The following is a 240,360-nucleotide window of genomic DNA, read 5'->3' as shown; positions in this document are numbered from 1 at the left end:
AATGTGGGCTCGATGTAGGTTGTGGAGGGGAGTGGGTGGCAAGGAAACGCGGCCTCAACATCTTGTTCAGTGCACTGATCCCGACTAGCTATCAGCACCTGTACATATGTCTCTTAATCTCGCTGCAGCTCCTTCTTTCCAGTCCTCCCTCCTATTCGCTCTTCGTATTTCGCACACACAACTACACACACATCACTTCCTACAGTATCTGCTTATCTCTAATATTGTACACCTTCACTATTATTAATTCTGACATCCATGCACTCACCCATACAAACCCACTGGTCATAGTATTTACCCTTCTATCAGGCTTTAACTGCAGCAAAGTCCAAAAAGCTGAACACATTGTTTTATCCAGTGTGCCACGTCTAATTTGAATGGTTCAGAAGGTGTATTTCAGCTAAGGTGAGAGCCAAGTTACAGTCATTGCTGTAAACTCCCTTTACATATCACAGCAGCATCAGTTGAGAGGTGGGTTAAACATATTATGTGCATCCACAAACTCAGTTGTAACCGAGGGTACATACTGGCAGCTAACAGCTACTTGGTGTTCCACAAGAAAACTTGGAGGTCTGTGGAAATTCTCATTGGAAATGAAAAGTTAACAAGATCTTGCTAAACCAACTCCAAACTTGAAAAGAACGATTCATGTCGTAAACAGAGTCAACTCTATCACCAGACAAGAACGTCAAAACTGAATTACATTCATGGGCAACATTTTTAAAATTCTCACTTTCTACTGTACAATATCTGCACAACTAGACTATATTATGGTTCTGTAATAGTTCTAGTTGGGGAAAGACTGTGGTTACATATGAGGTGAGAAAAACACTGCATTGCATCACATTTATTTTTCATAAGCCAGCTAGTTTTTCCCAACTATTATTATTTTTTTTTTGTTTCAACAATAATCAAGTGGGAACAATAACCACGACACCACTACTCTCCTCTTTTGACATTTGTTGAAATGACAGCCAGGTTAACATTTCTATACATATGGAGTTATGGCTGCTATACAAATGTATCCTTAGATTGAATTACAACTGAAACATCATTCACCAACACTAATCATGAAAACTTCATACACAACGTCTTATCCTTTTTGCTACTTAATAATTATGCAATTATGCTGTTAAATTATGCATTTAACAGCACCTTCCACTGTTTTACAGTATGCACACAAACAGTAACATGAACAAAGAAAACACGCTTTTGCCTTCACAAACAAAAACAGAGTCTTTGCACCTTTTCTATTCACCTGAGATGTTGTTATCACGTTGGTTGATCAAATAAATGCATCTCTATCTCACAGCTTTTAAATGTATCTCACATCCTAACATGCTAATTAAACTCTGAAACAAGTATCTAAGGAATAGAATTCACAGACACAAATCAAGGTAAGGAAAGTTTATATATAAATTTAAAAAAAAAACATCGGAAATACAGCACAAGACTTAAAATGCAAATGAAAAGGATTCAAACCCTTTGAAAAGAGATTAAAAAGACAATCATAACTGACTACAAGATGTGGAAGCTCTTCTTGTTGTGTGAGTGATTCTGCAGGCCTCTGATGTTGTCCTTTAGGTCGGCAGGGTTACAGAGGTATATTTACTATAAGACCAGCACAATGGGATTGTCCTTTCACCACCACACCATCCTCTGGGTATATAGAATAATAATATAGCACCTGTCTGTCAGTGTCTGCGTGTGTGTGTATGTAGGGGGGTTCAGTGTCTAACTAATCATACTTCAATGAGCACTAACCACTGGTCCGTGTTCTTAAATCTCCTGTCCTTACAGCAAGCTGCGTCTAAATCCCCCATGGTCGCCCCTTTAACACGTCATTAATCCCCGGTGGCCGCCCCTTTGAACAGGGAGCTTGTGTGAAGGGATAACCAGGCCTCAGAGACAGAAAGGCGGAGGCAGCGCAGCGCTACCAGCAGGTTAATCCTGCCTCCACACTGAGTGAGCAAAGGGAGGCGGTGTGTGTGTGTGTGTGTGTGTGTGTGTGCATGTGTGAGTAAGTGTGTGTCTTTATTGGAGACAGTTAAGGATCAGCTCCATCACGGTAACGACTCTGGGGGAAAATCAGCATCTGGTGCTCAAAGTCATCCAGTCCCCCAAAAGGAACATACAGATTGCTGCCATTTCTTTATTAGATTACAAATGGATGGATGCGAGTGTTTGTGCTGATAAAAACCGAAATAGCATGCAGCGACCAGATGACAAACAGACCAGGATGCTGAAAGCAGAAAAAGGGAGACAGACCTACAGTAGATGAAGTGCAATTAATTACCAGGCAAGCAGTGACATCGAGAGGGACTGAAAACAAAAAGAAATCCTGGGGGCCCAAATAATGCAGCATGCTAATCAGAGCTACAACATCCCGAAATGTATGACACCAGTTCTCACAGGTGTTGAAGAAGAGGCATCATGCATAATGCTGCAAGGGATCAATCAAGAGTGCACAGTGAAAATTGGGACTTTTATACATCTTATCTCTATAACAAGGCATTAATCTGCCTAAAATCGTACATGTTTGCTCCGTTGTCAGAAACAATTTCCCTAAATCACTGCTGCAAATGTCTGAAATAATAATGTAGTGAAATAATCCAGTGTATTGTATTCACATGGCAACAGTGAGGCTGCTAACTTTTCTTTTGATTATATAAAAAGTCCCTGCCTTTGTCTAGTGTGCAGAAGAGTCTCAGATAGGCAGTTGGACTTTTAACATTCTGTCCCCTCTTCAGTCTAAAAGACTAATCAGCCACTCGGCAGGGCTCTGGCTGCTAACCAGGACTAATTCTGCCTCCTGCTGACTGGTGACACACACTGGGACAGCCATGATTGGCTGTTTAGCACCAGGGGGTACACTTCTGATTGTCTGCTTAGCATATTTTCTCCCCTCATTCTGATGGCACATAGTCGCTCTTATCCTCATTGCGCGGCACAATGCAAAGGAAACAGGGGGAAGCTGTAGATGGCGGTGAGCGCGTGCATGTGTCTGTGTGTGTTTCAGCGAGTGTACATGTGTTCTGAAGCCGATGCCACAAGGGTGTGTTTGGGGAAAACAAAAAGCCAAATTCATCACCGAGCCAAACCTCCCATCCCTCCTCCCTCCCTTCGTCTCCTTTATTGTTCCCCTCTTCCTCTTTTTTTTTTCTTCTTCTCCACCGCGGCACAGATCAGATAGAATGTCACCTCTACAAACTGCCGCGAGCTAATTAGCTGTTAGCCATGTTTGTGTTCTTGACTGATGACAGGATCATTTACTCTGGTCTCCAGCTGGCTCTGTTTGTCGGAGCCATCTCATTAGCATGGCAAATTAGTCCCACTCAGTCAGGGTTCTGCCTCACCCAATGAGAAGTGATTGGAATGCAAATCAATCAAGAGGGCGGGGATATGGAAATCACTAAATTGTGGTGAAGAGGGGGGGATGAGAATATTGAGTCAACTTTTATTTTGGGGGAGATAAAAAATCAAGTCTTTGGAAATTAGAGACAAAAATGGAAAAGGTCAAGATTGAGTCAATTTGGAGATGAGTTTGGTGGCAGAAGTGGGGAATAATGAGTGTTTTTGGCTAGTTTCAGACATGAGAATGAGAAAATGTTGCCTTCTCTGAATTAAAAAAACATTCAAGGGCAATGCCTTGCACTGTTGCATGTGATTGTTATTAGTCAGAGGAAATCGACTGTAAATTGTAGGAACATTACTCTGAATTTGTGAGTTTAATTCCCCTAAAAGCTCAGCTTCATTCCCAATTCTGAAGCCCAGATTTAATCAACAGCAGCCATTCATCAAATCAGTGCCAAGCCAACCAGGTACAGTATGACTCTGAATTCAATAAAATGAAGTAATCCTGGAAAAAAATATATATCTATCAATAAATAAACAAGGTTTAGCATATTAACAAGCAGCATTGCCTGGCAAAGGAACCTTGTTTGTCATCATTGCTTTGTAATTCTGCTAAGTGAGCCGTTAATACATTCCCAGCGTAAAACAATCTCTTTAATTTAATATTCTGTCATCAGGTTTTTCTCCTCATCAGCAGGAAGTTATTGATCATGCTCAGGGCCGCTTTCACAAGACAGCTGCATTTTCTCTGCACATCATTCAAATCAATCTGTCACTCTGCTTGTTTGTATAGCCACGATTTACTTGACTGCTGGCAGAAGTGTGGAGGAAAGTTTTGCGAAAAGCATAGCAAATGTAGGAACCCACCCAGTGTGTTGTTGTTTTTTTCCAGAGCAGAACAATACATCAGTGTTTTTCAATCCTGGTGGGGCACCTCTGCCCTGCATGGTTTAGATGTTTCCCTGCTCCAACATACCTGATTCAAATGAACAGGTCGTTATCAGGCTTCTGCAGAGCTTTATGACGAGCTGATCATTTGAATCAGGTGTATAGGAAGAGGGAAACATCTAAAACATACAGGGAAGGGGTGCCCCAAGACCAGGATTGAAAAACACAGCAGTAGATGACTGGGCCACTGGGGTTTTCTTGGTACATTTATGTTGTTAGAAGCGCAGGAGGTCTCTGTCTCGCTTTCTCTTTTCTGTGTGTGTTTTACTCCTTCAAGTCAATCTCTGTGAAGTCGCCGCTATCTCCACTTTCATTTGTCGACATCCCTGGTAGCGGGGGAGGAGGGGTGGGGGGGGGTGGGGGGTTGGTGGTGGAAAGAAGAACGGAGGTGGAGAGAAGGAGGGGGAGCAGTAATGTAAGAAAATTGGAGGATTAGACGGCGAGCCCTCTTCCTGTCTGCTGCAGCCCCTCCTCCTCCTCCTCGTCTTGCTCCTTCTCATGCCTCTGTCCAACCCTCAGACTATAATAACACAGCCTGACATACTGACAACCAGCCCCCCTCTTTCCTCTCTCTCTCTTATCCTTAACAGATCTGTCATACCTCTCTTTCACCATGGCTTCGTTTTCCTCCTCTTTTTGCAGGTCTGAAACCCAGACTGTCTCTTACTTTGTCTTTTCCAGTTAAAAGCAGGATTACACTCTATTTGTATCTCTCTGAACCTCAGTCTGTCTTTCTTGCTGTCATTCTCAATTACTTTGCTCACCTTCTGCCATCATCAGCTTCTCTAATCTTTATCAAAACCTGGTCCGCGTTACGAAGGATATGTAAGATCTCTGTATCTTTAGTTCGAGGTGGATTTTCACTGCCACTGCGTAGAGGCTCTGGTGCTGACACGACACAAGGCAAAGAGGTGGTGGGGGTGGTGGAGGGAGGGAGTGAGCAATGTGCGAGAGTTTCAGAGTGTACGTGGAGGGGTCTGAAAGGGCCTAAATGGATCTGCGATTGGACTCTCTGAGGTCGTCATCAGCCCAGATTGGAGGCCATTAGGGCCTATTTAAAAGAATTACTTCCAGGATGCAATCAAAAACCCTGATAGGTAATCAATGGCAACTAGATCAGGGCACAAAGGCAGTCCATGTGTCTCAATCAGCCACCATTCAGCAGGACAGGGAGATCAGTACAGGCCAGATACTGCATTCACTTGTAGCGCATGCATGCACACGCACACACGCCGCGCATACTGTACAATCACGAATACCTGAAACACACGTAGCTTACACATGCATGCACACAAATACACACTGTTATAAAAGTGTGCAATCACTGATACGATACTATGCATCATGATGTATATCCCCATACACACACACACACACACACACACACACACACACACACACACACACACACATGACAGTAAGGTGATCCGCAGATGGCCATACTCTGCCCTGCTCCCAGACAGTGATTTATCAGGAGGCCCATAATGCCTCCAACATCACCCCCTGAGCTTTAAAAGAAGAATTACAGGACATAAAGAAGAGAGATGGAGAGAGAGCGATGGAGGAGGAAAGAGAGGAAGAAGGAGAAAAAAGATGAGTGCTGGGAGTAGGGAGGAGTAATGGGGGAATAGGTAAGAGCGAAGGAGGGGAGGGGGCTGTGGACAGACAGGTTGATTTATGAGACCTTCTAGTTAACAGAGCCCTCTACACAGGCACACACTGTACACACACACACACACACATGCACACATGCACACACACCTGCAGCATCCAGTGAGAGTGATGAGTGGGGAGAGGTTGGTAATGCTGCTCAATGATGCGTATGGCGTTTAGTTCAGTCTGAGTGCGCCCGTTTCTCCAGCCATGCAGGCTCACAATATGCCCCAGCAGGTGGACAAAAAGAGAGAGAAGGGAGGAGAAAGAGAGGGAAAAAAAAGAGAGAAAGAGAGAGAGAGAGAAAACGCCAAGGCCACAAATTGGGTCAATATGCCTGGTTCATAAACAGAGCAGAACCCTCAAAGCAGCCCGGCACGCCGAGGGGCAAAATGTAGCACCCACAGCCGAGCTCCTGGCTGAGCAGGGTGCACGCAAACATGCACACATACATATGCAAACAGAGACAGACGCTCAAGAATGTTCAATAACTCGATTTATTAGGTTATATACACCAGCGCATATAAATGCAGAAACACATATACCAATAGGAACAATAATAGCCCTGACATGATAAAACACCATCAAGAAGGGGATATGAAACACACCGCGCCCCCTGCAATAAGATTACAGGCTATCAGCCCTCAGTAGGTTTGCCAGCGGGAGTCCCCAGTATAATAAAATCAGATTAAAGGACAATCATATTTATTTCTAGTATATACAATATATCAAGGTTGCTCAGTAGCTCTTATTGTGATAGGCTGTGAAAAGGCGAGCCTCTGTGTACTTTCCTTCTTCTAAGTTGACGTTAGGCTGTGTTTAATGAGCTTCAGGTGTCAAGGAGTCGGGAATGTAACAGGATATGTTGGCGAGGCTTATTGATTTATTGTTTTTCAAAGAAGTTTTTGTACTTTTGTTATTGCCTGGCTGTCACCGGTAATGTCATTTCAGAATCATTTCAGGTGAATAAAAGTTGAGGGACGGTGTGTAAATGTGAGCGAGTGATTGCTCTGCAGCTGGATAAAATATTAGAAAATAAGATGACTTGGAGACTTCTGACACCTAAACAGATCTCTTCCTCTAGGAATAGAAGGAGTATGTGAACATGTACAAATACGTTAATTTATAGGGATTTAAAACTGAAGCAAAGAGGTGAGAAGCAGAATAAGAACTTTGAAACAACATGTCTTAATTGGTTAATTTTACTCCCACTATTGAAACCAGTAAAACCATTCCCACTAGTTCTTCCTCTGCTGCAACTACAAACACCAATACAGCAATATCCACACTGTGTGCCAAGTATTATGGGAGCATAACAAACTTTACCATAAAGCTACTTATTGTCCTCTTCAGTGTTTAAACAAAATGTCATCAAAACTGTCATTCAGGAGCTGAAAGTGAGAGACCTGATTGATCGTGAAGCATCCACTTGTGTAAGTTGTTTACAGTCATACAGCATGTATAAATGTTACTTAATCAAATGGATTCTGGCCCTACAATGGGTGGTCAATCACCATCATCATCATCATCATCATCAAGCTTTATTTCAGCCTGCAGCACATAAAGACGGTGTAGTCTGAAGCCAAAGCTTATTATGCCTGCCCTTCTACATTTACCAAAACACCAAGTACTTCATTGGATTTGCCATTTCCTACTCATTCAAAGCAATGTAGAGCAGTAGTAATGAAAATAAATCGATAACTGGAAAAATCTTTAACAAAAGATAATACAATTTCACTGGATAATTCAACGTCCATAAACACAAAGTACCATGTTGGACCCAACTCAAATTTATGTATCATAAAATCTAATAACTAGATTGAAAAGTATCAATGAAATATCATCATTATTATGTCATTAATGACAACTTTATATGAAGGTGACAACTTAATGATACTGATCTTGCTAAAAAAAAGTTGAATAATTGAAAGACAAATATACAGAAGCTTAACTTAAAGCTATTATCAATATTTTTTATATGAACAATAGATAAAACAACTACTTGTATGTGAAAGGGATCGATGGAGTTGTTAAACCCACAGAGAATTACAACCCAAATTTGCAGTTGTCCTCAGCTCTTCGGAGCATTTTAGTGTATTTAGCTAATTGTTTTGGTTTTATGGCCCACAACTTTACTGTTTTGGTTCACTCACAACACTCAAAGAAGCTCTAAAAACCCACTACAAGCTACCTGATCAGCACCAAACAGACAAAGTGAACATATGAGCATTAAGAAACATATTAATGATAATGTATAAGATCTAGTATATGCATAAAGATTATATTCTATTTAGTTTATATACTTTGTCATGCTGTGTATACAGTATTACTATCACTATGTATGCAGTGTTAGTTCATTTCTCTCTTCCACTGCAGGGTTTGAGGTCATTTTGCACCATTGCATACAGTATGTTCCTTTGGTACCTGTCTTTTGACCGAGAAGCTCTTTTCCCTGAATATTTGTGCCTCCACTGACTAAAGGAGGCTCTTTGCCCTGGGCCAGCTTTGTGCTTATGCAACCAGCTGTTTGTCTGCTTTCCTCATCCTGTCCAGGGAAAGCAACTGTCTAAACAGCACTTGTATCATTGGATCATAGGGGTTGTTATCAAAGCCTGATAATACAAAGAAGCCCCGATTTGATGTGACCGATTTCAGAGGTGCAGACGTGCATCATAAATTTGTGTTGAAAGAAGTAATTTTAGCAGTGAACAGAGTATCCTCCAACATTTTTGTCACATTTTATTGTGTGGACTATGGACCCCAATTTGGCTAATACTGTGTTATCTGTGGGGTCTCATGAACTGAAACCATAATTTTTAAAAAGGTAAATGCATATACATACATAACTGTCAGTCATGTTTTAAGAACAAAGTTGTGTTAGTCTAAGGTATTTACACTTTTAACCTGAATTAACACCCTCCAACCTGCCAAATGTAACTGTGGTGGGTAATGTTGTAAAGTTATAAGGCAAATTAGAAGGCGTCAAACCAAATTTTAAGACTAAAATGTCTCTCATTTCATCAAAATTGGCAATGAAACAAAAACATTTGACTGTAATGGAGGCTAATGGATGAATGAATGGAAGGATGGATCACAATTTTGGTGTTCATTTGATATTTCCAAAATCCAACAAACTCTGAGAAGAAACAGTTATTAATTAAATGTCAGCCAAAACAACCTACTCTTTCCAAAAATTAACAAACTCTTAAACTTTTAGCTCTTACTACCCTGCATCATGTCTGTTTCCATCTTCTGTCATTTTTTCCCGTCTGAATCACAACACAAAGCTGTCATTGTTTCCTGTATGAATCACAACACAAAGCACAACCGTTTAAAGATGTGTACCACAGAATCATATCTGTCTATCTTCTAAATGTAGATGTACTGTATGTTCCAAAAAGACAGGTTTTCCTATGTGTGTGTGAGCTGCATTCATTATTTCTTGTGACTGTAAAAATGTGTTGCTGCACCTTCTTTAAGACCAGGGACTCTTTGGCCACTAGGGATATGACAGATTTCAAGATTATTTCATTATCAAGACAGCTTATGTTCTTGCTGAACTCAAGTACATTATTTCCATTCTCCAAAAATTCCAAAACAAAGAAGGATTTATATTAGTCTCAAAATATAAAAGCTGTATCCCAGCTTGCATTTATATTGGAAGTCCATTTCTTTGATCTCTGGAAAATTGCATCTGTGCCTAATCATTCTCAAATAACAGCCTAAAATGTAAAACTGGGAGGCTCAGACTTTTCAGTGGTCCACTCACCCACACAACTAGATGTCCCTTTCCTCTGCCTAAATGCCACACAATTATGAGTGGCTCCAGGTTTGGCAGGCCAAGGTGGTTGGGGGTTGTTGAGGAGTGAGATTGCATGCGTGAGTGCATAAGCGTGTGTGTGTTTGTGCGTGTGTACATTGTGTGAACAGAGAAGTCATCTTATTTACCCACCTTGGTGTTAGGGGTGGCCATCGCCCGCCCAGCTAAATGCCATGCAAATGCTGCCGCTGCCGACAAGCTGCCAATCACGCCGGTGTTGGCATTCACGGCATGCCGCCGGAGCATTTACAGCGTCTGTGATCTTTACTAAATGAGAAATAACCCTAACCTGTCCAAGCTGGCCACGTTTAAACAACGCTATTCCCAAATTCCCATCGGAAAAATGCTGTGAAGTGAAGACAGCGTATTGTGTCAGAGGAATGATAAAGAAAACAAAGGGGATGGAGGGGAGGTGGGTGGATGTGTGGGTGGTAAGGGAGGTGTCTTACTCCCATAGTACAGCCTCATTATGATGATGTGATTTGCTGGAATGGCAGCAGTGGCTCTCGTCACTAATACCAGCTCCCCTGAGCCTCGAAACAGCGCTTTATTAAACTTTATGAAAGGCTTAGCTGTCCAATTTATGAACCTGCCTGCTGAGGACATGAGCGTGCAGAGACAGAGGAAACACTGCAGCAGTACATCAGATGAGATTACACTGAACAAAAAGTTTTACCCCTGACAGTACTTTTTTTGCCTTCCTTTATTCAGAAATGCAAACACAAGACATTGTGTTAGATCCTTCTTGCAAGTGATGAAGAATTTGTATCAGTCCGCTAACTAAAAGATGTTCCTATCATCATACATTCATGGAAACACTCAAACCCAGTCTTTAATAAAAGCATTTTAATACTTATTCACTGAAGTAAAATAATAAAACAAAATAATATTAACATGTCAAAATCAGTCTGATTTTGCAGTTACATTATCATAACATGTTTTGTAATACCATGATGATATTGCGGGTTTAAAACTAAACTACACAATTAAGAGAATCAGGTTTATAGATTAACTGTAATAAAGTATAAAATAATAATCAGTTGTAAAACTATACAGCCAACAATTAAAAGAAAGCAAGTGTGAAAAGCAACTTCTAAATATATGTTTAAATGTATGCACAGATCTGGGAGGTCATTCAGTCCAAAGTTTTGGTTTTCTTCCAGCAAATTCAAGGTTACCTTTAGTGCCCATTCTACTTCTATGAACTCACAACAAACTTGAGCTTGAAGGTCTGTGTGTAGGGACATAAGGGTTCAGCAGGCAGGGGCTAACAATTCAGTAATTTGTAAGTAATAGTAGAGGTACTTATGAGGATGCTAAAATGAAGGATATTATCAGTTTTACTTGCCATCATTAAAAGCTGCATGTTAGGCATGAAAACAAGAAATTATAGCAATCAATAATACCACGAATAACCTTTTCTAAAACTGGAAAATGTTGAGAAAGAACATGGTGTATCAAGTTCTCTGATTTTTAAGTTTAAATTTGGGTCACAAATTATTTTTGAGATTTTTGCACAAATGTTGCTGTGTATACAGATTAGCCCAAATAAGACCATTTACAATTGTCCTCATTCAGATGAAGAAAGTGGTCAAACACTTGGGTGTCATCAGCATAAAAAATAAAAGAGATACTGTGATTTTACATGAAACATTTATGTAAACAGAAGATGACCCAACACAGAACCTTGAGGAATCCCACTTTTTATCTCGCACAGTTGGAGAGGTGCAAAAGAAGGTGAACAGTTAATAGCAATCTCTGAAATACCAATACAGGACTTAAACAATAATTTAAAATTTGATGATTACTTCATGATTCATATGTTCAACAAGTTGCTAATAAACAGCTTTTTGTAATAATTTTAACCTGACAGCATTTCAGTGGATGAGATACAAGATACATAAAATGTAAAAAAATATAACTTTTACTTGCCTAAAGCACAAAATAAACAAAATAAAGTATTTTCATTCTCAAAAAAGACAGAATAGTTATTCCAGGTGTAAAGATATAACTTTTAATTTCAGTTTACTCTGGATTGGAGCAAGTACTCCCTGCACGCTGCTACACATCACATTTTAGCCTATTCAGCAGTGGAGGGCAACTGTTACAACAGGCATTTCATTTACAAAGGTCAAAGCTTTGTTCTCAAATAAGCAGACAATAACAGTATTATTATCATAGTATGATTATCCTCCTCTAGACACCTAAGAAATAAAATAGGTGATGATTAATCATGATTAGAGAAGGCTGATAGCATTCTTTTGCTGCTGTAATGAATAGGGTGTCTGAATCGTCCAACTTCAATGTAATGTTTGGTAAATGGACTGATAGTTGTCTGTTCTGGTGATGAATTTGAGTATCTGTTCTGATACTCTGCACTACGGCTGCACAGATTACTAACATGACAGACGTGATTACATACAGACATGGTGCCCACAGAGCTGTGTGCACCTTGCTCATTCCACTCCTGGTGACAAAAAAGGCCTCATTAACTCCTCTGTCTTTGCTGACATTCTGTTATCACACACTGACAGACACACACAGATAAATACGTGCATTAAATATTCACTAAAGTGTTTATGTTGGCAGAAAGACAGGCAGGCAAACACACACACATGCACACACATATGAACACAGATCCCCAGGCAGCAATTAGTCTTGCCCCATAAGAGTTCCCTCCCTCATCTCACTTAGCTGTAGGTGCAAATTAAATTTGTCTTAATGCACTGCCACTAGTCTGTCATCATACAAGAACATGTCAGGGTCACACAGAGACAAAGTCAGGTGCACTCACTCACACTCACATGCACATTGCACACACCAAAAATATATAATTACAGAGCACTTTTTATTTCCTACTGTGAAAGGCACCGTAGAATATCAGAAGAGAGCTGCAGAGTTTTTATTCAATTTCTGTGTGTTGCGTGCTGAAAACAGTGTCGGATTAATCACACAACTTAGTTTATGGTGAAACTACAATTGGAAAATGGAATATGGACGTTTTTAGATCAATTTAGAGTAATTTGGTCAATTTGCACCAGTGTAGACAGTCCATTTATAGTTATAAATGCTGTAGTTCCTCAAATAAAAGACGGCAGTCGATTAAAAGCCAGGTCTCTGCTAATGGCCAGGGGTGTGGTTCGATATGAACAAATAAAGGATGGCCCCAAAAACAGGCCGGGGAAAAACCTGCTTCCAATAAAGGCCTGGTACCCTCTGCAGTTGAGGTAAACAAAGGCCCCAGCCACTATTTGAGGAAATATGGTATGCAGGATATACATTTTTTATTTAACTTAAAAAAGCAGCATATAAAATTTGAATAAAATGAAGATCATTGCTAAAAATGAAGTGATACAAAGGTTTGCAAGGTTTACAAACTTACTTTATCTAACCACTTCAATACTTATCCAAGGTGAATTTGACTTTAATGTCAACAATTGTTATTTAGGTGTCATTGTGCTCTTGTGAAATGGTGAGTGGGTCTATCTAGAGACATAAAATTGTATTGCAGCCACTGAGGGCATTAAAGATGGAGTCAGCAATTCTGGAGAAAAAATAAATATCTCTTTACGATCCTCTAGCTGTTCGTTCTGTGTGTGCATTGAAAAAAATCCGGTGTTCATACACAGCCCTGGCTCTGTAAATGGGAGACAAACAAAGTGGCTCAGAGCGAGCCACACAACACTATTCCAGCCAATCAGCAGCAGGCGTTTATGCTTGTGCACAGTCATCAGACCAGCTGTCTGTGATGACATGACAGTCTCCTGTCTCCAGTACCCCGTTGAATGGTGGGGGAGGGCTGGAGAAGTGGAGAGAGAGAGGCCATTTTACCCTATTTTACCATTGGGTTTCATACTTTCCTTCACCACAACCCAAAAATCCTCTTTTTCTATTTGATACATTCAGGGCCCTATCTTACACCCAGCGCAAAGCAGTGCCAAGCGTGACGCAAGTGTCTTTATTAGTTTAAGACTGACGCAGTTGTCATTTTCCCATCCAGCGCCCACGTTGTTTAAATAGCAAATGCACTTGAGCCCATTAGAGTGCCCATGGGCATGTTGGTCTTAAAATGAGGTGTGGTCAGGCACGTTGTTGGCGCATTGCTATCTTGAGGCAGCAGAAAGCGATTGCACTATTGACCAACAAAAACCGCAGCAACATACAAACATGTAAAAGATTAAAAATAAAATGATATTCATGATGATATTTAGATATGTGAAATAATATTATTGTGTACATCAACATATTTTAAAAATACATGTCATATTGGTTAGTCCTAATATTTATCAGAATTACCTAATCGCAGTAATGACGGATAAAATTGTCTAATTATTTGACCAAATCGTGGCAATATACGTAGGTATTTAAACAGACGGACAACAAGGGATCAAACACATCAACTTTCCTGCTACATTAGTACATGATGTCATGAGGAAATAAATGAGGTGAAAACAATGATTAAACTAAAGAAGGAAATAAATCTGCGCAGCTTCTAGCTGCTGCCAGCAGCAGGATCAGCACCTTGAAGAGCTGATCAAATCCTGATAACTGTGTTGATGATTCTTTACATGATTGAAATCAATCATTTAATCTTTGAACAATATTTAATACATATTCTTTAACATTTTTGAGAGTACAGTGATCAAGTTTCCATACTTTCAACAATTAAAACCCTGTTGATTTGACCTGTTACTCCATGACTGAACAAAACGATTTTAAAGAAACCAAAGCTGTAATTAAAAAAGTAAACCTTTTCAAAAAACTGAATGGAAATACATTCACAACAAATTAATGAACAGGGTCTTAAACTGGTGGTCTGGGACTGGACAGTCCAGGAGCAGCAGGGGCCAGTGTGCTCGTTATGGATCGTACGCTTTCACATTGCGCACGAGCAGATCCATTTCCTCTGCAGAGAAGTGCTCCTTCTTACTACTTGGCAAATGCGCCGTCATAATAGCAATCCGCCAAGGTGCAAGCGCACTGTGGACTGTGTGAGTTTTTGCAGGAGAAACCTGATTATTTGGCAACGTAAATCCTCAAAACTGGGAAAGTACCTCAGTGGCAGCAACAAAGGTGTTTGACAACTGAATGTAAACTGGGATTTTAGAGTATTCTGACCTCTGCAGCTTATTTAAACATGTTATCTGATTTCTTGTCTTACTGTAACCTAATTTATCACAGTAATCTGTTTTTTGTGTACATATAGGCGTAGTCAGTGATTCAGCAAAATTGTGGAAAATAAGTATACAGTGAGGCCATGCAATGACTTTGCCACATGAATAAGTTAAGCACACTCGTACCACAGCATCGCTGAATGAATGAATGTCGACGGTGGCAAAATGACAACGTAACACTCAAATCAATGGCACTCTGCTGCTAATGAATGACAAGGCTAATTGCGGGAACGGCTTGTTGCTCTTTGGTTTAGATAAATACTCCGACAAGTGAAGTGCTTTAATTATCCCCAGTGTGTTTGTGCCTGAGCGCCGTCGCCACCGCTTCACTCAAGATGCCTGTAGAATGAGACAAGCTAATTAAGAGTGATTTCCCCGCTCCCCACTCATTAATAACACAACAGCAATTAAGAGGAGCTAGCGGAACATGGTGCATTTGGTGCTAACAAGATTAGCCTCATGGAGCAATGGGTTTATTAGAGACAGACACACACACACGCACACAGAAAGAAAGGTAAAGCAGGAAGAGATTCAGTTGAGAGAGAAATATATTAGAAGGTGTTGGAAGGAGAGAGACATGGTGAAGGTATAAGGAATTGGAAAGAGACTGAAATGAGACAGGAAGTAGAGAAAAAAGGTTATGTAAGGAGGAGACAAATGAAGTTAAATGAGGAAGGAAGAGAAGGACAACCAAGATGCACAGAAGGAGCGAGAAATGCACACAGGACGGGATTGTGAAATGAAGGGAAATTGTATGCGCCTCATCCAAACAGAATCCTTTTTTTCTGCATGAATCACCAGAGTGGCCTTTAAATGAACTGTTCCATAAAAGACATTCAGTTTCATGGTCTCGCTGAATAATGACAAAGGCGGGGGAAGAGACTGTGCACCTCTGATTGTGACAGCTTTTAATTACTGACAACACTTGAGCTAGTGTGAGAGAGATTGTAGAGGTAATAAATCAATTCAGGCTGTAAAAAATGCATTATGTAGGTTATGTTTATACTCAGGCACAGGTTTATTAAGTACAACAATCAGTACATGAATTACTCCTACAATGAGTCACATGGCTATAGGACCACAGGTTTCATGGGATTCCTTCACAACTAAATTAAATGACTCAGTGAGGCTGTACTTGGGCACAGTAGTGCTTTGAGCTAAAAGTGAATGTCAGCATGCTAACATGCTTACAATGACAATGCTAACATACTGATGTTTAGAAGGTATACGAGGGGGGATCCAAAAATTCCCAGAAATGTGATTATAAATCTTTCAGTAGTACCTTTCTAATGCCCCACTAAAGTACTCTCCTTGAAATGCGATACACTTTGTCCCAGCACTTTCCCTTTCCTGGAGACATTTCTTGTAGAGATCTTTTTTCAACATGTCCAGAGCCTCCTGCGTTTCTTCCTGGATTTCTTACATGGTGGTGAATTTTCCCCCTCACAGTCCCAATTTTAGTTTCACCAAGCTGTGGGCATAAACTACCTGGCGGCTAATCCAATAACTAAATCCTACTCCTGTGCTATCGATGCCTTTTTTGGTGCAATTTTTGGGTCCCACTACATACTGTGTACCATCTTGTTTTCACGCGTTAGCATGCTAGCTTTTGTTAACAACTGAGACTGATGGGAATGTCATTCATTTTCAAGGATATAGTCATAGGCCTATACCAAACTATTGGAAAAATTAAACATTTGACCTGGTGATAATGCAAGATTAAAAGTCAGAGGGTACAATACATCATAAATGGGTGTACCATTTCATAGCAATCAAACCAATTGGATGGAAAAACAAAAATGTCATCTTCATGGTGGTGCTAAAGGAAAAACCAGGAAATCACCCAAATCAGTAGGAATCATCCTCAGGGGACCATGAATGCCTGCACAAAATTTCATGGCAATCCATCCAATAGTTGTTGAGATATTTCAATCCGGACCAAAGTGGCAGACTGACCAACAGACGTTGCCATCCCTAGAGCCATGCTACTGGCATGGCTAAAAATGAAAATATATTCATGTCAGTTGTTTCAGGTAGGTGTCAGAAGTTGCAGCATTTCAAAACCTCAAAACAAGTGGGAAAATATTTTGGGGGGATTTGGATGAACTGACCCTCTATCGAGTCCAAAACTGTCAACAAGCAGTCTATACAATCGCAGCCGAGGTGCCTGTAGCAAGAACAGAGAAACAGTGACCTTGTTGCGGCTCAGTTTTTACAAACTATCTCATCTGGAGATATGAAGTATGCAGACGTTGTCAGGCACAAGTGTCTTTTTTGTGTATTGCTTTATTTGTCAGCTGTACTGACATAAGTGAAAATGAGATGAGTAACCCAAATAAAAGGATCTACAACCTGCAATTTAACTGTTTTGGTTCATTCTCACCACTCTCATTAGCATCATTTCCAGACACAGCAGGCAGCTATTTTCATAAAAAAAAAGCTCTAAAATCCCACTATACACTCCCTGCCCAGCACCAAACGGCAGACAAACAAAGCTGATGAACATAATAGAGCGTTTAGCAGCTGAAGAACTAGATATTTCCCTCAGGAGTTGGTGGAGATCAAAACAGGGCTAAAAGGAGAGAACAATAGGACTTACATTCACCAGGTGGTCAGAAACACAAGTTCAAACTAATCTTTCTAGGAGCCTATAGCTTGTTGTGCTGCCTTTAATTCGCCAAACAAATAAATGAATATAGGTTTATGAAGATTTTGGATAGCTGATCTATACCAGCTACTGTATCACTGTCAAACAGGAAGCTACAACTTACATTTTCCAGTGGAGCTACACAGCAGTGTGGCAGCACAGGTTTGGGGGAAGAAACACAATAATTCATTTTTTCATGTGGGGAAAAGTGTACTAAATGCGCTTTGATGCACATTGAGCAGTTCCAGGGAAAAGGAATTCACAATTCAGCAATCCTCCTCCTTGAGCAGAAAGCATATACAGTATCTATAGAAAACAGATTCTGAGGCAATGCAAACTGTCTGTGTGTCTGTCTGTCTGAAATAAACTGTATAAAGGACATCAGTCACAGTAACTTTTCATGCTGCAAGCATGGAGCTCTTGACAAGAGACTCAATCAGCAGCACTAAAGCCTGCCTCTGCTTCCTCTGCCTCTGCCACCCTACTTTTGTGTCGACTAATCTCCACTGTAGGATGTAGAGGAGCCATTTGATATTGTCTTCCCCGGTGTTTTTCATTATCACCGTCTTACTGCAGCCTGCCGGTGGCATTACCTCGACATTAGTGGGCTTGACAGGACGAGAATCACCACACAATCCTGTCACAACCTCCCATCTCTGCTGTAACACTACTCGCATTTCAAAGCCCCTCTGCCTCTTCTTATCTTTCACTTACTTTTTTCTCCTTTAAGGTGGATCTGCTGCAGGGTCACGGACAATACAAATTACTGAGAGGTTAGGCAGTTTGTCGGAATCCAAATTTCATTTAGCATTCTTTTAGGCTGAGATTAGACTACAAAGAACTTGTACAGCTGATGGAGACGTCTGCAAAAAAGATTTCCATTGGAAAGAATACACTACAACTGCAAGAAATACACACAATAAAGCCAGATAATACTTCTAATCTCCTACAGAAATGTCCATCTACCCAAATATAGCAGCAATATTAAAATTAGCTTGACTTAATAGAACAACACAAGCCTTTTTGTAAAGTTTGTTTTTTGCCCCTTATGCTATTTCTTGACTGTCATAAACTTTTTATTTCACAGCCACAAGCACAAGCAACAAGGTTTGTTCAGCACTGTCACGCACTTGCAAACATGCATAAATTGTTGACAGGCTTGTTCCAATTAATGCTCGACTGCTATCAATAACTACGCCCTCCTGTGGCTGTTGTAGCCCGAAGCAGCTGCTTTTAGCTTCCAGTGGACTGTGTGAGTTCTGCAGCTTCATCATCAACACTTCTAATGAGCAATTTTAAATCTGGGCTTGTCAGGTGGATGGATTTGCTTTTTTATCACCCTTTCCTTGCATTTACATCTCCTGATTTGTTCCAGTTTTCCTTCTATGGGATATGAGGTTTTTAAAGGTCTGAGAGACCTGCTCAGTCTTTTCATTCCTGGATCACACTTCATGCTATAGGAGCAGATCTTACACAAATCCCTTTGTATAATTTGCTGTATCTCACTCGCCTCAGGCAACAGTGGATCTTATTGTATTTCAGACTGAACTGCAGGTTCTCACCCAACCGCATGGATTTATCACTAGAGGCTTGCATAACAGTATAGATTCCCAAGTTTCCTTTTCTAAGCTAAATCAGCAAGAAATATATTGTATTTCCTTTAAGCTCTCTATCTACATGGTTGCTTTAAGTTTGCTTATCTTACAAGTTAGTTGTTTCTCCGATTTTCTCATCCCTTCCAGGGAGCATTTTTACATACATTCACCTCAAGTTTTGGAACTTGGACTATGTTTAACATAGACAGTCGACATCAAAACAGTATATAAATGACAGAAAATCACAAAAAGCATAATATGTCCCATTTAAAATAACATATTAAGGAGATGACAGGAAATGAGGGGAGAGAGAATGAGCGGATGATATGCAACAAAGGTCCCAGGCTTGACTCAAACTGCATGGGTACATTGCGATCACATGGTCAGTGAAACCCCCAAACCACCAGTACAACCCAAAAATGTTATATTATCGTATTATTATGTATTGTATTATTGAATTATTATTGCTAATGTGTTAATGCATAGGCAGCATTTTGATGTTGGAGTTCATTAATGTGGAGCCAATTATATTATATTTAAATTTTAAGCTCTTTATATTTTTTTTATTATATTTATCACAATGCATCATATTTTTTTAAACTGCACATATGTTTGAATGTAAAATCTTTATCTGCAAAATTACTATATCTGTCTAATAGATGTAATAGAGGAAAAACAACAATATTCCCTCTGAAATGTAGTGAAGTGGAAGCATAAAGCAGATAATACCCAAGTAAAGTACAAGTACCTGAAAATGATACTTAAGTACAGTACTTGCTTGTTACTTTCCAACACTTGTAACAGCAGACGTCCTCTTCCAGTTTGAAAGCAGAGTGTCAGGATACGCAAGTAAAGCTAGGAGCCGAGCCAAAAACACACAGGGAGCAAGCTAAAATAGTAGAGCCATCTGTGGAGATGTAGTTGCTGAATTTGCAAAGAGTCTCATGTCTGTGCACACTGGAGAGGAGCCACCAAATCAGACTACACTAAAGATAGAAGTGAAGGAGCTCAGATGGATATTTATGCCCCTGTGAAGAAAGGTTCATTGATGACTGGACTAAATGCACGCTACAGTGAGTGTGATGCCAAAGTTCCCCCCCCGAACATCGAGGCTTTCAAGGCCACAGTTGAAGATGACCATGAACTGAAGACAAGCTGTTACTGATAGATTTCAGCCTCAGAAAGTCACGGATATATATAAATGTTAAGGAAATGATGAGGCTGTGTCTTATTGTACTAACAGAAGATTCATCTGGCTTAAAGCAATACCTCACTCTGGCAGAACATTTTTATCTTTGGGCACACAAACCTTTGCAGCAGGTCCAACATTTCCCGCCCCGGGGATCCACAGTCAACACCAACATTCAGACTTTCTCCCCTGCTCTTGGTATTGATATTTGCTAACAGCCAAAATTACTTTTTGGAAAGAATCATCTGGGATGTTATATAAAATAATAACCCCTGGATTTACTTTACCATGTGTCCTCCTATGATAGAAGATAGCGTGATTTTTTTTTCATTACATTTCAAAATGAAAGTAAGAAAATAGTCCTGAGCATGGAGCCAAAATGAGTCAGTTTTAGAGGTGACAATTTATGATTACCTGCTATATAGATATTTTTTCAAGAGGTATATTAAATCTGTGAGGAAAAAAAAAAAATAATGGGAAATATCACTTAAAGGATCCTGAAAGAAGCCTGAAAACATGTTGAAAGGCTACCAGTTTAAATATGTTAAACCTCACTTATGCCACCCATACCTACCCATTCATGCACTGATGATGTTATAAAGCATGAAAGATAAAAGAATTGACAAAACAGTCCATCTTGAACTCTATTAATATCACAAGTATAGCCTTTTCACACAAGTCTGGTAATCATCTAACATGTTTAGCTCCTAGAAAGTGAATTATATCACTTGGCCAGCAACAATAAATGTAAACAACATACTGTTCTGTGTCTGATATGGTTATATTTTCCTCAATATCTGACAAAAGAAAACATTGAGGATTGACAGAAAGTGAAATGCAGTTGTGCTGAGTTCTAAACATTTGAAGAATGTTTTTTCTGTCCAAACATGATGAGACGGATATGTGTTTTTGGAGAGGATACTGATCCTGCTCTTCACTTGAGGACCCTTTGCCTGTGGTGGTGAGTTGACCTTATCAGAGGAAACCACACCAGTTAGTGTGTATGTGTGTGTATTTCTGTGGATGTAAGCAAGCATGTGTGTGTGTGTGTGTGTGTGTGTGTGTGTGTGTTTGTGTGTGTGTGAGAGAGAGAGAAAAATACTCTAATTTTCCTTCTTTCTTTTTCTGAATTGCGTATTTCCGATATCAGTTACTAGTTACTTCATTGTACTCTACATACATTATATCATTAGAATTCTATATCATTATTATATATTATTTACCGCATGCTGTCACTCTGTTTATGTATATACTCTTCCAACATGATTAGATCAAAATGTCTTGCCAGTGAGGCATCAATGGATGGAGGAGTTGGGTGGTGGGGGTGAGTTGCAACACCAGACATCAATGTAAAGAGAGTCAAAGCCCCATTTGCTTGGAGAAAAATCCACCTCTAAGCTTTGTAAACATACATTTCTTGATGAACACTTCCACCTAGTGGTCATTTAAAGCAAAAACATCTTTAAATTTAATGTTTTGTTGAAGCATGTTAGCAGCAGAAGCACACTACATGAGGCTGAGATTTTAATATTTGGGCGTCTTATTGTTATGTCCAGGCCATTACAACAGAAAACTGCTTGCATGTATTTTGAATATATATATACACACCAATTCAAACATTCTGTTAGGAGGACCCTACAATCCCAGTATGTCTTAGTTGAGACCTTTTTGATTTATATAAAACCACCCCAAACAATCATCCTCATGTCTTTAAACACAGCAGAGAAAAGCTGCAATTGAAGGACTTGTCAACATCCTCATTTGAGTGATGTGACAAGCCTACTGGCAATTAAAATTAAGAGCATTTATTTATGAAAGAGAACTGAACTATATAACTGAGATGCTTCTTAGAGCAAAGCTGAAATATTCAGTCCAATACCACCCTAAGAACTTGCAGATGGACAAACAGGGTAACAAGTCTTTCAAAAACTGAACTGATCATATGCATAATGAATAAAGGTCATTCATAAATTATAATGTTAAGCATGTTCAAGTAACCTTTTTTTTTCATGACATTGTCCAGGAGGCTTTGGTGTTTTTTATCTGGTGGGTTTTTAAAGGATTCATAAGCCACATATGCTCAAAACTATACGTCTTTATAGATAAAGTGCTGCTGAGAGATGAAACAGACAGTGGGGGACTGGAGACGAGATGCAGGCGGGTTTTACTCACATGCAGGGTCGGGCTGAATCACAAAAATAAAGCTAACACACACATTTCACTCCTCATACATTCCCCTAACAACAACATTTTGTCCTCAAAAATTATTTATGAAAGTCACCTACATAACCTACGATATGCATTTTTGGTGTCTGGGCCTGTGAGGATTGGTTATATGATCAATTCTAATTTTTCCTCTGTAAGGAGGTCAAAGGTCAGGGTCAGATACACATCAGTGCTCCGGGAGCTGGTACGGCTGCAGTGTCCTGCTGAAGAAGGGCCTCAGCGGGGCGAATTCAGCAGGGAACCGGCCTCTGGACATCCAGATGGAGGATGGTCTCTCTCACCATGAAGCCATCCTGCCACCCTGCTGATGTTGCGTAGACCTGTTCACTCCTACATACTGAGCTGTTCCTGCTGTCAGCGGGCAGTGAAGCTGTGGGAAGTGACTGGCCTCATGAATCCTTCAAAAACCCACCAGATAAAAAACACCAAAGCCTCCTGGACAATGTCATGAAAAAAAAGTGACCTCACAGGCGAAAGACAAACTGGTAGAGGTGCTTAGAAAATTGTTGTGCATATTAATATTATTATAAAGGCACAATAATTTTAAGTAATACTGTGGGACTTACTTGAATAGTTTCATTTGACCTTTGGCTGATTAAAGCTTATTTAAGGGTCAGTTCACCCAAATTCCTAAATAGCATTTTCTCACATATTTGGCTATGCAGATTTTTTTTTTCCCCCAGATATTCAGACATCCGTCTGAGTTATTTCTGCTACTAACCCAAGACAACAGAGGTTGTTGCTCACCACAGAGAAAAGAAAAAAAAAACAATTTCTGAACATAGATATACAATAACCACTCAATTTTTCTATTGCTGCGATTGGTGATATTAATAATCGATTTCATCGTTTTTTTGTTTTTTTTTTGATGTTTCAAACAACATTCTTTATTTTTGTTTATAGTACCTTGTCTTATCTACACTGTTGTGCTCCATTATGTTTGGTTTTATTCCATCATAAAACAACCAAACGACAACAACAAAAAACAAAAGATTGATTCATTCCAACATGAAACAAAGATATGCAGATAAAGCAGAACAAAAACAAGCACCAGAGCGATCAACTTTAAAATAAATCAACAGCACTTATATTTGATGCTCTGAGCTTCCAGAAAATGTGATAATTTTCTGCTTCTCTCTTTTTTTGGATTGTTAGTTAGACAAAACAAGAAATTTAAAACATAACCTTCAGCTCTAGAGACATGTCCTTATTTTCTGACAATTTATAAGATATATAATATATAAACAATCAACCAATTGATTGATAAATCCTTATATTAACTAATAATGAAAATAAATTAAACACTGTTGCCAGATTGCAAACTGTGGGAGAAACCAGTCAGAAATGCAACCCTCCATCAGGATTGATGATTTTTTTTACAGAAGTGAACATGTTCTCAAATAATAGCCATAATGTAACTATTCTTAACTCCTCACACTCAGCTTAGTGTGGTTGTTTTGTTTAACTCTCTTCTCTTCTCAGCAATAAGAATTACATCATCATTTTCACTGTGGTCACTTGTAAAACAGCAGTCGAGACAAGAAATGACACTGAAAATGTAAGTATGCCAAAGATTTACTGGAATGTAAACATATTTTGAACAAGTAACAAGAATTACCTACAGTATTTACATCAAAGCACTGTTAGTCGACAAATTCATAAAAGATATTACTTCTTTGAGACACAGACGTAACTAAGACATTACTGGAAAAATGAGTGGTTAAAGCTTATTGGGGACAATGAAAGGGTGTTACAAAACACCTGTCTAAAGGTGCACCACCTAGATCCAACATGGATCCCAAACTAGAGGTAAACCACAGATTTGTTTAAACTGTACTGGAGTAAATGAAATGCCACTGTGTGAAGGCCAGCTGGCTATTAGCGTGGCCTCTTTTATTGATGCTCCTTCATGAATTCTTTCATGTACGCTGCCAGAGCTTCAGTGTCCTCCAGTGTTACAGCGTTGTACAGAGATGCACGAATCCCTCCGACTGACCTGCAGGGGGAGACAAATTGTTAGGTTTGAGGTCTTATGAAATCTTATGAAATCCAGTTATAAAAAGTAGATCAAGAGGAGGTATCCACCCTCTGCCTAAGAGTGCCTGAGGAACATTTTCTTTTCAGGTTAAAAGGATAGTTTTTTGTTTGTTTTGAATAGTGACAAACTCTAACCTGTGTCCTTTCAGTGATATCATTCCACGTTTGGATGCCCCGTCCAGAAACTTCTTTTCCAAGGCGTCATCTCCCTCCTTCTTCCCCACACGAAACGGTATATTCATGCGGCTCCGACAAGCCGGGTCGACTGGACACCTAGACAAGTGGGCACAACAGTCACTTCACTGCAGTCATTTTTAGTTTAATTTAACATAGTCGAGCTCTAAAAAGCATAATTTTCAAGGCAAAAAAGATAATATACATGGAAACATTGGGATAAACACAGTAGTGTCACCAAAGATATTGTGATGGGTGAGTCTTGCACAACACTGGATGGCATAATGAAAACTGAAGTCTGAAATAAGCCTGGAAAAAGAAAGTCCTCAGTTCTATAACATAAATAAAATATTCTTTTTAAGATAAATGGTTTTATTGTATACATGCTTTATACTAGTTATCCTGAGCCTGATTTGAGTTCTCAAAACACACAAGACAGACTGTAAAACTCACACAAAACTTTTGTAACAGAAATAAACTTATTCATAATATAACACAGTATACAGAAGATACTGTAGTAGTTTCAGATTGGTGGCACTTGCACAAAATTTCTCCCTACGCGTATCGATAAATGTAGATTAAGGTGTAATAGACTCAAACATTTTATTTGTTCATATAAACTTCATTCTGTGGATCTGGACTGACACTAACGGTTGACAGTTTGTTAAATTTCCCAGAAAGTTTTAACCTTCACCGTTTCTCCTCTTGTAGCATCTGTCACTGAGAGTTGGCGGCTATACTTACACATAGAAACCATTAGACGCGTCGATGATGTCATAAATCATGGAGGACTTCCGCTTGTTGAGCGTTTCCATGGCAGCGCTGCCACCGTTGTTCTTGATCCACTCCAGAACCAGACCCATGATGTAGATACTGAACCGACACACGTTGATGATTAAAAACAGTCACACACAATTAAACTGGTTAAAAAAATCACCTGTTATTAGTGTTTTCCCTCATCGTTCTTACAACAAAATTAAGTTAGAAATTAGAGTTTTTATATATTATATTATATCTTGACTGATATATATTGATTAAACAATATCTTGATTGTTAAATTGTTGTTTTTTTAAATGCTGCCACTTCTTGTCGATCAATCTGTGAGAAACAGAAGAACCTCCAAAAATGAAAATAGAGAGTCAGTACCTGAAACAAGGTGGTGTGTTGTACAGGGAGTTCATTTCAGCCTGCACCTTGTAGTCCAGGACGATGGGACATTCTTTCAGCGCGTGACCTAACAAGTCCTCTCGCACGATGACCACAGTGACCCCGGCACAACCCACATTCTTCTGAGCACCAGCAAATATCAGCCCAAACTATATAATAAAAAAAATGGGGGGGAAAAGACAATAAGTGACTGTAAATTAAGAGGAATGGATTTGTTTTTACCTTAATAAATCATCTGTGCAACTGGAATTTTTTTTAGGACATCTCAGACTCAGCTTCACTTTAGTTGTTTTACATCCTAACATGCTCACATGGGCCTAGACATGGATGCTTTTCAGCCAATAAAATTTCCCTTTTAGGGATAATAAAAATCATCAAGACTCCTGGAACGATTGATTTGGAAAGTTGGGGAAAAATAAAGGTGCTTTGAGGGTTATATTTCGCATCATTCTTCACTTCACCTTGGACACATCCACAGGTCGGGACAGGAAGTTGGAGGACATGTCGCTGACGAGGACCACCCCGTTTGTTTCTGGCGTGAAGTTGTACTCCACGCCGTGGACCGTCTCGTTGCAGCAGTAGTACACATAGGAGGCTGAGGGGTTCAGGGTCCAGGTGCAGGAGTCGGGGATTTCTGGAGGAAATGACATCAAAAAAGAGTTTAAAAACTGTTCGTGTGCTCTTGAATTACTTACGGAGGTTGTATTTATGTCTTCCCTGAATGTGTAAAGAAGATAGACCTCACATCTCTACTGCCTCAGACCAGTTTGTGGTTATTTAACGAACCATTGCCTTCTATATGCCACCTTGAGCATTTGGTTTCCACTGGCCATTCAGCAAATGTGGTAAAATCCAGATGTGTCAGCGCTAAAAAGGACAAAAGGCCGGCTGGGAGTGAGAGACTCCTTTTTCTGGTGAGGGCAGACTGTGAGGAATGTTTTTCAATACAAACCAGACTATCTGGGGACCGAGCAAGGAGGAGGAACATACTTAGATCTGGATTTTGTGTTGCGCTCTTTTAACAAATTAAAATATATGAATTTTACATTTCAAATTACATAGAGATTACACTGTAATGCTGCCTTATAACATGAGGATAAAGAAGAGCCCCTCTGAAAACCCTCATCAAACAGAACCATGTGAAAAGGCTGTCCGCATACCAGAGTCTTTCATCGGTATTCCGCCCTATTGTTTATTACGCAACATCCTCGGACACTGAGCCAGATTCTGCAGCGGGAGAGTCCTAATGCAACATGAATGGCAATGACCGACTCACTCGAGCCAAAACTATTTTGTGAGTAATTAAAAGTAATAAAAATTCTTCATGTCACCCAAGAAATTAGATGGTAGAGTGGCAGTTACTGCGTTCATTCATTGGTAGTTTTCGTTCACACACACATACACTTACTTGTGTAACTATCCAGCTTCGGGTGAACAATGTTGACTTTGCCGTATTTCTCCGCTTCCTTCGCAGCTTTGGCCGACCACGTGCCGGTCACGAGGTAATCGGCACACTTGTCCTCCTTCAGGCCGATCAGGTTGAGAGGAACAGCGCTGAACTGTCCGGACCCGCCGCCCTGCAGAAACATCACCTTGTAGTTGTCCGGGATATTTCTGTGCAGATAAAGTTCACCGTGTTAAATATTGTGTACAGAGAAAAGTTCACCGTGTTAAATACTGTGTGCAGAGATAATCTTCATGTGCAGCTGTAAACCCACAGAAAGTCAAATAGTTACACTAACTGATACACTCATAGTATCAATATGAATGTTCAAAAGTAGACATAGTATCTTAATATTTGATACGCTGATGAGGGTAAAATGTTTGCCTAGAATTGGTTTGACACTGAAGGATTTGATACCGTTTGAAAAGTAGATTAAACTTGACTCTGCTGCAAATCTCACTCCTTTTAAATCAAGACTTTTCTGTTTGTTGCTGCCTTTTTATTCATATCTTGCACTGTACTGTAGCTGCACTGCAATTTTTATTCTCATTGAATCCGTCCTGTTCAGTTTTAGCTTTTATTTTCTATTTAAATGTGTCTTTTTTTATAATACATTGTGTTTCTTTTGCATTTTGTATTAATGCATTATATGTCTCATGTAAAGCATTTTGAATTGCCTTGTTGTTGAAAGGTGATATACAAATAAACTTGCCTTGCCTAAACGACATAATTCAGACTGATTCGGCTAACTGCAAAGACGTAAGCCTAACTTGACTTTAGCTGAACAAGTCAGTAAAACACAATTTATACAGTTTGAAAAGTAGATTAAAATTGACTGACTGGTGTCTCTTTCTTTAAGAATGGCTTAGAAAAAATACACCAACATCTGGTTCTACCAGTTTGCATACCACCAACAAACACCATGCATAATATGATGAACAATATAATTAGAGAGGGAGTTATAAAAAAAATCAATCAATCAACCTTTATTTATTTCAAATTGGTGAGCATGTATACTTTAATGCTGAAATAAACCCCCCAAAATAATCATATAGAATCAAAACCGCATACATGTGATCATCAGTTTGCATGGGAGGACTGTAGCCCTCATCTTTTCTTCCTCACTAGAATAGCTCAATTTGGCTTGGAAAAGTATTATTAATCAAAATTCAAAATCAGCTCCTCCTGATGAATCTTACATTAATAATCAGGCAGAGTAAAACATCTCCATGACTGACAAACACCATGTCGGTGCAGCCACACCTTAAACCTGTTTGGCATTCAGCCATCATGAGCCTGACATGTGAGCACAAGAGAATCAGGAGTCAATGCACAGCTAATTATTAGTCTCTCCTACATGCTTTTGTCCATAATTTGTGTGTTACTCTCTAAAATTCTTCTGCGTTACTGCCTAAGCAAGTTTAAAGGTCACCATGTCATATTGTGGATGTTCAAACTAAAAATAGAATAAAAGTGGGTCAGTCACCTTCCTTGGATTGCTTAATAACAAGATGATGGTGCTATCTCTTTAATAAAATTGCTTTTTCCAATATATTTTATACATGTGTGTTTGTTGAAATTGCTTTGAGAACATTATGTTTGAACACCCTGGTTTTGCAGTAGTATGATGGGGCTACAGCACAGTATATGACTGTGCAGCATCTTTGTGTCTTTCTTTAGAGGAAAGAGGAGTGAAGAGGATTATACAAGTATTGACACCACAAACAGGAACTTACAACAACTCTCGCAGGAGACTCTCGGTTTTGTTCAGGATCTTGTTGAAGTCTGGTGATCGGTGGCTCATCTCTGGTTTGAACAAAAACATCGAGGTCAAAAACATTTTTATTTAATGACATTGTCACTGGCATTTACCCAGCTATGATCTAAATGATGTACGATTACGACAAGACTGTTGAAAGACAGTGTTTATGAGATATGAAATATGTGCTTCTTTTTGTGTCTGTTATTGTCAGAAAACAACAACTATACCATTTCCACAAACAAAAACAACCTCAGAGTAATCACAACTGATAATAATCAATATACACAGCTTCTAAATCTTCCAAAGTCTGTCAACATCAGCTTAAGATAAAGAATCATACTTATATATCGTCTCATAATGATGTGCATGAAACCAAAATCCATCTACTGTTCTTCTCCTGTAGTTATACTTACCAAGAACACTGATACCGAGGCCGCTGTAGTTGACGAGCTCCTTCTGTGCTTGAAGCAGCACCTGCAACAGGTGTCAGATTAAATGATTAGTATCTCTTCAAAGACTAGAACAGCTGTCAGAAATGATGATGGGTTAACAGGTAGGAAAAAAGATATAGCTAATGTTAGTAGTGACAAAATATTTGATGTAAATTGGTCAGTAACAGGAGCAGTTTACAAAAAAATCACCATTAAAACACTTTTCTTTAAACTCTAATCTGTGGTGTTTCCTGTCTAGATTACATGCAATCCATCTAGATTTGAAAGTGATGTATTTAGAGATATCCATAGAACTAAATGGCTCTACACTTAAAAAACAGATGTTTTCCTTGTTCAAATTTTTCAATTTTTCACATTTTTTCCTTTTTATTTATTGTTTATTGGTTGCTTCAATCACCACAAACCAAAATGCAAAAACCTCTCACTCTCAACGTAAAAAATGTTCTGTCATGTTTTGGGGTGAAATGTCCCTTAAAGCCCTCAAATGGGAAGAAGGATTCAGATCCTTTACTTAAGTAAAAGTACCAATATAGCAATGGAAAAATATTACATCACCAGTAAAAGTCCCGCATAGAAAATCCTACTTAAGTAAAAGTACATAGTTCATTCAGTATATAGTATGAGTATTAGCATCAAAATGTAGTTAAAGTATTGCAGTAAAAGTAGTGTTTTGGTCCCTCTGACTGATATATTATTATATATGACATCATTAGATTATTAATACTGAAGCATCAGTGTTAGAGCAGCATGTTACTGTTGTAGCTGCTGGAGGTGGAGCTAGTTTCAGCTACTTTATATACAGTTAGTTTAGTCCAGTGGTTCCCAACCTAGGGGTCGGGCCCCTCCAAAAGGTCACCAGATAAATTTGAGGGGTCATGAGATGATTAATGGGAGAGTTCTGATACACAAATCTGCTTTCAGTTTTTTCTCTAGTCTTTGATTTTTGGTGAAATGTTGGATCATTTGAACATTTATTGAAATGAAACCATGTGAGATGTTTAGAGGGAAAAATCGCTAGTTGGTGGAGCTGTTAACAACTCATAGACATCTGAAATGTGACCCCGACTACACACTGCTTTTTGTAAGATGTCAAAAGCCAAAAAGGTTGGAAACCACTGGTTTCATCTTTAACAATGTATTGTATTTTAAAAACTTGTTATATTATCCATTGTGTCAAATCTTCATCTGAAAAGTAACTAAAGCTGTCAAATAGTAGTAGTGTAGTGGAGTAGAAAATACAATATTTCCCTCTGAAATGTAGTGGAGTGGAAGTATAAAGTAGCATCAATGAAAATACTCAAGTAAAGTACAAATACCTCAAAACTGTACTTCAGTGCAGTACTGTACTGTAAATGTAGCCTATGTAATGGGATCAAACTGCAGAGACCTAAACCAGCTGATTTTAGCTGACGGATCCAGTCGAGCTGCTGCTTTTACCTGGCTATAAACAACATTTATGTAAGGTTTTAGAAGTGGAAGCTGTGATCGATTTTTTCTGAGAATCGGTGTGTTTTTCTGCCATCTAGAGGTTGTGTGTTCTGCCGGCAGTGAAGCACAAAGAAGCAGGTTTTTCCGCATGAATGAAAGAGGCTGATGCAACTCAACACTCAGTTTTCAGCCAGTTGGAGCTGCTGATAAACGCCAAGCCAAGTCATTTTCTCACATATCACATGTCTGTTCCCCAAGGCGAAAATCGGGAAGACAGATTTAAAGTGAACATGTCAATTCTGGATTTTGCATGTCACTTAAAAACAAGACTCAAAATGGGAACACCTTAGAAAAAAAACATAAAGTTTGACTAACAAGCATGCACCTGCAAAAAAAAAATCCCCAAAAGCATCATCACTGAAAATCTCTTAATGAAAGTGACAGTTTTCCTTTGACACAGTTTACTTGCCACTTTCTTCTAACTTACAGCTTTTCTCAAACCATTAACGTTACACACGAACAAATTGACGATCTAAACTTACGGATTGCGGGAGTTTTGCGGGCCCAGCGCCGAAGTTGATGGTTTTCTTGCCTTCCATGATGCAAAACGTTTTTCTCTGTTTAAACTGTAGCTGTTGCCTTCGTTGGATTCAGCGATGTGAATGATTTTCTCCCCTCAGACTCGGCTGTACTTCTGCTGCTCTCCTCCTGCACACTTGTGTAAAATGATGCGTTCAGGTGCTCGTAGTAAGCTCGTACTTCTGGGTAACATCATAAAAATGGTATATACTGTATGTATAATATATATACATACATATATATATATATATATATATATATATATATATATATATATATATATATATATATATATATATATATATATATATATATAGTATAAGCACTTGCTGGTTTGTCACTTAACTGTTTATCTCTATATATGAAATAATACTGTGATAATACTGTAAATCATAATTTTGTTTCCTGAATATATTTTAAACCTTTTTTTTTGTTTCTGATGTAATGTTTAAAAAGATCATTTATATATTAATACCATTCATAAAATAACATATAAAACCAAGAGAAAATGGCTTGAAAATTGCCATGTTTATATTAAATCCTTATGTTGTCATTTATTTTTATATCTTTCTATTATTTATCTCTACCTAAAGTGTAATACAAGGCTGTTTTTTCTGCTTTATACACTTTTCAGACATAAAGAACAACTGAATTTAGAAAAGTGTTGGAAAAAATGTTTTCTCAATATGAAAACAAACAGAGTGAGACTTATACCAATATTTAATGAATTAAAACAAAAAGTGTCAAAATATCAAAAAATCAATTCAATATATTTATAGAGCACAATTAAAAACAACAAATGTTGACCAAAGTGCTTTACAGACACATGAGAATTACAATCAAATAAAAACACAGACATAATTATGGGGATCAATAAGTAAATGAATAAAAGCATAGAATAAAAAAACATGATCAGATCATAAAAACACAACAGCATTTCACAGAGGAAAAATAAAGAGTGTGTGACCAGTCTTCATGATGACTATTAAAAGGCTAAAGAAAACAGATGGGTCTTAAAAATATCAGCAAAGGGGGAAGATCTAGTGAGTAGCAAACTATTCTACAGTTTAGGGCCAAAAAGGGAAATTACCAAAGCATGGAATTAAGAGCAGTGATTGTTAAGCAGATTTAAGGGATCTGAAGGTGGAAGAGTGGATGTCAGTGATATAAAATAGTTTGTGCCAGTCCATCCAGAGCTTTATAAACAAAAAAGAATCTTAACATCAATTCTTTATTTAAAAAAGTACTAACATAAACACAGAGTTTTTTACTGACAGCACACTAAACATGAATACATAATAATAAACAAGCATGCACAGTCTCAGTCCAATTTGCAAGGAAAGTAATATCTTCAGTAATTTTGACACTTGTGCCACCTGCAGGCACTTAAGTGTTAAAGCTTCTTTTTCATAGCTGCTGTGTGTATTCATGTCTCTGTGCTTTTGTTTTTTAGTACAAAAGAGCTTTGTTGTAATGCAGCATTCCTGTCTGGCTACTTTGTTATCTGCTGCATTTTACATTTTATTTTGTCTTTACGTGCGCTCGCTGCAAAAATTCCAGTATTTCCGACAGAGCATGAAGGTAGCACCAGTACCCCTCAGTCAGCCACCCCATTGGCTGGTGTCACATGTCTGTTTGGTTAACGTTTATCATTGGTGAATATCGACTTAGATGTGAACCGATTGGCTTCTCTATCACGCCACAAAAATGTGATGCGCGCGCCAGCCGGAAACAGACAGACAGATTCGGTAGCAAAACATCTGTTTAATTCATGGATGTATCAAAGTTAACAGTGATTTACAGCTGTAACACTACTGTCACCGGTACTGTCTTCAGTACTTTTTTATTTATACTTTATTTTTTATTATTTATAGTATTTATTATTTATATTACACATATTTTGTGTGATTTTGAGATGTGTTGTTTTTTATGTTATTGCACAAATAATGTGAATTTCATTCCTTTACATGTACACTGTGTTGAAATGACAATAAAACCCTGAAACTGTATTAAAATAACCCTATAGCAAAAATAATCAACTGAATAGAAATGATGAAAGGAAAATTCAGTAAAAAATATGCAGAATGATAACTTGATTTTTCACATAAATAATTCTTAGGGACGATAATAACCTTTGACTCTTTGTATCATAGGTATTCAATCACCAGTAAATCAATCGGCCCCAAAAACCTGCAGGAATTTAGACATTTCACAATCAGTGCTGGTCAGCACTTTAATGCTAGAATGTGGTTCTATAGAGGATACAGGTTCAGACTTTAGCTAAAGATGAGAGAAAGGATTTCTGGGTAAGCACAGAGGTTTTATTGTAGTTCAAAACACGCAACGTTGAGCTAAAAAACAAACAAACAAAAAAAAGCACGAGAAACATAAAGACCGTTTATATCATTTAGTTTTTAATGTTATATTTAATTAATTGGATTAATTTTCCAGGAATGTAAACAGACGTCTTAATTCCATCTACATACATTATTCTAGCGTCGTAAATAAAACACTACTCGTAGTACACAAGTTAACAGTGAAAAAGTGCAACTGGCCTGTATCAACTAACAATCTACATGAACACTTAGAAGAAAATGCGCTCTTATGGATGTTTTTTCCAACGTGCACAAGAGGAAACACAGATGTAGCATGAGCCTAGATAACTGAAAGAGTAGTAATAGATTTGCGAGAAACAGTATGGTGTGTGTGTGTGTGTGTGTGTGTGTGTGTGTGTGTGTGTGTGTGTACAAGCTTTTGCCCCATGTGTAACACATCTGTGAATGCCTGTTAGGCAAATGAATAGCTGTTCATGAGGGCTGCTGTAGCTACTATTTACTAGAGTGACCATGTAGCTGTAGTCATAGACTGTGAAAGGATAAAACACCATTTCATGGCCTTAAATACTAACAATACAGGCCAGAAAAAAACATCTGTTAAACAAAAAGAACATAAAGAAATAAAGACACAAGAGATAACAATAACGCACACCAATAATGTCCATTTAATATAAAATTACACTGTTACTAAATGTGGATACTTATCTTCTTTTGAAGAAACAGAGAGCTTAACTAACACTTAAATAACTATGTCCAACAGGATTGCTGTTCATAAAAGATGCAGTCACCGACAATCAAGATGCAATATTGTCTATACAATTTACTTTACCGCCTTGAAAAATGCTGATATGACGATCAGGAGCTCAACATTTTGACATCCAGTAACACTGATTGCATCAGTCCAGCTAAGCTAAAAAATGTGACAAAGATAATTGTATTTCAGCAGCTTGTGAAAGTCACGAGAGGCACCGGACTGGTGTGTCCTTTTTAACAGATCACATGGTAGGCATCTGTGTGTGTGTGTGTGTGTGTGTATGTGTTAAAACCTGTCACATACTGCTGTCCTTTGTACAGTACTTTCTATATTGAGCCCACATTGTGCCACGATTGTCTAGTTGGAACTATCTGTCAGGCAATTTTTATCTGAAATGTTCCTTTTTTCTGTGTATATTGTGTGTAATTTGTGTATATTTCTGTGTGTGTGTGAGTGTGTGCACGTTCACATGCACACATGTACAAGGCCAAGCAGACTGCTCTCATCTCCAGAACAAACTATAAATAAACAATGAGTCTACAGTGTCCGAATGCCCAGCGTGGCCTTTAGGATCCAGATGAAAGAAAGTGCATCTCTGCTTCTCCTTTGGGTGTCTGATGATCCATCTCTCTCCCTTCCTCCGTGTCCATGTTCCCGACCCTGACTCTCTGCCGTGTACGCCACAGAAACACATCAGGAAAGGCTTGCTTGAAGGCCTTTCTGAAGTTGTTGCCCATGAAGGCGTAAACCAGCGGGTTGACAGAGGAGTTGGAATAAGACATGCAGTGACCCCAAATCTTCAGCTGTGAAGGCAAAATTTGGACTGAATTAAATGTAAGGCTTCAATCTATGTTCACATTTCAGAAGAGAGAACATTATTCTCAGTCAGCTCAGTCATGTCACTCAATGTCCCCTCCCTGAAAGAACAAAACTGAGCCTAGATCCACACCGTATTTCAATTTAATCAAACCTTTTTATTAAAAAAGCATTTGCCGTATCAACCTCTTTATTACAACTTAATTAACAGCAAATCTTTCCCTCAAAAAGAGAAACATATCCTATGGAGACATTTGTGCAGTTTTTCTGATACATCATGTACGGAGACCCAATACCGTCAAAATTAAACAAGTTTCAACTTTTCTTAATTTGCAGTAAAGTTCATACTGGTCTGCTCCTCGCTGTGTGCTTTCTCAAAAATACATACTGTTAGAGAACAATTTTGCCAAAGTTTCTAATATTTATGAGGAAACAAATTGTAATTATGAGAAAGATTATCATAATTATAGTATTATGAATTGCTATCTCACAAGAAAAAAAATAAAATAGTAATAAAAAATGTGACAAATTGCCAGAAATGCTATTAAAAACAGAATGTATGTAAATATATATATGTATGATACATCACCACTTCTTGTCGCTATGCAAAGTGAAGCCAAAATACAGAGTTTGGGAGCGACTGTCAATCACAGCTGTCAATCATGATGTGACACGCCCTTTTTATATCTTCAAATTACTAATCCAAAACAAACTTATAAGAAAAAAATAAATTTGAACATACATCACTGTGATAAAAACTATCTAATGTGACGAACCCTCTTTGTGAAAAATTAATTTGACATGTACTTTGATTTTTTAGTTTGTATATACAGTCTATAGTAAGCACGACTAGATTCATAGATAGATAGATAGATAGATAGATAGATAGATTGATTGATACCTTGTAGAGAACATAACTGCGGATGCCAAATGCTTGCAGGAGAATGCAGACCTGAATGGGGCCCCAGCAGATGAGGAACAGGACCACCATCACCACCACCATACGGGAGACTCTCGCCCGCACCGCTGCTGCCCGCTCTACCTGAGCATGAAGCTGCAGATACAGAATCTTGATGATCAAAACAATATCCTGTTTTCTGTGGAGTTAATAAGTGAAAAAAAAACATTTTGCATGTGAAATAAACAGTATATCTCCAAATATTTCTCTTACTTGGTAGCTACTGTCGATGGGATTCACGCTGGTCTGGCCCATGCGCTTGAGCATGAAGGCATAACAGGCAGTAATGGTGAGCAAGGGCAGCAGATACACGGCCAGGAAGCTGTAGATGATGAAGGCTCTCTGGAGGTGGGCCGAGGGGAAGACCTCACTGCAGTACGTCTGAGGGCCAAACCAGTATCCGGCCTCCAGACGCTGGTACACGGCTACAGGGATCGACAAAAGCAGGGAGCCTGGAGGTGGAAGGGGGGGAATGAAATAATTGTGTAACTGGGAGCATGATGTTCATAATAAGTTTCACTAATTGTGCGGACATGAATTGGAAAATCTCAATCTTCTCTCTAAATTTACAATGTTTATTCGCAACTTGGGGTTTCAATATTTAATTTCACTCTTGTCAGTGAGTTATTTGGTGGTGATTTTAAAAAGCATTGCTCTATTAAGAAGACATTAAAGCTTAAACAGGATTAAGTATGGGGACATGTTGCTGTGACTGACAGATATCTCAGCCTATCACAGTCAGGCTTTGTGGTTGTTCCTTACATGTCCCCAACTGAGCTATATCCAGGCTCTACCCTGTTATTATAATTAGCATTTTATGAACCCAGACAACCAAAAAGATGTTGACAAGCAGTAAACCCAAACTGAAAGCTTTAAAAGTCTAGTCAGAAACTCATGGGTGAGGCCAAAATAAGCAAAAAGCACAAACGAAAACAAGAAATTTGTGCCATGAACAAACATTTTTTCGTTCTCTATGTCAACTGTTAACAGAACACAACAGGTTTATTTCTAAAACAACATTAATATGATGATCTGTGGGATTACCATACCAATGAAAAGGAACAACTATCTAAGTAATACAATAAAAACATCTGCTTGCATCTGGCTGTGAATGTGAGTGAGGTGTATTTGTGTCATACCGATCCAGATGGACACAGAAATAGCCACAGCCATGCGTGGGGTGCGGTGTCGCAACGACTGCAGAGGGTAGACGGTCACATAGCAGCGGTCCACACTCATGGCTGACAGAGTGATACATGTTGCCTGCGCAGTCACCTGAAACACACACAGTACTCTGTTTGACTCAGTTTACTGCAGAAAAGAACTTTTAAATCATTTTTAGGTACATTTTCAACTTACTATCCAGCATTTAATATAGCAATGTTTTTCATTTTGTGCTGGTTATTATGTTATGATTTTGATGGAAAATCTTTCAATAAAAATGTAAAAGTACTGTATATTGTAGAATAAGTGAATATTAAAGGTTCCCTGTGGAGTTATTAACCTCTAGTAGCACTATGGAGCAGCTTTTAATGAGATGTCCCCATGTTGTTCTTGTTTCTACCAGTCATTTCACACTATTCTTTGAGCTACAGGTGGCTGTGCTGCACCAAAAAACACAGCAATGCATTAACAAAGGCAGTGAAGAAGACTGCAAGCCAGTAAACATGCATGTAAACAATGTACAATTTAAAATACGTGAAATACTAAGTCAGCTTTGTAAATGTATTATGAAGGAAAGGATCCAACACATTTGTACATCACAAGGATACACGTAATGAGTTTTAATGAGTTTACAACAAAACTCTACATTTTTATTACAGTTTACAGTGATATTCCATTATATACATAATATTTGGTTTTATAATTATAATTTGGTTTATCTGTACATGTGGCAGGGTAATTTGGTCACCGCCATGATGTAACCAGTACCATTTTAGTAGCGTCAACGGTTGTATGGTTAACATGCCATTTGAACAGTATAACTGTGGTGCTTTTTCTAGCAATTCCAGGCCTATGTGTGTTTTGCATGTGCACATGTGCATCTCACTTGCTGAAGGTAGTTCACCAGTCGGCACATAAACTCTCCGAAGATCCAGCTGGGCAGTGGGTACAGTGTGGCGGTGAAGGGGACGCAGCACACTAGAAACAGGATATCAGTCGTTGCCAGGTTTACTGGAAGAGAGCAAACGAGAATAGTGATTCCTCAACAGAAAAGCACACTTTGACATACGTCGAGATGAGATGCATTCAAAGAGACAAAAAGCCGAGACGGAGAGACAAACAGACCATGAATAACTGCGTCAATACCAATAACTAGAGAGTAATGAAGTTTCTGCCTTTGAAAACTCACCAACTTTTTGAACAACTTAAAATATTAAGTTTTTCAATCCATAATGTGACTTTTTAATAATTATAGACCACCATCACCCAAGGGGATGGGATTTGTGGTGGCAGTGTTGCTAGTTGGTAGCAGAGATTGATTGAAAGGTTGAACAGCTTATCTTATATTGTGACTTTTACAAATAATTATATCTAAAAAACATATCAAAGTAATACAGAGAGTGAATGTCTCTCATCATCCTTCTCTTTTTTTTTGAAAAATCACAATTTTCCTCAGGAATTTCATTTTCGAGCCCAATAAACTCCTGTTGTGAGCATCACATTTCTTTCACTATCAAGCTGTGCAGCTCATGATTAACTCAGAAATGTGTTTCGTTCATTGAACAAACTAAACAGATCCCAAAATAAAGTTGGACTCACTGTGCATTGGAATTGTTACCTATGTAAAAATTGGTGACGGTCTTCATCTGCTGATGTTTGGTGACCACATGGATGACCAGCGAGTTCCCGACCAGGCCGACCAGCATGATGAGGCCGAAGAAAGTGGGCACCAGCCAGGCGTCGACCAACATGGGTGGCCCCTGGCCCTGCAGAGCTGCTGACTCGTTGCATACGGACCCACAGTCTGGATCGTGACTGGCTGCTGAGTCCACTATCATCCTGACAAGTCAAACTCAAAAGTGTTTCTATGGTACATGTAGAACATCTGTCTGCAGTGGCTGTCTATATGATCCATAATATGATAATTTAACATTTTTCTCACCATTATTTGAATGAAAACCTACTAACCTGGATTCATAACATCAGACAAAACCAAATTAAATATTTAAGTATATCAAATAACTCTTTTCTTGGTATATTAAGCTTCTTTTACCTGCGTAGTGCGTAGTTTTGCGGTGTTCCTCACTCTGCTCTGTAAAGAAAGGTTTAGGCTCCTTGTTGTCAATGTTTGGCTGCTCTTCTGTTCTCTGCAGGTCTGAGATGAAAGCACAGTTATAGACCACCGTAGCTGGGAAGGGGACGGGCATATAAATGCTTCATGTGCATTTATGTGAGAGAGAGAGAGAGAGACTGAGCCAGCAGGAGCTTTTAAACCAAATCTACATCATCACCTGTAATTACCCAGGACTCAGTGCCCTGCAGATTGACTGGAGCTTAATTAGAAAAATTAGTTATTTTATTTCTTCATCATGTTAACATCCAAAATTTTCATTCCAGCTCAAAGTGTCTTTTCATTAGCCTTTATTGTGACACAATGTTCCAATTCCTCAATTCTCTTCCGTTTAAAATCTATCCGATTAATTCATTTTCAGAGTCTAGCCAGTGTGTGTCGTTTGGCAGAATTTAAAAACGACTTTCACATATTAAATGGTCGATGATGCTGTCAGAGTGGTTTCATTTTCAGCTCAAACGACACCTACAACTCACACTTACACAACCACACCAACCATACACTTCATCTGAACTCTGTCCCAGTAGAAAATGAAGAGTTTCATTTCATCAGCGCTAAACAGTAACAGGGAAATCAAATCAACCAAAATGAACATGAATGAATCACGCAGGATGCTGAGGGTCGTGATGACAGTGCGGCTTGATCTCCCTCCAGCACGACAAACTGTTTTAAAGCTGTCATTACATCGCTCACGGCTTTGACTGCGAGTCGGCAAGTGGCAAATCCTGCCAACTGCACAGCGTGACACAAGTGGAGATAAAGTGATTGAGTACAAAGGTGATGTTTGTTGTTTTTGCAGATGGTGTTTGACTTATTCTCTTGGGCATAAAGCAGACATAATATTTTAGATGAAATAAAACCTGTATTTGTACTTTAAATGTCTCCATAGATCAGATATTTTTAGGATAAGTTCAGAGCTTCTGAATCACACGTTTCTATTTTTTCTCTTTTGGTAAAAACACACACAAACACACACACACACACACACACAGACGATCACATATTATTCCCCATATACCTTAACTTGATTTTGAAGCCTTGTTTGGTATTTCATATTTTTAGATCCCAGATCACATGTGTAGAAAGACAGTGGAAAATATGTTCGAATGTGTGTTAGAAACAAAACATTTTCAGACATAATCTGTTCGTCATCTTCTGGATCCGTGTGTCTATGATTTGTTTTTGAACATTGCTACCACTCTAACTAAATTAATATAAGTTATTATGTGTGATTCTTACTCTTGTCTTTGTAAGAACTGCAGCAATAAAAAACAGTCAAACTGTATTTGCTGATTTCAGTTTGGTTTTATCTTTCCTGTGTCTTTGACTGTCTTTAACTGTTTGGTGAAGACGTGGATTCAGGCGGGTTGTGGCGAGCATCTTTCCCCAGCGTCTGCGAGTGGCTCAGGATTCCAAATTTCTTTGAGGCACCTAAAAACAGTCTCCTCTGGAGGTCTGTCAAATCCTCAAAGAACCATTTATTGGTCGGCCCTGAATTAGGATCAAACATTTCAACACTCAGAGAGAGATTCACTATTGATCTTCTAATTGGTCTTTGAACTAAAATTGTGATGCTCTATTGATCCCCCCTGAGAAATGTATCTTTTTCTATTCTCCATAACGGGTGAAAACATGAATCCAGAGAGGTCATGTGTGAAGCTTGTTGGGTTTTTTTTCTTATGATCATTAAGTGTTTTTATTATCAATATAGAAAGACTGCTTCCTTATGAATAAATATTTCATCATCAACTTAATTAACAAGCTTAGTTTGTCGTTAAAAAAAAATCTGTTTGCGATCACAGTCTGTCAAAATGTTGAGGGTACATCATCATTTCACATCTCATCCACTAATACTTATTTATAATGATCTCAAGAATCTTGGATCACAGACAAAAAATATATGTTTTCATCTCAACAACAGTACTGAAGTTTCTCATAATCACAAAAATAATCAGTTATGAAACAGCTTGGCACACGTTCACTGCCTTACATGCCATTGAGGCCATGGGTGTAATTATTGTTTTATTTTTGTTACTTGTCATCTTTTAAAAAAAAAATACCCATACAACACTCTGTTAAGGCATCCTTTTAAAAAAAGTTTATAACTTTTTATATATGGCTTTATTAACATTAATAAGTCATTTATTTATTCTTTATAGATTAGTAATAATCCATTTGTAAGGTAGAAGATGGGTGGTTAAAACGGTCTATTTGACAGATTTGATGAATAAAAGCAGTGGATAAAAAGCAAGTTATGTGAGACAACCTTTTCACAACCTGGCAACCCAAACGTTGTCCTTATAGGACTTATTACAAATCTATGAAGCCTTAATAAACAGATTATTAACATGAATAAAGTCATTACTCGTCATTTTTAAATGAACTATAAAATACTCCTAATTATTAAGTGGTACTATTATATCTTGAATTAATTAGGGAAATCGTGAGAAAACTACACAATATTAATGTGGCCTTTCAAGCCTTCCTAATCATGAGGTTACTGCAGCCGGGAGGATGTATTTGTGAATGTGAAGACAAATTGTTACCTGACCTGTTTCGGGAGACACCTGTCTGACTGGTGGCATGCACCACAGCTCACAGGACTGCTGCTTCATCCATGCCTGCACCCCCAGGATGTGTGGATGTATCTCTTGCTTTTTAAGCCGCTCTCCAATACAAGAGACTGAACATAAGGGCAGCATCTTAGATTTTTCCACCAGGTGTGCAAGGATGATAAGATTTGAGGACAGCAAGCTGGGTTGCAGTTGTCCCTCCTGAGGCAAGGCCACGGCAGTGACGGGGGCAGGAACAGGGACTAAGCTTTCACGCAAATGATCTCGCCTCTTAAACTGACAACTGGACAACTGACTGATGTTTTCAGGCAGGACAGCTTTGGATCTTGTAATCCACCCAGTACTGCTAGTGCACCCTGTGTTATTTAGGATGGAAAGGTTGGTGCTGATGTTTCGGGGGTCAATACATATGGTGCGATGAGGTGGTGATTTCTTCTCAGCCTTTAATAACTCTGAAATCTGGGGGGAGGGGGAAAGCAGTTTTGGAGTTTTCCAGTGGACTGACACGGAGATCACCCTTCAGTGATTGACAGCTGCTACTGCAAACCACATACATGAGGATATGAAGACGGTTTGTAGCTACGCTTTGGACGTGGCCTTAGGAATGACAATGTCAGTGACTCTATATCTAAACAAATGGATTTACATGACGTTTTGTACAGACATCCATGTTCCCCAGACGATGAACCCTTCTGACTTTGCTGATCTGCTGACTTTTTGTCTAACGTCACCAGCAAGTCAGTTTTCAGTTATCCAGTGAAATCTCTCTACTTCTCAATCAATTGCCACAAAATTCTATACAGATTTTCATGCTTTCCAGGCGGTATCTATCAAAATCATAAAGTTCAATTATGCTTCAAATGGCATCAAGTATCCAAATGACTTTTCTTCAAGCACCATGTCAGCCAATCCACCACTTTAGTCCAGACTGAAATATCTTGACAATTATTGGATGGATTGGCATGAAATTTAATACAGACATTCATGTTCCCCTCAAGATGAGTTGTAATTACACTGGTGATCCTTTACTTTTCATGTAGCATCATCAACAGGTCAAAGTTTAAATTTGTCCAATGACCAAATACCTGAAAAACTAACGACATTCCCATCAGCCTCAACTGTACTTTGCGTCTAGTAATTGGCAAATGTTAGCAAACTAATATGCTAAACTATGATGGTGAACATGTAAACATTAGCTACTAAACATCAGCATGTTAGCGTGAATGTTACCTGTTATTTGTCCAAAACAATCGAATTAAAAATGCAAATATAAGAGCTGTATGTCTTCACTACCTTCAGCCCATACGACTCTCTGCTGTCAGAATCTCCATCCTTGTTTTGTTTGTCCATGACACCGAAGGACCTTAAAAAAAAATCAATGTGTCCACTTGTTAACTTCGGTAAAGTTAACACTGACAAATAGAGAACGATTAAAATAAATCTACCTCCTTCCCGTCTGGTCTGAATCCATGAAAGTCAGGACAGACAGAAGAAGAAGTGGTGGCAGCTCATCAGTTTGCTGCGGACGTGATGATGTAACAAACTGACATATCTGGTTCTAACTGACAACTGAGATTCTGACAAGTGAGCCGTCTCCATGACAACTGGATCCAAGTTATGAAGTAACAATCATCCTGTCACCTAGATGTCAGTTTCTAAATACAACGATAAACATATTTGAAATGAATTGTACGACAAAGATCACTCCAAGAAGAATCGTTTAATTGAGAATATTAATGGGAGTAAGATTTGTTCATTGTCATATAAAGTCTGTTTATCAAATAAAAATCCTACATAGTACATACATGTATACCCCACTAATGTTTTTGTGTCACGTGTTGACTGGTTTGATTAATAGTCTTTGAAAAAATAATGTGAAGTATGAAATAAATAAATAAAAATGAAATACACCCTTATACAGTATGATTGGCAGATTTACTGATATTGATAATAACTGTACATTTCACCAGAAAGAAGGAGTTAATAATACTACATGTAGTCTATACTGTAACCTTAAGTTTTGGGAAGATTTGGAGGAATATTTGGGTGATGTTGGTTACAGTACAGCTTGAGGTTATTGTAAAACTGTATTGTGTGTTTTGAAGTCATTCAGTTGTACTTACTGCATCTTATGAAAATTACAATGCAATTCCTCTTTTTTGTTTTTCAAGCTGCGATGGTCTGATTTTTATAAATTAGTTTTGTGAATAAAGTAAAAAAACAAACAAGCAACTAGCTGAACATAATACAATGACCACACAATTTAAAATGACTTGATTTAACTATTTCTTTATTATTTTATATGTACACAGACATATTGCACAGGTTACAAATCTTTAGAGCACACAGTCTATACAAAGTCCTGCCTTTAATCAAGCAAAAAGAAACCAACATAAACCTCATGTACTCTTATGTGAGGGATACCTGTTTTGTGCGTTGTTTTTTTTTTTTTATTTGTGCGTTTGTGTGGTTCAAAGGTTTACATTCTTTATATTTACACACAGAGATAAATATATACTTTTAACTTTTCAAAGACTATACAAACTGATAAAGCAGTTTCAAGACACTCAACCTCCACTTCTGCACACCGCTGGTACGAGACTGTATGACAACACACTGTTTTACAGTGTGTTTATTAAACAGCTGTCGGCCTTTACATCTCCAGGTTTTGATGGATAGATTCAAACTTAAAAACAATATACTTAATAGTATCATATGTTTCATCATCCTGTTCAGCTTTCAGCTTTATTGAGTATGTTCTTGGGCCACTTTGTATCATTTCCTCCTGCAAATATATCATGGTGTTACTTGACTGAATTTCTGAAAATAATGTGCGTATAATGTGTAAAATGGCAGCCAGTCACTAAAATTAAAAACACTTTGCAATCGAGGTCCTTCTAAGGTCCGGAGTGGATTTCAGATGGAGAATAAAAAGAAGCAGCTGTCATCAGAAGTATGTGAACCTAAAATCAATTAAGCCGCAATAGTTGTATTAAAACCTTCCTCTAAGCATGAACATGCTTACTTAGGATGTGTGTATGCGAGTGGTCTGCAGGAACCGCAGTGGTGAAAACGCAGGCACGTCCACATCTCAGAGATTTCCTCATGTCCGACTCCGTTCGTCAACACTTGGTCTCTCAGTCTTTTTTTTTTTTTTGGATGGGACAGGGGTTGGAGCAGGGCGCGTAGTGGGGGGGAGGAGGACGGAGGCTCCATGATGCTCAGATGTTAAAGCTCTCTCCGCAGCCACATGTGCCCTTTATGTTGGGATTGTTGAAGACAAATTCACTGGACAGCTTTGACTCCACAAAGTCCATCTCAGTTCCCAGAAGGGTCAACTGAGCTTTCTTCTCTATGAACACCCTCACACCTGCAAGAGAGCAACCAGAGCAGAACCGTCACTATTCCAACAGCAAGTCATACCCATAAAACATGAAATAACAATTAAAGCCACTTTGTAGACTTTGGCACCCCCTAGTGGTAGTTTCACAAAAGTCACTGTAGCAGACAGCAGCCTCACGTCAACTTCCAGTAAGTTGCCTCTGATCCGTTTGATCTTTCTTCATAAACAAAACATTGCAGATCTTTACTATGAGGGACAAAAACAGTGATAAAGACATAACTTACCGTCCTGCAGCACCTCCTCGTCAGACTTGTCCCTCTCCTTGGTATAGTCCAGTGTGTACGTCAGTCCATTGCAGCCACGTGTTCTCACTCCAACCTTCAGACCGATCTGTGAAGAGCCAGAGTTGCTTTAACACTCAGTGAAATTCAACCACCAATACTTCTGAATTTCATTAATTTTGCCATAAGACAAATATGCAGATGTAGCAGTCAAGTATTTCAGTCACTACACAGAGTTTACTAGACCACAACCCACAGCAAAGCATCATAATTACCTTGAAAGAACACCTGAAGAATTAAATCATAGAGTTGGTTTATAAAAACAGATATCTCCATTTTTATTAATTTCTTTTAATCATGTTTTTATTGAGCATTCCAGGTAATATCAAACTGCAGTTGGGTTTTGATTAAGTAAAAGTAACTCAACAAAATGCAGGTAACTTAAAAAATTAAACTTTAATGAAAAATTGTTGGGTTTTTTTCAAATTTAAAGTTTGTTTTTTGGCAAAAGCAGATAACTATATTTCATGTTTCAGAGTTAAACAAATCCATGTAATGAATATAAGTTTAAGTGCAATATTTAACATTCTTTAACATAAAACTAGTAGGTAAAGTGCTGAAAACGGCAACAAAAACAGCCCATTAATAGGCGATTTTACACATTTTTTCTTTACACAAGATCATACTTTGGAAAATCCCAGCCAGACAACAAAACCCCTGAGTATGAACTTGCCAGTGTTTTAATCTGCAGTCATTAAAGACCACAGCTGTCATTTCTTTAAAGAGTACAGTGCTGACCAGACAAGCTCATTAAAGAACTGACCCATTGAGCCTAAAGTGTGCCACAGTTTTTTGCTTACAATCATTTTTTTGGGAACTGCACTAACCTGGAAAAACATGAACTATTTTACAGTATTTCACAGTGTAACTCCATTTGTTACTTATTGTTACTCAGTGTTTCACAATATTCCGTTTAACTCAGTCCTCCATGTTACTCAGTGTAACTCAGTATAACATCACAGGCTCTTCAGTTTCATCTAAATTATCCATCTTTAAAGACAACTCTGAGCCAAAGTTACGCCGAAATTCGTTTTCAGACAGCACATCTCCAGCTGAACAGAGTTGCAGCCATATTACGTCACCTGACCTGAATACTGCGCGCTGATTCACTGGATGGATTATTTGGGTTCTGTTCAAGAACAGCACTAGCGTTTAACGTTTTCTGCTGTAAAACGTGAACTTGACAACGGGCAATAACGGCTTTTGTGACAAAACGTATTTAGGGTTCAGAATGTGCTGTGTGTTATATTTGTTATAACTCACAACTTTTTTTAAAGGATGTTTATCGGTTTTTGCAAATGAACTCTTCATCTTATTCCTATAATATTTCTGTAAGAATTAGGGCTAGACTGATACTGTATATTGGATGATATCAGCTTACTGCAAATATATTAGTATTGGTGTCTATGTTGACTGATAAGTATGAGGAAACTGAAGAGCAGATATGCTGAACTAGCTTTGACGTACTTTAGAAACAGTCTCCATTACACAGTTTGTCGACCAGGAAGTAATGACGAGGTGATTTTTCAACTGTAAAACGTCCTGTTTAGTGTGTATCAGAACAAAAAATGTTGTTTATATCATGTTTTTAAGTTTTAAAAAATTATTATTGGCTGATAAATTGTTATGAGAAAATCCAATATCAGTTGGGCTATAATGCGGTAATTATTATATTACTATATACACTTAATGGAGGAACATTTTTTCATCCTTTACGGCGAGAGTTTTTGTGACAAAGTCTTAAAAATGTGCTGCAAATAGTAATATTTTATGTCTCTTGGCACAAAGTGACAATTGTGTTGATGATCAGTGCCAGTTACTGCTGTTTAGCTGTTAGCTCATTAGCTGCTCAAGTTTCAAGAGTTCTTAACACGCAGAACAAGCTTGTTCTGTGGTGAATAATCTAATGTCTCATACGCCCTGAACCTCCAACTGTGTGATATGAACTCGGTTTTGTTTTGCTGAAGTGAAAATCATCACAATGTTGACTTGGCATTGAAACTGTATTTGTTGGAGAGGTACTGTAGATAATACTGCTGCTAATTGTAGTTACAATGTGGTTAACTTTAGCCACACGTTTTTGATGCAACACAGCAAACACTAACATTTTACAAACACCAAGAGTGGTATCAGTCATGTTGTACTCTATGGAGGTGCGTGTATTGGACAGTGTTAATTTGGATTTTAAAAAATTGTAAAAACAAAACAGGGACAGTGGGGAAGAACACATGCTGACACATAACACATTTGTTGATGTTATAGTAGATTTTAAAAAAAAGCACCTAATTCTTCTGGAAGTGCCGTTTGACGTTAAGAACATAAGTGAAAAAAGTGACACTGTGTCTTTTTTAAAATCATTTGATGAGAACAGCCCAGTTTAACAAACACTGCACCCTGCTGCCATTACAAAAGAGATACAGAAACACTGGCTGTTTATTGATATGATGTTTCAGTGACTCTTGGTTGTATCAGTTACTCACATATTCAGGTTTGCCATCCAACAAACACCTGATCTTGTTCACAGCTGCTGGAGTCTGAAGAAAAGACAACAGAAGACAAAAGGTTAAAACTCATAACTGTAATACACATTATGTAACATCTTTTTACGTTTTCTCTGTTCAGCTTACTGTGCTGCCCATGTTTTGGCAAAATCATGAAAAACATATTAAAAAAGACAAACATGGAGAAATAGTAAATGAGAGTGGTTTGACAAGTTTTTATCATACTGTTAATACTTTTTTTCCCTGCAGAGCAGAAGCTGATACTTCAATATAAAAACGGCAAATACCTACAGCGTAGAGAAATAATCTGCACGCCTGTAGCACCTTCTGTATTTGACGGGATATATGTGTAGATGAGATAAGGTGGAGGCATTCGGCAGACTGAGGTGAACTACATCAGCCACATCACGGTGATAATCCCTTAAAGCCGGAGTGTTCATCTGCATGTGTTTAACTATGCTGTTGTCGACCAATGTACAGAACATCCCAACTGTGTCACAGTCTGGAGCTGTTGCATAACTATACCGCCGGTCAAGTGTTGTGAGGAGACAAAAACTAGGTATTTGTAGAGTGTATAAATAATAGTGTAGTGTATAATAATAATAATAATAATAATAATAATAATAATAGCAGTACAAGCCTTTTGCACCAGATTTTAAATTCTTATTTCTTTTAACCTTAATTTATAAAGAGTAGGATAATCGAGCTCTTTTTGTAATTCTGCAACTTATTTTTAGTCGTTAGGTTATCTCATATTTAATGTCTCTAACAGGTATGGAGGATTATTTTACCCAGAATTATAATTAAAAAGGAAAAATGTAGAATTATAATAGAAAATGGCTCAGGATCTAGTAATAAATCCAGTAAATAAATGTTAAAAAAGATAAAAAGGAAACTGAAAAAGGAAATTGGATATCCAAAAGACAAACTGATATTGTGATATGGCAATTTGAAAGTTCTGAAATGTAAAATGCCTGAATGTAAATGATAAAACTGAAAGCTTGAACTGAAATGTGTAATTGAAAAGAAAATGAAAAGAGAAAATTAACTATTAAGATATAAATTTAGCTTTGTTTTTTCACTTTCTTCCCTCCCTTTTTCATTTTAATTCTGAATAAAATCTTCCTCTTTATCCTTAGTATTAAAATACAATAAGAGTTTATTTGCCGTTTTCTCTTTTACTTTTCCATCGTTTAATTTTTCCACTTAGAAAATAACTGAGACGTCTATGCAGCTGCCTCAAAGTTGAGGGACGATCCACTACTTCATGTTTACTTCAGAGCAGTACTTTTATCAGCTCAGAACAACATACGCGCTCATTATCTTGCAACAGCACTGTCAGCAGTGCTCGTCAGCCTGATATTCTCCATCGGTGCATTTCCATCCCGCCCATAACAATAACCATGACTCTGCACTGACAGCTTTCTGCACTGAGAGTCTGTTTCATGCATATTAAAGCTGGAGTGCAAGACTTTTGTCTCCCCCCTCTGGCAGTAAGAGTAATTACAAAAACACTGTCAACAGGCTCTGCAGTAGCTTCCTCCATCGCTACTGTTGCGGCTGTAAAACGGTAGATAAATTGTTTTGACTGTCACACAACCCCTGCAAAATGACTTGTTTCACTATCAGAATTTGATCCATTTGGTACTATAACATTTGGAAAGTCTAGAAGAGCTGAACAATTACATTATTTTATCCCTATTCAAGTTAGCAAAGAGCTAGCCAGGAGTTAGCCGCTCTGCCGGCGGAAGTCTGCATTCATCTGGCCAGTGCAGGAATATCAAACCTGACACAAGAATAAAAACTCTGGTATAATATGAAATACATCTGTCTCTCTCTCATCAGGTTTGTCCTTTAACACACACCCATCTGTACATCATATACTGTACATCCAAGTTCTTCATCCTACTGGGATACTACCATCCTACTATTGTTCACAAGACATTTACAAATCTTGATGCCAACAACAGCATTTCAACAGCAAAACTACCGCGCTACAAACTACAGCCTCCAAAATTATAATATAGTTGAAACAACACCTCCCTAAAACAGTTACAACAAAAACTGACTATTATTATCTTCATGAAAGTAGAGCTTATTACATAGCTGTTGTATTAGAGCTGCAACTAACAATTATTTTCATAATCAATCAATCTGCAGATTATTTTCTTGGTTAATCCATTTGTAATTTGGTCTACAAAATGTCAGAAAACAGTGAAAAATGTGGATCACTTTTTCCCCAAAGCCCAAGCTGCTACCTAAAATATATTGTTTCAACCCAACCAACAGTCCAAAACCCAAAGACAGTTTACTACAATAAAGGACTAAAGACAACAGAAAATATTCACACTTAAGAGGTTGAAATGAGAGAATTTTGCAGACTGCAACAGTTTGCATGATACTGTAAATTGTGTCCATTGTATGTTTAGCCTATTTGTTTGAGTCTGATTTTTTTGTGTGATAATATGATGTACTGAATGGTATTTTGGTTATCTTTCTATTTTAATATATAGATGGGCCCACAAGTCTGAGACCACATTGAAAATCTCCTGGAAATAATCAGAAAGTTTGAGGATTCAGAAACATTTAAAAACAAAAGAAATAATGACATGTAAAACGAAGAAGAAATATTTAAAATTCTGCATTGTTTCTAGGTCAGCAATCAAATTTACGCAAATTTCTGGAATTGACCTTTGTACCAAAGGTCATATTTCCTTGAGTTGTATCCCTTCCACTGAAGCATGCGTTCAGGTGACGCTCAGGTGTATTTGATCTACTCATCAGAGACTCGTTCGAGTAACTCAACTTACAGCCAGTGTTCAACTGTTATAAATATAACTGTGCCTCAAGTTTCCAGCAGATCGTTGTTTATTGTGGGAGACATGGCATTAGAAGTGTCAGATGTCAAATTGTCATTCTAAACAAAGAAAGGCTTTCTCAGTCTGGATAGACTAAAGGTTTCTAAGGGGGCAGTGCATGGAACTCTACAACGCTTTGCAGAAACTGGATCAGTTGTATGCAAAGGTGACCACACCATCAGAGAATCAATGCATCAAGCTTAGTTCCCTAAAAGATAGAGGAACAGCTCTATCACAGATACAGAATTTGCTAAATAAAGAACTCAAGACTCCAATCAGTAAAAGTACTGTCAAAAGAAGGCTGTCTTGTAGTGGTCTCAGAGGACGAGTAGCAGTAGGGCTGGGCGACATAGCTGAAAAATCTTTAACAATTAAATGTTTCATTTCAGCCGATAATGATAATTATTGAAATATTTAACCACTTTATTTATCATTTTTATGTTAACACAATAATGAATATTCCTCACTGTCTGCACTCATTTTCTCCATGCGGTTTCTGTTGTTGTGTCACATGTCAATGATGCAACTGAACAACACACCGAGTCTGAGATTTATAGCAGTAACAGAAGAGTCTATGTAATGAGACTACAGTGAAACTTGGTGGGAATATTCATGTCTGGGGGTGTTTTGCCTACTCTGGAGTTGGACACTTGACTCCGCCCTGACCAAGGAGAAGTACCACTCCATTCTTCAGAGAAATGCTATAACCTCTGATTTGCATCTTTATGGAGAAAGATTCATACTGCAGCAGGAAAACGACCCCAAACACACCTCAAAGCTTCGCAAGAACTTGTGTGTTTTGCCACAAACAATGCTTTTGTTTCTGTTTTTCTTCAAGATGACAATAAAATTTTAAAGACATAGTGTGTATGGATGTAGAAACGTAATTTAACTGATAATACTAGCACATAATCCTTGCAACAAAGTTCTTGCACTCCCAAAATCAATCGATCAATTTAATCAGGAAAAGTTCATGATTTTTCAAAATATGAATGTGTGCATAGATACAATGAGCTGCTGTGTTTATTATCTAAGCTAACCATTTATGTGATAAGTTAGATTGTGCTCAGCAACAAGCATTCACCTCGTAATGTGGGAAACAAACTATAACCTATAAATTGTCAGTGCAGCTGTAACCCGTTTTTGGTATTTTATACTGTTATCCTAAATCGGAAAGTGGCCGATATTCAACCAATTAACCTGCTCTGTCAAAGTGTACACACGATACTAAAGTGTGGTGCTAGATATTGTGTAAACTGCGTGGTCACACAGCCAGTAGCTAAGCCGTTTGATCAGCCTACCCGTCTGTTTCCCATCATTAGTGTGGATACTTCAACGAGATTGAGCATTTCCTCTCAAACAAGCTATTTATGAATATACATTTCAGAGAAATAGTTGAAGAAATGTGAATGCGTCTTGTTGGCGACACCACCCAATTAGCATAAGGCAAGATGAAAAAGGACCAGGCGAACATATACTAGATTGAACAATCATTTTACGAGAATTTAAGGCTTTTACAACAGCTGCCGTAACTTCGAGCAATCAGTCAACAGCTAACACGGTCACCAGTTAAACCGAATCACCGGTACAACCCTAGCAGAAACAGCCCATTGTTGTATAATTTGTAAACTAAAACCACGAAGTCTTCACATCACCGTTTCTACCTTTTTAATTTAGAACTTTTTAACTACGTAACTTTACTGTTTATAACATCATAGAAGACAGTTGACATGTTCTGCGTTGTTTAAGAGCTGAAACACCGTTACAGTTACCTCAGCTAACAGAACAGTCGGTGGCAATTTACCAAACAACGGCTCAACAGCTTAGCTTAGCAACATACAATGCCACTGAGAAGCATTTGGTTAAGCCCAGGACGACTTTAAGATTATTACCACCTAGCAACACGTTTTTATAAACCACCTAAGAGTGAACATCGGTAAATATGACCTGGAGAAGATTTCACGGGAAAGATCTGTAAACCGGGTCCTTATAAACGTCACAGATGTTAGCTAGCTAGGCTAACTTTGGATCACGTAACGCTACGTAACGGCCGCTTTCTAAAGAAACATATAGAACCTTCCTGAACGGAGAGCAAAGTGTTTAACGTGAGTTTATGACTTCAGTTTATGACTCACCAGTGTCAGCGCGGCTCTTGTTGGCAGTATCTTTCTTTTGCTGACCGCTCGGACGGTCGCTCGCACCATGGAGGCAGACATGTTGCTACAGTTGAAATCACAACATTGAGTCGCGCAAGTGTTATGAAAAGAAGCAGGTAACCGCCCCAAATGAGCAGCTCGTCCAATGACAGTAGCTGACGCCATGACGGACAGGCGCTCAAGCCAATGAGCTTACATATAAAATGTAAGGGGGGGGGGGGCTGGGAAAGCTTCTATTACGTAACCTGCTAGTAATCATGACTGTAAATAAATATATTATATTAATTACACAGTCAATGGTAATAATACTGAAACATTTTCAACAAGTACTTACTCAAAACTTTTTCAATACGTAATTTACGTCTCTGTGCGAATACTCTTGTGTTGATTGTTTTAATTTCAGTTCTTAGAACTATTTTATAATCTGTAAAATTGAGCCAAAACTCCAGGTCAACTAGATTTTTCCAAAGCTCTCGACCACATCGCAAATCAGTCCTCCTCGGCAGATCGGATTTTCTTTTTTTTTTCTTTTTTACTACTTCCAAGGTCAGTAATTGACCAATTTAACCATCCGTCAGGTCTTCTTGTAAAAATTTAAATTAAAACACAACATCCAGTGTCCAGGGGTGAAGTGGGTGAGATTTACTGTACAAATAACACACAATAAGTCTTATCATAAATTATTTTTGAATAAATATGAATTTTATGTATACAACACTTGCAGTGTTTACTGCTTAGTTACACATGCATTAAAGCAAAAAAGAAATGAAGATATTTAATCTTCTATCCATCACGAGTTCATAGGAAATGCTCCTGACTAGTATTTCAAACAATCTCTGGGCGCAACTATGGATATTGCAAAATGCTTTGTGCCACAGAGAAACAGTCAGTCGAGTAGATTGTTAAGTAATCGGTTTGTTTTTTATAAATGCACTAATAGTTTGATCCTCATACATTGTTTTGGAAGGAAAAAAAAAAAAACTTTTTCAAGGAAAATGTTCCACACTGGGATTTGATTTCAGTTTAATGAATTCTTTGAGCCAACCTTTCCTGGCAGGATCGGGGTTCCTTAATAACAAACTGAACCTCCCATTTGGGTCAAAACACAAAAGAAGCAAAATGTAGTAAGGCTGGCATTAAACAAGGCTGCTTTTAAAATTAAAAAATGGATTACAATATCATCAACACAATCTTTTATAAAATTCAACCATATTAAGACAACAATAAAGCCAGACAGTCCATATTCGAAGAAGTTGAATGATTAGCAGGTCTTTCAGACAATATCTAGCAGCAACATAATTCAAGGGCGTGGACCCTCACAGTGCAGCTACCAATCTGTGGCACCATTACAACAAAATGTAGCCTTTGTGGCAAATAAATAAATTATTCTCTCCACCGAACTAATTGAGATTATCTCTAGTTTAGGGGTAAGTGAATATAATGTGTGCAGCAGTGTTTGCCATCAGCTCAACTAGATCAGTTACTTGTTTTCTTTTTTTTTTTTTTAAAACATTGTCAAGCAAGATCACCTTTTCCCAACTTCCTCAGTTGTGTGTTCTTGCACAAAGGTTATGACACACCAGAATCAGCTGAGGAGTACATTTCTATCCTCCTGTCCTTCAGTTACAAGCGGTTGAGGGGCTGTATGCATCTATAAAATAGGGGTGGATCGACAGTCTCAAAAAAAATAAAACTATGATCCTGAAAAAAATATCTGCACTGTGGTTTATTCTAACACAAACACATAAACAGACACTGTGATTCTGTAGGTAGAGCTGCTTTCAAAGCTGAAGGAGAGACGGACTGATGGACGTCAGTGCAGAGGACAATCGATTTAAAAGAAATTCAATAAAAATAAAAAAAAAAGATCCTGGCCATTACGAAATGTACACTGCCATTCAAATGTTTTAGAACAACCTATAATTGATTTGGTTAAATCTCAAAGAACACATTTGTAAATTCATTGTAATTAAAAAGAGTAAGGAATAAGTGAAATGAGAAGTGTTTGGCTCTTTTGGGTTTAACAGAAAACACTCTTAATCTTGATTTTAATTGGCCTCTTCTCACTCCGAGTAGCAGACAACATACTATACCACCACCGTGTCCATTTGTCTTACAGTTGCAGCGGTTTTACCTGACTGTAAGGACAATTTAGCCTATTGTGTCAAAATATATTAGCATCAAGTATCAAGCAAATACATAGTATGTTGTCTGCAACAGACACCTAATTGGAGTTATCAAGATGTGAGCTCTTTACTGTTAAGTCATGTGACAGACAATTCTCATTGACTTATATTTTTGAGTTTAGATTTTACACTGAATTGACATGAGCGTTGCTTGAAATGCAATGAGTTTAAAAACAAACTTGACTGGCAGTGTAAGTAAACAAAGACATGAGGTGCATGCATAATGGCTTGTGTTGTTAAAATGAAAGCTTTAAAAAGCTCCTCTGAGGAGGAGAGTGTTGGGGGTGGGGTGGGGTGGGGAGGGTGAGGGGATGGGGGGGGGAAACACACATAAAAGGCCCTATATGGCTTCAAGTCAAGGCGTCCTGGCTTTGGCTTTCAACAGGCTCCATTGGCCCAACAGTCTCATTCAGATTTCTGGGCTCGGGTCGCCATCTGCCTGGACAAGAGCAGAACCTTGTGGTTTGTGTAGCCACTGCCTCCAAACAGCCGCTGCTCATTCCACTGGGCTCTTCCTGTGACCAGAGCGACCCAAATTTCGGCAGGCTACTGAAAAACACATACACATTAGTTTTAGCCAATCAGAAAGCAATAATCAAAATGTATTCCAAAAAAACTGTTTTAAAGCTGCATGGGACAATTTTTGATGTTAAAAAAAACAACAACTTATCATCCTAAATGACAAAGCAAGACATATCTCCTCATCCTAATAAACTGAGAGCTGTATTTGCTTCATTTACTGCTTTATTTGCATAAAATCATTTCAGGTTACAGGTATGACAGGAAATGTTCTCGGACTGTATAGAAAGCAAAAAATAACAGGAACAAAATACAAAACTTAAACCAAAATAAGAGAAAGTATTTGCTCTGTCCAGAGAAAGATGAATGGACCTGAACCTGCTGCAAACCTTCCTTGCTCTCATTCTCTGTCCTCACCAGCCCTAAACAAGTCAGTTGACCCAAAATACAAAAAAAAAAAACACTGTCAACAATTATAACTGGGACTATTTATTCTGTAGAAAGTATATAGAGAATCTTGCCTCCATAAATTGACAATTTTTGGTTCAAACCAGTTGTTGAGGTTGAGGTATGACATGGGGAGAAATAATTGGAAATGTATGACAATGTATGCTGAAGGTAAAGTGGTGTCCTGAATGGAAAACGGATTATTTTTCACATTCCTCCACCCAACCTACACTAACAAACTGCCTGTTTTTTGAAAAAAATGAATACAGATTTTCCTTAAGCACCTGTTGTAATATTACAATGAAGAATTTAAAATAAATACATCAACTTAAATGTTCAAAACGTTATACACTGACGATTAGGTGAGAAATATTTCATTGTGACTGACACATGAGTTCATACCTGCTTGTGGACTTAATATCACATTCTGTTGCTTCCACTTCTTTTTCTCTTCTTGTAAGGATGAACCCTGGGAAAAAAAAGATAAACAGATGTAGCGATATGCATTGCTGTCAGTGTCAGCAGAAAAAAAAAAAAATCCCCTTCAGAAACTTGACACTTACCTGTTTCTCCCTCTCTCTTAAATTCCTCAGGTGGCCTGAAGGTGAAGGAAAGTTTTCCATCTTCACATTTCCTGCCGAGCAAAAATTAAAAGATTGAAAAGGAAGATACAGATCTTTTCCCTCCATTCGATGTATCAATGTAAAATAACTTCTTAAACTTAATGACAGACAAAAATAAACAATTACTAAAGCAAAATGCAGTTAAAAAGAGTAATACTTTTTTAAAGGGCTTAACAATGTGATCGAAAAAAAAAAAAAAAAGAAAAAACAAACCTGCAGGGTTTTTGTACAGCTGACAGTCCTTCTTGATGTGGGCACTTGATCCACACAGGTAGCAGCAGCGTATCTCCAGTGCATCTCTTTTCCTCCAGTGCTCACCCTTGTGTTTGAACGGCTCCTTGTCCTCTCCCATATCTGTTCTGTCTCGCAAGTTCTCTGGCTTTTTCTCTGAGTCCCGCCTGTGCCTTGACCTGGGTCGGTATTATAACACAAGACAACATGAACATGTAGCTCGACACCTTGTGCAGCTGAATTTAAAGTAAACACTGTGATTGTGACGATACCCACTTTTTACGCATGGGGCAGTCTTTCATAAAGTGGCCAATCTTGCCACAGATGCGGCAGCAGCGGTCGTTGGGAGCCACCTCTCCCTCAGTGAGAACTTCAGGATCGAAGAAATACTCCTGTAAGCAGACAAATCACAACGTCAGTGCTTAGATAACACAACCGCAATATGCAAACGTGGTGTTTAGATGGCAAATACCGACCATATGACTGGGGTACTCAGGACGAAAGACTTTGACTGGTGTGCCGAACACTGTTCTGCCGTTGATGAAAGCCTTCATGATGAAGTTAGTCACTGTATTGATGAAAATCAGAGATGTGAGAATACAAGAAAATACTTTTGAGAGATAGAAAACAGAAAGAAATTCACATACTTTTCCTGGACAGACCAGCACCCAGATTATGATTCAGGTCGAATGGATCTGTAATATGAGCAGAGAAGAGAAAGAAACTTTCATTTTCAAAATAGCAAAACAATCATGTTTCAACAGCTTGTGCAGTTGGATGGGAGACAAGTTTAAACCAGGGCACTACAAACTTTTTCATGTTACTCTTTCAAATCATTTAGTTATCTTTTTATTGCAGAAGTTTGGGCAAGAGCTCATTTTTGCTTCACGTAATTCACGCAATTGCAGTTTGTGTTTATCTGCCACTATCAGCCAATGTACGTAAGCTAGCTAGCAACTGACTGTGTGATGCGTCTTTGCTTCAATTCATGCTGCTGCAGGCAAATTCACATCCGCTCTTTTATTTCCATTGACTCACATCTAAATTTCTCATCGCGTTCTGTCTTAACACATCGTACGACAAGCTGACCTTCAATGACGATGTATTTGGACGTCCACTGCTTGTTGAAGGTGGTGAGGCGGGCATGCTGACGGATACAGACAACGTGCTCTCTGAAGTCAAAGTCCTCAGTGTAGAAGCGGAGCAGGCCGAGCCACAGCTGCCCCACCGTCTCAGTGTTCTTCCCGTACTCTGGCCAGCGACCGGGCTGCAGGTTGAGAAAGACAACGATCTTATTGAGACGCTGTGCCAAATATCCACACAAACAAAAATATGTAAAAATACGAAATACTCACAAGTGCTTTTAAATCATCAAAGAAGTACACGTTCCAGCCATCCACTAACACTTCAGGCTTCTTCTTTCCATCATAAATCTGCAACAAACACAAACAGTTCAGAAAAATCTAAAATTTACAGAGTTAAAAGATAATATTAACATAAATGATCAGTTTTTGTAAGATTGAGAATATAAAATTTCATTTATAGATAGAGAACTGTACATATGTTTGTCTTTTTTACCTCTTGCAACACAGGGATAACTGGTGGGTTTCTCTGCTGGAGGAAGAACAGTACCATGAGGGTGTAAGCGTAAGAGGAGAGGCTGCCACGTGAAGCATCCCCGATGTCACACATCTGTGATGGGACAAAAAAAAGAAAATTAGGGTGTCTCGCGACATAGAAGACATGTATAGACGGCTCAGGTATGAGTCAGTAAATCATGCTCACTTTGGCGAAAACCTTCATGACGTAACAGAGGATCTTCACTCTCCTGTCAATAGCAGCGTACGATGCTAGCAGGTGTGTATTGTGCAGGGCCTGAGAATAAAAATGTTGACAATATGAAAATGACAATAAGAGAGTGGCATACATTTTATTCTATTGGGAAAACCCTGCATCTGGCATACTGACAGATATTAAACTACCTGAAAATAAAACAAATCAAGAAGAGTAACTTGAAGTCTCTACCAGTGTGTTATAGAGGCTGATGTCTCCCTCCAGGCCGGTGCGAACATGGAAGAACTTCACAATGGGTACTTTTGCCGTGGTGATGGGTAGGATGTTCTTCAGATCTTTTGGCAGTGCAGATGTGGAGACAGATTAAACAGATACTATTTACTTCTCACATCACATTACCCAGAATTACGGGACAAACTTTATTTTTACCATTAACTTTCCATAAGCTGGCTTGTTGCCATGATCTAAACTGAAACCAAATTCGGCTGCAAGCTTTCAAACTAATTTATTAATAACTAATGGAATAAAAACCTGTGATGCACTGGAAGTACATTTTGTTTTACCAGTAACAGTCTGCTATTTCTTACCTGGGTGTCTCTTCAGAAGTCTTGCCAGGCTTTCAATAATATTGATGCAGTCAACATCCTGTAAAAAAAAAAAAAAAAATAGGACCAAAGTTATATTTCGTGAATTTCAGGTCAGAATGAACAATACTAACAAACCACTGTTACTTATTCCTCACAATGCCTAAGAATTGGGTTTAGAAGGACAGCTCAGTGATTTGCCATTTTTCAAATTCCTTATGCAGCCAAACTCTGGGTAGTGAGCTGCTGCAGACAATTGCCCATACAGGGATAAATTAAGTTGTACAATTGTAAAATACAATTAAGTTATATTGAATTGAACTGAGGAGGCAGAAGCATACTTGACCACAACAACTGAAAAGTGCCTTCTTAGGTGACTAGATGTAAGTAAAACTAACAATGTGATGAAATGATAACTTACATCCATGGTCTCCTGTCCCTCCAGCACCATACAGATGTCCAGGTCACTCTGTCTGAAGCCAAAGCCGTTTTTGGAAGATCCAAACAACTGTAGCCGAGCACCTGTCCATCAAAAACCACGATGAGTACATTTCATCCCAGTTATGTTGCTCTTCATCTTAGTGGTGAACGGGCAAGTCAATAAAAACACATCATCATGCTGAGCAATGTTTAAAAAAAAAAAAAAAGAAGTGATGCTAGTTTACTTCACCAGCAAACTGTCGTCTGACAAAGGTCTCCAGATCTTTCAGGATGTGCTCTCTCACACCCACTTCCAGTTCATCAGGGGCAAAGTCCGCTGAAAGGAAACCGATCAAACCTCAGATCAGACCAAGGTCACACACTTTATGATTTCACCAAACTGTAATGACTCAGTTTTTTATAACCATAGTAGTTCAACACGAGGCTAACTGAACAGATCATTGTTTAAAAATGTATGCACATATACATAGTATCTGTATACATGCAACTCTACATCTCTGCTGTGTACTGCAGGTGCATAGAGAGTAGAGTAACAAAAATAAATACATATGCCAAGGTAGGTATAAGGTTGAGTAAAACTACAAACAAGCCCAGTAAATAAATGCTGCATGACAAAACTAAGGGAACATGAAAACAATTACATTCTGGTCACTTATGCAATAGTGAGAAAACTCAGTGTCCAGAATTTGCTCCTCTGCTCTGCCTGGACACTGACTGTGATGACACCAGTGCTCGTTAACCTGCTCATTAAGGCTAGGCTGGGTTTCTCACACAGCCGCCCCCCCAAATGTCCTCTCAGTCTGACAGCTGCTTCAGAGTATTTATGCGTGTCCAGGAAAATCCTCCATTGCACCCAAAAGAATAATATCACCTGCTGTATAATATTTTGTCATTCATCTCCTTAACCGCGTTCAGTCTAAGTCATGGGCCGCATTGCTTTAGCACCTAACTACATATCAAACCACTCCTCATTTATTTCTGTAATGGTACTGCCCTGCTCTGATGAAACCTGACAGCTGTACCAATATGTTCTATTTTTTTTCAAGATTTGAAACTCTGTGGTTAGAAATTCCTCTTTTCACTTTGGTGAATGAAACTTCAGAGAAAATCTCACAAGCGAGCACCTACTCATGCGCAGCTGGCATTCATCAAGTTGAAACGAGCACTTAAAGACGAGTTTGTGCGGTTAAGAGAGTTTGGTGAATGTGACTTGGAACATTTGAACAAACAAACCTCACAGGAAAAAAGGAAGATATTTAGTATAAGAATATGAAAATGTTCTTGCATGACACCCGTTCAAAATACTCACTTCTACAGAATACTTACTGTAGCATTGCTCACAGACTTTGTTCAGGACACTGAAAAACTCTGGTGTCATTAAGGGCAAAGGATCCAGCTGCACCTTCTTGAAATCTTCTGGACAATCTTTCTTCAGATGCCCATCACGTTTGCACAAGCTGCACACCACCATGTGTGACTGGGAGAGATTGAAAAGTTTAACTGACACAATGCACACAAGCTTATTCGCCATGACGAGTTTGAAGTTGTTTTTGTTGTCTTTCAAATCACTATTAAAAAGAATCTTACTTTTCAAAGATGGGTACATAAATACTGTATAACAAAAACACAGTTGAGGCTAAACTTACCTTGCCTCTGGTGAACGCCTGCCTGGTGAATTCATAGGTCCGTCTGCTTTGTTTTTGGTTTTTATTTTCTGGGTTCTCATCTTTGATTGTATCCTCTAAAGGTGGAGGTGAGTGACTGGCAGCCGCCAACACTTCCTCTTCCTCGTCCTCATCCATCGAACCGGGTGTATCAAAATCTGGACCTTCCTCATCAGACAAAAGCTCCTCCCCCGAGATCTCATCCACTAGGAAAATCTCCTCATCCTCTGTGGTGAAGCTATCCAAGTGGTGTCTGGTATGTGTGTCCACATCTACATCCACATCTTCATCCTCCTCATCTTCAGAGAGACTGCTTTTACCCAAGTCCACTTTTTCCTTGTCCCGCTCTCCATCCGAGTCACTGTCCTCTTCGACTTCCTCCTCTTCTTCGATGATGCAATCAGAGTCTTCAGGACCATTTTCTTCAGTTTTAGGTAGACTCCCATGTTGTGACTTAATACTAAGCTGATTGAAATCTGAAAGGCAGCCGACCTTCTCGTTAACATCCTTGGCGTTTGCACCTTGAGTAGGTCCCCGCTGTGCGTCCTTCTTGTGATTAGCAGCTGGCGCGTTGAGTGGCAGTGCAAAATACTTATATGTGGTTTTGAGGCAGTGGAGGATGAACTCGTACATTTGCTGGCTGTTAACTGTGCGGGCCACATTCCTCTTCACAGAAAACGGGTCTAAACACAGATATTAGTTCCAGTTAAACCAATATTCAAACTTTTTAAACATTCAGCAGAAGTGAAGATCATGTCCGACATTTATACCAACAAATCCTGTTAATTAAAGCAATGACATATCAGTAATACTGCCAATGATTAATTTTCTGACCCTCCACAGCAATGCGTTTCTTTGGCCAGTCTTTAGTCTCTCTGGAGAGGACAGTACTGGTCCGTACACTGATGACATTGTCAGCCATGTTGAACTCAAGCGAATAGAAGCGAAGCATTTCGACCCAGAGAAGACCGTCTTCCGCAGGGGGGTGAGGGCTCGAAAACACCAGCGGAACCTGCGGAGGAAACGCATCAGACACACTTATAGTATAAACGTTCTTGAATTAGTCACATTAATGGATTAAAAGATCACATTATATATGCCCTTGGTTCTTTAATACATCACACACACATACTACCGACCAGTTCCCAAAGCATACCAGACTGTTTACAAGATTTTTTTTAATATTCTTCCCATTACAGTACACATTTTTAAAATTTTTCTACAACCATGTGATGAATACAATCTTTTCTTCAAGGACTGAAGAAAAGGGAAGAATTTTCTAGCAGTGGCACACATTTTTGTTTTAGGTGTCTTCCAGCCAGGTAACTTTGGAGAAGGTTTTGAGCTAGAAAAAGCACATTCCCCATAAAATGAATGCAAAGAACTACCAAAAAGTAACACATCCTTTTTTTTCTCCTTGAGACAAAAGTACGTCTTTTGCAGGGTCATGGTTACCTTTCCCTTCGTACCGGAGCCCTCTGCTGCCTGTGATGATTCTTTGGCTGAAGAGGTGTAAGCCCAGTGTAAATATCCATCTTCCACATGCGTGAGATTGAAGTCTGACAGCTTGCTGAGTGAAAACACCTTAATCTAAAAGATAATAAAATGATTAGTAGAGTTTCTTTAAAAAAATAAAACTTAGGAAACAATTGACACAAGCGAATATTTTAATATGAGGCTCAAGATGAAAAGAAACACACCTCTTGGTTCAGATAGGTGGGCAAGAGGGACTCTTTGCGTTGTTGTAAGAAGAAGATAACCATGAGGGCGAAGACATACGGTGGCAGCCCACCTTCCTCTGCACGGTCGATCTGACAGATCTAAACCAGCCACAAAAAAAAAAAAACAGATGTTAAAAACAACATTCAGCTGTAGTGACCAACATTTCAATGTCTCAAATGGGAACTTACCTGGGCCCAGTGTCTGAGGCTCAGAACCAGTGGATGGAGGAGAGGCTCCCGACTGGCGAGAGCCGAAAGATAGGAGGTGGTTTGGAACGCGTTTTCGTTCCCTGCGCTTACTTTGCAGATTAGGCCACTGTGGGAAAAATAACAGTTTAACTTTACTGCCCTTGTGCATGAGGTAACATACCACTAACATGAGAAACTGTCTTTTTTTTTTATCTCTTTGCATGTAAGAAAACACTGTTTAGAAACTCCTGGTAGTTTTATGATGTCTTGATTAATGATCAACATGAATATATTGTCATGACTTCAGAGTTTTTCCTCAATCATTGAGATTAATTCATGATTTCAATATGGAAAAAATTCAATACCCACCTCTTTTTTTCTTTGCAGATTACTACAGGTACCCTGGCATGAAAATCAGCTTCCAGATCAACAAAGAGAGCTGAGGGAACAAGACGTGTTAAATTTAAAATCAACCATGACTATCTTGCACATGGCAAACTTCCCTTTGGTAGAATTTCTATTCAAGGAAAACTGTCAAATCTTGCAGCTAAATGAAAGAGAGGTGACTCACGGCACATAGCGAGGCTCTCCTTGACCAACAACAAGACGTCAGGCTGATGCATCTGTGAATACATTCCATTTCAAAGCCTTTATACAACATAAATATAATATAAAAAGAAAATATGAATAGGGTACGTCCTACAAACACAACATCCAAGAAACAAGCAAGCAAATATTTTGTGATCAACACAGTCATAAACTCATACGGGAGCTGATTTGTTCTGAATACTGTATCTAGCACCAATCTGAATTATCCTGAACGTCAGTTATGTAACTTTATTTATAGTGTCATATTATCCTGAACTGCATCCTGTGACCCAAATCTCACAACTTGTAACATTGTGACTTTCCTACAAGCTATTTCGGGTGTTTTTTTCCCTGTCAGGAAGGGGTTTTAATTTTATTACTGTGGTCTTTAACTTATTTAACAAAATAAAAGAATAAACAAAATTCACACAATCGAACTCACACTGGGCTACTCACGTGAGGTGGATACTGAATGTCAATGTTGACATCAGAATCCTTAAATCCAAACTTAGTGCAAGATGATCCATATAGCCTGAGCCTGATCTCTACAGATATGAGAGATAAGGACTAATGTTATTAACAGGAAAACATTACACACAGAATAATGAGCCAAAAGTCAGTTTGCTAACAGTGTCAGCATGAATTTAGATCCTTTGGTGGCTTACCAGGCAGGACGGACTGAAGGAGTTCTTGCATGATAGAGACAACAGACTGTCTCTTCTCTACGTCCAGGTCATTCATCCCATGCTCCCGGACAACAGCCTCAAGTGCAGCATTTACTGCACTGATCTGCTCCGGGCCAGGGGGCAGGATCTCGGTCAGCATCACCTGCTCTTGCCTCTCCTATGAACACAAACATAACAGGTGTTCATCCCAGTTGTGAAAGCACAAACACTGTTTGAACAAATATTTACTGTGATCACGCTACTGATAATTTGCATAATATGACCATCTCTCACCCTGGCCCTCCTCTTGTGCCGCTTGTCTCTGATATGCCTGTAAGCGTCAGACACAGATTCCAGGACAATATCGCACAGAGTGCAGGTGTAAAGTGCACCAGGGTTGCTGTGAGATTTCTGAACCAATTGAAAGAAAAAGAACAAAAAAAAAATCAGACAACAGCTGCAACAAATTACACTGTTGAGAACATTCTTAATGCACCTCATACCTATTGCAACCTCTTATTAGATCTATTTAACATACAATTACCTATCCAAGCAAATATATATATATATATATATATATATATATATAAGGCTGCATATTTAGTGCCTGTACCTTCTTCAGGGAGTAGATCTCTTCTCTGTTAAGCCGTCTCTCTGCCTGCCGTAGGCTGTGCAGCTCTTTGGCTGAGAGTGTGGACTCTTCATTCACATGGCCCCTGTTCTCTTCAGCAAAAGCTTTCCTGTTGTTTCGGTTTCTCCGTCTTCTCCCTTTAGAAAGAAGAAATAAATGCCTTAAGGATTAGTTGACCAAGTCTCAGAGACAGTGTTAACTAGTAATGTGTGTATGTCATGGATAGTGTAACACAGTCTTCAATTAAGACTCAAGCTAGATTATTATAATACACATCTTCATCCTGAACCTGAAACCATCACATCAAATATTTGGCATTTTTGCTAAAAAATGACACAAAAAAAATACTTGATTATCAAAATAGTTGAAGATTACTGTTCTGTCGATCAACTGATCATTGCAGCTCTATGACAGTGCACCCCATCTTTAAAGATCACTGTAATTGCCACTTTACACTTTTTTCAGGTGTGGAAAACCCTGCAAGTGTCCCATGTTGTTCCCCACCGAGTCTGAGTTTTAAATTCTCACCTGGTTTATAAGCACCACCATCACTGTCCTCTCTCCTCCACTGCTCCTTGTCTTCCTTTGGACCTTCTCCCTGGGTATTCCTCCTCCAGTGCTGCTGCTGCTGCGAGCGCTCTCTCCAGTTATCCTCTCGACTGCCACCACTGTTCTCAGGGCCTGAAAACCACCGGATATCATCCTTCTGCAAGGGGCTGTGACCACCTCGGAATCCTCCAGGGGAATAACCTAAGGGCCCCATTCCTCCCTTCTTGGGGCTGGCTCGGGACGGCCCACCCTGGTTCTTCTTGTCCTGCTGACCTCCATGTGGTCTGAAGCTCTGTCCTCTACCCTGGTCCTGGCTCCTCCAGCTTTCCGCCTTGTCTGATGCTGCTCCCCTCTCCCAGCCGCCTTGCCTTGTCCGGTAAGACCTGCCCGAGTTCTCCATGGTACACTTATGCTAAAACTGCAAGGCAAGGCAAGTTTATTTGAACGGCATTTCAACAGTAAGGCAATTCAAAGTGCTTTCATAAAACATTAAAGGCATCAAGAAACGCAAGACAATATAAAAAGATATTTGAATACAATTAAAAATAGTTAAATAGAAATTTAAAATGACCTTAATTGAATAAGACAGATAAAACAGGAGAATAAAAGTTACAGTGCAGTGTAAGATGTTAATCAAAAGCCTCAAATTTGATTCAATCAAGAGGCAGCTGCAAAGAGAAAAGTCTTCAATCTTAAGTGAAAAGAGCTGAGAGTTGCGGTAGACCTGCAGTTTTCTGGGAGGTTGTTCCGGATATGTGGAGCATAGAATGAAATACGAAAGTACGAAAGAAACCGAATGGTATCAAAACATCCTTATCACATGCTGTATGCCAACAAACATCTGCCAAACTGTTGACTTTGGCGGATGCCCTTTTCATTGGAGCAGCGTTTTATTTTAGCTTCCCATGTATTCATTTGTGCAGAAGTTTTCGTTTTGTCATTCTGTATTTGACTGTCTCTTGAAAACTAAGGTTAACGGTTAACAGACTTTTATAGGCTATGGACGTTGACAGTGCTTGACAATCTGAAGCCCGTTGGGGAAAACAAACATTAACATGAATGCTTCTCGTGTTATCGTACATATCACTAATATAATAGTATGATATAAACACAACGGCTTGTTTAATTCCGGTAACTATGTACAAACACATGTAACCAACATCTCAAGTTACCTGGCTAACTGTAACCAACTCTACTTAAAGAGCTTGTTATGACATGGTGTTAGCGCAAGCTAGCTTACTAGCATGTCCAGTCTGATTTGCATCTAACGGTAGCTCTTCTTCGAATTAACGGAGGTTAACTTTATCATGCATGTAGCGAGCACACTGTCGATGGATTAGCGTTAATAACCAAATTTCAGGTTAGCGAACTTGCCACATATAACCCAGCTAGTAAATGTTACGGTTAGCTACTTCTGTTTAGCTTACCTAGCTAGGCCACCTAGCTACCCAGCTAGCAGCTGCTAGCAGCTAACGTTACTGTGATTATTCTACACATTTTTGCTTAAATGTTTAACCTGCAGCTGCGGTAAAGGCAGCCACCAGTAACGTGTCACTGATAATTTCGCATGAAGAGTATTCACAGCCATCTTAAATACCTTTTGTACGTGCACAGAGGACATACTTAAAGCCTTGTCCAGGTCTGACTTTGTATGATCGGGACTCCCTGAAAACTTCACGCCGGGGGGCGGTGCCTTACGTCCTGCGTCAGTGTTGTGTGCCTGATGCGCGTTCTCGTCGGCTCGCACTAGGTCGTCTAGTCAGTTTTTGGATGAACTAGCAACCTAAAAAGTTGTTTATTTAACTAATCTTTGCCTTAACCCCAAGATTAAACCTACAAGAGACCTCACGCCTAACTGTCACTTCGAACAGAGATGGGGGTTTTTTTGCTGGCACGACTGCAATCACGACTAGACTTCCCTGCAGATTTTCAAATGATTTTAACCTGTAGATAAATTTTCAAATTGACCATCATAGCGTTATACTATAAAATATGTAAAACTAAATAGTGCTAAAAACATATTGACATTAAGATGGACTAAATTAAGTCCAACAATAAAAATCTATTCAGATGGGGGGTCTGTATTCAATCAATGTGCCTCAATAGCTGCCCAGCCCAAGGCAGACTATCAATTTCCATGTACATTGATGTGAGACCAAATATAGCCTACAAATGATAGGAAAACATGAACAGTATATTTTGTATGCCTTCATACTTGACATGCATCAGATAATCTGATCTCATATTGTATGTTTGTATTATTCAGTCTAGTTTGCCTAATTTTCCAAGCTTTAGAAATAAAACTCACCTATACTTTGCTACTCAGTCCAACTTCTCATTTTCATCAAACCAAAAAAGGGTATAGGATTTTTGTTCTGCATTCTTACAAAGGTGCATGCAGGTTATCATGTCAAGTAGCCCTACAATAACACTAAGCACAATTTATTTTCCCATGTCACAGACCAAATCCTCTCTACCTCCCTCATTTAACTACTTCTATTGCCAGGAGTAGGATACCTCTTCTCAGGTGGACATAGCATAGGGATCCACACCAAAAGGTTTCTGTTCTATCTATGTGAGGGTCCTTAGCATGGAAAAGTTTGGGGACTCCTCAACAAACTACATTTCAGTTGATGCAATCACCAGAGGCAGTGCATTGCAATGTAAGTGATTGGGGTCAAAATCCACCAGCCTCCGTCTGTGCAAGATAATGTATTTAACCTCTTAACATCCACCCTTTTTTTTTATTTTCGCCTACTTGGCATACCAAAATGGAAAACCTTATAACAGAAGAACTGTAAAGCCACAATGTATGTATTAGACTTCATTTGACAATTGACATCTTCTAGTTTCTGGAAATGTGTTTGTTTAGCATGTGGCTAAAACACAAACAAAACTACATTGGTTCAAATAAGGCTCAAACAAGTGTTTTTGGTCGTCGTCTATAATGAGTCATATTTGAATAACAATAATTAGGACTTGCTTTATGCCAGAACTATGCAAAACACCATAAACCTTCTACATCTTTTCAACCTTTCCAGACTTTCAGGCCAAACTTTATGGGAGCTAGGGAGTTTTTAGCTTGTGGTGTCACTGCTGTCCCCGAACTTCCTCAATCATCTCCAATTGGCCAAATTGTGCCAATTGCTTCTATTCATTACTGTGTGATGCTGCTGCTTACAACTGTCCTAAGTGGGTCGCCGGTGACACAATCTGCACAATCGCCACAATATAAAGAAAATAAAATGTGTTAAGGTAAGATCAGTTCATTAAACATTAAGACAACATCTAACACAACACAAAAGACAACAGATGAATAAATAATGGTGTTCTGGTGTGACATAGATTTTTGTCTTAGAGAAATAAAGTAGATATCTTTCAACGTTACAGTCTTTTTAGTGCCAAAGTCCCTCTTTTTGTCACTATACTTCCACCACAGCTCAACAGGGAAACACAAAGAGGGAATTTGATGCTAAAAAGACTGTAAATGTGGCAGATATCCACTTGATATGACTAACTCAGACTGCTGAAGCCTCATATAAGCTTCAGATAAACGTTTAAATGCATTTTTTTGCACAAAATTACTGTGTGGACACACTGTGGATTTTGGCCCCCATCACTTACATTGACAGCACTTTTGAAGGGGATCTTTTAATAGCCAGTATAAAAACAGGAGGAATGATTACAGCGAGGAAAACCTCTTTCAGTGTTCAAATGGGCACCTGGCTGTGGCTTTAGGACAGACTTCAAAATTTGTGAACCTATCCTTTAATTTATCTGGTTTTCAGATATTTACGGTAACATATGGAATGTAATACATCACATATGCAATTTCAGCAACATTTCACATGTGATAAATTCACATACAGGCTATGCACATGGTGTTTTTGGACACATATGATGTGTATGCAAATAGCACATATATGAAAGTTCATGTTTTCAGTGAAATATTACATTATGATTTTGACATGTTTTTTTTTAGATATATCTCATGATTGGCACATATTGTGGCACTATTTGTTTTTTTGTTTTTCTATATTTCTTTCTGTTTGTTGTCCTGATCTATTTTTAGCATTATTAATTATAACACATATAATCTCATTCGGGCTGTAATCTCACCAGTGCAGACCTGTTTTAATCCTCTGATGTGTTTTTTGTGTATAGTTACCTGGGATAAACTAAATATACAGGCATAGAAGGTATGACATATGGTTCACAGTTGAGGATAACTCCTAATTGGAACAAGTGATTGTTTATCCTCCACGCGCTGCCTCGGTTGCCCTGGGCGACTGGAGCAAGGTGGGCTGCACGAGCGGGGAAGACCCCGGGAAAACATTACGTCACTAGACGGAACTCCCCTCACCATCCCACAAGAGAGTTTTCATTTCCTAGGATGGCGACGGATTGTCCTGCGAAGACCCACCCCTACTCTGCCTTTGAATGGCACTGACCCTGATATTCTTACTCATGTCACTCATCATGCCTAAACCTAGCCGACCGAATCAACGTAGCCAATTAGTACTAGCCAATCAGAGGCATAGTAGGGCGGGTCCTCGCGGAACATTCCGTCGCCATCCTAGGAAACGAAAACCTGCATCCAAGCGACAAGCATCTAGAGAGACCTGTGTGTGTAAAATCTGGCTTCAATAGCACACAGTCAGAGCAGTGGCAGCCGATGCGCAAACAGGCTTCCGTGAGATGGTGTCGTTCATGAACGCTGATTGCGGTTCCGAGACGGTTTACAAACGGAGACGCACCAACTGCGCGTCCCCTCCAGCAGAAGCGCTCACACCGGTCCAGCAGCGGCACACAGCCCGGCATAGGAAACAGAAACTCATGTTCAAGTTGAGTGACTCCGGTTTCGAGGAGGACTTGGGATCCTCCCCGGTTCCACCCCCGGCTCGGACAGTTCTGTCTCCGCTCCGATTAGACGAACCAGAGACTCCTGCAGGACAGCAGCTGTCCAACTGGTACCTGCAGTACGGTGATATCGGTTACAGGATCCAGAGGGAAAAAGAGGGGCAATTTCATCTCTGCAAGAGCCTGGCACGACAGCCACAAGTAGGCTTTAAGACACATAATACTGAGTTAGGTCAGGTTGGCAATAGATCAGACATCGACAGTATAGCCTAAATATTAAAAACAGACTATTTTTAAACTTTTACTTTTCACAGTTTACAGTAATTAAGAGACAAAACATCTGAAAATCAAAAGTATATTTAGGCTTTCTAAGGTCATTTTCTCCCAATGATTTAATAGTTTTTTGTATTTTATAGGCTTTTTTTTTGTCTACAAGAGTCAAAGTTCCACAACAAGCTTAACAAATGAATAAATTGGATGTTTTTAAAGTTTAATTAAGAGCAGTCATCCTGATAGAGATGACCATTGGCAACTATATCTCTCATCTATATATACTCTCAAAATTTGACAAATAAGCCTCCTGAAGTCAACAGCAAAGGTTTTGCCTCCATGGAACAAAGTAAAGACGAGCTGTAGCTGCATTCATGACTACTTGGGGATTAATGACATGAAAATATTTGTGAACCTCTGCTGTAAAAATGCTCCATATCAGACAGCTTTTGTATATTTTTCCATGGCTTAAAGAACACACAAGCAAAACGTTTATCTTTAGGTATCTGTCACTAAACTGATTTTTTTAAAATTCTGAAATGTATTACTTTTCATTTGCTGCTTATACTAATAATTATTTTTTCTTTTCTCTACAGTTGACTGCAGAGGCACGCTGCAAGCTCGTCAGCTGGCTCATCCCTGTGCACAAACATTTCAGTCTGTCCTTCGAGTGCTGCTGCCTGGCGGTGAACATCATGGACAGGTTCCTGGCATCCACACCGGTGGCCGCCGACTGCTTCCAGCTGCTGGGTGTCACTGCGCTTCTCCTCGCCAGCAAACAGGTGAGTCGGGGTATGTGCTTGAGGAACAAACCGTGTGCAGTTTTTGGATTTCGTCCAATACAACTCACTCTTTTTCTCTGCATCACTCAGGTGGAGGTGTGCTCACCGAGGATCAGCCACCTCTTGTCATTGTGCTGCGATGCCTTCACTAAGGAGCAGCTCTGCAACCTAGAGTGTCTCATCCTCCTCCGTCTCAACTTCCGCCTCGCTGCTCCCACCCTGGCCTTTTTCCTGGACTATTACATCAAGTGCATTGAGGCTGCCAAGCTTGTGCCTGGGAATGCAGGTGATGACAGGCCTGCAAGGGTGAATCCAGACACAAAGAGGCCCGGGCAATGCAGCAACCTTGCACGAAAGGTGTGCGAATTGAGTCTAGCAGACTATGCTTTCAACAAGTATCCACCATCTCTGACTGCCAGCTGTGCACTGAGGCTCGCGAGTGAGTTACAGAAAACTGAACAGGGGCTTGTAGAGCCAACAAAGCATGCATCCGTCCAGCCACAGGACGATCAGTGGGACAGTTTTATGGATGAACTATGTGAAAGCAATCATTCACTGGCAGACAGTGCTGAGCTGTCAGAGGGCTGCTCACTGGCAGTGAAGAGCTATAACACCAATCTGGCCCAGGAGTGCAAAGACAACCTGAAGCTGTTGGTGTCACTTAACCAGGAGACATTGGAGGTGATGTCAAACATGTGACTACATGTGTTTCAGGTCTTAGCAAAATGCCAAATTCAATTCCCCTCTGGTTTTGGAAGTGTATTCTGTTATTTAACACAAACCTAAAAGTGTGAATGAATGTCTTATTTTCAATGTTTTACTGTAAGATGAAGGTGATATTGATGGCATACAACCAGTCCTTATGTATACCTCATAGACTCAGCCACACTTGTTTTATATTTTTCTACAGCAGGTTATTGTTTATCATTGAAGTATATTAATATATTCCTCTTGTTTGAATTATTATAAAGAAAAGTCATTATTTACTGTATATGCACTGATTTTCTGCAGGTTTATGAGTTATGTTACTGTTGCAATCTCTTTAATGAAGGACTTGAAAAATGTACTGTAATAAATGTATTTGTTATCATGAAATAAATAATCATAAATTATATGATGATAATAATCATAATTCAATAAATGAACTGGTGTTGGTCTCTGGATGGGTGGTTGAAGTTGCTATTTAAACTTAGCTGATTTTTAATGAACACCACAAGGCCTTTCATTTGAAACAAGTCCTGTCCAGAAGTCATGGAGACAAAATAAATAAATAAGGAACCATACAATTTGACAAAATGCACCTCCACTTAAAAGTTGTTTTGTAACTTTGTTGGGATTGTATGGGATCTTCTCTGCACTGCAGGTTTTTTCTGCTATGTCATAAAACTGTTCTATTAGATTGCTAAAAGTATAATAAGATCTAAGAGATAAGCTACTAAGAGATTCAGACTGACATAAACCTGATAAATCACTTCACATTAAGTGGTATTAGAATGTGTAAATGTGAGGATACAGACCGTCTTACAAAGGTTATATAAATACAACAGATTTTTGTGGCTTTTAGCCCATTGTGGTTGTTTGCCTGGAGGTCACTCTACCCACATTTTTATTAACCGTTGCATCACTGGCTGTATTATTTGAAACTGAACTGTGCCAACACAGCCTGGTCAACTGAGGGTCTTTATCTGATAATCCATTACGCGTGGCAGCTCGACCTGCTGACACAGTGTCGACCACACAGGTGCATTCAGCGTTAAGGGTCGAGTAGACTTAATCTTGTTTGTTTACTAATAGAGGCATTTGTCACTGGTGTTTACTGAGCTGTCTGCTGTAATTACCCTTTTCCTTTTCCACTTCGCTCTAAATGTTTAGACTGGAGACAGGCCTTGACCTAATTTGGGTAGGTATTTTACGCACAGTTTAATAGAAATTACGCACACGGTGCTATGGCAGCTGCGAGACCACCATCCCCGAGAAAATAACAAATAAAGCATTATTGATGATGATATAAAATGAAATCATAATAAATAAATAAAAGTCTCGAGTCCTTGAGCAATAGAGCCACGTGTGGCGGTGGTTTACTGTGATTTTATAAGTCACTTCGCCTAAACACACTCTCGACTGTTCTGTTAACAGCCTGGTCTGAATGTATATGTGGGTGAAGACAAAGGGGGGTTTTAATACAACATAGACACGGTTGTAAGGAGCCGTGTCAGGCTCTACATGCGCCTCTAGCAGGGCGCAGGGAATATTTGGCCGCAGGCAGAGGGAGGGCATGTCTGACGTAGAGAGCACCTGCTGTAATGGCGCCGTTATGCGCGGTACCACTTTCCACTTCAGACCAGAAAAACCGTTAGTCTGCACCAATTTAATCTCCGAGGACGCTGTCATTCCCTGGAGACCAAATAAGTGCATTTGATTGGGCCAAAACTATGATGCCGCGGCACGGAGAGACACAAACCGGGAGAATGTCGACTATATCAGCTCTAAATCAAACCATGACCCTTTACTTCTGCAGACAGAGCAGAACGGATGAAGATGCAAAGAGACAGAAAGGTGTCTGGTGCCATCTGTCCCAACCAAATGGGGCAACAGGCAATGAGAGCCACAGCAGCCAAAAAGGTATGAAGTGTCCCTTGATAAAAAAAAAAAAAAGTTGCACACAATGTAACTCTGTTTAGCTGGATATTAAGAGACTTCCTATACTTGCAGGATAAAGTGCTGGTGCCCAGAAGCAGCAGTCCAGTCACTGTGTACGTCGAGCTGCCCTGCATCATTGAACAAGGTGCGCATCTGTGACATCTGGTTGAACTTTGTGCACTTCCTTCATGCACTAAAACTTTAAGCATGTATTTACAAACGACGGCGTGTGTCACTACACACTTCTCATGTGTTGCAGCTTTTTCAACAATTGCATGGGATGATTTGGAAGACTGCGCGTCTGTGGTGAGAAGAGAGAGCGACTCCCTCGGCTCTCAGGTGAGGAAAAAAACTCGTCAGCACCGGGAGGAAATGTTTTGTTTTTCATTAGTGATGTTTTTGTACATCTGGCTGTTTCATGTTGGGCTTAATTCCGCGTATTTCCAACACTTTACATCTACCAGAGAGAGAGAGAGAGAGAGAGAGAGAGAGAGAGAGAGAGAGAGGAAATCAGTGCATCTGCAGTTCATCGCTCTCATGCTGTTAATGTTTGACACGGTGCGCTGGAATTCTGCACGAATGAGATTGTAGTTTACTCATGACACGCAGGCTACCTGCTAATTGGCTGGACCTCACAAGTGTTTTGGCACAACTCACCGTGCGCCCAAAACACATTACGCACACTCGGTGAAATGAGCATCAATACATATTCTGCCATAACGCCACACTACCCTGCTTGGTACTTCAGGGATTTTCAGGTAGAGCTCATGGGACCGGAGAAGTTATGATTTTGTTGTTTTTTTGTTTTAAATTGTCTTTTAATCGACTATTTTATTTCCCCACAGGTGAATGAATCTGATGCTGATGACCACGATTTTGGAGATTATGCGTTGGATTTCATGGCAGGTGAGAAAACCAAATTTAAGCTTATAGTAAAGTCTAGTATATCACTACTTCTACTATAATAATCATCATCATCATCATTATTGTCAATCCTCCAAAGACATGTTGACTGAGCTGCAGTTTGTCTCCTCTGTCAGATTCTCCTGCCACACTGGAGAGCAGTCTGTCTCCAGCTGCACTGGTACCATTTCAGGGCTGCATCATACCTCCTCTCACTCCTCAGAGGGACTTCTCTCCAGAGGACAGTCTGGTTAACTCATCCACAGAGATAGGCAACCCACCTTCCCAGGATGGAGCTCTCTGGAGGGGCATCGCTCACTATCAAGGCGGGGTGTTGGGGCACTCCATGGAAGTCAATAATCAGGTAAATCTGTCAGATTTATGGGACGTGTTCTGTCTGAAAATCTTGTTTCTTTTCTGATGGACTGTGGTGTAGGCAATATTTATGTGTGATTTGTGTTATGATGGCTCTTAATTATGTAGTAGTGACGTTTTGGATTTAATATAGTTATACAAGAAATTCCAAAGCCCTGCTAGTGGCCTTTGACAAGTTAATTAACATTTTTGGTCATTCACTGCTTGGCGTCAAAGCTTCATATCTCCAAAATGAGGCTGACAATGCACAGTTGGGTTAGTAAGTAAATCAATGGCACCATAAGTGGAGTTTGTGATAAGGCTACATTTTAAGTAACAAAAAGTTGATGTACATGATATATGTGATATATATATGTGTGTTGTTTTTTTGTTGTTGTTGTTTTTTATAATCTTTTTAATCTATGTAAAGTGTCTTTGAGTTGAGAAGCGTTCTATAAATAAAATGTTTTATTGATATTATTGTTAAAGGAAGAATGATAAACTCTGAGAGATGCGTTCTCAGTCAACATAACTGAACCGATGTGTCGCTCTGTTTGTCTGCAGCTCCATGAGACTCTACACAGAAAACAGGAAGAGATTGAATCCCTTCAGGAGAGAAACCTTCACCTCAAGCAGCTGGCCTGCCGAGCAAAGCATCTGGCCTCAGTGCTGGAAGTGAGTACTTAAAGTGATCATCATCATCATCATGGATACAATAAAACCTCTGCAGGAACATGCTGATGCCTATATGTCACACATTTATGCCTAATCTTTATTTCTATGGGTCTTCTTTTGTATTCTCTCAGAAACTGATGACTGTCAGAGATCCAAATGTAAGAGAACCAGTGATGCCTTGTGGTGATAAAACTTCACTGAGTCCCTGCAAGCGGCAGCGACTGGACGATGGATGTGAAACAGAGCCTGACTCAGTGGAGGACATGCTGAGGGACATCAGCACACGCTGCAATGCCGTCCTGCACAGCACCGCCACTGGGACAAGACTGCAGCAGGGCTCAGACACCATACGCATGTACGGTTCATTCTCAGGCCTACAGACTTCTGTGTGCAAAGACAGCAGCATGAGGACCGATGGAGCAGAGGCTGGAGAGAGTGTCTCATCTTTCCGAACATCTATTAGAGAACACTGCACAATAAGGACCCAGGTGTTTCCTCACGGTCATGCCTTTACCTCCAGGAATAATCAAGGAGGATACCGCTTTCGCTGGGTTCCCAACCACAGCTGAAACCGGGGACATAAAATATAAAAGACAGCATCATAAACGTCCTTACTGTTACTGGCCGTCTGAAGGTGCCATAGGTCCAGTCAAGACTGGAAGGAAGGGTGGGTGGGCAACTGATGTTAATGCTTAACTCATAATCTATAGTGATATCTGTAAATGATTAAATGATGTCTTCCTCAGGTAGCTTGGAAGCTAATCAGTCAGAGGTGGCGCCTAACAAAGGAAATAATACTGCCTGAGCTGTTGTTTACATTGTGTTTTTGTTTACATGCCTCAAAATGTAATGAACTAGCCAAACAATGGTATACATAGAAATGTCAGGTTTATTTTTACACCTCACTATATGTATTTGTTTTGAAAAATAAAAATGGTTTACAAGTTTGCAAATAAATGTTTTTAAAGTTGACTTGGCCCCTGGAGGTATTTTAAGAGGATTTAGGTGATGTATAAACAAAAGAAAAGAAACTGTTTTCAGCGTGAACTTTGCTTGTTTGAGCAGTGAAACAAATGTAACCCTGTGACCTTCTTTAAGCAGCAGGGACTTCCTTTCCTTTTGTGTGTCTGTGTGGCTCTGAGAAAGACCACTGAGTCTTGATGCATTGCAGTCAACATCCTTGTTTGTATCCTTGTTTTTGAAAATTAAACTTGATTTTTTTTTCCCAAATTGCATGACTTGTTGGTCTTCTAAACCATGCTGGTACCACCATAACTGTATAAACAGTACATCTGAGTGGAAAAATGTGTTTCTTAAGAATTATAGATTTATAAACTTGGATAAGAATTAAAAACAGAGGAAATCGAAACAAGATGATGAGCTGAACTTATCTGAACAGGATGTGACCTTCTGACCTTTGGGAAAGTGGGTTCGTGTGAGGTAGACTGGTCCAGAGGACAATGTCGGACATCAGATCAGACACCTGTTTAAACTTCCCAAAGCTGAGTCTGTTTGCTTTAGAGCAGTGAAGGCAGCACTGCAGCCTCAAAACCAGAGACACATTACAGCACTTCTGCTCCTGTCACTCGATTTAACAACACAAATGAAGATAAGAAGACGCTGCCAATGAGATGGAAGCCAAATGAGTAGATTAACACAGGCCTTACGTTAATCGTTGAGAACTATGGATTCTGAATTTAAAACTACTCTGCACTTTAGCATAATAACATTGATCAGACTGGACTGGATTACATGTTACTACACGTGTAATTTTATGGTTATCTTTTATATTGAGACATGTCAACAAGCTGTCAGAACCAGAATCCACAATCTAAAGAAAATAAAATGCGTTAAAGTAAGATCAGTTCATTATACATTAAGACAACATCTAACACAACACAAAAGACAACAGATGAATAAATAATTGCGTTCTGGAGTGACATGCATTTCTGTCTTTTAATTTATGATACAGACATGGATACATTTTTGAACCTCCTGTTTTATTTTTTAACTACACTAGCATCACCTCTTCATCTGCTCCACAAATCTTAATCTTTCCCTCTAAACTGAAGATGTTCATCTCACTCTACTGCACATTGCTAAGAAATATTCTGTGCATGGTCTCTACAAAAGTAATAATTCTGCTGCATGAGTGCATGCTTTCATGCAGTTGAAACAAGGAAACATCAGATTCATTACACATTGAAATAGAGCTTCCTTACTATTTTTCCCCTATAAACAACTGACACACATAATACCGCAAATTAGTCACTGCTAAGGTAACTTATTTTTCATTAATTTTGTGCAAAAATCTGATTAAAAATTTATCTGAAGCTTATATGAGGCTTCAGCAGTCTGACCTCATCATATCAAGTGGATATTTGCCACATTTAACCTCTTAAGCATCAAATTCCCTCTTTTTGTTTCCTTGGACAGTGTTTCCCTGTTGAAAAGAGGGACTTTGGCTCTAAAAAAACACTGTGATGTTGAAAGATTCCTACTTGATTTGAATCATTTGGACGCTGAAGCTTCATATTATCTTCAGATTCACTTTTAAATACATTTTTGTGCAGAGCGAGGATTGTGGATTTTGGCCCCCATCACTTAAATTATAAGTGCATTATGAAGGGATCTTCTAATGGTCAGTATGAACAGGAAGAATGATTATGGCAAGAAAAAACTATTTCAGTGTTCATTTGGGCACCTGACTGTTGTTTTAGGACAAGGTTGAAAAATTGTGAACATGTCCTTTAATTTGCACACTCATTTTTAAAACACTAAAACGCTAAAACACTGATATGGGTTGACATGGTGGGAAATACTAAAAACAAACTGAATGTTTGTAAAACTGCATGTGACATGGATTGTTACAGTTCTCAGTGATTTGCATTGTGGTTTTGTTGTGGTAATCCCTGATTTAGCATTTGATTGTAGGTCAATCTGAGAGGAGAGTGTGATCAACCCAGGCATTGAATAATTGACTGACTGTCTGATTGGTTGGTTGAATGATTGAACATGCTATAGATTGTTATACGAAATCTAATTTGGCTCTATGAAATATCATCCTCAGGATAAATGATTGAAACTAATTTTAAATAATGTCTCTGCAGTATTAGGACACCTTTCACAGGTACCATGCCGGACTAACAATGACTCTATTGGCTTGTACCGTTAACAATTTAAATTCCTGCTGCCAACGTAAAGCAAACAGGACCCTTGTTGTCAAACCCTCAACCCCTCATATAACCGTATGAACCCTCGCGTCAGCTTAGCTCGACACCCAGGCGCGCCTTCAGCCACTTTTACTGCAAACAAATCCGTTTGTCATCGACCAGCAGGGCTGGCGAGAGCAGGCGCGGAGCTTTGTTTAAGCTGGCTGTGACACATTTGACCGGTTAAGCTACCGCCAAACTGCGGGGGACAATGCGGGAGGGGAAAGGAAAATACAGACACAATGAGTTTCTAGGGTGACACAAGCCAAACCTGGAGGGAGGGTGCAAACCAGACCGAGTACCGCGGGAAAGAGAATGGTTAAAAAAAATCATTTATTTATTTCTCCTGTGGAGTGATGTGGGCAAAGCTTCTGGGCAAATATAACCTAAACAAAATTAAGATATAGTTTCTGGGCCTTTTCTATTATGAAGCCAATGTAAAGCAGACTCCAGACAATAAAGACAACTCGTACAAAAAAACTACAAACAAAATACCCCATAATAAACTGGATTTAATATATGTAAAAACAGCAAATGTACACAACAGTGTCTAATTGATGACCTGCTAAATGCCAAAATAATAGGCTATGACCAACACAGTCAAAATAATAGGCTAATAAAAATAATAGGCTGGGCCAAAATGATAGGCTATATGACCAAGTCATGGGTCAAAAGTTAAAAGTGGTTATTAGTTGTGGATAAACTGAAGGTAAACTCAGCTCTTCATGTCTATTATTCGTCTGCAGGTCTGCATATGGCAGCCTGCTGCTCCTCACCGCAGGAGCTCTGTCAGCATGTGTCGGCCACTGCGTGTCACTGGGAGCACGCACCTGTCGCACAGTGCCGGGCTCGGGCTCAAGCTCGAGCTCAGGGTGTGTAAATGGTGTGGGCGAGCGCATATGGAAGTGGCAGGTGGCAAGAACGTGCGCCTGCTCCTCGCGCCGTTCGGCCCACTTAGCGCCACAGCAGCTCATCATTAAACGTTATGGCCCGCGGATACACGGCCTGTACCCGCAAAACACGCTAATACTGTTGAGCAGAGAGCTCTCACGAGACAGGAATATTTTACTTGACAATAAATATGAAATAAGCAACAATAAAATCAAATTAAAAATATGCGTAAACTCTTGAATCAAAAGCTTTTTAGCCTATATCATTTGGATTGTAAAGTTTTTTTCTATTTATCACCAATAGAATATATTGGCACTATTATTATTACCTTATTTATTCTAAAGAATAATAATGGGATTAGTAATAATAATTAAAACATTTGTTTTAATTATTAAGACTTTATTTCCCTTCATATTGCTTTTTAAATATTTATCTCAACTTATTTCCCTTTAGGCTAAATGTCTTTATGCTTTCCTTTGCCTGTGTTTAAAATATGCAACATAAACCTCCATGTCACACACAATAGGCCTAATTATCATCATTAATGAGAAATAATGAGTTTATTTTCTTCAATTAAACGATAATATAGGTTAATTCTGTTCCATTGTAAGCTATGTAAACTGACACCAGTCTATGGAAATAAAAGTGTCCTTGTCTGCTTTTTTTTACTGATAACATTGCCGCCTCCAGCTTTGAAACATTGCCGCGTTGCTCTTTTTTTTTTACTGTGCCTAGAAACCAGGACGCGGAGGGAATCCCAGAACAGGAGTGCTTGATAAAAATTAAAAAAAAAAAAAAAAAAAAAAACCCTCTACCTGACCGCCAATGGCAGAGAAGAGGATGTTACTTCCCGCTCCACCGTCCGCCCGGGGAGAGTATTTAGGAGCAGAGCCCGGTCAGGAGAGGATCAACAGGTGCACCAGGCATGACTGTCAGCCTCCTCAACCTGGCTGAGAGGGAAGGACAACGGTGTTTTTCTGAAGTAAAGGAAACTGAAGATGCGACTGAAATTCACAGGTGGTGATTCAAATGAGTGGGTGAGCGTTTCTTTCTTTTTTAAAATAATATTATAAAACAGCCTAACAGGTAGTTTTCCTACTGTCATGTACTGTATGGCCTGTTGCTGTTGCTGCTGCTACCAGGCAACCACTTCAAACTCTAAACACATGTCTGTGTCTCTTTGGTATAACACTTTAACAACAGCATATGGCAAAAATACAGTTTTAGTGTTACAGGTTGATAAAATAACAACTGCTGCTCATTATAATATTAACAGAATAATCCCCAACTTGCTGAATAATTATTTAAAAGCAGAGAAAGGTATTCTTGATAATGATGAGCATCATCTTAACTAACGTCTTTGATTGTTTTCATGTTCAGGACAATATGAGGAGAATGCTGAGAGATTTTGTAGGAAAGAGGAGACACTGCTCGTTCAAGGTAAGAAGGGAAATAAAACTGCATCACAAAATTGACTTTCAGGCAAATCTTGGTGGCTGCATCCTTTCCCCTCCAGCCTGTGAGCTGGTGGTGACAGTGTGGCAGTGTATTGCTGCTGGCTGTGTTATCTGATTGACAGCTGTCAGCTACACTCCTCACTGCTGCGACCAACTGACTTCAAATGCAACGACTGCAGATCCGGCCACATATTACGTTTTCATTCATTTATAAAGAGAAAAAGTCATGAGTGGTATAAAGTTGGTAGGAAAATGAATGTAGCTGTGGAAAAGATGAAATCCTACATTTAGCACAATGATAAACACTGAGTTCAACATAGTCAAATCCATGCATTTGCATATAAGCCTATGAGTTGTGACTGGTTGGGAGGCAGTGTAATGTTAGCTGACGTTACCTGAGCCAGCTCACACTGCTCTGCTACCTTAACAGTTACATTGAACTGAACTTATGAATCACTACTCGTTGAGAAAATGTCAATGAATCAAAAGGTTATTTTGAAGTAGAGACTGTCCAATTTAGGCATCTGGACAGGGTTGCACCAACTGTTCGTTAATGCATCACAAAGTTTGTATGTAAAGTTCTTTGTAACAACTAGCTAGTTTCAAACTACTGATTTACTAGATCAGGTTGCACCATTAAAACTTCAGAAATGTCTCCAGCAAACATTTTAGTAAAGAATACAACAGTTGCTAGGAAACATCTCCATCCAATCAGAAGCAACCATGTAGAAACAGATAGCATCAAAAATAAGTTTTAGGGACCAAAAGAGAAAATAAACTTAACTTCCAGTCACATTTATATCTGCATACCTGGAAATGTGTCTGTTTTAAAATTAGTAGTATTCATGCAATTTACAGTAAGAGGGAAATATCCAATTATGCTAACCTAACCAATGTTATTTGGTCATTTAGCTAGTGTAACGTAACTGGCATAAGATTTTGTAATTTGGGGTATATTGTGTTTTTTCTGTTTAATGTGATGTAAAAATGTGAGGTCAGATATGTCATCCATGTTCCATATTACCTCTTTTACTCTTCAATCTAAACGGGTCAGATATTAGCAAGCTAATGTTAACTTTGTCAGTTGGTACATTTAGCTAGCTAACGCAACAGTTACACCTGACTGTTAGTAGGTAGGTAAATATTTTGCAACAACTAATGTCTACATAAGAACTAGTTTGTGTTTTGAAATTGGTTTTAATTTACTGATGTGTAAATCTTCACTTAACATTTATGTTATTAACTAGGCTAAGCTACTACTAAGCTACGAACAGTTGGTGCAACTGGCTCCTGGTCTTTTATGCGTATTTTCAAGTCTGTCTGAGCTTCCAGTGTCAAAAAGAACAGGATCCCCTAAAATAGAACAATTTAGAGAAATTATCTCCTCCTGATATCACAAAAGGAGACATCTTTTTTCCCAGCTCTCATTGTGGGCGGCTGGAAGGCAGTGTCTTGTTAGCTGGTTGATTCTTTGTGTGCCAGCTTACCTGCTGCTGCCCTCCAACTGTCCATCTAATCCTCACCAGCGACGCGGGGGATATCTGCAATTAGCATTCACTTCTAGCAATTAAAAACAGCAGGCTGGGTTTCAGAGCTCCTGTTGTACATGTGATCAAAGAAACAGTTTTTGGCGACCATTCATCACTTTTTTAAATGTTCATACTGAGAGGAACAAAAGATGCTTAAAACAACAGTAAGGTGCAAAAACAAACACTGAAAGAGGTTTTGCCTGCTGTAATCATTCCTCCTGTTCATACTGGCTATTAAAACATCCCCTTCAAATGTGCTTTTAATGTTAAAAGTTTATCTGAGGCTTCAGCAGTCTGAGTTAGTCATATCAAGTGGATATCTGTCACATTTACAGTCTTTTTAGCATCAAATTCCCTCTTTTTATTTCCTTGGACAATGTTTCCCTGTTGAGCTGTGGTGGAAGTATAATAACAAAACTTTGGCACTATAAAGACTGTAACACTGAGAGACATCTACTTGATTCGACTAATTTGGATGGCTGAAGCTTCATATTAGCTTCAGATAAAATTTTAAATACATTTTTGCACAGAAGGAGACTTGTGGATTTTGTCCCTCATCACTTACATCGTAATTGCATTTTAAAGGGATCTTCTAATGGTCAGTATGAACAGGAGGAATGATTATGGCAAGGAAAACCTATTTCAATGATCATTTGGGTACCTGATGGTTGTTTTAAGACAGACTTGAAAAACTGTGAACCCGTCCTTTAAATAACTGTTACATATTATGTCAGATAATAAAAATCAACTATGTTATACAGAATGCCATACAAACATTTTAATGTAAACAGTTGGAATAGATGGTACAGAAGGACACAAAGGCCAAACTAAGCATCCAACACTTCAATGGCTAAACAATCCTTGAGTGGCAGGAGTGGTCATTAACAGGAATGTTCATCATGATTGTCATTATTAACCACAGGATGGTCCTTATAACCTTACACACACACTCTCACAAACGCAAACACACTTTCTGACTATCCTCACATGACTTCCATTGCTTTTGTGGGCTAAAACTAGTGGATCCTTTCATCCATCACCCAACCACACTCGCTGTAGGCAACAGTTCAGTCAGAGTCCTGTTATTCCTGGCTGTCAAAGCACAGGAAAGACAGACACAGTGTGTCCAGTATCTATCAATAAGCTACATCATAGCTCCACCCGTTTCTTTAGGATGATTTCTCGCACCAGCGCCGAGACCTCTTGGCGGACGCTCTCCATGGGCTCGTCAGCTCGCCAGAATCGGACCACTTTCCCCTCCGGGTTCACAAGAAACTTCCAGAAATTCCACTTTGGAATTTTCTTCACAGAATCTGAAAAATAACATGTTGACATACATTCATTAAAATACTTTAAACTTTTAATGAGGGAGAAGGAGTACATATCATTTTATGGATATTAACAAGATAATAATCTGGAGGGTATCTCTAAGTCATGACTTGCATCTTTGTTATATAATTAACTACCGATTTTGCTACTCTTTAGTAGGAGTGGACGATATAGATAAAATCTTCTAAAATGGTATTTGTAGTTATATTTGGAAATACAGATATTGTACATCATCCAATAATCCAATACGGTCAAAAAGACGTCATTGTAACTATGCCAACAATGTCCTACCCACAGATATTAAAGTGATAGCTACCATATTATAGATGGTGTTCTTTGTGACAGTTCAGTCATTGACATTGATGTCACACTAAAATATAGTGTATAATTTTGCATTACTAACAGGTATAAACCTAAATTTAAACCCTGATTGGGTGCAAGAACTACACAAAAATCATACTAGTCAATAAAGTCCATTCAGTGTGTAAAAATCATCACCAGATCTTACATCCAAGTGACCTCAGGAATCAACTTTTTTTTTTCTGCAGGTGTTCTTTCAGGTGCATGTCCTCAGATAAAGACACCAACTTTTAAACATCTAAGTTTAGCTACAAAGTCCAGACAGTAGCTGCTCTTTCTCCAGAGAAGCACAATTATGTTTACGATTAGTCGATTAATTGGCAACTATTTTCATAATCAATTCATTGGTTTAGTCATTTTTTAAGGCAAAAATGCCCAAAATTGACTAGTTTCAACTTTTTGTTTACAAAAATGACACTAAACTGAAAACATTTTGGTTTTAGACTGTTGATCAGATGAAACAAGACATTTGAAGACGTCATCTTTGTCTCTGGAAAATTATAACAGCCATTTTCCATTATTTTCCATTATTTCATTTAACATTCTACAGACCAAATAGGCATACAAAGATGAATCGGCAGATAAATTGATAATGAATAAAATCAATTGTCATCATAAGTTGCAGGCCTAATTACACAGGCCTAATGAGTCTTGTGTTGTATTTTGTTTGGGACAGTGACAGTTATCTTTTGTGGTGAAAAAGACGGAAAGGTTTAGCTTCATGAGTGAAATATAAAACATTAAATACATTTGCAAGACTTACTCATCATAAACAGAACACTATTAGCCCCAGGTCAGGGTAAGTAAGCAGACATTTTATAGGCTAAAAAAATTGTTGATTCATCATTTGAGAGATTACTTGATCATAAAAATAACATCAGTTGCAGCCCTATTAGGAAAGATATGGTTCAGTCAAAGTTAGGTCCAGATTGTAGTTTATCAATCAATGCTAAAGTCAAAACTGTCACTCAATTGAATACAGATATAGATTTACATAATAGTCATGGTGTAATTTCCCTACAGATATCTTTGCAGCCATATTTTGTTGTAAAACATAGTGTACTGCAGACAGATGTGTGAGTCTACCTGTGAGGAACTTGAAGGCAGGGTTAGCCTCTGAGCCCATTATTTTGATTTTGCTGAAGAAGGGGAAGGTGACACCATAGGTGGACTTAGCGAAAGCCTCAATATCCCGGCTGGTACCGGTCTCGGTGTCTCCGAACTGGCCGCAGGGGAAAGCCAGGACGTTAAAGTGAGAGGTGCCCAGCTCTCGGTGCAGCTCCTGCAGAGACCTGTAGCTCGTCTCCGTCTGCTCGCTGTGACTCGCCACGTTTACAACCAGAGAAGCCTGTGAAGACGCAAAACAACATAGTTTACACTGTATATCATTTTGAATGCTCCAAGAAACACATATTTTGCACCGAAAAGCGCCTTTAACCGACACTGGGTAACTTAGTCAAAGTTTGTACAGATTTCCTCTCAGACTCAGAAATTATTGCTGATGATGTGGACCTACTTTTCCTCGGTACTTCTCCAGAGAAACCGTCCTCCCCTTCGCGTCTTTGACATCGAAAGAATAAAAATCCTTCGGTTTTCTCGGCTTCAACAGCTGAGTCTGCAGGAGGAACAGACACCCAACACCGACTGTCATGCTCAACAGAACCGTTAACCTTTTCGCTTTTGGGTTGGAGGACTTGGCAGGGTAGCCCCCTAAGGCCTCCATCTTGGAGGGGGAAGAACGAACCGTGTCCGGAGCGGGCGGGGGTTCCTGCCTAGAGCCTTGGGGGAAGGACCGGCGGACCGGAGGAGGGTCGTGTCTAGATGGTAACCCTAGTTTTGCGAAAGATCTCGCGAGAGTGATCATTTTTAACCCAAACCATGATCTTTCCTGAACACCAACCAAGTGTTTTTTGTGCCTAAACATAACCAGACCTTTAACCACCACATTGTCACATCATAAAATATAATTATTTTGTACAATAACAAATACATTGCACAGTGAAGGAATAACGCCTACAAATTTCGCGAGAGTTTCGCAAATCGTTGTAGTGTTACCATCTAGACACGACCCCTAAGGAAAAACAATACAGATGTGCACACAAGCAAAAGTCAAATCAAAAAGCGTAATCAGTAAAGCTTTCGTCACTGTTAAGCCATTCCCCCCTAAAATATAGCTTTCCAATTCCATTTTACATGTAACAAAAACAAACAAACTAGGCCTACATAAATGTGACAATGTGCTTTCTGTTGCTATGTGTTGTGTCTTTTGGTAAAATTTCCAGTCAAATATAAAGTGAGAAAGTACTCAGCATGAAAGCAAACTAAAGCTGAGGACTTTCCTAGATCAATCTATTATTAATGATCACTCAATTTGAGTCATATCACATTATATGAAATCTATTTGTCATGCTTTTGTCCAAAGGGACAGACAATATAAGCACATTCACCATGGAAAAATGAGATTGATGCCATCAAAAATTAGTGCATCCCTTCAAAAATAAAAATGTGTGGTCATATATTATTACTATTATTATATTGGCATTTGCATATGGAAACCTGTAGGCCTCACTAATCTCATTAAACCAGATGACATTTCTCTAAAGCTCACAGAGGTCTGGAGAAATTCAAATACAAAAGTCAACCAGTGGCAACCACCCTGACCATCATGGTAACCTCTCAGTAACAAGTAAACACCAGTCTGAAACACCCTAGAAGCCACTGACCAGACACTGTAATCTGTTTGGGTTTGTGCTATTGGAGTTTTTTTTTTTAACAGTTTGTTAATAGAGAGGTCTAACGGGGAGTTAGCCTACTCTGGGGTCACTGTAGGATAATATTCATTTCTTTGTCAATGGCAAACATAAGGAATATATATATTTGTTCATGTGAAGCCATAAGAAATAAATCATGAAATATAGTATTTTCTTATTTAGAGAGTGTATCTGTAATTCATCAAATGTGCAAGTCTAGATTGTGGCAAATGAAAAAGTTACCACTTAATCCTGTGTACTGTGTTATTTTAAGATGAGGTCAACATATCAAAGAAACGCTCATTGTAAAAGTAGAGGGACGAAAGAAACACAATGATGACTCCTGACAGTTAAACCTGACTTGCTTCTATGCTGAAAAACTCTGACATGGAAAACTTCAGGATGAGTTAAAGTACTAAATAATCTGTCAAATGATCATGATTATGACACATGAAACAATTAACACAACTTCTCATTCAAAAACTTGTATGTGCTCAGAGAAAGTTATGAGGTCTGAAGTATGAAGAAGATTGTGTCAGTTTCCAGTGTTTTGATACTATTTAGATTGATAATATTATTTTTCTTTTTTTATAGTTTGATTCATTGGGTTTTTGTTTTTTTTTGTCTTCTCAGGGACAAAACGATGCACATCATGCGTCATACAAACGGTTCAGGAGGCGGATCATCCAGAGGAGCAGCAGTGAGGGTCCTGCTGCCAGTACACCTCTGTCCACTGGGCGGCAGTGTGAACCAGGCTTTGAGTTTGATGCTGTCTGCCAGAGACTGGAGCTGGACTCTCCACAGAGACCTCATGAACCAGCAGAGAGAGGACTAGAGGGAAACAAAGGTAGCCTACTGTTTTCAGAACAAACCACAACATGGAGGAAAATAGTCTGTGATACTGATCTCACACTCCTAACAGTGACCTCATCAAAGATGTGATCAGTAAACCAAGAAATTACCCAAACTCAGCTTTGTGGTCACTTTAAAGGTGCAGTGTGTAGAATTTAGTGGCATCTAGCAGAAAGGATTTGGCAGAAATGAAAAATAATATTCATAAATAAGTTTTAATTAGTGTGTAATCACCAGAAAATGTGAATTGTTGTGTTTTTGTTACTTTAAAATGAACCCTTTATATCTACATAGGGAACAGGTCATTTCACAAGTTTTGCGGCCATCATAGGTTCTCCTACATGCTTGAAAGGCGAGGAGTGAGGGAAAGGGGTTATCAGTTGGCTGCAATCTGCAACCTCACCACTAGATGCCACTACATCCTACACACAGCACCTTTAAATGATTGCTATTTTTGAGGAGTACAGAGAAGAAAATATATAGAAAATAATCACATTTAATTCAGCGCTGCATGCAAGTACAAATTTTATTCTTTGACAAAGTTGTACTATATGCATAAAGACCAGTTTTTCACCATCTCACTTTAAATGAAGGCCCCAGAAGTATTTAGGCATCTTTAATTCAACTTCATTATTATTTTAGGTGGCATAAAGGAATATTTATTTTGTCCCCCTCCACTCAAACATGTGTTTTTCTTTTTGTTCTTACAGTTGGATGTTTAAGCTTCACTGTGCATAATGATGTGTGTGCAGAATTTGACACTTAAAGGCTGTTTCTATATTCATCTGCTGAAGAGGAAAAGTTTCTCTGTGCTCACTGAAAATCTGACTTTAAGGGGTGGGCCTTCGAGCAGAATTTGTGACATTACAACTAGTATGGAAGCCAATCCTTTTCCAATACACAACACTGATAATGGACTTTACAGTGAAGTAGGAGACATCTTGTGTCCAGTAGTTAAACTTTTGAAATGAACAACATTTGCATATTTATAGGTTCTGGATTTTTAATGAGGGAGAAGGAACAGATGCCATTTTCATGATTTTAAAATGGTAATTACATTTTTTTTTGTGGAAAAACCATATCAGATGCACATTATTGTTCCAAACAGAGCATTTTTATACTGTAAGTCTTAATACATGTCTGGAAGGGATCTTTAACTAGTGCCCCACCAATATATAAGAGGCCTTTTCACAGGATAAATCTTTTACATCATATAATTTTCCCAGTTGACATCAGAATGAGATTTATTGCCAAGTAGGTTTGCACATACAAGGAATTTGCCTTGGTGTTGTGGTGCATAACAACTGAAAAAAAATACAAGATAAGAGAAAAAACAAGTACCACAAGTAATATACTTTACTGTAATTCTCTTACACTAAAGTATATATTGTAAAATATATTCTAACCTGAAAAGAGCTGTTAGAGTTTAAAATGAAGAGAAGGGAATGCACATATATTGACTGAGAATATGCAAACATTCAATGTGCAAATGTACAAATAATAAATACAGAATTGCTTAAATGTAACGTGCCTTGTGAGATGCGGGCCTTGAGAATGAGGCCAGCTGCAGCTGCAAGAAGAATGAAGAAACTGTTCTTGTGGTGGGAGGTTTTGGTCTTTACGATATGAAAAAATGCAGTAGAGTACAAAACGTGCTCAAGGTCAACTGTGTGGATGGCAGCAAGCATAAGGTGTGAACTTCAAACTCCACGTGGACAGCACCTTGCAACACCTAAATTGTCAGTGTTGCATTTCACAGCTGCGCAGACTGTGTTGCGCATATAGTAACACATTTATGGTTCAACCATAGAGCACCTTGATTTCAGTATGTATCTTTGTCACAGCTATTAGTTGACCAATTTTGTGAGATTACTGCTAAAGTATATGTACTTATATGTACAAAAGTTAAAGGTAGAAGATGTATTATGATCAGAATTGTCAGTAGTTAGTATCAGCATAGACCCCAAAATCCACTCAGTCAGTCTATGAGTTCTTGTTTTTTTGTTTTTAGAATATATAGCATTATTACATGTACTGCATTACTAAATAACTCAAGGCAACGTATTCCCCTGAGATTCAAAGCCACAAAACCCTCTCACCTTTATTATTTGTCATCATCGCTTCTGATTCTCCGCACGGAGACAGTAGACTGATGTGATGGAGACCAATGTTATGTTTTCTGTGTTATGATCGAGCTTCATCAGAGGCAACATTTGGGGAATGCGGGTACCACGGCAGCGCTGTGACACCACCAAACACACCGCTCATCATCCCTGCCAGGGGACGGCCCGTCACAGAAAATGCTCCAGAACAGGTTTGTTTGTTCCTTTGTCACTGTAGTTTAATTGTTGTGTCAACTGCCTCACAAGAAAAGAGGGCAGAGGAGTGACAAAAGAGAAAATCAAAGACACCACACAGGATATGGTTTCTTAAGGTTTTTTTTTTTGTTTCTGGAAGCTTCAGTTAAAGATAATAGCAGAGAAAAGCATGTATGTGTTTTTAGTCTGTAGTTTCTTAGTTATAAGATAATGTAAGGTAAAAAAAATATCTGCACAATGAGGATAATACCAGATATTACTTAATGAGTTTCATTATGTCACAAAATCATGATCAAAATCTTGCACAAAGGACTATTGAACCTGTCATGAAATCTCCATATTAGATGTCTGAGTTTGAAGAATTAATGTACACATCATACAAAAGACTTAAATAGAAGGAAATGATTTATTTTGTTGCAGGGATGGGTGTGGACAGCGGCACTACAAAGACATGGAATTGCACAACAGACTGGTACAGCTTGACTGTTTTTTCACTACATACTTAAGACACACACACACAGACACATGATTGATGATCTTTTAACATATTATGTCATATCAGGAAATGAGTACGAATGGCTTACACACAAATGTTTCTGAGCAACATCCTGTAAAGTTTATTGAAGCATGGAGACATTTTGTACAAAGAATATGACATTTGAACACCAGAAGATATGTAAGTTTGATTAAACATTTCCTACTGACCTTCAAAGTCTTTGTAACCAAGACACAACTCTTTTTCTGAGACACATTATCACATAACTTATTGAATTCCAAGAGTGCTTTACAATGTCAAGGGTTCTGGCTTCTACATTACAACAATACAACAATACACAGCTCAGGGTTTCAGCTTTATTCAGCCTTTATGTCTTCTGAGGTGTGTGTGTCTCTCCTGGATTCAGTGCAGCAGACAGATGACCAGTAACCATTACTTCTCTGTAATGAAGCCCACGTAGCTGACAGAGTGTCTAATGCAGTTTAACGTGGATGTTTGCTGCAACTCTGTATTTGTGTTGGTTTTCAAATGACACAACAAAGAGCTTTCATTTTTGAAGTGTGAACGCATAGAAATTGGAAGAACAAAGATGTATTGCTTTGGATGTGAAACTGCCTGTATGTATTTATGTAGCTGTATTTTGATGTTTATCATATCATATTTGTCCATTGCAGGCTCTGATGATTACATAAGAAGTGATCTGCAGCCGTTTGCCCCTCTGAACAAAGCCTCAGTGAGTCTGCAAGGGAAGTCAGTGATGAAGTTGGCAGCGCCATCGCTGCTGAATGACTACTGTAAGAGAAGATGCGCATCCTGCATAATACTCTCAAATACATCTTATTTTCTCTATTTCTGTGTTTAAAGGTTAAAGCTGGTGTGATTCTTTCTATGGTCAAGAAACTGCATGAAAAGACCAAAACCACTAATGTGTTAGGCCATATCTCAATACTTTTCAAATCACCCACCCTGCTAATTGCTCTCAGGACGAGGCCTGTTCTGCTTACTGAAGCAGTAAATCTTTAGAAAGGGGGCATAAATATATACTTTCATTAAAAAAGGCTCAGTAATTTTCCTTTTTTAATAGTTTTTGTACAACAGTGAGCTACATCAGCCTTTGGCTAAAGAGACAATATTTGTAAGAAAGATCAATTCATTCATGGGATTTGTTTACAACAATAAAAATAAAGAATATTGCCAGCCTTTAAGCGGCAAACATGACACATCTGTCATTCAGATTATACTCAATCTTTTTTTGTGTTTGTGTGTTTACATGTTCTCCCTTCTGCAGAAGCGGTAGCATTTTGAAGAGATAAAAGCAGATAGACATAATGTTTCTTACCCACTGTAGGACCAAGCATGTATGAATTAATTCCAAGCATCAATAGGTGTACAAGCTTTACATTGACTTTGACCAAATATCATCCTAGAACAACAAGAAAAACCTATGTGTACCCCAAATGGTCACACTTGCTGCACATGACTTCTAAAGAAGAAGTGTATTTCCCAAAAAGTCTATGTATTCCTTTAAGTACCATATATTGAACATACTAGAGAAAGCCAGCATCACTATACAGTTTCTGAGTCTTGGAAATATTCAGTATCAAATTGTCAGTCAATACTTGGTTCATCTGACGTAGTATCCTCTAGTCCTTACTCATCTCTTCCCTTTCAGACTCTAACCTTCTCGACTGCAGTTGTAATGGTATGATTGCATTAGCCCTGGGCTCTTCTGTTTACCTTTGGAATTCAGAAACTCGTGCTCTAGTGGGACATTTTGACCCGAGTCCGCAACCAGGACGACCGTGCCGTCAGACTCTATCATCTATCTCGTCTCTGTGCTGGAGCAGAGATGGCCGAGCTCTCTGTATTGGCACCAGGCGAGGGGAGATATGGGTAAATGCTTTAGAGATTAGCGTAAATGAGCTGGTAGAGGGTGGAAACTGTGGTATGGGGGCCTGTGCATAGTTGAGTCAGAACGATGACGGTTTGTGGTGTCTCTGTCTCCCTTTGACTCTTTAGTTGTGGGATGTTGAACACAAGCAGAATATGAGGTGTCTGCCATCACACTTGTCTGTGGTTAGAGCTCTTTCCTGGAAACAGCAGTTATTCAGCAGGTACTGGTGTGTGTGTGTTGTCCATATACTATAGCGAAAGTGAAAGAATTTTCAGTATCATTCTCAACTCTAGAAACTTCATTCACATCAATATCTGTTTAATTCTTCATCAAAAGGAAATGTAACTGGTATAAAAAGGGAAGGATAATTTTTCCACTATTTGACAGCGGCTCTGTGCTCGGACATATCCATCACCATGACCCTCGAGCTCCAGCAGCTCTGGTAGGTGCGGCCGTCCAGCAGGAGGGTCTCTGCAGCCTGCAGTGGTCGCCAGGTAATGAGTGGCTGGGCAGTGGCTCCACAGATGGCCTCCTCCGTATATGGGATAGTGACATCGCAGGGTCACATCAACCAATCACCACAATGAAACAGCCCAGCGCTGTTAAGGTCAGTGTTTGCTTCATGATGGGACTTTAAATGAAAGCACTACTGTGTTTTTGAATATAATGCAGGCTTTATTCTCTGTTACTTCATGTTATCCTTTATTTTCTGACTCTTTTCAGCAATAAGCCCATTTGTTAATCTTCACATACTGCATATATAGTTTAATTTTTTACTTAAACAGCTGGGCACTGTAGTTTTGGAAAACCTAATATACGCATTTGGTGCCCGAACGTACATGCAAGGAAACATTATTTAAACAGTGCAGCACAAAATATAAGCGACAAAATGCTTTACAGGTGGAAAAAATCTTAAGTATTGTGAGTAGGAATGTATGTGTATGCTGGCTACCTCAAATTAAATTACAGTGTCCATGTTCATCATAATGAAGGAAAATGCCACCCACTACTATGGTGTGGGGCCATTTACATGTTTTAAAGAGGACATAATATGTACATATCCAGGTCTATATTTTTATTATGTGGCTTGACTGGAATATCTTTGCATGACTTACTGTTCCAAAAATTCCTTATTTATCTTACACCGGCCATTTATGCAGCCCCTCAGTTCAACCTTTGTCTGAAACAAGCCGTTTTAGCTCCTTTCTCTTTAAAGCCGCCCTCCTGATTAGCCCACTCTATTCTGACCGGTTAGCTTTGGGAAGTTGCCTCTCGGCAGACTCAAACTCATAAGCTTTAAGCCCAAATCTGATCCGAAATATGAGAGTGGACAACACAAACAACCCATGGAACAACCTTAGCAACAAAGGCTACAGAATGGATGGCCGTTTGTGGGCATGAGTGAACAATCTGACGCCAGTTCAATGTGGAAGTAGAGGGAAGTTCGCAAATGGAGCGTTCAGCTTTTGGGAGAATTTTTTTAATTCACCTCTAGTTTTGGAACTGTGATTAAGTTTAACATAGACATCCAACATCATAACAGTATAAAAATGACAGATAATCACAAAAAAGCATGTTATATATCCTTTAATTTGGGGATTGTGCTGCTTGTCTAAAGCATGTCTAAAACAACCTTTATCATGCATGGAGAGGTTGTGAATTTGATCACTGTGATTGGTTTAATAGTACAAATAATAGTAAACACCATGAAACACCATCAGCACTGTATGTCTTTTGTCACTGATTTGTGTTACTTGTCTGACTTGCAAAGAAACACAGATGATGACATGTGAAGCATTTTTTATGATAGACACATTCATATATCGTAAACCACTGTGCATTGTGTTGTATGACTTGATGGTGATACTTTTAGCTCATGCTAACATGAGTTGCATGCTGCTGGTTGGTACATTTAAGGTTTAGCTACTGTTATTCTGAGGTTTGACAACTGCTGTTAGTTGATCCTGCAACTTAATCACGGATGTTTTCTTTAACAACCAAACAATCTGCTGACAGTTGTATGTGTGCTTGTGTATTCACTGTGTGTATGATCAGGCTATGGGTTGGTGTCCATGGCAGAGAAAGATGATCGCTACAGGAGGGGGATGTAAAGATAGAGAGCTGAGAGTCTGGGACACACGATCAGGGACTTGTGTTACTTCTGTTGACACAAACTCTCAGGTGCTTGAGAGTCAAAAAGTATTTTAACTGTGAATTAATTGCTTTTACATTAAAGACAACACCGCTGACTTTACAGTGCAATTACTCCTATTGCAGATCTGTTCTCTACGGTGGGCAGATAAGAAGAGACGCCTGGTCACAGGTCATGGCCTGCCCCATCACCACGTCATCTGCTGGGACTGGGAGTTTCCCTCACTCAGCTCAAGCTACCATCTCACTGGTGAGAGAACCTGAAATATAATTTATAACTACAGCCCTCAACAGTGTCTGTTTAACACATTCATAACAACCTCATAGGAATAAATGTATAGTATTGCATCATGATATGTGCTGAGTAATAGTAATATAACGGCAACAGCGTGACAGTTGGTGATTGCTGCAGTTCAGTCATCTATCATTGAAATATTTATTCACCATTTTGTACTGACTCATTCGAGTCCTGGGCCTCCAGTCAATGTGAAACTTTGAAGCCACAACACTGGATATGAAGTGTCACATTTCCTGAGGTATTGTGGGCAAAGAAAGACTTCAAACCTGCGCGTCACAAAGGTTGTTTAAATATCCTTTAAAAGCATTTTAAAAGACATTTATTATTTCAAATGTTCAGCAGTTGTTTTATTCATTTACTCACAAAATGCAGTTACTCTGGAGGTGATTTTTAGCCTGAAAATCAGACTGAATGGACCACTTTCACATCATTTTTCAGTCTGATATCGTACTCATCTTGGCCACCGCCTCTTGCTTGGTAAGGGGGGGGGGTCATTTTCACCTAATCAGTCAGTAGTTTCTGTCCCATCAACGTCATTTTTAGATGACACAGAAGCTGCAGTAGTGGATGTTGGAGCAGTTAACTTAATGCTTTTCACATCGATCGAAGAAATATGCAGATTTGAGAGTTGTTATTTCTGTAAGTCTTCCAACAACCTGTACAGTATAGTAGCTCCATTGCATGCCTCCATGCTTGTTACCATTCTCTTAGCAATTTTTCTGTCTTTGGCACAGGAAGATGACATCCACAGTTTTAATCTCGCCAACAAACTCTGGTTGGCTAAGTTGTTTCTCCAAACAGCCGTTAAAGCACACCATAACCAGGCTGGTGATTTATCTACTCAAATGGCTGAGCTAAATTGCTCCTCAAACACCCTTAAAACTCTATGTTAAATGTTAAAGTCTTTGAGACTCCCTCTCCATTTGTAAGCCGTTCCTATTTGTTCATGATTTACTGTTCAGTGAATGTGTAATTTGCATGCTGGTTAGTGTCGCTCTGTGCTTTTTGATGTGACACAAACTCTGACTTGTATATGACACAAAAGCTATCAGACAAAAACAGGTGTTTATCACTGCTCAATATGAAGTTTAATACTGCTTTATTACTCAAAAATACTACAGTATTTCGGTAGTGAAGACAGCAAGACAAAAAAGATATTTGAATGTAAAAGTTGATAATGCTGTTGTTGTTTTTCAGGTCATTCACATCGAGTCCTACACTTGGCCTTAAATCCTGATGGTACTCAGATTTTCTCTGCTGGAGCGGACCAGTGCGTTCACATCTGGGACATGTAACTTCTATCTCAGAACAATGTTGGCATCTGGCCAGGTTTGCTTTCTTGGAAATGCCATTGTGTAGAGCAAACACATTTCCTGTCACATAGTGCAAACTAACCACACAGTCAAACCATCTTATCATAGAAAGCGTCATATCAAGATGTCATATCAAGATAGTGCATGCACCATTCAAATTCTACACATATGTTCTTTTTTATGACGTAGGTTTCGCTGAGACACTTACACACAGATTTTGTGTGACAGCAGTGCACCTCAGTTATACTTCAATACTGGAGAAGTGTCTTTCTTAGCTCAGATGACTCACAATCAACATTTAAAGGAGAATCTTCAGGGAGGTTGTGTGTATTCTCAGAATAATATTTTAATGCAATTTTTTTTTGTGAAGCTATCAATTTTAGCAGAGGTCACTATGAAATCAAGTACTGCACATTTGTATTTATTTAATCTGTTTGTGATAATGATGTATGTCATGTTTGTCCTCCTGAGATATGTAACCCAATAAACACTGCTATATGGCAACAATTACACAAATTCTCTGGACTGTTGTATTTATTTATTGTATGTTTTTGTTACTTTCCACAAGCAAAGTGAGACCCAATTTATTTAAAAGATAAGTAGAGTTCGTTTGTTGTGGGCTGTTAAACAGGTGGTGACAGAGCTGACAGGACCTGTGTGTTGAAAGATTTCTCACGCAAGTATGTGAACAACACTTTGAGAGAACACTTTGTGGAAAAGGTATCTGTGGTGAGGACTTCCTTTGAGCAAGTAGAAATAAAAACGCAAGACCACCCATCTAAGGTGACATGTCTTATGGGTAACATGTTCAGAGACACTTTGGTGTAGTAGAGGTGGTGCAACATGAGAGGTTGAGACTTTGTCACTGCAACACTTCATCAAGATACAGACCAATGATCAGATACGGTGGTTATGTGGTGCAAAACATAACGTTCTAGACAACAAATCAATAAAACAGAAAAGAAAAAAAAAATACATGAAATTATAAGATGCATCTTCCCTCCAACTTGTTTCAAAAGCTCAGTAGTAGCTTATGAGATACTGTAGAGCCCGCACAGTAGTCTGGCTAAAATGCTGACTTTAGACTCCAAAGTCCAAAGGCTGGTGAGTTTTATTGGATCTTGCGGGCTACCATGAGTTCACAGTAATTTATGGAAACCAAACTGAAAGTTAGCTGTCATCCCTGGCTTCATTGTGTCTACTTCTGAATAGTACTAGTAACTGTAAGCTAACCTGTTTCCTTTGCAGTATCTCAGCTGTCTGACGCTTTTTTAGTGTCTTTCAGCACATATGTTTCATTTTTATGACCCCCAGCTTTACTGTTTTGGTTCACCATTCTCATTAATCTTGTTTTTTGGCCGCAGCAGGCAGCTCTTTTCAGCTACATAGCTCTGATATACCAACTGTATGCTACCTGCTCAGCACCAAACGTCAGATTGATAAAGTTAGCAACTAGCAGGAAATTACCAAGAATGAATACACAGCGACAATTTACAAAACAAAACAACAAAAGGAAATCACGACAGAAAAGAAAACCTTGACAGCATCTTATGAGATGGCCAGCACTTGCTGTGGCCCAGGTTCTGCTTCACAAACTGAACTGCTTCCACCTTGATTACCATCACAGGATGAAGAGAGTTTAATTATCAAAGAACACATACTCAGAAACACTGCACATCAGGAAAAGATAAACTCCTAAAGAAAAGTAGGTGTCGCTACTGTTGCTGTTTGTTGTCTAACTATCCTTCACAGGTGGTGTTTGCAAATCTAGAGTTCATTTTTCAGACCTTAACACACTGATTTGAGAGATAACCTCATAACCTGATACCTGATACTCAACTCATAACCTGATACTTATAACTCTTCTCTTTGGCATCTAAACCAGTATTTGTCTCAGGAACCACAAATACAATGATGTCCTTGTATTTGTGCTCTTGATATTCCTGTATAACTAGAAACTGTGGATCGATCTAGTAACCTATTATCAGATTAAAACAACAAAAGTCACAAAGTACATTGAGCCTGGCACCATCCAGATAACTAGCTCTAAAAATAGACTGCAAGGTGGAGCTAGATAACAGTATATTTAGCACCTCCTATAAAAGCTGAAGACTTTTCTCCTGGTGTTCAGTTACAGTAAGGAAGTTCAACCAGTTCAGATGTCAAAATACGCAATCTGTTGCTTTCTGCTCACTACGATAATCAGAAAGTAAAGACATAGAATATATAATTACACTTCCATAGGAACATTAGAGAAATATTTTGGGAAACCAGATTCATTGTGAGAGATGGAAATGCTTATACATGTAAGTTTCAGGAGTAATATGAATGAGTTGACACATTTTTTTTTACATGAAAATATCCTGAAACAGGTGAGCAGTTAAGCTGCATGGCCACTCCCATCTCCTACGCCTCTTGCATCACCCCACAGTGTGAATCGAGTTTATAAACCTCCGGTGCAGGTGAGCAAGCAGAAGGAGATGAGGGAGAGAAAGGACTCGTTAGGTGGCTAAAAAATATGCACGGTCAGCAAGACTTTGGAAAGCGTATGATTAAATGTATGGATGGAAATGGAATAAGAACACAAATCTCACTTTCCAGGAAGAAAACACAGATTCTATGTTTGCCTATGAGACGCAGATTCTGCAGCGACTGGCTGTCCTGGGTAACTGTTGCCAAATTATTATTTACCTTTAGTCAAGTTTTGATTTTGCATAAGTCTGATGTAACTTCTCATTGAATTTCATTATTTTGAGGAAACTAGTACAATCACTAGTCAGCAACAGCTGACAGTTATGTATTGTTTATTTTTCATGTCAAAGCCTTCCTGTCAGATTATTGCTGCCAATTGCACATTTACAGGCCTATTTTTCCTCAAGAATCTGGTATAATAACAAGAACACTTACAGAGAAAAACACAATGCCACCTGCTGTGATACAGGTTCTTGTTTTTACTGTATGCGTGATTTTTTTCTGCAGATGTAAAAATGTATCCACAATGTGACATGAAAACCAGCCGACAAATACAGTTACTGACATAACTTTCAGTCTTAATTAAAGAGAGAACGAGATACACAGTTAGTAAAACTCGTTACAGTGTATAAGCTGTTAATAGGTCATCTTTTCTCCCCATTATAGTGGTGTGCCATGGCTTGAGGGTGGGTCAGGCCCTGTCTCAGAACTTCCTGGTCCAGAGATCTGTATCCTGGTTCATAGCCCAGGAGTTCTGTCAGAGGCATTATGTGGACCTGGCTGTCCTGAGCAAAGAGGAGCAGTACTTCACACTCCTCAATGCCACTGCTGCAAAGAGAGTCAGTTTTTGGCTCGGTCTGCAGCGCCAGAGCATCTTTAGTGGCTGGAAGTGGGTGGATGAGGAAGACCTGACTTATGAGCACTGGTACAGGAAAAACTTTGAAGGCCACTGTGCAAGTTTGGAGGCAATGTTGGAGACAGACAAGAAGCTGCTGGCACGCTACTGTGATGAGCCGCATATGTTTGTCTGTCAGGGTGAGTGATGCCTCATTGTTGTATTAAAATGTAAAAAAAACCTTTTCATTGTGGTCATATCTGTAAACCACTAATATAATAGATAGTCTTTATTTTCACGGGGGAAGATTTATTTTCATTGCCTGCACATGTAGAGTATGATTCTCACATAAAAAACATACACATTATATGGATACCTATACACATACTGTATATATACTTTCATACACATCTACACATGCGTACGTACATCTGTATTGTAATGCTCAATTACCTATTTTATTTAGGACTTCTGTGGTAGGATGGTTAAAACATGTGCCAAATATAACAGACGTAACAATAATATGCTATTTTGTTGTCAGACACAATGACAATAAAGCTCTTTTGAATATGTCATAATGACTTGTTCTACTTGTCCTACCAGAGCTTCTAGCACATACAGTAGGGTCCAAAAGTCTGAGACCACTTACCAGAATGGGAAAGTGGTCTCAGTCAAAATCAGATCAAGAGTATTGCCCGCTTTGTGTGTGGGAAAGGTGGAGGCCTGTGTGAGGTCAAATGAGGACAGAGGTGACAAGAAGTCAGCTGCTTGGGTTTTGTCAGTATGTATATTCATGTCTCCCATGACAATCAGCAGTGTGGAAAAAGGCCTCTGAGGCAAAAAAGAGCAATAAAGGGCAAAATGCCAAAAGGCAAAAAGGGCCGCCAGAGCTAAAAGCCTAAAAAGCAAAAAACCCTGAGATCTCTCTGGCCTCCACTTTTATATCATTGGTCATAAAGCATCTTACATTTCAAAATCCATATATGGTCACCAACCAGAACATCAGCAAACTATTGGATAATTTTTGTTTGCATTGCTAAGTTAATTTTTGTTTGCGTTGCTAAGTTAAGTATGTTGTTGAGTTATTTTTAACATTTCCAAGACTTCACAGTAACGGTCAAGGATGTAGAGTGTCTGTGTAAGGCACAGAAACCACAGGCCAACAGCTTCCTGCTGATCTGAGCAGAAATGTTAACTTGCACTTTCACAAAAGTTTAGTTACCATTCAGCCCAACTGACAAATTTTCCATCATGTATTAGTTAAATGTCAATTTTCATTGAATCTTTACAGATAATTATTTTAGAGGTAGGCTTGGGTGGAGTTTGTCTCGGGCATACTAGTTGAAACCTTTCACAGCTGTTATTAGTCTTTGGAGCCTTTTTCTAAACCAACTACTGTGACCATAATCATTGTGGCAAAGGCACAGAGGAGTAAGATATATCAGGCTTTGGATACACGCATAGGATCAATTCTTTGTTGGTTTGGCTCTGCATATGTGATTTGTTGACAATAAGAAAAATATAGAAAATCACCAGCTGTATCCTTTTAAACCATAGTATTATGATACAAAACATGTAGTTTTCCCCATTTTTTGTATATTATAGATGAGTTCCACTTGCAGTTTTGACTAAAGATTTTCACCAATTTCACTATTAACTCTTTGTGACCAACAGAGAAGACAATAAAGTGTAGTAAGGCACAGCATGATTTGCTGTCAATCATAGGAATAAACTTGGGTCGTATCACCCATGATGCACAAAAACTGTCTGTAAATAAGTTACCAGTCTGTCCATGTGGACACATGTTTTCCCCTCTCAGTTTGTTGGTAATAAGTCCATGTGAACACCAAACAGTAATCTTTGTTTCTTTGTGAATTGGACTAGAGGTGTGTGACCAAACTAAACCTTTTCTCTGATTTGTTTATTCTCATCGTCACTAACAGGTCCAGTTGCCCCACATCCAGTGACGGTGGACTCGGTGGGCTCTGATCACGTGATTCTTAGCTGGAACGTCTCTGCATTTATGCAGATGACATCACACAGTTACAACGTCACTATATGCAGTAACATGTGCGATTCGCTCCTTTACCCCTACACCGATGGCCCTGCATTCATGAACATCAACATCTCCAACCTAACTTCAGCCACTGAGTACTTCATTGAGATTTCTGCATTTGTCATTCGTCCTGATAATGTCACTGGTGGAAAAATCATCCTTCAAAGTGACCCTACAACTGTACAGGTCAAAACAGGTAGGAAGGACTTAAGTCTATGTGCTGTGAACTTTGCCCCTTCAGTTTACTTTGTTACTGCAAAATTGTAATATTAAATTAATCATTTTTACTATCAAACAAAAATTGAGCATAGCGTTAGTTCAGGCAGGCCACAAAGTTAAGCTCAGCTCAAAAACCTAGCTACATCAGCTGATGGCTCAGCTGATTCCCCGCTACGCATTCAATTGGCAAATCTCACACAGGGCGCCTTGTTTAAAGCTGCTTCAGTCTGCCTACCCCTGCTGCTTCCTCTGCAAACCACTTGAAACCTGCCTCCACCCCAACTCCTCCTTTCATGCTGTGTCTGACTTAAACAATGTCATTTCTGTTGTCATTGTTGCCTGCTCTGTTCTGTACTTGGGGTCTTTCCTGCTGCTCTCCCTGCCTTAGGCTTTCCAAGTAGGCACATGGAAGGGCAGGGGGCTCCTAGAACAGAGACATACCACCAAATATAACTACAAATGGCAATAAAAGGTTTCTTTTGACTAAAGTAGTCCTGACTGAAATGCCAAATATTTTAATGTCCAGATTTTCTCATGTCATTATAATGGAATTTTTTAGGGTTTTTAAACTATTTTTGGTTCTGAGAACCATACTTTATCTTCTTTGATCAATCAAAAAAGATAACTAATATATTTACCAATAATGATAATAACCATTATAATCTCTGTGAATAGGCATGGGCATCCATAGTGGGAACTTGAAGATGGCATAGAGACCAGTTAAACCAGAATTAATGAAAAACAACAATAACAACAAATAATTGATTGCCATCATTTAAGTTACTGGAAACTAATATTTTTTAAGTGTACACACTAATGACTGGTCAACACTCAAATTTACAAAATTGCTGTCGTTAATTGTGTATGCTATCTGTCTTTTCTCCTCATAGTGGACTCTGGTGAACACTACACAGTCAAAATTTACATTTTGAAATTACTCGAGCTTGTGTCTCTGGCTCCTCCACTGTGGGTCCTCTATCGTATCCTGAAAAAAGGCAAGTCTCCTTTTCTGTGTAAGAAAATCAATATGCTAAAATACTCCTTGTAAAATACAAGACAAGACATGTGTCATCTTTTTTTCTTCTCCAGATGCTCATGAGGAGTCGGATCATGACATCTCACCAGTGGAGCTCTCTACTGAAGACACATTTGTTGACCTGATCCCCGAGAGAACCAGAGGAATCGGTTAAAGAGTAAAACAGAAACCAGGACTTAATCTAGACTTCTAAACAAGATGTTTAAAGATAATACTTCCTGATCATTGAAAAAGATTGGCGTCTAGATGATATGGACAGGCTATTTAACCTTCACTGTAGTAACCTTGTTCATGATGTCATGAATTGTTTACTAAATGTAAACGTGAATTATACTGAACAAGTTCAATGTAGAACAAATAGAAAGTGATGAGTTTTCCATCGTGGAAAAATTTTACTTGATAGACTCCATCTGTGATGGTCCACATCATCCATGTGTTCTTGTAGAAAATGTGCTTCACTGTTTAATTCGGAAACTGCTGCGTGCATTATCACCATGTTTCCACTGGATGGTTAACACCTTCTTTATCCGTGCTGCTGTCTTCTGAGTAGACCTGAGCTGACGTGTGTTAATGTCACGGTCAGACCACAAAGTTAAAGTTAAGTTGCTGAAAGTAGTTCTGTAGCTATGTTTGTTGCCAAAAGTAGGAGCTGCTGTCGTTTGCATTTTTTCTACAGTATACTAATAGACTAATACGTCCCTGGTCCTATATTTATTCACCAAATTGGAGCCTCGTTTTTCAATTTGTTTTTGTTAATCATACTTTTTTGGAGCAGTAATTTTAAAGTAAATTAAACATCCTGCAGCTGCTTCACAGGGGAAGCATTTCAGCAGCATCTTTGAGGGCTAATTTGTTGGCCCATCAAGCTGGTTGAAATCTACATTTATAGATACTTTCTGTTTCTTAAAGACTAGAAATGCAGTAAAATACTCCCTTAAAAATATTTGTCTTCATTACGTTCAGAAAGAGTACAACACTTTGAGCTTAGACCGTCTCTTCACCAGGTATAGAGGCATAGAGAGGGATTCTGAATGTAATAATGAAGAATATTTTTAAGGGAGCACCTTACAGTGTTGTGAGTATCTACAATTATTTTGGACTCAGCACCTGCACCTGAAATATGTGCTTGAAATTACGTTTTTGGGTTTGTTTTTTTTTTGCTGGTGGATTACTTTAAAACCTTCATAGCTCATATGCTATATGGGTAGTAATACAAAATTAGGCTGTAATACTGTAGGAGAAAAACAAATTTTCAAAAAATAGCGATTGCTACAATATGCAACAGAGAGGTAGTCTGACTCCAAAGTTCTGCAGTAGCTAAATCATTTGATTTGTACGTAAAATACACAGAAAAGAAGACATGGCCTTAGGTAGGTGGTTTGGTATTCTAGAGATGCAAGACTTTATTGCAGTCTGGGTGAACCTTCAATGTGTAATCAAGGTAAATAAGACCATGAAGTGTAGGTGTAAGTGACCCACAATAAGTAAGAAACGTAACCTTTAGCGATCGTTTCTTAAATTCAGTGTATCCAACTAGTTCTGATGAACAAATAAGATGTTTAGATGTGTCATATTTATTACTGTCTCACCCATTTCTTCTACTAAAACTGACAGAATACCCTTTAAGTTCTTCTTTAGTAATTTCTTAGATAACGTGTCATACCATCACTCCTCATAGATTAAGCTAACGTGTTAGCATGGAGCAATGGAGAGAAGGATCTACAGTGGACACATGGATGATTAGAGTAGAAGGTTTACTTCAAGCCGACAGCACAGTGTGATGTGTTTTATGAGGCCTTTTTTTCTATATTTATTTCAATATAAGGTGGCTGGATATATGTTCTCTGAAGGTAGCTTTTTTTGTTGTTGTTGTACTGTAGGTGACAAATTGTGAACCGGCCTTTGTGTAACTTCATATGACTGCAGCTGAGACTTTAGACCATGAATCGTGCACGCTATTTACACGGAGACTGAATCAGTGGCAAGATGAAATTGCAAAGTAATATAAGCTGTAATCTTTTTTCTTGACACATAATATGACAAGCAAAACCTCACACATAGATTATCCAGTTAGTTTATTTCAATAAAGGTTGATGCCTATTGATCAACACTGAAAGAATGTGAAACGGTCCAGATTTAGCCAAAAAAGGTCAATTTCATCATGATGTCTCTTGCCAGATGAAGAGGACCAAAACCTTTACTAAAACCATTAATTCAGTGGCAACAAATTCTGAAAGTATTAGTCATATCATGAGAAGAAAAGTATTTGACGTTTTCTCTATTTTGCACTTTTATATTATTTTTATGTTTTTTGTTTGTTTTTAGTATTTTGTTTCATATGGTATCTTCACTTTTCCATTGGGCCGATTAAAGCATGTTGGTCAAATTCCGTATGTTTACTTTCAAAACATATTTGCTGTAGCAAATTAGTTGTACACAAACGTACTTTTTAGGAGTCAGCGTTAATAATGCTAACCTAATGTGTCAAATATTGTCAAATATTGTCAGGCCTCTGGTATTACACTCATTTGTGTGTTTTGGACCCAAAAACAAATTTAGCATTTCAGAGAGAAATACACATTTACAGTATTCTGATTTAAATTGAAATGTTTCTCAGTTTTGAAGTCTAAGTCTTAACACAACAGTGATAATTTAGGCAATGAAATCCGTTGTATATGTGCCAAATATTTGTGACCACATATACCTTGCTGTTCTCATGCACCTCAGGCCTTTAAAGTTCATTTTCTAAGATCTGTGCCGCATATTATTCTGCATTCTGTTTTTGTGTTATTCTATAATAGAAATGTACTATAAGCAACTTATTGCTGTCTTTAGTGGCTGCTCATGTAAGACTCATATAAATAAATATCTATGTAAGATGGTTGAGATGATGGCTATTTCTTGCACACTGAAGAAAAATTAAGGTGTTATTATTAATTAAATTTACAATAATTTTTTTTCCAGTAATTAGCTCTTGAGTTTTCATTTCACATCATAAATATGTTCCAATTTCTCATACTTCCCTCTGAATCATAAGAAGAAAGTATTCAAGTAAGTCATAGCTGAAGACCCCCAATCTTTAGCTGTTGCAAACTGGTCCCACCCATGCTGAAACGTCTGCACCCTGCTGATGCACCCTACTTCACGTAAATACAGCCTCCACCACACAGCTGTCAAATAAAACTACTGCATGACGACTTGTAAATGACAGTTACTTTTAAATTAAGACGGTTTGCAGCAATTCTCATGTCATGCTTGGGTCCATTTTGCTGACTCATGCATTTCCATGGTCCGACCACATCCTCTGAAACACATAGGTGACACAAATATAAGACAAGTGTTTGCATCGAGGTGGGGTTCAGTGTTCAGTGCATTTACCAACACATCAAAGAGAGAGACGAAGAAATGTTCCGCACGAGAGATCTCAGTGTTTTTCTCTCTTGTGTGGTCCTCCTCGTTGTCCAGTCCAGTGAGTAATATTTTCTATATTTGCAGAATTATACTTGGTGATATCTTGCTCATAAAAAACATGCAAAGTAATGCTACAGGGGTCTTTCAATATTATAATTCAGCCGGTGCAAAGTGTCATGTTTTGTTTGGTTGACCTCGTCATTTATCACCTCGTTGCTAAATCAACCGTCTGAATATTTTGTCTTAGGTCATGGTGCTGAGATTATTGGAGGGAAAAAAGTGAGGCCTCACTCGCTGCCTTACATGGCTCTCCTGGAGAACAAGACACCAAGCTGTGGAGGGATACTGATCGATCCACAATGGGTCCTGACTGCTGCCCACTGCTCTAAGTAAGCCTCTTACAGTACTTACCTTACTTAAAATGTCATGTCTTGCACTCAAACTATAATTGATGATGTAACATTTGGTCAGAAATTTAGATTTTTAATATACACAAATAAATTAACACTTTACTTTAAGTCCCCATGTTTAGCATTTATAAGCAGTATGTCCGCAATTATAATTTCTCCTATGAAGATTTATTTTATTTACAACAACTGTGTTTTACTATATTATCATTTATTATCTGTTTATACACCAGCCCCACTTATGGATTTATGTCTATTTACAACTATATCGTAAGTGTTATAAACCATTAATTAAATGTTTATATACAAGCGTTACCTTTCCTCTTGTGCAAGTGATTTTACACATTAAGATTTAAGTTCTCCATAAATCAACTTAGTACACAATCACTTTTTGATCCCCCAAGTCATGCATATAGATGAAACTGCTCTGAATTTATTGGTGTGTAATGCCATCGGTATACTGCATGTACTGTATTAATATTGTGTTTTTATAGAAACTTCTAAACCTAATTTAGAAGAGCTATTAGGGCTGACTTCTGCTCATTTTTATATCAGTCAATTTAACACTTTCAGCAGTTAAACGCAGAGTAATAGCTCTACTTAAACTCTGCATTCAACACTATTACCACTGAAGTATCCACTCTTATTCACACTTTGGGGGAAAAATGCAGTAGATTTCTCAGTGTCTCAAAAGACCACATTCTGACCTTATTATGAGTGATTGAGTCATCAGTTTATCATCAATTTATTCACTTCTTGCATGTAAATCTTTAGTGTATATGAACTGTAATCTAACAAATTCCTGTGTCTCATGCTGTTACAGTATCAAGAGGGTGTTGCTGGGGGTGCACTCCATAAAATCCGAAAGAAAGGAGAAGGGTTCGAGGCAGATCCTAGCGGTGAAGAGTCGCATTCCTCATCCCCGCTATGATAAGACAAAGAAAGTCAATGACCTCATGTTGCTCAAGGTAAGGTGATTCAACAATAACTACAGTTGTTGGTTTCAATCTGCAGAGGTGCATGAGTGGTTCGTGATGATTTAGAAACATACTTGAGTTTTTTTCTGAACTTTGCTTGACTCTTAACAGATATGGCTGGTGATTTTCTATACTTTTATTATTGTCGACAAATCTCATGTGCAGAGCCAAATCAACAATGAACTCATCCTACTTACAAGTATTGTATGTGTATCCAAAGCATGATATATCATATTCCCCTGTGCCTAGATATCTGTTATTGTCCAAAAACTATTAAACACCTCAGTGAGCCACACGATGCACTAGGTGACATGTTCCTTCAGCACGAAAAATTTGGGTACATTAATTTGTTTAGAAACAGCTCCAACAACAGTAATCACGTTTTCAGTCTCTGGAGAGTAGTTCTGTGTGAGGCAGACACTACTGAGAATGTGCAAGAATGTGGTTTTATTTAAATAGTTTCTCTAGTTTATTGTGCTTCATATCACAACCTCTTGACTTTGAACTACATGGTAAATTTCTCAAAAGGTACCAAATGTACTCTTCATAGTTTATAATAGGCACGGATCTAATATGACTTGCTATCCATCCACTTACAATAGGCACAGATCAAGCAAAGATAAGTTAGATAAGTTGCAGGTCCTAAGTATGTTATTCATACACAGACTGATGTTTGAGGTGTGAAACTCTAAAACTAAAAATGTTATAAAATCATTTAGGCTAGTTCATGCCTTGTATGAGTAATAGGCCTATGTCATAAAATTCAGTATTCATTTTAACTGAAAGCTTAAACAACTCCCACTCGCTTTCTTCTTGATCATTAACCTCCATCAGACCTGCTCCTTCAGCCCTGTCAGTCTCCTCCATCTTCCCCCTCTCCCTCTCCTCGCCTGTTTTCAGTAACACGTTATTTTATTAAACTCAGATTTACAAGAACCAGTTTAAATTTGTATTTGTCTGAACTGGCCTGACTGGCCTTCGGCGGAGCTGCCACCTTTTTTGATGACATGTCGTATATCCATCTACATATTGAGGAATTGAGGGATATAAAATTGTGTTATGATCAACACAATGTGACCTTTTCACTGACATTAACTGATTGAGAGAGAGTAGCAGTGGTCAAGTGAGCTACTTACTGTTTCACACTGTATATTATGTTTCTCTTGGTAAAGTTTTAGCCAACATCTTGTCACAACTTCAGTGGTTTCTGACTACAATTACAGTCTCTACTGTCGGCTCTGAGCGGGCAGCACACATGAGCACAGCCAATGGAAATGCTGGATTAGAGCAGCAGCAGCCTCTCCCAGGTCTTAGTGCCTGGTACATTGTGAATTTGGAAACACAATGGCACAGTTCGGACTTTAATGAAAAATGAATGAGAAAAAACTGTTGATGATTTAAACTAATAATGTACATTTATTTTGGGAGGGCTGAAGAAAATTTTAGGGGGACGAAAGCCCCCCTGAAATAGGCCTAGCGACGCCCTTTGGTCAAAGGTACGGAGGAATAAGTAATATCAGACCTTGGATAGACACTTGTAAGTAGGATCAATTCATTGTTGGTTGAGATTTGTCGAAAAGAAAAATATTGAAAATCTCCAGCTGTGTTTTTAAGTTTATTTAGGCGAAAAGAGAAAGATCCCAATTAAACTGAACCAAAATTTCAACCAAATTTAGTCCAAATCGAATTAGTGCCAACATATAGTCAGGCTGTCGCTTATCTCCAAATACGATCTAAAATATAAAGTCTTTCTTCTCACCCCATGATCTAGAGAACGTTATCTACACCTTCATTTCTTGTTCTCCTGACTACTGTGATTCCTTATATATTAGAATTAGTATTGGCACTAGTCTTCCTTGTTTGTGTCTTTTGTTCAAACTCTATAAAATCAATGCACAGGCCTGCTTTAAATAAGTAATGTAACTCTGCTTTTTTTTCAAAATTTCAGCTCAGCAAATCGGCAAAGCAGACCAAAACAGTGAAATGTCTTGATTTGGGTAAAACTGTCAAAGACCCAACAGCTGGCTCCGTCTGTATGGTGGCTGGATGGGGGAAAACAAACAACAATGTCAATAAAATGTCTGATGTTCTGATGGCTGTCAACGTGACTGTGGTTGACAGAGTGAAGTGCGGTGAATATTACAACAAAAAGCCTGTCATCACTAAGGACATGATATGTGCTGGTTCAGACGGTAAAAACAATGCTGATACCTGTTCGGTGAGTACACACTCAACATATTTTGAGCAGGAAGTAACCTGTAACATCCATATCACCCTAACTGCTGTGTATGTGCCTCAAAATGTCTTGTATTTGCTCTCTCTTTAGGGTGATTCTGGTGGACCGCTGTTGTGCAATGGAGCGCTAGCCGGAGTCACTTCTTTTGGACCTAAGGCGTGTGGCCAAATTAAAATGCCTGGAGTTTACACTTTTCTGTCAAAAAAACAACTCGACTGGATCAAAAAGACAATGAAGAAGTCTGAAATATAATGAGTGCTTCCTGTTAATGATTCGTGACCATGTTAATAGCTTCTATTTCTATTCTATTTCTTCTGTGCAATGTTCATTTTATCCTAATTAGATGTACTGTAAAGGAATTTATATTATAGGTCAGTTGTTTCAACATTTCTTGTCTGACATACTCTTACAGCCCAATCAGATGGGCTCAGGTACCCCTACATTGTACCCCTTTGATTGATGGGATCGCTTCATAATAGTATTTCACCACAGAGTGGATCTGTGGCTACACATGTGCATCCATATAAGAATGAGTAATCACTGAATTGACAGTTCACTAAACCCCTCCCCTAAACAGTGACTGTCTAGTCATAGTTTAGCATCCAGAACTACACATGGTAGGCTTTGGATTTCTTACTCATCATTCAATTTGTTTGTTTTTTTTGTTAGCTTGGCTTTACAAGACTTGTTATTGTTGTGCTACTGTGGCTTGCTAAGTAGTTCTCACATGCACTTATTAGCAGCACACTGTTGTTAGACCTGTCAGAGTATGTTCCAAATTGCTCCCTCAGATCGCATGGCGCTGGTCTGCTAAAGGTGCCACTGACAAACAGCAAGAGGTATGGCGACGCTGCCTTCAGTTGTGATGCACCGAGGATTTGGAACATGCTCCCTCCTCATATCAGACAGGCCACCTCGGTTGGCAGTTTTAAGAAGCAACTCAAAACCTACTTCTATGACCTTGCCTTTAATTGATTTTGTTTTACCCCTATGATTTTATCCCTTCTCTAGAATTTGTCTTTTACTCCTTTACTATGTCTTAACCGATATTTATCCTGTTTAATATGTATGCGTGTGTGTATATGTATGTATATGTTTATGTATATATGCATATATATATATACGCATGCATATGTATATGTATATATATATATGCACGTGTGTGTGTATCTATGTGCTTGTGCATATATATATCTGTATCTATGTTTTACATTTCTTTTGTAAAGCACTTTGAGCTGCATTTTATGTCATGAAAGGTGCTCTATAAATAAAGCTTATTATTATATTATTATTATATAATAATAATAATAATTATTATTATTATTATTATTATTATTATTATTATAGGTCAACTAATGTGGGCTTGTGGAAGCTCCTGTCCGCAGTTGACCTGTTTTGTTTTTTTTTTCATTTAAATAATAATTTCTATTTGCTTAAAACAACTACTCTGCAATCTTTCCATGTACCCCGTGGTAACTACAGAAGTACCCCTCAGATACTAGTAGACCTGGTGGGGAATCTCTGGCAAAAAATGAAAGTTTTCTTTTTCATGCTGCATTTAAAATGAAAGCAAAACATCAAAGTGACATTATTCAACCTGTCAACCAGATGTAACAAGATGAAATTGCAAAGTATTATAAGCTATTATCTGTTTACTTGTTTTCTTGACACATAATATGACAAACAAAAACTCACACATAGATTATCCAGTTAGTTTATTTCAATAAAGGTCGACGCCCATTGATCAACAACGTATGTGAAAGGGTCCAGATTTAGCCAAAAAAGGTCAATTTCATCATGATGTCTCTGGCCAGATGAAGAGAACCAAAACCTTGACTAAAACCATTATTTCATTAAGATATATAAGAGAAAAATGTATTTCACATCAAGGCTTAAAGAGAAACATTAATGTGAATGTGGCAACAAATTCTGAAAGTATTAGTCATATCATGAGAAGAAAAGTACTTGACATTTTCTCTATTTCGTACATTTATATTGTTTTTATATTTTTTGTTAGTTTTTAGTGTTGTGTTTCATACAGTATTTTTACTTTTCCATCAGGCCTATTAATGCATGTTGGTCAAATTCCATATGGTTACTTTTAAAACATATTTGCTGTTGCAAATAAGTTGCACAAAAAACGTACTTTTTAGGAGTCAGTGTTAATAGTGCTAACCTAATGTGTCAAATGTTGTCAGGCCTCTGGTATTACACTCATTTGTGTGTTTTGGACCCAAAACAATATTTAACATTTCAGAGAGAAACACACATTTACAGTATTCTGATTTAAATCAAAATATTTCTCAGTTTTGAAGCCGAAGTCTAAACACAACAGTGATAATTTAGGCAATGAAATCTGTTGTATATTTGTGACCACATATACCTTGCTGTTCTCATGCACCTCAGGCCTTTATGTTTCGTTTTCTAAGATCTGTGCCGCATATTATTTTGCATTCTGTTTTTGTGTTATTCTACAATAGAAATGTACTATAAGCAACTTATTGCTGTCTTTAGTGGCTGTTCATGTAAGACTCATATAAATAAATATCTATGTAAGATGGTTGACATGATGCTATTTCGTGCACACTGAAGGAAAATTAAGGTTTGATTAAATGTAGAATTCATTTTTATTCTCCCTCTGAATCATAAGATGATAGTATTCAAGTAAATCATAACTGAAATGGTCAAAGACCCCCAGTCTTTAGCTGTTGCAAACTGGTCCCACCCATGCTGAAACGTCTGCACCCTGCTGATGCACCCTACGTCATGTAAATACAGCCTCCACCACACAGCTGTCAAATAAAACTACTGCATGATGACTTGTAAATGACAGTTACCACGGGCTTTTAAATTAAGACGGATCGCAGCAAGTCTCATGTCATGCTTGTGTCCATTTTGCTGACTCATGCATTTCCATGGTCAGACCACATCCTCTGAGATTAACACACAAGTGACACAAATATAAGACAAGTGTTTGCATCGAGGTGGGTTTCAGTGTTCAGTTCATTTACCATCATATCAAACAGAGAGAAGAAGAAATGTTCTGTCCGAGAGATCTCAGTGTTTTTCTCTCTTGTGTGGTCCTCCTCGTTGTCCAGTCCAGTGAGTAATATTTTCTATATTTGCAGAATTATACTTGGTGATATCTTGCTCATTCAAAATATGTAAAGTAATGTTACAGGGGTCTTTCAATATTATAATGCAGCTGGTGCAAAGTGTCATGTTTTGTTTGGTTGACCTCGTCATTTATCACCTCGTTGCTAAATCAACCGTCTGAATATTTTGTCTTAGGTCATGGTGCTGAGATTATTGGAGGGAAAGAAGTGACGCCTCACTCGCTGCCTTTCATGGCTCTGCTGGAGAGCAAGATACCAAGCTGTGGAGGGATACTGATCGATCCACAATGGGTCCTGACTGCTGCCCACTGCGCTGAGTAAGCCTCTTACAGTACTTACCTTACTTAAAATGTCATATCTTGCACTCAAACTATAACCGATGATGTAACATATGGTCAGAAATTCAGATTTTTAATATACGCAAATAAGTTAACACTTTACGTTAGGTCCCCTGTTTAGCATTTATAAGCAGTATGTCAGCAATTATAACTTCTCCTATGAAAACTAATTTTATATAATCACAACTGTGTTTTATTATCATTTATTATCTGTTTATACACCAGCCCCATTTATGGATGTCCACAGAAGTTATTGTTGTTTCCAAATACATTTATGTCTGCTTACAACTATATCATAAGAGTTATAAACTGTTTATTAAATGTTTGTATACTGCTTTTAAATGCTACTTAGGTGGTCAAAGTGTTTCTTTTCCTCTCGTGCTTTTGCACGTTAAGATTTAAGTTTTCCATAAATTAACTTGGTGCACAATCTTTTTTTAATCCCCCTAGTCATCTATATAGATGAAACTGCTCTGAATAGGGACATTTAAACTAATTTATCAGTGTCTAATGACATCAGTATACTGCATTTAGTGTATTAATATTGTATTTTTATAAAAACTTCTAAACCTAATTTAGAGGATCTACTAGGACAGACTTCTGCTCATATACATTTAACTGTGGAAGAGTGAAAATAAACATTACCATTTTATATCAGTCAATTTAACATTTTCAGCAGTTAAACACAGAGTAATAGCTCTACTTAAACTCTGCATTCAACACTATTACCACTGAAGTATCCACTCTTATTCACACTTGGGGGGGAAAATGCAGTAGATTTCTCAGTGTCTCAAAAGACCACATTCTGACCTCATTATGTTTGATAGAGTCATCAGTTTATCATCAGTTTATTCACTTCTTGCATGTAAACCTTTAGTGTATGTGAACTGTAATATAACAGATTCCTGTGTCTCATGCTGTTACAGTATCACAAGGGTGTGGCTTGGGGTGCACTCCATAAAATCCAAAGAAAAGGAGAAGGGTTCGAGGCAGATCCTAGAGGTGGAGATTCGTGTTCCTCATCCCAGCTATGATAAGACAAAGAAAGTCAATGACCTCATGTTGCTCAAGGTAAGGTGATTCAACAATAACTACAGTTGTTGGTTTCAATCTGCAGAGGTGCATGAGTGGTTCATGATGATTTAGAAACATATTTGGAGCTTTGTCTGAACTCTGTTAAACTCTTAACAGATATGGCTGGTGATTTTCTATACTTTTATTATTGTCAACAAATCTCATGTGCAGAGCCAAATCAACGATGAACTCATCCTACTTACAAGTATTGTGTGTGCATCCAAAGCCTGATATATCATATTCCTCTGTGCCTAGATCTCTCTTATTGTCCAAAAACTTATCAGGATTGTCAAGAGGTTGTGATATGTAGCACAACAAGCTAGCAAAGAACTAAATGGAACAGCATTTCCGCACATGTGCAGTGGCGTCTGTCCTACAAGGGACTACTCTACAGAGACTATTCATGCTGAGATCCTTTTCTGAACAAACAATTGTGACCATAATCTTTGTGGTGAAGGAACATTACAACCAGTGCAACAGTGTGGCTCATTGAGGTGTTTTTAATAGTTTTTAGATGTCAAAGGCATGGAGGAATAAGTAATATCAGACTTTGGATAGAAACTTCTGGGTAGGATCAATTGATTGTTGGTTTCACATTGTTGGATGAGATTTGTCAAAAAGAAAAATATTGAAAATCTCCAGCTATATTTTTCAGTTTATTTAGGCGAAAAGAGAAAGATCCCAATTAAACTGAACCAAAATTTCGACCAAATTTAGTCCAAATCGAATTAGTGCCAACATATAGTCAGGCTGTCGCTTATCTCCAAATAATATCCAAAATATAAAGTCTTTCTTCTCACCCCATGATCTAGAGAACGTTATCTACACCTTCATTTCTTGTTGTCCTGACTACTGTGATTCCTTATATATTAGAATTAGTATTGGCACTAGTCTTCCTTGTTCGTGTCCTTTATTCAAACTCTATAAAATCAATGCACAGGCCTGCTTTAAATAAGTAATGTAACTCTGCTTTTTTTTTTCAAAATTTCAGCTCAGCAAATCGGCAAAGCAGACCAAAACAGTGAAATGTCTTGATTTGGGTAAAACTGTCAAAGACCCAACAGCTGGCTCCATCTGCATGGTGGCTGGATGGGGGAAAACAAACAACAATGTCAATAAAATGTCTGATGTTCTGATGGCTGTCAATGTGACTGTGGTCGACAGAGTGAAGTGCGGTGAATATTACAACAAAAAGCCTGTCATCACTAAGGACATGATATGTGCTGGTTCAGATGGTAAAAACAATGCTGATACCTGTAAGGTGAGTACACACTCAATATATTTTGAGCAGGAAGTAACCTGTAACATCCATATCACCCTAACTGCTGTGTATGTGCCTCAAAATGTCTTGTATTTGCTCTCTCTTTAGGGTGATTCTGGTGGACCGCTGTTGTGCAATGGAGCGCTAGCCGGAGTCACTTCTTTTGGACCTAAGGCGTGTGGCCAAATTAAAATGCCTGGAGTTTACACTTTTCTTTCACAAAATCAACTCGACTGGATCAAAAAGACAATGAAGAAGTCTGAAATATAATGAGCTCTTCCTGTTAATGATTCGTGACCATGTTAATAGCTTCTATTTCTATTCTATTTCTTCTGTGCAATGTTCATTTTATCCTAATTAGATGTACTGTAAAGGAATTTATATTATAGGTCAGTTGTTTCAACATTTCTTGTCTGACATACTCTTATAGCCCAATCAGATGGGTTCAGGTACCCCTACATTGTACCCCTTTGTCTGATGGGATTACTTCATGTTAGTATTTCACCACAGAGTGGATCTGTGGTTACACATGTGCATCATCTAAGAATGAGTGATCACTGAATTGACAGTTCACTAAACCCCTCCCCTAAACAGTGACTGTCTAGTCATAGTTTAGCATCCAGAACTACACATGGTAGGCTTTGGATTTCTTACTCATCATCTAATTTTGCTTTTTTTTGTTAGCTTGGCTTTCCAAGACCTATTATTGTTGTGCTACTGTGGCTTGCTAAGTAGTTTTCACGTGCACTTATTAGCAGCACACTGTGGTTAGATATTATAGGTCAACTTACGTGGGCTTGTGGAAGCTCCTGTCCTCTTCAGTCGACCTGTTTTGTTTTTTTTTCATTTGAATTATAATTTCTATTTGCTCAAAACAACTACTCTGCAATCTTTCCATGTACCCCGTGGTAACTACAGAAGTACCCCTCAGATACTAGTAGGCCTGGTGGGGAATCTCTGGCAAAGGGTGAAAGTTTTCTTTTTCATGCTGCATTTAAATATGAAAGCAAAACATCAAAGTGACATTATTCAACCTGTCAACCAGATGTAACAAGATGAAATTGCAAAGTATTATAAGCTATTATCTGTTTACTTGTTTTCTTGACACATAATATGACAAACCAAACCTCACACATAGATTATCCAATTAGTTTATTTCAATAAAGGTTGATGCCTATTGATCAACACTGAAAGTATGTGAAAGGGTCCAGATTTAGCCAAAAAAGGTCAATTTCATCTTGATGTCTCTGGCCAGATGAAGAGAACCAAAGCTTTGACTAAAACCATTATTTCAGTCAAGATGTATAAGAGAAAAATGTATTTCACATCAAGGCTTAAATGGAAACATTAATGTGAATGTGGCAACAAATTCTGAAAGTATTAGTCATATCATGAGAAGAAAAGTACTTTTCTACATTTTCTCTATTTCGTACTTTTATATTGTTTATATGTTTTTTGTTTGTTTTTAGTGTTTTGTTTCATTCAATATTTTCACTTTTCCATCAGGCCTATTAATGCATGTTGGTAAAATTCTATATGGTTACTTTCAAAAAATATTTGCTGTTGCAAATAAGTTGCACACAAACGTACTTTTTAGGAGTCAGTGTTAATAATGCTAACCTAGTCAAATGTTATCAGGCCTCTGGTATTACACTCATTTGTGTTTTGGACCCAAAACAATATTTAACATTTCAGAGAGAAACACACATTTACAGTATTCTGATTTAAATCAAAATGTTTCTCAGTTTTGAAGCCGAAGTCTAAACACAACAGTGATAATTTAGTCAATGAAATCTGTTGTAAATGCGCCAAATATTTGTGACCACACATACCTTGCTGTTCTCATGCACCTCAGGCTTTTATGTTTCGTTTTCTAAGATCTGTGCCGCATATTATTTTGCATTCTGTTTTTGTGTTATTCTACAATAGAAATGTACTATAAGTAACTTATTGCTGTCTTTAGTGGCTGCTCATATAAAACTCATATAAATAAATATCTATGTAAGATGGTTGACATGATGGCTATTTCTTGCACACTGAAGGAAAATTAAGGTTTGATTAAATGTAGAATTCATTTTTATTCTCCCTCTGAATCATAAGATGATAGTATTCAAGTAAGTCATAGCTGGAGTGTTCAAAGACCCCCAGTCATTAGCTGTTGCATACTGCAAACATCTGCACCCTACTTCACGTAAATACAGCCTCCACCACACAGCTGTCAAATAAAACTACTGCATGATGACTAGTAAATGACAGAAACAGTTACCACAGGCTTCTAAATAAAGACGGTTTGCAGTATTTCTCATGTCATGCTTGCATCCATTTTGTTGACTCATGTATTGCTTTGATCAGACCACATCCTTAACCCATGCCTGACACACATATAAGACAAGTGTTTGCATCGAGGTGGGTTTCAGTGTTCAGTTCATTTACCATCATATCAAACAGAGAGAAGAAGAAATGTTCAGCCCGAGAGATCTCAGTGTTTTTCTCTCTTGTGTGGTCCTCCTTGTTGTCCAGTCCAGTGAGTAATATTTTCTATATTTGCAGAATTATACTTGGTGATATCTTGCTCATAAAAACATGCAAAGTAATTCTACAGGGGTCTTTCAATATTATAATGCAGTTGGTGCAAAGTGTCATGTTTTGTTTGGTTGACTGACTCATTTATCACCTCCTTGATAAATGAACTGTCTGAATATTTTGTCTTAGGTCAAGGTGCTGAGATTATTGGAGGGAAAGAAGTGACGCCTCACTCGCTGCCTTTCATGGCTCTGCTGGAGAGCAAGAAACCAAAATGTGGAGGGATACTGATCGATCCAAAATGGGTCCTGACTGCTGCCCACTGCGCTGAGTAAGCCTCTTACAGTACTTACCTTACTTAAAATGTCATATCTGGCACTCAAACTATAACTGATGATGTGAGATATGGTCAGAAATTTAGATTTTTAACATACTCAAATAAGGCAACACTTTACTTTAAGTCCCCCTGTTTAGCATTTATAAACAGTATGTCAGCAATTATAACTTCTATGAAAACTTATTTCATAGAAACTTCTAAACCTAATTTGGAAGATCTACTAGGACAGACTTCTGCTCATATACATTTTACTGTGGAAGAGTGAAAATAAACATTACCGTTTTATATCAGTCAATTTAACATTTTCAGCAGTTAAACACAGAGTAATAGCTCTACTTAAACTCTGCATTCAACACTATTACCACTGAAGTATCCACTCTTATTCACACTTGGGGGAAAATGCAGTAGATTTCTCAGTGTCTCAAAAGGCCACATTCTGACGTTATTATGTTTGACAGAGTCATCAGTTTATCATCAGTTTATTCACTTCTTGCATGTAAATCTTTAGTGTATATGAAGTGTAATCTAACAGATTCCTGTGTCTCATGCTGTTACAGTATCAAGAGGGTGTTGCTGGGGGTGCACTCCATAAAATCCAAAAGAAAGGAGAAGGATTCGAGGCAGATCCTAGCGGTGAAGAGTCGTATTCCTCATCCCTGCTATGATGAGACAAAGATAGTCAATGACCTCATGTTGCTCAAGGTAAGGTGATTTAACAATAACCACAGCTGTGTTTTTCAATCTGCAGAGGTGCATGTGTGGTTCATGATGATTTAGACACATATTTGGAGCTTTGTCTGAACTCTGTTAAACTCTTAACAGATATGGCTGGTGATTTTCTATATTTTTATTATTGTCAACAAATCTCATGTGCAGAGCAAAACCAACAATGAACTCATTCTACTTACAAGTATTGTATGTGTATCCAAAGCCTGATGTATCATATTCCTCTGTGCCTAGATCTCCGTTATTGTCCAAAAACTATTAAACACCTCAGTGAGCCACACAACGCACTAGGTGACATGTTCCTTCAGCACAAAAAAACACATTAATTTGTTTAGAAACAGCTCCAACAACAGTAATCATGTTGTCAGTCTCTGGAGAGTAGTTCTGTGTGAGGCAGACACTACTGAGCATGTGCAAGAATGTGGTTTTATTTAAATAGTTTCTCTAGCTTATTGTCCTTCATATCACAACCTCTTGACTTTGAACTACATTGTAAATTACTCAAAAGAACTTATCAGGAGTTCTTTTGGATGAGATTTGTCAAAAAGAAAAATATTGAAAATCCCCAGCTGTATTTTTCAGTTTATTTAGGCAAAAGAGAAAGATCCCTGTTAAACTGAACCAAAATTTCAACCAGATTTAGTCCAAATCGAATTAGTGCCAACATATAGTCAGGCTGTCGCTTATCTCCAAATAATATCCAAAATATAAAGTCTTTCTTCTCACCCCATGATCTAGAGAACGTTATCTACACCTTCATTTCTTGTTGTCCTGACTACTGTGATTCCTTATATATTAGAATTAGTATTGGCACTAGTCTTCCTTGTTCCGGTCCTTTGTTCAAACTCTATTAAATCAATGCACAGGCCTACTTTAAATAAGTAATGCTCTGCTGTTTTTTTCAAAATTTCAGCTCAGCAAATCGGCAAAGCAGACCAAAACGGTGAAATGTCTTGATTTGGGTAAAACTGTCAAAGACCCAACAGCTGGCTCCATCTGTATGGTGGCTGGATGGGGGAAAACAGACCACAATGTCGATAAAATGTCTGATGTCCTGATGGCTGTCAATGTGACTGTGGTCGACAGAGTGAAGTGCGGTGAATATTACAACAAAAACCCTGTCATCACTAAGGACATGATATGTGCTGGTTCAGACGGTGAAAACAAAGCTGATACCTGTAATGTGAGTACACACTCAATATATTTTGAGCAGGAAGTAACCTGTAACATCCATATCACCCTAACTGCTGTGTATGTGCCTCAAAATGTCTTGTATTTGCTCTCTCTTTAGTATGATTCAGGTGGACCACTGTTGTGCAATGGAGCGCTTGTTGGAGTCACTTCTTTTGGACCTACGGAGTGTGGCCAAAATAAAGAGCCTGGAGTTTACGCTTTTCTGTCACAAAAACAACTCGACTGGATCAAAAAGACAATGAAGAAGTCTGAAATATAATGAGTGCTTCCTGTTAATGATTCTTGACCATGTTAATAGCTTCTATTTCTATTCTATTTCTTCTGTGCAATGTTCATTTTATCCTAATTAGATGCACTGTAAAGGAATTTATATTATAGGTCAATTGTTTCAACATTTCTTGTCTGACATACTCTTACAGCCCAATCAGATGGGCTCAGGTACCCCTACATTGTACCCCTTTGATTGATGGGATCGCTTCATGTTAGTATTTCACCACAGAGTGGATCTGTGGTTACACATGTGCATCCATATAAGAATGAGTGATCACTGAATTGACAGTTCACTAAACCCCTCCCCTAAACAGTGACTGTCTAGTCATAGCTTAGCATCCAGAACTACGCACGGTAGGCTTTGGATTTCTTACTTATCATCTAATTTGTTTTTTGTTAGCCTTGGCTTTCCAAAAGCAAAAACACAAGAGAAAAAGTGTAAGGAATAGATTAAACATAAGAAGCAACTGTTATCATGTCCAGCTAATTATCTAACTACCTACAGTGGCAGGACCATGGGTATGTTTTGAAACCCATAGTATCGTACTATTTAATATACCAGAAAAGATTTAGTATGTCCCAATACATAGTATGTCAAATGCAGTAAGCCAAAAGAACCAGGATGTCCTACTACATCCGTTTTCATTTTGTAGTATGCAAACAAGCGTGCTTTTCTGGCTATTCTGACCCACAATCCTCTGTGCAGCAGAAGATACGTCACATCGACTGAGCCGCCAAGAAAGCACGGACCAATAGACCATTTCTATTGTTGTGCTATTGTGGCTTGCGAAGTAGTTTTCACATGCTCTTAGTAGCAGCACACTGTGGTGAGATGTTATAGGTCAACTTACGTGGGCTTGTGGAAGCTCCTGTCCTCTGCAGTCGACCTGTTTTTTTTTTTTTTCATTTAAATAATCATTTCTATTTGCTCAAAACAACTACTCTGCAATCTTTCCATGTACCCCGTGGTAACTACAGAAGTACCCCTCAGATACTAGTAGGCCTGGTGGGGAATCTCTGGCAAAAAGTGAAAGTTTTCTTTTTCATGCTTCATTTAAATATGAAAGCAAAACATCAAAGTGACATTATTCAACCTGTCAACCAGATGAAACAAGATGAAATTGCAAAGTTTTATAAGCTATTATCTATTTACTTGTTTTCTTGACACATAATATGACAAACAAAACCTCACACATAGATTATCCAATTAGTTTATTTCAATAAAGGTTGATGCCTATTGATCAACACTGAAAGTATGTGAAAGGGCCCAGATTTAGACAAAAAAGGTCAATTTCATCATGATGTCTCTGGCCAGATGAAGAGAACCAAAGCTTTGACTAAAACCATTATTTCAGTCAAGATGTATAAGAGAAAAATGTTTTTCACATCAAGGCTTAAATGGAAACATTAATGTGAATGTGGCAACAAATTCTGAAAGTATTAGTCATATCATGAGAAGAAAAGTACTTGATATTTTCTCTATTTTGCACTTTTATATTGTTTTTATATTTTTTGTTAGTTTTTAGTGTTTTGTTTCATACAATATTTTCACTTTTCCATCAGGCCTATTAATGCATGTTGGTAAAATTCTATATGGTTACTTTCAAAAAATATTTGCTGTTGCAAATAAGTTGCACACAAACGTACTTTTTAGGAGTCAGTGTTAATAATGCCAACCTAGTCAAATGTTGTCAGGCCTCTGGTATTACACTCATTTGTGTGTTTTGGACCCAAAACAATATTTAACATTTCAGAGAGAAACACACATTTACAGTATTCTGATTTAAATCAAAATGTTTCTCAGTTTTGAAGCCGAAGTCTAAACACAACAGTGATAATTTAGTCAATGAAATCTGTTGTATATTTGTGACCGCATATACCTTGCTGTTCTCATGCACCTCAGTTTAATTTTCTAAAAGATCATATTATTCTGCATTCTGTTTTTGTGTTATTCTACAATAGAAATGTACTATAAGTAACTTATTGCTGTCTTTAGTGGCTGCTCATGTAAGACTCATATAAATAAATATCTATGTAAGATGGTTGACATGATGGCTATTTCTTGCACACTGAAGGAAAATTAAGGTTTTATTAAATGTAGAATTCATTTTTATTCTCCCTCTGAATCATAAGATGATAGTATTCAAGTAAGTCATAGCTGGAGTGTTCAAAGACCCCCAGTCTTTAGCTGTTGCATACTGCAAACATCTGCACCCTGCTGATGCACCCTACGTCATGTAAATACAGCCTCCACCACACAGCTGTCAAATAAAACTACTGCATGATGACTAGTAAATGACAGAAACAGTTACCACAGGCTTCTAAATAAAGATGGTTTGCAGTATTTCTCATGTCATGTTTGCATCCATTTTGCTGACTCATGCATTGCTTTGATCAGACCACATCCTTAACACATACGTGACATACATATAAGACAAGTGTTTGCATCGAGGTGGGTTTCAGTGTTCAGTGCATTTACCATCATATCAAACAGAAAGAAGAAGAAATGTTCAGCCCGAGAGATCTCAGTGTTTTTCTCTCTTGTGTGGTCCTCCTCGTTGTCCAGTCCAGTGAGTAATATTTTCTATATTTGCAGAATTATACTTGGTGATATCTTGCTCATAAAAAACATGCAAAGTAATGCTACAGGGGTCTTTCAGTATTATAATGCAGCCGGTGCAAAGTGTCATGTTTTGTTTGGTTGACTGACTCATTTATCACCTCCTTGATAAATGAACTGTCTGAATATTTTGTCTTAGGTCATGGTGCTGAGATTATTGGAGGGAAAGAAGTGACGCCTCACTCGCTGCCTTTCATGGCTCTGCTGGAGAGTGAGAAACCAAAATGTGGAGGGATACTGATCAATCCAAAATGGGTCCTGACTGCTGCCCACTGCTCTAAGTAAGCCTCTAACAGTACTTACCTTACTTAAAATGTCATATCTGGCACTCAAACTATAACTGATGATGTAAGATATGGTCAGAAATTTAGATTTATACTCAAATAAGGCAACACTTTACTTTAAGTCCCCCTGTTTAGCATTTATAAACAGTATATCAGCAATTATAACTTCTATGAAAACTTATTTCATAGAAACTTCTAAACCTAATTTGGAAGATCTACTAGGACAGACTTCTGCTCATATACATTTAACTGTGGAAGAGTGAAAATAAACATTACCGTTTTATATCAGTCAATTTAACATTTTCAGCAGTTAAACACAGAGTAATAGCTCTACTTAAACTCTGCATTCGACACTATTACCACTGAAGTATCCACTCTTATTCACACTTTGGGGGAAAAATGCAGTAGATTTCTCAGTGTCTCAAAAGGCCACATTCTGACGTTTTTATGTTTGATAGAGTCATCAGTTCATCATCAGTTTATTCACTTCTTGCATGTAAACCTTTAGTGTATATGAACTGTAATCTAACAGATTCCTGTGTCTCATGCTGTTGCAGTATCACGAGGGTGTGGCTCGGGGTGCACTCCATAGAAAAAGATGAGAGGGGTACGAGGCAGATCCTAGAGGTGAAGAGTCGCATTCCTCATCCCTGCTATGATGAGACAGAGAAAGTCAATGACCTTATGTTGCTCAAGGTAAGGTGATTTTACAATAACTACAGTTGTTGGTTTCAATCTGCAGAGGTGCATGAGTGGTTCATGATGATTTACAAACATACTTGGAGCTTTGTCTGAACTCTGTTAAACTCTAAACAGATATGGCTGGTGATTTTCTATATTTTTATTATTGTCAACAAATCTCGTGTGCAGAGCAAAACCAATGATGAACTCATCCTACTTACAAGTATTGTGTGTGTACCCAAAGCCTGATGTATCATATTCCTCTTTGCCTAGATCTCTCTTATTGTCAAAAAATTATTAAACACCTCAGTGAGCCACACGATGCACTAGGTGACATGTTCCTTCAGCACGAAAAAATTGGGTACATTAATTTGTTTAGAAACAGCTCCAACAACAGTAATCATGTTTTCAGTCTCTGGAGAGTAGTTCTGTGTGAGGCAGACACTACTGAGCATGTGCAAGAATGTGGTTTTATTTAAATAGTTTATCTAGCTTATTGTGCTTCATATCACAACCTCTTGACTTTGAACTACATTGTAATTTACTCAAAAGAACTTATCAGGAGTGTCAAGAGGTTGTGATATGTAGCACAACAAGCTAGCGAAGAACTAAATGGAACAGCATTTCCGCACATGTGCAGTGGCATCTGTCCTACAAGGGACTACTCTACAGAGACTCTTCGTGCTGAGATCCTTTTCTGAACAAACAATCATGACGATAATCTTTGTGGTGAAGGAACATTACAACCAGTGCAACAGTGTGGCTCATTGAGGTTTTTTTAATAGTTTTTGGATGTCAAAGTCAATTCATTGTTGGTTTGGCATTGTTGGATGAGATTTGTCGAAAAGAAAAATATAGAAAATCTCCAGCTGTATTTTTCAGTCTATTTAGGCAAAAGAGAAAGATCCCAATTAAACTGAACCAAAATTTCAACCAAATTTAGTCCAAATCGAAGTGCCAACATATAGTCAGGCTGTCGCTTAACTCCGAATAATATCCAAAATATAAAGTCAACGTTATCTACACCTTCATTTCTTGTTGTCCTGACTACTGTGATTCCTTATATAAAAGAATTAGTATTGGCACTAGTCTTCCTTGTTTGTGTCCTTTATTCAAACTCTATAAAATCAATGCACAGGCCTGCTTTAAATAAGTAATGCTCTGCTGTTTTTTTCAAAATTTCAGCTCAGCAAATCAGCAAAGCAGACCAAAACTGTGAAATGTCTTGATTTGGGTAAAACTGTCAAAGACCCAACAGCCGGCTCCATCTGTAGGGTGGCTGGATGGGGGAAAACAAACAACAAAGTCGAAAAAATGTCTGATGTCCTGATGGCTGTCAATGTGACTGTGATCGACAGAGTGAAGTGCAACTCCCCTGAATATTACAACAAAAAGCCTGTCATCACTAAGGACATGATATGTGCTGGTTCAGATGGTAAAAAACAGGTTGATACCTGTCAGGTAATTACACACTTAATATAATGTAGCAGGAAATAACCTGTAACATCCATATCAACCTAACTGCTGTGTATGTGCTTCAAATTGTCCTGTATTTTCTCTCTCTTTAGGGTGATTCTGGTGGACCACTGTTGTGCAATGGAGCGCTGGTCGGAGTCACCTTTACTGGACGGAATTGCGGCCGAATTAAAAAGCCTGGAATTTACACTTTTCTGTCACGAAAACAACTCGACTGGATCAAAAAGACAATGAAGAAGTCTGAAATATAATGAGCTCTTCCTGTTAATAATTCTTGACCATATTAATAGCTTCTATTTCTATTCTATTTCTTCTGTGCAATTAGATGTATTGTAAAGGAATTTATATTATAGGTCAGTTGTTTCAATATTATTTGTCTGACATACTCTTATAGCCCAATCAGATGGGCTCAGGTACCCCTACATTATACCCCTTTGACTGATGAGATCGCTTCATAATAGTATTTCACCACAGAGTGGATCTGTGGATACACATGTGCATCCATATAAGAAATGATGATTTCTAAATTGACAGTTCACTAAACCCCTCCCCTAAACAATGACTGTCTAGTCATAGCTCAGCAACCAGAACTACCAGAGTAGGTTTTGGATTTGTTACTTATCATCTAATTTGTTTTTTGTTAGCCTTGGCTTTCCAAAAACAAAAACACAAGAGAAAAAGTGTAAGGAATAGATTAAACATAAGAAGCAACTGTAATCATGTCCAGTTAATTATCTAACTACCTACAGTGGCAGGACCATGGGTATGTTTCGAAACCCATAGTATCGTACTATTTAATATACCAGAAAAGATTTAGTATGTCCTAATACATAGTATGTCAAATGCAGTAAGCCAAAAGAACCAGGATGTCCTACTACATTAGTTTTCATTTTGTAGTATGCAAACCAGCGTGCTTTTCTGGCTATTCTGACCCACAATCCTCTGTGCAGCGGAAGATATGTCACATCGACTGAGCTGCCAAGAAAGCACGGACCAATAGACCATTTCTATTGTTGTGCTACTGTGGCTTGCTAAGTAGTTTTCACATGCTCTTAGTAGCAGCACACTGTGGTGAGATGTTATAGGTCAACTTATGTGGGCTGGTGGAAGCTCCTGTCCTCTGCAGTCGACCTGTTTGTTTTTTTTTTCATTTAAATAATTATTTCTATTTGCTCAAAACAACTACTCTGCAATCTTTCCATGTACCCCGTGGTAACTACAGAAGTACCCCTCAGGTACTTGTAAGCCTGGTGGGGAATCTTTTTCATGCTGCATTTAAACATGAAAGCAAAACATCAAAGTGACATTATTCAACCAGATGTAACAAGATGAAATTGCAAAGTTTTATAAGCTATTATCTGTTTAAATTTTTTCTTGTCACATAATATGACAAACAAAACCTCACACATAGATTATCCAGCTGGTTTATTTCAATAAAGGTTGATGCCTATTGATCAACACTGAAAGTATGTGAAAGGGTCCAGATTTAGCCAAAAAAGGTCAATTTCATCATGATGTCTCTGGCCAGATGACGCGAACCAAAGCTTTGAGTAAAACCATTATTTCAGTCAAGATATATAAGAGAAAAATGTATTTCACATCAAGGCTTAAAGAGAAACATTAATGTGAATGTGGCAAGAAATTCTGAAAGTATTAGTCATATCATGAGAAGAAAAGTATCAGCCCTATTAATGCATGTTGGTCAAATTCTATATGGTTACTTTCAAAACATATTGGATGTTGAGATTAGTTGTACACAAACGTACTTTTTAGGAGTCAGTGTTAATAATGCCAACCTAGTGAAATGATGTCAGGCCTCTGGTATTACACTCATTTGTGTGTTTTGGACCCAAAACAATATTTAGCATTTCAGAGAGAAACACACATTTACAGTATTCTGATTTAAATCAAAATGTTTCTCAGTTTTGAAGCTGAAGTCTAAACACAACAGTGTTAAAATCTAAAAATCTATGTAAGATGGTTGAGATGATGGGTATTTCTTGCACACTGAAGGAAAATTAAGGTTTGATTAAATGTACAATTCACTTTTTCCAGCAATTAGCTCTTGAGTTTTCATTTCACATCATTGATATGTTCCACTTTCTCACACTTTCCTCTGAATCAGATGTTAGTATTCAAGTAAGTCATAGCTGAAGTGTGCAAAGACCCCCAGTCTTTAGCTGGTGGAAACTGGTCCCACCTATACTGAAACGTCTGCACCCTGCTGATGCGCCCTACTTCACGTAAATACAGCCTCCACCACACAGCTGTCAAATTAAAACTACTGCATGATGACTAGTAAATGACAGAAACAGTTACCACAGGCTTCTAAATGAAGACAGTTCGCAGAAATTCTCATGTCATGCTTGGGTCCATTTTGCTGACTCATACATTTCCATGGTCAGACCACATCCTCTGAGATTAACACATAAGTGACACACATATAAGACAAGTGTTTGCATCAAGGTGGGTTTCAGTGTTCAGTGCATTTACCAACACATCAAAGAGAGAGACGAAGAAATGTTCAGCACGAGAGATCTCAGTATTTTTCTCTCTTGTGTGGTCCTCTTCGTTGTCCAGTCCAGTAAGTTATATTTTCTATATTTGCAGAAATTTACTTGGTGATATCTTGCTCATTCAAAACATGCAAAGAATGCTACAGGGGTCTTTCAATATTATAATGCAGTTGGTGCAAAGTGTCATGTTTTGTTTGGTTGACCGCCTCATTTATCACCTCTTTGATAAATGAACTGTCTGAATATTTTGTCTTAGGTCAAGGTGCTGAGATTATTGGAGGGAAAGAAGTGACACCTCACTCTCTGCCTTTCATGGCTCTGCTGGAGAGCGAGAAACCAAAATGTGGAGGGATACTGATCGATCCAAAATGGGTCCTGACTGCTGCCCACTGCGCTGAGTAAGCCTCTTACAGTACTTACCTTACTTAAAATGTCATATCTGGCACTCAAACTATAACTGATGATGTAACATATGGTCAGAAATTTAGATTTTTAATATACACAAATGAGTTAACATTTTACTTTAAGTCCCCCTGTTTAGCATTTATAAGCAGTATGTCTGCTTACAACTATATCATAAGATTTATAAACTATTTATTAAATGTTTGTATACTGCTTTTAAATGCTACATAGGTGGTCAAAGTGTTTCTTTTCCTCTCGTGATTTTGCGTGTTAAGATTTAAGTTTTCCATAAATTAACTTGGTACACAATCTTTTTTTGATCCACCAAGTCATGCATATAGATGAATCTGCTCTGAATAGGGACATTTAAATTAATTTATCGATGTCTAATGATGTCAGTATACTGCATTTACTGTATTAATATTATATTGTTATAGAAACTTCTAAACCTAATTTAGAAGATCTATTAGGGCCGACTCATATAAATTGAACTGTGGAGGAGCGAAAATAAACATTACCATTTTATATCAGTCAGTTTAACACTTTCAGCAGTTTAAACTAAACATTTAAACTAATATATTGGTGTCTAATGGTTTCAGTATACTGCATGTACTCTATTAATCTGCATTCAACACTATTACCACTGAAGTGTCAACTCTTCTTCACTCTTGGCAGGGGAAATGCAGTAGATTTCTCAGTGTCTCAAAGGCCACATTCTGATCTTATTATGTGTGATAGAGTAATCTGTTTATCATCATTTCATTCACTTCTTGCATGTAAACCTGTGTCTAATGCTGTTTCAGTATCAAGAGGGTGTGGCTGGGGGTGCACTCCATAGAATCACAGAAAAAGGAGAAGGGTTCGAGGCAGATCCTACAGGTGAAGAGTCGGTTTCCTCATCCCTGCTATGATAAGACAGAGAATGTCAACGACCTCATGTTGCTCAGGGTAAGGTGATTCAACAATAACTACAGTTGTTTGTTTCAATCTGCAGAGGTGCATGAGTGGTTAATCATGATTTAGAAACATGTTGACATTAAACAACTGACAACATTTCTTAATACAAGCAACTTTAGTCTACATTGTATGCAATTTGGCTTCAGAGCAAATCATTCCATCGAAAGTGCTACCTTGCACTTAATAGAGCAAATTAAATCATGTCTTGACAAAGGAGGAGTAGTTGGTGCTGTATTTTTAGATCTACGTAAAGCAGCATGATGTTTTAATATCGAAACTCTCTAAATTTAACTTCTCATCTAGAGCACTGGCATGGATGTCTTCATATTTATCTAATAGGATACAATGTGTTAAAGTTGATGACACACTGTCCAGTAACATGAAGTGCACAATGGATGTTCCACAAGGGTCAGTGTTAGGTCCCTTATTATTTAGCCTATATATTAATGACGTCATGATGTGTCATGATGCAGAGCTACAAATGTATGCAGATAACACCATCGTGTACACACATGCAAAAACAGCTGAGTTAACTCCTGCTAAGCTAACAATTGCATTGGAAAGGATCACACATTGGTTTGATCAATCATGTCTGAGTCTAAATGTAAACAAGACAAAAGGTATATTTTTCTCTAAAACCACGGTACAACCTCCTAATGCTGATATTCTCATAAAAGGTGAAAAGATTGACATAGTTACTGATTTTAAATATTTTGGTGTAACATTGGATCCAAATTTGAAGTTTAAGAAATATGTTAAAAAAAAACAGTTAAAACTGTAAAGTACAACTTAGCAAATTTTAGACATATTAGGAACTGTCTCACTTTGGTCACAGCCAAGATATTTATGCATGCTATGATTCTTTCCCATGTCTTACTGCATCACAAGTTGGGGGCAGGCTGGAGAAACAGCCATAAAACCTCTTGAGTCCTTATACAAACAAACTCTAAAAACTCTGGACAAAAAGCCAATGCATTTCCATCACTGTAGGGTATTGGAGAAATACAATTTACTGAGCTTTGAGAATTTTAGATTATTCTCAAATTTGTGCCTAGTTTATACAATTTTAAATGGTTTGGCCCCTCCTCCACTATGTGATGTTGTTTACACTCGCTCAGTAGGTTCCATTAGATCCTCCAGAATATCCTCTATACATGATTGTACCATACCATTTCGTTGCACTGCATTTGGCCAGTCAGATTTCTCTGTGAAAGCCACAACTCAGTGGAATGTCCTGCCTAATGATATGAAGAGCTGCAGTTCAATCAGTGCATTCAGAGCGAGGTTGAAGAATCTGCCACTGAGTCTGGATTTGATCTCATGGTCTTCTCAAATAATCTTGCTTTTGGTTTGACGTGCTTGCATTGTTGATTTCTTGTTGACATTGTGGGTGTATGTGATATGATGTTGTGTGTAGCTTTGTATTTTGTATTTTGTATCATGTGTCCTGTGTGTTTTTTGCTTTGTACTATTTGTTATTGTACTGTTATATGTTTTAATTGTAAGGGACTGCAGATGAAAATTAGCTTGAAGCTAAATCTGGTACAGTGCATCATTTATGTTAAAAACTGTACACTGTTTTTAATAGTTTTTGGACATCAAAGGCATTGAGGAGTAGGTAATATTAGACCTTTGATGCACACTCACTTGTAAGTAGGATCAGTTCATTGTTTGACTGAAATTTAGTCCAACTCAAATAAGTGCCACTATATAGTCAGGCTGTCACTTATCTCTAAATAATATCCAAAATATAAAGTCTTTCTTTTCACCCTTGATCTGGAGAAAGTTATCTTCACTTCTTGTTCACTTCTTGTTGCGCTGACTACTGTAATTCCCTATATATTAGAATTAGTGTTGGCACTAGTAGGTATTGATATTATTCAGTCTTCCTTGTTTGTGTTCTTTGTTCAAACTCTAAAGACCTGCCATAAATAAGTAATGCTCCTTTTTTCCCTCAAAATTTCAGCTCAAAAAATCGGCAAAGCAGACTGAAACAGTGAAATGTCTTGATTTGGGTAAAACCGTCAAAGAACCAGCAGCTGGCTCCTTCTGTATGGTGGCTGGATGGGGGAAAACAAAGAACAATGTCCAAAAAATGTCTGATGTCCTGATGGCTGTCAATGTGACTGTGATCGACAGAGTGAAGTGCAACTCCCCTGAATATTACAACTTCAAACCTGTCATCACTAACAGCATGATATGTGCTGGTTCAGATGGTAAAAACAATGCTGATAGCTGTCAGGTAAGCACATTCAGGTAATTAATATATTCTGAGCATGAAGTAACCTGTAACATCCATATCACCCTAACTGCTGTGTATGTGCCTCAAAATGTCGTGTATTTGCTCTCTCTTTAGGGTGATTCAGGTGGACCACTGTTGTGCAATGGAGCGCTAGTCGGAGTCACTTCTTTTGGAGCTCCAAAGTGTGGCTTGATGAAAAAGCCTGGAGTTTACGCTTTTCTGTCACAAAAACAACTCGACTGGATCAAAAAGACAATGAAGAAGTCGGAAATATAATGAGTGCTTCCTCTTAATGATTCTTGACCATGTTAATAGCTTCTATTTCTATTCTATTTATTTTGTGCAACATTCATTTTATCCTATTTAGATGTACTGTTAAGAAATTTATATTATAGGTCAGTTGTTTCAACATTCTTTGTCTGACATACTCTTACAGCCCAATCAGATGGGCTCATGTACCCCTACATTGTACCCCTTTGACTGATGGGAAAAGAAAAAAGAAAAGATTTAGTATGTCCCAATAAATAGTATGTCAAATGCAGTATGCCAAAAGTACAAGGATGTCCTACTACATCCGGTCGCATTTTGTAGTATGCAAGCCAGCATGCTTTTCTGGCTATTCTGACCCACAATCCTCTGTGCAGTGGAAGATGCATCACATCCACATAGCCGCCAATAAAAGCAGAGACCAATGACAGCACACTGACAGTGCAAAGATGGAAACCAGTGCAAAGACAGAAGCTGCAATGGCAGATGAAGTAGTGATGATGTCCCAATTGTATGCATACTGCATACATACTGCATGCAACAGTATCGACTTTGTAAGGGCAGCTGTAGTAGGTACTAAAAGTAAAAAGTAGAAGTATGCAATTCAGATGACAACACAAGAGTTGGCATATTATTAACTAACCGCATAAGTTTGTGGGTTATATTAAAAGACCCTGTTTACAGATAGATTTAGATTTATTTATTTATTGAATGTGTGCAGTTTGAAACATTAAAGATGCACTGCACCAGAGTTAGCTTGAAGGCAATTTGCATCTGTAGTCCCCAACAAAAAACATACAACAGCACAACAACAAACAGTAAAAAGCAAAAAAAAAACAAAAAAACAGTCACACTGCCCAAATGCAGTGCGACGAAATGGTATGGTACGATCTTTTATAGAGGATATTCTAGAGGATCTAATAGATCCTACTGAGCGCGTCTACACAAAGTCACATAGTGGAGGAGGGGCCAAACCATTTAAAATTTTATAAACTAGGCACAAATTTGAGAAAAATCTAAAATTCTCAAAGCTCAGTAAAGCTTTGAGTACCCTACAGTGATGGAAATGCATTGGCTTTTTGTCCAGAGTTTTTAAAGTTTGTTTGTATAAAGACTCAAGAGGTTTTATGGCTGTTTCTCCAGCCTGCCCCCAACATGTGATGCAAAAAGACATATGGGAAAGAATCATAGCATGCATGAATATCTTGGCTGCGTCCAAAGAGTATTTCTCCACGGTCAGTCCTGGATGCTATTAGAGCTTAGGTAAGGTTAGCAGCTCTGTCCTGGTCTTTATTGGACTTTGGGAGGTTACACTCCAGCAACTCCAGCCAAAGTTACTAGAAGTAGTGTTACATTTGCCAAACACGCTTTTCTCTTCCTCCATCTGAAATCAAGGGCTCACTGTTTCAAAAATTGATTAGAATTTCGAGTAGTGCAAAAACAGAAAGTTTGACAGGTGAAGTAACAGTTACTGAGGTGCCAGGGTTTAACGAACATCCTACCTCCTCTTGGAGTGGCTTCATTGTTAGCTATCTTTTTCTACATCTATCTTTATCTATATTGTTCTGCTACTGTGGCTTGCTAAGTAGGTTTCACATGCTCTTAGTAGACGCACACTGTGGTTAGAAGTTATAGGTCAACTTATGTGGGCTGGAGGAAGCTTCTGTCCTCTGCAGTTAACCTGTTTGTTTTTTTGTTTGTTTTTTTATTTAAATAATAATTTCTATTTGCTCAGAACAACTACTCTGCAATCTTTCCACGTACCCCATGGTAACTGCAGAATTGCCCTTCAGTTACTAGTAGCCCTGGTGGGGAATCTCTGGTAAAAAAAAATGAAAGTTTTCTTTTTCATGCTGCATTTAAAATGAAAGCAAAACATCAAAGTGACATTATTCAACCTGTCTGTCTGTACTTGACATTTTCTCTATTTTGCACTGTATATATTGTTTTTATGTTTTTTGTTTGTTTTTAGTGTTTTGTTTCATACAGTACTTTCACTTTTCCATCAGCCCTATTAATGCATGTTGGTCAAATTCCATATGGTTACTTTCAAAACATATTTGCTGTTGCAATTAGTTGCACACAAACTTATTTTTGTAGGAGTCAGCATTAATAATACTAACCTTACTTGTCAAATGTTGTCAGGCCTCTGGTATTACACTCATTTGTGTGTTTTGGACCCAAAACAAAATTTAGCATTTCAGAGAGAAACACACATTTACAGTATTCTGATTTAAATCAAAATGTTTCTCAGTTTTGAAGTCTAAGTCTTAACACAACAGTGATAATTTAGTCAATGAAATCTATGTGCCAAATATTTGTGACCACATATACCTTGCTGTTCTCATGCACCTCAGACGTTTATGTTTAATTTTCTAAAAGATCATATTATTCTGCATTCTGTTTTTGTGTTATTCTACAATAGAAATGTACTATAAGTAACTTATTGCTGTCTTTAGTGGCTGTTCATGTAAGACTCATATAAATAAATATCTATGTAAGGTGGTTGACATGATGCCTATTTCTTGCACACTGAAGGAAAATTAAGGTATGATTAAATGTATAATTCATTTTTTCCAGCAATTATCTCTTCCTCACAGTTTTCATTTCACATCATTGATATGTTCCACTTTGTCACACTTTCCTCTGAATCAGATGATAGTATTCAAGTAAGTCATAGCTGGAGTGTTCAAAGACCCCCAGTCTTTAGCTGTTGCATACTGCAAACATCTGCACCCTAGATGATGCATCCTACTTCACGTAAATACAGCCTCCACCACACAGCTTTCAAATAAAACTACTGCATGAAGACTAGTAAATGAAAGAAATAGTTACCACAGGCTTCACGGACAGTTTGCAGCAATTATTATGTCATGCTTCCATCCATTTTGCTGACTTGTGCATTTCCATGGTGAGACCACATCCTGAGATTAACACACAAATGCCACACATACAGACATACAGACAAGTGTTTGCATCGAGGTGGGTTTCAGGGTTCAGTGCATTTACCATCATATCAAACAGAGAGAAGAAGAAATGTTCTGTCCGAGAGATCTCAGTGTTTTTCTCTCTTGTGTGGTCCTTCTTGTTGTCCAGTCCAGTGAGTAATATTTTCTATATTTGCAGAAATATACGTGGTGATATTTTGCTCATTCAAAACATGCAAAGTAATGCTACAGGGGTCTTTCAGTATTATAATGCAGCCGTTGCAAAATGTCATGTTTTGTTTGGTTGACCGAGTCATTTATCACCTCCTTGATAAATGAACCGTCTGAACATTTTGTCTTAGGTCATGGTGCTGAAATTATTGGAGGGAAAGAAGTGACGCCTCACTCGCTGCCTTTCATGGCTCTGCTTGAGAACAAGACACCAAGATGTGGAGGGATACTGATCGATCCAAAATGGGTCCTGACTGCTGCCCACTGCTCTGAGTAAGCCTTTTACAGTACTTACCTTACTTAAAATGTCATATTTTGCACTCAAACTATAACTGATGATGTGAGATATGGTCAGAAAGTTAGATTTTTAATATATACAAATAAGTTAACATTTTACTTTAAGTCCCCCTGTTTAGCATTTATAAGCAATATGTCTGCTTACAACTATATCATAAGAGTTATAAGCTGTTTATTAAATGTTTGTATACTGCTTTTAAATGCTAACTTGGTACACAATCTTTTTTTGATCCACCAAGTCATGCATATAGATGAAACTGCTCTGAATAGGGACATTTAAATTAATTTATCGATGTCTCATGACATCAGTATACTGCATTTACTGTATTAATATTATATTGTTATAGAAACTTCTAAACCTAATTTAGAAGATCTATTAGGGCTGACTCATATAAATTCAACTGTGGAGGAGCGAAAATAAACATTACCATTTTATTTTTATTTATTTTTATCAGTCAATTTAACACTTTCAGCAGTTTAATTCTGCATTTAACACTATTACCACTATAGTATCAACTGTTATTCACACTTCACACACAACCAAGAAATGCCTCTTTTGTCTGTTAAACCAGTCTTTGTGTCTTAATTGTGTTTTCATGGCCTTTGTTATTATGATTGTACAGCACTTAGGTCAACTGTTGTTGTTTTTAAATGTGCTTCATAAATAAATTTAATTTGATTTGATTTGACTTGGGGGGAAAATGCAATAGATTTCTCAGTGTCTCAAAAGGCCACATTCTGACCTTATTATGTTTGATTGAGTCATAAGTTATCATCAGTTTATTCACTTCTTGCATGTAAACCTTTAGTATATGTGAACTGTAATATAACAGATTCCTGTGTTTCATGCTGTTACAGTATCAAGAGGGTGTGGCTCGGGGTGCACTCCATAGAATCCAAAGAAAAGGAGAAGGGTTTGAGGCAGATCCTAGACGTGAAGAGTCGCATTCCTCATCCCAGCTATGATAAGACAAAGATAGTCAATGACCTCATGTTGCTCAAGGTAAGGTGATGTCATGATCTGGAGAAAGTTATCAACAACTTCATTGCTTGTTGCCCTAATTCCTTATCTATTAGAATGTGTTGGCAGTAGTAGGTATTGATATTATTCAGTCTTCCTTGTTCCTGTTCCTTGTTCAAACTCACAGACCTGCTATAAATAAGTAATGCTCCTTTTTTTCAAAATTTCAGCTAAACAAATCAGCAAAGAAGACCAAAACGGTGAAATGTCTTGATTTGGGAAAAACTGTCGAAGACCCAGCAGCTGGCTCCATCTGCATGGTGGCTGGATGGGGGAAAACAGACAATGCTGCCAAAAAAATGTCTGATGTCCTGATGTCTGTCAACGTGACTGTGGTCGACAGAGTGAAGTGCGGTGAATATTACAACAAAAAGCCTGTCATCACTAAGGACATGATATGTGCTGGTTCCGACGGTAAAAACATTGCTGATACCTGTAAGGTGAGTACACACTCAATATATTCTGAGCAGGAAGTAACCTGTAACATCCATATCACCCTAACTGCTGTGTATGTGCCTCAAAATGTCTTGTATTTGCTCTCTCTTTAGGGTGATTCAGGTGGACCGCTGTTGTGCAATGGAGCGCTAGCTGGAGTCACTTCTTTTGGACCTACGGAGTGTGGCCATAAGAAAAAACCTGGAGTTTATGCTTTTCTGTCACAAAAACAACTCGACTGGATCAAAAAGACAATGAAGAAGTCTGAAATATAATGAGCTCTTCCTGTTAATGATTCTTGACCATGTTAATAGCTTCTATTTCTATTCTATTTCTTTTGTGCAACGTTCATTTTATCCTAATTAGAGGCACTGTAAAGAATTTTATAGTATAGGTCAGTTGTTTCAACATTTCTTGTCTGACATACTCTTACAGCCCAATCAGATGGGCTCATGTACCCCTACATTGTACAGTTCACTAAACCCCTCCCCTGAATAGTGACTGTCTAGTCATAGTTTAGCATCCAGAACTACACATGGCAGGCTTTGGATTTCTTACTCATCATCTAATTTGTTTTTTTCGGTTAGCTTTGGCTTTCCAAAACCAAAAACACAAGAGAAAAAGTGCAAGGAATGGATTAAACATAAGAGGCAATTATTATTATGTCCAGCTAATTATCTAACTACCTACAGTGGTAGGACCAAAAGTTGGCATTTCATTAACTAACTGCATAAGTTTGTGGCTTATGTTAAAAAACCATGTTTACAGATAGCACATGGTATTCCTCCACTGTCAGTCCTGGATGCTACCAGATCTTATGTAAGGTTAGCAGCTCTGTCCTGGTCTTTATTGGATTTTGGGAGGTTACACTCCAGTGACTCCAGCCAAAGTTACCAAAAATAGCATTACATTTGCCAAATACAATGGTTAGTCCTCATCCTAGACGGCTTTTCTCTTGTAACATTAAAAGTGGAAACATAAAATATGAATTATATGCACGCTAACTAGTTCTGTTCTGCAATACAAGACAATGCACTTTCTTTACTTTCTATGGGATGAATGTTAACTTTGCTCGGGACATGTAGTTTTAGCCTTAAGTCTTTTAGTATAATATCTTATTTAGCCATCAAATGCATATTATCCTTTTTCAAGGTTCTTGTTTAATACAAGTAAGCTGGACACATTTGAGTCTACTGAAGTCATTGTTGACATTGCCATTTCAGACTGTCTGAAATCAAGGACTCACTATTTCAAAAATTAATTTGAATTTCAAGTGGTGCAAGAACAGAAAGTTTGACAGGTGAAGCAACAGTTACTGAGGTGTTTAGCAAACAGTGGTCAAGTTCACATCCATTCTGCCCCCTCTTGGAGCAGCTTAATTGTTATCTATCTTTATCTATATTATTGAGCTACTGTAGCTTGCTAAGTAGTTGTCACATGCTCTTAGTAGCAGCACACTGTGGTTAGTGTTAAAGGTTAACTTACGCAAGTTGGTGGAAGATCCTGTCCTCTGCAGTTGTCACTTGAAAGTTACTGATACTGTGACAATAAATAAGATCAGCATTACACCCATTTGTAATCCAATTTGTGTGTTTATTTTCCTGTTTTGTGGATGATTTTTTTTTCATTTAAATGATAATTCCTATTTGCTCAAAACAACACTTTCGCAATCTTTCCATGTACCCCGTGGTAACTGCAGAAGTACCCCTCGGGTACTAGCAGGCCTGATGTGGAATCTCTGGCAAAACGTGATAGTTTTCTTTTTCATGCTGCATTTAAACATGAAAGCAAAACATCAAAGTGACATTATTCAACCCATCAACCAGATAGATTCACCACTTCCTGCATCAAAAGCTAAAAATGACATTGAGGCTTCAGTTCGTCTTGTGAAAATATTTTGTGATAAAGGTTAATTCTCAGGCATGTCCTAATTATTGTTCCATATTGTTACTGCTTGAAAACACTTAAACCAATGACATTTTAAACTGTCACAAAGGCAGAGGCAGAAATATAAAGGGCGTCCTGTCTCTCTCTTACTGTTTCTCTTTCAAAATGCATTCGCATCACTCTTCATAGCATCACAGGTTGTTTCAGTTCTCTGGTTTCAGGTCACGTGAGATTAGTGTTCACATTCATAACCTTTGATGTCTCGGTAAACTTGTTGTGTTTTCTTTCTTCTCCTCTTAACATCATCTGTAGATGATGCTGAAATTGCTTCCTGCGTGAGACAACTCGTGTCAATATAGAGAACATTAAGTTCTGAACCACAAAGAAAAAAAAACACTGCATGATCGAGAACTTACTCAGACCACAAAAAACAAAGTCATAGGGTATGTTTTAAAGCCCCTTACAGGAAATGTGCAAAATGTAAGTTGCATACAGCACGTTCATTTATTTAAATACTGAAGGAGACATTCACAGTGCATACACATCAAACATGGCCATTTCCATGAAAAGGAAATGTCATCCAAAGTTGCCACAATGGCTAATAAGTGCTCCCCACTTCTTGCAGTTTTGCAGCAATACTTTTTTAATTTACTGCATTTGTCCTGCATCAGCTGGCACCCAGGAGAGAGGCACTGCTGTGTTCGGGGATTCTTCAGTTTTTTGACATAAATACACCCTTTAGTTGTGACCTGTGTGACACTGACACCACTGACTCTCAGTTTTCATATCACATCACTAGGTGGTGCTCTTCACTATAGTTAGTGGTACAACAAACGTCAGAATGGAGATGATGCTCAGTTTTTGCTGGTCAGTGTCATTTCACTTAGAGTAAAAATTATATTAATAAAAAAAAATGTTAAAAAAATATTTAAAATACTGTAAAGTTGATTGTTTATTTGCTTAAATTCAAATTAACTATTGTAACAACAAAGATGAATGTAAAGTATACTTTTCCTTACTTTTTAGTTTTCTAACATTCATACTCAAAGTACAAAAGGTAACTTTGCATAATATGACCTCTAATAGACAATGAAGAGAACAATTAAGCAACTTGTATCCTCCAAGGACCATTAAATTATCCGTCAAAATCACATTTTTTAAGAACAAATCAAGCTACTCCATTTCAAACCCATGTCGACATTTTATCAAAATGTGTTTAGTTGCTTTCTGGCTTATGTCTGCCTTAGTGTCTGGACCAAAACATTATAAAAAAAAAATACATATATGCATCACATTTCTCAACTTACAGTAAGTCAAGTCAAGTGAATTATTATGTAAACAGGCCAATATCACAAATCACAAGTTTGCCTCAGATCACTTTACAATCTGTACAGCAATACTCTATCCTTAGACCCTTGATTTGAATAAGAATTATAAATAAACTGATAACACATAGGAACAGATTTGGCCATGATTGATGTCATAACACTGAATAAAAAAACAAGACTGAGAGTTTACAGTCATGCGAGAAGCTCTGTGAAGCTCTACTAAGGCCCAGCAGTGCTTTGAGCTAAATCATAACACACGGTGGTGGAAGAAGTAATAAATTATTTTATTTAAGTAAATGTAGCAATACCATAACGACAAAATACTCCATTATAAGTAATAGTCCTGCATTCAGTGTAATACCTCAGATTATTGAAAACAAAATGTATTTAAAGTATCAAAAGTAAAAGTATTCATTATGCAAAATATCCCAATTTACGCTGTTTTATCTATCATACATATGTTATTAGAATATTAATACTGATTAATTTAATGCACCATTTTACTTTTAACCATTTACTGTTGGGTAGTCCAATCTTTAACAATTTGCCTTTATGAGGTGCAAAGTAGTAGTAGTAGTAGTAGTAGTAGTAGTAGTAGTAGTAGTAGTAGTAGTAGTAGTAGTGGTACATTCCACCATTGCTAACACATCTTAGTTTAGCATATTAACATGCTAACATTCACTAATTAGCACTAAACACAAACTATGGCTGTGATACAATCCATCCTGAGGTGGACATGAATGTGTGAACTGAATTTCATGGCGGTCCAATCCAACAGTTGTCAAGACATTTCACTCAAAACCAGAAATGTGAACCTCATGGTGGCGCTAGAGGTAAAGTGTGATCACAAAAGTCCTCTGGGCACCATGGGAATCTATCCAATAAATGTCAAGACTTTTCAATCTGTATCATGGTGGTGCTGTAGCATTGCCAAAAACTACATGCCTGACAACCTGTTTCATTTCACTGAAGCAGAACTCTGTATTGGAAATAACAATTAAAAACAAAAGGGAAATAAAAACGATACTCCTTGGCAACTGACCTGCTACCCATAAAGGTGAATAAATAAATAAAAAAAACACAACCACACCCAGGAAATTCCAGCATGTCCTTTATTTGAGCAGTAAATGAATTATCACCAGCGCTGACCAGCCATCTGCCGGTGTGTTTACTCTGTTTCCATGGTCACCCACAAAAGCTTACGGGCCCACCTCAGTGCCACTTAAACTATAAAAGCTCGCCACACCCATATTAACTTATTTTGTCAAACGGATGTATGCACGAGTGCTTATGCATGATTTTGGTGGGTTTAAATAGTCACCTCTGCTGTGGGGGATAACCATCTCACACACACACACACACACACACACATACACACACAGGCACACACATGCACAAGTAAGTGTTTACCTGTACTTGCATCACCTGTGTGTGTTGGATGAGCTGCCCACCTTGCCTCGCCTTTCCCTCACTCACTACTCACGCAACACACACAAACAGGAGTGAAACCGTGTTTTATGAGGGTAACGGGAAACTGTTGTATCCTGCCAGGTGACTCAGAGTCATCTTTATTTGTATGCTAATTGAAGGGCAAATACATGTCTACATTGTACCATGTCGGCCCAAATGTACCATCATAAGACAACCCTCTGTTTTGCAACATCCGTTTAGATAGATAAAGATAGATAAGGACCTTTTGAAGGAATAGTTTGACATTTTGGCAACAACCCATATTTGCTTTTCGATGGACAAATCTGAACCCGTCCTTTAAGGGATACGGATTGTGCCTTTAATGTACCTGACTTGCCTTTTGAAAGGGTGCATCATTTGCTTTCCACTTAAATTAATTGCACATGTGACTTTAAAATTGTAAATCTTGTAGTATGAGCATTATATTTCTGAAGTCAGATGTCATAATCAAAACACTCTTAATGGGTTCAAGCATCGATGGAAGAAGTAGAGCAAACCAAAAACCATCCAAGTAAAATTTCTGAGAATAATCTCAAAATTCAAATTCAGAGAATTATGAAAATGAAGACAGCTCTGAGAATAAGGGCTGAATTGTGAGTTCACTGAATTAGCAAAATCAGTCAATCCTAAAATGAAGTCTAAGATTCTGTTTGAAGTCAGAACGTAATCTCAAACATTTGACTTTATTGTCATAAATCTGACTTTTAGTTATTATTCAGCTCTGGAGCTTTAATACTTTGTACTCATAGCTTAACAGTCCATGGACATTTTTGCCAATAATGTGATAAAATAACTTTATAATGATAATAATAATATTAATAATAATAATAATCTTTATTTGTCGAGCACTATAAAAATCCATGTTACAAAGTGCTTCACAAAGGCAGCACAATTCAACTTGAGAGTTTAGACTTTTTGTATGAATATGCACACTTACACATGTCATGGCAATTTATGTAGAATGTGCCCATTGGAGTGGTGGACCAGTAGACTGGTGACATCTCATTCTTTTGTTCTGATGATACTATCCATAAATCATCAACTGTACCAGCTACCTTTGAAGATAACAGTCTGTTTAATCACTGCCATAGACTTCCAGGAATGAAGTCAAGTGAGGCTATCTCAAGCTTTCAACCTGCAGCGATAAAAAGGCTTCATGAAGTTTGAAGTTTTTTCTATCCTTGCTTTTTAAAATCAAAATCCTTTCTTCTGTGCTGTAACAACCCAGTCTCTCCCTGCGGTTGTTGATGTGAGAATGTTTCGCCCTCTTGGCTCTTTTGTCCTGAACCATCTAATTATGTTCAAGTCTTTGTTTGCACTTGTGTGAGGAGTGTACTTTAAGTTACTGTACCTGGACATTCTCAAAATAGCGCCAACCAGACACGCCCCCACTTCTTTTTCCAGTCCACTTGCGCTGCAGTGCGTCTTCTCATTCATAAAGCTTTAGACGTCACTGCTGTTGAAAATACTTGCAGTGACATAGCAACACATGGGTCGGTGTGTTTGTTTGTGTGTGGTGAGAAAACCAGAAAATATCTATCTGTGTTTTTCAATCAAGCACTGCTTATATTTATCCCTCACACACTCCTAAAAAAGACTTTCCAGTCCCTGATGCTTTTGTGTTGCCCTTATAATTCTCTGAATACCTCTGTGATGTCAGAGAGTTTTCTGAGAACTTCTCTCATGGTTATTCTTGTCTGCACAATGTGTGTTTGGCTAAAAGGCTGAGGTGTTTGTGTGAGCCAGCTGCTGAGGTATGGGTTGTATCCAGAGATGGGAATATAAACACAAAACCCTGGCAGAGAGGCATGAACGCAAAACACTTCAATGTAACACTGAGATACTTTATTGGTGATCAAATTCCATCCCTTTTCCAGAGTGAGATGAAGAGCATTTCTCTGACCTATAACAACAGCAGTGCAATAAATAAAACAGAACCTACAGAACAGACAAAAGACTGAATGCTCAGCATTCGCTCACATAAACCTCATAATAATCCAACATACAAACACTCATACAGTCTTTAGCAATAAATAATCACACTAAATAAATTACATTCTAACAAGTTCTGAGTAGTAGTTTTTACACAGCATCTATTGTAATAAAGCAGTCTATTCACTCCGTTGCCTTCTCATGTCCTAAGACTTCTTCTCGTTTGCTTCGTCTTTGGATGGAGCAGCTGGCTGAGGAAAGATAGAGAGAAATCAAATGTCAACACATATGTAAGCATAGAAACAAGAAGTATTTCATGTAAAAGTAAAACTTTTTGTGAGAAAAACAATCTTGAATTTATTAAAGTACACAGGTAATATGTTTGGTCATTGGAAGTCAAAATCATATCATTATACTTGTCAGCACAAAGACTTTCGGCACAAAGTAAGATTATGTAGAAGAATTTTTGCTCCTCAAAAACACTATGTGTGTATTTTGCTGGTATAAATGTGTATTTGTACAAAAATCTATAGCATCTGTCATGGTGTCTTTTTTGATAGTACAACTTGAGGAGACTGAAGTTAGTAAGTCTTATATTCTACACAGAAAAAAATCTGCTTTAGAATACAATTAAGTTGTATTAAAATAGAAAAATAATAGAATTGGCTAAAAATTGAACTTTTAAATTAAAGATTTTTGTATTACAACTTGAGTTTTGTTCATCCGTCCTATCAATAATATTAAAACTGTACACACCATGTCAATTGCTGAGATTTACCAATGTGGTAACGTCACTAAAAAGTAATCAAGGCAAGAAAAACAGATAGTCAGACAACCAGACAAGTTTTAAATAAACCTGCAGCTTAGCAACATATTGGCCAACAGCTTCACAACATATTTAGTAAAATTATTACACAGATGTTGTAAACATCCATCTCAGGTTACAGACCAACTTCCTGGTTTGACTTTGATATACTGTTGTTGCCATGACTGGATTAACAGCAGCATTTTAGGGATGCACCATTTCGGTTTAAACTCCAATTAAAGAGGTTTAAATAGTCTGACTACACTGTTTGTCTAACTTCTCCTTTCTTTTCATTATCCTGTCTGAGTTTGTTGTTGCTTTGGTGAGTACAATCTTATTGTAACTGGTAGAAATGATGGCAAAAAAACTCAAGTCATATAAAATGTAACTATCTGTTAAGTACATTAACAAAACTAGTTAAAGCCTACAAATCGATATGCATAATCAATTCATGTTTACGTAGTTGGTGGGTGAGACAGCACTGATCACATTTTGCAGCCAACAAGTTACAGTGAAAGATTTCCTGGAAGTAAAGTTCACGCAGGGTTGAAGTGGCAGGTTTTCTATGCCGATCTTCACTCTATGTGTGAGCCAGACTTGCTTTTCTCAGGGTGAACTCTGAGTGACACACAGGTTATGTGGAGAATACTGCACGGTTGCATTGTTTGTCTCAAGTATAACACTTCTGCATCTGTCTAAACACGTGAATTCTGCATGTGTTGCTCAGTGAGATCCAACCACATGTAAGTGGAGTAATTAAGCTCTTGCAGTAAAGTCATCACGTGTATAGTCAGTGTGTCAGTACTGTCATTGTTTGGACACACAGGTGAATGTGTATGACCAAGCATGTGGTTTTTCTTTACGCTGGTATGCAGCACAGAGATGGGAGAGGCCGAGACACCCCCCAGCTAATCCAGACTAATTCCTCTAGTGGGGATTCCTCTTTGCGTGATGCAACTCGCTGTGTTTAACAACAACAACAGGGCTCTTCTGTCACCCTTAGCCCACTCTTTCCTGTTTGGCTTAAAACTCACGTGAGCACCACCCTCCATGGCCTTAAGCAAGACTTTTGGATTAAATAGATTACCAAAATATACTCCAACGGAAATACAGAACCGCTGAATTACATTTTCATTTTACAGAATCACAATATTGCACGCACATGGCATGAGGACAGCTTGGTGAAAGGCATGGGTTACTATTTTGAGTCCCAGCAATTGGATTTTTTTATTTTTGGGGTATTGAGTTGTTTATGACAGCTCTAGACTTTAGACTGGAATTTGGTTTGGATTTAAGTCACAAAAATGAGAACTAGAGACTTGACTTGGACTAAACTGCACATTAGGCCAAGTTAAAAACATCCAAGTCTCAAACAGGAACAATAAAACAAAATAAGACAGCATCAGTCAGGCAATGCACAGCCACATTCTTGCATATTTCATCTGTTGGCCTCTGCAGTGAAAGCACTCAGTTAAGTAAAAACACTCATTAAACCTGCAGTAACTTCAGCAGAAAACATACTGCAAACCTTCACAATAACCTTTTAAGTTGATCTGATCTTACTTATTTACACATCCAGCTGATATGGAGTAACATTAGCATTGATTTGGATCATGTTTCTGGCAACCTGGTGAATGTACCATATTGGGCCAAATATAAGACAGTATTTTATTTAAAAAAAAAAAAATTGAAACAGTGAGGGTCATCTTATATTCAAGGAATAGATAATTTTTGTGTTCATACGATCAGATGTTCTTTTTTAATGAAAGTGTATTACTGTAACACTGGTTCCTGCAGAGAATTGCCAATGAAATAAATTAATGATGAGTGAATCTGAGTCTAAAGCGTCTCCCAGCGTCTTTACTGCAGAAACAGACCGGGGACTGAATCTGTCAAGCTGCCAATTACCACTGTCACAGACGATGAGGAGCTCAAAAAGACAAACAGTCTGAAAGTGCTGGGAAAGTAGTATGTGGTTGTTTTTAAGGCCTTTTCTCTGAAAACGAAATTACACTAAAAGATGCTAAAAAGCTCTGGAGATCTGACAGGAACTAGATTAATCACTACAAGCAACCCCCTTCACATACAGAAATATTGATTACAGCCTCTTTCTTCCAGGATTTGAATGACTTGGACTTGCCTCAACTGACTTCAGACCTGACTGGTTTATGACTGGGAGGCAGCACTTAAAGATATGATTTTACATACAGTATATAAGGTTTAAGTGAGTACAGCAAGTGTGTTTGTATGTTGTTTTTTACATGCAAGTAGGTAAAAACCTCAGTGACACCTACCTCGCCAGAAGTCACACCGACACCTTCACACCACGAGGTCACCAATGGGTTTCTGGAGCTTTTCCTGCTCTGCCCCGGTTCCCAAGTAGGATGCCAGGAAGTTTTTATGTGACCTGTAACTACAAGAGACATTCAGCATGAGTATAAAAGCTGAGTATGACACTCGTGATTATCAGATGATCACACTAAAAGGCTTTGATCCTATTTGAGACACATGAAACTCAAGTCGTGAGTTTTTATTATGTTGTTTTGTTTTATCAGAGATGCAATAAGACATAGTTTCACTCTCAAAGTAATAAGCTGTACTTTCGCTCCACCTCCCCACTTCAGTAGTGCGTTCTCGTGTACTATTGACTTTGCTCCACATTCCAACAATGGCTGCAATTTGGTTACAAATTGATAAGGAACTGTGATTATAGGTTAGGTGAGCTGTCACACTATTACGGTATTTAATAGATGGCCAATTAAAATGACTCAGGAGTCATACATAAACTCATTAATGTGATATAAGTTACGTCAAAATTGAAGACTTCTCTACGAGTGACCATAAAAGTCTTTAATCTTCTGAGACATGAGAGCTGTAAAGGGCATTGAGGTCATCTTGTGAAGGTGGTGAGCAATACCCGCACAGTGTGGGTGTGTTTGGGTGTGTTATGTGCTTTTTGATGTGTCAATGTGTTCGGATGCCAAGAAGTGTTTCTGGGCAGGTTGTGTGGAGTATAATGTGGCGTTATGTTGGGATTCGCTGGGGTGTGGAAGGTTTCCCTCATGCATGCTCACTTAAAGCTTTGATAATCTGCCCTATTACAAAAACAGTCGTTAAGAATAAAGAGGAATAAGATGGATTTTATACCAAACCACTGACCAGGTTTTGGACTTATTATATATTTAACTATTGTGACACAGAAGCAGGACAGAGACTGTGACCTGGTATATGCTGGATTATCTTGTGAGTTTGACTCTGAACTTCAATCACATGAACCTCATGTGAGTAAATTACACTCAGCCACGCAGCACTTTCATGCTAACCAAGAAAACCATTTGCATTTTGCTCTAAATTTATGGAAATTTTCCCACCCAAATAAAGAACTATAATTCGCGGAAACATTGTATATATGAATGGTCTCAATCATGGACAGCTATCTGTTGTCATGATTTAGGCTGGTACAATGGAGGTGTGGAGCTGTTGCTTGGAGAAAATAGGAAATAGGTAACTTATTAAATGAGTTCAAGACCCATAAAATAAGGAAACTTAAGAGTTGAAAAATAAGGTGAGGTAGTAAAAGATAAATGGAAGATTCAAATAAGTAAAAGTTTAGTATCAAGAATGAAGCCAGTAAGTATAAAGATGTATATTTCTTTTAACATGCCATTTGAATTATTTAAAGCTTAGACTGCCATGGAAATACGTGTGCTGTCGCCAGCTGCTTCTTTTCATCCTTTGGTGAGAAATTTTAACTCAAGATCCCTCACCAGCTTCCCACCCACTAACAATACCGTTGCTTCTGAAATCACTGAAGCCAGATAGTGACACCGGGTCACATCATGATGTTTTTTTTTCTCTGCGTTAGTTTAGCTTTTAAAGCAGCTTTAAAATCAAAATTTGCTTCTGATGTTTTCATACTCACTGAGCACAGGTCATGAGCAGTATGGCGATGCAGCTGATGACTGACAGGACCACAGCAATGATCACTAAGACCATCTGCACCAGTTCAGTATTGTTGCTCTGATCTGGCTTGGTTTTACCGGTCCCTAGAGTTTGGATCCCACAGCGCTCCCCGTCGTAACCCTTCATGCAGCTGCAGAGTAAAGAACAAAATGTTATTTGGATGTTTGAATCAGGTTTAAACTTGCCGCACACATACAAAATGTACTGAATTTTGCAGGTCCACTAGTAGCATTGTCTCTCATATGCTGTACTCACATACACACTGGCTCCTGTAGACCCTCTATGTGCTTGCAGTAGCCATGAATACAGTAGCCCAGGTGGGTGGAGGTGCAGGGATCCTCTGTGGTGCTGAAAGTCGACGTGTAGCCGCTGGTGAAGAATGTGTGTTCGGGGTTGAAAACAGTCGTGCTTTTGTTCTTTTGCCTGTTCTTCTTTTTGCCTTTGCTTTTCCTCTTCTTTTTCTCATCTTTACCGGGATGAAAGTCTGTAGCGGAAGAGATATGAAACTGTCACTGATACAGGTAAAAGGTTACGGGAGTTTCTAGGGTAAATTGATTATATGATGAACTTTGACACAGAGATACTTCAGTCTTCCATGTACTCTGTAAACTAAAACTAATCCAGGTAATATACCAGATAATTTAGTAAGGATTTTTTACAATACATTGATGTTACGACCAGTTTTACTTACGTGACAGCAAAATAATGTATTTCAATTAAAAAATAGAAGTAAAAAAAGAACTGAAGTAGTTGTATGATAAAAAAAAACATCATCCATCTCTGACTATATTTGTTTCACACTATTTACAGGAAAATGTCTTTATTTTTACCATTCTCACAAAGAATATCAATTTTTCATACAAGTGGTCCCACTATTCAGTAAATACAGAATATCTTCAGTATATCTAATTTGTTTCTTCACTTCTTAAAAAATGATTAATGATCACAGATTAAATTACTCCATGCACACTGACATGCTGTATGAGCCAAACAAAATTTAGCAGCATTTGAATTTGGATGACACATTAAGAGATGGTACATTACCATGAACGCTGACATGTTCGTTAGCTCCTCCTGAAAGCTCTTCATATGTTTCCAGTTCGTCATCGTCGCTCAGCGAACTCTGGAGGCCCTCGCCAGAGGCCGGACCCCCAGTCACTCCGTTTAGTTCACTAGAGAACGTGGCCTCAGATCCCTGAGCACCAAGAACACAGCAGACTACTAGATAGAAAACAGAAAAAAAAACATAATCAGATCACATTTAAAGTTACACAGTTACATAAGTTATATAACTGAGTTATATAAAAGATAATAAAGAACAATATGTGTCAAAGTTGAGATGTGATTCAGTATAATGTGGTGACTTTAATTTCCAATTAGACAAGTGTTTTCAAAACATTTAGAGGCACAAAGAACCCTGTCTAAAGATAGAACATGCTTATGTCAAGATATAAAACTAATTAGATTTAACAAAAGAGTTAACTTTACTGCTAACAATAGACTTTTTTATTTTCCTTCTCTTGTTGGCAGTAACACAAGCCTGCTCAATTACTTTCTTTTGGCATTGTATTCATAAATCTTGGCCCATTTACATCTGACTCATCCTTTCATCTTCATCATGAGCCTGTAAATTAGACGCTATTGTATTAACTGTGATACCAGTACAACCAGTCCACATTCAGAAGTCTTCTGTGCCCTGAATGCTTAATTAACACCAGAGACTTAATTAAAGGCTCTTGAAGTATTTGAAATATGTTGACCTTTCGAAGCATCCGGTTCTACTGTACAATGACATATAATGATTTGGTCTATTCATACATTTGTAGAGCCAGAGGCGCCACACGTCTGACACAAATTCTTTTCTCCAAAACATCTGAATATCTTTCTATGCTGCCTGACAAGTCCTCACCTGCAAAGGAAATGTCTTTCTGCCCCCCTCCTGTTTCCTCATACCATTTTACATCTTTCTTCTTTCCGCTTCACTGACTTACATTCTGTGCAGACACACACAAACACACGATAAAAGTTCAAATCCAGACTTACCGAGGCATAGGAGACAGGTGAGGATGAGCGGGTTCATATCCCAGGAAGAGTGTTGTGTGTATGACAGTCAAGCTCTGATCTGAGTGTCTGCGTGTGTGTGTGTGTGTGTCAGAGTATGTCCCCTGCTGATAGAGATTGTGCTTTGCTCTCACACTTACCTCCACTGGGGTTGGGTGCAGCTTTTATAGACCAACGCCTGCCTCTCAACTCCAAGGAGAAAGAAGGGTGTGTGTGTGTGTGTATGTGTGTGTGTGTGTGTGTGTGCGCGCGCGTGCACTTGCATGTCTGTCCCGGAAGAAGCAAGAAAGGTTCATGTAATCAATGTGTGTGTGTGTTTGTGTGCGTGTGTGTAGCTTATGTTTTGTGTGTCTAATGATTAATCTGCCTGGGGCAACACATTTTGCATCTCATGCATCTCACACATGACGAGGCTTCTGTCAAGGAATAATGAGTCTAGCAGATTGAGACATAAAACACATTCATGTATTCTGACTTGTTTCTCATCACCATTAAAAAACACACACAGGAACAATTGTTCCTCCTTCTTTAACTGTTATTGCTTTCGCACTTCTCCCTCTATGGTCATGTGTAAGGGCGTAATTACAGCGTCAGTCCTTGAGTGAGCCACTGGGCACTTCAATAACACACACACACACACACACACACACACACACACGCACACACACACACAGACACACACAGTCATGTTTCCATCACTTCAGAGGACATTACACTTACCCTAACCTTAACCTTAAACACTACATGCCTAACCCTAACCTTGACATAACCCTAAACTTACCTTAACTTCAAACCAAGTCTTCACCCTTAAATTAATTATTTACATTAAGGGGACTTTTTGTCCTTTTTTGTCCTCATTAGGGAGGCAAGTCCCCATAACATGAGGAATACTTGGACCACGTACACACACACACACACACACGCACACACACACACACACACAAACACACAAACACTCATAACACTGTTACCAGGTGAAAAACTTTGGTGAGAAGTGGGCAAGTAAATGTAGTAATGTGACATTGTGAACAAAGTCATAGGAGACTCACTCTTGAATGTTAGTAAAGATTTGATCCATATATGGATTTGATGAAAGATACAGTAAGTTAAATATATATTTTTATTGCTAATTTGATCTTCCTTAAATGACCTTTGTGTTGTTCAACATGAGTGTCTGAATTATTGTGTGTGTGGTTTGATTAAACGATGTTACTATTTCAGTACACTGGGTGGAGATCTAATTAGGGTGTGTTGGTTATGTTGTTTTGTCTAGCTGCGAGCAGTGCCTGTCCTATCATTCATGCCTCAATGGTATCCCAATAGAAACCTGCTTGGAATGCTGAGAACTTCAACAATTTGGTAATGTCAACTTCAACAATGACCAGAGGCATGTGACACATTTTGTTTACAATGGCCGTGGAATGAAATTGTTTGGATTATGTGTAATGGCATTGGGATATGTGATATGAACATCTGGAAAGTCTGACAAAAGCCACCTGGAGAGAATAGACTTCATAACAGCCGCCCACTGTAAACACACAGCTGCGTAGCTAACAGCATGAATACTAAAACGTTCTGACACACAAAAACAGCCGTATCTGTTTGGACAAAACTACATCTGTGTGTACATTTTCAGACAGTTACAAGGTCTGTAGCCATCATAATTTCTCTGTAAACAGGATTATTGCCCACACAAAGTACAACCACAAGACTTAGATGCAAACTTCGAGTGGGCACACACACCTGCAATTTCAGACAAGTATCTGAAAAACTGGAGGCAAAACTGACCCACACAGTAAGGACGCACTGAACGACTGCTTCACGAGGCATGGTGGGATTTCAGGTCATGACCAGAGACCTGAAAATAAGAAAATGTTCAACTTTACGTGAGATACACCTTAAAATTCCATAATGATTTGCTGGAAAACCAACAAAGAAAGAGTGACGTAGTTGTGGGACAGGAAGTTTAGCCTCGTCTTGATGATAAATGCTTGTGGAGGAGAAGATCATTGCTATAGTGTCTAAAATCCTCTGTATGTCATTTCCATCCAAGATTACAGATACAATCAAGTACTGCTCAGTACAAAGTCACGTAAATTGATGGAAAATGTCATAGGTTGCTTTCCAGACAATGTTTTCAAACAAGCAAGCTGCTGGCAAGGTTGCGAACATTAACATGGCCACAGTGGAGGTAATAATGTGCGATTTGTTAGCTTCCAATAACGAAGGCTAACATGCTGATTATTAGCAGGTATAGAATAATGTTTACCACATTCACCACCTTAGTTTAGTGTGTTAGTATACTAACATTTGCTAATTACCACCAAATATGAGGTACAGCAGAGGCCGATGGGAACATAAAGCCAACGTGTTGGACAAATTGACCTGGTGAAGGCACTATTTCAGATTAGATGAAAATTATCATCAGGGATATATGGATATCTGTACCAAATTTGTAGGCAATCCATCCAATAGTGGGGGACCAAACAATCAACCCACACATTTTGACATGTAAAGTCATGCATGAGATTAGAGCACTTCCTGAATTGTGGGTATGTTTATCCACAGGTTTTACAAATGGACACCATTGAGTGGGTGTGTTTTGGGTCTTTGTGTGTGTGTGAGCATGCTTATGTGTTTTTAATGATGACTTAAACAGCACAGCGTCAGCAGGTGAGTTAATGTTTATGTGTTATCATTGCTGTTCATTAGCACACGGAACATATAAAGATGCTTAAAACAAGTGTTAAGAATGGCTCACTGACTCTGGTTTGAGCTCTAATGAGGGTGCAGAGAGTAAAATGGTGTTATCTATTAACGCGACACCAGACACTGCACTCAATACTACTGCCGTAATACAAACACACAGTTTTTATTTGCATTATATGTGCATAGAGTGACAATTTTACATTTGAGTGATACATTTTTTGCTTAAATTGTTTCTGTAGTTTGGGAAAACATAAGTGCACACATTATGAGAACTTTCAACAACCTATCAGATAAACTCAGAAATGAAGAGTCACAATGCTTCAGCAGGTTTCTTGAATCCTAGAAAAGTCATCAATTTTGGAGATGCAGTGTTTCATTAGTTAGATCAAGGCACCTGTTTTTTGCAGGTAATTTTTGTTTACTTCACTTGTGAAAGTAAAAGTGCAACAATTCTAACAAAAGCACAATTATAAAGTACTTTGTAATGTAGTATATCTAAAGGTCAGTACATGTGGCTCTATTACCTGTTATGTAACTAACGTGGAGGTGACGATGATGATTCTCACAAAGTCTTCCATTCATACTGAAGTCAGCAGGTTTGACTGCATTACAGTTCCTATCTGGCCAAAAACTTTTGCAGTTATTAAGTCTCATTAAGTCTCAAGTCTCAAGTGAACTTGAGATTCCTGCTTGTAAAACTGTTTGCAAACAAATGTTGAAAAGCTGTGAGATTACTATAACTTATGCACTAAGGTAAGTACTACACACTCATTGCTGGTTTTCAGTATATTGCTTTAAAGGACCAGTGTGTAAGATTTAGTGGCATCTAGTGGTGAGGTTGCAGATTGCAACTGACTGAATACCCCACCTCCAAGCGTGTAGGAGAACTTATGGTGGCCACGAAACTCACAGCAAACACAAAAGGCTCTCTCTAGAGCCAGTGTTTGGTTTGTCTGTTCTGGGCTACTGTAGAAACATGGCGGTGCAACATGGTGGGCTCCCTGGAAAAGCAGCTTCCTATGTAAATATAAAGGTCTCATTCTAAGCTAACAAAAACACAACAATTCTTATTTTCAGATGATTATACACTAATTAAAACATACTTATGAATATTATATTATATTTATGCCAAGTCTATTCCACTAGATCCCACTAAATTCAACACACTGATCCTTTAAACGTAACAGATCAATTAGTGAATCAATAATGCTGCATAAAAAAGTTTCCTTTCTGTATTTTTCTCCAGTGGTACAGTAGATCTATATGTTTGGGAGATTATTACTCCCTAGTGGTTGTATTTGAAGCTTTTTTCTGATTAACTCTGCAGAAACAAAATATATTGATGAGATGATTTTGACTCTTTCTTTAGTCCTACTAGGCTCTTCTTAAGCTACCTGGCCACAGTCTAACACTCTGTCCATAAATAACCTTAATTTGGAAACTTATCCAATTTATGAGATGATTCAGTTTTGCTCTCCGTATAATGTTACTCAGTGGACCGACATTAAGAAAGTCTTAATGTGATAAAACATCTGTGAACATCCACTTTGATTTCATGATTTAAAACAAAAAAGATATGTCCTGAGAAGATTTACTGTTTAGATGTCAGTATTAAATGAAGGGTGTACAAGTTGCAGAGTTTAAATGTATTTGCTTTAATTTATATTTGATTTACCATCTTATACTGGTACATGTACAGCTAATATTGCCATCGCAAAATCACAGGTTAAAAAAAAAGCTGCTACTGTTGGGTTGTTTTCATGCATTTAGAAGGAATATTCTCTCACTGATCACATGGAAGAAAAATGTCAAAACTGTAACAAGCCTTGAGAAGAATGTGAAGACCCTCAGTTTTACCCTTCAGACAGTCGTATGAAGTAAGACTCAAGGCATTGAAAAATAAAAAGAAATTCATTAAAAAAATGAAGAAATCCACACAGGAGTAAAAACTTCAAGTTGCATTCATTCTTTTTTAGCAGTAACAGAGCTTTCAAAACTGACATGTTTCCAGTGTATACATTAACACTTTATAATAAATTATCAAAATGAGAATACTTTCTGACTAAACAGAGTTTCAAAGAGCAGAACAGTTACACTCAGTGGCCAGTTTAATAGCAGTCATAATAATAATAAAGGCACTTTTTCATTTAAATATTCATCATAGCTGCAAAGGGCAGAAAAAGCCACAATAAATAAAAGCTAAACCAGGCAGTAAGGCAAGACATAAATTAAAAACAATGTTTAAAAAACAATAAAACTGGTGCACTTCAGTAGCCTGCTGGTTAAAACGCATGCCATTTAACTACAACGTCCGCAGTTTGAATCCGGCTGTGGACCCTTGTTGCATGTCACCCCCACCCCCATCGCTTCCCCCATCAATTCCTGTCATCTCTCTACTCCATAAAATACCTCCCAGCTCCCAAAAGATAAACAATAAAACTACTTAAGCAAGTAACTCAGAAGATAAAGGCAGCAAGATGGTTAAGACCTGATCATTTTTAATCAGTTGTATTTTGAGATCTTTGAGGTGTTTCGAGATCTGCAACCTCAAAAATGTGCTCTTGGAAAACTTGAAGTCAAATGAAACTGATCTTTACTTCTGTAAGCCAAATTCAGCAGAATCTGGTGGTGAACTGTTTCTAGTTGCTTGGGAGGTTTAGGTTTACCTCTTGATATATTGACTTAGGTCTAAATTTCTGAAACTGTGGAGCTCTACAAGGGGTCAGAAATGTTTGACAGTTTTGTGGGTTCACCATTACCCCTCATATTTGTTCAGACTTTCACAATTTACCATGACACATCATCATGGTATTTGTTTTTGCGTGTCTCACCATTCTTCTTTTCAAACATGAAGACAAGAGATGCTGAAATACTAGAACCGCTGCAGCTGCAAACAACAATCGCACGGCACACAAAGCTTCTTTTTGAACATTTTAATCTCTCTGTGCCAATCTCCCTCCCAAATAAAGTAAACCAAAGCCGTGTGACGTGCTGTGACAATCCAGTAAACCAGCCACTGAGTGTAAGAGAGTCAGGTAAAGTCATCGTACAGTATGTTGAAATTTTCATGTAGAAAACTGTGGAAATCCTGTTTTGCCTCTTCCCGCAGCAGATGTCAGTGGGTTGGTGACACTCTAAGCCTTCTGAACTCCTTTGTAGCCCTGCCGCTTTGGCTGACGTGGGAATTTGTTTTTCTTATACCTGTAAAAATAACACAGCATGTCATTTACTCTATACAAAAAGGTGCTAATGAAATCACTAACTTTGTGGTTTTTCTTTAAAAAATCCTTTGACGCATCTTGGGATGACCCAGAAAGTGCAGGTGGACCAAGTTTGAATGTCCAAAGAACTGACTGTGAGATCATAATCATGGTCTGTGGTTTGACGAGTCTCTGCATGAGACAGGATGTCAGGGCAGACTTTACGTCATGAGGGGCTTCATTTGAAATACAAAGTCCACCTGCTGGTTTTACATGATGAAAGGTGGTGTCTGAGTCATCTTGAGAATTATGTTCACACGTCATTCAGCTGAATTTGTGTAAACCTGATAGTCAGTTGCAAAATGCATCAGAAAAAGAAAAAGAAAAAGAGGTTTCTATTTATGTGAAGAGAAAAGATGAGTTTCAATCTAAGAAACATGTGGAAAAATGCATTTTTGATAACACTGATTCATTTTTTATGCAGTGAGAACTTGAAAATGAGCCATTTTTCATAGCACCTGAAAAAAAGACATTGTGGAGAAGAGATCAAAAATGGCAACATTAACTTAAAGAGGACATATCATGCACATTTCCAGCCCTATATTTATATTTTGGGGCTTTACTAATATATCTTTGCATGACTTGCAGTTCAAAAACACTCTGGCTCTATCTGAAACAGGCCGTTTTCCTGTCTCTTTAAGGTCCCCCTCGTGATGAAGCTGCATCATGGCTGACTTCTGGTGTTCTGGAGGCTACATAAACAAACAGTAGTGATGGGATTTCACTTCTTGTTCTCGTTCTTAACTCGAAATGGAAACTTCTCAAACACATTAGTACATGTTTGAGCCTGAATCCAATCTGAAATTTAAGAGTGGACAACCCACGGAACGGCCTTAGCAACAAACGCTACAGAACAGACGGCTGTTCGTGGGCTTGCACTAACAATCAGATGTCATCACAAGAGGGAAGTAGAGGTAATGTTTCAAACAAAGCATTCAGGGCAGACTGAAACCCTGACTTTTGATTTGCAGGGAGCATTTTTACATACATTCACCTCAAGTTTTGGACCTTTGACTATGTTTAACATAGTCATCCGACATCATAGAGTAAAAAAATAACAAGAAAATCACAAAAATCAATATGTCCCCTTTAAGTTGGTTGTTTTTTTGTCAAAAAAGCAGTTTGGTATGCTGTCATCTACACCCTTGAAGCACAGTTGATCTTAAAAGCAAGACAAAACTTGTATAAATATTAACATTAATAGTGGTTATCACTCAACTTGCTGTATATGGAGATGTCTCATCGAAAGACACTCACACACCCAGTCACCCAGACTTACCATTTGTAGCAGAAGTACAGAGCTCCGGCCAGACCTATAATCAGCAGACCCACACAGAAAATGGTGAGAATTATCTGCTCTTCTCCCATTGGCTGGACGACGAGCTCCGGGTTGCTACACCTGGGCCCATAAAAGCCACTCTCACACCTGCAGCAAAAAGAGACAAGTCATGCATAATTACACACGATGATTAAAAGCAGCAGACATACACTCACACACACACACACACACACAGACAGGATCGTACTTGCAGTGGTGCTCGTTGATGTCCACCAGCAGCATGCACTGACCGTTGTTCAGGCAGTAGTTGTCAAATGAGCTGTCGCAGTTCTGTGTCGACCTTTTCACCACATGAGGGCGATCTCCTCCTTGCCCTGAGTCACCAGCAACAAGACAGCTGTTAAAAACCATTTCACAGGCAACAAGGCACCATTTCTACTGAGTGGGACCTGGTAATCAAGCTGTATTATATTGAATCATGATATTGACAGGATGTTTTGCCCCCTAAGAGTTTCAGATAATATAGTTATAGTATAGACTAAATATGAGGAAAATTACACATTTTACCTTTGTTTGGCTCTTTAATCCAGCGCATTGGATGCAAAATGAAAAAATGGCTGATGTTAAATTGCTGACTTTGAGCTTTAAGTTGTGTTTGAGGCTGTTCACATCCATATTGGGTGCACATATAGGACTTAAAACACATTTAAATACTATGAATTGCTGTCTAAATACTGATCAGTGGTCTACAGGTGCAGGTTTTACAGTGAGGTTAAAAAAAGATTAATTAAACTAAAAAAAACATCATTGAATGTTGGACTAGTGTAGAGCTGAGCTATCCTGAGGCTTCCTGTTACGGCATGCCTCATGACATGCTGTAACAATTTTAAAAGTATGATAATAAACATAATTGATATCATCTACAGTTTAATATACCTCATCAGAATATTTCCAGCTGCCCATATGCATTGCAAAACTTTAATTTGAGTGTTACCCCTGGCAAAAATTCCTTCATTTTTATCATCCTTGAGAAATAAAATGATTTGTTATCCAGAAATATTTGTGCAAAAGAAAAAAAAAAAGGATCAGTTATGAACAGATATTAGCAGTTGTCATGGTGATACCTGCAGATAAAGAGGTGCTGTCTGCAGTTTGAAGTTTGGATGAGACATTCTTGGTGAGTACATACGGCCAGAGCAGCATGACACCTGTTGAACAGAGAAGATTTGTCTGGTTTATTGCTGTTGCACTTGTCATAAGGTCAGTAGGTCAGTTTTGTATGGACATTGAGTTTTACCAGCCTTGTGTAAGTCATTGTTATGATCCTGAGGAGCCTCATTTTGAACAGTCATGAACACCACCTCACCCATGTCCCCTCACATGTGACAGCAGAAACCTTAATTCATAACTTAAAAGTGCACTTTGACCTCATTTCATATGTCATTTGCCAAAATTTGACATCCAAGGCAATTTGACATTGCAAGGTGCACATGCCATTTCACATGACAAAATGAAATTTTACATAATTACAATAAACACTAACATGTCTAAAAAAAAATAAAAAAAATGCTGTCTGTTTCGAATCAGTGTTTCTGTCATCACATGTGCGTAAGGAAATTCTTTATCATTTAATCGACAACACCCCAAAATGAATTATGTTTGTTGACTGTGTTAAGATAAGGTGCAACCCAAGGAAAATTTCATGAATATGTGGAAAAACCCATATTTGGCGTGAAAAATCAGATTCCCTGCCAGTTCTTTTTGTAAAATTTGCCAACTAGGACCTGATGTGTTGCTCACATTGCCTGCCCACATACCTGTACCAGCCTGCACAACTTTATAATAAACGGCATTTGCAGACGCCCACATTCCTCCAGGCATGATAGAAAAACACAGAAATCTGAATGCAAGATGTGTCTGGTTACAACTGGTTATGATTGCAGTCGCTATAAAACCCTATCCATCGCGCCCTCTCCGGTTTTCTGTTCCTATCTGTTGTTATGGCTGCAGAGATGTTTTCAGGGAGACGACTCAGGCTGGTTGTTGGGTGTTTCTGACATGATTGATTGGTGTAAAGTACACAGCCATAAAACTAGAAGCGGTGACGAAGCAACTTGTCTTCATTACTAATTAATCATTGCTCAGACAACTCATTTACATCATTAACAACTGACTCACTCTAATCAGGCATGTCAAGAAACAATATGTTCTCCATACCATCTTGCCTCATCACATTCATTAATATTTTTCCAACATTTTGCACAATCAGGAAATTTGATAGTTTGATTTTGTGAGCTGAGCTTTTGTCAGCTGGTTTATATTATAAAACTAGAGATGTTTAGTCTGTGGTTTTTGTATATATGAGGTAAAGGTGAGCAGGGCCACAACAAGCTGACTTTATCTGACCCACATTATCAAAAGCAATAAAAAGGGGAAAGGTTATCAGTGGCAAACTGCTATCATGGATAACCAGTTAATTACAAAAACTTACAAACAACTTTCCACATGAATAATGGAATAAAAGCAGCAGTTTTATGAATTTACTACATACCTCTTTTAGGAATTATGCTTATAATGGCATTAGTTGTGAAAAAAATCAGTCTAATAAAAAAAATTACAATATTCCATCAAGTGTTACAGTGTTTGTGTTTCTCACAGTGATAGAAATTAACTAAGTACATTTACTCAAGGTGTACTTAAGCACAATTTTCCTTATGCTTTACTTTTACTATTTTATACTACTTTATACTTCTACTCCATTTTTTCTGTTGTAATCTGAATCTGAAGTACTCTTCAGATTAGTATTAAAGATTAGCGGTTCCCAACAGTGTCTGGTTGAGGCATCTTGTCACTTTTCAGATATCAATGAGTCATTTGCAGTTCCACCAAAGAGGCATTTCCCCTCTCTCAGATGGTTTTATTTTAATAACAGCTTGAAACACAATGAGAAAAATTATTCAATATTTCACAAAAAAGGGAAAAGATTCAAGAAAAGTCCTAAAAGTGAAAACAAATTTGTGTAGCATGCAGAACTTTGTTTTTTTCCCTATTTTTTACCCAATTAATCATAATTAATCCACTGGACTTAACTGCTTATATAAAGTAATTAAAATGTTAAAACGAGCTCCAACACAACCAGCATCAACAGTAAAATGCTACTTATGCATTGATGCATTAACAATCAAATGACATCATATATAATTATATATCATTCACAGGTGCCATTTACCTGCAGAACGAGTACTTTTACTGTTGATTCTTACATTTTGCTGATGATACTTCTGTACTGTTATTTAAGTAGGATATTGAATATGTTGTAGTATTTGTACAGATCTGAGTATTTCCTGCACTACTGGGTGCTCAACCGTTTATACTAGATAAAATATGTTATTTCCTTCTTAAGTTTGCCTTTTTGTCGATAAGAATTGAGTTTAACAACAAGCAATTGACAGATTTTAACTGACTGCATGCAACAAATCTTCCATTCATCCATTCATTCGTTTAATTGCCAACATCCTTCAGCATCCCTCAGGCTCTGGGCTCAGCAGGGCGTCAGCTCAAAACAGGTATGTGGCGAAGTGTTTCATCTTTCTCCAAAACTTCCTCTCAGGTTGATTTCTGAAATTACTTACAGTTGAAGAAACAGGCCTAATATTTGATGAATATTGATTGTTTGTTAACACATTATAAAATACTCTGGCATAAATATTTTAAGTAAGGGTACTGAAATATTGACAGAAAAATGTACTTAATCATCAAGAGTAAAAATACTGATTACTGATTTTTGATAATTTTATGGTATTTTAATTTGCAGCTGAGTCTGAATTAATTTTCTGGATTTATGATCTGCTGCATGCTTCTTTTCCCTCTAATTTTAGGTATTTTCATGTTTTCAGTAGCTGCTCCTACAGGTTGATAAATTATGACATCTTGAAGATATTTTCATCTGACACTCAGTTGCATTTTATGAGTTTATCACAGGTTTTGAAAGGTAAAATTCAAGCTGCCAGTAGTGAAAAGTAAACTTATGTACAAAATACATATTTTATAAGTTGATCTTACGTTTTGTGAGTAAAATTTTAATTTGCAAAGTAACTAAATGTAGTAAAAAGTACAACATTTCTCTCTGAAATGTAGTGACATAGCAGTATAAAGTAGCTTAAAATGGAAATACACTATAAGTACCTCAAAATTGTACTTAAGTGCAGTACTTGAATAAATATACTTAGTTACATTCTACTACTGCACAATGGAAATATTCAAGTAAAGTATACTGCTGTGGATTTAATCTGCTGTATGCTTTTTTCGCCTCAAAGTTTAGGTATTTTCATGCTTTCAGTCCAGTTAAAACATTAGTTGCTCCTACAGGTTGATAAATTATGACATCTTGGAGATATTTTCATCTGACATTCAGTTGCATTTTATGAGTTTATCACATGTTTTAAAAGGGAGAATTCAAGTTGACAGTGGTGAAAAGTACACTTACATGTAAGAAAATTGCATATTTTATAAACTGATGTTTTTGTGGTAAAATCCTAATTTGCAAAGTAACTAAATGTAGTTAAAAAAGTACAATATTTTTTCTCTGTAGTAAAGTAGCTTATTAGCTTGAAATGGAAATACTCTAATAAAGTACCTTAAAATTGTACATAAGTACAAACAATTGTACTTGAGTAAATGTACTTAGTTAGTTAGTTTTTACCACTGCACAATGGAAATACTCAAGTAAAGTACCTGTACTTAGTTCAGTGGTTTTAATGCGCCCCTTTCCCCAGTTGTTCAGTTTTAGATTTAACTTTCAAACATATTTCTAGGCTGATCTTATTGACACTTACATCACGACAGTGTCCAACTAAATGTCTGAACCTGATTTCCTCCTTTCAACCATTAAAACACACAACTTACCGATAAGTGAGAGTAGCGCTGAAGGTTTTCTGTTCCCCATTTCAGAGCCGACAGGTCGCTGACAGCTGTGTGAGCCAATCTGAGTTAGAAAAGACTTGTCAAAATAATGATTACATAAAGGGGCAGGCGATGCCTCTTCTGACAAAGACAAACTGGAGACCAATAGGCTCAATCTGTGGTCTGGGTGTGGTGATAGACCCCTGTAATTTGAGACAGTTTCACACTTCAGAAGGTCTGAATAAAAAGACACCGAAAAAACAAGGAGGAGCTGCTTCTGTCAGACTCATCCTTTTATCCTTCCCATTACTCATTACACGTAGTCTACAGAGATGTGTTTTGAATAATTTGGAAAAATCTAAACATAAGAAACACTTAAGATAGAGTGACAGTGGGCCTAACTTCCTCACATAATAAGTTTTGATTATGATTTTTAAATAATGTAAAGTGAGAATATTAAAGGCCTGTCATACCTACTTTTCTTCAAAAGTAAATGACTTGAAATGCTTTCCAGGCTCACTGCTTTGATTTACATATAATTTATTTATAATAGAAACCCTCTTTGCCATTCCTTTCCTTGTATGTTCATTGTGTCAATTTTAATTCTGATGTGTGTTTCTTGTGTATTTCGTTATTGATCTTGTGTTCTTTCTTTAACAATTTTTGTTTTATTTCAAGATGCATCTTCAACATCAACTTTAACTAGTTGTATTGCAGATAAAAATGATACAAGTGCTTCATTCCCCTCCCAGAAATCTGTTTTATCTATCACTCACAGACTTCCACTACAATTTTTGTGGCTGTCATCTGCTGTTGCATTTTTACTATTTGGTCTTTTGCATACTGTTCTTTTAAATGTTAACTTAGTGACAAAGATATTAATATTTAGTTTTTGGATATCTTTTAGGTAGAATATGGCTCATTTCTAGTTTGTCTGTGGATCAAATGGTATTGTCCCTAATAAATGAAAATCAAACAGAAATACACCTTTCACCCATGATGTGCACACCAGTGATGTTACTATTCAACTTTTAATGAATTAATTAGCCAACCAAAACTCCATCTTCTTAAAGGATAGGTGCACATTTTTTCAAGTCTGTCTTAAAAGAAGAGTCAAATGAACACTGAAAGAGGTTTTTCTCACCATAATCATTCCTCCTGTTCTTACTGGCCATTAGAAGATCCCTTCATAATGCACTTACAATGTAAGTGATGGGGGATAAAATCCACAAACCTCCTTCTGTACAAAAAATTATTTAAAAGTTTATCTGAAGCTAATATGAAGCTTCAGCCATCCAAATGAGTCAAATCAAGAGGATATCTTTCAATGTTAGTCTTTGTATTGCCAAAGTTCCTGTTTTTGTTACTGTCCTTCCACCACAGCTCAACAGGAAACACAAAGAGGAAATGTGAAGCTAAAAAGACTGTAATTGTGTCAGATATCCACTTGATATGACTAATTCAGACTGCTGAAGCCTCAGATAAGCTTCAGATAAACTTTTAAATGCTTTTTTGCATGAAATGACTGTGTGGACACACTGTGGATTTTGGCCTCCATCACTCATATTGAAAGTTAATTTGAAGGGGATCTTTTAACAGCCAGTATGAAGAGGAGGAATGATTACAGTGAGGAAAACCTCTTTCAGTGTTTATATGGACACCTGAATGTTGTATTAAGACAGACTTGAACCTGTCCTTAAAGTAATAAATTAATAATAGTGTATAGGTGTGTGTGTGTGAGTGGGTGTGTGTGTGTATGTGTGTGTCCATTTTATCCACCGGAATTCAAGTAACACATATAAATGTTCATTTTCATAAATTTATTACAAAACTTTAAATAAACAGAACATTTTTAAATAAGTTATAATAACAATAAATAGTCACATTTGTGCAGCCTCACTTCACCACCAGGTGTGACACAGCTCAGTTTTCCTCATTCAGATGCCTTGATTTCACAGTGCTGTGTGTGTTTTTTTAAAAGTTACATCAAATTTTCTTTATGCACATCAAATAAAAACCTTAATAAAGAAAAAAAAGTGGTTTATGTTTTTCCAAAGAGTAACAACACTGATAATGTTGGTGACAATGTTGTAGATGATGATGATGATGAGGAGGAGGAGGAACAGTGAGTTGTAGGGGTCACACTGACATCTCAGATGGTACCGATTTCATTAGTGGTGCTGATTTTACACATCTGAAAACAAACAAATAAAACATCTGGATGAGAACTTATTGTCTTATTCTCATCACACAGTGAAATGCAAAAAAACATAAGCTTATAACTAACTGCAAACACACTAATCATGAAAAGTAACAATTTATCTAGAGTCTTGATAGTAACAATCGTAAAAAGTCTGAAACAGTGAAAAAAAAAATGGTATTAAGATGATCACAGACAAATATGTTATGACTTGATGAGTGATTCCTTGAAAAATTTGACTGACTCATTAGGCAAAGTACACCAAAAGAGTGCTGGGTGCAGGGAGACAAGAAATTAGTATTTTAGCTAAATCTAAAGTTTCAGAATTCCCCTGATTGTTCATAGAAACTTTCATCTGAAATGTTTTGTGGCTTTATTTCTATAATATCATATTTCTCCACTCCTACATGCCCTAATACTCATTCACATAAGAACATAACTGTTTGGAGAGCCTGAAGATACTCACCTCTTATTGACAAAGCAGCAAATTATGATGGCCAGGATGATGACGACTATGACGACCCCAAAAGTGATGCCAATCAGTTGCTCTAACTCAAGCGGCTTGCGACTGGCTTGGTTGTAGAACATGCAACGAGTCCCGCTGTACAAGGACGTGCAGCTGCAGACCACACAGAGAAATATGTGAGTGCATTCCAAAGTTGAACACGAACCAACATGTACATGTGGATATGAAGCAGAGATTTTACTGTACACCTATTGGGGTAAACGTGTGTGTGTGTGTAATAACACTTAATATCTCACATGCAAAAAGGTTTGTCGCTGTCTTGGGGGTACATGCATTTGCCATCGTTTTCGCAGTAATTTTCATGTTCGCTTCCACATGATCTGTGTGTTCGCAGAACCCGAGGTCCCTCCACACTGCCTGCAGAGAGAGAGAGAGAAAGAGAGAGTGGCATGATAATCAATTATCAGATTTTAACACTAATATATGGCCATCTGTGCCCCTAATGAATCAGCTGACTAATTAATAAATCAATTAACAAGGGTGCAAAATATATAGAAAAATACCATGGATACTATGGATCAATTGGTTAGTAAATAGCACAATGTGGTTCCCAAACTAAACTTCCTAACTTGGCAGACAAGCAAGTGAAAGATTCTCCTCTAAATACTGTCCTGAAAGATACTTTTTTACATTATTATCTTGTACACAAAAAGCAAAAAACACATTTTAGGGATGGAGTTTGTGGGCTCTGCAAATTACATCTAAATCAGTGATTAAATACTGTTCCACAGTTAACTGTAGGGAGTATAATGACGACACTTACTGTTGCTGAGCTGCGTGGTGAGAGATGAGTCTGACAGGGCAGGAGTTGTTGTGGTCTGGAGGTCGTCTGTCAGCAGTGCAGATTGTCCTGCGGTGGCGAAAAGAAGCACTGCCACCGCCGCGAAGATGGCTGCAAAACAGTGAGGGAACAGAAGAAATTAGATCTTAAAAGGATGTATTTTGCTTCTTTGTTGGACAAGTTTTGTGATGCATAACTCAGACTGTTTTCAAGTTAAGAATTTTCTTGTATTTTGTCTCTAAAGATGCAACATTAAACTCTGCCAGGTCTCTAAAAACATATTAACAAAAGGCTACAGATGCTGCCAATCTTTTACTATAATACATGCACGCACTGGTGGGATCACATATCTGAGAAAAAATTGCCTGCATTTTGGTTTTTCCTTTTTCTGCATCACTAAAAACATTTCACATTAAGGTGTATTGCTATAATAAATCACTAATCTAATTTTAATAACTTCAACATATAATGAAGTAGAAACTTACCCTTCTCCAGGTACATCTGTCTTTGTGTAAACATCTTTGTCTTCTGGCAGTGCTGTGTCAGATGTTTCCAGCTCAACTCCCTGTGCAGTGTGATTAACAACCGGCTTTTGATGAGCTTTTATACTGCCTCCAAACCACTGGAAAAGTTTTAACGGCCAATCAATGAAACCAAAGACTTCCTTCCAAAAATCTTTCTGCATCATTTCCTTTATTTGCATGGACTCTCTGCATGCATGGACAAAGTCTACAGGCTGATATTGGTAGGAGCACGTGATTACCCAGAGGCTCTTTAAATGTGGCTTCTTTGCTGGAAGTTCCTGAACCCACGCATGCACTTGGAAGATTGATGGTTTCAGATTGATTCTTTCACTCAAATTCCTGAGATGCAGCCTGACGGATGTGGGTATTGTGAAAGCTTAATTTCCTTCCAAAGCCTGATTACAGGACATCTTTGACAAGATTTGTTTGTGGCATCCTCTGACAGGTGACGAGAAGATGGATAGATAACATAGACCAGAAAATAGATATCAGATGCTGGGCGGATAAAATGAAGCATTCTTTACTCGATGATATCAAGGGCAGAGAAACATTCCCCAATAGGTCTTCCACATAGGACAACAGTGACCAAAAAAGGTTTAGACCAGCTGTTACATGGAAATCTCCAGAATAAAAATGATAATAATCTGAGTCACTCTCACTTGTGAATAAATATCAGTATCCTAATTTGCCAGCTAACACATTTGGCAGTGTGGGTGGGCGGGAAGCCAGTGAGGGATCACGTCATTGTCACTGCAGTGGTGACTTTCTAGTGGTTGGTCAGGGTGCCTGTACCAAACTGGGGGAACCTCCTCGTGCATGTTATGCTGAATAAGTCAGTGAACAAAAATTACTTCATGTGTATCAGAGGAGATAAAGTACATGGGGGAAAATAGAGGTGGGTTAAATACGTATGATAAAGGCCTAGGTATGCTTGTTTGATCACCTGACAGTGTTTGAAACCCCCCCTCCCCTACATCAACACCATGACTGCCTGCAAGGAATGTCCAAAAGTTTTATAGACGATTAGATCTCTTTAGTCGATGTGTAATCCAGCCTTCGATTGTGGCCATTTGCAAAGAGTATAAACATTTTCCCCTCTGCTGGTGTTTCTTTTTACCTTTGATTGTTTTTTCAATTTTGTTTCAGTTACGTAAGCATTATATTGTTTGATTTCATCAGGTTAGAAGGGGAAGAGTTGGGCTCAGTAGCCCACTGTGGCGTTGGCATTTACGTTTAGCCAACGCCTCTAACGCATTTTCTTCTGTTTCTTAAGTTACTTTTATTTTTCTTGTTGCATTCAAGGTGAAGGTAGATGAAGTACAGCAGCGTGCTGTGCTGTCAATGACAATGTCTTTTTTGATACTAACGCCAGGACAGTATAATTTTAATATTATACACATTTAAACACCTATTAAATCTAATAAAAATACCAACAAATAAACTTAGAGATTGTAGTATTGGCACAGCATTGTTTTTTATTTAATTATCTGTTTCCAGTTAATCTGGAATGTTCAAAAGTGAACCAAAATGACTTCAGTAGAAAAAATATTAATCTAAATTCTTAAAAAGTGAACTTTGAAATAAATAACAGAAATAAACAAACAAACAAATTCACAATATAAACATACATGTAAGTTTCCCAGCAGGTATGGAGTCTTCAGCTCATGGAGTTTTAAATAAAAGTGTGTGTGTATATGTCTGTATGTATATGTAACAAACTGATGTATGTGCTGTATGTATATATATGCCTATACTGTATGTACTGTATATCATTCATTAAAATGAATGCCTTTATAGTGTGTCTGTGAATATGTTAATGCATCAGTGCGTTTCTGGCAGCAGTCACAGTGTTCTTCATCAGCATGGCGACTGTCATCGGACCCACACCTCCGGGAACAGGTGTGATGAAACCTGCCTTCTCCTTCACTCCTACGACAATCCAAACAATTGAAATGGGGTTAAGATATACTATTACCATTCCAAGAACTAAAGCCAAGATTTACAGGAATACCTCTGTTTATTTGTCCTTTTATGTCTGAGGAACCACATTACGTCAATTACACTGAGCCTGGATTTCAGGAACCTTACATTCGTGAGAGTTAAGAAACCTTTTAAGTGTGTGTCAATCAAATTAGCATTCCTGTGGTGAAAGGACTAAGGGCATCAGTGTGCTTCAAATTAAGTATCTGTCAGATTTTGTAACTTTCCAAAAACCAACAATCCAACAAGGACGCCTTTTGAACTTCTCTCTCGAGCTTTCTTTTTTCATTCCTCTAACAACTACTTCCATGGCTTTCATTGTGTACAACTGGGTGCAACAACATGAATGCCTTTGAGCAGGGACGCCCATTATACGATTTATAGCATCGAGATAACAGAGACACACAGAAGACAAAAGTTCTTGGAGAGACATCAGGGAGGCAAGTAAGATGCAGCCAGGAGAGGGCTGTGATGGCAGGCTTTTGCTCCGCCTTGTACAACACCCTATATAATCTTAAAGCATACTGAACCCTTAAAGGTGTACTCCAGCTATTAAGTATTGCACTTCCATAACAGATCGGGGCCTTTCAAGAGACAAATTTTAAAAACAATGGTCAAAATTGAAGCAGCAGTGGCCAAGATATCTTGACTTTTATTCCCTAGTATGATTCAAGCTTCTGTTACAGTTGCATGTTGTCATTTGTCATTTTGATTGGTTTCCAATCATTTAGCCAATTGATTTAGCAGAAATGTCCTTCTCTGACATGCTTCTGATTATTTACCCTCAAAGTCCACGTCACCGATGAGCCGCAGTTTCCCTGTATTCGGGTCCTGGATGCGGTTTATGCCCACGTCGATGACTGCTGCGCCCTCTTTCACCATATCTGCTGTGATCAGCCCGGGAACACCTATGCACAGAAATCAAGGAGGGGCTGACGATTAGAAGATAATATGATGCCTCATTAATTGTTCCAACATCAGCTACAGTATTGCAATCCTGCAGGTTACACACACTCTTTCATCTAGCTTGGGGGCCCCTGGGCAAAAATTAACACCTGGGCCCCTATTTACCCCTCGTTCCTCGACCTCTCTGTGCACCGTGGACATTCTTCAGGCCCAAGGTTTTGTGGTGATTCGATTGAACACAAATTAATTTAATATTCACCCTGTAAGCAAAATATCAGCTGAAATCATTTCGATCTTAAAACCAGATTTTGACACAGGAAACTGCCGGTCAACCTGAACATTTTGACTCGACTTAAAGGACTGACATTAAAGTCTAAAACCTGAAAAACTACCTTAGTGCTGTTTGGCTAATAGTTGTGGTTAAAATGCATTTGCAGCCACCATGACATTTCCACGTCAAACACCGTTACAATCTCAGTAATCTTTATCAGGAAAGAGATAAAAGTTCTGCAGGTTCCATTTAATCACTGCTTTTAGTGGAACAGCGTGACAATTACCACTTTACCTTAGACTTAAAAGGCAGCATAGCAGAATAAGATGATACCTCAGCTAAAAGGAAGGAAATAATAAAGCATTGTATATTTATTTTGAGGGCCACTCCACTTTGAAATTGGCTGTGAGAAAACCTTCAATTTGAACTCCTCAGACAGCAATTATAGCTCGTCAACAACGGGATCAAGTCTGGACCAAATAACAATTAAGCACCAGCTTTAGAGCACACTATTGCTCATATATAGCGCACAGACACAGGAGAAACTCAGTGACACGCAAACCCCAAACTACACCTATCTAATTGCCTACTAACTGCAATTACAAGTTCCACAACAATTAAATCCTCAACACACACTTAATACGCATAATAATTCCAGAGTGACATGAAAACAGCTGTAATTAAATATACAGTTACGTGTAAATGCAGTTCTTTATTTCCAGAAGTTAAACTTAGGAAGGAAAAAAAAGGAAAATGAGATGCCCATCCCAGAAAGTTGCTCTCAGTCGTCAGGAAATTATACAATAGACATAAAACATGGCACCCCTTAAGGCATATATAGTCACTTAAAAGTCTTTAGACAGACGTTTCTGCCCTGCATTGATTGATTGTCTTACATTCCAGTTAACACAGATAACTATTGTTCTTCAAGAAAGCAGTGATCCGTGACCACAGTTGGGGCAGAGTAAAGGGTAAATATACTGAATCTTCTGTGTTTAGATTAGATTCCTCAACACACACTTGATGTTTGCGTGTCCAATGTAATCTTTTCAAGTAAGGGCTGGTAAGTACTTTCACAATCTCCCCCCTTGCTTACGTTACCAGACCTCATAATTCCTGCCATGGTAATTCCGACATCATGAAAAGGCATCTGACACTGGTTTAAGGAGTGTACACTTGAGGCAAGCGTGGAGAGCTGCTTTAGTAACATCCTCATAAATCACTTCCCTCAAAGTTCCAATTGTTCATTTGTAATGCAAAACTGAAGAAAATGAAAAAGTATGGTCATGCATATTTTTAAAGCATAGTTTCTAAATTAACAAAATAATTGTCCATGTTACAATACATACAACGCAATATACAGGGCATAATTTTAGTATTGGGCCCAACGTCCAACATATTTGGAAGTCATCATTATGTTTTTTGTGATTTTCTGTTACCTTTATACTGTTATACTGTCAGATGTTTATGTTAAACATGGTAAAAGTTCAAAAACATGAGGTGAATGTATGCTTTTACTATCAACTGTATATCAGTATGCCAAACTTTTTTGACATAAAAAACAACCAACTTGAAGGGGACATATCATGCTTTTTATGATTTTCTGTTATTTTTCTACAGTTTTGATGTTGGATGTCTATGTTAAACATGCTCAAAGGTCCAAAAACCTGAGATGAACGTATGTAAAAATACTCACTGAAAGTCAAAAACCAGGTCTTCAACCTGCTATGAATGCTCCGTTTGCAAAGTTACCTCTACTTCCCCAATGAACCGACATTAGATCGTTTGTGCATTCCTACAAATGGACGTCAGTTCGGTAATCTTTGGGGTTTTTTGGGGGGGGTTTGCATCCATGTATGCAAGCGTATGTTTACTTACTTTTATATGATGATATGTAGGCCTGTATTTTATGTCTTTATAATTGTATTGCTCTTGCCTTTGTGAAGCACATTGTGTTGCTTTCTGTATGAAATGTGCTATATAAATAAATTTGACTTGACTTGACTTGACTTAAAGAAACAGGAGCTAAAATGGCCTGTTTCAGACAGAGGCTGAACTGAGGGGCTGCATAAAGGGCCGGTTTCAGATAAGTACGTTTTTTGAACTGTAAATCATGCAAAGGTGTTCCAGTAAAGCCCCAGAATAAAAATAGACACCTGGAAATGTGCATGATATATCCCCTTTAAACTGTAAAAGAAAAGGCTCATATGACTCAGTCATATAACTAAATGGTGGCCAGGGTATAATTACCTGCAGCTGCAATAATGATGTCAGCCAGGCTTGTTAGCTCCTTCAGCTGTTCCCTCGGTGTACACCTGTGGGCGATGGTCACTGTGGCATCACCTGAGAAGACAGATTTTTTTAGGTGGGTTCACCCAAATCACCAAAAAGACAAAACACACAAACGCTTAACTCAAGAGGTATCTAGTCAGATAGTTCTGTGCCGAGGTTTTGAGAAAGCTGTCTCTGCTGTTTCTGCCACCAGTCAAATAGAATAATGTAAATGTAAAGCAGTGAAAAGTCATACTTCAAAAAATGTTTGAAAAACATGTATTTCCAGAAAGAATCTTATTGAGAATAATCCACAGACGTCATTATAAACAGCTTGTTTTGGAACTCCTTTCTACTGAAGAACTATCCCCAATGAAAACTGTGACAGTGAGGTCTCCCCGACTGGGACATTTCGTCCAGGGTTTCCAGTAGTGAACTACAGCATATTACCGCTTTGGCTAAAATAAAGACCGCCCCCACTAATGTCGGAAGAAATTACTTCACCTTTATGAAATATAACCTTAAGTCTCAGGGAAAAGGAGCAGAGGCGTTATATCTTACGGAAAGGCCACACATTAAATGAGTAAGGCGATTGTTTAAACCGTTTCCTAGGAACTACAATGATTAACAGAAAAAAGTGAAAGGATCTGTCTGAATCTGCTCAGGTGATTACAGTGATTGATCAATCACATCATATGTTCGCTTTATAGTAATAAGTCAATGCAGCATTTGCCAATTACCTTTTACAATTTAGGAAAAGAAGAAGCAAACAGCTTTTGATCTGGGTATATATTTTGCTCAGTGCGGCTCAAACAAAATTCCATTCACTCTCATTTTACTGAGTCGACGGCTCAGGTGCCAGAGGCTGATATCTAAAAACCTCAGCACATAAAACTATCTGCATGGCTCAATAGCAATAGGGTAAGAGAAAGAAAAGGACTGTTATATGGATGAATTAACTCTTAAAATATGCTAATGATGGCAGCCTGTTTTTCAGTATATCTTGATGTAGATATTCCATTCTTACAGTTTTATTACTATTGAACTCCAACTCAACATCATGCATTCTCCAGCGCCCCACAAGTGGCAGGTGGTGGTTGGGTAAAGAAATGTTTGATTTAGTCATTGATTACACAATAAGGGAAATCAACATTACAATAGCAATCTTAATCTTTATCTAAAATGTGTAAGGACATCCTGCATAGTCATAACTGGACTGTGACCAGGAATACAGGTGTGGAGCAAGAGAAAAATGATCACACAAGAAGACTTCAAGGAAGATAAGAATGAGAGGGAAGGAAAGGCAAGTCATAACACACCAAACCTCCAGATCACATACCTAATGGAATGTGTGTGAGTGTTTGTTTGAGAGGAAAGAGGAAGAAAACTGACCCCAAAATTCACTCATTAAAATTGCATAAAATTGGACATTTTTTATTGTGATGTTGTTGTTGCAGCAATTCCCTTTGTCAAAAACGAATTTCTACTGAGACGGACAATAAAAGTGACCTTGACACAAAATTCTTTTTTTTCACAATCTTGAAAATTGACAGAGTGAAAAATGTGTTGCACATTTGCCACAGTTATACCAGCTGCCATTTTTTTGTTTAATCAGCTTTGTTGTGGGTCCATGATCGTTCAGTTACCACCATACACTACCTTGTATTTCACAGGATAGTAGAGTGTAACAGCCAAAGTTTCCAAATGTGTTCAACCTCTTTTTTCAGTAAATTCAGTTCATCTTTATTGTCATTATTCTTAGTCTCATCCAAGATAGTGCAACCTGTTAAAAATACCTTTAAAATATACAATAAATAACTGTTAAAGTTATTTGCAAAATTCTGCAAAAAGGTATCAAGTGTTTGCTGTTTTATACACTGTAACCTCAGCCGACATAAAAGTAGTGCAGTGGTATATTTTTAAGAAGGAAAATAATTTAACTGCTCTTCATTATAGTGAACACTGTACTTGAGGACTGTACACAAGGAGTGGCCAGAAGCTAGCAGAGTTCAAAAGACTTGTGAAAAGAGCCTTTTTCTGAGCTTTGATGTGCAGACCCGTAGTCATCTGTAGCACCATTTGGGAGGCATGTGGTGAACAGTTTGTAGAGTCTCTGGTGATATAATACCCTCTTTTCAGACAGTGTTTGAAGTAGATGTCATGAAAGGATGGTCTGTATGCCGACAGATCGAGATGGCCTGATAGTACAATATGGGGGTAGGAAATCGCTTCATATGCTCCAACAAAATGCACCTGGGTAGTATTTTCACATGTTTTCACTTGCTGGATTTTCCAATGGATCATATTTGTTCAGTGAAATGCATAATGGATTTTTTCTAAATATTGAAGAATGAAGGTATGTGATAAGGTCAAAAGAGCCCTGGATACTCAGTGTATACAAGCTTAAAACACTCCCAGTCAAAGGTTTTAAAACAGTCAATGAAAATTTTTTTCATTTTTTTACATTACAACATTTTTCTAACATCAAATACGTTTTTTAATTCTTGAAAAAGTAACGTATGCTGTTGGCCCACTGGTCTGAGACATAAACATACAGTATGACCTCAACATCTCCAGTTCAACTCCAACCAAGGACTCTACTGTCGAGAATTAAAATATGTACAGTCCATTAAACCAAACATAAAGTTGATCAAAGCAATATTCCAGAAATTCAAAAAACACAACATGCCCTCAACAGCGATTATCAGATCTGTTGGTTGTTGATAAATGGTGTGTCGGTCGCTTTGCTGTGGCTGCAGCCCATTCACCACACTAAAAGGCAACAGTCACTGGTGGTAGGCTATATGACGTGTCAAAACATCCACACCTTGTTCATTATGTAAACCAACATACTGGCAGCATCATCCCACAATGACGTGCGTCAACGCATCAGGATACGCCACAGTCCCTTTTCTCTCCAGAGAAACACCAATTTTGTTACATTTGCTCACCCAGGTTACTGTCCCTTGACGTCTTCCTCTGTCTGTATGCCTGGTTTATGCTATGGGCGTCAAATTTGACACATCAAATGTCACAGCGCAGCCAGTGACTGAGGTGTGAAGACTGGGATTGCAGGGTCATTAGTTCTCCTACAGTTTTCAACTCGTCGTCTTTATTTTCTGCCAAACGTGCTTGGAAACTTAAAAGGGGTGTTCTGGTTTGTTATCTTGTACCAAGCTACTCATAATCTTGACAGAGAGGCATGTATCAGAAGCATCTGATACTCAAGCTGATACTCAAAAGACTAAAGCAACACGTGAACAGTGGGGACTGCAGCTATTGAACTGCAGTTCATTTTTTAACTGGTTCACCTGGTTCAAGATCAGTTTTTATCAGCCCAATTTTAACTGATCACAAGACCCATCCACCCCCCTTGAATGTCCAAGTATATTGTCTCTGGCACATTTCATATCCTACACCCTAAATACCTTCCCCTAAGCACTTCCTCCAGTTAGTTAACTTCATGCAATCTTCCCAGACAGCTGAAATACCTGTACTTTTAGTAGTATTTATTGAGACTGAATTACAGGGGCAATTATTTGCCAGTTTCATATAATTGTAACTTGAATGTACCTTTTGTTTGCATACAGCTGCTAGCTGAGTTATTTACACCTTTGTGTTGATCTTACCTGTAATAAAGCAACACTTTTGACCGGTCAAACATATCTCGTTGCTTCATCTAAGAAGCAAATTCCATGCAATGCCTCTCCAAATCCCCTCCCTTCTTCCTACACCCTTATAAGGACAGTTGATCCGCCTGCGAGCAGTGCACATTGCCAAAAGTTTCGCCCTGTGCTTTTCCTACACACTCCCTGGTTTTCACTCTTTGTACTTCTCTGGAAAGACATGCATCAGCATTTATTGTTTGATAAAAAGGTGAGGAGTCATAATAGCATTTATTTATTGGCCACATCCTGACAAAGGTTTAAGTATCAAATACAATTCAGGGAAAGCCAAGATGGTGCAATATGATTTCCCTACAGACTGCAGCAATCTACTCATATTACAATGCTGACTAACCTACACACACACACACACATACACACACACACATACGCAGGTTTACTTAAGTCACTACGGGGGTATTCACATAGACTTACATTAATTTTCTGGAGACTTAACCTAACCTTAACAACTGACCCAAAAATCAGCGTTTTACCAATTGGGGACACAGCTTTTGTCCCCAGCTGTACAAGTCGTCCCAACTCTCAACTGGTCTTAAATCTGGTGTGTGTCCAAAAGTGACTTAAGTCATACCCACACATACAAAAACGCACACATACACACACACTTACCGCCAGGACGTTCATGGTTGCGATCAGTGTGCAGCAGCATCGCAATGGGCATTCCAACATTTTTGGAGCGACCAGCAACCAGCACATTCTTTCCCACAGTCTCAATACCTGCACAAACACATTTTCAAGGAAAAATTGCTTTGGTAAAGGATGCTTGATTGACTGTACTGCTAAGCTGAGATAAAAGAAAACTTGTATTCATTACATGGATGTTGGCCAGTCATATTGCCAACTGGCAAAGGTTCTGCCATGGCCACAGCTGTAAAAAAAAACAGTCTAATTTCTTTAGTTATGGTTTTGTGAATTCATTCTTTGTTTAGTTACAGAACTACGTCTCAGACTTTCCCCAATCCCCAGTTTCAACCAGTTTTGCATTCAGTAAATCCAGGTAACTTTAAGGTGCTCTTGAGGATGGACATACACATGGACAGTGGAGAGGTATATTAGAAAGAAAACCTTCAGCCTCCCATCCTCAACACATTCTACAAAGGGACTGAAGAAAGTATCCCGAGTAGCTTCATCACTGTTTGGTCTGGGAATTGCAAAAATTCTCTGATAGCGGATAGTGAAAACAGCCATCAGGATCTCACCCTCCTCTACAGAGGGTAAGTAACATAACCCATGCATCCAAACAATTCTCCATCATTGTCAAGAGCTTCAGGTATCAGATCATCCGAGCTGTTGCTGTCAGACTGTGTAACAGCTTTTTCTGAATTAACCAGGGCCCTTCTGCCCGATAACAATAATTGTTAGATGTTAACAGTGTTCTCTATGAGTGTCTCTATGAACGCTCTTATATGTTTACACTTGTCTCCCAAAGCAGCAATTAAGAGTGAGTACATGCGCAGATGGTGAGGAGATTCTTAGTGTAACCACTCTGTGGTGCTGAAGACATTGCTGCAAGCCATATATATTTAAAATGGATGAATAACAAAGCCTAACTTTTGTAAATGACGCAAAGAAATGTTTAATAGTTGAAGTCATTCAGTAAAAAAACAAAGCTTGAGGTACAATCAACAGACAACAGTTTTCAGCTTGCTGCCGAGTATGATTCATGTTTCTAGGTGGAGGCAAGTTTAAGAAAGGAAACATTGATCAATGTGGCTGTTGCCTGAGGCAGACAGTATTCTTAAGTGCAAATTAAACCAAAAATGTAGCACTGGCAGTTATGGTTGTCATTTCGTCATTATCTCTCTATTAGGCTTCTGTAAGCATGTGGCATACAACATACACACCATAAATTATAAGAAAAGAGAAGATATGGAAACTGAAAACATAAAGTTATGTCTATAACTTCTGTTCCCTGACAGGGAGGAATGAGGTACAACACTTATAGTACCAAGTACTAACTGAGCTGAAAGGGTACATAATATGAGTAAAGTAGCATTTTAGTCAGCAGAGATTCATATATTAGGAAAGGAGGACGGAAACTGGCAGATCAATTGCACAAATCAAATGTTTAAATAATTTCTGTGTGTATGTGAGTTTAGTTTATACTTTACTTATACTGCACATCATCACTCATTTTGGAAAGCTAAAACATTACTTAACAGGAACCACTGAGGTCATTATAAAAGTAAAGACTTAAAAATGTACAAAAACAGTAAAATCTCAGGTGAAATATGTCAATTTCAGTTCCTCTTGCAGGCTCCTGAGATTCTTAAGATGCTCTTAACCTCCTACGACTGGGTAGGAAATATTGTACTTTCTACTCCACTACATTTGTTTGACAGCTTTAGTTACTTTTCAGATGAAGATTTGACACAACGGATAATATAACAAGCTTTTAAAATACAACACATTTTTAAAGATGAAACTACTGGTTTCCAACCTTTTTGGCTTTTGACATCTTACAAAAAGCAGTGTGTAGTTGGAGTCACATTTCAGATGTCTATGAGTTGTTAACAGCTCCACCAAATAGTGATTTTTCCCTCTAAACTTCTCACATGGTTTCATTTCTATCCCTATGATGGGGTAGGAGGTACTTATTAATCTATAATCATTTCTAAAAGAGTCTTGAGTCATGATGCTTTTGGGAAACAGAGCCCAGATCAGCAGTCGATGTTGACTGAAACTTAAGCTCTGTTTGTACATGAACAACAGCGCCCTCTTCCTGGTTTAATCAGTAAAACTACCGGTGAGTTACTCCCCTATTCTGCCAATGTTCTCATATTATGATTTATTATTACATGTAGCACCTTTTATTTCATGCACAGCATCTCCAAGTACAGTCAGTAGTATTAGAGTCTAAACTCTACATTCAGTCACCACACAGCAAGGAAAGGTCCGTCTAAACAACTGATACTGACTCCTATTATGTTCTTGTTCTTAAAAAAAAGTTGTTTAAATACTATGGACAAAAGCTTCAGAACAGCTACTAAATGGACCTTGAGGTGAGACTGTTTTTCAATATGATCTGCCTTGAGTAATTGTCACTTTATTGAAAAAGGTTTCTTTCCAGTGACAGATACTGAATAAAACATTTTTAAATGATTACATGAGTACAGGATTTTGGATACTGCACTGAGAACTGGTTGTTGTTAAAATAACACTACACTACATTTTCCTACTCATTTTCAAAGATCTTAATTGCTAGAATATTTACACCCTTACTTGGTCAAGAGGATGACTGACTAGTCCAGTACATTAGCACAGTGGACAGATATAAGATTGGAAAATGACTGTTAGGCGCCACCTAGTGGGCCATACATGATAAGACAGCAACACCGAGCCGACACTGTCTACACAGTTGACCTTAAAATTTTTGTACCTGAGGATCAAACAAGCGTTGACGTTTGATGACTTGAGTATAAATACAGTATAAGTTAGAGGATATAATTATTCTAACAAGGTTGAGTTAAGTTCAAGGTACAATACATCTAACAATTTTAAAATTGTAACTGAACTCACCTTGGTTGAAAATAATTAAAGTGTATTTCTATTAAGTAATCATAAAACTGATAAAGAATGTAATTAACAATTAACATTAAGTAATAATATATACAGTTATGTAACAGGCTGCATTAAATTAGATCATGAAAAACACTGATATTCAACTTCATTCAATTAAATTGACCAGATCTTTAATGCCTACCTATAACTTGCTTGCCTCAGGGTGAAGAACAGCATTAAAAACTGAGTTGTACTGGAGCTAAAGAGGTTCAGGTGGTTTACCTGCTCTTTTGATGATCTCCCAGACAGCTGCAGGTGTGGCAGGCACCATGGATCTCTGGTCCAAACACAGCTTACCAATATTCACAATATGGAAGCCATCCACATCCTTCTCTGGAGCGATGGCGTTACACACTGCTCTTTCATTTATGTGGTCTGAAGAGTGGAGATGATAGGACAGATGTTGAGTGATATTGCACAGAATAAAGTGTGGAACATAATGGTTTATTGTTGACCACTATACTCTGTAGCTGCACTACATGTCTCTAAACATAAAGTGCAGATGTTTTGAATGTTGCCATCGATTAGCCTAATACAGTTAATACATTGAATTAATATCACACATGTAGTTCCGACCAAGCAATCTGATTGGTCAACTAGACATTTAGAACGTGCTCAAATCAGCATGACAGTACACCTAGCCCTGCTCAACTGAAAAAAGCCTCATCACTTAAAATATTACTCCGCCATTCATTAGAACTATAGACCATGACGTTGCACTAACAACAACAGTCATTTCTGGCTAGACGACTGGTGGTTAATTTGTATTGCGGAGATATGTGAACTTGGCAAACTTGTTTTTTTCTGTTGTCATTTTCAGCCGTAACTGTAACATTCAAAGATATATAGTTAAACACGGTGGTCCAACATATCTGACATTTCTGCTGGCATTATTTTATGTACTGTGTTGCTTTGCTAGTGTCTTTGGTTTGGTTTGTTTTGTGGGGGGATCTGCGGTGAAAACCTGGGGCAGAGTTCTGAGTTGTCTCTCTTTTATGTTTTTGAAACTGGATTGAACTGAACTGATTCAGGGTTGTGGGGAAAACAAAACAGACCCTTTGCCGAGTGGATTGAACTCTGAGACTATGGGATGAGTTACAGACACACACTCACACACACTGAAAAACCTGAACCCTTCTTCACTCTTCATCGTTACCTGGCACCCCCATACACAGCAAAACTTAACCATTTTCCCTTCAGTTGAGAGCATTAAGCTTCCACTCCGGCATCCTCCATCAGCTGTGCTGGTGCCACGGCGCTACTAGCTTAAAAATGTCTGTGAAGTTTGCTGACATAGCTAAATCTGTCCATGGAAAGATTTTTTTTTTTCAGCGGATATCTTAGTTAAAACGAGATTGAGCAAGCAAAGTAGTTTTGTGTTTATATGTGAGGTATTTATTCAGTTTGGGAAATGCTGTGATCTCCAGAAAGCATTAGCTGAAGTTGGCTGGCTGACTCAACAGGGACTAGAAATCGTCTCTGTTGCTAGGTTGTTACTAAGGGTCGACCTACTTGCTGGAGTAGTTAACTAGGTTGAATTACAGAGGATTCTACTGACGTGAGTGATTGTTTTCCAGGTATTAGTCATACTCCATGTATTTACATAGAAACGGAGCTAACACAAGCAAAACATTTTTAATTTTTAGAGCGTACTGCCTCATAATATGAATAAATTTTGTTTATATCTTTTATTTTGTTAGTAAATGTTGTATAATCGCAATATTACACTCGCAAGCGCCTTGTTCCTGACCGCATCACTGTCGTGCCAACAATGACGGTAAAGCATACCCTTGAGTGTAATATTGCTTAATTTGATTCTTACAGTAGCCTCCATTGGTAATATGCAAATACTAAAACAAATGATGTGCGGAGAAAGTCTTGACATGCAAGGCTTGTGTCCCTCGGGCAAATTTAAATGAGACCTTTGTATATAATCAATCAGGGTGAAGTCAGGTCGTTCCAAGGCAAGAAACTTCACACCTGCTATCAAACCTTATTGGCGTTCACAAATCAAATCACAAATCGTGTGAGAAGCCAAACTTTTACTTCAATAGAAATACACGTATTTAATTATGAGTCTCCTTAGTCCTATTTCCACATACTGTAGCTCCTTCCATGTTTTTTTGCATGCTATGACAGAACTACATATATGCCATCACTGCAAACTGATGGTTTAACTTTGATGTCAGTGAGGAAAACTCCTCTCGCGTCTGTGTTTACCAGGAAGTGGCAGCTGCACCAACAGTCCACTGACCCTCCAATCACGGTTCATCTTGTCAATCAGATCCAACAACTCCTCCTGGGAGACCGAGCTAGGCCGCACCACAGTGTCACTGGAAATACCTGGAGAGCACATACACCAAAATGTAGCCATGTGCATGCTAGTTTTGAAGTTGTGTGACATTACATAACATTACATTAGTTTTGCTCACTAAAGGTGTGTTTATCCATGTGTATCTATGTGTGCAATGTGCAATGTGCAATGCTCATATCTGACCCAGTATACTGGCAGCCCGGGTCTTGTTCCTAACGTAGGTACGACTGGCTGGGTCATCTCCCACTAAGACCACTCCTAGGTGGGGTCTCATGTTACCCTGAGCTACCAGCTCTTCCACATCACGTTGGATTTCTCTGTGGAGCTGACGAGCCATCACTGTCCCCGAAATCACCACAGCGGCATGCCTGGAGAGGTAAATCGTACAGACATGAATGAATGCACATATACAGCACACATCACAGACATGAGACAAAAAGAAATCTGACATATTATTTCACAAAGAACTGAAGTGATTAGAGACTATTCGATTTTTATAACTAACACATTCAAAATTTTAAAAAATTCAGCAAAAATCTGTATATAAAGTAGATCAAACTAGCTCCACCTCCAGCAGCTACAACAGTAACATGCTGCTCTAACACTGATGCTTCAGTATTAATAACCTAATGATGTCATATATAATAATATATCAGTCAGAGGGACGAACTTAAAATACATTTTGCCGATATTTATATATGTTGACTTAAATAGGATTTTTCATTTGGACTTTCATTTGTAATGGATTATTTTTACATTGCTGTATTGGTACTTTTACTAAAGTAAAGCATCTGAATACTTCTTTGACCACTGCCAGTGGTCCCGAACCCAAAGATATTCAGTTTACTGTCACAGAAGATGAAGAAAATGAGCAAACATTCATATTTCAGGTGATGGCACCAGTGAATGTTTGGTGTTTTTGTTTGTGATGGACTTGCATAGACTTGCATCACACTTATCCGTACCTCGCTGTGTGTGTGTTCTCAAAGTAGATAATTGGTGTTTTTGCTTAAACAATTACAACAATGCTTAAATGACGATCAGAGTTGTTGCAGATTAAAATTCTGTAAATCGACTGATCATTTCAGCTCCAGAGTGCATTAAGAGCTGAGGAGGTTACATCAGAGAGATCTGTGTTTTCAGGACGGTGCTGCATGTCACATACTATCTTGTGGCTTCATAAAGCATCAAGGCCGGGTTACCAACACAGCAAAGCAGGCGACTGCCCCAGAGACCCCTGACCCTCAGATTCACTATGTGGCAATCAGTTTGTGGTAATTTGATTAATTGCAAATATGTTTGGAACTATGCACCACTAAAGTACACTAAATGATGAACTGTAAAGGCAGGTCCTACTTGTTTGTAAGACTAATACTGGACAGAGTAGATACAGATAGGATAGACACAGAGGACTTCTTCCACCACTGCCTACTTGTACATCAACTCAACTACTTGAATATGACATTCCTAAATATTTTTGTCACAAAAATGCACTAAAGCTCCAAGTAAGTAACACTTACTATTTTTCATCATGTAACATTAGGGCCCAACCGATATTGGACAATGTCGATGCCGATATTAGGGAGTACAAAAAATTCTGATATCGATATATCGGTCGATAATCTCATAAATACAGAATATATACATATATGCACATTTTTTACAATGATCCCCCAAATTTGGTTATCAACCACTTGTGACAAAGATATGTAATAGATAGAGGCACGATATTTAACAGTTTAACAATAAACTTTATTGTATAAAATGACATCAGTGCACTGAAACAGTAAACTGGGAATTTAATAATTACAAATAAATAACTATAATTAAAAAAAGCAGAAAACAAAATATATGTACATATATATTAAACTTGAATTAAGAAAAAGGATCAAATATACATAAAATGCTGCCTATTAACTTTTAAAAAGATATTAAAAATATATCGGCCCATATTATAACATATACACCAGTACTGATATATCTGTGATAGGTCAATATCGGCTGACTGATAATATCAGGTGACAAATATATCGGTCAGGCTCTAACAATTACATCAAAATTGCACCAATGTCATTTGGTTCTCCTGGTTGGACTCAGTCTGGCCAATGTTGGACGCAAAGAACCGCAAATTAGCTTTGTAATTATAATTTAATGCTAAATGACCTGCAGTAACGTTAGTAACCAGAGTAACGGTTGAACGTTACTCTCTCCTTGTTTTAGTGATTTACACTTTATTTTTTTTAATGGTGGCGGCTAAATTACTGGTATAAGGATAATTCCTGTTAACAGATTAACAGCTAACCGTCCCCTAGTAACAGCAGCCAATATAATCCGAATGAACGCAGTGGGAACGTTAAAGCAAGAACCGGTGAATCTGCGGCGATTTATGTAATAGCGACACATATGTTGACAGCGTTGTCAATTTGATCAGACCTATAATTGACCCACTGAGTCAAGAGAAAGAAACGTCTACTAAACCCACACCTGCCCTCTGCACCGAGTAACCGCTGCTGTCAATCACCATCCTCCGGCCGACACGTGACGGTACACACACGACTTCACCGGCGCCGCCGAGGCGTCGCTCATCCGTCCGCTGCGCGAAGTAATGCCGTATATTTAAAAAAAGAAAAATGTGGTGCCATTTACCTGGTCGCCGACTGGTGCAGATATCTCCTTTGACTTTCGCATTTTCTGTGCATCCGCAGTTTGGCCCGGCAGCAGTGATGGTGAAGCGCTAGCGGGCTACAAATCCTGAAGGAGGAGCGTAGCGGTGAAACAGAGGCAGCCATGTTTGTGTGTGTATGTGTATGTATGTGTGTGTGTGTGTGTGTGTCGTAGACCAGAGCGTACGTACGTCGCGCGTGTGCGTACACGAGAGGGAAAGCGAGGGAGGGGGGCAGTGTGAACACATAATATCAAATAAATATACATATTATAATACATATATATAATAAAACAAGAAGTTTGTACCGCATTTTCATTCATAGTAAAGTAGTATGTATATTCAGAAATATGTAGTAGTATTAATAACATAGAACACACAACATAAATTATAATAATAATAAGAGTTAAGATGGAAAATTATGATGTTAGGCTGTACTTTAGCCTACATACTGTACATGTAGTAGTTTATGATGAAGACAACATGTTTGTTTGTAGCTGATTATGTTTTATTCGTTATTTAATTAAATGAAGTAGAGTAGACTCGGGAAAAAGAGGTGCACAGCAAAGATACCCAATATATAAGCTAAGCATAAGCTAAGTATTTTTATATTTTACTTGCAGGCACATAAAACTGCATAAATCCAGATATTAAAAATAAATGATGTGACAGGAAAGGTCAAGAAGTCACAGACTTATAGTACAGGCCTTCCCTCAATTTAAGGTGCAAAACAAACAATAACAAAAAGGGGGGGGGGGGTGATTAGGATAACATAGTTTAGGAAAATACAGCGATAAATAAATGATAAGTGATAAGCAAAAGTGAAAAACAGTGATTATTACAGATGAGACCTATTAAGCCACTAGATGGCAGCAAATACTTGTGTATTGACTGAATTAAGATTCTTGAGTTTTCAGAAAGAGAAAAAACTGTTATCAGATGTCCAATCAGAATATAATGTAAACATCATATTTATGTATATTATCTGGCTGGATGTTGTTCATTTAGCTTATTATTACATTACATTAGCTTGTGTAAAGGTAGGTCTACAGTGGGCTCATCATCTAGATCCAATGATGGGCATCCACAGTCCCTAAAGGCTCAGAAGGCAGCCACACACAGGGCTCTTCCCCACAAAACGGGAAATATGAAGACATGTCATGTTTTGCAACACTGATGCAGAAAAAGTCAAACATGAAATTCATGTTGGCAGTGCAAACTTTCACAACAAATTCACCACCAGGAAGTGGTTTCACGTGTTTCACATCTATCAAATTCCTCAGAAACACATGTGCCCGTCCTGTATCTAAATTCATCACTTATGAAATGCCATATTTACATACCCACATTTACTTTACATATGATTTTTTTTTTTCACATATTGTCTTGGATTTCACATGTAAAATATCTGAAATCAGTGTGTTTGTAACTTGAATTTATGTGAAATGTCCAACATGCCTACAGATTAATTTTTTCAATGTGGAAATGGGCTCCATATTTTATAAAAATGTAAAATGTATTTTGCATGTGACAAATTCACATGTATAGAATGAGCTTAAAAAGAGAGTCAATATCGGACTTAAAATCAATACTAATGTTGCTTAATTATAGCTTAATCATAAAGCTTTTCATGAGATACCAAACTAACGTGAGCCAGCTACCTTTACACCAGTCACCACTGACAGACAGTGACTAAGAGACGTGTACAGCAAGTAACACTAACTGAGTGTCCCTATGTTATATAATTGAATTCCAGCATGCAGGCGTTGAAATGTTCAAGAACAGAATGTTAAGAGCATTTGTAAATTAAGGAAAGAGATAGTGTATGCTGCTGAAAGGGAATCTGTAAAAAGCCTGTAACTATGTGTTCTTTGTTTTGTTTGTTTTTTAAATAAGTATTACCTAAATTGCTTACATGTTGCTATGAGTAAAAAGGTGTCACATCTTTTAATGCATCATGAACATGTGATGATCAATAATTCATGAATGAATCTCAGAACAAAAAAAAAACACCTGTAAAAACATGCATGTACCACTTAAACATTGTTGTTTGGTTTGAGCTGTTCGTATCTCTGCAGCATGAAATCGAGTTGTTGTTCCTATGAAGCCATAAAGATTATAAAACATAGGACACATGTGGGGTAAAGGTTTGTTTGAGTGGTGGGAGTGTTTTCAAAAAATGTGATAAACACCGCACCCAACCAGGCTTGCCTGGACATGAGGCTAATTTATCCTGCGTGACAAAAGATAAACTGCAGCTTGATAAATATTTACTGAAATTAATGACATTCACTTATGTGGTGTTTGGCAATCCGGAGATTAATTCTGTATCTCCCAAAACTTTACATTTTTTAAAATAGAAATCATAAAAATATTGTAAATTATTTTAAGTGGAGGATGTTGATGTTATCAATGAAAAATAGTTTATGTTGTGGTTATGGTTGTTTATTATAACAATCCAGATTGTACAGTAAATAGTTGACGCAACAGTTGCCAAGTGGAACTAAACATGAGAAGACTCCAAGAAAAGCAAGAACAAAGAGGATCAATTTCCTGTAACTGTGATGAAGCTGTGATATTTCTTGTGTGATTGCGAGAGAGCAGACAGTACATCTAAAGCACAAGATGGTGACCCTTCAATATTTGGTTGAAGGACTCCTGTGAAAATATATATATATATATTACAAGATTCTGAAGAGCATTTAAAAGCTTTTTTCTTATCTTCGCTTGGATGAGCATTAAAAAAGTTGTGTCACTATTGTAAATTAAGGCTGTTTTTCATCAGCTGGTTTAGCTTGATTTGATCATTGATGTTTTGACACAAGTTTGGATTTTTTTGCTCTTTATAACTGGCTTGAAATGTATGTGGAGTTGTTGTCTGACGCTGCTAAAGTTCAGGCTTATTCAGTTCATTGGATCTGGATCAAGAGTTTTCAGGTGAACCCCCATATATGAACTCATTTTTAGAAAGAAGTGATTCTTTTTCTTAGTGGTGTGATGATTTTATCTTATTGATAAACCAGCAGAATCTGTTGGTGTAATTATCATGATTTAATTTTCACAATAAAGACTTAACAATTTAAATAATTACACATGACAAAATACAAAACAGGATGAAAAAGGTACACTTAAAAAAAGGACTAACCTTGAAAAAGACAGACAATAACACTCAATTAAAAGTTTCTCGCTGATAAATTAAAGCAGAAAACATGGCATTTAAATATGACATTATCATGGGGATTTGTCATTTGAACACTAAATTTTATGAATTGTGCTTGCATCACAGGTACAGACTGTTTACTGTATATACTTATTGAAACAATCAATTCATTTTAAATCGGAACAAGTCTGTAAATCAAAGCTAAACTATATATAAAGAAGTCAGATTGTCTCCCAAACACACTGTAATCAGATGTGGCCATGCAGTTAAATCTGCATAATCATGCACACAGCATCACTCAGAGCCTAACAGCATTCACCCATGATAACTAACTGTATAACAATTATGTGTGGAGCACGGTGCAAAACACAACAACAGCAGTAATGGTGGAGGAACACATATAAAATTAGATGTCCATTAATCTTTTGCCTTAGTGCATGCTGGGAGGTTTCCCAACAGGCCTTACTTAATATAACTGCAATCATATGATCACTCAGCCAATTTTATGAGGGCTAATCATGGTTATGGCTCTCCACTCATGTTGTTTTCACTACAAAACAGCACACTGCTGATCAACATAACTTCAGCCAGGATTAACAAATCAATCCTATAATTGGATGAGAATTAACAGGATAATTTAGCCTCATAACAGTTTGTTCGTCTGAATTAGTTGCTCTCAGACCCTCCTCTTGGTCCCATTGATTGATTATTTGACACCACCCTGGATTCTTCAGGTCTTTAAAGATACTTTAAATTGACGTGGAGCTGTTGTCAGTCCTTCAGCCCACACCAGCAAAAATTCAGGTTTATTCACAGTCAGCTGGATTATGACCAAGACTTTTTAGGGTGAAACCATATGACATCATTATCATCAGATAACTGACTCCTTTTCTTAGAAATATGATGAAAAAGGTTGATATAATTTGGAACACTGCATTTTATTTGTGTCATAAAACAAACTGCAAGGCAAGTATAATTTGTACAGGACCTTTCAACAACAAGACGGGTCAAAGTGCTTTGTATAAAACATAAAAGGCTTTAAGACAAGATGTAAAAGAAACACGGGACATGATTAAAAAAAGACATATTTAAATAGAATTTAAAAGAGTTGAATAAATTAAAAAAGCTAAACAGAATAAGACAGATATATGTGCGAAATATGAACACACAGTCCCAAATTTTCTTTAATAAAAGGCTGTGGCAAACAAAAACAAAGTATTTAGCCTTGATTTAAAGGAATAAAAATAATATGCATTATAAGTAAGTTATTCAACTCTCTACTGTAGCTCTCTGCTATAGTCGCCTTTATTTCAAGCACATTGTTATTTAAAATAACTTCATCCAAGATCAACAAATCGATCCTCAAACTGCATTTGAAGAACCAAGTTATGAAGATTAACAGGATCATGTTAGCCTGGATTATTTAAATCATGGATTTGTTACTGGGAGTGTATTCAGAGAGAGAGAGAAATGACCTACAGCCTAAATACTGTTTTATTTTGTTTGGCAATATGTGACCCTGTGTAGGTTGAGAAATTTTATATGACTGTTGAGTCCCGTGTGGAATGAGCAGGTCCATCTAGGCGTGGGTGAAACTCTGTACAGTCAGTTAGTAAGTTGTTCCACCCAACAACTGGCTGAGGGGAGTAAACTCATGTCTCATCAAAACACAACATTTCAAAAGAGAAACTGTTTATTTGTTAATCACACACAGGCACTGGCGCTCCTACATTATCATTAAATTATACAGCCTATGTAATGATTCACAAGGTCTGATTTGTTTTCTATTACACTTTGAAGCCGCCTAAAGGCTGAAATATTGAAACATTAGAGATTTTTTTTTTTAACAACATTTTTGGTGAAACCATCAAATCTGTGCCTTTGCTCTCCAGCCTGCTGCAGATGTAAATCATACAGTTAAGTTTGGTTTAATTACCTCCCATTACGACCCCTCCTCCCTCCCTCCTTCCCACCCACTGTTGTTGACTGGCTCGGCTGGTTACATAACACATTTATGCTTTGCGCACGTGGCCACGGCCATAATAGATGGCAATATTTAGACGGATTAAACATTGATATTCGACCCTATTATCGTAAGGTGCACACACAACCAACATTTCACCTGTGAGGCGTGGATTAAAGGCGAGGTGAGGGGAACATCTGGTTAAATAAGCGATTTTCCATCAAAATTACAGACTCGCATAGACGGATTCCTCTGCTCTGCACGGGAGGGGGGTGGGGGTTGTCATATATTATAGTATTATAATATATGGTAATAATACTTTAATATATAGTAATATTCTATAATATTCTTTTATATTTCCATTGGTCTCCTGGAAACAAAACATAATAACATTTATAATCAGAGTAGATGGTTGCACATGTTTAGCAATCAATTAAAGCAAAGTTTGGACACTGGAAATAAATATTCCTGCTACTGTTCATAACATTTTCTGCAATATGTGTTGAGCTCTCTAATATATTTTGGATAATGAAATCCAGATTTAAGATACACGTGCTGTTAGAATAAAACGCCAAGAAAAAAAGCATCTGTTTATTTTGAGATATATACCCATTAATACCCACGTAGCCACACATTCATTAATAAATTAAGTATTATTAGCTCTCTATTTTATTTGGTGTCACCATGCCCTCAACAGATTGAGCACAACTCCTCTTACACACACACACTCTCTCTCTCTCTCCCTCTGTGTATCACTCTCTCTCTCTCTCTCTCTCCCCTTCTCCCCACCTCCCTCCTTCACCCCAAAGCTGTCATCCTGAGCTGTGTGTTCAACTCAATCCCTAAACGCCCGGATGAGGACAGCAGGCGACATTCAGGGCACCATGGTCGCATGAGTCGGTTTAGACGAGGGCAACTATTCCGGGTGGACGACGACAGCCACTGCTGGAATCTGTGACATTTTCGACGCAGCCCACGGAGAACGGTTCTGGGAAAATACAGGCAGAGATAGAGGCGTGGAGGCGAGACGGAGCGGCACATTTCTCCCCTTGTGGTGTCCTATTTCGTTGGTAAGTACATTTTGTCTCGTGAAAAAAACAACAACAACAGCAAAAAAAAACGTTACCCCTGTGTCTTTTCACCTACGACCGGATTTCACTGTTGTCCAGCCACTTTCCTCGCGCATTTCTTTGCGGTGAGCGTCCCTGTGCTGCGGGGCTGCGTTGAAGGAGGAACGGGCCTGGTAAGTGTGAAATAGAAATGTCTGTGTATTGAAATAAGCTGCTGCAGCTCACAGCCCCCGCAGCCTTTTCACTTATATTCATGTAGCTTTTGACAGACGTGACTGTAAATGTTGCATTTCGCCGAGGAAGTGGCCACATTTTCGTATGCGCTAAGCGTGCTCGTAATATTGTTGCCACTCTGCTCTCACGCAAACAAAACCAGTGAATGGAGCTGCTACACGTGTGTGACTCCACATCCGATACGAGTATCACAATAGCACCAGTTCAGATTCACTGTCTGCTGGTTTGTCCGCCGGTCTAAACCAGTGTGGGGGAACTGGGAAAGCCCGAGAAAAAGGCGAACGCTGCTTTCAACGAGCGTCTAATCATTTGGCTGCTAATCACGTCAGTTCATTACACTGTGTTCAGCTTTTCGTCTGCCCAGCAAAGACAGTTCTCGGCAAGGCGGGTCGACACTGGGCATGCGCATTGTGCACAATCACTGCCGCCCCAGTGCACAGTAAGTTTGGACTGTCTTACCCAAAAAACACCCCAGAAGTTCATGAGTCAGGTCACTTCCTTGGTCTCCATCAAGAGCTTCGTTGTTCAGACTCCTATGCTGGTGTTGTATCCGGTATTTTTATGACTGTGGATAGTCTTATTTTGTTCCTGTGGGACAACCAGCCAATCAGACAGTAAAGTAAGATAAGCATGAAAACACAGATACACATCTGTGATGACAAGCCAGACAATTCAAGAGCCAGAGGTTTATGGTCACACGCACAGCAAAACAGCTGGTGGCAACACTGAAGGCAGTGAAATTTAGCTTCTTTAAGCTTTACTTAAAATACAATTAAATTACTAAGTAAATATTTAAGGATGGCTTCAAAATTTTCAAGTCTCTTAAAACAATAGTCAGGTGCCCAAATGAACACTGAAACCGATTTTTCTTGCTGTAATCATTATTTCTGTTCATACTGGCCATTAGATGATCCCTTCATAATGCACTTACAATGTATGTGATAAGGGGACAAAATCCACAAGCCTCCTTCTGTGCAAAAATGTATTCAAAAGTTTTTATCTGAAGCTAATATGAAGCTTCAGCTGTCCGAATGAGTCAAACCAAGTAGATATTTTACGACGTCACAGTCTTTTTAGTGCCAGAGTCCCTCTTTTTGTTACTATACTTCCTCCGCAGCTCAACAGGAAAGCACTGTCTGAGGAAACACAAAGAGGGAATTTGATTCTATAAAGACTGTAAATGTGGCAGATATCCACTTGGTATGACTAATTCAAAATGCTGGAGCGTCATATAAGCCTTAGATAAACTTTAAATTTCCTTTTTTTTGCACAAAATGACTGTGTGGACACACTGTGGATTTTGGCCTCCATCACTTGCATTGAAAGTGCATTGAAGGGGATCTTTTAATGTCTTTCAGTGTTCATATGAGCACAAAGCACCTGACTGCTATTTTAAGACAGACTTGGAAAAAAAGGAGAAAGATAAGAGAGAGGCATATGCAGGAAAAGCAAAAAAAAAAAAACAGACACAAAGGACTGAAAGAAAATGTTTGGTGGGAGCTTTAAGGACGGCAACCATCCTCACCAGTGCCGTCTCATTGGCAAATCTTACGACATAATGTATGTTCCTGCCTGCTGAGGCCCCTGCGGCCGTTTCAAAGGGGAGCCTCTTATATTGTCATCATGATATATCTATTTTCCAACTAGAAAAACCACATACACTGGAACATACGCACAGTGAACATGCAGTGGGGTGGAAAGAATAACAGGAACACCCAGCAGAATAATTCAAACCCCACAAAATTTGCCATAGAGTTGAGTTAAAACAGTAAAATGAAAGATTATTAGCTTCACAAATATTTATCATAAGACTTTTGTTCTAACTCGCATTATATTAGAGCTGGAACTAACGATTATTTTCATTATCAAGTTGTTTGGTCTACAAAATGTCAGAAAATGGTGTAAAATGTTCCCCAAAGCCCAAATGTGTGTTTTGTCCACAACCCAAAGATATTCAGTTTACTTTATTTATTTATAGAAGACTAAAGAAACCAGAAAATATTCACATTTAAAAAGCTGGAATCAGAGAATTTGGACTTTTTCTCTTAAAAAAAAAAAAGACTCACAACGATTAATCGATTATCAGAATAGTTGGCGTTAATAGTTGACAACTAAATGATTAATCGACTAATCCTTGCAGCTCTACATTATATGGTCACATGTTGCTTAATTTGTCCTCCCATATGTCAAATTCAGTATTCATATCATATCTTTTTCTTTAAACAAAGATATCTTTTTTCCTGTTGCCTACATAGGCAGTGGGAGCACACAGCGTTAAAGCATTCAGAATGTGAGTTAATGGTTAATCTGCATATTATGATAAGAATGAGAAAGAGGAAGAATGCTGGGGTCCACCACCACTTGTCCTGTATCATAAAAACTGTGCAGAGAAAATGTAACATCACTGCTTTTAACACAGCAGGGGCTCGGAAACCAGAGGAAACCAAACACACTGATTGCTGTATCTTTTCTAGTCGTAAAGGCTGTAAGACAGATTTGAAGGCATATTATGATAAGATAGGCGGATTAATGACTTTCCTCTTTTTTTACACGCCTTTATGTGGGCTCAGTCTGTGGGCTTCTGTTGACCAGCCTCTATGATAAGGACTGTGCCTCTCCCATCTCCCATCCCTACATTGTTTGAAAACATACCTACCTATCTATGAAGAATGCTTGAGTAATAATGAAATTACCTGCTCTACCAGTTTTCACACGGCATAAAGGCCTCTCACCCACACAGTATAATCTGCTGTTTTGCATCTGAAGCCGTCAGATTTTCCGGTGAACTTGCTTTCCAAGAAACGTTTTAGTTTCCCCTTCATGTTCTGTTTGAGGTCTAAGAGACACCGGGACATTTTTAACATTAACATTTTATGAGAAATGCTTATAAACATGATTTCAAACTGAAGACACGTTAAGAAATCTGTTACAAACATGATGCTTTACTGTTTTTTGGGCTCTCAGAGACCAAACATGATTTAATACAGTGGATGCTCATATGCTCTTTGTTGGTGCTGACGGTACTTTTCATGCAGCACAATCCCAAATAAGTCTGTCTGAACAGTTTGTTCATAAATGGTCTAATAGTGAGTTAGACCTCTCTGGGTTTTAATTGACCTCAAACATAGGTAACGTCACTAGAATAATCTACAGTACATTCTCTGTCTGTGAATAACTTTCTGGAAAACAAAAGCAATATATTTGTTCATACATATTGTTGCCCATAGAACATATAGGCATGAGCTATTTCCTTATTTGGTGTTCCAACTAGGGCTTCAACTAAAGATTATTTTCATGATCGATTAATCTACAGATCATTCACTTGACAGTGTCCAAGAGGACGAGGGGACGTCTTAAAATGTCTTATTTTGTCCGACATGCAGTCCAAAACCAAAAATATTCACGTAACTATAATAATAAACATGAAAATTCTCACATTTAAGAAGCTGGAACTATCAAATGTTTTGCAGATTTTGCTTTAAAAAATGATTTAAATTGTTATTTGATTATCAAAATAGTTGCAGAATTAATCTTCTTTTAATCAACTAATCAATTAACTGACCCATGGTTGCAGCTCCAGTCCCATCCAGTTTGTGGCAAAGGTGGAAGGCACTTTAAGAAGGTCAAAAAAATGTTGATTTTTGCAGTTGTTGAAGAAGTAAATCCGATATCAATCTGCAGACACCTTTAGCAGAGTGAAAAACTAATATTACTGTATGTTGCCCTCCTTTTGACTGAGACTTAACTACATTTTTTTTTTATATCACTATCTTGTAGGTCCACAGAAACATTAGGGACAGATTTGATTCATATTTTGGCTGTACTTTGACCTGCCCTTCGTGAGTGTAATCCTTTTGGAAAAAAACAATGGAGGCAGAGTGATTCACACTAAATTGCCAGTTCCGTGGCGACAGGGTGCAGCCACAGCTTAGACCACACCGTCAATAGAGTCTCTTTTATGCTAACCCATAAATCCCAATGCTTCATAACAGACACAGAGCAGTGCATATTTAAACAGCAGTTTTAAGTCAGCTTAAGCTTGTGTTTTGGAAGTTCTGCGCTGAAGCTTGCAGTGTGTGGAGGAGGGGAGGGAAGGGCTGTGCTGTGCTGCGTATGCATGGAAGAGGCATGTGTACATTGTGTAATGTTGTCATGTTCAACATGCTGCTGAGAGAGTAGTGTCAGACCAGTTTTCACGAAGGTGCGCTTTCTCAGTACAGGGTTTGATGCCAGTGTACAGTTTCTTAGAACTTTCTGCCATCTATTCAAACTCACCTCACAGGCCTCTGACAAGAATGTCCTCCGTAAGCGCTCAGATCACACCACATTACTTCAAAAGCCTCATTCTGTGCAGGGTGCACTCTTTTCTCAAAGACTTTTATGTTCTCTCCATTAGATACATAGTTACACAACAGTGATCTACAAGGTGTGAACTTGATTCCAAAGGTCTGATGTAGTCCAAAGCCCAAGATTTTCGGATATCTGTATTTAAGAGTTTAAAGAATTTGATAACAATAGGGCTGTAGTCTGCTGGTCGACTGGTCGATTAGTTGGTTGATACGCTCTTGTCCGACTAAATTCTCATTGGTCGAATAATCTCCGTGTTATTTTCACAAGGAGAAAAGTGCTACATCAACAGCTTTCCAGGAGTAATCCATTATTTCCTGCGGTGGGAGGGACAGACTAACAAAGTACCTGTGAAAACAGGGGTGTATTCAAAACACCCCTGTTGTTTTCACAATTTTGAACTCGCCCAACCTAATGGAGACTGCTGGGTCTGACTGTACTGAACGTTTACTGAATCTGTGTTTCTCCATAATGTCACAATGAGAACCCCACCAGGCCAAAAAAAAAAAAAAAAATTTGATATCCGACAGTGTTTGGGAGTCTCTGAGCAGCACTGTTCCGGTACGTGAGTCAACCTCTGTGTCATTGCTTGGGAAACTAGTTGCAAGCGCGACTAATCGATTAGTTGAAGATCATGTATGATTTTAGTCGACCAAGATTTTCTTTGGTTGACTACAGCCCTAGATAACAATATATTAGCCAATTGTCATTTTTTACACAAACATTTTTGGCGAGGATCCCTTAATCTTTTTGTTTTTTAGAAGATACTAGAGCAGGACATTTTTAAGTAAAAAACAAACTTGTTAGTGCCCCCTTGTGGACAAACTATGTAACGGAGACACTGTTAACATATCTTTGCCATTTCTGCACTGAAACGTCTTTCCGACCGACAAATACGCAGGTACAATATATCTACTAAATGCTAATATCTGGCAATTTATCAGCTTAGATCGAGCTTTTACTGAGCGATTACTGTGTGTTCAGACTACCTGCAACAAAGCAACAGGCTACAAGTCAGTTTCAGCGGAAACCAGTGACATGAAGCTACATGCAGCTCTATAGTGCAACACAAAAGTTGCCGGCATAACTGATTTTTACTCTGATTGGATTTCTTCTTAAAGTAAGAGTTAAAAAATATGATTTGTCAGTGCAGTAGGCTGCCAAGAACAGAGCACATCAAAATTTAAATCATTTAGAAATGGATTTACATTTATAACGCGAGGGGGGAAAAAAACAGAAATGACCTTGATCTTGTGGAGCTACAGTAGGAAAAAGAAAGAAAAAGATATGTATGGAAAAGGCGCTGGGGTCCGCTGGTTTCCATGACGGTAGGGCCCCGTGCAGACTGGCCCTTCTGCCAGTGGGTGTGTCTTTGTCTCTGTGGGTGGAAAGGCAGTTGGCACCGGGGCTGGCAGTGTCACAGTCAGAGAACAGTCTGTCTCTCTGATCGTCCCACCTCGCCCTCAGAGCACAATCACACTGTTATGTCTGAGCCCTTCTTCGCCATGGCAACATCACATGATAGCACAGAAAGAGTGGGAATCTTCATGCCGTGCGTATGTGTGTGTGTATGTGTGTGTGTGAGAGAGAGGATTGCCTGTGTTGCATGTCTGCTTACACCAGCATTGCTTAATCCATGTTATTGCTTTAAAACCTGGCTAAGCATGTCATTGATCATGTGGTGCTGATAACGTGTCCTTTTCATTTTTTTAATCACAAAGGTCAAAACAAACACAGTGGACAGAGAGGAGCAGGAAAGGCCGGCATGTGACGGTTGTTGTTGTTGTAGGAAACTGAGATGAACACACATTAAGCAAGCTGCGAGCTGTCAGTGGCGGAGGAAGAAGCTGAAAACAAAAGAGAAGAAGCTTTTCAGACATCACAGTTCCGTGAGTCTCTTGATGATTAAATTTCAAGCAACGCTTTGGGGTCAGAGCACCATTAAAGCCTGGGAAAATAATCAAAACCATTTCAGCTAATTACAGTACTTTACAACCACTGGTTCAATTTTGCCTCAGTGTTTAACCAGATCTAAGTTGTTTGGGCTCAGAAATACTTGAGGCCACATTGATACACTTAAATATTTTGTGGTCTGTACACATGTACATGTATATGTATGCAGCTGCTTTCAGGGAACTCCTGTCTAGTGGCAAGCTGACAAGCGATAAATATGTTGCCATCCCATAATACTCGTCTGTCCCCCTCTTACCACTGTCACGTAAGCTTACATTCCTGTTTGACTCAAAAGAGAGCCTTAATAGCTCATTTACCAACATATCTTCACAGAATGATTGCGGTATTCTTGAAGGTTTCTTGACAAAAATCAGGATGTACAGTTAGGATTGACTCAGTTATTTAATCACGCTGGCGGCTATAGAGTTCCTGTTAGTTCTCCTGTCTAATTGCTTTCAAGCGAGACATCCCATTTAAATCGGGGAGGGGTAACGCATGCATGCAAAGCTCTATTGTTCATATGCATCTCCCTCTTTAGATCTCTATAGTTATGGCCTTTTTCAAGGACAAAACCTCAGATGCTCAGAAGCTCAGATCAGCTTACATGTAAACAATTAGCCATTTATTGCCCATAGTTAGCGTGTGGCTGCTATTTCTGACCTGTTGTGAGTTTTTGGCCCTGTTTGTCCTCTTCACTCGGGCCATGAGAGCTGTTTTGTAGTGTTTCTGGTGGCCTTCTGTAAGCGGCAGGGTCTGTATCAAAGCCTTGTCACACAGAGCGTCTCTTGTTCGGGTGCTGGCCTGGTGTTAACTATGCTAATGGAAGGCTTACTGCTGAACTGTGAGGCATTGTGGTTTAATTCATGGAAGGTAGAATGGACATTATTTTCCCCTTCCTCTCTCTCTCAGGTCCATTTGTTCAGGAGCACCCAGGGCTTGTTTGACTTTAATGAGTCATAATTTTGCCACTAAGACCTGGGCTCAATTTGAGGATTTGGAAAAACTTTCTATGGTAAAACACTGGAGGAAATACTGAGAGAAGCATGGGAAAAGTTATTCTTGGCATTTAGGATGATCTGTTAGGTCATGTACTGTGAATGACATGTTTTGTTATTGTTATGCTTGGTGGATAAAGATCTATGTGCCTGTTACCTACAAATTTCCGTACCAGTCCTCTTTTCACTAAGGAAAGGACTGGAAAAACTGTGTGGGTGGGCAATTTGTCAAACATATTTGTATTTATTATTTAATATTTCTGAAGCTTTTCTCCCTTTTTTGTTGCTTTAAAAATTGTAAGAGGGATGATTGTTGAAAATTAAGTTGTTTAGACAAAACATTGTTCCTGATAACCTTTTTTTTTTTTTTTTTACTTTTGGAAAAAGTTCCAGCTTCTTGGAGTTTCATGGCAATAATGTTGTGATTTCATTATTAACATAAACTAATTATGTGTCAATATTTTCTTATTTAATCATGCAGATCTAACCTTAATAATGAGGCATGTGTTTTTCATTTTCCCTCATGGGGAGAGGGGCTCAGAGGTTTCTTTTGTCCATGTGAAAGTTCTTCTGAGTTTGTAAAAAATCTTGATGTTTGAACAGGTGTGAGCTCACGTGTCCTTTTTAACTGGGCTCTCTTAGTTCTGTACCGGAGCGTGGTGAAGGGTGTGACAAGTCTCAGCGTGGAGCTATCGAACTGCCTGCGTCGCTTTATACTGTTGTGTTGATAATGTTACCACCTTTTTTTTTTTTTTTTTTTTTGCATTTGATTGTACGGATGGGGCAGGGCTCCATGTAAGGATGAGCAGCTGGCTGACTGTTCACTGCACACACTCATGTGACACTGCTATTTCTAGCCAAATCATTCCACCTCCCTACTGCCTTTAGCAACAAGAGCGAGTGGTGGATATGTGACACCTCAGAAAGCAACGAAGCTGGAGGGTGGGGGGCAGTTTGTCAGATAGAGTCCAGTGGTATCTATCCAGAGGCCACCTTGCAGGGTGGGGATTAGCTAGGTTGAACAATGGCACGCTGGGCAATTCACTGTAAATGATTCTGTTCAAGATAAGAGGGGAATGTGTGTACTGTGAGCCGTTTTGTTGATTTTACACACCGTTGCCACAAATCTTGCCATTGAGCCACTTAAAATAAACAGACGTATTGTTGGCTGAAACACATCTGTCATGCCAGTTGACAGGATGTCAGGAGGTCAGCTGACGATGATGCACAAGAGCGTCTTGAGTTCTGGTGTGTGTGCATAACTTTCAAACTATTTAAAAATCGCATTCTCTTAATACTTTACTGTCTTTTCTCAACTCAAATGACGCTTAAATATGTTTGTATAGTTACAAAATAAAACCCACAGCAGCCTCAGCTCTCCTTCATGCTCGTACTGTAAGTGAAGATCCATGCTGGCATGTTTTCAACTTTTGGTATTGATAACTTTTCTCTCCGTGTGCTGATCAGAGACATTATCTACTTTGCTTCTCACCGCTGCATGGTACATGGTTTCTGAAATGATACGTCATCATAGTGGTGTCTCTGTGTCAGCACAATGTGATAGACAGTACAAACAGAAAACGTTTCCCCGTGTCGAGTTAATGTCCTGATTACATTTTAGAGAAATCCCTGAAGCAATATTAACCCTCTAAACACCAATTAGCTTCATCAGTCAAACTCCCACATCCTGCATACTGTGTATAATGTCTCTGGGCCATAACATGTTTGAAATTCAAACAGTATTTCTACTCACTGTGTTTTGTTTTACCGATTTGTCATTATTTTTTTTAAATAAATTACGTCTTTCGTTCCACCTACGTGACACTTAATTGTGCAGTGTTGAGGCAATTCTATTGTGATCTCATATGATGATGGCACTGAATCGTGTCATTAAGCTGTAACAAGCCGGGACTGCCTAATACGGTATTAGAGGCAATTTCTTTTCTTTGTAAAGATGAATTAATCTGGGTATTCATACAGTGGGGAGTATATGATTAGTGGTCTAATACAGGTCTCGTTGCCCTCATCCTCCTCAGTTAATAATGGTAAATCATATAATTGGTCCTCTTTAGATCTATGAGAGTCCAAACATAGAAATAAGAACCACTTTGGAACGGAGCCTGGAAAATGCACTAGTTCCAAAAATACTCCTGTACTACAAGAAACCCCTGGGATAACACTGAAAGTAGAGTTTGCACAGAGTAAACAGGTCTTGTCATTGAGCAGAGATGCTTTTTTTTTTTTTTTTTCCTCGGGTAATGTTAGGCCAGTAAACTGTAGGAGACGAGGATTAAATATCGTCAAAAATCTCCAGGGTTTCTTGTACTGAACAGGTGATGACATCTTCTTAATGTTTCACACATTCCAGCCCCACTATGGCTCAAGAGTAAATGACCCCCCCCCCCCCCATCACCCCAGTAATGCCGAGAAGGCTTAACCAGCTTCAGCCTAAACTGTGGGCAAACAAACCTGTCAACATAATATTTGCACATAAACACGTCCGTTCGGAAGTCACAAATTATACAACAGGACACATTATTTTTCTGTTCATGAGAAGGCTGAACCCACCGCTTTGTTTGCCTCAGTCAGAAGCTCTTACTGTTTGTTCCATTACAGATTTGTCTTGCTCTTTATTGTGTTATGTGTGGCGGCGAAGAGGCAAATTGAAACTGGGAGTGGATTGCGGATGCATCTAGCGGGAGGCACGAAGTGATCTCTTCACATTCAATTCCAGAGTAATGGAAGTCTGTTTTATACTGTGATGATTGCGTTGTTATAGAGTCATGTCAGGATGACAATAAAATATACAAGTTGTTTAGAATGGTGGGTTATTTTAGTAGAGGTGGCTGTATATCTCAGCAAGTTTTAATGGAGTCTGGAAAACAACTGCAGACCACAGTTTGCAAGGAGGTGACAGTGACTTCTCGCTGTGGCAAAAACATGGAGTGTTTAGACTTTTAATGCATTTACAGCAATAGAAAAGAAAATAACAATATCCTTGTGTTTTTTCCTTTACTATATGCAGTTATCTGTGTCAATTCTTACCTGAATGCACTCCATGCATTTAAAGTGCCAGTGGTATGTAAGCAAATGGAGTGCATTTGTTTCTTATTGTGCCCCCTTCTGGTCGGGCAAAATGATTTGAGGCGATGGGTGGAAAAGTCTGAGGGAAATGATTTATCGCAGCGGGATTAGAGGTGACCCAGGCGAGCCCACCCTTATCCCCATTTACCCTCCATCACCGGAACACCAGCAGACCACATGTCAAATTGAGTTTCATTAAGCGCCAAGCATGCTGCGACAGCACTCAGACACAAAGAAAGTAGCACATGTCACCCACAGCCTCAAACGATGCTGTGCCCAAAATATCTCTCCCTGTAGTCATGGCAGACGGCTGTATGAAAATATTGTGTTTAACAGTCTGAAATGGTGAAACGGTGTTTGGTAGGTAAGCATTTCTTGGAATAAAAGACGGTTGAAAGATGATAATACAGACGCTGTTTGTAAAATTAATGAATTTTAAAGTTCTTCTGTCTATAAATAAGGTTTTTATTGAATATTTTAGAACACTGTAGGAACAAAAACTGCCAGATTTAGTTTAACTTGTACTATAAGGTGCATCTGGGTGTATCCTGATTTGCAAACTTGTCACAAAAATGCAAAAATGAGTCCACCAGTCCTTAAAGTTGAAAAGTGCAATCCGTGTGTGTGTGTGTGCACCATGTGCTGAGAGTGTGCCACACAAGCTGAAACCATGTGATAGATGAACCTGGTCACACAGTGCGTACTGTGTAATTTTAAGATACACTCATTCATGCTTCGGTGGTAGTAACAGTGGTAGCAGCATGGAACTAACTCTTCCTGCCGTGTTTTTACTCTGTTGACAGGATTCAGGATTGTGATTCTGGCAGTGTTTCTGTTCACTGACAGGAACTTGCCTTTGGACTGTTCAGATGGGAGGGTAACTTACTTTCTGTTGTTCAAAAATCTCTCAGCTAGAAAGGACTCAAAATCCTTTATGGCTTAAAAAATCAACTTGATGTCACTCATATTTTTATTTGATGTCTCATGTATATTTGCTTAAGTTGTACAGGCAAAACCTTTCAATTAGCAAAATTGTCATATTTGTGTTCATGTATTCTGTGGTTTACCTCCAGCACTTATGCTTTGGGATTCATAGTTGTAAAATTCTTGTCAGGACACCGCAGAAATGTCTTCCCCAGAGGGAATACAACACATAGTTCGTCTCCCACGGTGAAAACCTGCTGTGCCGAATTCCCCAACAGTTTACTCTATAGTATCTTCAAATCTGGCCAACTTAGTTCCCGCCCTCTTTCTTTATCAACAAGAGGACAGCTCACACTGTTGTTAAAGCTCAATATTTAGTGATAATGAGCATTGAACAGGGCTGGGTAAAGTTAAAACATTGGTACCTGTGGCATTTCAGGACCGTTAGGAAAACAGCAATTTTTAAACCAGCTTACGTTAGTGTGGATGAACTTAAACTTTGCCTTAATATAGAATAAAACATATTTTTTGAAACTTATCAAAGAGAAATCAACCAAGCGTGCGGTTCCAACTCATGTTTTAGCAGTTTTTGATACTTGTTGCCATGTACACGATTCAGTCAGCACTCCCTAAACACCTAAACAACACTCAATCTTAAAGATGTTTTTTTTTTTTCCCTATTAGTCGATAAACTTAAAAATAAACCTCTCCCTCGCGAGACCCTTGATGCGATTAAGGCCCGTTGCTGAAGTCGTCATGTGAAATCCCCCTCCCTGTTATGACCGCCTTAAGTGCCATTCTTGCAACTCATTCTGCTGCTAATGCTAACAGCACGTTTTTGAGCATTACTCTTAGTTTTCACCTAGAATAACAGCGCCTGGGTAATCCGCTGACTCACTGACTTGCAGACCTAATCCGGCAAGCCTCGTGTCTATCCCTCCGCCGTGTGAAGGCCGTACACACCGGGGTTAAACGTATTGTTAATGCACTTTGTGTGTGTGTGTGTGTGTGTGTATGTGTGTGTGTGTGTGTGTGTATGTGTCTATATGCAGAAGCCTGGCATTCCTGCAAAGTGGTGGCAGAACACAGGACCCCATGTTCCCCCAGCAGTGCCACGTCTCTCACTACGTGCGCACAGCGGCAGGTCTAATCAAAGCACTCCATAATACTGTTAGCTGGGTCATGTGCTGGAAGCCAGGATTAAGAGCAGGAGGGCACAGGCCACTAGATCCAGCTTAGGAAGGAATGTTTTCTCGCTCTTTCTCTTTCTCTCTCTATCTGTCTGCCTCTCTCTCTTCCCTTTTATGCTCATCTTTTAACCTCACACGGTGGGGTCACAGTCATCCAAGGTCACCAATGTCCGTTATACTGAAGTTACACACAGTTAATAGAAACAAATGTGCATTTTCATACTATATTATGGTTAAAAAAACAGCCACAGTTGGTGTATCAGCTTGTTTTTATCCATACTTGATGCGCAATTTCTTCTTTTCCCCTGAAATCTGTCTTCAAACTCTTCTAACTATGACATAGAAAGCTAACGTCCACATCAATGCAGATACATTTTAACCTCCGTGTCTGTTTTGTTTCCTTTCTTAACCTTTTACCATCTGTTGTTCTGCCCACCACACAATGTTGCTAATGCTGTTAATACTATGAAAGGGTACATAAATATTAATAGTTCACCAATCCAAATTGAAACAACGCTTAAATCTCTTCTGTGCTGTATACAAAGACCTCTTAAGCTAGGAGCTTTGCAGTGATCCATCAACTTGTTTTTTTTTTTTTTCCTTTTTAAAGCGAGCCCAGATTCTCGAATGAATCATGTGACACCGGAGTGTGCAGGAGATCACATGACAGTCATACATTAGTTTTTTTTTTTTCTTTCCAAAAGCAAATTTCTCTCCGTGCAAGCTATAACTCCAGGCCGGCATTTTCAGATCTCCACTTGGGAGTCCACTTTCATTAAGATTTCATCAGTCATTCGGCAGCTTAGTGTGGATGGAAGGCCAAAAGGGGGAAGACAAGATGCATTTGTTCCCATTAGTGCGGGCATAGCTTACAACAAAATTAATTATGTCGGTACCTGTTCCTTCTCACCAAGTCTCTTGCCCTTTTTTGCTCTGAATTTTCAGCACTCACTAATACCCTAGCACCCTCTTTGCCCCAGTAACACATTTTAATACCACAGACCGTGCCAACAATAGATTACCAGTCTCAGCAGTCGAGAAAGAGCTAGGTAGGTTCAGGTTGAATGTCCTGGCACTGCTGTGTGAGGACACAGCCAGATCAACATTTCTCCATTTTCACACCTAAGATGAGAAGAGATCGGGAGGGGTAGGTAGAAGAGGAAAGTGGAGGAAGAGCAGGGGTGAATGCGTCAGGCTTTGCAATCGGGTTTCTCTGCTGATTCGCGGAAGAGAACTGGAGCTGTCCGGCCAAAGCTGAGAGTTGGAGGGGGGGGTCGAGAGAGGAGAGGAAAACAGAGAGAGGTTCAAGAGTAAGATGACTCCTACACTCAGGGGCATGGTGACACTTGGCAGAACAAGAAGAAAGCTGGACCTCAAAAAGCCACAGTTGTTGGTAGGTGCCAATCCTTATTGTGTTGGTTGTCATATGATGTTGAAGGCTAGCCAAAAAAAAACCAGACCCCTTACTGCTGGAAATAAAGTAGTTGGCTCTATATTTGTCTTTGAGGCACATTTCTATTGGTCAATTAGGATCCCCGTTGTGAGCGAGGTTTATTCTCAGAGGTGACTAATAGTTTCTGCCGGTCTAAAAGCATTATTAAGGGCTCTGCATCCTTTGTGTCTCTCCTATTTTAGCCATAATGGTTTTTATGCATTTATGTGTATGAGTGTGGCTGGATGTTTGTAGATCAATATTTAATGGTTTTACCAATAAGAAAAGGGTGTTTTTTTTGGTATCGTATACATTTCCATGTCTTTTTAAAGGTTCAACCAATTATATCTGCGTAGGTTTCATGTTTTTCTTTATTTACTCTCATCGTATTTCTATAATTCGGTTTCCTTTTTTGGACTCCATAGGAACCAACACAAACAGTGTGAGGACAGTAAAGTGAATCTCAGTTACTTAAAACAGTCGTACAGACACTCAAACAGGGAGGAGTCACAGCAGTCACTTTGCCATTTCAGGGTGAGGGAGTCAAACCCGAGCACAGTCTCCACTGAAACCAGAGAGAGCTGACCTTAAAAGAGTATTTAAACATAAGGCTTACTCAACACTGAAAGCCAGAGGGGAGCTCGATTGTTTGCTGTTGTAACACGGCCTGCTTTGGTGTTGCCGAAGGCTTCGATACTTTGTCCAGAGTCTGACAACACTCGAAACTTGATTCATGAATTTCATTTGAGTTAGTGTTTTTGGGGGCGTTTTATGCTTTTCGATAGTAAAGAAATGGCAGGAAGGACGGACAATGACGTGCAGCGCAGGTTCCTGGCCAGACGTAAACTACTGCAATTCACAGCAAACTTTATGTGGAACTGTAGGAAGTTTTTTTTAATCCAGTTCTCACAAACATAAATGTAACATACAACCAAATTTTACACCTAACATTCAAAGGAATCAGGCATGCAGTCATTCCTTGTGTTAAAGCTAAATACGCTATGAAGGTAAAATAAATATTCATAAAGCTTAAACTTAAGAGGTTGTTTCAAAGAGGGGATTGTGCTGCGAGATGTTTGATTGGTGCATCGGGGCTGTAGTGATGGTGAGGAGACAGTTGGATAATTCTCACTCATCTCTACCAGAGTCAATCCAAAAAAAAAAAATTGGGGGGAAACTATTGATTTAGCTGCTGGCCCACGTGAATTTTCGACAGGCTGCTTGTGTGTTTGTAATGGCCGTCAGAAGCAATCTAAAGGATTACGAGACTTACTTGCTTCTTGACAACCTGACTTAGTGCTGCAATGCAGACCCACGGCAGCGGAGAGAAATGGAATGAGTGAGAGGATTTATGGAAATGTGTGTGTGAGGAGCCTTTGAAGATGGTGTTGAGAGCGACGTGCTCTTTGTAGTCATGCGTGCTGTTGTTGTCATTCTTAAGCGACCCCCCTCCTGCCCATGGAGGCTGACTGATCTTAAAACTGTACGGTGTGTGTGTGTGTGTGTGTGTGTGTGTATTTGTGTGTGTGTGTGTTTGGGTTCTAGGAGACAGCGCCTCCCTGCTGCGAAGCACAGAGTCAGAGGCAGCAGGTGCAGCTGACGCAGATAGGCTTTTTAGCAGGCAGGGCCAGTTGGGGTACAGAAAGGGAGAGAATGAGTGAGAGGCAATAGAGGAGAAAGCCACAGGAACTCAAACACAAGATCAGACCTCTGGACAGTACCGACCAAATGAATTTATTGTCTGTGTACAGTGTGAGAACAGAAAGGGCTCATGGGAACAAGACCTGAACTGCACCAGTGGCATCTGGCCTTAGCTTCAATGGTGTATGTAAGTAATGTTTGTTTTTAATCATGGTTAATTTATGGTTAAAACTGTGCAAAGATTATGTGGAAGTCAAGAAGGAAGTCAAGAAGGAAACTGCAAGACAGAATTTATGTGATGCAAGTTTGTGGCTAATCTTTGATAAATTCCTCCAAAGTAAAAGCATCTATAAAGATCCCGTAAACTTTTATAAAAAAAAAATAACAGTGCAGCCTTAGTTTAGAACAAAAACCTCCCAGGAAACAACTGTTTTGCTTGATGGCTCATAGACTAGTTTGTTAGACAGGCCTATGAATATGTCTGTGTGAAGGATTCTTCTTGCTTTCTGTAGCATGATTAGTGAGTATTGAGGAACGGCTGAAGAGACGTGGGCTCTGCTTTGTATTTTGTAAGCAATGAGTCTGCAGTGACTCTGGTCCACGCTCTTCATTGTGTTGACGAGAGCCTCCGTCTCCGCCTGCTGAGACTGAGTGACATAAAGGCATACTGTTCAGCTTCGTCTTTGAAAGGGACAATTGTGGCGGAGAGAGTGATGGGTGGCTCATGGCCAAATAACAAATGTTGAGATAGTGTGTGTGTTCTTGTGTGATGAGCCTCTGTGTTACCAAGAAAAATATCCCCTAAGTTACCCAGCTCGTTTCATCATACTGAATACTATGCAGTAACAAGCATCATGAGTGATTGTGTAATCTTCAGCTTGACGCACTGTTGCTTCCCACTAAATATGTTGATCGGTATTTAGCTTCCAAAATGCGGATATTGTATTATATTGTGCTGTGACCAGAGTAATGAAGGGAATGCTAGTGCTCTGAATGCCCTTGATCCGTCTGCATGCTTTTCTCCGGCTGTAAAACACATCCACACATAGGTTCGCCTCCTCTCCCTCTCCTCCGCCCCCCTCCCCCTCTGGTTGGTTATTCTCCTCCGCAATCATTGGCTGACTGTCCTCCATCTGTCCATCCTCTCTGCATGATGACAGCCAGTCAGCGGCACACATCGGCATCTCCGACATTTGTCATTGGTTGGCGTGTGCTGTGAATGCGGATACTTTCCTTTAAGAGGCAGTCTAGACTCGGCTGGCTGTGCTGCTATCTCTCTTTCTCTCTCTCTCTCTCTCTCTCTCTCTCTCTCTCTCTCTCTCTGTATGTGTTGCTCTCTTTTGGTAGCTCACTCTCTCTTTCTCTCTCCCGCAACATCACCACAACCTGCTGATTTCCCACTAAGCCTCTCCTGTTCTTTCCCTCCTTTTTTTCTCCCACCATTCCTCCTCTCTTCCCGTCATCAGCTGTTCGCTTCTACTCTGTGTCTCTCATCATCTAATTTCCTGTCAATCACATTCTCACCACAGTTTTATTCCTGGTCCATTTTCTTTTCTCTCCAATACTGTAATTTTGTCTTTGTCATTCATTCATCTCCACCACTTTCCCATCTTCCACTGATGTGAGGAGACATGAAGGTGAGTGGAGTTGATTTCCAGACTTACAGGGTTTTTTTTTTTCACTTGTCTGCCTTTCTGTCTCAATTTCTCTTACTCTTAACTTATTAAGCTATCTGGTAGATTTGAGCATCCTGCGTCCTTGGAGGCAGGGACCGCAGTTGCGTATGCCTCAGGTGTAACAATTAGCCTGCGCTGGTAGGATGCTGTTGTGAGTCATCATCTGACGCTGCATGTATGTTCCAGTTCTGGTCCTTTCAGCATGTGCCTCGAGAAGGGGTTAGTTGACGAGAGGAGGAGGAGGGGTTGAATCGGTACGTGGATAGTGCAGCCGCGTGTCAATGCAGACTGTAGCTCGTGACACAGTGTTTTGCACCAGCTGTGGCTGTGGTGCAGTGGCATCTCAGGCAGATTAATGAGCATTGTACAGCAGCGGTAGCAAACAATTAGAGAAGTGTTCACAGTAAGCAGTTTGCACACAGGTTCCTCTTTGCAGTTCAGGGCACACAGCACATGCTTCCAGGGGCCCGATGCTGTAACAGGTAAAATGCTCAGCTCAGGTTGTGCTGCACAGCTGGATAGTTAACACTCTCTTCACTTAATTGAATCGGATAATCTAAAAATGACTGTTCTAAATATATTGCATTTGTTCTTTAAATATTCCAGCACAGACAATGTGAAGCCTGAATTTAGCCTTGTTTCCTCATGTTGTATTTTTTCAGTGCCCTCATTATGTGTACTGTTTGACACCCACAGGAAGAAAATTTGTCTGCCAGAAACAATCCTCAAGAGCATGTTGCCTCACAGACTGTGCGACTTTCAAGTGTTTTTTTTATTTTTTTTTATTTAGGTTAGCTTACTTAGATGTGACAGCAGCTCATTTCAAAATGATTTTAATGATGGTAAATGATAAATGGACTACACTTGCATAGCGCTTCTCTACCTAAGTGGACAAAGAGCTTTATAATTTGCCTCTTTTTCATCCATTGGCACACACACACACACACTCTCAAGTCGATGGTGGCAGAGGCTGGCGTGCCCATCGGGAGCAATTTGGGATTCACTGTTTTGCTTAAGGGTACCTGGACAGAAGTAGCTGAGGATCGAACCGCTAATGATAAATGGATGACCTGCTCATCCTTTAAAGCCACAGCTAACACAGCAAAAAGTAAGCAAATATCCAGACACATCTCTAAAAGAATACTTAACTTAAATGTCATAAATTCATATTTATATTACCAATCATCCATCATTTGGAGTCCCAGGAGATGTATTGGCATTCCTTCATGGAGGACTTAGCTTCCAAAAATGGTAGCTACAGTATTTCATATACAACAAATTTAATTGGAGATGATTTTAACAACAGCAACACAATTTTAAGTTTAGTTATCCATAAAAACCCTCTCGTAAAACTTTAAACCTACACCAGAGTATCCACCTGTATGTTCAGTACATCCCAAATACAGGAATGTGTCGACAATATTGCTAGATCAACTTCTCACATTAAATCTTTATGCCCATTTCTCTGTGTCATAAAATATATCAAAGTGGGAGCAACAGCAATCACCTCAGATAGGTCCCGCATCGCATCCCTAGTGGTCCCAGGATCAGCACCTTGGACAGCGGTCGTGACACACTTTGTGCAGAATGTTGTAAAAGATGCACCTGAGCTGAATAGAGAAGCAGGCTGATGAATTGACAGTATCCAAGCTTTATTATAGCTGTTTTAGATCAGTAAAATTCTCAGTTCATCATAGCCTCGTTGTGATTCAGAGAGACAAAGTCACATTAACCTGAGCTGCTGCCCCCTGCGAAGGAAAAATATGGTCCCATCATCTTTATAAATATGAAATTTACCAATTAGCAGGATTTTTTTCTCCATATTGGTCTTTTTTGATGTGTGTTAAATATGATAATTAATCATGAAATTCCCTTTTGGGTTTTTTTGTGTTGTGAAAGCAGCTGGCGTGCAATATGTGAGGTCTGAATAATAACTAAGGGTCAACATCCCGACCTATTCACGTCATACTGTGGCCTCCGTGTGAGTGCTACAGTAACATTACTTTATCATTCAAACATCTCTCCTCAATCGGTCATTTCTTGCCTCTTTCAGTCGTTCCCAGTTTTTCCACATTGAATTCAGTATATTACAGTTTCCTGTTAATTTTTCTGTATCCCGACCAGCAAAACTGTAGTGCGTTCTTACCCAGGTAGCACAAAACCAGTGATCACTACTGGTTAGACTATGCTTGCTACAGTATGTAGAAGTAAAAAGGAAAAGGAAAAAGATGGCCTTCATGCAGGTTGCATAACTTTTTATTCAACTTATTCTTAAATATATTTTATTCTATTCATTTGTGAAGCTTTGATAATGTTTTAAATTTAAAGGATTAAACTCTTTGCAGTTACAAGGTCCCTATGAATTTATTCTTTGGAGCATCATAAACACTCAGAAGGCACACAGTTTGTCAGTGCAGCCTGAGATGCTGAGGATTCCTCTGACATACTGAAGGTCATATAGTCGCTCCATTTTCAAGAAAGCCATTTAATCTGTGGTGAATCTGTAACTGAATCTCTGGCACGTACTGTTTTCTGAATAGTTGCCGTTTGTACAAATCAATGTATATAGCAAGGCACGGTGGGATTGTTGACTTGTTATTCAAGGACATAAGGTCATACACCTCTTTATCTGGGAGAATGTATAAACACTCCCAGACTGTGTTGTTCCATGTACAAACTGTGAAATAGACAGTTCATGTGCTTTCAGATTTCACAGCGAACACACCAGATGTTGAGCTTGTTAATGAAATTAGCAGACAGGTGTTCGTTTTGGATGTGTGGTTGTACCTTTGACCACAGTTTTGAGGAGGCATTCCTCTGAGGAGGCTGCTACTCGCTCCCTAGGGGGTGTAGCTATATCATGATGGTGCAGGGATTTTGAGTTAAGAAAAAGGTTTCTTTATATTTGTTTTTTTTAATTTTTCTCCAGAGTAAACCTAAAAAGTGTAATAATTTGTGGCCTCTGCTATTTACAAAAGTTCTGTTGGAGCCTTTCTGTGTGAAGTTTTTGTGTGGCATGTTTTTGTGTTGTGTTGTCGTTGGTTTCCTCCAGAGGTTTTGGATTCCTCCTGCCCAAAACACGGGCACGTTCAATACTTGTACAACTTTATAAAGGCTTCTAAGCTACAGCAGAACTTAATAATTACAATTGGTTGAGTAGAGAAGACAAATTTCCCCTCAGGCAATAATTAAAATTTAACTTATTTTCCAAAATGTTCAGATTATAATGGCCTCACAGATGTTTGAGACACTTAAACCATGTCAGAACCATATAATAAAATCCTGTTCATATTTGTGATGACAGACAGAGGAAACTATTTTTTAATCCTCAGATTCCACAGATTATTGAAGTAAAGTTTGGTATGCATACTGCATACTGCTGTCTGATTGGTTGCTATGCCCTGTGGCAGTCATTTTGGATTTCACTGCATCTACCGACTACATCCTGGCTGTAAACCTGACAAAAGCTACTGAAGCTTGAATACATTGTTTTTTTTTTAATATTCCCGTAAGAGTAGTTCACTCCTAGCAGTCTTATAGGACTGAGGAAATGCAGAATTTCTCCTGTAGCACAGCCGCTGATAAGAGAACTGCACAGTTAACCATTATACTGATTTACTGTACACGTTTTAGTCCTGCAGAAAATAGTTTACATGTGCACAACTGGGAGTGGTGGCATGTGAACCGGTGTTCATGTGTTACAGTATAGGATGAGGTCTTCAGAACGGACCGAGTGTCAGCTGCAGCTGTCATGTTGAGTTTCCCTGTTTAGAAAATTGGACCTGATTAAAAAAAGGCCTGGTAGTTGTGGTGCACGCCCACACTAACGTCACTCACTCTCATCTTTCCTCTCCTGCTTCTCACACTCACTGCACGGCCTGCTTTCTCCAGTGACGTGTTTGACTGTCGCACTGACTGTTTCCTCTGTGGGATCTCTGGTTCGGCTTTGATGGAGGGCCATGTTTGACTCTGTGGTTCTCATGTGGTGGTGGTGTGCCCGGGATTAAACATTTACACAGTGACTTGTGTTAGTCCTTCAAAGACCGCTACCGTCAATGCATTGATTGTAAAACTTCAAATTTGTACAACACTTCTCAAAAGTGGCAAAGAGGTTGTTAAACAAATAACATCTAATTGAAATGTAAACTTTAAATGAACAGATTGTAATTTTAGGCTTAAAAATCAATTTATTTAATATAATAAAAATCTTAAAATGGCATTTTGACGTTTCTGATTAACCACTGTGCATCAAATGTTACATAACACACTAAAGGTAGCAATTAGATTTTACAGCTTCAGATCGGAGAACTTCCTACGTATGATTGTATTGTTATATTTAGACATGAATTATTAACTTGCTTTTAGTAGCAATCTTATCTTGATGGTCACAAGTTCACAACTTCAGTTTATTGACATTTCAGCCGAGAGTCTCAGACCTCTGTGTCAGATTCAGAATCTAAAGGATAGTTTGGTAGGCTGAGTGTATGTGAGAGAGACGCATAGATGAGGCAGGAATCCAAGTTTCTAAAATGCAGAGCTGTTTTATTTTCATTTCTTTGTGGGCTTCTTTTTCAATGTGTGTGTGTGTGGTTTAAGCTCTGCAAGGAGAAGTATTATTACATAAAACAGGTAAACACTGACAACAGAACCAAAAATATGAATTATGAGAATTATATGAGAATTTAATTAAATCAAATAATTAATAAATCTCACTCACGTGACGCATACAACACATGGCTGGAGTCAAAGAGAGCAAACAAAGGGAGGAAGGCAACATTAATAGCCTTTTGAGCGGATTGATTGATTTCAGCTGGGAGGGGATGTTCCTTTCAGGTAGGTGCATTTGATCGCTCCTGTGCCTGGGAAGTGGTCAGGTGACTCCTTGGCGGGGACTTTTGACCCCTTGGCATCTTAAGACGCTGAATCTTTAAGTCCAGGGGCACTGATCCTTTGCTCTGATCCTGCGCTCTGATCCTCATCTCTCTCTGGCAGGAAGCAGGTGAACGTAGAATATACCCTCAGTGATCAGTGAAGTATCACACAATTGTTACTCAGCCTTTTTGAGATTTGGTAGGTGGCAGCAACCCCTGAGCTCTCTTTCTCTGTATATTTAAAAGAACAGCCCCGGGATCTGTTGAATGACTTAAGGGGGAAGATGAAACATGTCAGATTTTTAACTTTAAACTATTTAATACTTTTTAGTGTCAATTAAGTGAATAAATCTGATTCAGGGAGGTCTCACTCAGACCTGATCAAGGGACAAATTATTTAAGCTTCTTTTATGTGTGTCTTGTGGTTCGTCAAAGGATAAAGGCTAGGAATATGTGACCTCAACTGTTCCAGATGGAGCTCTTGGTCGGGAGGAGGGAGCCATAACTGGCCGCAGGCTATTTAGAAAGGATCTGTCTGCCCCCACGCGAGGAGGAGCGCACAGTCAGTTCATGCCGGGGGAATGTAATAGTCTGGCCTTAAAGCTGTTTACATCTAATGCTCCCCATTAACAATTGGCTCAACCATAGAAGGAAATGTGCTGCCATTAACCCCGATGAAATGACTTTGATTTTGTGGCAACGACAAAAGAAAAAAATAGAAGAAATAACCCAGACCAAGTCATTAGTGGTCTAGAGGGTTGTCGAGGACCACCAGAGGATTTCAGTGTTGGTGGCCTCATCATCCGTTTCCAGCGCGTGTTGTCATTGTAGCGATGCAAATAAGGCTTGAGGGGAACTTTACAGGAACAAAGGAGGAAGCTGTTTGCCTGTTGTTCTAGTGGATCTAATGTGATCAACAGATGAGCTCCACAAGTGCATTAGTGGACGCCAGCAGTCTTAACACATCGGTTTCACTGGATCAAATGACAGTTTTAAAGAAAGTAATATAGTAATCTCAAATCATTTCAGTAGTTCCAGTCAGGGTCTGAAATTAACACTCGTCAAGTGCCAAATGCGGGTAGATTTTCTGTTTGGCCAGTAAATCTTGGAAGGATATCTCTCATACTGACGGGTAAATGTTTTACCAAAATAGTCATGTAATGAAATATCTGGCATGATGGCTCAGAGGAAATTACTCATGTGTGTCCCAGTGAACGAATGTACATGTGACACAAAAAGGCAATTTATTAGTGGCTAGTGGGGTTTTTTTCATCTACCAGTCCCCACGGCAGGTGAGTCAATAAGTTAATCTCGGACACTGATTGTTGTTCACACTGATGAATACCTATTCTAACCTCATGACACCAGTATAACATGACGGGGATCAGATATGAGAGCAGTTTGGCTGAGTGATATCATTCACACACACTGTGGACTCACCTCTGATCCATTAACATTTCTCCCACCACAAAAGATTTAATGCTTTGTATCAAACTGGGCATTAATAGCTGTAATAGCTGTAATTTACTGCTATTAAGATTCAAAATACATTTTCTTACCATGCCCTTTTTTTTTTGTTGTTTTGATTATCTCTTAACTGTCACAGCAGGTTAGTTTGTTGTACATCTGTGGAGCTCTTCATCGCAATAAAGCACTTAGAATAATTCTTGTCTGTCGGACGTTTGAAATTTTGAATATTAGTATGAACTCTGACACCTATGAACTACAATATTGTCCCACATGCCACGCTCTCAAAATTTTTAAGTGTCGATCCATTGTCATTGTCACTGAAAAGGTAAAATGCTCAAAGTAATTAAAAATCACAGGAGAAGACAGAATTATTTTTCTCTACTTTACTATTAGTTAACTTACCTGACCCCCAAAATGCAGCAGTAAAATATCACTGCTGATGTTCCCACTGCAATGCAGTCTTAACTTAAATCCGTGCAAGTTTTTTTCTTTTTTTTTTTTTTGTACTGCAGCAAAGCCTTCGAGTTTGTTTGTACTTGTATTCCAAAGCGTATTACCAAACTTGTGTGTACCTTTGACTGTTGCCCACTGAGCACCGTAGCAGTCATGCTGAGGCTGACAGAGAAAAGATTAGAGAGTAACTGTAATGTAATCTGCCATGCAAACATCCACAGGGCTGACAGTGAAACTGTCTCTTGGTTAACATTTATGTTTTAATAAGATCAGTTTGATCAAACTGCCTCCAGACGTTTCAGGAAGTGCTACAATATTGTGATGTAAAACATTTAATATCCTTGGTAATTCCGCCTGTAATCACTGTGGCAGACATGGCGGTGATAGTGGTTGAGATGCTCTGGTTGTCTAATAAGGAAACTGAGTAAATTATATCTGGATGTGTGGCAAAGGTAAAAGCTGTGAAATAAAATCAGGTTTGGCAGAAATGTCAGCTGCCTTGTTGTGTGGGGATAAGGTGTTAACAGTCTACTCTAATGTTGGGTGCATTGCTCACATCTCACTCTGGATACTGTGGTCTTTTTATAGTCTCAGCGCTGACAGCAAGCCCTCTGAACAGACTGATTTAATTTCTTTGAAGTGCATACTGTGATTTCCTATTGTGGCTATCTGAGATGTCCACAGCTTTCACCACTGGAGTGCACTGGAGTGCTCTTAACTGCTTCATCAAAGCCAGTTCTGCATAGTCATCATCCATCCCCAAATCCTTATTTTTTGTTGGGTTTTTTTTTTTTTTTTTTTTTTTGCCTCTGCTCTCATAAGCTCTCCTCCTCCTCCTCCTCTCTCTCTGTAAGTCCCTCCCTCCCCCTTTTGTTTTAGGTTTTCTCAGGAAGTCACAAGGAGGTGTTGTCAGATGGTAACTGATGTTGGAAAAGAGTAATCAAGGCTCATGGCTCCTGACACTAATCTGTTTCTGTGTCTCTTCTCTCTGGTTTCTCTTGCAGGTGAAGGAACGTGCAGACAGACTGTCTCACACTAAGCTATGGAATGCTCCCTGCACCCACCATCACTAGTCTCCAATCTTTGGACTGAGCTCCAAACGCTTAGTTAGCGGCTGTGCTTCTCCCCTCGAACTCTTTACAACCAGGGGACGAAGTAAAGGAGCAGGCTTACCAAGTCCTCCGCAAAAAAAAAGCAACAACAACAACAACGCACAGAGCACTTCATTTTTAGAATATATAAGCTAGTTTTTTTATTTGTTTTTCTCCTCTTGGATTTTTTCGTTTTGTTTTGTTGTGACTGAAAGCATATCAAGATGGATCTGGATGGGTATCTGTGGATGGTGATTTTTGGCTTCATCATTGCCTTCATCCTGGCGTTTTCTGTGGGAGCCAATGATGTGGCCAATTCGTTCGGCACAGCGGTGGGGTCCGGCGTGGTCACGTTGAAGCAGGCCTGTATCCTGGCATCCATCTTTGAGACGCTGGGCTCGATGCTGCTGGGGGCCAAGGTGGGCGAAACGATTCGAAAAGGCATCATAGATGTTACCCTGTACAACGAAACCGTGCCTGTGCTCATGGCGGGGGAGGTCAGCGCCATGGTCGGTGAGTCGGACTGAGGTTTACATCCCTTGTAGAGCTGAAATGATTAGTCCAATGTGGTCATAAATGATAGTAAACAGATTATTTTTGGCTTTTGGTTTGTTAGTTGAAGACAACTAGACATTTGTGGAGGTGACCTTGAGCTCTGGGAAGTTAAAATGGCCATTTTCAGTATTTTTTTGACATTTAATAGACAAAACAATTGACTTACTGAGAAAATAATATGCAATGAAAATGATCCAGTGAGTCATGTAGTTGCTGCTAATGTCTTACTTTTTGATTGCAGTGCTGCTTCTTGTCTCCATTATTAAGAGAAGGGATAATGGTGATAACTGCTGATGAAAGTTTTTTGATGCTATAATATTTTGACTTAATCACACTCAAGAAATAAATCACTAAAGGTGGATTAAAAAAAGATGTGTTTGCAAAGTGACATTTCTATTTGCTGTTAAAGTTGTCAGGGAAATTAGTTTCACTGTTTATGTGATAATCTTACCTCAACCCCTAACTGTTACTGGTAGAGGAGAGACAGTTTTGAGGGGGGGGGTCATACATATTAGAGCAGCTACTAACATTTATTTTTATTATATAGTCTATAAAAAGTCAGAAAATAGTAAAAATCACAATTTCCTAAAGTCCAAGGTGATGTCTTCCAGCTGCTTGTTTTGTCAGACCAGCATGCTTGATAATTGACTTAAATTAAGTTAAATTAATAGCTGAATTTTCTGTCAATCGACTTATCAATCATTTGTTTCAGAGATGCACACAACCTTTGAATTTTTCCTTCACTAAATTTAAATGTTAGCGTATCCTGACATCACATCAGACTCGTCTAATACACGCAACACATCCTCATGTAGGATTACTGCTACTGTGTACAGAATCCACAAACAGCTCTGAGGCGCTGTGAGCAGCTGTGATCAAAGCTCACGCTGTGGCCAAAATGTCCTCTGTGTCTACACAAGAGAAAAAAAGCATCACTTGTCCTTATTTAATGTTTGAAGGTGGAAGTTTTCCCAAGATTGTTTTCTGAAAGGTTCTGAACCTTTACACCTGTGTGTGTGGCTGCATCTTTTTTTTTTCTTCTTCTTCTTCTTTTTTTTTGCCCACAATCCAAAACAAACTGTGAAATTATATAACTCAGCAGAGTTGTTTTGTAATCCAGTTGGTAAAAGTTCACAGCTGTTCATAAAAACGGCAGCCTTTTTTCCTCCAATCTGCTCTCATTTATTGGCTTTAAGGGAAATGTTATAAAATCTGTTTTGTCCTTGCAAAGTTTCAAAGTAACTTCCTAACAAACAGCGCAAAAAAAAAAAAAAAAAAAAAATGTTTATTCTATTTTCAGAGAAACCTCATTAAGTCCAATTTTGGCAACATTAGATGATCTCGCAGCCTTTCCTAATTTGCCTCACAACAAAAGACCTGCCTCTGTTTTCACAGTTACAAAAAAAAAAACACATTTATAGTCAAACACATGCAGGAATTGTTGAGTATAAGCCGTACCTCTAAACATTCACATTAGCTCACCTCAGTGAATGAATAGAGCAGTACAGAAAACAATGGGGCTCTTTTTGAGACAATGTCGTCAGGGTGACAGAATGACTGCTGGGAAACAATGATTAATAATCAGATATTATTATTATACACAGGGGATTCCCACATTGCTGATAACTCAGGTGTGGCAGGGCGACCACGAGTGAATGTTAGGGAAACACTGAGCAGTTTTCCATAAACTCGATCAGGATGTATTTGTCACTGAGATATTGTTTACACAGAACTAAAGGTGGTTTTTGCCTTTTGATTTGATAAGATAACAGCCAGGAAATAGTTGTATTGTGTTCAGCTGGTTGGTTTTGATGTCTCACTAGAGTTCACAAAAAAATGAAAAAATATATTTGTCATTGTCTAATTAAGGGTTTTTGAAAAAAAAAATCCTGTCAGTGAGACACTGAGGTCCTGTTATTGAAATAATGGGCTCAGTTATTCAAGGAAAAACAAAAATTGATTTGACTGTGGAGAAAAGATTTTTGATTTGATAAATCAACCATTGTTTTCAATGTTGTTTGTCATTATTAGCTACTTTTTTGCTGCAAGTTTTCACTGTATATTTCAAAATATGCCTTCATCAAATCTCATTTAGTAGTTTTTGTTCTGAGGCCTTTACATGATGATGTTTAAACTGTACAAGTAGCAGGTATTTTTTTGAAAATTTCAAAAGCTAGTATGTGTCAGTGGAGCGTCTACAGTTTTCAGATACTTAAGTTAAAACGAGTTCATTTGTGTCACAACAATACAAACCTAAAGTAGTCATTTTGAATGTCAAAATGGACTCAGATCCTCATCCTCACATGCTGTCAGAGCCCAGTTTTGTCTCCAATCCAGTGAAATATTTGAGCTCCAAAATGACACAATCATGCTATCAACTCATGAAACTCAGGAAAACAGTAACCAATTGAATACAATAAATGTCTTGAGTTTTATGTCTCTGTTTTAATCTCAGGGTCGGCAGTCTGGCAGCTAATCGCCTCCTTCCTCAGACTGCCCATCTCTGGAACTCACTGCATTGTTGGTGCCACCATCGGCTTCTCCATGGTCGCCATCGGCACCAAGGGTGTACAGTGGATGCAGCTTGTTAAGATCGGTAATGGCCGAGGGTTGTATGTGTGTGTGTGTGTGTGTTTACAATGTTTGTATACTCAAGACTGCTAATCTATGTCTATAGTGTACACATAGATGTATATTATCGCATACTAACAATCATCATTAATTATTTAATTTTCAATTACTTCAGTGTACTCTTCTAACACTTTTTGTAACAACGAAACACACATCCCACAATCGAAAAGGAGCAATGAGAAGAAAAACCTTATATTATCTTCCGGCTTCTCAAAATAACATATGTAGTCTTTCAATTTCCACTTTCCACTGCTGACGGATGTGCTCAGCACTCTATTAATATATAATATGCACTTTAAAATATGCACTTTATCTGTAGCACTTATAGTTATTGCTATGTACTCTGTTAATATGCACTTTATACTTCTTCTGTTTTAGTAGGGTTATTGATTATATACTTTTAAATCACCTCACTATGGATGAGAATTAAATACTATTTGAATACTTTCAACAACTTTAACATGTGAAAACATCAGAACACACTCACACAGAGCTCTGTTACTCAGTACTCACATATTTTACCCTTTTCACTTGATAACTGAAAAGACATAAATAAAATACTGTCACACTGAGATATTTGCAGCTCAGCTACAATGGGAAACGACTGCAGACAAAGTTTTCAGCTCTACACTATAAAACATGTTGTCTGCACAGACGGATCTCTAGAATAATTTACACAGCAAGTAACTAACTGTTTTAGAAGAGACAGAGATCAATTTCTTCTCTGTTAGGAGCCTCATTAGACCAGAATGCAGTGCAGCCACAGAACTTATTTTAAGTAAAAGATCAAGCAAAAAGCTTTAAAGTACCTCTTGTAATCACTTCCTCCATATACATGTAAAACCCACAACTTTTCCAAAGGAGTTTAAAGACCGAGAAGTGTAGGAAAATACTAATTGAGGTGATTGAGGTACAGAAGATGAGCTAAGTTGTAAAAACTTGGAATGACAAAAAAGACAATCATGATACAAAATCATAAGAGCTGCACATCATGAATATGATTAATAACACTTCATCAGCGAGGTTTTTTTTTAAAAATCTGTGAGTAAGTGTGCTGCTGTTCTGTTCTGATAACATTTGTTCCTCCCTCTCCAGTGGCGTCATGGTTCATCTCCCCTTTGCTGTCTGGACTCATGTCTGGATTCCTCTTCTTCCTCATCAGATACATCATCCTCAACAAGGTGAACTCACATCACATCACTGTAGAGCTGCACTTACTCACCCTCCCACACAAACACAGAAGCACAGTTTCTCAGGGACTTTAAAGGTTTTTTGTTTGTATGGTATTTTGAGTTTAATAACATTTTACGAATATTTAAAGTGTAATCCTCGAAGATTTAGTTCAACATTTTGATGTCAGTTAGATGAGAAGATTGGTACTACTTTCGTGTCTGTACAATAAATATGAAGCTGGAGCCAGCAGCTGTTTCCAGTCTTTAGCTTAACACAAAGACTGGAAACAGTGGGAGACAGCTAGCCTGGCTCTGTCCAAAGTTAACAAATTCACCTACCAGCACCTCTACAGCTCACTAATTAACAAATTATATCTTCTTTTTTGTGATGACTCCAGGAGGAAACTGCATTCAGCCAGAAACAGACCAACACATAAACAACCCCCTTAAACCACAACAAAGGAGAAATAACATGTTAAAAATCTGGGTTCTTGAGTACTAACCATTAAAAAATAATGTTTTATGACCGTTCATATAGTGAGTTATTGCTGGTGGTGTGAGGGTATAATTTTCATAATTTTACGGTATGCAGTTTGAATTTCTTTCCGACATTTCAGACACTTCCAGGATCCCGCTGTGTTGTCAGCATGTAGAGTTACTCGTCGGTTCACAAGTTTTTAAAACGTGGACACAGACGTACATGTGTACACACAAACCTGTCCGAAGAACTACAGCGCAGATAAAAATCCATTTGATTTGGCAACACCCGGCATATCTGCTGTTATGTAACAGGCAATCTCTGGCAGACTAGGAAGAGTGTTTTGGGTCAGGACTGCAGGGTTACCGTATAGCTGGGTCAAATTCAGGATGAGTTCATCTCTGTCCCTGCAGGCTATTTGCATCATCTAAGAGGAACATTTGATCCGTCTGTCATATTTAATGCTTATGTCTGAGTGAAGCATTAAAGCCTCGCGAAAGTATAATAAAAATGGCGATTTAGTTTTGCAGATGTGACACTTTCACCTCGAACAATAATGCATATCAGGTTCCTCATGACAGAAAACCACATATTTCACAAGAATGAGTTGTTGCACATAGTTTTACATCATCACCTGTTTTCACAACTTCCACACCTTCAAACTGACCTCAGCTGAACTCATGATATAAAGTTGTGGTGTTATTAGTCATGCAGCATATGTTTAGTACTGTTAAACTACGACTAAAAAGCATGCAAGGAAGCATGTAAAAAGGCCAGTGATCAATCTGCAGACATATTCATTTTATGTTTTTATTATTGGTGCAGCTCTGAAGTGAACTTACTAATCAGAGACTCTGTTTACAGACACTCACACAAGACTGACACAAGACTGCAATGATCTGCTTTGCATTTTTATATTTTAAGCCGGCAGCTTTCATTTCTCAGAAAGATGTTTATTGAGTAAGCAGTCAACTGTTGATTGTCTTCCTCAAGGACACTTTGACAAGACGCAGAGCTGCCAATGATGGCTGGTTGTTCATGATGTAGGAAATTAGAAGCAATTTTAATAAATAGACAGGGGAGTTTAAAACTTGTGTAGTAATAGAAGGACTGGGTGGGATACATAGTTGACACCAATATCACAGTGTTAATACAATTTTATTTCTGATATAGATACTGATTGTCATTATTGTGTTGTCTATAAAATGTCAGAAAAGAAGTGAAAAACAGCTTTTGTATTTTTGCAGAGCCCAAGGTGACATTTGACAATATGGCACATGGAAAAAAAATCTTACATATAACATTAACATTGATGATCCTCTGTTATTCATTACATCAGACAAAACTCTTAATAACGTAAAACAACCCTTTACTAACTCATTATGTTACACATTTATTACAAATTGAAATCATTAATTTGCAGCATTTTGTAAATGATACAACATTACGGTCTCAATATATCACAATGACACTCAGCTAAAAGTTGCTGAACACCTGTGTGTTTTCTCAACAGGATGACTCTGTTCCCAACGGCCTGCGAGCGCTGCCCCTCTTCTACGCCTCCACCATCGGAATCAACACGTTCTCCATCTTGTACACTGGAGCCCCGTGTGAGTGCTGCACGGCGGTGACTCTTAATAGAGATATTGTCTCCGTCTATTTAGTCTGACACCAATGTATGATCAAATTATCATCTCAGCCTAAACGGACGATGGTGCCAATATCATTTCCTTGCTCAAAATTCCTTTTGAGGATGTGACAAAAATATTGGTAGATTATAACACTTAAAAACTGCTTGCAGGATGTTATTTTCTCACGTCTGTGTGTGTGTGTGTGTGTGTTTTCTTTGATTTCAGTGCTCGGGATAGAGATGCTACCGGTATGGGCCATCTTTCTCATCACTTTAGCCGGGTCGCTGGTCTGTGCGGCTCTTGTTTGGATATTCGTCTGTCCCTGGATGAGGAGGAAAATAGCAAGTAGGTATCTGTGTGTGTGTGTGTTTGTGTTTGTGTGTGTGTCTCGTCTTTCTCACGCCATGTGAAAGCCCAGTACTCTGACCCCGGCCCAAAAACAGGCCTCTGCTTGCACACTCTGTGCTCTGACACCAAACAACGGATGCCAGTAGATGTGGTTTCTCTTTGGCCACTGCCAAAGCCACTAAAGCCACCAGAAAAACTCTGTGAACTCTGTGTAGTACTCCAGTTGCTTTGCTGAAGACATCTAGATTTCCGGACTGCTTGGCCCGACGTCGCAGAGGTTAAGATCATAGCCTGCAGTGTAAAAAGCTTTCAGATCAGGGTAAAGAATCGTTCCTTTAATTGAAAAAAAAAAAGAAACAGCCTGCAGCGAAGCAGACAGCACCATAAAACACGCAACACATTAAATAAAAGAATGGAAAGTGCAGTAGCTACAATAACTGAGAGCGGTGGACACGGCAAGGCAGCCACTCTCTTAAATTCAACTGACTTAATGTCATGCAGAATAAATTCAGTCTGTTACAACAGTCCAAAGACAAAGCTACCAACTCTAAAGCTTCTTTGACTTTTTAAAGATATATTTTGTCTTAGACGGCAAGTTTTATTTCTTATTATAAGTCGAGGTTAATAAGAAACTATTTTTACTGGCTTTGTAGACCTTAAAGAAAATAAAGCATTGCTATTAATAAAATGATGATTTCCAAGTTCAGGCTTAAAATAGAACGATTATTTACTCTTTCCGTCAACCCTTCACATGAACGAGCTGGGTTGACCTATCGCTTTACATGTCATGACCTCTGAATGCCTGGGAGGATTATAGGTGATGTTATCGCTCCTAATCTGGATATTACTGCATCTGTCAAAATGAAACCATGACTGAGTTTATTTATGTGTTTGCACTGGGGGCTGAGGGGCAGAGGGTATCAAGACCATCAGGACTGGGATTAGTTTGCTTTGGATCAGCTGATGGCTGTATTTGTGTTTGTGCTGTTTGTGGAATGTCGTAGCATGGTTTTCTCTTTTTCTGAACCGACTCCAAACTGTTTCTCGCTTTAAGTTGTTGTCGAGTTGAGTAGTAACACAGTTTCAACAAAAGCATCAATGAAATTTACACCCTTCCGGTGTAAATTACACAGAAATATGCTCTGTGTGACACATTGGTGATTCACTTGTGAATGACCAATCCTGATGTCATCAACTTCTCCTCGCTGAAAAGCTTTTTTTTTTTTTTTGACCTGTCTTTTCTACATGCATTTTATTTATTTATTTGTCCACATGGACACATTTTCATCTGATGGTGATATTTCCTCTTTCTTTCCTCTCGACTAAACTTTCCGTCCCTCACTTTTCCTGCAGGTCGTCTAAAGAAGGAGCAGGCTCTGTCTAGGATCTCTGATGAGAGCCTGGACAAGATCCCTGAAGAGGAGGAAGAGAGTCCCGTCTTTAAAGAGCTGCCAGGAGCAAAGGGCACAGATGAAGCAGTGTTACCGCTCACGGGGGGCAGCAGCGATCGGGGCACTCGCGACTCCAGTGGAGAGCTCACAAACCTGGCTAATGGAGGCACCGTCCTGCCAAATGGCAGGGTCTATGGTAAAAGTGGATTTATTTTTATTTTATTAAAGACACCACTGGTTTAATATGTGACTATATCAGTTTTTTAGAGGACAAAAGACAATGAGACTGACTGGAAACTGTAGCTCTGTTGCTGTATTGATTTGCGTAGAACATTAATGGTGATTGAAATAGCTTTTATGAGTTGAAACCATTTTTTTTTAAGTCAGCTGCATCAAAATTAAACAAGCAGCACAAGTCTTCTCCAATCTAACATGCTTTAAGGCTTTTGATTAGTTAGTCTTGTGAAGAGGAACATAAATTACAATTAATATAAAGCATATAAGACAACATTACAACAATAAATATCATCCAACTAAGGGTTAAAAAGGATGATCTCAAGTCATTTTCAAGTGCAAAATAGGATATTTCTTTTATCGATCTAGTAAATTACCAATTTCTCTGATAAATATAAATTCTTAACTTCCATTAAAAGTGCTGCTACTGGATAATACTTTTAAAAAAAAAAGTTTTATACTCCTCTTTCACCTGTATCTTCATCTTCTCTCCTGCAGGCCGGACTCACTCAATGACCAACGGCTGCCTCAAGTCCCCCATCTCTAATGGCAGCTTCAGCTTTGACGGCCACATGCGCAGTGATGGCCAGGTGTACCACACGGTGCACAAGGACTCAGGTCTGTATAAAGATCTGCTTCATAAAATCCACCTGGGCCGCATGGATGACAGCGACCGCTCGGGCTCCAACGCAGGCCCGCCTGACAACAATTACCGTCTGCTGCGCCGCAACAACAGCTACACCTGCTACACAGCGGCGATATGCGGCATGCCCGTCCAGCCGCTCATACGCACAGAGTCACGTGAGGACAGTGAAAAGCTGGTAGGAGAGGGAGGGGGCAGGAGCAATAGCGTGTCCTACTCCAAGAAGCGGGTACGCTACGACAGCTACTCGTCGTACTGTAACGCCGTGGCCGAGGCTGAGATCGAGGCAGAGGAGGGCGGGGTGGAGATGAAGCTGGCCACGGAGCTGGAGGGGGTGGACGAAGAAGGGGCTCCGGCACCGGTGCCTCTGGACGACCTGGCTGAGGAGGATCACGAGGAGAAGGACAAGCCCGAGGTGTTCCTGCTTTTCCACTTCCTGCAGATTCTCACTGCCTGCTTTGGCTCCTTCGCCCACGGAGGCAACGATGTCAGGTGCTGCCTCCTGCTGCTCACATGACATATAGCATCCCATATAGCTAATGCACAGCTCACTGTATGTTTCCCTAATACATGATAATCTTTTTGCCTGATTAAATATATACAAGTAATGTTTCTGCAGCAAAAAGAATAGAGAAATGACCTTCAATCTGCTGCTTTGACATCATTTTGTCCTTGAAGCTCAGTCTAGCATAGACCCTCAGAGAACTCACTAAGCAATAATCCCACCTTTGCAGTAATGCCATCGGGCCCCTGGTGGCACTGTGGATGATCTATGACCAGGGCGGTGTGATGCAGGACGCTGCCACTCCCATCTGGCTGCTGTTTTACGGTGGTATAGGCATCTGCGCTGGCCTGTGGGTGTGGGGCCGCCGTGTCATCCAGACCATGGGGAAGGACCTAACTCCCATCACCCCCTCAAGGTGAGAAAGCCACCAATAGGGGGTGGGGATGGGGGGGGGGGGTGAGGTTTGGGCGGCAGGATGTGTGTCTGTGTGCATACGTGGAAGAGAGCTGTATGTGTAGGTCGAGAGACAGAGAGAGAGAAAAAGCCTCGAGATGCTGATACACACAAGTCCATCCGATGCAACAGCTTCATCGGTAAGTGTTGACGTGCACACAACCATGTTAGAACGAACACTCACAAAGTCTTTTATACATTTGTGAAATATTATTAGTCAAGAAATCTGTTTAACTGACGTTCAGTGAGAAAAAACTGAACCCTGACTATGCTGACAGTAAAATGCATAAACCTATGACTACACAATTAGTTAAGATCACGTGTAGAGCGCCTGTACTGTCGACTCAGGTGCTCTGTATTTACAGTAAACTTGTTAGACCAATCTGCAGTGTCTGCCTAAAACATGTCCTGAGATTAACCAAACAGAGCTGTCACTGCAGGAAAAAGCATTTTCAATACAGGCAACCTGCAGGTACAATGTTGTATTTTTAGCATCTGTGAAGTCCAATTTTATTTATATTTCTTGAGACTTATTCCATATAAAGAAATGTTTAACTTTGACTCAAAGATTTGTACATTAGAAGCTTTTTCTTTTTAGGGTTTATGAAGCACAACACAAACTGGAAGGCTTGTATCTGTGAATTAAAAACGTTCAGGTGCAATAATTCCTTCCTTTCCTTTCATATTTTGTCTCTAGAGATGAATAATTGTCCTTAAATAATTGTCATTGAGCAAAGAAAGATCATTTAAGCAGTCATCATGCAGTCCTACATGAGATTAAACTGTTAGAAATAAGTCTTTACTGCTTTAGAACATGAAATCTACTGTAATAATGGTCTCTATCTGTAGTGGCACTTTGCATAGGGAATGATACACTATTTTTTTCTTCTGCCCTTTGACTTATTACATAACAATTATGAATAAATAAGTAGTTTCTTGGAATACAGCACGTAAAGCCCCAGGGCTCACTTAGGCACACAACGGACAGCACGCATCCTTGACCGCTTACTGCTGCTCCTCTGTCCTTGAGATTGATCTCTATCTTTCTCTTGCTGTCCTCTCGTCTTCCCAGGCACTAGTCGAAGACTATGCGTGTGTGTGTGTGTGTGTGTGTGTGCGCGCATACCTCGGGGATGTTTGTGTGTATCGTGTCAGCTCAAGAAAGCCAGGCTCTTCGCCTGCAGTTCATCGTGTGGTGAATATACTGTATGTGTGCGTGTATGCATGCATATTAAGTGTAATTGTTCCAGCAAGTTTTTCGTGTGTGTGTGTGTGTGTGTGTATGTGTGTATGTGTGTACTCTGTTGCCTGGCAGGAACATCACACAGGGTTGCAGGAAGTTGTTTGGCATTCTGGGCGAAGAGAAGTAGAGCAGGAGGGGTGAGGGAGGGGCAAAGCCACAGTGGGAACTCTGGCCTCTCTTCTCCAACCACATGGAGGGAAGCCAGCCTGACTCCTTCCCTTGCACTTCTCTTTTTCCTTTCATCGTTCTCCTTTTCTTTCATATCCCTTCATGTTCCTCGCCAGTAAATCTCTATTTTTGTGGTTAACCCTCTTCTTCTTCTCCTTGCCCTCACTCTTTCCCTTTTTCCCCTCTCCTCACTGCATCTTTTTGTCCTGTTTTTTGTAGACGTCTCACCTCTAAATCTTTCTCTTTTCCACATACTCCTACAATCGTTCTCACGGTCAAACCTTCTCATTATTTTTCCCTCTTTCTTCATTTCTCCTCTTCCTTTGCCCCTTCTCCCTCTGTATGCCTCTTTTCTTCCTTAAGCTCCCTCTTTCCATCACCAGCTTAGTCTTTTGCCAGGACTCAAAGACAAATTTGCTCTGGTTCACTGTTGTAAAGGCTGTCTTTCCTCTAGTGTTTCCATGCATCAGTCTGACAAAGAGGTCTGTGTGGGAGCAAGGACAAGAAAGTGTGTAGGTGTAGTTGTGTGTCTTTAGTGGCTCCACATATGTTTGAGCAGGCACTGTGAGCTCTTCAAATGGTGATGGATACCCCGGCATTAAAAACAAGTTTTAAACTTCAAACGTGGATTTTCATCATTCTGGCTGGCTCTCTTTGTTGAACCACCACAGACCGCTGCAGATCTTTCTGGCCTCACTAAGCTTTGCCAGTGGGACACAAACAGTTCCTGTCTGTCTACGATGAGCTGATTGTGTGCGGGACACTTATATAATCTGCCCGCCACATAAATGTTCCACCTTGCGGACATCGGAGGTGGAACCAGTCGCGTCTGCTTCCCTTCAAAGGGCTGTGTTGGTGATAAAATACGACCTGTCTACAGTAAGGCATTCCTGACTCATGTGAAAATCATGTGCTTTACCTGCATCGTGTTCCCAGTCACGGTTACAGCACAGACGGAGCAGATATCACAGCTCTGTGTAAATAAGACAGGACACATGCTTAAGGCAGACACTCATTCGCAGATTGGCTTAAGTAAAATCATTAGAGCGCATGCTGACAGGAGCACGTCATCACCCTGCTGTGAAAGGGGATTGGCCCTCGCTGTTTACAAATGCCACCACGGCAGCTCGAGCGACGTGCAGATTTTGTCGTTCTGGCCAATTAAATTTCAATGCCTCTGTCACCAGAACGCTACTTTAGTGTTGCTGAAAGTTTCACCAGCTGCTTTGAGTAACTGCAATGAAATAAGAACCAAATATTGCTTCAGTTTCATGTCTTTCTTGTCCCACTCATCCAGTTTCTCTTTATTTCTCTCTACCACTTAAAACTGAATTCCCATTTCATCTAGTCCTCCTCCAGTGGGCCTACTGGTCTGGCGTCAGAGTGTGAATAATGTAATGAATGTTCACACTCTCACAGTATCACATGCAACCCGTACTCTTTATGGATTACCCTCCAACATTAAGGACCTGATGGAAATGTCTGTACTATGTGCGTGCATGTGTGAGATATTTTTTTTCCTTTATTCTGTGTGTGTGTGTTAAAGAGCTTGTTTTTATGATCTGCTTTGTTTTAATGTGGATGCTGGAATATGGTCAGACGGTGCCATCAGCAGCACGTCCCAGGCATTACAATGAAGACTGTCTCTTTGCTTCCTTCCCCCCCACCCCCTTCTTTCCCCTCCCTCCTCCACAGTGGATTCACTATTGAGCTGGCTTCTGCAGTCACAGTCGTGTTGGCTTCCAATATCGGAATCCCTGTCAGTACCACACACTGCAAGGTATGACTGAGCGGCCCTCCAGCTGGCCTCTCAACTCCTCACAGGCATTTCCAGGGGACAGGAAGCTCACACTGCCTCCCAGGGCGCTGGGCATGAGTCACAAGTGCACACTAGTTCAGCCCAAAACTGTCACAAATCACTTTACAAACAAATCATTTCTGTTTTGGACTTTGTCTCTGTCGTCCACATTTCTATCAGGGCTTTGTCCTCATAAAATTAATTGCATCACAGACAGCAAAGTCCAGATTTTTGGGTTATTAAAGGATAATTCCCATTTAATCCAATTTGGGTCTTATTTTCATAGATTTGGGTATTATTTTGTTCAGTTATGAGGACGTACTAATCAAGGTAATTGCTGAGATCTAAGCAACATAGCTACAACAAAGTCCAATGGAGCAAGAAACAATACCAGTCAGATGATCAAATAGGTTATAAATGAGCCAACAGTTTATCCAGATTATCTAAACAACTATTTGTACCCAAAATGTTGATAATAATCCATTTTGCACAGTGAAACTGTGTGTGTGTGTGTGTGTGTGCACCGCTACAGAAAGTAGGCTATGTCAAAGTTGAGCCAGGAAGTTGTAAAGTGTCATGGTGTTCTTTTTGGGTACACCATGTTTGTCTTTGTTTGTATTGCCTTCATAGTGAAAGCAGTACAACAACAACAGCAGCAGCTTCAGTCCTCTTGTCAGTGTCTACAAAGGATATGTTCAAGCACAGCGTTGAGTGTGGGTCATGCATGTTTTGGCTTCACTCAGAGAACAAAGTCACTGCAGTTACACATGTTAAGCAGAAGGAAATAGACTTGTAGCGTAAAAACATGGTTACAGTGCGAGTGAAAGGCAACAGGACTTGCGCAGACAGCTGTATTGATTAAAATAGAAGCATGTCTGTCTCGTCAGATAATGCAGCTGAAAACAGCTCCTGTGTAGACAAGCCTTAAGATTGGGGGTTTGTTTAAAATGCATATAATTGTATTACAGCTCATGTTTCTTTTCTTTTCTGACCTTTTCTTAATATCTGTGTTCTCAGATCTCAGCAATTAAAGGTACACTATGGAATTTTTAACCGTTAGCGGTGCTTTGAAGTAATGAAACAGTGCAACGAGGCAACAAAGGTAGTGAAGAAGACTGCAAGCTAACATGGATATAAACAATGTAGGTTTCAAATTCTTACAAAAATCAACTCTGCAAATGGTTTATGATGCGTTTCTTACGCCTCAAGGATACACACAATGCACTTAAACAGTGAATGTAAACAACTTTCTTTGTTTACAAAAAATTGGTTAGTGCAAACTTATTATCACTAATGGAAATTATGGTAAAAGCTACAAAAGTAAGACCCATATTGCAGTAAACTGGAATGATCCTTAAGTTCCCTGCACAAGGTGACACCTCACAATCATCACTTATCTTCACACTGCATGATAAGACAATCAGACTACTTGAGTTGCGTCCAGCCCGCCCGCCGCAGACAGCCCCAGGCAGCAGTGTGCAGCCTCCTCTCCCCTGTTCTTTACAGGAACATCGGATCCAGGCTGGAAGACTTGGCGGACCCCTCCAGCCCCGCCCCTCCCCATCAACGTGTTGTCTCATCCTCTGTTTCATTTCCACCAACTCTCTTCCATTTTGCCCTCTCAGCACTGGCATGGTTTGGTGTGTGGGTCCTCCACCCTCCTGTGCTTGGCTGCAAGCAGACTCTACCTCCCCCCCCCCCACCACCAGTCTCCCCCCACCCCTCAACCCACCTGTCACGACTTGTTTTCCACTTTTTTTACCTCTCCCTCTCCATCTTTTTTCTCTGTGTCTCTCTACTCATCTGTCTTCACAGCGGATTTTGCATTGAAGTAATGAGTGCGCTAACAGTGCTTGTTGCATCAAATGTGGGCATCCCAATAAGCTCCACCCACTGCAAGGTATTGGAGTCATTGGTAGTGAAGCTGTGCTAGAGAGCCCTCCCAGTGCTCCACTTCATTGCTTCACCTGTAGCTGTCAATCACCAAAGCCGATCACAACTCCCGAAGTTGCACTTTTGACCTCTCGTGCAGTTTTCCTCCTGCAGTTTATTACATATGGAGCCATATTTCACAAGAGTAAAGCTATTGAACTATACCTTTTGAATACAGAGAAACTCAGGAGAATGTATTATCCTAAGATGTTTTATTGATTGTTGTAGCCAGAAATGTATCTACACATTCACACACTCTTTTTCTAAATATTAGAAGTATTATAGAAGTATATTTTTCTGTAATCAGAGTAATTTTTTGATGAAACATAGTCTTGATTAGGTCAAAGTTGAGCTTGTGTTCCTTCAACATTAGGAAAGAGAGTTCATTTTAAATTCTTCCATTTTTTCTTCAAATTTCATATCTTATTAACAAAAGTAATCAGTCAGTGATGCTAAGTCAGTTAAATCGAGGGATAAAATTTTAATTCTTAAGAGCCGCATCAGTCAAAATTATCGCTGCTTCTTATCTAAATTTAGATAAATGTTTAAAACAGTCTGCTGAAGGGAAACTGCACAAGACTCAAAACTGGTATTTAATATCTGATGATCATTTGTCAAAAACATCAACATCACCACCCATACCCTTATGTTCCTGTCTCACTTCCAAATACCCTTGTCTCTTCTCTAAAACCTTGGATAATCAACTTGCTATGCCAAAATGCTAAATCTACTCATGGTTAGAGGTATAAACTGTAACTGTGACGGTGATTTGCTTGATTTAATGATTGTGTCTGGGGGATCTGCAGAGGTTGTTGGTCAAAATTTAAAAGCAAAAAATCAAAAAAAAATAAAAATCCTTTAGAGCAGTTACGATTACTGTTTGCCATTTTAAGACACTTATTCTCTTTATTTAAAAAAAAAGGAATGTAAATGAGACACTGAAAATGCTCAGTGCTCATTAAGTTTTCAGAAAGCAGCCAACAACATCTGTTAACATCTCCCAGATGGGTGTGTGTGTGTGTGTGTGTGTGTGTGTGTGTGAGAGAGAGAGAGAGCAGTGATGGGCATCCATTTGTTTTGTTTTTTTTTGGCTCAGTCAGTTGCTCTTTTCTCATTTGTGTGGAGGTTAAACTGAATCGATGCCCAGCTCTGGTGTGTGCTGCTCTATGGTGTGGTTATGTACAGCGACTGGTTGTTTCAAAAGCTCTGCGGGCCGTCAGCAGCACAAACACTGAGGTCGTGCTCAGTTCAGGCTTTGTGGCTGCATACCTGAAATATTACAAACGGCCATAAATAAACATCTTGGCCACAAAGTTGAACTATTCTTCAACACACGCAGATTGCTTTTAGTATTGCGCTAATATCCAAATCTAGAAGAATCTAAGAAATTTTATAATTCAAAGTGAGATTCGACCTGCTCAACTAAAATCAACTGGTCTCTGTTGACCTGACCCTCTACACTCAGCAACCAGATACAACAAGTCGCTGCGCATGTTGGTCATGTGACCTTGAAGGTGTCAGAACTATGATTATGTGTCTTCTCCAAAATTTATTCTCATTTATTGTTATTCTTGTTTGGTTTCTTGAATAAAGGTGAGTCAAGATTGGTTTGGTGGAAGTCTGACATGAGCAGAATTAACTACATTAGCTGAGAAAACTTTTTTTAAAACTTGAAATTATCTCTTTTTTTGATATTTTAAGCCTATTATAAGATGAATTTATCAGATTTTTTGATAAACCAGAGCTGCTCATTTCAGACTTCCACACATGTGTTTTTATTCTGGTAGTGTAAACTACTTAAATCGGCTTGCTGTAACTAACAAACATTTTGGACTAAGCTGGTGTTGAAGAGCTGAAGTTTGAATTCAGGTTTTTTTGTTTACTTTATTTCATTTAACACCCTCAACTGCAAATTCAGAGGCCAAAAACATACTAAATTGTTTCCACCAGTCCTAAAGGCAATATCATTGATCGGCTGTCAGGTCCATCTGAGTTAAATAATGGCTAAACATATATAAGAACTGCAAAAGTAAACATGGGTCATAAAGAAAGCCTGAACAACCTGCAGCTCTTCAGAGTTTTTTTTTGACTTTGACAGTTGAAATGTTTGTTCTGAGCTGCGGCTGATTGTTTCCTCTCCTCCCTCCCGGCTGCGGCCTGCAGGTGGGCTCAGTCGTGGCCGTGGGTTGGATCCGTTCCAAGAAAGCGGTGGACTGGCGCCTCTTCAGGAACATCTTCCTGGCCTGGTTCGTGACGGTGCCCGTGGCCGGACTGTTCAGCGCCGCCGTGATGGCCGTGTTTGTCTACGGCATCCTGCCCTACGTGTGAGAGCACACGGCCGGGAGGGAGAACAGAGGAGGAAGAGAGAGAGATCGAGAGAGAGGGAAACTTGGGTAAAAATCATAGCTCGAGTGTCGGGGGTGCAGATAAAGGAAAATGAAGAGAAGGAAAGGGCGAGGGTGACGGGGAAGAGGAGCAAACAGAGAGGGAGGTAGCTGCAGAGGTTTACAAATGGACTTGGTTGTACTGTGGATGTGAGGAGGGTTGGTTCACATGCTGCCTGGCTCTGCAGTCCAGAAATCTTTTTGACTCATTTGAGTTTCTGATCGGTTTTTATTTATTCTTTTTTTTTTTTTTTTTCTTTTTTTTTTTTGGTACATAAGAAAGAAAGCGTGTAACCAACGTGTTCACCGTACCATTCAATCTGCTGTACATAAGACAATAGGAGGGAGACTTAAATAAGAATTTTGGTTGTTGGAGAAATAGCGGCAGTCATTTTCTGTGTTTCTTCATTTAAAAAAATAATGAATTTTAAAAAAATACAGACAGAACACAACTAAAAATGGCATCAAAAAAAAATCCATTTTCACACCTAAACAGACAAATATGCCTGCGGTGAAACTATTATCCTCCTGCCTGCGATCCCGGGTAGCATAGTTGGTCAAGTGCTTATTATTATTATTCCAAAATGACAGAAAAAAATGTACATATTGTTATATCAGATTGAGTGTGATTTGTTGTATTGCGGCTTGCTTTAAAGTTAAAAAAAAAAAAAAAAAAAAAAGAAGAAGAAAAGATGTGCGTGTGTTCAACCAACCCGTCCATCATCTAACTTTTAACATGTTAGCCAGGTACAACTGGGGCCAATGGAAAGGACGCCTCAGAGAGGGGTGGTGGGACTGTCACTCTGCTTTTTATTTTCCACATGATACCATAGAAACCTGATTTGCTAAAGAGTTGATTTTTGTCAAGAGCTCCTGTATGTTTTTAGAGATGGATCTCATATTTTTTAATGATGTATTATACTGTAATTTGTACTGTAAATACTGTCCTTAAAGAGTTTGGGGGCGGGAGGGTGTGGGGAGGGGGGTCATGTTTTGTTTTTTTTTTGTTTGTTTTTTTTTTAATATTGTTAGGTGGGGGCCTCTCCACCTTATCATGATGTCATGTACTGTATATACAGTATGTTTCATCCTGGAGGCTCACAGTAGAGTACCCACACATACACTCATGAACACACACACTAACAGGCTGCTGTTTTATCTGAAGTTGGGAGAAATAACTTGATTGGAAATAAACAAATATTACCTGTAACAACAGAGAAAACCACCACTCGCTGATGATCCCGAGAAGATCATCCGTAAATTCAACAGAAAGTTTTTTTTAGTTAAAGCTGTGTTTGAGGCGGCAACGGTCGAGAGAGGTCGCTCTTTTGAGAGCAGCGCCATGCCAAAGTAATCTTGTCGCCATATCAGCATGCCAACTTTAATGTAGGATAATGAGGTTTAGGTGCAGCAGAAGCCAAAACACTAAAACTGAAACATACACACACTGATAAGGTCCGATAAAGTGTTCACATATCTTCATCTAAATGCCTTTGTTTTCATACGTTTAAGCTCAGTTATGGAGTCATTTCTTCATGTTGAAGGCTCCCTGCCAATGACGGACCTCTACACTGTCCAGTGTTCAGTTCGCTGGTCAGGTCTCACGTCTTAGTCGAGGATTTATCTGTCTCTGTAGCCCTGAACCTCGGTCTCATAACTATCCCTGAGATGTCTGGTCTCAAGATGCCTCCAAAAGTTGAAGCCTTGTCATGTCAGACAGCGATAACTGTGTCATATCAAACTAAAGTGAGACAAATTTGTATTATCACTCAGCCAGTTATGCAGAGGTGGCAAATAAGCCGCACGTGTAGCTCCTCAAAAATGAGCCGGTATCGTTTTAAGTGTAGAAGCATTTAGTCTATTGACCACCGGTGTTTCAGTCTAAGTGCTAAGGGGTTAACTAGATATCATAGGGTCAAGTCGAGGGCTAAATCAAAGCCCGGTGAGGGTTTTGAGGCCTCTCACGTCATGAAATATCACAAGACTCTCGTCTTAGGATCATTATGTCTGAATGAGATGGTATCAGGGGGGATAGTACTGATCATCACCAGCTTTTTAACAGGGTCACCTGACCTGTAGATGAACAAAGTCTAAAGCTTTTTTTATTTGAACAAAGTCAATGCCAGGTGTTGCAAGTTCTTTTTTGTTCTTGTGGTGTGTTTCCTAATTTCTTTTTTTTTTCTCTCTCTCTCATGAACAAATCTATACTTAAGTAGCCACTTGCCTTGTAACATTGTGTTTTATTTTGTGCAGATACAGTAAATAATTAAGTACTGTGGTGTTTACATCGTAACCATGTTGTAGAGTATCTGAAAAAAAAACTGTTGCCTAATGATGCCAATGAAAGACAAACTATTAACCATGAATTTTTAAGTGCAAGTAAAAAATGAAAAAAAAAACCTGAAGTGTCTAGAGAGAGAAAGCGAGCGAGAGCAAGTGTGCGCGAGATGACTCGTTTTTTTTTTTTTTTTTGGTTTTTTGTTGTAGTAGTAGTGCTAATCATGATCCCCGTCACTTTACACTGCTACTACAATGCGTTAACACTGCATGTATGGGTGCAATTCAGTAATGAAGAGAATAACTAGAGAAATTTCATCAAGACTATATATTTTTCTACCATATCTGAGTTTTAACCTGGGTGAGCTTCCAGACACTTTGGAGGACACGCTGTGGGTCGCTTGGGGAAATTGGCAAACTGGCACTAGTTGTTATAAGACTCCGATCACAGCAACACTGAGAAACAGTCTTATTACCAGGTGTTTCATCTCGCTGGTGTCATGCGCCAAACTTCCCCAAAGCCCTCGCGTGTCCCTCTTAACATGTAGATTGACGTGTCGCTTGCCAATAGATCAGATTTTTAAATTACCATTTTTATTTTTGAATTTTAGATGAAAACACTTTGTAATTTTGTTTCCCTACTGCTTTAATCATGAGCTGTGAGAGCAGGACAGCATCTCGCTAAAACCAGGACGACCGCTCACTGAAGGCGAAATCTAGTAGCAAAATCTTTGTAGGTGAGAAATTTTTAAATTGTAAACTTGGTAACTGATAACTGGACTGTGAGGACATTTGTTTCCTTGTTTTGGCAGGTGACCACTCTTGAAGCTCATACCCTTTTACTCATTTGTGTTTTGCACAGGGGGCTGCACAGAGCTGGTGGGTTCAAATTCACTTTGTGGTCTTGTTAAAGTAAATCTGCCTGGAGGAAGTAAAAAAAAAATTAAAGGGACATCTTATGATGCACAAGAAGGTTTGGCCTTGTTTCCCAAAATATCTAGAATCTAAAGTATGTAGAGGATCAAATTTTTCCCACTGATCTTTAAAGCGACTGCTAACTTCTAATAGCTAAATAGCAGCAACAGTGGATTCCCTTTATGACAACTGTGGGATAATAGTTAATGTGCTAAAGCAGCTAACTAGCAGCACAAGTAGAGAAGAGTTGCAAAGTCTTCAGACTGACTTAGTGATGTCAGTTACACAACAGTATGTATCTAAAGTTTGCTAACGGTAGCCACTGGTCACACCAGACCAAGCAAAGCTGTAGCAGTGAGAAAGCACCACCACACTCTGCAGGCCCACTGTGTAACTCACATTTGTCATTTTTTTTTTGTTTTTCCATGCATTCTGAATCCTGATAGGCCAAAAGGGATGCACTGCTCAAGATGGGGAGGGAAAGTGAAAATTGCTCTCTGGTGGCAGTGTTCAGCATCTTTGAAAAACAAAAAACAAAAGACTTGAACTTGCCTCACAAAACTTCATTTAAAACAATCTCTATGGTTAAATGCTAAATATTAAAAACAGTGATGCTATTTAGATGTTAAAGCTGGAGTGCGGGACTTTTAAATACAAATGAATGTCTGTTACGTTCAAGTCCTTGCCAAACAAGTTCACATGATGCTGATTAAGTCTATCTAAAAGTTTTTAAATCTGGTGTCTGTGGCGACATTCCCGCCCTGACGCACTGGTAGTGATGCATTTTGCGTCAACCAGCAATGATTGGTTGGCCTACCTAGACCAAGACACAAATATAGAAATTTCTTACGTGAAAAAAACAAATCTGTTGTAACATTGGCAGAAAATTCATATAGGACGGAATTGATCTTAATAAGAAGCAGATTGAGAAAATGTTTTCAGGCTCTTTAAATGAGTCAGACCTTATTGAGTCTATTTATTTGATTAATTGTAGACAAACTGAACCCCATTAAAACATTTTATAGATGATAAATTCAGTTGATTTTGCATCCCGAAAGCCATTAATTCCAGTAACCGAAGTTACGAATTTGCAATAATCTTTAAGGAACGTAGGCAGCCACTAGATGGCGCAGTTGGACACTTTCCCTCCCTGTAGAGAGGGGCAGCATTTTAGACCAGTCCGTATCAACCGATCAGTATAGATCAATGAGTGGTGTAATTGCCATTGAGGGAGTAACTGTGCTTCTACTGCAGTATAACTGTTTTAAAAAACCTTTTTGTTGAGAGAAACTAGAGAAACAGAATGTGCCATTTTACTTCTCCCTGAATGTGCAACACGAGCTGTTTTTCTTGTGAAGGTGCAACTACACATTGCTGTCACTCTGTGGTCGTGTAGCTCCACCTGCCCCGGTGTAATAGCGCCCTCTCCTGTTATGTGTGGAACTACCACCGCCTCACACAGGTGGAGGGGGCATCAGTTCAGATCCTTCATCTGGATGTGGCGTGCAGTCTCTAGTTTTCTGGTCTGTTTTGTAATAGAATGTGCTCCTTGGCTGGCCTGCAGGCTTTACGGCTCCGTGTTGTCTTTTTACTGTTTACTGCTATTTAACTGTCCAGTCTTTCAAAAAGTTAAAAAATAAATGCAAAAAAAAAAAATCTAAAGAAACTTGTAGCCTGCTTCTACAAAACCTTAAAGCTCTTCTGATTTGCATATATCGTACTGTAATGTTTTATTTAAGATTTTAGTGAAAAAAATGTCTGCATTTAAACTAAATTATGGGAATTAAAATTACAAAGAATACCTAAAAATTCACTGAGTTGTGTGTTTTATTTCTGAAATGATGTACATGAGTTCAAGACAGTTCAAGAAACCATTTTTTTCCTGTCTAATTTTTCATATTGGTGTCCCTCATGGAGCTGTAATTATTTTTATTTGACTTTTTTTTTAACTAGACAATCTCAACTCTTAACATATCTACATACTCTTAAAGTGCTTTGTAACCTGTTAAGACTTTGTCACTAAATTATTGTGTCCTAAAACATTTAATGTCACGCTTGTCTCTGCTCATTTCCCACCCAGAGTTTACATACATTTGGTTTCCTGCAGCAACTGACCTCTTTAAAGACTGAATGAATCTGCCTGATCTTTTCAGGCTGCTGTTATTTGGGGTTTTGAGCTC

The 240,360-nt window shown here is 38.7% G+C and overlaps 19 protein-coding genes and 1 long non-coding RNA gene across 32 annotated transcripts; 10 read left to right on the top strand and 10 right to left on the bottom strand.

Annotated features, from left to right (window-relative positions):
• Positions 1-24,163: 24,163 nt before the first annotated feature.
• On the bottom strand, positions 24,164-31,794 carry psat1 (phosphoserine aminotransferase 1). The gene is made up of 9 exons (XM_067615308.1): positions 31,613-31,794; positions 29,604-29,664; positions 29,165-29,234; positions 27,393-27,598; positions 26,446-26,618; positions 25,964-26,133; positions 25,562-25,690; positions 24,779-24,916; positions 24,164-24,602 (listed from the first exon to the last, which is right to left on the bottom strand). The coding sequence occupies exons 1-9, from the start codon at positions 31,667-31,669 to the stop codon at positions 24,500-24,502; spliced, it is 1,107 nt and encodes a 368-aa protein (XP_067471409.1). The 5' UTR covers positions 31,670-31,794; the 3' UTR covers positions 24,164-24,499.
• A 2,247-nt stretch (positions 31,795-34,041) lies between these two features.
• LOC137200457 (uncharacterized) lies at positions 34,042-34,626 on the bottom strand. Its single transcript, XR_010931959.1, has 2 exons — positions 34,589-34,626; positions 34,042-34,501 (listed from the first exon to the last, which is right to left on the bottom strand). It is a non-coding gene; the product is annotated as an uncharacterized lncRNA (long non-coding RNA).
• A 3-nt stretch (positions 34,627-34,629) lies between these two features.
• On the bottom strand, positions 34,630-43,967 carry kiss1rb (KISS1 receptor b). 3 transcript variants are annotated; one of them, XM_067615268.1, is made up of 10 exons: positions 43,827-43,967; positions 43,675-43,744; positions 42,360-42,840; positions 39,731-39,832; positions 39,296-39,516; positions 38,564-38,688; positions 37,653-37,788; positions 36,727-36,965; positions 36,457-36,609; positions 34,630-35,542 (listed from the first exon to the last, which is right to left on the bottom strand). In XM_067615268.1, exons 5-10 carry the CDS (start codon positions 39,513-39,515, stop codon positions 35,306-35,308), a joined length of 1,110 nt encoding a protein of 369 aa, XP_067471369.1. In that variant the 5' UTR covers position 39,516; positions 39,731-39,832; positions 42,360-42,840; positions 43,675-43,744; positions 43,827-43,967; the 3' UTR covers positions 34,630-35,305. The 3 variants fall into 3 exon arrangements, with proteins under 3 accessions (XP_067471369.1, XP_067471378.1, XP_067471388.1); XM_067615277.1 differs by having other exon boundaries at positions 42,360-42,491; XM_067615287.1 differs by lacking the exon at positions 42,360-42,840.
• Positions 43,968-44,654: 687 nt separating this feature from the next.
• Positions 44,655-53,711, bottom strand: isca1 (iron-sulfur cluster assembly 1). The gene is made up of 4 exons (XM_067615256.1): positions 53,560-53,711; positions 48,546-48,599; positions 46,009-46,114; positions 44,655-45,751 (listed from the first exon to the last, which is right to left on the bottom strand). The coding sequence occupies exons 1-4, from the start codon at positions 53,638-53,640 to the stop codon at positions 45,603-45,605; spliced, it is 390 nt and encodes a 129-aa protein (XP_067471357.1). The 5' UTR covers positions 53,641-53,711; the 3' UTR covers positions 44,655-45,602.
• An 875-nt stretch (positions 53,712-54,586) lies between these two features.
• On the bottom strand, positions 54,587-68,114 carry tut7 (terminal uridylyl transferase 7). Of its 5 annotated transcripts, none has more exons than XM_067615209.1 (30): positions 68,010-68,114; positions 66,392-66,830; positions 65,846-66,000; positions 65,527-65,643; positions 65,233-65,410; positions 65,024-65,112; positions 64,551-64,602; positions 64,349-64,418; positions 63,980-64,106; positions 63,770-63,889; positions 63,525-63,659; positions 62,904-63,081; positions 62,052-62,752; positions 61,732-61,882; positions 60,635-60,721; positions 60,386-60,486; positions 59,968-60,025; positions 59,612-59,715; positions 59,372-59,461; positions 59,165-59,278; positions 58,942-59,019; positions 58,676-58,853; positions 58,234-58,281; positions 58,063-58,154; positions 57,863-57,978; positions 57,569-57,765; positions 57,296-57,366; positions 57,135-57,201; positions 56,658-56,707; positions 54,587-56,312 (listed from the first exon to the last, which is right to left on the bottom strand). In XM_067615209.1, the coding sequence occupies exons 2-30, from the start codon at positions 66,810-66,812 to the stop codon at positions 56,172-56,174; spliced, it is 4,086 nt and encodes a 1,361-aa protein (XP_067471310.1). In that variant the 5' UTR covers positions 66,813-66,830; positions 68,010-68,114; the 3' UTR covers positions 54,587-56,171. The 5 variants fall into 5 exon arrangements, with proteins under 5 accessions (XP_067471310.1, XP_067471319.1, XP_067471327.1 ...); XM_067615218.1 differs by having other exon boundaries at positions 68,036-68,097; XM_067615244.1 differs by having other exon boundaries at positions 56,266-56,315; positions 56,664-56,707.
• A 2,257-nt stretch (positions 68,115-70,371) lies between these two features.
• Positions 70,372-73,395, top strand: LOC137172461 (cyclin-O). The gene is made up of 3 exons (XM_067576899.1): positions 70,372-71,473; positions 72,139-72,324; positions 72,415-73,395. The coding sequence occupies exons 1-3, from the start codon at positions 71,111-71,113 to the stop codon at positions 73,021-73,023; spliced, it is 1,158 nt and encodes a 385-aa protein (XP_067433000.1). The 5' UTR covers positions 70,372-71,110; the 3' UTR covers positions 73,024-73,395.
• Positions 73,396-75,656: 2,261 nt separating this feature from the next.
• On the top strand, positions 75,657-78,095 carry mcidas (multiciliate differentiation and DNA synthesis associated cell cycle protein). The gene is made up of 5 exons (XM_067575727.1): positions 75,657-75,722; positions 75,810-75,870; positions 76,005-76,231; positions 76,786-76,896; positions 77,028-78,095. Exons 1-5 carry the CDS (start codon positions 75,657-75,659, stop codon positions 77,463-77,465), a joined length of 903 nt encoding a protein of 300 aa, XP_067431828.1. The 3' UTR covers positions 77,466-78,095.
• Positions 78,096-81,764: 3,669 nt separating this feature from the next.
• LOC137200404 (cell division cycle protein 20 homolog B-like) lies at positions 81,765-97,892 on the top strand. Its single transcript, XM_067615195.1, has 12 exons — positions 81,765-82,036; positions 82,380-82,439; positions 89,058-89,271; positions 91,481-91,590; positions 92,015-92,066; positions 92,765-92,884; positions 93,763-93,983; positions 94,110-94,204; positions 94,372-94,591; positions 96,040-96,165; positions 96,262-96,385; positions 97,631-97,892. Exons 1-12 carry the CDS (start codon positions 81,998-82,000, stop codon positions 97,726-97,728), a joined length of 1,479 nt encoding a protein of 492 aa, XP_067471296.1. The 5' UTR covers positions 81,765-81,997; the 3' UTR covers positions 97,729-97,892.
• gpx8 (glutathione peroxidase 8 (putative)) lies at positions 84,749-87,493 on the bottom strand. The gene is made up of 3 exons (XM_067615184.1): positions 87,191-87,493; positions 86,761-87,022; positions 84,749-85,298 (listed from the first exon to the last, which is right to left on the bottom strand). Exons 1-3 carry the CDS (start codon positions 87,395-87,397, stop codon positions 85,135-85,137), a joined length of 633 nt encoding a protein of 210 aa, XP_067471285.1. The 5' UTR covers positions 87,398-87,493; the 3' UTR covers positions 84,749-85,134.
• A 9,522-nt stretch (positions 97,893-107,414) lies between the features above and the next one.
• LOC137200360 (granzyme A-like) lies at positions 107,415-113,958 on the top strand. The gene is made up of 5 exons (XM_067615109.1): positions 107,415-107,833; positions 108,023-108,164; positions 109,006-109,150; positions 111,108-111,377; positions 111,486-113,958. Exons 1-5 carry the CDS (start codon positions 107,770-107,772, stop codon positions 111,645-111,647), a joined length of 783 nt encoding a protein of 260 aa, XP_067471210.1. The 5' UTR covers positions 107,415-107,769; the 3' UTR covers positions 111,648-113,958.
• Positions 113,959-114,079: 121 nt separating this feature from the next.
• LOC137200368 (granzyme A-like) lies at positions 114,080-119,159 on the top strand. Its single transcript, XM_067615119.1, has 5 exons — positions 114,080-114,497; positions 114,687-114,828; positions 115,776-115,920; positions 116,915-117,184; positions 117,293-119,159. The coding sequence occupies exons 1-5, from the start codon at positions 114,434-114,436 to the stop codon at positions 117,452-117,454; spliced, it is 783 nt and encodes a 260-aa protein (XP_067471220.1). The 5' UTR covers positions 114,080-114,433; the 3' UTR covers positions 117,455-119,159.
• A 231-nt stretch (positions 119,160-119,390) lies between these two features.
• Positions 119,391-124,279, top strand: LOC137200380 (granzyme A-like). Its single transcript, XM_067615149.1, has 5 exons — positions 119,391-119,708; positions 119,897-120,038; positions 120,602-120,746; positions 121,684-121,953; positions 122,062-124,279. Exons 1-5 carry the CDS (start codon positions 119,645-119,647, stop codon positions 122,221-122,223), a joined length of 783 nt encoding a protein of 260 aa, XP_067471250.1. The 5' UTR covers positions 119,391-119,644; the 3' UTR covers positions 122,224-124,279.
• A 113-nt stretch (positions 124,280-124,392) lies between these two features.
• On the top strand, positions 124,393-128,519 carry LOC137200386 (granzyme A-like). Of its 2 annotated transcripts, none has more exons than XM_067615162.1 (5): positions 124,393-124,804; positions 124,994-125,135; positions 125,696-125,834; positions 127,005-127,280; positions 127,388-128,519. In XM_067615162.1, the coding sequence occupies exons 1-5, from the start codon at positions 124,741-124,743 to the stop codon at positions 127,544-127,546; spliced, it is 780 nt and encodes a 259-aa protein (XP_067471263.1). In that variant the 5' UTR covers positions 124,393-124,740; the 3' UTR covers positions 127,547-128,519. The 2 variants fall into 2 exon arrangements, with proteins under 2 accessions (XP_067471263.1, XP_067471272.1); XM_067615171.1 differs by having other exon boundaries at positions 125,696-125,839; positions 127,010-127,280.
• Positions 128,520-129,603: 1,084 nt separating this feature from the next.
• Positions 129,604-136,174, top strand: LOC137200353 (granzyme A-like). The gene is made up of 5 exons (XM_067615095.1): positions 129,604-129,879; positions 130,068-130,209; positions 131,017-131,161; positions 133,137-133,412; positions 133,527-136,174. The coding sequence occupies exons 1-5, from the start codon at positions 129,816-129,818 to the stop codon at positions 133,686-133,688; spliced, it is 789 nt and encodes a 262-aa protein (XP_067471196.1). The 5' UTR covers positions 129,604-129,815; the 3' UTR covers positions 133,689-136,174.
• Positions 136,175-136,655: 481 nt separating this feature from the next.
• On the top strand, positions 136,656-140,140 carry LOC137200375 (granzyme A-like). Its single transcript, XM_067615132.1, has 5 exons — positions 136,656-136,779; positions 136,969-137,110; positions 137,993-138,137; positions 138,326-138,595; positions 138,704-140,140. Exons 1-5 carry the CDS (start codon positions 136,716-136,718, stop codon positions 138,863-138,865), a joined length of 783 nt encoding a protein of 260 aa, XP_067471233.1. The 5' UTR covers positions 136,656-136,715; the 3' UTR covers positions 138,866-140,140.
• Positions 140,141-145,114: 4,974 nt separating this feature from the next.
• areg (amphiregulin) lies at positions 145,115-152,183 on the bottom strand. Its single transcript, XM_067615083.1, has 6 exons — positions 152,019-152,183; positions 151,020-151,196; positions 150,231-150,459; positions 149,935-150,105; positions 148,307-148,425; positions 145,115-145,458 (listed from the first exon to the last, which is right to left on the bottom strand). The coding sequence occupies exons 1-5, from the start codon at positions 152,053-152,055 to the stop codon at positions 148,332-148,334; spliced, it is 708 nt and encodes a 235-aa protein (XP_067471184.1). The 5' UTR covers positions 152,056-152,183; the 3' UTR covers positions 145,115-145,458; positions 148,307-148,331.
• A 4,193-nt stretch (positions 152,184-156,376) lies between these two features.
• LOC137200339 (proepiregulin-like) lies at positions 156,377-165,458 on the bottom strand. The gene is made up of 6 exons (XM_067615072.1): positions 165,331-165,458; positions 164,190-164,268; positions 160,409-160,492; positions 159,532-159,658; positions 159,285-159,431; positions 156,377-157,946 (listed from the first exon to the last, which is right to left on the bottom strand). The coding sequence occupies exons 1-6, from the start codon at positions 165,337-165,339 to the stop codon at positions 157,880-157,882; spliced, it is 513 nt and encodes a 170-aa protein (XP_067471173.1). The 5' UTR covers positions 165,340-165,458; the 3' UTR covers positions 156,377-157,879.
• A 611-nt stretch (positions 165,459-166,069) lies between these two features.
• LOC137172456 (epigen-like) lies at positions 166,070-169,164 on the bottom strand. The gene is made up of 5 exons (XM_067576885.1): positions 168,179-169,164; positions 167,676-167,804; positions 167,149-167,269; positions 166,853-167,005; positions 166,070-166,380 (listed from the first exon to the last, which is right to left on the bottom strand). Exons 1-5 carry the CDS (start codon positions 168,210-168,212, stop codon positions 166,326-166,328), a joined length of 492 nt encoding a protein of 163 aa, XP_067432986.1. The 5' UTR covers positions 168,213-169,164; the 3' UTR covers positions 166,070-166,325.
• A 508-nt stretch (positions 169,165-169,672) lies between these two features.
• LOC137200331 (bifunctional methylenetetrahydrofolate dehydrogenase/cyclohydrolase 2, mitochondrial-like) lies at positions 169,673-186,031 on the bottom strand. Its single transcript, XM_067615058.1, has 8 exons — positions 185,853-186,031; positions 183,390-183,574; positions 183,113-183,235; positions 181,115-181,267; positions 177,941-178,048; positions 173,625-173,717; positions 170,980-171,105; positions 169,673-170,146 (listed from the first exon to the last, which is right to left on the bottom strand). The coding sequence occupies exons 1-8, from the start codon at positions 185,993-185,995 to the stop codon at positions 170,031-170,033; spliced, it is 1,047 nt and encodes a 348-aa protein (XP_067471159.1). The 5' UTR covers positions 185,996-186,031; the 3' UTR covers positions 169,673-170,030.
• Positions 186,032-191,711: 5,680 nt separating this feature from the next.
• Positions 191,712-239,989, top strand: slc20a2 (solute carrier family 20 member 2). Of its 6 annotated transcripts, none has more exons than XM_067615023.1 (13): positions 191,712-192,061; positions 192,161-192,234; positions 198,364-198,531; positions 217,336-217,935; positions 220,433-220,573; positions 221,704-221,789; positions 223,772-223,868; positions 224,115-224,234; positions 225,591-225,824; positions 226,361-226,997; positions 227,240-227,425; positions 232,488-232,572; positions 234,768-239,989. In XM_067615023.1, exons 4-13 carry the CDS (start codon positions 217,647-217,649, stop codon positions 234,930-234,932), a joined length of 2,040 nt encoding a protein of 679 aa, XP_067471124.1. In that variant the 5' UTR covers positions 191,712-192,061; positions 192,161-192,234; positions 198,364-198,531; positions 217,336-217,646; the 3' UTR covers positions 234,933-239,989. The 6 variants fall into 6 exon arrangements, with proteins under 6 accessions (XP_067471124.1, XP_067471080.1, XP_067471096.1 ...); XM_067614979.1 differs by lacking the exon at positions 232,488-232,572 and adding an exon at positions 230,570-230,654 and having other exon boundaries at positions 191,716-192,061; XM_067614995.1 differs by lacking the exons at positions 192,161-192,234; positions 232,488-232,572 and adding an exon at positions 230,570-230,654 and having other exon boundaries at positions 191,716-192,061.
• The last annotated feature ends 371 nt before the right edge of the window (positions 239,990-240,360 follow it).

This window comes from Thunnus thynnus, chromosome 2 (genome assembly GCF_963924715.1).
Source record: "Thunnus thynnus chromosome 2, fThuThy2.1, whole genome shotgun sequence".
In the NCBI taxonomy this organism is placed as follows: Eukaryota; Metazoa; Chordata; class Actinopteri; order Scombriformes; family Scombridae; genus Thunnus; species Thunnus thynnus.
The sequence above is the reverse complement of the archived record's forward strand: the minus strand, read 5'-3'. Positions and strand labels throughout refer to the sequence as shown.

Coding starts and splice junctions, on each gene's coding strand:
- LOC137200331 (XM_067615058.1), bottom strand. CDS start 185,995: ATGGCTGCCTCTGTTTCACCGCTACGCTCCTCCTTCAGGATTTGTAGC. Junction 173,718..177,940: donor CAACCATGAACGTCCTGGCG/GTAAGTGTGTGT, acceptor CTGTCTTCTCAG/GTGATGCCACAGTGACCATC. Junction 171,106..173,624: donor CATCATTATTGCAGCTGCAG/GTAATTATACCC, acceptor TTCTGTGCATAG/GTGTTCCCGGGCTGATCACA.
- LOC137200386 (XM_067615162.1), top strand. CDS start 124,741: ATGTTCAGCCCGAGAGATCTCAGTGTTTTTCTCTCTTGTGTGGTCCTC. Junction 125,835..127,004: donor ATGACCTTATGTTGCTCAAG/GTAAGGTGATTT, acceptor TCAAAATTTCAG/CTCAGCAAATCAGCAAAGCA. Junction 127,281..127,387: donor AACAGGTTGATACCTGTCAG/GTAATTACACAC, acceptor CTCTCTCTTTAG/GGTGATTCTGGTGGACCACT.
- psat1 (XM_067615308.1), bottom strand. CDS start 31,669: ATGGAAGGCAAGAAAACCATCAACTTCGGCGCTGGGCCCGCAAAACTC. Junction 29,665..31,612: donor CCGCAAAACTCCCGCAATCC/GTAAGTTTAGAT, acceptor CACCTGTTGCAG/GTGCTGCTTCAAGCACAGAA. Junction 26,134..26,445: donor GACCTGTGGATGTGTCCAAG/GTGAAGTGAAGA, acceptor TTTATTATATAG/TTTGGGCTGATATTTGCTGG.
- slc20a2 (XM_067615023.1), top strand. CDS start 217,647: ATGGATCTGGATGGGTATCTGTGGATGGTGATTTTTGGCTTCATCATT. Junction 220,574..221,703: donor GATGCAGCTTGTTAAGATCG/GTAATGGCCGAG, acceptor CTCCCTCTCCAG/TGGCGTCATGGTTCATCTCC. Junction 227,426..232,487: donor ACTCCCATCACCCCCTCAAG/GTGAGAAAGCCA, acceptor CTGTCTTCACAG/CGGATTTTGCATTGAAGTAA.
- LOC137200360 (XM_067615109.1), top strand. CDS start 107,770: ATGTTCCGCACGAGAGATCTCAGTGTTTTTCTCTCTTGTGTGGTCCTC. Junction 109,151..111,107: donor ATGACCTCATGTTGCTCAAG/GTAAGGTGATTC, acceptor TCAAAATTTCAG/CTCAGCAAATCGGCAAAGCA. Junction 111,378..111,485: donor ACAATGCTGATACCTGTTCG/GTGAGTACACAC, acceptor CTCTCTCTTTAG/GGTGATTCTGGTGGACCGCT.
- isca1 (XM_067615256.1), bottom strand. CDS start 53,640: ATGTCTGCCTCCATGGTGCGAGCGACCGTCCGAGCGGTCAGCAAAAGA. Junction 48,600..53,559: donor CAAGAGCCGCGCTGACACTG/GTGAGTCATAAA, acceptor TCTTTTCTTCAG/ACTCCAGCAGCTGTGAACAA. Junction 46,115..48,545: donor TGGATGGCAAACCTGAATAT/GTGAGTAACTGA, acceptor GGCTCTTCACAG/ATCGGTCTGAAGGTTGGAGT.
- LOC137200375 (XM_067615132.1), top strand. CDS start 136,716: ATGTTCTGTCCGAGAGATCTCAGTGTTTTTCTCTCTTGTGTGGTCCTT. Junction 136,780..136,968: donor CCTTCTTGTTGTCCAGTCCA/GTGAGTAATATT, acceptor ATTTTGTCTTAG/GTCATGGTGCTGAAATTATT. Junction 138,596..138,703: donor ACATTGCTGATACCTGTAAG/GTGAGTACACAC, acceptor CTCTCTCTTTAG/GGTGATTCAGGTGGACCGCT.
- LOC137200404 (XM_067615195.1), top strand. CDS start 81,998: ATGCGACTGAAATTCACAGGTGGTGATTCAAATGAGTGG. Junction 82,440..89,057: donor GGAGACACTGCTCGTTCAAG/GTAAGAAGGGAA, acceptor TTGTCTTCTCAG/GGACAAAACGATGCACATCA. Junction 89,272..91,480: donor AGGACTAGAGGGAAACAAAG/GTAGCCTACTGT, acceptor GAGCTTCATCAG/AGGCAACATTTGGGGAATGC.
- areg (XM_067615083.1), bottom strand. CDS start 152,055: ATGAACCCGCTCATCCTCACCTGTCTCCTATGCCTCG. Junction 151,197..152,018: donor CACCTGTCTCCTATGCCTCG/GTAAGTCTGGAT, acceptor TTTTCTATCTAG/TAGTCTGCTGTGTTCTTGGT. Junction 150,106..150,230: donor CTACAGGAGCCAGTGTGTAT/GTGAGTACAGCA, acceptor TTTACTCTGCAG/CTGCATGAAGGGTTACGACG.
- gpx8 (XM_067615184.1), bottom strand. CDS start 87,397: ATGGAGGCCTTAGGGGGCTACCCTGCCAAGTCCTCCAACCCAAAAGCG. Junction 87,023..87,190: donor TGGAGAAGTACCGAGGAAAA/GTAGGTCCACAT, acceptor GCGTCTTCACAG/GCTTCTCTGGTTGTAAACGT. Junction 85,299..86,760: donor TGCCTTCAAGTTCCTCACAG/GTAGACTCACAC, acceptor GTTATTTTTCAG/ATTCTGTGAAGAAAATTCCA.
- kiss1rb (XM_067615268.1), bottom strand. CDS start 39,515: ATGATAGTGGACTCAGCAGCCAGTCACGATCCAGACTGTGGGTCCGTA. Junction 36,610..36,726: donor CCATCGACAGTAGCTACCAA/GTAAGAGAAATA, acceptor CTGTATCTGCAG/CTTCATGCTCAGGTAGAGCG. Junction 35,543..36,456: donor GCAGTTATGTTCTCTACAAG/GTATCAATCAAT, acceptor TTGCCTTCACAG/CTGAAGATTTGGGGTCACTG.
- LOC137200380 (XM_067615149.1), top strand. CDS start 119,645: ATGTTCAGCCCGAGAGATCTCAGTGTTTTTCTCTCTTGTGTGGTCCTC. Junction 119,709..119,896: donor CCTCCTTGTTGTCCAGTCCA/GTGAGTAATATT, acceptor ATTTTGTCTTAG/GTCAAGGTGCTGAGATTATT. Junction 121,954..122,061: donor ACAAAGCTGATACCTGTAAT/GTGAGTACACAC, acceptor CTCTCTCTTTAG/TATGATTCAGGTGGACCACT.
- LOC137172461 (XM_067576899.1), top strand. CDS start 71,111: ATGGTGTCGTTCATGAACGCTGATTGCGGTTCCGAGACGGTTTACAAA. Junction 71,474..72,138: donor GCCTGGCACGACAGCCACAA/GTAGGCTTTAAG, acceptor TTTTCTCTACAG/TTGACTGCAGAGGCACGCTG. Junction 72,325..72,414: donor TTCTCCTCGCCAGCAAACAG/GTGAGTCGGGGT, acceptor TGCATCACTCAG/GTGGAGGTGTGCTCACCGAG.
- LOC137200368 (XM_067615119.1), top strand. CDS start 114,434: ATGTTCTGTCCGAGAGATCTCAGTGTTTTTCTCTCTTGTGTGGTCCTC. Junction 114,498..114,686: donor CCTCCTCGTTGTCCAGTCCA/GTGAGTAATATT, acceptor ATTTTGTCTTAG/GTCATGGTGCTGAGATTATT. Junction 117,185..117,292: donor ACAATGCTGATACCTGTAAG/GTGAGTACACAC, acceptor CTCTCTCTTTAG/GGTGATTCTGGTGGACCGCT.
- LOC137200353 (XM_067615095.1), top strand. CDS start 129,816: ATGTTCAGCACGAGAGATCTCAGTATTTTTCTCTCTTGTGTGGTCCTC. Junction 130,210..131,016: donor ACTGCTGCCCACTGCGCTGA/GTAAGCCTCTTA, acceptor ATGCTGTTTCAG/TATCAAGAGGGTGTGGCTGG. Junction 131,162..133,136: donor ACGACCTCATGTTGCTCAGG/GTAAGGTGATTC, acceptor TCAAAATTTCAG/CTCAAAAAATCGGCAAAGCA.
- LOC137172456 (XM_067576885.1), bottom strand. CDS start 168,212: ATGTTTACACAAAGACAGATGTACCTGGAGAAGG. Junction 167,805..168,178: donor ACAGATGTACCTGGAGAAGG/GTAAGTTTCTAC, acceptor ACTGTTTTGCAG/CCATCTTCGCGGCGGTGGCA. Junction 166,381..166,852: donor TGCTGCTTTGTCAATAAGAG/GTGAGTATCTTC, acceptor GTTTGTTTTCAG/ATGTGTAAAATCAGCACCAC.
- LOC137200339 (XM_067615072.1), bottom strand. Junction 160,493..164,189: donor AGCGCTACTCTCACTTATCG/GTAAGTTGTGTG, acceptor TCTGTTCAACAG/GTGTCATGCTGCTCTGGCCG. Junction 157,947..159,284: donor CTGTACTTCTGCTACAAATG/GTAAGTCTGGGT, acceptor TTATTTTTACAG/GTATAAGAAAAACAAATTCC.
- mcidas (XM_067575727.1), top strand. CDS start 75,657: ATGAGCATCAATACATATTCTGCCATAACGCCACACTACCCTGCTTGG. Junction 75,871..76,004: donor TGCGTTGGATTTCATGGCAG/GTGAGAAAACCA, acceptor CTCCTCTGTCAG/ATTCTCCTGCCACACTGGAG. Junction 76,232..76,785: donor CCATGGAAGTCAATAATCAG/GTAAATCTGTCA, acceptor GTTTGTCTGCAG/CTCCATGAGACTCTACACAG.
- tut7 (XM_067615209.1), bottom strand. CDS start 66,812: ATGGAGAACTCGGGCAGGTCTTACCGGACAAGGCAAGGCGGCTGGGAG. Junction 64,107..64,348: donor ATCTGCAAAGAAAAAAAGAG/GTGGGTATTGAA, acceptor TTTTTCCCACAG/TGGCCTAATCTGCAAAGTAA. Junction 61,883..62,051: donor AGGCGTTCACCAGAGGCAAG/GTAAGTTTAGCC, acceptor AATCTCTCCCAG/TCACACATGGTGGTGTGCAG.